The 285,957-nt window shown below is 51.8% G+C and overlaps 3 protein-coding genes across 8 annotated transcripts; 2 read left to right on the forward strand and 1 right to left on the reverse strand.

Moving 5' to 3' along the window:
• The first annotated feature begins 50,962 nt into the window (after positions 1-50,962).
• On the forward strand, positions 50,963-166,086 carry DNAH17 (dynein axonemal heavy chain 17). The gene is made up of 80 exons (XM_064270638.1): positions 50,963-51,307; positions 52,279-52,472; positions 53,243-53,435; positions 53,985-54,084; positions 54,534-54,619; positions 54,837-54,962; positions 56,036-56,188; positions 56,293-56,382; positions 58,799-58,966; positions 59,218-59,334; positions 66,862-67,127; positions 67,489-67,684; positions 68,503-68,649; positions 70,272-70,380; positions 73,405-73,508; positions 74,799-74,939; positions 75,977-76,120; positions 76,463-76,645; positions 78,823-79,077; positions 80,186-80,355; positions 81,334-81,556; positions 84,133-84,249; positions 84,351-84,437; positions 85,280-85,432; positions 86,318-86,566; positions 87,926-88,048; positions 90,454-90,801; positions 90,910-91,001; positions 91,589-91,715; positions 93,503-93,655; positions 96,438-96,563; positions 96,759-96,866; positions 98,252-98,383; positions 98,802-98,962; positions 101,121-101,277; positions 102,371-102,475; positions 105,246-105,403; positions 105,997-106,135; positions 106,640-106,867; positions 107,239-107,376; positions 107,914-108,046; positions 109,258-109,385; positions 110,264-110,412; positions 110,890-111,172; positions 111,266-111,439; positions 111,615-111,822; positions 112,821-112,986; positions 115,667-115,769; positions 116,422-116,569; positions 116,951-117,042; positions 118,840-119,001; positions 119,979-120,143; positions 120,363-120,554; positions 122,603-122,869; positions 123,443-123,604; positions 124,694-124,927; positions 127,989-128,153; positions 128,909-129,004; positions 129,184-129,401; positions 131,143-131,350; positions 131,654-131,769; positions 132,683-132,875; positions 133,172-133,407; positions 136,805-136,927; positions 138,962-139,166; positions 140,205-140,369; positions 142,063-142,203; positions 142,514-142,684; positions 145,179-145,301; positions 146,334-146,527; positions 152,948-153,096; positions 153,869-153,996; positions 155,864-156,091; positions 157,448-157,639; positions 160,671-160,850; positions 161,156-161,338; positions 162,590-162,772; positions 163,349-163,492; positions 164,288-164,513; positions 165,732-166,086. The coding sequence occupies exons 1-80, from the start codon at positions 50,963-50,965 to the stop codon at positions 165,977-165,979; spliced, it is 13,392 nt and encodes a 4,463-aa protein (XP_064126708.1). The 3' UTR covers positions 165,980-166,086.
• Positions 165,713-203,545, reverse strand: PGS1 (phosphatidylglycerophosphate synthase 1). 6 transcript variants are annotated; one of them, XM_064270639.1, is made up of 10 exons: positions 203,400-203,542; positions 194,773-194,962; positions 191,547-191,624; positions 189,736-189,835; positions 188,498-188,687; positions 187,677-187,855; positions 185,365-185,886; positions 174,146-174,294; positions 169,543-169,670; positions 165,713-165,824 (listed from the first exon to the last, which is right to left on the reverse strand). In XM_064270639.1, exons 1-9 carry the CDS (start codon positions 203,540-203,542, stop codon positions 169,551-169,553), a joined length of 1,671 nt encoding a protein of 556 aa, XP_064126709.1. In that variant the 3' UTR covers positions 165,713-165,824; positions 169,543-169,550. The 6 variants fall into 6 exon arrangements, 5 of the variants coding, with proteins under 5 accessions (XP_064126709.1, XP_064126713.1, XP_064126711.1 ...); XM_064270643.1 differs by lacking the exon at positions 165,713-165,824 and adding an exon at positions 169,794-169,954 and having other exon boundaries at positions 169,558-169,670; positions 203,400-203,545; XM_064270641.1 differs by lacking the exons at positions 165,713-165,824; positions 203,400-203,542 and adding exons at positions 169,794-169,954; positions 203,061-203,293 and having other exon boundaries at positions 169,558-169,670.
• Positions 203,546-220,241: 16,696 nt separating this feature from the next.
• Positions 220,242-225,425, forward strand: SOCS3 (suppressor of cytokine signaling 3). The gene is made up of 2 exons (XM_064270644.1): positions 220,242-220,378; positions 220,863-225,425. Exon 2 carries the CDS (start codon positions 220,965-220,967, stop codon positions 221,649-221,651), a length of 687 nt encoding a protein of 228 aa, XP_064126714.1. The 5' UTR covers positions 220,242-220,378; positions 220,863-220,964; the 3' UTR covers positions 221,652-225,425.
• The last annotated feature ends 60,532 nt before the right edge of the window (positions 225,426-285,957 follow it).

A 285,957-nucleotide genomic window follows, 5' to 3' on the forward strand; every position in this document is an offset into this window, starting at 1 on the left:
GGTCAGTTTTGCCATCCCACTAGGCTTAAAATGAGCCATCCCAGAGGCAGGAAGGGAGGATCTCAACGCCACCAGGAAAGAAGAGCCAGGAGTGGAGTGCGTCCTTTGGACCTGGAATCCCTGTCCTGAGAACCTCCTAGATCCAGGAGACAGAGAGAGGAGCTATAACACAGAAGACAGCGAGAGCTGGCGGTGCAAGATGGCAGCAACCAGGAGCCCAGCCTGAGACGGCTGTGATGGGGCTTCCTGGCCCACAGAGTGAGAAAGCCACGTGCCTTCAGGGGTGAGGTTTACTGGTGAGTGGGTGTACCTCTGGGCACTTATTGGCAGAGCTGGAAGAGCTTTGTAACACTTGCCTGAGTAGGACAGAGGCCAAGCCAAGGGGCCAAGCAGTGGAGCAGCCAGAGAGAGGTGTGCCTCTTGGCATGGCTGAGAAGAGGCTGTTCTGATAGAAGAACTGTATCCTGAGCGTTCCTGAACCTGAATTGTAATGTGTTACTTCCCTCATAAACCCCATAATCGTGAGTATTGTCTGTGAGTTCTGCGTGGCCATTGCAATGATTGATCGAGCCCAGCCGAGAAGTAGAGAGTGCCTTGGGAGGGACAGTTGGTGTCAGAACTGGTAAAAGGGTTGGAGGATGGAGGCATGTCTGACTTCCTCCTTGCAGCACTCTGCCTTGGGCTGTTGACCTTGATTCTTGTTCCCCCTTGCGAAGTTAGAGTAGGTCAGACATCCCTGTCATGCCATTTTTACATAACATTTTCCTTCCACTCCAGAGTCCAGCCCAGGGTCCAGCCCAGGGTCCAGCCCAGGGTCTAGCCCAGGGTCAGGTGTTGCACTGCGCTGTCATCTCTCTTTAGTATCCTTCACTTTGGAACATTTTCACAACTTCTCTTTTCTCTTTTCTGACATGGACATTTTTGAAGAATCCAGCCCTCTCTCCCCTTTTTAAATAATAGACTGCTCCTCATTTGGGCTTCATCTAGATTCCCACATATTTAGGGGGAAGCTTTGCAGTCTCAGCTGAGACCCTGCAGAGGGGATGTTGTGTCCACCTCAGGGCAGCCAACCTGGCAGCTGGCAGGTCCAGCGCTCCCGACTGGGGATGTAAATTTACCCAAAGAAGTTGTTATCTGATTTCCTCACTGTATAATACTGGAGTTTTTTCCTCCCTTGAAAATAATAAGTGGTCAGTGGAAGAGACACTTTGTCGTTGTTAGTTGTCATCAAGTCAATTCCGACTCTTGGCAACCCCATGTGGGCAGAGCAGAATGGCCTTATACTGTTTTCATGCCTGTGATCTTTCAGAAGCTGATCTCCAGGCCTGTCTTCCAAGGTGCCTTTGGGTAGGTTCAAACTTCCAACCTTTCAGCTAGTAGCCGAGTGCTCAATCATTTGTGCCACCCAGGGACTCCAGGAGACACTTGAAGACAATGCAAATATTCTCTTTCCCATTAAAATTTCCTCCCCAATTTAGCATCCATTGGTGATTCTTACCTGATCCAATCTTCACAGGTTGGATTTTTCAAGAATTTTTACATCCTGTTCTTTTTTAGACATCGAACCAGGACCGTGTGTTCCAAACTCATTACCTAGTTAGTCCTTTAAAGGGTTAACTTCATTAGGAAGTTTTCCTGATATCCTAATCTATGTATCCTGATAGAACAGACTGGAAAAGACCAAGGTCTGGCCAAGGTTGACTTTGGATCACCTAAAATATGGCGGTGATACTCAGCCACCTGGGGCTCAAGGAGCCCTCTGTATAAAAGTTCTGGGCGGTTTCCCTGGAACTTGCTTGAATCATGTATTTACTAAACTTTGGACACAATTTCAGTGACGTCACTTCCTTAACGCCGCTCCTTGAGCCCCATTATCAGGAACCTGCCCAAGGATGTGCCCAGACGTTGCCGGGGTACCCTTCCGTGTACCGAAGTTCTGCCTGTGTGGACACAAAGCCCCAGCATGGATGCTCTGTGTCTCTCCCCTACAGGGTCACTGCCTGCTTGAAGAACGTTCCCAACCAGCTGCTCACCTTCTCTGTAAGTTCTGTTGGGTGACGTCACCTAAGTTACCTGTTCTGTGCCTGCCCTGATGATGTTGTTGAATTCGTTCTGTGTGGCTTTTTCATTAAATGCATCAGAGAAATCAGAATTTGCGTTGTCCACTGTGGTTATTCACTATCAGGAATGCTTTGGGCTGCAAGTGACCAGCCCCAGCCAGGGGTGGCTTGAACAGATAGGGGCTTGTTCTGCTCAAGTGACAAGTCTGCAGTCAGGGATTGCCAGTGATGTTTTGGCGGCCCTACCATCCTTGGCATAGTGACTGTCACCTGCCTGCCTGTCCCATAATGGCTGTGTGGTAGCAGAGCAGTCCCTGACATCAGGCCTGTGGTCAGGGCAGGAGAAAAGACACGCTCAGCTGGCATTCGGGGAGAAGGAGAATAGATATTGAGGAGCCACCAACTGTCTCAGCCCAGGGGTCCATGACCTTATTTTTGGTAAATCCAAGCTTGTGCAGAAGGGCCAGCAGGGAGGTCTCAGGGACAGAAGAGAGGGTCCTCCTTGCCCAAGAGGCAGACTGGGAAAATCGTAGGCAGAAGAGAAAGCTCAGCAAGCTGATCCTGGCCTGGGTGCTCACCACTGGGTGACCCGGTGTGAATTTCTGAGCCTCTCGCAAGTCTCACTTCCCCACTTCTAAGAAGTCTTAGAAAATTAATAGAGAGATACTCAGGTTTGACACGCATAAACTCGTCTAGTTTATTGCAAGGGAGTCAAGGGAAGGTACACAAGTAAGACCTCACAACATTCATCTAAACAGAGAATCAGAATTAACAATCATAATCACAATGTTGGTTCAATGGTTAGAGTACAAATCTTTAGATTTCAAGGGTTTACCTTTAACAAGAGGTCTTGGGAAGAAGGCTCCACCATGGCTCAACCTTGGCTGAGGTCCATCACAGGTAGGATCCAAGGTTCGTTGAGGTGGGTAGAATCTCAGTTCCATCTCTGCCTTCTCTCAGTGAATAAGCAGAAATTTATGGTTTATATGTGAATTTGTCACTTTGACTCCACACGGCAAGGGCCAGTGTGACGTCAAAGACGAGTATGTTATGTTTTTTCTCCGGGGTTAGAGAGTAAGTATAATAAGTATAATAATGGCTTCTACCTTATGGGATTTGAGATCATTATAGAAACATACAGAACGTAGGGTTTACAGATAGCCATCATAAAGTATAATACACAGTGCCAGGGTCATTGCAGGCTCTCCACTGTGGGTGGCCCTTACATTTATAGAAGGGTCATAGTGCAGGCTCAATACCTACTCATCCTGTGGGTGCAGGCAGCTCTTTAATTGTTCCACTCAAGCCTGGGTGCTTGCTCTGAATGGGCGGCCATAGCAGCTAGCCTGGGAGGCCAACATGTGCCCAAACCCTCCACCTCATCTGTCCCTAAATCCAAGCAAAAATGAGATACATGCACGTTATTGTTGTTGTTAGCTGCCATCGAGTCAGTCCAACTTATGGCAACCCCACGTCTGCAGAGTAGAACTACTCCATAGGGTTTTCAAGGCTGTGACCTTTTGGAATCAGATCTCCAGGCCTTTCTTCCCAGGCACCTCTGGGTAGATTAGAACTGCCAACCTTTCAGCTAGTTGTCAAGTGCTTAACCATTTGCATATCCGGGGACCCTGAGGTATGTGCTAAAGGGCCTGATCTCCAGATAAGGTGCCATGATGACTGGCGGCTGGAGCATCCAGTTCTGACCCACTGGTCTCCCTTCTGTTGCAGTCAGGGCCCTGGGAGAATCAACCACTGACTGAAAATGACATCACGTTCACACAGTGGTGGCAGCCCCTGAATAACCAGACCTCCCGACCAGACTGGCTGGCCATATTTCCCATGACCAAGGTACCTGGGGCGGGGCCCTTGCAGTTCAGGTGAGCCATCCTGAAATAATGGTCCACAGCATTGTAGGAATTTCAGGCCTTCCACAGAAAGGTCACCAGACCTTGATGCACAGGCCGAAACCAGAACACCCCTGAAGACTCAGCCTTCGGAAGTCAAAGGCAGAAAAGGCCCATGTTCATTACCTTACTGGACAGTGGGAGGGACCTGGGCTTTTCCAGAGAAGTAGACGGGGAGGCTCATCACAGCTCTCATCCAAGCTTTTGATGGAGGTTGGAAATTAAGTGCCTTGATGTTCTAGTTTTTGGCAAATTCAAGAATGTTGATATTCTATTTTGCTATGAAAGAACTTATTGCCTCTGGGTTCCAGTCAGATGCTCGGAGAGAACGGAACTTATTTTTGTTCTTAGGCTGCCATGCGAACTGTTGACACCGTAACAGATTTTAGGCTGGAGCTCTCCAATGGATCACAGAACGTCACGAAATTCATGGCTTCTGGAAAATCCAGCGTGAATGGAAATTGCTGTGGAGGCATCTGGGAGCGGTTTTTGAGGTCATAGGAGCTCTGTTGCTACCGGAAACCCCTCTGCCTTTCTCCCCATAGGCGCCCTGTGTTAGTCATCTTGTGCTGCTATAACAGAAACACCACAAGTGAGTGCCTTTAACAAATAGAAATTTTTTCTTTCACTGTTTAGGAAGATAGAAGTCCCAATTCAGGGTACCAGCTCTAGGGGAAGGCTTTCTCTCTCTCTGTTGGCTCTGAGGGAAGGCCCTCATCTCCTTTCAACATCTGTGGGTCTGGCGTTCCTTGGAGATCTCCATGTTCCTTGGTATCAATCCCCTGGGTCTAGGAGGTTCTCATTGCAGGGACCCTGGGTCCAATGGACTCGCTCCACTCCTGGCTCTTTTTTCTTGGTGGTGGTGAGGTCCCTCCTCTCTCTGCTTGCTTCTGTCTCCTTTTATCTTGTAAGATAAAAGGTGTGATTCAAGCAAGGGTATGACTTGAGTAAGGGTGTGATTTGAGTAAAGGTGTGACTCAATATACACCCCATAATGATCATGCCTCATTAACATACAGAGGTTAGGCTTTACAGCACATTACAAAATGGGGGGTAGTAACATCAGATCACAAAATGGAGGACAACCGCACAATACTGTGAATTATGGCCTAGCCAAGTTGACACATATTTTGGGGGGAATAATTTAATCCATGACAGGGACCGTGTGTTGGATTTGTTCCCATTTTACAGAAGAGGCTGCTAAGGTCAAGGAAGGCTAACCCAGTTGCCTGCTCTTGCACAGGTGATAAACGGGAGGTTGAGATCAAAACCAGGCCCATCAGGGTAACTTTTCTTATGTTACAAGAATTGTTACATAGAACCTGATATATACTTAGAAAGCTCCCAAATATTTTAGAACTGGAAAAAAAATGAAGACAATCTAGCTCTCCCTCCTCACTTGATGGATAAGGAAACCGAACCTCACAAGCGGGAGGTCTGAGGTTACCCTTCGTTGGTTGGAAAGCCTATTCTCTGATAGGTTGCAACGTTAAAAAGGACAGATTGACACGTATTAAGGCAAGCGCCTGCTTTGAAAAGCTTTCCATTTCGTCCTGCAGCTGAATTGGAAATTGCACAGTAATTTCATTATTTTATTTTACTAAATTAATTTATGGAATCAACTCTACAGCAACCAGTTTTGGGTGGCGCAAACGGTTAAGCACTCAACTACTAGCCAAAAGGTTGGAGGTTCAAACTCACCCAAAAGCATTTTGGGAAATGGGCCTAGTGATCTGCTTCCAAGTCAGTGAAAAGTCCACATCCAAACAGATCGCTCAAACCTTTAGACTGTTCTGGCAAAATCTGACTGACTTTTAATGTTCTTCCCCCCTTCGGTTCATCTCTACATTCAACGTCAATATTCAGATCAACTGTGACTGTGTGCTTGCCTCGGTTACCGTCTTACTAACCATGCTTTGGGAAATAGGCAAGGACTGTGCCCTAGTCTCCTGGACTGTCATAACCAATACCACAAAGTGACTGGCTTTCAGAACTGAAATTTATTGCCTCACGTTCTGAAGGGTAGGAGTCCAAATCAGGGACTCAGACATGTTGATTCCTTCTGAGGGCTTTGAGAGAGGAACTGTTCCATGCCTCTCTCCTTGGCTTTCCTTTGTAGATACATCTTCACAAGGTGGAAGGCACCAGTCTTGTAGGATTAGGATCCACCCTACTCCATTATCACTTAACTGATACTATCTGCAGAGAGACCCTGTTTCCCCAAACAAGATCACACTCACAGGTACAGGGGTTAGGACTTCCACATATCTTTCTGGACAACACGATTCAATCCATAACAGGCTTTTTGGTGGGAATCATTTCAGAGACTCAACAAAGCTCACCAGCTACAAGATCTCCCATCTCTGCGTGTCCTGGTAGCCTCAGGGTAGTTACCAGCTGGTAATACAGGTTCACAGGAGCCCTGATGTTACCACAAATTGCGGATTCGAGCCGCCTGCCGCAAGCCAACAGTGAGACAGGAGGAGGTAAGCAGCAAGAGGGCTTTATTGAACACCATGTTCAAGAGACAGAGGGGGCAAAATTTCCCCCAGATTCTGTCTGCCCAAAAGGGCTACCAGAAGGTTTTATAGGGAGAGGGTCAGACTTTAGAAATTTCCAGGAATGTTGATTCTTCTTTGAGGGGGACATAATGACGAAGTGACTTATTGTTGACATCTCACAGGCCTCTTTACCCCATCCTGGTTTCAGTCACAAGATGGGTCCGGGTTTTGGTCAATTATCCCAGGTCCTGATGGTATCACTCATTGTTTTTGTCACCCCGGAGAGAAACATGGTTTAATCGGCAACAAAAAAATCTTGATTACCTTGTTTTTCTACAATGGAATTTGTTTTTCTACAAAGGAACAATCATGAGACAGATTCCAGAGCAAATAATCGACATTTTCAAAGACTAAAGATTTTAATCACAGCTTATACAGCTAAACTAGAAAATATATTCTCTCTTATTCTAATACTAAAACACTATAGAAGGTGTATTTTCTGTACTTCACTGATGGCACAGTAGTTCAAGGGCTCAGCTGCTAACCGAAAGGTTGGTGGTTTGAAACCACCAGCCAGTGTGTGGGAGAAAGATGTGGCCGTCTGCTTCTGTAAAGATTTATAGCCTTGGGAACCCTATGGGGCAGTTCTACTCTGTCCTGTAGGGTCATCACGAATCAGAATTGACTTGACGGCACTGAGTTTTTTTGTTTTGGAATATATGTCCAGAGAGGGAAATGCACAGTTTCAGATTAAAATAAAGCATGTCTGAAACATAATAAGTCTTGTGTAAAATTTTGGGGCTTGAAGGGGGACCCCGAAACAGTTGTCATCAAGTCAACTCTGACTTATGGTGGCTTCGTGTGTATAAAGAACTATGCTCCTTAGGGTTTTCAGTGGCTGAATTTTCAGAAGCAAATCTCCAGGCTTTTCTTTTGAGGCACCCCTGGGGGCACTTGAACCTCCAAACTTTTGGTTAGCAGGCAAATGTATTTGCACCACCCAGGGACTCCATGAGGGCCATTAACCCAAAAAACCCACTGCAGTTGAGTCAATTCCAGCTAATAGTGACCCTTATAGGACAGAGTAGAACTGCTGCATAGGGTTTCCAAGGCTATAATCTTTACGGAAGTAGGCTGCCACATCTTTCTCCTGCAGAGTGGTTGGTGGGTTCAAACTGTTGACCTTTTGGTTAGTGCCTAGTGTTTAACCACTGTGCCATCAGGGTTCCTTATGAGGGCCATAGACGTCCCTATTCAAAGTCTACACAAACAAGGGAGCTTTTCTTTACTTCGTACAGATACTGGTGTCTTTAGACAATCCCATAGGATTGGTCCTCCAGTGTGGCCCGTTCGTATTAGTGATGTAGGCAATTTTCTAGAAATATTTGGAAAGTGACTTGAGACAAATCCCATGTCTCATGGATTTAGTTACTATTTATTGCACACCCACTCTATATAGGAAGGCATGGCAAAGATTCAAGGAGAGCAAGACAGAACCTCTGCCCAAAAGAGCAAATAATGCAGAGAACACTGCCAGGAAAACCCTGGACAGGGTTCCTCAAGAGCCGCAATGGAGGTACTGGGACATCCTGGGGGAGGGAGGTCAAATTTCATGAGGCTGTGGATCAAGGAAAGCTGCATGAATTGGTTTTCATTCCAATTAAATCATGGGAGATGGGGTAGAATTCCAATTTGGAGGGTTGGGGAGAGTATGAAGTAGCATTTCAGATGAATCTTGGAGAAAAAGAAGGGAACCACCTGCAAAAGGGGAAACTCATCCAGATCAGGGACATTTAACAGTTAGTTTTATAGAAAAGAGGTGGTTTTCTCTCCCCATTCCTTTATTGAGGCTGTGCCTTATGTCGTGGATTGAATTATGTTCCCCAAAAGTATGTGTATCGGTTTGGCTGTGATTTCCAGTATTGTGTGATTGTCCACCACTTTATCATCTGATATGATTTTCCTTTGTGTTGTAAACCCTATCACTGTGATGTTACTGAGATGAAGTACTGGCAGTTACGTTGAAGAGATCTATTAGATTGTGTCTTAAGAAAATCTCTTTTGGGATATAAAAGACAGGAGTGAGCAGAGAGACAGGGGGACCTCATACCACCAAGAAAGCAGTGCCAGGAGGAGAACGTGTCATTTGGACCCTGAGTTCCTGTGCTGAGAAGCTTCTAGTCCAGGAGAGGATTGATGCGAAGGACCTTTCTTCAAGGCCGACGGAGAGAGAAAGCCTTCCCCTGGAGCTGACACCCTGAATTCGGACTTCTAGCCTACTGGACTGTGAAAGGATAAATTTCTCTTTGTTAAAGCCATCCACTGGTGGTATTTCTGTTATAGCAGCTCTAGATGACTAAGACATCCTTATGTTTAATTTTCTGTGCTTCTTTGCAGCGAGGGTTGGTAACCTGGCTCCTGGCTGCTGTGGACAGGCGAGTTGTTGCCTTTGTTCCACAAACAAGTCATTTTTTAAACCTAATCGAGGTGAGAACCGAAGTTAAGCCCACCGAAATGCCTGAAGTTCCAAGGTCTGGACGTAAGCATTCTGACCACATACCCAGCGTGTTCCCTTCTGTTTCTGCGTGTGTACAGGTAGTGGGAGGATTGAAACATTTACGAATCTCAGCAAGAATTTATTGATAGCAGGTTGTGATGATGACTGTGGGGCTCAGTCTCCAAGGCTGTGTGGATGTGTATATGCTAGTCTGCTCCAAACACTCACTGGAGGGACGTGCAAGTGACTTTGGGAGGAGATCAGAGCATGAGGTTCTCAGAAAATGCTCGTTCAAGGGCAGGTTTGGGAACTTTCTCTGGTTTTACTTTCCCCACCCTCTCATCATCAGATGTATACCTCAGCCCTGTACCTCAGCACCCGTGCAAGCTTCCCAGTGACTGGGAGGCTTATTAGGGCAAATAATAGAAACTTAGTATCAAAGCATTCTTACAGGGTGTTGCCAGCCAATAGCTACTGAACTAAGAATCGAATCCAGTTTTTGCATTTATTCTGTGGAATTCATGCTGAAAACATACTTAAGCAGCTTTTTGATATCAACAGGTAGAATTTTTCTCAATATAAATCAGCACCCAGGGATTTTTTTTTACAGTTAGCAAACAGTAAAGGTACAAGGTAAAGAGAGTGGCCCCCACCCACCAAGTGACACTTTAGCGGATGGTGAGGACTCCAGCTGCCTTCTGTGGCTTCTCTGGACCTAAAAGCCCAAGGCATCCCTCTCTGGTCAACCTCAGCTTTTGGGCGTGGGGTACCTCTACCCCGCCCAACTCACCCGGTTGACGCCCCCCTGACATGCTGCCCCATACCCCAACAGCAACGACAGCACCTTCAGGTTCTGCTTCTCAGGTAAGTTCAGGTGAGGACCGATGCCAGTTGGTAGACCTGGAAGCCTCTTTAGACCTCAAAAGAACCAAAACCAAACCCATTACTGTCAAGTCGATTCCAACTCGCAGCAACCCCATAGGACAGAGTAGAACCGCCACATAAGGTTTCTAAGGAGAGGCTGGAGGATTCGGACTGCTGACCTTTTGGTTAGCAGCCGAACGCTTAATCACTACGCCACCTCAGGGAAGATTATTTCTTGCTGACATGGGGCAGGGGGGAGAAGAACTTCTTCAGTGGCTCCCTACCGCCCCCCCCCCCACCGCCCTTAACACCCTTGCTTTGCTGTCTTTGTCACCCTCGGCCATCTGCTTGGGAGGGGGTGGGGAGGAAAGCAAGGTGACTTAATGTCCTGGGTATTGACTGGGATGATTTTTGTTATGAAATAGATTTTGTGCTTTTCTTTCCCTGTGAAAACGGAGGTATCTATATTGCCTCAAGGATATGAATTTTAAAAGCAAAGAGACAGAAAGAGATGCCACTGGACAAATTTCAGGCCCAAAGCTTCTTTTCTTATCTTTTTCTCTTTTCCTTTTTTAGTCCGCGGTGAGAAAATTGTCCTATGATATAGTTGCCCAGGATTGGCTCTTGATATGTGAAATGGAAGCTAAAAGAATAAAGATGATACTTTTTTATCTCAAAGCAGTCTGGTTTCCTCTTATTCAACATGGTGCTGGAAGTCCTAGCCAGAGCAATTAGGCTAGATAAAGAAATAAAGGGCATCCAGATTGGCAAGGAAGAGGTAAAAGTATCTCTATTTGCAGATGACACGATCTTATACACAGAAAACCCTAAGGAATCCTCCAGAAAACTACTGAAACTAATTGAAGAGTTCAGCAGAGTATCAGGATACAAGATAAACATACCAAAATCAGTTGGATTCCTCTACACCAACAAAAAGCACATCGAAGAGGAAATCACCAAATCAATACCATTTACAGTAGCCCCCAAGAAGATAAAATACTTAGGAATAAATCTTACCAGAAATGTAAAAGACTTATACAAAGAAAACTACAGTACACTTCTGCAAGAAACCAAAAGAGACTTACATAAGTGGAAAAACATACCTTGCTCATGGATAGGAAGACTTGACATTGTAAAAATGTCTATTCTACCAAAAGTTATCTATACATTTAATGCAATGCTGATCCAAATCCCAAAGACATTCTTTAATGAGATGGAGAAACAAATCACCAATTTCATATGGAAGGGAAAGAGGCCCCGGATAAATAAGTCATTACCGAAAAAGAAGAACAAAGTAGGAGGCCTTACTTTACCTGATTTTAGAACCTATTATACTGCCATAGTAGTCAAAACAGCCTGGTACTGGTACAACAACAGATTCATGGACCAATGGAACAGAATTGAGAATCCAGACATAAATCCATCCACATATGAGCAGTTGATATTTGACAAAGGCCCAAAAACAGATAAATGGGGAAAAGACAGTCTTTTTAACAAATGGTGCTGGCAGAACTGGATATCCACCTGCAAAAACATGAAATAAGACCCATACCTCACTCCATGCACAAAAACTAACTCAAAATGGATCAAAGACCTAAATACAAAATCTAAAATGATAAAGATCATGGAATAAAAAATAGGGACAACGTTAGAAGCCCTAATACATGGCATAAGCAGTATACAAAACATTATAAAGAATGTAGAAGAAAAACTAGATAACTGGGAGCTCCTAAAAATCAAACACCTATGCTCATCCAAAGACTTCACCAAAAGAATAAAAATACTACCTACAGACTGGGAAAAAGTTTTTAGCTATGACATTTCTGAGCAGCGCCTGATCTCTAAAATCTACATAATACTGCAAAAACTCAACTGCAAAAAGACAAATAACCCAATTAAAAAAGGGGCAAAAGGTATGAATAGACACTTCACTAAAGAGGACATTCAGGTAGCTAACAGATATCTGAGGAAATGTTCACGATCATTAGCCATTAGAGAAATGCAGATCAAAACTACAATGAGATTTCATCTCACTCCAACAAGACTGGCATTAATCCAAAAAACACAAAATAATAAATGTTGGAGAGGCTGTGGAGAGATTGGAACACTTCTACACAGCTGGTGGGAATGTCAAATGGTACAACCACTTTGGAAATCGATTTGGCGCTTCCTTAAAAAGCTAGAAATAGAACTACCATACGATCCAGCAATCCCACTCCTTGGAATATATCCTAGAGAAATAAAAGCCTTTACACGAACAGATATATGCACACCCATGTTTATTGCAGCACTGTTTACAATAGCAAAAAGATGGAAGCAACCAAGGTGCCCATCAACAGATGAATGGATAAATTATGGTAGATTCACACAACGGAATACTACGCAGGGATAAAGAACAGTGAGGAATCTGTGAAACACTTCATAACATGGAGGAACCTGGAAGGCATTATGCTGAGTGAAATTAGTCAGCTGCAAAAGGACAAATATTGTATAAGACCACTATTATAAGAACTTGAGAAATAGTTTAAACTGAGAAGAGAACATTCTTTTGTGGTTACAAGGGGGGGGAGGGAGGGAGGGAGGGAGGGAAGGTGGGAGAGGGGTATTCACTAATTAGATAGTAGATAAGAACTACTTTAGGTGAAGGGAAAGACAGCACACAGTACAGGGGAGGTCAGCACAATCGGACTAAACCAAAAACAGTTTCCTGAATGAACTGAATGCTTCGAAGGCCAGCGTAGCAGGGGCAGGGGTCTGGGGACCATGGTTTCAGGGGACATCTAAGTCAATTGGCATAATAAAATCTATTAAGAAAACATTCTGCATCCCACTTTGAAGAGTGGCTTCTGGGGTCTTAAACGCTAGCAAGCAGCCATCTAAGATGCATCAATTGATCTCAACCCACCTGGATCAGAGGAGAAAGAAGAACACCAAGGACACAAGGTGATTACGAGCCCAAGAGAAAGAAAGGGCCACATGAACCAGTGACTACATCATCCTGAGACCAGAAGAACTAGATGGTGCCTGGCTACGATCGATGACTGCCCTGACAGGGAACACAACAGAGAACCCCTGAGGGAGCAGGAGAGCAGTGGGATGCAGACCCCAAATTCTTGTAAGACCAGACTTAATGGTCTGACTGAGCCTGGAAGGACCCCGGTGGTCATGGCCCCCAGACCTTCTGCTGCCCCAAGACAGGAACCATTCCTGAAGCCAACTCTTCAGACATGGATTGGACTGGACAATGGGTTGGAGAGGGATGCTGGTGAGGAGTGAGCTTCTTGGATCAGGTGGGCACTTGAGCCTATGTTGGCATCTCCTACCTGGAGGGGAGATGAGAGGGTGGAGGGGGTTAGAAGCTGGCGAAAAGGACTTGAAAACAGTGGAGGGAGAGAGCGGGATGTCTCATTAGGGGGAGAGTAATCCGGACTGTGTAGCAAGGTGTATATGGGTTTTTGTGTGAGAGACTGACTTGATTTGTAAACTTTCAGTTAAAGCACAACAAAAATTATTAAAAAAAAAAAAAGCAGTCTGGTTTCCAAGGCTGTTGGCCCCACTCCAAACTCCCCTTCTGATCAGCAAATGCCAGCGTTGCCTCTTTCTAGTTCTCACCTCCATCCTCAGCAGAGGCCGACAGAGGCATCAGGCTGAGTGGGTCTCAGAGGATCCGTCTTAGGTGGTTGTGTTGTGCAACTGCTCTCAGGTGATGGAGGTATTTGCTGAGAAGTAGCGGATGGGGTGCTGGTGGCCTCCAAGCTAGCAGGTGTGCAGATGTTTTAAGGCAAGGCTCTCAGTCCTGGTGGGAGCTTTTAAAGTCCAGGGGCAAGAGGCCCCAGTGCCAGTATCTTTTAGACGATCCCCAGGTGGTTTTGATGAGCACTGATGGCTTCTCTCCTAGCTGGCTGCCCGGTCAGTTAATGCTGCCCCCTGCAGTGAGACCCCTGGGCAGGTGAGCTGCAGGTGAGAAGAGCGGCAGTGGTGGGGGCGGAAGACTGATGGGCACAGCAGGTTCCACCCTCCCCTGAGCCCCGCAACCTGAGGGTCAGGCTGGGGCAGGAGGGCTGGACAGGCACCCTCAGGTCGCAGCTGTACCTGGCTACTCCTCAGCCCGTGAGTCTTCTCCTGGGAGCCCCCAGTGGGCAGGTCTCAGACTTTAGGTCCAGGCTGGCCCTTGCAGAGGTGGACTGCTGGTATCCTTCAGCCCTGGCAGCAGGGGACACTTGGCTAGATCAGGGCCAGAAAGCCAGGGAGCTGGGCAGATGCAGGTAGACACAGAGGGGTTGGGGGCGCCTCCCTCCACAAAGGTGAGTCTCACCTGACTGCGGCTGCTCAGCCCCCACCTTACACCACCTGTTTGTCTCCATGGGAACCCAAGGCTTCAGGTGCTGTGTCTAGTTGTCTCTGTCTCCTGGCACAGGTGAACGGGCAGGAGCTTGTCTTCCATACAGGTTGAGTGGTCTCCATGGGGAAAGTAGGAATGAAGGGAATTGGAGGTCTCTGCTGGGGCCACCGTCCCCAGGTCCCCAAGGGCAGTGTCTGCGGCTCATGCTTCTTCACCTGTCCATTCTACCTGCTGCAGAATCTCCAGCACAGCTATAGGTGTTCTGGAGGCTGGCAGGTCTTCCTGTGGGCCCTCCATGATCTGAACATCTGGGAACATCGACAGCCCTCGCTTCCAGGAGCTGATGAGCAACATCAGCCCCTTTTGTGAGTGAAGTCTCCTTGAGCCCCAAAGTGTGATACACAGAGTTAGGGGAGGCTGTGAGGCTGTGATTGGGGTATGGACAGCAGCGTGGAGGTGGACGAGTGGGATATTTGAAACTAGCTTTCTTAGGCTCTAGTCTCCTCTTTTCCAAAGAAAGGGGACATCTTCTTGCTGGGGCCAGTGGCTGGCCAGGCAGGATACATGTCAGATGGGCTAAGGTGGGGCCACCCTTTCTGGGTTCCCTCCCTCTGTTCAGCCCAGCCAGGTCTCCAATCCACCACACGAAATGGATAGACAACCCTTGTGGAAACTGGTTGTTTATAAGCTCCGTGCACATCCGGAATCATTGCTCACCGTGGCCCGAGAGGACTTGTGGGCAGGGTGGGCTAGGACACAGGGTCCTGGGGAGAACAAAAGCTGACAGGAGGGATGCTGCTCCATCTGGCCACCTGGGCGCTGCAGGAGCGGGCAGGCAACCTCCCCAAGCCCCCATTTCCTCACCTGTAAGATGAAGGGGCAGAATCTGTCATCTGGTGCTTGTAACAGAGATCCTGGATGTCCAGGGTCCAGTGTCATGCTCTCAGCAAGAGGGGTGGTAACAGCGGTGATAACAACAATAACATTCCTGGCTCAGGCACGGCTCTAAGTCCTTTTGCTCTAAGACTTTGCTTACCCCTCCCATAGCCCAAGGGACGGCCACGCTCAGTGCCTCCACACTGCAGGCCAGAGGACTTAGGCCCAGGCAGGCTCAGGGATGTGTGCGCACGTCACATGCCACGGGTCTTCGTTCTCCAGTACTGCTGCAGCAGAAATACCACAAGGGGGTGGCTTTCACAAGCAGAAGTTTATTTTCTCACAGTTTAGGAGGCTAGAAGTCCGAATTCGGGGCACTGGCCCTAGGAGAGGGCTTTCTCTCTGCGCAGGCTCAGGGGGAAAATCCTTGTCTCAGCTCCTCTCGCGTACTTCTTGGCATTTCTTGGAGACCTCCACGTGGCATCTGTCCTTACCAATCTGAGCTTTCTTGCTTCTGTGCCTCATCTATGCTTTTATGTCCCAAAGTGATGGGTTTAAGGCACACCCTACCCTGATGTGGCTTCATTAACATGACAGAGAAAACCCTATTTGAAAATGGAATTATAACCTCAGACGTAGGGTTTAGGATCTACAGCACATATTTTGGGGGACACAATTCAACCCATAGCAGTAGGTAAGCAACCCAGTGGGAATTCCTAGCCACAGGCTCACCACCTGCCTCTGTCCACTCCCAGTGGCTCCTCCTGGGCCCAGACTGGGAATAACCGATTGCCATGCTTTCCTTTGAAGACTACGCGGACAGATACCAGAACAAACCTAAGTTCCTGACGCTTGGCTTTGGGGATGAAATCTTCAGCGCAGAGGGCACCATGTACTTCTAGGACCAGCTGCCAGGGCCAAAACACATCAGGTAACTCTGCTGCCCCCTTGCGGGGAGGGACGGCAGTGACCCACATCAGGACCGGCTGGCTCACAGGAGACCGGAGCTGATTTGGGCCCAAACAGCGCGTCTTATTTGGGAATGATCAGGCCAAGGAAAACCACAGACTACGAATTGTATTTCCAGACCTTGATTCAGGTTATTTTCTTTATGATACATAAAACTAGAATGCAAACAAACAAAAAATCCACACTTGGCCTCCAAAAATGCTATTCTCACTATTCACCTGACGCCCGCAAATTTTGTTGTGTTTTGCTTACTACTTCTCACTTGCTTCAAAATGTGTTAAAGCCCCACCCCAGGAGTGCCCTGCGTCTTTTTAAAGGAGGAAATTGTTGTCCCCAAATCACCTCATGACGATTTTGATGTCCATGTAATTGGGGTCCTGATTTTTCATCTTCAACCCCTTCTCCCAGGCAGGTGGTCCCATCAGGCACAAGCCCAGGCAGGCCACCTCTGCCCACACCCACTTCTGGTAAATTTTGTAGGGTCACCAGGGTGAAGATGCTATCTCTCTTTTCTGCTGAGAGCTTCAACCTCTGCTGAGGCTCAGTACTCGCCGGCTGCACTGGACTGGCTTGGCCATCTGTGAGCGTTGCCTTGTGAAAGAGCAGAGCAGAACTTGGAAGCTAAAAGCCTGCGGTGGCTTCTCGATCCCTTAGAATTAAACCACAGGCCCCATCAAGCTCTCCCACACACTCCTGCTACTGACTGTGTGTGCCACCGCGTGCCTGCCACACAACCACTTTGCTATTTGTCTTAGGCTGGGTTCTCTAGAGAAGCAAAACCAGTAAAACGTAGCAATATATATGGAGAGAGATTTATATCAAAGAAATGACTCACACGACTGTAAAGGCTGGAAAGTCCCAAGTCCATGGATTAGGATAGAGACTTCTCCTGATTCACAAGCCACAGGGCTGCAAACCCAAGATCAGCAGGTTGGAAAGTAGGGCTCTTGCTCACAAGCTGTCAATATCGACGAAAACCAAGATTGGCTGGCAGGCAAGACCGCAAGGCTTCTCCTGATTCATGTAGCTGCAGGGGCTGGCGGACCTAAGATCAGCAGGTCAGAGAGCAGGGCTTCTCCACTCACAGGCTATGATGATCCACGAATCCCAAGATCCGCAGATAAGCTGATAGCTCAAGTCCCAAGAATCGGAGGTCAGACGAACAGGAGGCAGCCGCAGGATTCAGAGAGGGCAAAAAGCCAGAACGTCTACTTATATTTAGATGCAAGTCACACCCCCAAGGGAACTCCCTTTCAACTGATTGGCTACTCATAGCAGATCCCATTATGGGAGTGATTACATATAAACACTGAGAATCATGGCCCAGCCAAGGTGACACACAATCTTAACCATCACACTGTTCTTGCCAACACCAAGCTCTGTCTCTCTCAGGACCTCCACCCCACCACTCCCCCCCATCCTCAGGACCACCACCCTACCACCCCCTCTGCCCTCAGGACCACCACCCTACTGTCCCCTCTCACCTCAGGACCACCACCCTACCACTCCCTCTGCCCTCAGGACTGCCACCCTACCATGCCCCATCTGGCAGCACAAGCCATGGTTGCTCCTCCTCTCCTTTCACTGTTCAGCTTAGAGAACCTTCCCAGAAAGGAATCCTCCCTCTAAGGGGGCCTCCCTGCATTCCCTGCTTTGACGCCCCGCTCATTTATTCACAATGACCCCCAAAACTCGTGTCCTTTCATCTCTGGCTGCAGATTTGATTATTTTTCATCTTCCCTGCAAGCTACCCTGTGAGGGTATTTTGTTCACCATCATGAGCCCAGCATGGTGCTTGGCACACACAGTGGGGGGCTTTGTTGATGTTTCCAATGGAGGATGGTGGGTTTGAAGGACTGTATGATGTTGGGGTGGGTTTGAGCTTGGGGTGGGAAGTGGGGAAAGATCCTTGGGTGTTGTTTTTGTCATCCTGTAAGAGATTCCGAGATGTTCATGACCTGGGTGTTTGGACATGGAAACCCATACGATGGATTCTCATTGTTCATGGTACTTGGGTCCTGTAAAGTCGCCGTGAACACTGAAGTGGCAAATACCCAACCAGCCTTGTTAGACTTCAGCTGCTTCTGCCCAGACCCACGAAAGTGCCACAAGTAGTGATTTGGGGCTTACTAATGAATTTCAGAAGGAGACCTGGTGGCACGGTGGTTAAGCACTGGACTGTTAACCAAAAGGTTGGTGATTTGAACCCCACCGGTTCAGGAGAGAAGACCTGGTGATCTGCACCCATAAAAATTATAGCCTAGGAAACTCTATGAGGCAGTTCTACTCTGTCCTACAGGGTCACTATGAGTTGGAATTGACTCAATGGCACACAAGAACAACAATAAATTTTAGAAGGTCCCTAGGTGGCACAAATGATTTGAGCTCGACTGCTAACCTAAAGGTTGGTGGTTCAAACCCAGCCAGTGATACCATAGAAGAAAAGGCCTGGGGATCTGCTCCTGTAAAGACTGCAGCCAAGAAAAGCCTATGGAGCAGTTCTACTCTGTCACATGGGGTCACGATGAGTCAGAATTGACTCAATGACAGGTAACAACATCCACAACCATAAATTTTAGGGAATTCACAAATATGGAATGAGCAAATAATGAGGATCGACTGTTTTTTTTTTCAGCATTATCCCCAGTTCTGGACACACAGTTGATTTGCAGGCATCAAGCAACTTTTTCCAAGGCCTTTTGACAGGACAGGCACTTCTCAGCATTTCCTGGACAAAGACAGAGGTAAATTTGGATACTAAGCTTGGAGGCAAAAACTCTTTTCCCCTTACGTGCTGGAGATGGGGAATTGCCAAGATGGGAGGATTGTCCTAAGCCATGGGTTTGACTGGATGGGGCAGCAGTACCTGACTGAGATGTGCCATTCCAGTGTGTCCCGGATCAAAGTGCCCTCACAGGCAGGTGGGTGGGGGCTTCGGCTGTGGTCACCCATGGCCTGTCTCCTCTTATCCCTAGCTCCTCATACCTCTGGGTCATCATCCCCTGGATGCGAGCAGCCCATGCAAAATTCATACTCAAAGGGATAGCACAGTAGAGACATTTGGGAAACACTTTGGATAGAGTCTGGAGCAGGAGCAGTCCTGGCTGTCATCTCAGGCCTGGGTGCTCTCAGTAGGCACAGGTGTGGATGAAGGCAGTGCGTACATGGGGAGGCATGAACCCCTCATCAGATTAAGAGAACATGGCTCAAGTCAGGCCCTATGAAGAGTGACCACGACCTCCATGTGCAAAGCCAGCATATTTTTGTGTGTGACTTTCATGCTTAAAATGCTATTAACATTTCATTGGACCTTTCAAGAAGACAGGTGTTCTCAAAATGTTAGTCTATGCTGCCCTAATCACCTAGTGCTGCCCTATCAAAAAATGCCACAAGTGATGGCTTCAAAGAACAGAAATTTATTTTCTTGCAGTTCAGGAGGCTAGAAGTCCAAATTCAGGGCATGACTCTAGGGGGTGGTCCTTGTTTGTCTATTTCAGTTTCCAGTAGTTGCCACAGGCAGTCTTTTGAGTTCCTGGGCTTGCGGATACATCTCCATGTGTGTCTGTCTCTGTGTCCATTCTGCTGTTTTTATAACTCAGGAGTGATTAGGTTTAGAACCCACACTACTCAGGTATGGCCTAATTAACTTAACAAAAAAAAAACTCTGTTTCCAAACAGGATTATATCCACAGGTATAGGGGCCAGGACTTCAATACATATTTTTTAGGGACACACCTCACATAACATCTGTCCAAAAACAGAACCTGACACTGGTAGGAAGAAGGCTTACAAAGTCAGTGAGCTGTTGTGTGATAAGGAAGAGCTGTCTTGTGGGAGCACCATGGAGTGTCAGAAGTAGAAACTTCTTTAGAGATCATCCTGGCCAAGGTCAGCATTTTTTAAGTAGGGAAACTGAGGCACATCAGGTTGGCATGACTGTCTCAGGAATACTGAGATCATGCATGGCAGTGCTGTAGTGACAGCTCTGTTCTCCCTGTGCTCAGGCGGTGCTGAGCTCTGCAGTTGCCTCATCTCTCCCTGGCTGCATTGACCTGATTGACCCAGCAATGTGGATGCACAGAGACTGTCTTCTATTTACAGTTGGGGAGTTCAAGCATCATCACCTTCTACACCAACAGGCAGCCTCTCTCCATCAAGGCTTGGCAAGCAACAACCTGTGGTGGAAAGAGGTACTGGAAATTGTGAAACCAGTGTATGGGCCATGGCCTTGACTTGTGGGCATGGTGGTCATGTCCCTTCATTCTCAGTACCTCCCTTGGACCAGCTAGCATCAGTGTGGCCCTGGGGACATCATACAGCAGCCACATGACAACGCTGGGTCAACCATCTGGTCAGTGAGCAGTAGTCTTTCCTGGATTCCTGCAGGTCCCAGAGAGTCATGAGATGCCCAAGTGGGAAGAAGGGTCAAGGCTTCACGGGCTTTGGTGTCTCCTGCCTCCCGTCGCTCCCCATGCTGTCTGGGGTCCCTCACGGTGGCTCCCCACCTGGGCCTCTTTGCACCAGAATCCCATGTTTTGGGTCTTTCTTGATTCCCTTCCCTCCTTCCTGAACTCTTGCCTGGCCTGGTCCATTCCCCCAGATCTGGTTTTGGATAGATGGTAATTAATTAGCAATGCATGCTCAATTATTTTGGATGAGTTGCTTCCCCAGTTAACTTATATTTATATTTATGGGATCTCTTTTTTTTTTTTTTTCTAATACCCCAGAATGTTACTGAAGTGATAAGAATCTTCAACATAGAGACATATGCTTTTGCAGGTACCTAGGGCAGGTACCTTTTTTTTTAGGGCAGGTGGGCATTTCTGGTTTATTGAAATCTGTCTGCCTTTGGAGGGGATGAGCCAGCGGCAGAGCCAGGGTGGACTTTGGAATTAAACGGGGAAGGGCAGACTGGGGTGGCCCAGGCCACGGGAACATGGAGGTAGCACTAAGAGACTGATGAAATGGTTGGTAGCCAGCACCTTATTGCCTGTGACAATGGCAGGAAAAAAGAATGTCCCCATGTCATTTAGCTGGCCTAAGCAGCTGATTAGAGCTGATTTACACTTGACTACTTACCCAAAGGTTGGCAGTTCAAACCCAGCCAGTGGTACCATGGAATAAAGGCCTGCTTTCTTTAAGATCACAGCTAAGAAAACCCTGCAACACAGGAGACACCATGAGTTAGAATCGACTTGATGGCAATGAGTTTGGTTTGGATTTGAAAAAAGCCAAACCCAAGCCCATTGCCATCGAGTCGATTCTGGCTGGGAGCTGGTTTTTTGGGTTGGTGTAGCCAGGAGGACACATTCTATATTTACTATGAGGCTGTATTATCCTGTGCCTGGTTCCTTCAGAAGGAACTGCCTGTACCCATGGTGACCAGAGCTACCTCAGTGTCTGCCTCCAGCATGGCGGCTTCCTGGAGCACACAAAGGCTGACCCCGAGCGATGCTGCAGATGGTGGCGTGGCACATTTTAGCATGGACCAGACCGTGGCCATCATTAGGTGCCTATTTAACAGGTGTGGCAAGGGAAGCCCACATCTGAAACCCAGGAAGCACAGGCCAAGAGGAGATTGGCCTGTCCTCCACCTCCAACCCCAGGCTCTTTCTACTCCTGCTGCTCTGTTAACCCCTGTGTTCTGTCCCTCCCTGTGAAGAGACTTCCGGTGCTTTTTACATTTGGTTGGTGTTTCCTGGTTTCCGTCTGCAGTAGAAAACCCGATAAGAGCTCTTCAGCATGTTCAGACTCTAGGCGTAGGTGTGGCTGCAGCCTGGTACTGGCCTTGTCCTTCGTGTCCACTTCTGGAGTGGGCCCTTCTGTGCTCCCCAGCATGAAGGCTCAGCTCCCCGTGTTCTTGCAAAGCCGGGCACTCTGTGCTGGGGACAGGAAGCTCACTGGCTCCTCAGAGGGGGTTTCTGCTGGTTCCACACTTACCCACCCTGAATTCAGCTGCACCTGGTGAACGTGTGGGCATAGCTTACCTTTGAACACTATGCTTTCCTGACGACGGGTCTGAAAGCTGAACGATAGATTTACACTTCTGTTCTATATTTCTATTTTTATTCCCACAAAGCTAAAACATATGACACAAATCTCTCTTATACCTCACCTTTTTGACAAAGTCTTGTAAAAACGCTGGAAGCATATGGTCAGTATCGTGCAGTTTTGGTTTTCAGTAGAACACTCAGTCGTCAGGGTTGAGTGGGATGAGCCATCGGTCAAAGCCAGGTTTCACCACCTTCAAGTAACAGGCAGCTCTTTGCCTGTCTTGTTTTGTTTTGTTTGTTTGTTTTCCCAAACCAAACTATTTTAATTTAAATTTGTGGTGAAATATACATAACAAAACATTTCCCATCTCAACCAACGTTTCTTGCTTTTAGTTTTAGCCATTTTAGGAGCTCAGTGCATTATCATGAGTTTAGATTTTTTTTTTTTTTTTTCTTGTTCTTTTGTGTAACACGATGTGGAAAAGGGAAATATTCGACCACCTGGGCACACCAGGTCTGGGGAAGAAGGGAGGGATGTCAGGAGCTGTGAACAGACACTGCCCCTAAAGGCAGGGTGGCCAGATGGTGGCCACCATGGCCCTGCATCAGGCAATGCCAAAGGGGCTCAGGGGAGCCACGGAGTGAGCACTGATGCCCACGCCCACTGCTGGGTTCCCAGATGCCCCCTCCCTCCCCACCCCGCCCCGTCCACCACCTGTACTCTCTGACCCACAGCTTATTTCTGGATGTAAAAGTCAAAGCATGTGAGATACCACAAGCAACCAACCTGCAGAAGAGAGGGCAAGCACCCTCTGTGTTTTTGATTTTCCAGGCAGATTGGTCTCTGCCTCCACTCTAGTCCCCACTCTAGACCCCAGCTGGGCAGAGCTGGCCCCAGTGCTCCAAGCCTGGAGGTCTTCATTTATGGGCTCCGGAGATATGGATTCTGCCTGGAGGTGGACTGAGGACTAGACTAGAGGCACAAGTCTGGGGTGCTGCTGGGCATGGGGCTAAGCAGGAAGAGCGCTGTGTGGGGGCATTGAGGGGGCTCAGCTGGGAGCAGTTCTCTGTGTAGGAGCCGAGCCCTGCAGTGACGGTGCCGATTTGTCGGATGTTGATGCAGCCTCCTGGGGTCTACAAGAAGGAGCTGGTGGTACCTGACGTAGGCTGGAAGGCCTTCTTCATCAAGGTAAGAGCCCAGAGTCAGGGAGGGTGGAATAGTGAGTGGGGATGCTGGGGGAGAGGAAGAGCCCTCAAGGCTCTACCTGAGCCGCCTCAATCCATCCCACAGCTTTGTTTGTGGGCGAGGTCTGAAGAGACCTCCAGCCCTAGCGGAGCCCACCAGGCTGGCCTCTGCCCTTATCTCCATGGCCACCTGGCACGGTGGGCTGGGCTGTGTGTGCTCAGTGATCACCTGCACCGACCTGTGCGCCCAGGGGAACAGTCAGTAGGTTCAGAGGGACGAGCCATGTTGGGAGCATGGTTTCCTGTCAGGATCCATGGAGGAAGGAGTTGCAAGTTGGCATCTCCAGCCTCAGATCTATAAAGCAAAGTGGGTGGGGCCCTCCTGTGTACATTGGGAGATGGATGGATGGACGGACGGACGGACGGATGGACGGATGGATGGATGGATGGATAGGCAGGAGGGCGAGCAGAGAGACTGATTAACAGACAGACAGCTAACTACCACTGAGTCAGCTCCTCCTCATGGTAACCTCATGGACAATAGAAGGAAACGTTGCCCAGTCCTGTGGCATCCTCATGCTTGTAAGTCTGTTCTCCTCCATGGTTGTGGCTGCTGTGCCCATCTGTCTCACTGAGGGCCTCCCTTGCTCTCACTGGCTCTCTCTTGGGTAGTAGGTGATAGACCCTTCTCAATGACGAGTTAAAAAATTTGGACCTGATCTTGTTAATAAAGTCCCAAGGCCTGTCCCTCGTGAAGCCTCCTGAGTCCTTCCTGGGCCTAAGACAGGTCTCTGGTCACCCTTCATTTCTGTTCACCCCCTCCATGCTGTCTTCCCCTCTCCCATGCTCCCTTCTCCCCCTTCGCCCCAGGTTACATTTTTCCTGTGATTTTTCAGCATAAACCTTAGGTATAATAATCCTCATACCTAATCCCGCTCTATCCTACTGATTTATTCTGGAGGCCGGTGTTAAAGCATCTTTCTTCTAGGCCTGCTTTGCCAGCAAATAGGTTTGCAGAAGCCATCGGGGGAGGACAGTGTGTGGCCCTCCTCCTAGGGGGCGGCCTATCACACCCTGGGCTTTTCTTCAGACATTCCTTACTTTGCCCTAAAACAAAAAAATACATTTTCTTTTGGTTGGTTCAAGATGTAAACACCTTGCTGCCATTTTCATGTCCAGCTTAAATATTTCTTACTGCTTTAGATTACAAATGTCTCAGATTATAGTTGTCCCAGATTATAAAGGTCATTAAGTCCTCACTGAAGTCTTGGGAGTAGATAAGTTTGTCTGGGGATGGATCATAGGGTGTGGAAAAAAGAAGGCACTAATTTCAACCCCGAAGAAGTACCAACAGTGAAGGGACCGACAAAAGGAGAAGTATCCATCAAGGAGCATGAGAAGGAAGATCCAGAGGGGTTGGAGGAAGGCAGAAAGTTCCAGAATCAAGGGACAAAGACCATTCCAGGAAGCAGGGCCATCCAGTGCCACAAGCAAGTTGGTCAGATAATTAGAAAATTCAGTATTTGCTTGGGATCCACCTAAAGGATCATCTATAACTTAATTTTTTTTCTGGGCCACATACTCTGGACCTGGTAGTTTGGAAACAACCCTTACTTCTGAGACTTTTATCTTTCCTGGGACATTCTATAATGCAGACTGTGAAGGGAAGCAGTGTTATGGAAAGAAAATTCTCTAAGCTATGAGCCATCCTTGACCTCGTTTGTTCCTCCTTGGAGCAGCAGCTTCCTGTCCTTTAGGTCTCCCCTACCAATAGCAAATAAAATAAAATAAGCAAATAAAACCAGAATTTAACACGAGACTTGATTTCTGTGTGCTTTTTTTTTAGAAGCTGTGGTTTACTGGTCCTGTAGGCATATTTCCAGGCTGACATCTTGTCTCAGCTTGTGCACAGTCAAGGAATTTCTCACCAGTGTTCTGGCTTTTGTAAAGTCTTCAAGTTGAGATTTGACTTGTGAAAACTATTACCATGTAATAACCACTACTTAGTATTTTACTCCAGGCCTTGGTGTGTGAGACCTGGGTTCAGTTCCTGGGCAACGTACTTCAAGCACAGCCACCACCCGTCTGTCGGGGAGACTTGTGTGTTCCTTTGCTGTAGAACAGGTTTCAACAGAGCTTCCAGACTAAGACAGACTAGGAAGGAAGGCCTGGTGATTTACTTCTGAAAATCAATGAGTAAAAACCCTCTGACTCACAACGGTCTGCTCTGCTCTGTAACCAATCACGGGGATGGCGCAGGACCGGACAACATTTCATTCTATCGCGCGTGGGGTTGCTGTGAGTCGGGGCCAACTTGATGGCAGCTGACAACATAGTTTACATTAGGGCTCTCTCATTATCATACAGAATAGTTTCACTGCCCTTAAAACGCCCTGTGCTTCACCTGTTCATCCCTCACCCACCCCGAACTACTGACAACCACTGACCTTGTTCCCCTGACCCCCCAACTTAGTGTTTCTTTCTTCCTTCCTTCCTTCTCTCTTTTTCTTTTTTAATAGTTTGTTTTCTAGATCAGTTTTAGGTTTACAGACAAACTGTGCAGAAAGTAGAGTTCCCAGATACCCTCCTGCCCTGCACACTGTTTCCTCTGTCATAAACTCCTAGCGCTGACTTGTTACGTTTGTTACAGGCAGCATGTTACCTTTGTTACATCCCCATAATCTTCTTAACATTTGTTACAGGCCTCATCTGGAGAAATCCCTCCTCAGGTTCTGATGTTCTCATCCTCCTGGGAGGAGACGCACCAAGCCTGCTCCTTTCTTCAGCAGTGAAAAATTCAGCAACCTGTGTGCAATGTTTCTGCCCAGGGAAGCCCTTTAGAGACTCAGCACCAGGGTTTCTATCAATCAGGGTCTGGTCACCTAGGCACCTTCTGCCTAGCAACCACCAACATCCCAGACTCCCAGGTATTCAGGAAAGCAGGTGTTCCTTGTAACTCACGTCATTTGCACAAACGGTCTGGGCACAGCTAACTGCCCTATCGCTTATCTCGCTCTCTCTGAGGGGTCTAGTCATCCTACAGATACCTCCAGCTCTGTTTTTCTTGATGCCTAGAATGAATCTAAACCCTAGAAAACATGGACAAAACCTGCTGCTCACATTTCACCAACATGTCCACCTCAATGGAGCCTCCAAACCCTATATATCCTCAGCCACCCAGACAACCCTCCCCTCTGGGAAATGGTGGTTCTTTCTGTAGGTCACCACTTGTCCACTCCCAGCCTCAGCATCACACCGGGGGCACCAGAGGGTTAACGTTGCTGTAGAGGTGGTCCTCCCTGTAACCAATAGGGTTAAGCTGTTCTGTCTTCTCCCATCACACCCAGGGTCTGTGAGTTCCTGATAAGGCATGCCGTGTACCATCCCAAGGCCATCTTACTGCTCTTCTGCTCAAGGTCGCTTCGCTACCTGCCCGCCTCCCTGCAGATCTGTGCAATAAGCCACAACCTGTCCTTAGATGAACTTCATGCATCACAAACCAAAAACCAAACCCAGTGCCTTTGAGTTGATTCCAACACATAGTGACCCTTTAGGACAGAGTAGGACTGCCCCATACAGTTTCCAAGGAGCACCTGATAGATTTGAACTGCCGACCTTTTGGTTAGCAGCCATAGCACTTAAGCACTACGCTACCAGGGTTTCCTTATGTGTCATATATGCCCCCCAAAAACACGTCCCTTAGCTGCCATGTTGCACGCCCCACTGTACCCCCATGCATGTTAATTAGTTCCTGGAATTATCCACCTAGTCTCAGAAGCTTCATGAATTCTGCATAAATTCCCTATCCTGAACCCTATAACTGCCCTAGAGTCCCCAACCTCAGGGAGCTTGATTTGAGACTTAGTCTCCAAGCTGCTCATTTGACCAGCTTGCAATAAAGCCTACTTTCCCTTTCTCAAAGGCCTGGTGTCTCTCAGTTGACTCGAGGGGTCATGCTGGGCAGGACTCGCCCTCACTGGGTTACAACTAAGCTTGATTTTGTAGTCAGGGTAAGTTGGCTTCTAACCCCAGCACAGCCCCTTGGTGTGGTAACCTGTGATAGGTTATTTAACCTCTCTTAAAATGCGGGTCCCAATACCTCCTGGTGGATTGCTGTGAAGATTAGAAACTGTCCCATGGGGAAGGCTCCCAGCCCAGTACCTGGCACATGGCCCTGGAGGCCTGGGAAACCATGTTTGGGCATCAGTGTTTACTTTTCAGCTTTCTGGCCAAGCCTGAAATGAGTGATGCAGAATCAACCAAAGAACCTGGGTTTTGCATCTGGAAAAGAGCTTCAAGATCCTACCATGTTCCATCAGGCAAGGAGTCTCTGGGTAGTGAAAATGGTTAAGTGCTCAACTACTAGCCAAAAGGTTGGTGCCTCCAATCCATCCAGAGGCATCTCAGAAGAAAGGCTTGATGGTCTTCTTCTAAAAGGTCACAGCCTCGAAAACCCTGTGGAGCAGATCTGCTGTGCACACCTGGGGTCGCCATGAGTTGAAATGACTTGATTGCAACTCACAACAACAACCATCAGGTAAAATGCCAAGTTCAGAGAATCTCAGGTAAGCTCACCATTCTGGAAGCCCAGAGTCCCCTCCGCTGCCCCTGGTTGTGAAGAAACAGTCAGGTCTGTCCTATTTTTGTTTTTCCCATGATCACTTCCCTCCACAATGAAAGGGTGAGGGTTAGGGAGACTCAAAAGAGTCCCCTGTCAAAACATAATGTCCTTGAAGCCTGTTAGGAAAGACCAGGCCAGGTTAAGCCACAGAGCAGAAATTAAATTCCCAGATCGTGATTGCAGGTTTTCCCCTTGACCCCCTTGACTCAAAACACAGCCATATTCCAGCTAGAAACTAGGAAGCTTTTATTGTAGTGGCCACTGAATGTGTTGTGTTTTTCCTATTCTCTCCTCTCTAGTTTCATTCTCATAAATGCTTGGGGTTTCCTGCCCTGAAAATGACTCATGTAAGTAAACATGCATCAGGAATCATCCCCAGGCTCAGTGACAAAAACCAGTGCTGTTTGTAAAGGAAAGTTCTGCGCTCCCACGCCATTGTATCATTGTTTGGATTTGTGAGAGGTCCTTGGGATATTTGTTCTTCGTCACCCGCTGACTTTTCCAGATGGGAGACCCAGCCAGCTCCTTGTGGGAAGTGTGCACGTGTTGGGGCCAGTTTTCCTTCCCCCCGGGACTGACTCACTTGGTTTGGAAAGCTGGCAATTTCTTCTGCATTTCAAGGTGTATGTCCAATATCTGTGAAAGTTCAAAGCAATCTGGCTGACTTTGGCCATCTGAATGTTCCTTGGCCTAACTTGAGTTACTGGACTCTTGGTAGTTGTTGAGGCTGTTGTCTTCTAAATCACTTAGGGGAGGCAGAATTGGATCTCCAGAAAATGAAAAGTTTAGGTGACAGGAGAACTCAGATACTTTCCACCACAGTGTAGACACATGCATTGTGCCCTGGGACAGATCCATGCTGGATTTTTCAAAGTTGTTTCCCCGTTTTGGGGCCTGTAGTTGCTTTCCATGACAAAGAAACCTTACTGACCGCCAGCAACTTATTCGCAAGCTTTCTGATGGGAACAGGTAGTTCCCAACGTTTCCCGGCAAAGCCGAGGTAAAGTGTTCGGTATCCAGGTCATAGCTGAATGTTCACGAATGTACATGCTTGTGAGAGGCAACCCCAGAGTAAGCCCATGGAAGGGACCGCGAGTTGGACAGCCATCTTCAGGTGTGTCAAAGCAGAAACTTAGCTTGAAGCCTCTTGCATAGAGCTGGGAGCTCAGCTAAAATCATTCTGCTCCCATCTACAGCCTATGTCCCAACCCGGCCAGTTGTCCCAGGAAGATGGACACAGATAATCACAAACAAGGATGAGGCAAGAATGTGCATGGTGTCACAGGGTAATTTTTCATACTCTGATTAATGTAGAACTGAGAGATTTATTGGAAGTAAAGTGACAGTTTGACCTGGACTCCATGAGGGGTCCACCTGTATATTAAATAAACATCAATCATTTTCTATTATTGGCTATTACACCCAGTAATCCAATATGGCGACTCAGCAATGACTTTTTATAAGGGGGAAACAAGGACATGAAGTACAGTACTTGATTGGTATTTAGAGACTTAGATCACTGGAAGACATTACTTCATTAGTAATTACAGTCTTAAATCTTAGAAAGATATTACTCAGTTGACAGTAGATTATTTAAGGTGGAATTTCCTGTGGTGGGAACTCATAAGGCAGGACTTCCTGTGGTGGGAACTCATGAGGCAGGACTTCCTGTGGTGGGAACTCATGAGGCAGGACTTCCTGTAGTGGAAACTGGCGAGGCTATTGGCTTAAAAGGATATGTGTGTCTTTCTGAGGTTGGTTACAATGTGGTAATCATAGGGTATGTGATGAGGGCAGGGGTCACAGGGCAGGGTAGTTACATCGTCATTACTGGACAGTCCTCAGGAGGGTTGCAGTATAGTTACACCATCATTGCTAGATGTTTCTTAGTTTCATGATTATGTCTGCACAGAAAATGGCTGTTGCTACGGTGGAAATGCAACTAGCTACAAAGGAGTTGTACTCAAACCTCAAGCCAGCCATTTCAGATTTTCTCAGGTACCTCAATTTTAAAATACCTTTGCACAGTGGGTAGCTAAAACATCAGAAAACAAGTTGCTGTCAAGTTGACTCCAACTCCTGATGATCCATGTGTGTCAGAGGAGACCTGTGCTCCATAGAGTCCTCAGTGGCTGATTTTTCAGAAGTAGATCACCAGGCCTTTCTTCCAAGGCTCCTCTGGGGAGACTCCAACCAATCTTTCAACTAACAAACTAGTGCGTTCAACATTTGCACCACCCGGGGCTCCCTTGCTACTTTAGACCTCTTCTATTTGCAAGACTAGTGCTTCTCAAACTATCTGTGGTAAAAGACCAGTTTGTTTTCAGAATTTCCAATCCATCATGGGACAAGTACTTTTTCAAAGTATAATAAAGACATACTCCTAGAAAAATGACTCTGCTCTTGGGTGCCATGGCAAGGTCAAATTGCTTCAGGTTCTAAATGCTTGCTCTCAAATTCTGGACTCACCACGCCCAGAACAATCAGTTCGAGGATTGTCCCCGGAGTTTGGACCACACCGTGCTGGGTGATTCCTTCATTAATTCAGTGGTTATTTCCTGAGCACCTACTATGCGCCAGGTACTGTTTCAGCTCACAGAACTTTACTTTTAAAGGGGGACAGGAAACTGGAAAATAAGTAAATTAAACAGTAGGCTAAAAGGTGATAAATTCTAGGGGAAACTAAAGAGGAAGTGTAAGGGACCTGAGCTGGTTTTCTCACCTTGGGTGGGGGTGTTGCAGCTTTAAACAGGGCGGTCCAGGATGAAAGCTTGTGAAGTAAACCCATCTACAGAAAGGCACCATGGGTTGTCCTTATCAGTTAATACTGAGAAACCATTTTAATTCCCCTGGAGTCCGGATTTCTGGGTCCATGGAGTTGGGGTGACCCACGCAAGCCATTTGCCCTTAAGTGTCCTTTTGAACCTTGAGCCTTGAAGAAACTTGTTCCTAAAAGTCACCTTTGAGTCAAACAATGGTCTAGGTAAACTAGTAAGACCGTTTGGTGGCCAGCTTTGTGCTCTTTTGAAGACTTCAGTCAGTTTCGGGAAGCCGAGTCCAAAGGTCAGACTGGGAGCTATGTTTAGGGTAAATCAGTAATTATTTTAATAATGTTGTATGAAAATCCTCCTGACCACAAATTGTTCAGCAATTCTATTCCAACCCTTTTTTCCAAGGCAATGCCGATAAGATGGGGTATAAGAGTGTTTCGGGGTTCTCTCATCTTCGGAACATGTTTCACTGTCTGGTTGAAATGTTACTCTGATTACCAACTGTGCATTAAATAAACTTCAATCATTTTCTATGACTGGCTTAATATACTTTTTGTTTTAACAATGCATTTTTATTTCAACAGGGACCTTCTTATTTAACAAACAAAAGGCTCACAGGATGAGAATTAAAGGCCAGAGGAAGACTTTAGGGCAGGTTAGGTGGATGATCAGTGAAAAAGAGGAAGACTCTCGACGAGATGGACTGACACAGTGGCTACAACAACGGGCTTAGTCATAGCAACGATTGTGAGGATGGTACAAGACCACACAGCGTTTAGTTCTGTTGTACACTGGGTTGCTGTGAATGGGAACCAAATCCATGGCACCTAACAACAACACTTGAAATCTGTTGAGTTTGCCCAGAAGGAATTTCTAAGAGGAGATAGGAGGAGGGGCGTCCCAAGAAGAGACAAAAGATGACGGGAAAAGGCTGACTTGAAAAAGCTGAGGTCCCCACCATTGTGAAGCTTAATAGGGTGAATGAAGAAATTCTCCCACTGAGCTCACTTCCCGAGCTACCTCGGCAGGAAGCCCCAAAGGAGGGCATGTGAGTCCCATAAACGTAACACCATGAAGATGTCCGGGAAATCATTCATCTTCTGGCAATTAGCAATTCTCCACAACAGCGACATGCTCTTAGCCCCAAAGACTAGGTGTTCATTGTCAGGAAATCAACCAAGGAAGGTGCACAGAAGGCTGGGAACAGAGCCAAGCATGCCCGGAAGCGGCAGTGAGACTACAGATTTTGTGGTACTCTTTAGTTTTCTGGGCAAAAGCAGTGACTCCGCGAGAACGTGTGAGTTTATTGTTGGACTCGGCAATAGGTCACCTAAAGGAAAACAGGTGATAAAACAGGCTGCATCCCTCATACACAGGGAGTATTCCAAGAGCCTCACATATATTTACTTGTTTAACCCTCAGCCCCACCCTATGAAGTAGGCACTTCTATTATCCCCCATTTAAAAATTAGGAAACTGAGGCATGAGAGGTTGACTTGCCCAAGGTTGGCTAGCTAGTGAGAGGCCAAGCTGCTATTGCAAGCCCTGGCAATTCATGCCTGGTCTCCTACACACTACACCAGAGTGAGTCCCTGGGTGGCACAGTGACTACCAGCCAAAGAGTTGGCTGTTCAAGCCCCCCCATCTCGCCTCAGGAGCCAGGCCAGGTGATCTGCTTCTGAAAGGTCACAGCCTGGAAAACTCTATGGAGCACAGTTCTACTCTGCACATATGGGGTTTTGGTTGGTTGGTTGGTTGGTTAATCCTTACAGAAGCCAACTGCCTAGGCTGTCTCAGTCTGGGAGCTTTGTGGAAACCTGTTCAGCATCACAGCACTACACAGGCCTCCACAGACAGATGGGCCGTGGCTGCGCGTGAGGTGCGTTGGCGGGGAATCAAACCTGGATCTCCCACGTGGAAGGTGAGAACTCTACCAGGAAGAGTTTATTGTCTCAGAGGTCTGAATTTAGCTACTCAGCGTCTCCTTCCTCAGTGACTGTGGAGTTGACTCTGACTCACGGCAGCCCCATGTGTGTCAGAGTAGAACTGGGTTCCATGGGGTTTTCAGTGGCTGATTTTTCAGAAGTAGATCACCAGGCCTTTCTTCTGAGGTGCCTCTGGGTGGGCTCCAACCTCTAACCCTTTGGTTAGCAGCTGAGCCTTTTCACCATTTGCAGCCCCCAGGGACTCTGGCATAGGCTCAGACTTCACCAAAGGCAGAAAGGTGCTTCTCTGTCATGGAAAGGCCTGCCAGGCCAGCCTGAGGAATCCCTGCCTCCCAGGGAGGTGCTGACGGAAAGATCTGGACTTCCTCCAAGAGGTCCTGGCCTCTGTCTTCGCCCTGGGCAGACACATTCCTGCTCTTTGGTAAACACTTAGAGCTTTGGAAACAAGTCCTGAGAGCCCGCAGCTCAGGACCTCACATGCACTAGCTCACGCACATGTGCTAAAGAAATAGTGATGAGCAAGGTGGTAATTAAAAAACCCACCTTCTAAAACCTAAGGCATCACCTGTTCTGCAAATCCAGCAACGTAAGGTCATTAGATCAGCTGCGCCCCTTACGGCAATCCTTTGCGTTTGCCTTGCGGGAGAGCAATAAGCTGTTGGCAGGTCTGTACTCACGCCTCAGGTGCTCACAGAGCCTCTCCTTACCCGGAGTCAGAGACGGCGGCACCGGCACGGGAGGCCTTTCATACAAAGGCTTGTGACAGCATTGTCATCTCAGCCCCACCTAGACCTCTGCGCCTCCTTCACTGTAAAGACCTGTTTGACTAAAGTTGAATGGCACCTATCTGGGCTTCTTTTCAGCATTAGAAACGTCTCGTTTTTAGGTATTAAACAGTCCAATTAAATCGTAACTTCGACCTCTCATCCGCAAAAACACGTCCCCCATCCCGGCCCCTCCCGCCTCCTCTCAGCTCAGGCCTGGCAGCTGCTTGGAGTGTTTAGTGTAACCATTGAGATGATTGGATTTAAACTGCCATCTGGCTATTTGTTTTCCGTTCGTCCCATCTGGTTTTTGTTACCTTTTTCCTTTTTGCTCCCTGGGTGGTGCAAACAGTTTGCACTCAGCTCCTAATCAAGTTTGCCAGTTCGGATCAGGGGCTCCACAGGAGAAAGAAAGGCCTGGTAATCTACTTCGGTAAAGATTACAGCCTAGAAAACTTTATGGAGCTCAGTTCTACTCTGTAACGCATGGGGTTGCCGGGATTCAGAGCCAGCTGTATGCAATGGGTTTTTGGTTTGTTTGGCTTTTTTTTCCTTCCTATTCTGGCTGCCTTCTTTTGGATTGTTGTCGTTGTTAGGTGTTGTTGAGTCAGTTCCGACTCATAGAGACCCTATGCACAACAGAACGAAACACTGCCTGGTCCTGCGCCATCCTCACAATTGCTGTTATGCTTGAGCTCATTGTTGCAGCCACTGTGTCAATCCACCCCATTGAGGGTCTTCCTCTTTTCTGCTGACCCTGTACTCTGCCAAGCATGATGTCCTTCTCCAGGGACTGATCCCTCCTGACAACATGTCCAAAGTATATAAGATTCAGTCTCACCATCCTTGCTTCTAAGGAGCATTCTGGTTGTACTTCTTCCAAGACAGATTTGTTTGTTCTTTTGGCAGTCCATGGTACATTCGATAGTCTTTGCCAACACCACAGTTCAGAGGCATCAGTTTTTCTTCAGTCTTCCTTATTCATTGGCAGCTTTTACATGCATATGATGTGACTGAAAATACCATGGCTTGGGTCAGGTGCACCTTAGTCTTCAAGATGACATCTTTGCTTGTCAACACTTTAAAGAGATCTTTTGCAGCGGATTTGCCCAGTGCAAGGCGTCTTTTGATTTCTTGACTATTGCTTCCATGGCTGTTGATTGTGGATCAAAGTAAAATCTAATTCTTGACAACTTCAATCTTTTCTCTTTATTTTTTACGATCTCATTTTATTTGGTCAATTAGAAAATTTGATTCCAAACCCAACTCCACTAATCACAAAGAGGGTGGTCTTGAGGAAGTTCCCAGACCCCTCCAAGCACCATAAAAGAATTCCTGGATCCCCAGCAGACCTCGAAGAATCAGCCAGCCCTTGTCTCTCCTCCCCTGTTAAGACACCTGGTTAGCCGGTACTGATGACAACTTTAGGTGAACAGCTTGGCTTGGTTTGCCAGAGACTTTCCTGGTTTGAACACTCAAAGTCCCCCCGGCCAAAAAAAAACCCTACGTTATGAAGATAAGACAATCTTGCTTGCTGAAAGTGAAAGGGCCTTGAACCACTCACTAATGAAGATCAAAGACCACATCCTTCAGTATGGATTACACCTCAACATAAAGAAAACAAAAATCCTCACAACTAGACCAACGAGCAACATCATGATAAACAGAGAAAAGATTGAAGTTGTCAAGGATTTCATTTTACTTGGATCCACAATCAGGGCCCGTGGAACTAGCAGTCAAGAAATCAAACGACGCATTGCGTAGGGTAAATCTGCTGCAAAGGACCCCTTTAAAGTGTTGAAGAGCAAAGATGTCACTTTGAAGACTAAGGTGCACCTGACCCAAGCCACGGTATTTTCAATCACATCATATGCGTGTGAAAGCTGGACAATGAATAAGGAAGATGGAGGAAGAATTGATGCCTTTGAATTGTGTTGGCGAAGAATATTGAGTACACCATGGACTGTCAAAAGAACGAACAAATCTGTCTTAGAAGAAGTACAACCAGAATGCTCCTTAGAACCAAGGTTGGCGAAAACTGTGTCTTACATACTTTGGACATGTTGTCAGGAGGGATCAGTCTCTGGAGAAGGACATCATGCTTGGCAAAGTACAAGGTCAGCGGAAAAAAAGAAGACCCTCAAGGAGGTGGATTGACACAGTGACTGCAACTCTGAGCTCAAGGATAACAACAATTGTGAGGATGGCACAGGACCAGGCAGTGTTTCTCGTTCTGTTGTACATGGGGTCGCTATGAGTCAGAGCCAACTCAACGGCACCTAGCAACAACAAATCTTATGGAAGCAGATTGCCAGGGCTTTCTGGGCAGATCCGATGGAGCTGCCAACCTTTTGGAGAGTCACTGAGAACAAACTGTTTGCACCACCCAGGGACCTTCACTCAAAGTCCCCAGCCCTGGGAAACTCCTCAGTCCCCGGCAAACCGGGATAGCTGGTCACCCTGAATTATCAGGCCTTCCACACTAGCAAAGAACGAGGCAGGAGACAAAAGGATGGCCAAGACTCGGCATTCCCTGTGCCTTAAGAGGCCTTCAGGGAGGGAGGCCAGGCTGAGCAGAAAATGCCTTGGTCATAGACCCCCAAATCGGGACTGTACCGTCCACGGCGATACGGACCGGGAGTCGGGATAGACGTCCCCACGGAGAAGCAGGCTCCTGTCTGCTGCCTTGGGGGTGTGGGTGGCTGTAACTGCTTCCTGCCTGCCTCCAGATAATCTCCTCTCCACACTAAGGGTCTGGGCGACCAGCGATGAGCGGGTCACAGAGAACAGCTGTACTTGAGAAAGATTTAGAGACAGACAGACGTGCGTCAAACCACAGGCAGGAAATCCCACTTGCAGACTGCCTTCGAACTCTTTGCCTGACTCATTATATTCAAGGCACATGCATTTTTCCGACAAAGCTGTGAGGGCCGTCTGGCCAGAGGTCCCCACACGGGGTCAGGGATCTCCCTCTCCCTTCCCCGGAAGTTCAGAGTTAAATTCTGCCTTGAGGCAGAACAGAAAGGATGGTCACAGAACCACAGAATGCAGGAGCCAAGTCTGCTGTTTCCATGGGGAAGCCTGATGTCTTGCAACTTTTGTGCCCATTATTTTGACTTCAGATGTTTCTCAGAGCACTGAATTTTCATCTTGGAGATACTTTTTTCCAGTATACCATGCTGTAAACTAAGCCATTGAAGTGGAAATTATAAAACCAAAAACTGGCTGCCGCCCAGTCAGTTCCAGGTCATGGCACCCCCATGTGCGTCAGAGCAGAACTGTGCTCCATAGGGGTTTCGATGGCTGATTTTTCAGAAGTAGATAGCCAGGCATTTCTTCCTGGGTGCCTCTGGGTGGATTTGAACCTCCAAACCTTCAGTGAATAGTTGGGTACTTAACTGTCTGTACCACTCAGGTAACTCCTAGATTATTTTACAGTACATTTTATTTTTTAATATTCCAAAAGCATTTGTCCTTTTAAGAAAGAAATCTCTGATATTTCCAGAGTCTGGTAGAAGTTGAGCTACAAGGTTTTGAAAGTCCTTAGAGGGACCGTGGATCTCTTGAAGCCCACTCTGTCCTTGAATACCACCCCCCAACCCCCCAAAATAAGCATGCAGAGGTGAGCAATACCACCATAGGGCAGCTAGCAGGGGAAGGGTGGCTAGGGGAAGGGCGGGTCCTTTCTTCCCACAGCCATGGTGAGGTCTGGGGATGGGCTGGCGGCTGGCAGGACTTTCCTGCAACAACTACAGGACCATCCAAGGTCTGCTGTGTTGGGGAGCCCTTCAATGGTGAACAGACCCCATTGCAAGGGCCTCGGGGTGAGCACCGCTCTGACTTCTGAGAGCCTCAGAGGTTGTAGCTCTCATGTGCATTTTTGAAAGCATTCGTGCGAAGTCAAATCTGCTCAAATTTCTAGTTGGTTTTTTCAAGAGTGATCGTTCAGTGAAAATGAACAAAGGGCAGCACGGCTCCCCTCTGAGGGACGCTGGCCCCTCCCAGAGCAGGGTTCCCACCCTCACTACACTTAGAACAGCCACCATGGTAACCCCACGTGTGTCAGAGCAGAAGTGTACTCCACGGAGTTTTCAATGGCTGACTTTTCAGAAGTAGATCGCCAGGCCTCTCTTCCAAGGCACTGCTGGATGGGCCCGAACCTCCAACCTTTCAGTTAGCAGCCAGAGAAGTTCACTATTTGCACCATCCAGCGACTTCATTACCTACACCTAACCTAGTGCCGTCGAGACTTCATTACAGCCATCAAAAAACCAAACCCATCGCCATCAAGTCGATTCCAGCTCCTCACAACCGTACAGGACAGGGTAGAACTGCCCCATAGGGTTTTCAAGGCTGTAATGTTTACAGAGAAGCCCTGGTGGTGGTGTAGTGGTTAAGAGCTTGGCTGCTGACCAAAAGGTTGGCAGTTCAAATCCACCATCCGCTCCTTGGAAACCCCATGGTGCAGTTCTACCCTGTCCTATAGGGTGACTATGAATCGAAATTGACTTGACAGCAACAGATTCTTTGGTTTAATCTTTAGGGAAGCAGAGTGCCACATCTTTCTACAACAGATAGAGCAGCTGGGGGGTTGGAACTGCTGATCTTTTGATTAGCAGCCAAGCTGTTAACCACTGCGCCCCTGGGGCTCCTTATTAGAGCCGCAGGGAGCTTTAAAGCCCCAACGCTTGGCCCTGGTTCTGGAGGCAGGGCCTGCACCATTAGTTCTAGAAGCTTCCCCAGTGATTCCAGTGTGCAGCCAAGCTGAGAACCAGATCCCATCTGCTCTCAGGTAATCCCTGGGGCTGCTTTCGTAAAGGCAGGCCCCAGGGGTGAGTTTTCTTCCAGTTGAAGGACCTCAAAGAAAGAAAAATGCAGGACTCCCTTGTTAGCTAAGGATAACTGGCTACTTGAAGGGATTTACAGAGACCAAGACCTCACTCTACATCAGAAAAAAAAAAAAAAAACCCGTTGCCATCCAATAGATTCCAACTCACAGTGACCCTATAGGACAGAGTAGAGCTGCCCCATAGGGTTTCCAAGGAGTGACCAGTGGATTAGGACTGCTGGCCTTTTGGTTAGCAGCTGAGCACTAACCACCAGGTCTCCAACAGTGCTTCTCAACCCTCAGTGCACCTTACAAACACCTGGGGGCTTGTTCAGGCCCCAACCCTGGAGTGGCTGACTCTGGAAGTTTGGGGTGAGGCCTGAGAATTTGCATTTCTGGCAAGTTCCCAGATGCTGCTGCCGCTGCTGGGGTGGAGGTGGGGAGGCAGGGAAGACTGCAAGCTGAGAACCACTATGGAAAAGCGCCACTGAAAAAAATTTTTTTAATGAAAATGATGGAAAGTTTATTTTTTCTTGTATTTAATAAACATTCAGATTGCAGTTGCCATAAATTCTTCGAGCACACAGAGAAGGAACCGAGCTCATTTCAGAAAGGGGGCTAGGGGCAGCCTGTGCTGGCACTCCAGGGTCTTCAGCTGGGTGGAGACCATGGCTAGCGGTCATCAGAGGGACGGGTTGGTAGCGTTCATAGAGGTTTTGATGGGCATTATTGTGGCTGCCGTTGAGTCAGCCCCCAACTTATGCACAATGGGATAGGACCATTGTGATCCACAGGGTTTTGACTGCTTGATTTTCGGAAGTAGACTGCCAGACCTTTCTTCCTAGCTCGTCTTAGGTCTGGAAGCTCTGCTGAAACCTATTCAGCATCATAGCAACATACAAGCCTCCACTGACAGACGGGCGGTGGCTGCCATGAGGTGCATTGGCCGGGAATCGAGCCTGGGTCTCCCACATGGAAGTCGAGAATTCTACCACCGAGCCACCACTGCCCCCATGATGGACATAGAACTTGCTGACAAGGAGCGGACAGGAGGGACCAGTCACGGTGAAGTTCACGTCTGTCTCCACCAAAACCAAACCAGTTGCCATGAGTCGATGCCAACTCCATGTGTGTCAGAGTAGAACTGCTTCACAAGGTTTGCAATGGCTGAGCTTTTGGAAGCAGATGGCGAGGCCTTTCTTTGGAGACACCTCTAGGTGAGTTCAAAGACCACCAACCTTTTAGTCTGTAATTGAGCACGTTAACCGTTTGCAGCACCAGGGTCTCCTGTCTCCACAAAGACCCAGTGTGAAATGCAGAGCCCCTATGAACTCTGCTGAGGGCAGAGCCGTCAGCCCCTGTGACCAGACCAAGCCCTAGAGAGGGACAGACACGTCTCTGCCTGAGCTGCTGTGACCCTAATACTCCCCAGCATGTTTTCTCCTTCTCAAAATGCGCGACTGAGAGCTTGACATGACTAACGCCATGATGAACCCATAAGTTCTTCTCCTTCCTCTGCCTGCCTCCTCCTCTGCATACCTTGGTTCATGACTTTGTTTTGACCTAATGCTATAGGGTCGCTATGAGTCAGAATCAACTGGATGGCACTGGGCTTGGGCCAATGCTGATGACTTTGTTCTTTGTTTGGTCTGAGGCAAATAACTTTGTTTTGTTCTGTCCAGCCCGTGACTTACCACTCCAGCTTGGAGTTAGAGCCCAGGTGTCTGATAGGTAAGTCTTTAGCCTGATGAGGAGATGTCCCAGCGGGTATCTCTTTAGTCTGATAAAGGGTCTTTTGTCACTGTCTTGTAAAGAGTAACTCCTCTGGCCATGCCATCTGCAGGCTACAAAGACACCTCCCACCCTTGTAAAATTCTATGTAAGCTCTAATGTAAAATTGTTTTGGGGGACTCCAGAGAGACAATTTGTGTTGCTGTTGGGTATCCGATGGTGTACATCTCCCAAATAAACTTTCTCACTCTTTCATTGGCCTGACTGCTCCAGGGGATGGACCCTAATAGGACGACACTGCTGAGGACTCACCCTTCGTACTCCCCTAAACTCAGTACCCTCCCATTGGGCTGAAGCCTAAGCCAGGGCCTGTCTGTCAACCTCCTGCTCCCTGGGGCACCCCGCTTGTGTTTGACTCCCCCTGACCCAAGCTGTTGTTGCTGTTAGTTGTAGTTGAATCTGTTCTGACTCAGCGACCCCAAATATAGAACTGCTCCACAGAGTTTTCAAGGCTGTGACCTTTTGGAAGCAGATCACCAGGCCTGTCTTCGGAGGCACCTCTGGGTGGGTTTGAACTGCCAACCTTTTGGGTAGTAGTCCAGCTCTTAGCATTTTCATCATCCTTGGACTACCGTACAAAGGCAGAGGCAGATTATGCTGGAAACCTCCCCCCCACCTCGGGGTCTCACCACCTTCTAACCTGGATGGCTTGGCCCTTGTCCACCCAGTGTCTGTAAATCCCCACCTTAGAGCTAGATATGCAGACACCCCAAGTGAGAGCAGACCCCAGGCCTGACAGTCTCCCCTCTGTGACCTTCAGGGCCTGGCATCAGGATCCTTCCCTGGGGCCACACTGCCCCCTCCATGAACGGAAGGGCCCCACTGGGCCAGCCCGCCAGAGTGGGACCCTGTCCCTCCCTACCTACCCAGTGCCCAGGGCAGGACTAGCCTGGGCAGGAGGACAAAGGCCGCCCCAGCTGCCTCCCCCAGTGTCTGCCGGGAACTCTGTGTGAGGACGGATTGGGGCCAAGGCTGACAGCGGGGAGATGAGTCTGACAAGGCCCAGATGGCCGGCCTCCCGCCGTCTGCAGCACCCCACAGAGAAGAATTAGTCTGCAATTTCATTTAATGATGGATAATGTCTTTCATGGAACTTGCCTTCCATGTCAATTCAGCAGGAAGTGTTCCCCAGGGACTCTAGAGGATGGTCCCTTTCAGCTCACATCCCCCGCCCCTCCCCATATGGGCTATGCCCGTCATCGGAAGCAAAGGAAATGAGGGATTGGTGTCCCTCAGCTGGTGGCCCTGGCACAGAGGACTGGAGTCAGCAGCACCATTAAAAAGCCAGCTGCCATTGGGTCAGCTCTGACTCACTGGGACCCCACGTGTGTGGGAGCAGAAATGTGCTCCATAGGGTTTTCAAGGGTTGATTTTTCAGAAGTAGATGGCCAGGTCTTTCTTCTGAGGCACTACTGGGTGGAATCAAACCACCGACCTTTCAGTTACAGCCCAGCACATTAACTGTTTGCACCAACCAGGGACTCTGCACCTTTCCGGTTAAACCTGTTGCCATCAAGTTGATTTCAACCCACGGCAACCCTCTAGGACAGAGTAGAACTGCGCCATAGGGTTTCCAAGGAGTGGCTGGTGCATTCAAACTGTCAAACTTTTGGTTAGCAGCTGATCTCTTAACCACTGTGCCACCAGGGCTTCTCCGTACCATTAATCTGCCCCAAACCCATTTCCCGGCTAGAAAGATAAACAGGAGGAAGCTTCTGGTGTGCTGCTCTGGTCATATCTAAGGATCTCTTGTTCACCCTGGAACACGACAGTGTATCCACATTCAAATGCTACTTGTGCTACCTGAACATCCGGGTCCTTCTCTCCCTCTGTCCTATAGAACCTCAGGTGGGGCGAGTCTGGGAAGCCAGGAAGTGACTTCCTCCTGAGTGTGTCCTTCAAGCCTGTCCTCTGAGTGGTACCACTGTGGTGTCACCCCTGCTGCCCCACCAAGTCCCCGATTTCACCACTGGAGAGCCGATCCTTTGTGCCTTGGGGTTTTGAACGCAGAGACTCCAGGGAAATGCAATTCTGGTGGAGGCTGAGCCCGCGAAAACCTTGGTCCAGTGTTTCTCAAACTGTTCCCAGAGACCGGGTTTAAAGGAAGAAAGTGTTTCTTGTGCAAGTAGGTTTGGGGAAACGTGCTGTTGGAGGAGATGAAACAGATCTCTTCACAGATGGGTTTCTCCGCATTTGTGCCTTCAGAAAAAAAAACCAATTCATGGCCATCAAGTCGATTCTGACTCATAGCGACCCTATAGAACAGAGTAGAACTGCCCCATAGGGTTTCCAAGGAGCAGTTGGTGGATTCGAACTGCCAACCTTTTGGTTAGCAGCTGAGCTCTTAACCAGCGCACCACTAGGGCTCTGTTTTGTTCCTTCAGTGATGTTTACTGAAGGCCAGACACAGTGCCAGGCGCTGATAAAAGGGCCTGGGCTCAGGAAGGAGGGGAAGCAGATGACGAACGATGAATTCCGTGATTGACTAATTGCCAATTACACATGAAAGAGGTTCTATTTCATCTGGCCACCGCGTGAGGGCAAAACAACTATCTCGTGGGAAGCAACAGAGCGTCTTATGCTGTTCAGATCATCCGGGTTTGCTCAGGGCACCAGGCTTCTCTGAGAAGACCGGGAAGTACACACAGTGGCCTGCAGAAACGGCAGAGGTCCGTGAGAAGGAGCTGCCTGGTTCAGGCTCATCTGTGAAGGCAAAGAGGCTTCAGAGTCAAGGTGGAGTGCTCAGAAATTCTCTTCCTTAAATTTGATTTCTGGTCATCTACTGCAGCCACTTCAGCTACTACCTGGAGGTTGGAGGTTCGAGGACCCCCAGAGGTGCCTCAGAAGAAAGGCGTAGTGATCTACTTCCAGAAAATCAGCCACTGAAAACCCTGTGAGCACAGTTCTACTCCGATGCCCGTGGGGGTGCCATGAGTTGGAGGCAACTGGTGGCAGGAAGACAACAGATTTAAAGCCCAATGGACGGACTAAGAAGAGCCTTGGTGGCAGGGTAGTCAAGCACCAACCAAAAGCTCAAGGTTCAAACCCACCAGTGTTCCAGGGAGAAAGACGTGCTGGTCTGCCTCTGTACAGACTGCAGCCCTGGAAAGCCTGGGGGGCAGTTCCGCTCTGTCATACAGGGTCACTGTGAGTTGGAATCAACTCAATGGCCGTGGGCTTGATTTTCTGGTTTTTATGAACTAAGAAATGGACTGAACGCTTCAGTGGAAGGACTAAGATTGTTTGGTTGGGTTAAAAGGACAGAGGTGGGGTCCTGGAGGAAGAGCCTTCCCACTGCCGTTGATGATGGAGGGTTTGTCACTCATGTGCTGTGCTGTGACTGGTTACTGGTCTGAGGAGAAGGTTCTGGAAGCCTGAGGAGACTTCCAGAAGTTCTGTGGCAGTTGGAGCCCTTCAAGGGAAGGGAGCCATTTCTTTTACTGGTCCTGGAAGGGGCTGTCCATCAGGACACCCTGCTCCTGACCGACCGGATCTACCATTTGGCTAAAGCAGGTGTGAAGACTTTAACCATGTAAGGGTTGGTTAGAGGCCAAGCTGAAGGGAGCCCCCAGAGACAGGTGGGGAGCCTCCATAGGACAGACCTGAGGGATCCTGGAGGACAGGGGTGGAAGGGCCCCCAGAGGACAGAGGTGGGGGCCCCTGGAGGACAGAGATGGCGGTCATGGAGGGCAGAAGCGGGGGTCCCTGGGGGACAGGTAAGGCCCCCAGAGGACAGAGGTGGGGGATCCCAGAGGACAGAGGTGGGGGGTCCTGGAGGACTATGGTGGGGGCCCCACAGGACAGAGGTGGGGACCCCCAGAGTGCAGAGAAAGGAGTCCAGGCTGTGGCGGACAGCAGATGCTTCGCTCACCCTGGAGGTCACTCTCCTCCTGGCTAGGAGCCAATCCAGGGTCTGGGCCCCAGTGCAGCCTGCCCCAGCCAACCAGCCCTTCCCAGGCTCCATCTCCTGGCTAGTCTCTGCTCCTAGCAGCCTCCCCTCGGCCCTCTGCTTCTCCTGGGAGGCCCAAACTGGCTTCCTCCATTAAAGCCCTGAGGGCCCAGCACAAGAGCCACTTTTTCTAAGAAGCCTTCTTGACTCTCCCAAATGGCCGTGTTTGCCCTCCCCCAGGAGGGCTGCCTGGGACCATGCTATCTGTTAATGGGACCACTTTGGCCTTTACCCCGAGGAGTGACCAGGTGGAATTCCAGAGAAGGCTGACAGATTGGAAGAGAGACTGGGGGGTGTGGGGACTTCACAACTCCCCCTCCCCACTATAGCCTGGTAGTGAGTCCTCCTGATGCCTCCCTTAAAAGAAAAGTTGATCTTGTAAAAGCCCAGATCTATAGAATCAGTAAGCAGAAGACATGTGCTTAAATTCCAGCAGCTTTGCCAGCTTTCCAAGGCTGCAGTAAGACGCCTTCAAATTCTCACAGCTTCCCCTACGCCCCTTCCCACATCCGTACAGTGAGCACCACGGTCTGATTAGGGCGTGTAAGGGCCCTCAACAACAGTTATCTGTGTTACCCTGTCCTCTGCTTATTCACACATTCAAAAGGGATAAAACCAAAACCTAGTGCCCTCGAGTCGATTCCGACTCATAGCGACCCTATAGGACGGAGTAGAACTGCCCCATAGAGTTTCCAAGGAGCGCTCAAACAGGCTATGGGAGTTATATATATTGGTGCAGTGGTTATGTGCTCAGGCTGTTAACCAAAAGGCCGGCAGTTCGAATCCACCAGCCACTCCTTGGAAACTCTATGGGAGCAATTTTACTCTGTTCTATAGGGTTGGTATGAGTCAGAATCAACTGGATGGTAACAGGTTTGTGTGTGTGTGTGTGTGTGTGTGTGTGCCTTAGCTATCCGTGATGTAACTTCTTTTTAAATGGGACTATTAGCGGAAACCCGCATGGTATAGTGGTTAAGAGCTACGGCTGCTAACCAAAAGGTCGGTAGTTCAAATCCACCAGGTGCTCCTTGGAAATCCTATGGGGCAGTTCTACTGTGTCATTTAGGGTCACTATGAGTTGGAATTGACTCAACAGCAACAGGTTTATAATATTCACAACTGAACCCAAAAGATCATAGGCCATTTTAGCAGAATGATGTGGCCTACCTGGATTACAAAATTTTTAGCAGATGCAGGGTACTAAGATTTTTACTATATACCACATTTTCTACAAAAAGAATATTCTGCATATTCCACAACCAAGAAAATGAGTTGGCGAACTTAGTTGTTTCAACTATCAGTGTAAAATTCAGTTGATCTCCCACAAGGAAAAATTGATTTTCACCCACTTTTAGGTAGCTCCTACTTCATTTTTGACACTTGCTTTGTAATAAATGCTGTGGTTATAAACAAACGAATGAAAAGACCTCGTAAAAGAAAATTTAACGATCAGAAAACAAATGTTACAACAAAATACTATATTTTATTTTTAGGTAGATCTTTCATCTCCAACACACAGTAATTAGAAACATTTCTTTCTATTCTTTGCTCTTACAAATTCTTCAATGATTTAATCACAATTAAGCTGCCGAACAATATCTACTTCCATACGTCATAAGGATAATGCATCGAGTCTTTCTTGAATCATGGTTGTACACGAAGGGTTTTTTGAGTCTCTTTAGGGATGAAAATGAGCGTTCTATGGTACCGTTCGTGATCACTAAAGTTAGGAATATGGGTAAAGCGGTTTCAACATTGGGAAACGCACATTGTATTTTATCTTCTATTGTGGAATCATACATGCCTAGGTGAGTAAAATGTGTCTTTCCTGAATCTGTGAACTTAGTTCTCATGTAAGAATGAAATTGTCACACTTCTCCATAAAGATCTGTATGTAAGCCATCCGGATGAGCCTGCAGGAGTTTCTCAGTTGCCTTCATGCACTCTTCACCAGCTGTGTCCACACTGTTTGAGAAGGAAAATCTACTTGAAAGAACTTCATACACTTTTGTCTCTCTTTTCATGCAAGATTCTCGTCTGTCAATGATGGTGTAGTATGTGGTCACGTGAAATTCGTCCCTGGCACTCAGTACTTCTGGAGCACTTCCATCGTTCACTTGTTTCTTCCGAATGCTTCTGCGGCAGTGAACTGCTTAATCATCAGTATTTGGCAGTATTTGTTGGGTTTTCAAATTATTCGAAACCGTCTCTTGGGTTGTATAAAGACCTTGTTAATGACTGGTAGAGATCTGTGCATATCTTTAAATTTACTTCTGAATCTGACAGAGCTTAACTAGTCTGATGAAAATGCTGCAATATATTATTGCACATAACAAACATAAATACGTTCTGTAGTCTCCCCTTATCCACAGGGGATACATTCCAAGACCCCCACGGATGCCTGAAACCAAGAATAGGACTGAACCCTATATACACTGTTTTGTCCTATACATACATGCCTATGATAAAGTTTAATTTATAAACTAGGCACAGTAAGAGATTAACAACAATAACCAAGAATAAAATAGAACAATTATAATAATATATTGTAATAAAAGTCATATGAATGACAGGGTGCAACGGCGTGAGATTTCATCAAGCTACTCAGTTAAAATTGTGCTGAAGATCATTCACAAGCAGCTGCAGTGGTATATGGACAGGGGACTGCCAGAAATTCAAGTCGGATTCAGAGAGGCTGCGGACCGAGGGATATCACTGCTGATGTCCGATGGATCTTGGCCGAAAGCAGAGAATACCAGAAAGATTTTTACCTGTGTTTTACTGACTATGCAAAGGCATTCAACTGTGTGGATCATAACAAATTATGGATAACATTGCAAAGAACGGGAATTCCAGAACACTTAATCGTGCTCGTGAAGAACCTGTACATAGATCAAGAGGCAGTCATTCAAACAGAATAAGGGGATACTGTGTCGTTTAAAGTCAGGAAAGGTGTGCATCAGGGTTGTATATTTTAACCATACCTATTCAATCTGTATGCTGAGAAAATAATCCAAGAAGCTGGACTATATGAAGAAGAACAGGGCATCAGAATTGGAGGAAGACCCATTAACAACCTGTGTTATGCGGATAACACAACCTTGCTTGCTGAAAGTGAAGAGGACTTGAAGCACTTACTAAAGAAGATCAAAGACCACAGCCTTCAGTATGGATTACACCTCAACATAAAGAAAACAAAAATCCTCACAACTGGACCAATGAAAACATCATGATAAATGGAGAAAAGATTGAAGTTGTCAAGGATTTCATTTTACTTGGATCCACAATCAACAGCCATGGAAGCAGCAGTCAAGAAATCAAACGATGCATTGCATTGGGTAAATCTGCTGCAAAGGACCTCTTCAAAGTGTTGAAAAGCAAAGATGTCACCCTGAAGACTAAGGTGTGCCCGACCCAAGCCATGGTATTTTCAGTCGCATCATATGCATGTGAAAGCTGGACAATGAATACAGACGACCAAAGAAGAATTGACGCCTGTGAATTGTGGTGTTGGCGAAGAATATTGAATATACCATGGACTGCCAGAAAAACAAAGAAGTCTGTCCTGGAAGAAGTACAGCCAGAATTCCCTTTGGAAGAAAGGATGGCGAAGCTTTGTCTTATGGGCTTTGGAAATGTTATCAGGAGGGACCAGTCCCTAAAGAAGGACATCATGCTTGGTAAAGTAGAAGGTCAGTGGAAAAGAGGAAGATTGTCAATTAGAGGGATTGAGACAGTGGCTGCAAAAACGGGCTCAAGCATAACAACAATCTTGAGGATGGCCCAGGACCAGGCAGTATTTCCTTCTGTTGTACATAGGGTCACTCTGAGTCGGAGCCCACTCAGGTGGCACCTAGCAACAACAACAACTTATTTAATATTTCTGGACTGAGCTTGACTTCGAGTAACGAAAATGTGGATTGGGGGGACCATGGTGCTCTAGCATTCGCACTTTTTGGCGATGTTTTCAGCTTTTCTTTTGGCATCTCCTTTTTGTGTCTGGTCTTCAGCAATATTTCCTAAGGCATCTGGAATCTGACTGTATGATTCCAGGACTGCCCTCGGTGTACAGCTTGGGCTTCCCAATGTGTGTTAGAAATGACATTTTAATACTCCATCACTGCCTGGATATGTTGTAAAACTGAATTTGGACATTAACAGAAAAGTAAAAAAAATTGATTCAGAACGTGTTATTTTTTCCTTCAGGTCTGAGATAGTCAAAAGAAATAGTACTCACAAGGCAGTCAGAAATAATTTCATTTCTTTGTCATACAATGTTTGTTGGCGGGCCCCTCACAGACCTCCACGAGTGTTTTTCGTCTTGAAACAACACTTAAAAAACACTTGTGCTTTCCATCCTTTGATGCCGCGTCTTCACAGTTCATTGGGCTGCTGGTACCCGACAGAGGCGAGAGCGCTGGCAAAGAGCACGATGCAAACACAAGGGTGTGCTGAGTCTGAAGACCCACTTTGCTTTACGTTGCCAGGACAGGACCAGAGACGTCACAAGTCACATGATTATGGTGCCACTGGTGCGTTTTTATGTGGCCAAGAGCAAACTGAACGTGAAGTTATTCCCAACTGGTCTGCAATGAAAAGGAAAACATAATTGTCCTTGTATACAAAATTTACAAAACATATGTTTCATTTCTTTGTGGAAGTGTTCAACTCCCATATTCAGAGATACTTATGTAATTGATGTGACAATAGCACGACTTCTCGTCGAGCGAGCTTGTTTTGGGAGTCAGAACAATATCAACTTTTACAAAGAAACTCAGTCTGAAGGGAAATAGAAAATAAAATACATTTATATAATTTTTATCATCTAAATATTCACTAATTTCTTCAAGGAATTGTTCAATTTTCTTACACAGAGATACGTAAATATTCTGATAAAATATAAACGTAATGTTCTGATAAATGCCCTTTGTTGCTTTCTTGGAAGACGAATTCAGAAACACGGTTTTGCACGATAAATAAATATTGAATTTTGGATCTTGTTAAGGCACCTAGTATCTCGTTTATTAGCATATACAGAGTAATATCAAGCACTGTGTCCCTCGCAACAGACAATAAAAAATGAAACTCATTTAATCCATAAATTAAAACTTTTTGCGTTAGATAAATTTTAATATTTCCAGTATTTTTGGAAGTTTTCTACATTAGTATTATATTAAATGCATGCTAGATTGTGTCCACATGTGTGCCAAACATTTTAAAGTTAAAGTTACATTATTGTTTAATAACTCTATACATTAGTGCTATACAGTTAACAGTCACTTGATTGAGTTCATTGCAGTGGTCGACTTGTTCGAGCTCCCTCCCTTTCACTCGTCATCTGGGATGGAGTTCCTCCTGGTCATTTACCAGGACGTGATCAAGAGCATGCCCTTGTGTTTGTCTCATGGCAGAGAGCGTTGCTGGCCCTCCTGGCTGGAGTCGTTGGATCAGGAAACAAGGAAGTACAAAATGGTTCTCTCAAAATGGATCAGAGAGCTGTTATCTATTAATATAATCCATCTTGTTGGATCCAGTTGCATATTGGGTGAATGTAGATAGTAGACTCAACAGCCCATCCCCACCTCTTGTTTATCAGAAACAGTATACTTCCAAGAGACCCACTGAGATAAGGAGTTTCAATTACACTGGAGGGGACTGTAGGAGACAGATGTCAACGAAGGTGTTGAAGTGGTAGGGGCCTCAGCTTAAACAACCTTGTGCAGGGACGCCCTCATGACCCTGCATGAACTTTATTTCCAGCCAGCATATTCTCGCACACTGGAGCTGGTATCAATTCCATTTAGGGCCCTGCCAGTTCCCTTCCATTGTGCTGGTCACTTTTCCTTGTGTCCTGTCTGCTTGGCATCTATTGGTCTTTGTTTTGGACAACTGGTGCCTTGTTTTGTTGATGCTTACCTTGCTTATTGGGTAAATCCATCCCTGGTGAGGTGATGACGCCTGTCTGAGGGAGCCTGTAGGGAGATTAATGCAGCAACAACACAGTGCCCTCACCTGGTGACAGCAAACTTAGGGCCCCGTGGATAGTACAAAAGGCTCTCCGTCATGGCCAAGGGACCCAGGAGAGTCTTCTTTTCAGTCACAGACAAGCCTGAATCAGATGATTTTCTCACCAACTCCTCTGTCTGTATTTTCCAACTTCTCTCACAGAGAAGCTTGACACTGAACCAATCTCAGACTGTTTGAATAACACATGATGCATCGTTCCGCCATAGCACGGTGACCAAGGTGAAATAGAACCTCTTTCAGAGTATCACCATCTTTTGGGGTGCTGCATTCTGTAGCCATCTCAAAAGGAAAGTTTTGGTCAAAGCAGGGATTTGGGAGGCCCTTCTGGCATCTTCTGTAGGTTCAGGCACTTGGCGCCATAGACTCGCCAGGTCTGGAGCGGAAGAAAGCCTCTGAGACTCAGCTTCCGGGACTGTCCCTCCCCGTCACCCAAATCTCACAGGTCCCCAGAGGAGCTGAGCTGACCGAGGTTCCCCCACCATCTAGAAGCTGCATGTCCCTTGTTGTTATTTTATGCCGTCAACTCAATTCCAACTCACGGAGACCCTATAGGATGGAACAGAGTAGAGCTTTCTAGGCTATAATCTCTACAGGGGCAGATGGCTAGGTCTTTTCTCCTACCGAGCAGCAGATGGGTTCGAACCTCTGACCTCTTGGTTAGTAGCTGAGGGCTTAGCCGTTTCACCACAAGGGCTCCTGCGTGGATCCTAAACCACCTGAAAAACACAGCTGCAGTGGAATCAGCTCCAGCTCATGGTGACCCCATGTGTGTCAGAGCAGAACTGGTCCCTACAGGGTTTTTAATGGCTGAGTTTTCAGCAGATTGCCAGGCTTTTCTTCCAAGGCACCTCTAGGTAGACTCCTCCCTCCAACCTTTTGGTTAGCAGCCAAATGCGTTCACCGTTTGTACACCTGGGGATTCCCCATCCGCAGCTCAGAATAGTATATTCATGACGGACCCCTTTTCTCCTTTGGTTAGAGCTGAGCTTGCACACGGGACCAACGACCAGCGGGAAACCGAGGTGCCCAGGAACCGGTTTTGCATTTGTGTGTGCTCATCGAATACGACGTCAAGATGACGATTGTCTCGGACTCTCGAATAGAGTACTTGGAGCGAGTCGCCTCCATCGTCCTCAAGTTCAAGCCCGACAAGTGGAACAAGATGCTGGGAGCTGAAGAGAACGTGACCCTGTTCACGGAGTTCCTGGAGAAGCCCGACGTCTTGGTTCTGGTGATGACGCTCAACTCGGCTGGCATGATCATCCCCTGCCTGGGCTTCCCAGCCTCTCTCAAGTCCAAAGGTATCTACTTCATCAAGACGAAACCTGACAACATCACCAAGGACAACTACAAGTCCCGCCTGCTCTATGGGGACATCAGCCCCACGCCCGTGGAACAGCTGATTGCCACTGTGGAGGAGGTGGGTGCTGGCTGCACTGAGCTGGGCTGGGGTCCAGGGCTCGGGGAGCACCCTCTCTGTTTCTCCAGGGCTCTCACTGAAGGAGCGGAGCGCAGGAGCTCAGGGTGTAGTCCCTGTAGCTCCTGCGTCACCTGGGTGCTGGGTAGAGATGCCTGACCTAGTGAGTCAGACTGCATTTCACAAGGCCCCCACGGGGTGGTCCCAGACACTCTGCCCCAGAGTGTGGTCATCCTTCACCTCATTTTTGATACCCTTAGAACCTCCCAAGCGTGATAGAAGTAGACCCTCGGTGGCACAAACAGTCAAACGCTCGGCTGCTAACCCAAAGGTTGGCGGTTCAAACCTAAATCAAGCCTAGCGATCTACTTCCGAAAGGTCACAGCCTTGAAAACCCTATGGAAACAGTTCTACTCTGCACATATGGGGTCACCGTGAATTGGAATTGGCTTGACAGTGACTAACAACAACTGTGCTGGGTGCAGTCGGCTACCTGTGCCTGGCATGGAGATAGGTTCTCCCAATTCTGAGACTTTGAGCAAAAAAGGGAAAAGGAGGACGGTGCTTTATGCATCTCTCTGCGGTCCTGTCTCCTCCCTGGGGTCATTTCTGGCTGACGCAGAGGGTGTGACACCTTTTGGGGAGTTAAGCCAGCCCTCTGTAAAACGGGGACACATGTCCCTGCCTTGAGCCAATGCAATAGGAAAGCAAACAGGAAGCAGGGGGCCACTTAGGAGCACAGGAGGCCCCACGCTGAAGCACCCAGGTGCTGCTACGTCAGCCTTCAGCATGGAGCATGGCTATTGTTCACATGGTCATTGCCCAAGGAGCCAGGCTGCCATTGCTCGTATAAGCCCCCTAAGAAGGGCTCAGGTTTCAGGGCATCGAGGTCCTTGGACTCCCCGTGGGGCCAGTGCCCTGGGAGTGACCAGGTGGTGAAGGCCAGGCAGAACCAAGGTGGCACTTCCTTCCAGGTCCTCTACTCCCTGTTAAATCAAGCAGAGAACATGAGCGGGTGGCCCCGGGTGGTCTCTGAGGACATCGTGAAGCAAGTCCACAAGCTGAAGAATGAGATGTTTGTGATGGGGGGCAAGATCAAAGGGAAGACCCTTCTGCCTATCCCCGAGCACCTGGGCAGCCTGGACGGCACCTTGGAGTCCATGGAGAGGTAGGCTCTGCACTGAGACGTGTCTGCTCCCTGACTTCCGACAAGCAGAGTGTCTCTGCGTCCCGAGGCTGATGGGATATAAAAGGGCCAGCCTGTCCCGGGGTGGAGCTGAGTCCAAGGTCAGGACACAGATGTGTGAGAGGAGGGGGATCAGGAGCCCCTGGTTCCAGCTCAGCCGGGGAAGAGGATGCCAGGCTTTAGGATGTGTCCTGAGGGGACGAGAGTGTGTGGAAGGCTCTCCAGCAGGCAGAAAAGCCTTGGAGGCTGTGGGTCTACATAGAGGCTGTGGCGTCCCAGAGGCCCCATAAGAAGCTCGGAGGACACCCCCCCGGGGTCTGCCTGGCCACAATTTGCCACTGCTGTGGTGTGAGGGTCTTGGAACTGTCAGTGGTGTGATGACTCGCTCCACTTACCCTCTCTGAGGGTGACTGGTCCTGGGGGCCCAGGGTAGGGCAAGTCCTTCACACATCCTCCCTAGGCCCCAAACACGTACCCTGGGGTGACCTGGATAGGAACCACCAGGAGGGCTCATCTTGAGCACACTTTTCCTCTCTCCGGAGGCACCAGCATCTCCGACTACCCAGCAGGCCTGCCTAGGGCCCGTCTAGCTGGAGGAAGCCAGGGAGGGAGGACAGGCTCCATGCTGCGGGTAGTTGGTTGTGGTCATTTGGCTGAAGGCCAGTGGGAGTGGAAGGGACGCCCGCCCAGAGGTTGCAAGCTCTGCACACACCTGAGCTATGGAGTGTCTCCTCCAGCCTGGTGACTGGTAGGACGCCCCGCGCCCTGGATGACTCACTGCTGCATGCCATCGAGACCATCATCATTGACTGGTCCCACCAGATCAGGGACGTGCTGAGCAAGGACTCGGCCCAGGCCCTGCTGGACGGGCTGCACCCACTGCCCCGGGTCGAGTTTGAGTTCTGGGATGCCCGGCTGGCAAACCTTAACTGCATCCACGAACAGGTAACACACCCGCTCCACGTGACAGCTGAAGGTCTCGGCAGGCAGCTCACTGGTCAGGCAGCCACATGCCAGGCACAGCTGGTGGCTTTGGGCAAGCTCTTAACCTCTCTGTGCTGGCCTGGGGGACCAGGGTGATGGTTGGTGTTGTTAGCTGCCCCGACTCAAGGCGACCCCACGCACAGCGGAATGAAACGCTGCCCAGACTCACGCCGCTCCCGTGATCGGTTGTGGATCGGGCCATTGTAATCCGTGGGCCTTTCTTCCTAACCTGACTTAGCCTGAGAGCTCTGCTGAAACCTGTTCAGCATCCTAGCAACTCCCGTGCCTCCGCTGACAGACGGGTGGGGCTGCGCACGTGGTGCACTGGCCGGGAATTGAACCCTGGTCTCCTGCATGGAAGGCAAGGATCCTACCACTGAACCATCACTGCCCCTGGGGCCTGGGATAGCCTGTGTAATGTCCTCAGCCCCACTCCAGCCACAGGGCCAAACTGCCCCGTCTCAGGTTCTGTGGCTTTTTGTTGAAAGGCTGGTCTTCTTTTCTTCTCAGCTCAACAGACCCAAAGTGAACAAAATAGTTGAGATCCTAGAAAAGGCCAAAAGTTGCTACTGGCCAGCCCTGCAAAATGTCTATATGAACGTCACTGAAGGTGAGCCAGTGACCCTGCCCGAGGGTTCCCCATAAAATGCCTTGGGAGGTGGGCAGACTCGTCACCGCCCTATGGGGCCCATTCCTCGTCTGTGAGCACTTCCTCAGCCCCTCATCTTGAGCAAGACACCGTTTCTCAAAGAATCCAGAACCAACTGCCCTGGAGTCAATGCCGACTCATGGCGACCTCATGTGTGTCAGAGCGTAACTGCACCCCTGGGGTTTTCAATGGCTGAATTTTCATAAGTAGATTGCCAAGCCTTTCTTCCAAGACCCCTTTGAGTGGATTCGAACCTCCAACCTTTCAGTTAGCAGCTGAGTGCGTTAACCGGGCCTCCTCTAGAAGGTTCAGGTCTCATAAAGACAAAGAGAGCACCCATCGTCTTTTCAGATCTTGGGAGCTGGGGACAGACTTCTGTCCATCTTTTTACGAGCACTTGTCCCGGGCAGGGCTGAAGGAAGCCAACGACATCGTCCTGTATTTGAAACCTCTGCGAATCCTCTTGGAGGAAATGGAGCAGGCCGACTTCACAGCGGTATGTGGTGGGGAGGAGAGTGGGAGGGAGGAGAGTGGGGGAGCAGAGGGCTGGGGGCCCCTCACTGTGATCGGTGCTTGGGTCAGGGGGTGGCTTCTTCACTCCCCTTTCGGAATTCTCTCCTGGAGGCTGGGTAAGGGCCCCTGGGAGGGAGAACTGATCACTGCTACACGGTGTGAGCTGGCCCTCCCTGGCTGACCTGGCCTGTCTCCCCCAGCTCCCAACCTTCATTGCCAAAGTGATGTACACCATCTGCTTCATCTGGGCTACCTCCGAGCACTACAACACACCCTCCCGGATCATTGTCATCCTGCAGGAATTCTGCAACCAGATTATCGAGATGGTAGTGCCCTCCCCCCAGGGTCTCCCCCCGCCACATCTCCCCAGCAGCCTAAACACAGGCCACAGTTTGGCACAGGGATAGCCAGATCCTGAACTAACGTTGAGCCCTCTGGAGGCTACCTGGGGCTTCCCCAAGACCTGAGCAGAGCCCGCCCCAACACCCCCAATAGGGAGAGGGGATAAAAGTAGGACAGAACCATCCTGGACTCTGCCTTAATAGTCCCTGAACGCCAAGGACTCGGGGTTTTTGTTCCCATGCTAAGCCATCTCACACCTCCCTCAAGACAGATTCCCTTCCCTTCTTCCTTTCTACAAGCATTAGCCACCGAAGTTTGAGTTGAAGTCTTGTACCTTCAACTGTCAGCATAAAGTCAAAATCAGGTGGCCATGTGGGAAGGGACCTGCAGCTGATAGCAGGATTATACTTCTCAGTTCCTAAAAAGATCCAGTTGCCTTTGAGTTGTCACTGACTCATGGCCACCCCATGTGTGTCAGAGCAGAGCTGTGCTCCACAGGGCTTTCAACGGCTGATTTTTCAGAAGTGGATCACCAGGCCTTTCTTCCAAGGCGCCTCTGGGTGGACTCAAACCTCTAACCTTTCTGTTAGCCAAGCATGTTAACTGTTTTCACCACCTATGGGCTCCTTCAGCCCCTAGAGGGCCCTAAACAGCTATGGCAAAAAGTCTTTTCTGCGGGAGTCTTAGTACGGGGTCATGGAAGAAAGGCCTGGCAATTTTTTTCCTGTAAAGTTTACTGTTGAGGAAATGCTATGGAGCACAGTTCTACTCTGTAACACTCAAGGTCACTGTGAGTCGAAACTGGCTTGATGCCAACGGTTTTAGTCTTTGGTTTAGCAGAGCGAGGGCTGGGGTCGCAGCACTGTGTCCTGAAAACACCCCAGGGGTTGGCAGGTGGGTAGGGACATGTATCCCAGGTACAGTTCATGGGCAGAAGCAGCACATCGTGGGGGCCCGAGGTCCACTGCTCTAATCGGCTAAGCAGCCTGCAGCTAGTGTGTGTGGGCATCACCCCAAACAGCTGGTTAGAACTTTGCCATGTCTCCCTTCTGCCCAGACGCGAGCTTATCTGAGCCCAGAAGAAGTGCTGAAAGGTTTACAGGGTGAGATCGAGGAGGTCCTGAATGGCATCTCTCTGTCAGTGAACGTGCTTAAGGAGCTTTACCAGACGTACGATTTTTGCTGCGCAAACATGAAGCTCTTCTTTAAGGTACCTCCTGACTAAGAGCAGCACCAAGGCCAGAGCAAGGTCAAGTTTACACCGTCCCCTAGTGGAAACAGCCACAGCAGAAGACCTTTCTCCTCTCCCCTCAGGACAACAAAGAGCCTGTGCTGTGGGAATTCCCTTCTTCTCTTGCATTCTCCAGAATGAATTCCTTCTTCCGTCGCGTCCAGACCATTGAGGTAAAAATGAAATTTGGTTAATCTGACCACTTCACAGGCTGCCTGATTTTAGAATAGGTGCCTCGTCTGACCTTCTTGTTGTTAGATGCCGTCGAGTGGCTCCTACTCACGGCAACCCCATGGACAACGGAACGAAACGTTGCCTGGTCCCGCACTATCTTCACAATCGTTGCTATGCTCAACTCCTTTGTTGCGGCCACTGTGTGTTTTGAGTGCCTTCCAACCTAGGAGGCTCATCTTTTAACATGGTACTGGACACTATCCTGTTGTGGGCCCAAACATAGCAACAACTGTGAGGATGATGAAGGACCAGGCAGTGTTTCGTTCTATTGTACATAGAGGCTCGATGAGTCGGAATCGACTCAATTGCACCTAACAACAACAACATTCTACTGTGATCCATAGGCTTTTCACTGGCTAAGTTTTGGAAGTAGATCGCCAGGCCTTTCTTCCTGGTCTGTCTTAGTCTGGGAGCTCTGCTGAACCTGTCCACCATGGACCCTGCAGTATTTGAAGTACCGGTGGCATAGCTCCCAGCATCATTACAACACTGACAGATGGGTGGTGGACATCCATCCTAGCCTTCTTTAAAATAACCTCCCAGCGGAGGGAAAAAAAAAAAAAACTCAGCCAAACACCTATGTCATGGGGAAAATGAGTCGCAGGACAGCCTCCTCCCTGCCCATAGCTGCTAGCCAAAACACAAAATGACCCAGTAATGGCTCCCACCTTTGTCTCCTCCTTCTGTCAACCAAGAGGTTAATGACAAATTAAACGACCATTCTCAGAAAGCCTGAGGCCTGCAGGAGACTGTGAGTGGGACAAAATTATTACACATGGAGATTTAAGACAGACCCCACGTGAGCACCTTTTGGGGACATGGTGTAGCACGAAGCAAATTAATGTTTTTGAAAACAATCCGAGACTGTTTCCTCTGGGGAGGGGGCCTGAGGGGTCGAGCAAGGAAGTTTTGCAACCTGCTGTGTGGTTTTTTTTTTTTTTTTTACTTTGTGCACATATTACTCATACCAAAACCCAAAACCCATCGCCATTGAGTTGATTCTGACTCATAGTGACCCTATAGGACAGAGACAACAACTGCCCCATGGGGTTTCCAAGGAGCAGCTGGTGGATTTGAACTGCCGACCTTTTGGTTAGCAGCCAAGCCCTTACCCACTGCATAATGGGAGGGGATGTTTCCGGAGTCCTGAGCGCTGATTTGATGAAGGGCACCATTAGCAGTGGCTTGCGAAAGATCTGTCAGACTCTCAGCCAAACCCTCTGGGAGGCAGACGGGGAGGCCCGCTTAGGATCTGAGATCTAAATCACAAGGTGTTTATTATTGATGCACGAAGACTTCCGCCCCAGAACTTTTAGGGTCACATCAAGCTTCTGGCCAAGTAGCAGCGGTTCCTGCATTACGGATTGCAAATTGGGGTGAAGTTGCTGGGAAGCAGGAGTTTTGGGGAATGTAAACTGGGGCTTACTTAGAGGCACATTCTTGCCAGTGGAGGGGTGGGGCAAGAACCAGTCTTAATCCCCTGCTTCCCGCCACGTTCCTGACATGGAAATGATTCATGGGCTTCTCCCCTCCATCCTCTCTTCTGTTCCAGAAGCAGCTTCAGAGGGCATTCATGCTAATAACAGGCCCCTGATCGTCACTTGGGCCGTCTTCCTCAATGACTTACTGTCTTCGGTTCACCCTTGCTGGGGTTAGAACTATATCAGTCCCTGAACTGTCCAGCTTGCTTATGTCACATAAACAAGCAAAGCAGAACTTAGGGGGAGAGAGTCTTCATGTACAAGGAGGATTGCCAGGGAAGGAGAGAGACTGGGGCTTTAGGGAGTACGCTCTGGCCATAAGATCAGCAGGCATCTCAAGAGTTAGGCAGAAACGGTTTTTCTTTTCAAGAGATGACAGTAAACAAGGCTTGAAATAGCCAGGTGTGGGGAAGTGGGACGAGAGGGTGGATAATCAATCAGAGAAGGTTCTAGGCTGAGCTCAGCCTATTCCCTGGAAGGGCCCTTAAGGAGAGGGAGTGTGTTGACTCTGACTGAGGTGGGCCAAAGTGCAGGGACTGGGGGGAAGAGAAACTTGACTGAAGTTTGGTGAAGAAATGTTTTGTTCCTGATTGATCAGTGGGGACAAGCAGTTCAACAAATCATTTATGAGGCAGAGTGGGAATTTGGAGGGTCTGTTTCTGGCCTTGTCCTAGGTGAACATGGGCACATCCGTGAGTCTAAGCTGAGTCCTGTGGAGAAGGGGGCTCTGCAGTAAGCCATTTTCTGGAACCCTAACGGAAACGGGGGGCTTCTTAACCTTCTCTGTTTCCCAGGACCACAAGGCTCAGGTAGAATTCAACATGGCTGGTGATGAAGATGAATTGGCTAAGGGTGTCATTTTTATCTCCACCAGGATCTCTATAAAACAGCTATCGAGTTTCTGAAGTTGGAGAAAATTGAGCTCGGGGGAGTGAGAGGCAACATCCTGGGGAACCTGGTGACCCAGATCTACGATGAGGTCTTTGAGCTGGTGAAGGTGTTTGCTGACTGCAAATACGACCCCCTGGACCCCGAGGATTTGGTAAGTTGGAGACCTTGGCTGTCTCACTGCGTAAATGCCCGAGAAAGTGAAAGACACACGGAAGGGGCGTGTGACAACCACCCAGCACTTTTTAAAGATGCCGCGAAAACTCTGCACACAGCTGTCACCATGACGAACGAGCATGTCTGATGTGGATTTAAACCCCGAGACCCCTCCACAGGGACTGCAGAGCTAGCGGTTGCCCTGCTTTGCACACTGATTACAAGGTTGACGTTTCCACTTACTTTTAGAGTTTTGATGAAGACTATGCTGACTTTCAGACCAAAATCCAAGATCTGGATAGGAGGCTGGCCACCATCTTCTGCCAAGGATTTGACGACTGTCCCTCGATTGAGTCCTGTACAAAGGTGTGTATGGGTGGGGCCTCTCGCTGGACAGGCTGGGTGGACACAGCAGAGTTTACCCACCGTCCTCTTGTAATGGAGGCCCTGGATGGTGCAAATAGTTAAGTCCTTGACCACAACTAAAAGGTTGGCAGCTCAGACCCGGAGGAGCCTCAGAAGAAAGGTCTGGCCATCTGCTTCTGAAAGACCACAGCCTTGAAAACCCTATGGAGCAGTTCTACTGTGACACACATGGGGCCTTCATGAGTCAGAATCGGCAACTGGCTCAGTTTTCTTGGTCTACCCTCTCCTAAATGCTGCCCCTGGGGTGCTCTGTGGTCAACTTTCTGACCGGGCACATTAAAGCATTTGGTCCAGTTGTTCTGTCCTGGGACCCCGGCTGCCTTCTGCTCAGGCTGGCACCGCTCTTTCCTTCTTATTGTGTGAGGACATACAGTTACCCCCAGGGCCAGTCTTATCTCCCTTATTTCCAGCTTTTTGGAGAACTCCACACTGAGTACTGGCAGCAGCTCTGAAAGCCTTAACAAGGTCAAAGTTTGCCTGTTCTCAGTAATTCCTCTTGCAGCAGCTCATTTTACGCTAATCAGAGAAAGGCACAAAGAGCCACACACACAAAGAATCATCAAAGCGTTGTTTGAAATCCCGAATTCAGACTTGTGCGACCATTACCACTCTCCATCACCTTAAAATGAAACCCTGTACCCCAACCCCCCAGTCTAGGCAACCACTAATCTACTTTCTGTCTTTACGTTGTTGTATGCCATTGAGTCCATTCCAAATCATACTGACCCCATGTGACAGAGTAGAACTGCCCCATAGGATTTCCTAGGCTGAAACCCTGTGGAGCAGGTCACCAGGCCTTTTCTCCCGTGGAGCAGCTAGTGGGTTCGAACCACCGACCTTTCGGTTAGCAGCCGAGTGCTTCGTCACTGAACCACGAGGGCTCCTCTCTGTCTCTATAGATTTGCCTGTTCTCACATAGTGATTTTAAAATATTTGAATTTAGAATTTTTCAAATTAAGGAATTTCATAACGTTTAGAAATTGAGACTTTTCACACAGAAGTCCAGATTTGCACCTTCTCCAGAAGAAGCAGATCCAGCCCCACTGGACACACGTTCCATCATGGCGGCAACTGGCTGAGGCAGAACTGCTGCTGTTCCCATGCCCAGAGCATAAGCGGCCCGGTTTGCCACCAAACCCAAAAAAACCCACTGCCGTCAAGTCAATTCTGACTCAGAGTAGACCTGCTCCATAGAGTTTCCAAGGAGCACCTGGCGGATTTGAACTGCTGACCTCTTGGTTAGCGGCTGTAGGACTTAACCACTATGCCACCAGGATCTGCTTTTCCGGGCACTTTGCTAAGCACTACCTTATTTAATTCTCACAACAACCCGGGCTCTTTGCTCATCTTTTTTCTACATTATCCACCCCATTTTAATAGCTCAGATGGGTCAAGAAACCTACCCACAGTCACACAGCTAGCCAGCAAGCAGAGAAACCAGAACCCCAAATAGATCTGAGCTTGAGTGATTCCAAAGTCCCTGTTCCAAACCACTGGGACAGATGGGCTCCCATGACCTGAAGACCATCAGGTTGGCCCTGGGCAGCCCAGGGTGTTGGCCATTTTCCAGGAGATGTCAGGACTGTGACTCCTGGGGCTGAGCTGGGGCCCCAGGAAACCCCCAACCCTGAGCACAAAGATCTCTCCAATACAGATACCAGGATGTTCTTTTGCGTTTTAGATATGCTCTTTTAAAATGCAAATGTCTAAGTTTCTGAAGCTCTGCAAATGTAGTGATCAAATAAGTTTTGGCTTCAGTTGCCGCTCCAGACAAATATCGATGAATGCAAATTAACACTTTACCTCCATGTTGTTCCCTTCCCCCACACTCTTCCTGCACTAGCTGTCCCACTCCCTCCTTACTTCCTTCAAGGCTCAGATCAAATGCCACCTGACCAGAGAGCCCTTCCTCCATCACCCTCCATCGTGTTACATCCTCCACCATCCTCCACCATTTCTTATCATTCTCTGTCATCTTCTATCATCTTCCATCATCCTCCTCCATCATCCTCTATCCTCTACCATCCTCCATCATCCTCCACCATCCTCCATCATCATCCACCAGCCTCCACCATCCTCTATCATCCTCCACCATCCTCCAGCATCCTCAAACATCCTCCACCATCTTCCTCCATCACCTTCTCTACCATCCTCCTCTATCCTCCACCATCCTCCACTATCCTCCATCATCATCCACCAGCCTCCACCATCCTCCTTCATCCTCCACCATTCTCCTCCATCATCCTCTACCATCTTCCTCCATCCTCCTCCATCCTCTACCATCCTCCATATCCTCTACCATCCTCCTCCATCCTCCACCAGCCTCCACTATCCTCCATCATCATCCACCAGCCTCCACCATCTTCCATCATCCTCCAGCACCCTCCACCGTTCTCCTCTATCATCCTCTACCATCCTCCTCCATCCTCTACCATTCTCCTCCACCATCCTCTACAATCCTCTGCCATCCTCCATCATCCTATACCATCTTCCTCCATCCTCCTCTGTCCTCTACCATCCTCCATCATCCTCCTCCATCCTCCACCATCCTCCATCATCATCCACCATCCTCCGTCATCCTCCATCCTCCATCACCATCTCCCATCCTCTAGCATTGTCTGCCATCCCCCATCCTCCATTTTCCTCCATCCTCTACCATCCTCCTCCATCCTCCATCATCCTCTATCATTCTCCACCATCCTCCACCTTCCTCCACCATCCTCTATCATCCTTCATTATCCACCAGCATTTTCCATCACCCTCCACCATCCTCCATCATCTTCTATCATTCTGCACTATCCTCCACCATCTTCCATCATCTTCCACCATCCTCATTATCCTACATCATTTTTCATTATCTTCCCTCATCCTCCATCATCCTTCATCATCTTCCTTCATCCCCCACCCTCCATCATCCCCTACCATCCTCCACCATCTTCCTTTATCACCCACCATCCTCCACCATCCTCCTCCATTCTTCACCATCATCTATCCCCCCATCATCTTCCATCCCCCTCCCTGATGCTGCTCTGTGTTTCTTCTTGGCATTTGGCCCTTCCTGGTATCCCATTGTGTATTGGTGTATTTATGTGTTCATTGTCTGTCTTCCCAGCTAGAATATAATCTCCCTGAGGACAGGAGCTTGATTGGGGTTCACCTAGAGCTGTGCCTGGCATGTAATAGGTGCTTTTGTGCCTTTCCCGTGAAACAGCTGGGTTCTAGCTGTGGGAGTTTAGTTATTACCAGGTGTTCTCCGGGGCAGCTTCACCCTTGGGTAGTCCTTCGTCTTCGTGGGGCTCCCGAACGGTGTTAGCCCAAAGCTTCAAGGGCCACCCAAGTGCAGAACAGTCTGAGCAGAGCTTTTGAGTTGGTCCTTTAATTTGGAAACACTGATTTCTCCCTGTGATTGGCCGGGAAGCGAACCCAGGCCTCCTGCATGGATGGCAAGAATTCTACCATTGAACCACTACTGTCTCCGTGTATTCTAAAAGGGAGAGTCATTTTCTAAATTTTGTCTTTTTTTTTTTTTTTTTTATACTAGGTTAGTAACACAGTATGTTTAAAATTACAGAGAAAAACAAAAAGGAAAAAAGGGGTGGAAAATCACTCCTGTGAACCTTTTCCATGTCCATCTGCTCCTGCTTCTTTCCATGTTTCACGTTCTTGCCTTTTCGACTGACCTCGGGTCTAATTAGGACAATCCCCTCATTCCTTGTGAATTTCCAAGCTGTCTGGTGCTATTTCTCGCTGTCAGTCATTCACACGCAGCCAGGAAAGTTCTAGAACAATTTTCCACATGATCGCCTCCTGGCAGAAAAAAATTAGCTTCCTTCCCAGGAGTCACAGGCCAAAAAATATGTAAAAATTAAAAGGGAAGTGGATGAAGAGACAAAAAAAAAGCCAGGAGGTCACCAACCAATAAGAACATACTCTCCAACTGTCACACGCCAATTTTTTTAAAGAAGCTGGTGACCTGTGTGCCCCTGGCTCCCTGGCAGGTACGGTGGGGGAAGGAGATGGACTGGTGAGCAGTGTTAGAGTTGGCCTTTCTCCCCAACAATCAACAGCTGCTTCATGTGGCCTTTGGAGCCTAAGAACCCCACTTCCTATCTTGAAAGCAGGTTTTACCCTTTCCCAAAAAGGTCATTTTTACATGGAGTGGTGATATTTTTCAAGCCAAAACCCGGGGCAAATCTGGAACTTACAGTCGCTGAAGCCAGGGGCTTCCCTCCAGCCAAAAGCTGTGACCTCGTTTTCCAAAGAAAACACAACGTAGGCCTGATTGACGTCTCATTTGTATCCAGAGCCACTGCTGACCACCATCTACCAGGGGAGACAACTTTTGACTCAGCTAATGGGGACCCCTGGCAGTAGATGGGGGAGAGAGAGAGAGAGGCTGGGGTATTTGCCCTCCAGCTCTGGGGTACCTCAGGCTGGCTGCAACCCTTGACCCTTGACCTGACATCATAGCTCCTGTCAGGGGTCCACCCCACCCAGCCTCTCTCTCCAGGTTCCATAACGGCCCCTCCCTCACCCCTTCAGCCCAGCCCCAGGGGCCTGTGCTGCCCGCCCCCCAGGACTCCCTCCACCCCAGCCCTTCCTGTGCATTGGTCTCTTTTGAACCTCTCCTCATCACCTGATTCCCGCCAGGACCCTCGATGAAACACCTCGAAAAAAGACTTTACTCTCTTGTAGGCAGCCCTTTTTTTTTTTTGGACAATTTCCAGTTTCTATCATCATACTTTTTTTTTTTCTATCATACTTTAGCCTAGGAGGGCAATGCACTGCTGGCAAAGGTGCTCACACAGTCACTGTTTCCCAAACCGCGCCAGGACACCCTCCTGAAAGAACTCAGGTCCCAGGCGCTCCTGCTAATGCAGCTGCAGGTCAGCCTCTGCGCGTGGGAATGAGACACCCCAGCGATCTGAGCATCCCTGCTGCTCGGCCACACTTGGACCCCCAATGTCACAGCCTATAAGGCCAGAGCCTAAGTCTTCAGGGCTCTTGTTCCTCGTCCATGCTTCCTACTCTCAGCCAGCCTCTGTGCACATTACCTGGGCTTAGTGTCCACCACCCTGCCACACACACACACACACCTGGTTCCACCCAGAGCAACATAAGGCTAAAAGGCCTCTCCACACTCACACACACCCAGCACATGGTGAGTTCAGTGATTTGGGACCCAGCATAGCATCGGATCATCCACCCTCTCTCTGGTCCTCCTCTCCTTCCCTGAATCAGTCTCCCAATTCTGTCATAACAAAATCCATAGACTGGGTGACTTAAAACAACAGAAATTTACTGCCTCACAGTTCTAGGAATCTGAGACAGGGCATCGGCTGTGCTGATTCCTTGTAAGCCTCTGAGGGAGGATCTGTTCCACGCCTCTCCCCCAGCTTCTGGTAGCTCCAGGCCTTCCTTGGCTTGCAGCTGCGTCTTCCCTCCGTGTGTCTCACTGTGTCTCTTCTCTTTTATAAGGACACCATTCATATTTGGTTAAGTGCTTGGCTGCTAACCAAAAGGTCGGCAGTTCTAACCCACTAGCATTTCCACAGGAGAAAAGACCTGGCGACCTGCTCCTGTGTAGATTACAGCTAGGGAGCCCTATTGGGGGTTGGGGGCAGTTCTAGTCTGGCCTATAGGGTTGCTGTGAGAGGGAATTGAATCCATAGTACCCAACAACAACAACACCCTACTCATATTGGATGAGGAACCACCCTATTCCAGTATGACCTCGTGTCTTCCTAACTGATAACATCTTCAAACAAGGACCTGTCTGCAGGTACCAGGAGTTAGGACTTCAACACAAATTGGTCATGTTGTTGTTGTCAGGTGCCATCGAGTCAGTTCCGAAACCCTGCAGGGTCCTGCGTCATCCTCACAATCATTGTTATGCTTGAGCCCCTTATTGCAGCCACTGTGTCAATCCATCTTTCGGAAGGTCGTCCTCTTTTTTGCTGACCCTCTACTTTACCAAGCATGATGTCCTTCTCCAGAGACTGGTCCCTCCTGATAACATATCCAAAGGAGGTGATACGTAGCCTTACCATCCTTACTTCTAAGGAGCATCCTGGTTGTACTTCTTCTGAGACAGATTGTTCTTTTGGCAGTTTGTGGTATATTCAATATTCTTTGCGAACACCACAGTTCAATTCTTCTTCAGTCTTCCTAATTCATTGTCCAGCTACCACATGCAGATGAGGCGATTGAAGACACCATGGCTTGGGTCAGGCATACCTTAGTCTTCAAGGTGACATCTTTACTCTTCAACACTTTAAAAGGTCTTTGGCACAATTCAATTCATAACATTCCCCTTCTCCCCTGGAGCGGTTTTTCAGAGCAAAACCAATTTCCTGATGGTTGCTTTTGTTGCTTGGGCACGTCCTGAGGGCTGATGGAGTGCTTCCTAAGAGGAATAATTCTTGTGAATAAAACATTTCTCCATCTGGTTATCAGAGTAAACCCCAGAGATGTCAATGCCACAGTACTGCTGTTCGTATTTTTTTAATTGTCCAGCCTTTCCTTGCCCAAATCCTGATTTCTCTGGGGCCTGGAATACATTCTTTGCGATCGTGGACCTGTGGGTCTTTGCTAGTCTGGGCTGTTGGTTTATGAGCCAAGCAATATGGAACTCAGAATACGTGAGCCCAAAGACCACAGGGGCAGCCGCTTAATCAGTTGCTGCACAGAGATATGTAGTCCCCTGGAGCTGCTGTGACAAAGTCCCCCAAGCTGTGTGGCTTAAAACAACAGAAATTGATTCTCTCACAGTTCTGGAGTCTAGGAGTCCTAATTCATTGTGTCAGTAGAGCCGTGCTCTCTCCAAAGGCTCTAGGGAAAGATTCTTGTCTCTTCCAGCTCCTGGTAACCCCCAGGTGGCCTTTGGCTTGTGGCCCACCAGTTGCTGTCAAGTCAATTCCAACTCATGGCGACCCCATGTGTGTCAGAGCAGAACTGTGCTTCAGAGTTTTCAACGGCTGACTTTTTGGCAGTAGATAGCCAGTCCTTTGTTCTGAGGCACCCCTGGACAGACCTGAACCTCCAATCTTTGGGTCAGCAGCCAGGCACTTTAACTCCTAGCACCAACCAGGAGCTCCCTGGCTTGTGGCAGCATCTCTCCAGTCTCTGCCACTGTCTTCACATGGCCATCTTCCCTGTGGGCCTGTCTGTCTGTCTTCACACGGCACTCTTCCTGTGTGTCTGTCTGTTTTCTCTTCTTGTAAGGACACCAGTTGTGCAGAGATCAGGGCCTAGCCTCCCGCAGCATGACCTCAGGTTAACTGACTACATCTTCAAAGCTCCTGTTTCCCAAAAAGGTCCCATTCACAGGTATGGGGTCAGGATGCCACTGCAGGAGGCACACGTTTTCTCACCCCTGAAGCTTGGTGTGTGCGTTTCCTCAACAGCCGCAGGGGGTGGGGAAGGTGGGGGGACACCGGCTCAGACAGACTTCTCTCTTCTCCCCAGCTCCTGCACATGTGTGGGGGTCTCTTGGAGCGGCCTCTGATTCTCGCCGAGGTGGTGCCCAGGTATTCCGTCATGCTGGAGCTGTTCGATGCAGAGCTGGACAACATCAAGATCTTGTATGATGCCCAGATGGCAGCCTCACAGGAGGGGAATATCCCCCCAATCCACAAGAACATGCCCCCGGTGGCCGGGCAGCTCAAGTGGAGCCTGGAGCTACAGGAGAGGCTGGAGGCGCCCATGAGGGACCTGAAGCACATTGAGCACCCGTGAGTCACAATGGCCGGCCACGGGCTCCGGGGCAGGCACTGCCCCTCCATGGCAGCTGGAGGAGGGCAAGGGCCCACTCAGCTTCTAGGCAACCCCACTCTTCATGTTGACCAAACCGTTACCTCCCAAAGCCAAATCCTGGAAGGTATCCATTCAAGTCCTCTCTCTCCTCTTCCAAAAGCCTTCTCAGTGGGTGTGACCTGGGACATATTCAGCTGTCCCCACCCCGATGGTCAGCCTCAAAGAGACAGGGAGTTGGGTGTCCACTTTGGTACCCGAGATCTAGCTGCAGTGGCTGGAGGGGCTAAGGAGGCTCAGACAAGACCTGGAGCCTATGGCTTCATCTGCCTCTGATTTCAGGGTCATGTCCAGTATTGAGGCCAAGCTAATCTACCAGAAGTATGACGAGATGATGATGCTGCTGAAAAACTGCCGTGAGAAGACCTACCAGGAGTGGGTGGCGCGAGTAGACCAGGACTGCCACTTCAACCTGGGACAGCCCCTCATCCAGCGGGACTCCACCACGAAACTCATCCAAGTCAACTTCAGCAAGGCGGTGGGTGCCATCTTGCCATTGCATCCAAAGGTCGAACTCGCATAAAATCGCTGCACCTGGGAGCTGGGGTCTTCCCTGGGGTTTTCACACCAAGGCCCTGAGGCTGATCCCCGTTCTCCACCAGCACATGCTACTATCGGAGTCTCATGTTTCCGCCATCGTTAGCCTGATTCTTTGTTTTGTTAACCATGTCCTTCCATCGAGGTGGAAATGAAGTTTCAAAACCCAGGCTGAGTTAAGATATAAGAGGAAAACATAACTTCAATGAGTACATTATGGCAAAGCTTGGTAGGCTTTCCTGTTATCCCAATAGGAACCATCCATTTGAAATTTAAAAATAAATAAATAAGTCTTTGCAGGATCTGAACACATGGCCCCTCAGGTAAAGTTGGGCCCTCACTAGCAGGCTGTGGAGCATGTGTTCCAGGGCTACTTTAGGCCTATACAGAGGAAGGAGGCTCTTGAGGGTCAGGACCAGATGGGAGGAGAGGGAAGGACAGATGCTGGGGGCACCCAGGGGAAGCTCTGAAGGCTTTCTTCAACAGCCTGTTTGGGGGAAGAGAGTGGAGATAAGGAAGTCGTGATGATGTCATCTACCCACCTGTGGTTGCCAGCCCTTTCTGGCTCAGAACCAGGAAGTGGGGCAACTATGTCCCAACTATGTCCCAAACCTCCCTCCCCAAACACTGCCTCCCACCAACGTTGAAATCCCCCAGGCTGCACAGCCAGCCCTGGGCCAGGCCTTCCCTTCTGTTGGTAAATGCCACACCATTGCGGTTACCTTCTGACATTGTCTCTGATCTTCACTGGCCATTTAGTTGGTGGCGGTTCTGAGAGAGGTCAAGTATCTGAAATTTCAGCAGCAAAAGGAGATGCCAGACAGTGCGGAGAGTCTGTTCTCACAGAACGAAACCTTCCGGAAGTTTGTAGGCAACTTGGAACTCATCGTTGGGTGGTATAATGAGGTGAGCTGGTGCAGCTTTTGTTCTGCTCTTGCCAAGTTTCGGTTTTTGTTTAGAACAAACACAAGTGTAAGATTGCCAAGTGGAACAGAATGAATGAGTATATTTTAATATTCAAGGAGCCCCGACGGTGCAGTAGTTAAGAGCTATGGCTGCTAGCAAAAAGGTTGGCAGTTCAAATCCACCAGTCGCTCCTTGGAAACCCTATGGAGCGGTTCTACTCTGTTCTATCAGGTTGCTATGAATTGGAATTGACTCAACAGCAATGGGTTTGCTTTTTTTTTTAGTATTCAAGTAGGGCACAAGTTATTCATGCAAACAGCAGCACCAAAGATGGTGATAACTCAAAGCAGCTGACAATGGAAACTCCATTTCCACTGGATATCGGTTTACATGACACGATTCTTTTTAGGTGCTTTACTTTCTAAACATGTTTGCTTTGGGTGATATTAAACTCATTCCACATTACTTGCATTGGACCCGCTGAAAGTGAAGGAGAGCACCCTGACATGATCTTTAAACCTTAAATCTTCTTAAAACCAAACAATAAAAAAAAAAAATTAGCCTAATTAGGAAAGAATGTCTATCTTGAGCACTGTACTCTTTTAAGAACTATCTATATTAAATCAAACTGACAACAGCAACTCGAAAGATTAGATGGGAAATTTAGGGGGCAGCGAGTTTATATGGATGGGGAGGAACAACTCAGGAGTGTGAGAATGGTTGCACAATTTGAAGAATGTAACCAATGTCACTGAATTGTACATTTACAAACTGTTGAATTTGTGTATGTTCTGCTGTGTGTATTCTCAACAACAACAAAAAATAAAATATTTTTTTAAAAAGTGGAGGAGAGGTATTTGCTGGAATCTAGACAAGGATGACAAATCCCCAGAGGTATCTTGTGAAGAAGCAACCTGTGAGGCGATGCCCTCAAGATACACCAGAGAAGAGTCTAGGATGGCGGCTGGCCCACCCTCAGCTTTATGCTCCCAGAAACCTCTTTTGGTCTTGACTCCTGGTATTGATCAGGTCTGGGGACCAAACACAAGCAATCTCACTCTCAAGAGGTTGATGATAAATAAGAGATCCCAAGCCGATTAGACTTGGGGAACCGTCCTACCTGGCGCCAGGGATGTTCAGAGCATTTCCTTCTCTGCCTGAGGCCCCTGGAAGCCAAATCAGAAGTGGCCTGGAGAACATGGGCTCAGGGTGCAGGGGCACTGCTTTTCTCACAGACCCCACCCACAGGTCCTGGGAGGGGTTGCTATTTGTACCACACGACCTCACCCCCAACCCAAGCCACAGCAAATTAGGCCAGGAATTATGATTTTTTTGTGTGTGTGTGGTAAATATATAGGTAATAAACACCTCCATTGTAATAACCTTGACGTGTACCATTCGCTGTCACAAATGTGTTCATTGAGTTGATCAACCATTGCCATTCCCAAATTCAGAAATCATTTTAAAATTTGGAATCTCCTGAGATTGTGTATCAGTCCCAATGACAACACTGATTGTCATTTCCTCAATGGGTGTTGAGTAACAGAAATCCTTGCCATACAGCAATTTAAATCTGGCTGGATTTGGAACCCAACCCTAAAATTTGAGCCTTTCTTTTGCAGATAAAGACCACAGTGATGGCGGTAGAATTTCCGCTCATCGAGTCAGAATTGGAAGCAATCGACGTGAAGTTATTGGCCGCTGAAACGACATTGTTTTGGAATGGCGAAGGTATCAAGGACATGGTCCACCTTGGGTTAACTTGGGGGCTGAAGGGCCCAACCTGTGTAGTGTCTGCCCTAAAACCCACCTAGAGTGGCCACTTCTGCCTTCTAGCTTAATAGGTTTGCTTTATCTGCGCGAACATTAGTTTACCCCGGGTGGTGCAAATGATTAAGAGCTTGGCTACTAACCAAAAGGTTGGTGGTTCAAGTCCACCCAGAGGCTCCTGAGAAGAAAGCCCTGGCAATCTACTTCTGAAAAACCATCCATGGAAAATGCTATGGAAAGAATCCTGATCAAAAGGGGCAAATGGAACAGAATTTCAAATTCTCATGGGACCCAGGCTTCCCAGAGCCGCTGAAGGCTGGGAAAGCCCTTGAAACTACTGCGCTGAGATAATCATTAAACCAGAACTATCCCCTGAGTCTTCTTTAAACCAAGCAATTAAAAAAAAAACAAAAACTGTCATTCTGGAGTCTATTTCAACTCATTGTGACCCTGTAGAACAGAGTAGAACTGGCCTACAGGGTTTCCAAGGAGCAGCGAGTGGATTCAACCTGCCGACCTTTTGGTTAACAGGCAAGCTCTCAACCACTGTGCCCATAAAAATTAGTAAAGAATGTCTACTTTAAGCATTGTGCTCTTTTAAAGAACTGTCTATATGGGTTCAAACTGCCAACAGCAACTTGAGAGGTTAGAAAAGGGAACCTAGCGGCAGTGAGTTTATGTTAATGGGGGAGGAACTTGGAAAAGGAGGATGAGAATAATGGCACAACTCGAGGAATGTGACCAGTGTCACTGAGTTTACATGTAGAAATGGTTGAATTGGTGTATGTTCTGCTGTGTATATTTTCAACAACAACAAAAATAATTTTTTTTTAAAAGAAATATATTCTCAACAACAAAATAAATTAAAAAAAAAAACAAAACGCTGTGGAACACGGTTCTACTCTGACACCAGTAGGGTCACCACGAGTCAGAGTCCACTCGACAGCAACTTGTTCTTAAAACTTTTTTAAGTGTATATATATATATATATATATATATATATATATATGGAAACCTTGGTGGCACAGTGGTTACGTGCTAGAGCTGCTAACCAAAGGGTCAGCAGTTCAAATCCACCACCCTGTGCTCCTTGGAAACTCTGTGGGGCAGTTCTACCCTGTCCTATAGGGTCACTATGAGTCAGAATCAACTCAACGGCACTGGGTTTGGTTTGGTTTATATATATGTGTGTGTGTGTGTGTGTGTGTGTGTGTGTGTGTATTGCAAGAGAAAGCTGGACAACGAAAAAGGAAGACTGAAGAAGAATTGATGCCTTTGCATTGTGGTGTTGGTGAAGAATATTGAATATACCACGGACTGCCAGAAGAACGAAGAAATCTGTCTTGGAAGAAGTACAACCAGAATGTTCCTTAGAAGCAAGGATGGCGAGACTACCTCTCACATACTTTGGACATGTTGTCAGGAGGGGTCAGTCCCTGGAGAAGGATATCATGCTTGGCAAAGTACACAGACAGTAAAAAAGAGGATGATCCTCAATGAGATGGACTGACACAGTGGCTGCAACAATGGGTTCCAGCATAGCAACAATTGTGAGGATGGTGCAGGACCAGGCAGTGTTTCGTTCTGTTGTGCATACAGTCATTATGAATCAGAATGGACTCGATGGCACCTAACAACAATAACATGTATGTATATATGTATACATATAAAACAAAACATTTCCCATTTCAGCATTTCTTTACGTGTACAATTCAGTTATATTCATCATGTTATGCAACATCACCATTATCCGTTTCCAAATTTTTCCATTACCCTTAACAGAAGCTTAGTGCTGACCTCTAAGTAATGAGTCCCTCTTTCCCCCCTCCAAAAGATTATTTAAAGCTAAAAGATAGTTCTACTTGCTTGCCCAATCCAAAAAGAGCTGATTTGTGTTGTTTATAATAAACAAAATTAGGCGGCAAAGGCTCCTTGGGAACTGCTGAGGGCTTCCAAAGTTTCCAAACCTGAGTTGCTGGAGCACCATGCAGGCTTCACTGTGGTTTCCCACATGGACACAGCAGGTGATCAAAGCAAAACATGTCTCTCAGAACATCCAGAAAGAAGCTCAGTAAAGACACAGAAGACCTAAATGCCACAATCAACTAACTTGACCTCATAGACATATACAGAACACTCCACCCAAGAGCAGCCAAGTAGACTTTCTTTTCCAAAGCACACGGAACATTCCCTAGAATAGACCACATATTAGGTCATAAAGCAAGCCAACAGACTCCAAAACATCAAAATATTATAAAGCAAAGCATGTCTCAACTGGCTTAGGGCCGATGTTAGAGAAGCAGAAAAAAGTGTCCCTATTGCTCTCCTTCCTCCTTTCATCTCAACTGTCAGGATAGATGGGGTGGGAGACCTCACTCCTGCCCCACTCACCCCCTGGACCCACCTCCAGCTCCTCTGAGACCTTCGGGCTTGCCTGTCGCCACCTTTTCAGTCCTCGTCTGCCATGTCCTGCATTCAATATCTCAACTGGCAGATGAGATTGAATTTTACAGTCCATTCCCTGAAATCGAGGTCTGTTCTGTACTTTTCTGTGCAAAGAGGCCATGCTACTTTTCTCTCACTTCTGCATAAGGACACATCTCTTTTCCAGCTCCTAGCTCCAAGTCACTGACAGCTTTGTAAAGAAGTTCAAGTCTATCCAGCATTCCGTTCACAGTTGGAGGGGCTGGGGTGCACAAGGATGTGAGGGAGTCTTTAACATCAGGAGTCTGGGATCCCTGGGTGGAATTAATGCCCACACATTTTGGGATAAGGTAGTTCTGTTTTCAAAGATACACAATGTGTGTTATTCCTCAACATTTCGTTTCTGAGAACTCTCAATGGATTCCTTCTGCTTCTGTTCTAAAACAGTAGAAATATTTTTGAAGAGCTGTCTCATAGTAATGAGTGTTAAGTCAACCCAAGAGAAGTTTTCATCTGGCTAAATTGTTCATTTTGTAATGTGCCTTTATGTTTATATTTTAGGTGTGTTTGGATATATCCAAGGGATGCGAGAAATACTACACGACTTGCAGACCAGGATGCAAAAAGCAAAGCAAAACATAGATGCGATTTCCCAGGCTATGAAGGTGAGCCAGTGACAAAGTGCAAAGTAGGCCTTGAATGGTGTCCCAGGAGATGGTCTTGAGAGAAATGGGGCCAGGTACAGATGCTCATGGTAAGTGCTGCCATGTGGCAAAACAGCAGTGGGCCCGTGCTGTTTAATGCAATGGTACAACTGATGTCAAAGTGGTCCTCATGTGGGAGAAGCCCAGGTCACTTGGTAGAATCGGGTTCTGTTCTATTCTGCTGAATTCAGAAAACACGTGCAGGGTCCACAAGGCTGGTGCTAGAAACAAACGATGGAAAAGATATCCACTAAGACTCAGCCCTGCCTGTAATAAGCTCATTGCTCAATACTTTTCAAGCTCAAATCCAATCCCAAAAAGCTGGGAAAAATCCTTCACTAGCTTCTCCCACGGTACATCCTCAATGCCCTAATTTGCAAAGACATTTGTAGCAATATAGCCAAAAGGAAGTTTTAAAGTCCCCCGCCCTATTATTTTCAATGTCCACAATGTAGCTCTTTTATTTTTATTACTATCACATTTAAGCTATATTTCTCTATCAAAATTAAATAATCACAATGCCCCACAAGCCCCACTGTTTTACTGCCCATACTACAGCCGCCAGCTAGGATGCGTTTTCAAATTTCTGTGATTTTCACCACCTGCCACCGGTCCCCCAATGCCTGGGTTGAAATAATGTAAAATCTCTTATCCAGGCCATTATTTATTTTTTCGTTGCTGTTCAGATCTTCTGTTTCAAGCTCCGCCCTACCCCTTACGCACCCTCCCCGCCCCTACCGGCTCCTCCCCGCTCCTTCCGGTCCTGCCCCACCCCCTTCTGGCCTCGCCCCTTCCGGTTCCCCCGCCCCACCTCTTCCGGCAGGTTAGTTGCCTCCACAGAGGGATCTATTCCCAGCCGGCCGTCTCTTGGGCGCAGTGGGTGGTACACACAGCACTGAGCATACATCCCTCCACTCTCAGGTCCTTCCCACGTCCCAAATAAGGGATTTCGATGCCCCTTCCTCGAGAGAGTGACCTTTTTTGCCGACACATCCGGTGGTTTCTCGGTGATTCCCCTAGACCTTGATTGATCTTATGTTAAATCATCCGCCGCCCTCTGGTCAACAGTTTACTGTTTGTCCCAGGTCCTCAGCAGCCCCTAAAGTGTGCAGGCCACAGGATGTGACCTCCTCCTCTCCCAAATCAGCCAGGCATGGGGACGCTCACACCGAGGAGCGTGCCAGTGAAGGGGCAAGACCAAAAATCATTTTCTTCAAAACGCCTTTTCTCCCTCTGGGGTCTCCTTTTCAGGACTGGTCAGCCAACCCAATGTTTGAAAGAAAGGACAACAAGAAAGATACCCTCTTAGACTTGGATGGAAGAATGATCAATCTCAACAAACGCTACACAGCAGTCAAAGATGCGGGTCTGAAGATCCAAGCCATGGTTGCGGTAAGGAGAAACCGGGGGTCATCTGAGAGGCTGTTGCTTTTAGTAGAGCGGAGAGAATGAAGGCTGAGCTAGACGTTTCATAAAAATGACGGATTTCACATTTTTTAACGGTCGCAGAAGCCTGAGATCTTTAATCCAAGAGAGTCTGATATTGAACGAGCAGACCATGTTCCCTGTACTCTTGGAAGACTGGCCTGGCTCACCATGCCTCAGCCCTCCTCTGTCCTAAGGAAGCAGAGCTCCCAGCCTGCCAAAGTTAGTGCAGGCAGGTGCCATCTTTACCACCAGGCCCACAAACCTTGTTTTCTTGGAATAAGCTGCTGAGGGATAAGGACTGTGTGTGTTTGTCTGGTGTCCTTCCTGGGTTTTCCATCCAGAAGTGGGCAAGAAACAGCAACGGCGAAGGGCAAGAAACATCTGAGTGTGCATGCGTGGTGCATTGGTGCGAACACATCCCAGTCGGCATCGTGTGGTAACCCACCTGCTTTGCTGCCTAAGTCATGGGCGAATTCTGTTTTGCTCAGTTGTCTCCACAGTCCGTGGTTCTGTGTCCCTGCTGGCCTCTGAGATAATTGTTGTTTGCACCTTCAGAGGGAGAAGGCAAAATGATAGTCTAGCGTTCCTGGCAGCTCTGCCTGGGTTCCTGAGATCGTGGGGTTTTTCACACCTTCCTCACCTGGCAGCCATCTTATCCAGCTTCCATTTTAGCTTATTTCTGAGGCTAATGCGAAAGGTAGAGCTCAGCACCGGCCTGAAAAAGAGAAAATTCTGCCTTGAGCTCAAAATGTTTTCATGGCGGTTTGGGGGACTTTCAAGCCATGGGGCAAATCATTGGTGTGGATTTAAATGAAGGGTCACCAGACCCAGACCAACCAGAGGGTCCCACTGTGGGGATGGTCGAGTGTTGGCTGACCTCGTGGTCAAGTCATTGCAGGTGAGCAAAGCAAGAGTGCGCAGAGAGTTACTGAAAGCATTGATTGAAGAGTGGATGAATGATCCAGCAAAAATGGTGGCCAACCATGTGGTTCTATTTGCAGGAAAATGCAGAACTGTTCAAAGCTGATACAACAAGCCTCTCCTGGAAAGATTATGTCAACTATATTGACAATATGGTCTTAGATGAATTTGACCAGTTTATTCGCAAGTCTTTAAATTACCTAACGGACAACATGGCTGTGGATGTAAGTTTTAAATATCAGGTATAGATGTCTATGTTGAAATCTAGTGTTTGGAGTTTCCCAATGGCAGAAAAGGCTGTCTTGTGACGAACATATGTATCAAAGTCTGCCTGTGGTGACCAACTCACTCCAGTTTGCCCAGGACGGTCCTGGTTTTAAAGTTGAAAGGCCTGCATCCCAGGAGTCCCCTCAGGTGGAGTGGTCCCTGGGAACCTAGCCCCACAGAGGTCCTGGCCAGGGGTGTTGACCGTCATCTACCTTGGATGAGACCTGGAGTGGACGGTGGGGCACTGAGAGTCATTCAGTCAAGGGTGGAGGTTGTGACCCCGGTGTGGCCTGTTCCAGGGCAGCGTTGCGCCCCTGTTTGAGGTCCGCATGGAGCTGGATGAGGACGGGCTGACCTTCAACCCGTCCCTGGAGGTGGGCTCAGACCAGGGCTTCCTGGCATTGATCGAGAGCCTGGTCAACGACATCTACAACACAGCCAAGCTCATCCCCCGCCTGGCCAGGGGCAGAATGAACTACAAGGTCAGTAGTGGCTTAGTGCCACCTCCCTTGCTTCCCTGCATGGGCTCCGACTGCTTCCGGGTCAGACTCCAAGAGAACTGGTTGCTCGTATTTTAAACGATGATGGTTTTGAATGCAGCAGGGAGACTGGCGATTTATATTCCTTTAGATTTCCCAGAATAACAGAGGGGTTGCAATCTCCTTACTCCAGAACTCCATCCTTCTCCCCAAAGCTGTCCTTGGTTCTGTCCCCCACAGTGCCTACCCGTCAGCACCTCCCCACACTCACACACACACACACACACACGCCACCAAGAATGTAACCGTGCCCCACTTCCTGACACCTTGCTCTGTTCTGTCATTTAAACATCGTGATGCAGGCATCTCGACAAATGCACCTCCGACATCTTTTGAATTCACTGACTCCAAATGCATCAAACAACCCCCAGGTGTCCCACGTCACCAGATCCAGCTCAGGGATGCAGACATCCTGGGAAGCACAGCTCCGCCCAGAGGGGTGTCTAGGAGATGTGTTTCTTGGGACACCATTTGTCTGACAGGAAAACAAAAATGGTCCACAGGAAAGAGGCAGAGAAATGGCTCTTGCCGCCCACGAGCGAGGCCTGTGGGCCGCGGAAACAAGCGAGGCGTGGGGAGGTACTCGTGCCCGATGTCTGAATGCTTCTCAAGTGATGGAACAAGGCTTAAAACGTGGTTTCATTTCTTGAAACAGACAGACCTATGTCTTTCTATGGACACCCTTCCCACTGCCAAGAGGGCTTCCTTCTGGGAACCAGGGTGAGGGCGAGGAGAGCGAGAACAGGGGAGGCGAAGGTGGATTTTCATTTCATAGGTTTCTGTGCTGTTTGAAGTTTGTAGAATGAGTGTGTACTGTTTGTAATAGTTACAGCAAGGGGTTCTGTGCCATTAGGGAGGGGGTGTACGTGTGTGTGTGCACATGTGTGCCTGTGTGCACACGCATATGTGTGCATGTATGTGCAAATGTGTGCACACGTGTGTCTGTGTATGCATATTTTTGTGTGTTTGTGCATGTATGTTTCTGAGTGTGTGCATATTTTCATGCCTGTGTGTGCACATGTGCATGTTTGTGTGTATATGCATATGTGTGCATGTTTGTGGATATGAGTGTGCATACTTGTGCACACATGTGTTCGTGTGTCTGCATGTGTTTACATTCGAATGTGTGTGTGCGTGCATGTGTGCGTAGGGTGAGGTGAGGGCACAGGAGGAAATCGCTAACTACTTGGGAGGGTCAGGGGTGGCTTCCAAGAGAAGCTAATGCATGAGTGGTCTTAACGGGTGGGGGCAGTTTCTGGGCTGATGGGATCAGGCAGAGAAAATGGCTGGTGGATTTCTAAGCCACAGAAAGGTGCTGGCCTGGCCAAGTTCATGCAACTCTCCCAAGTTCAGAATAGACCTCATCACCTCCCATCCCACTCAGCCCAGGAGGGCCAGACCCAGGACATTCCTGCTGAGGCTCCCGCACCCACTTGGGGCCCCAACAAAGCCACACACAGAGAAGGATGGAGCAAAACAGAATAAGGGTCCCAGTGACTAAGCCCTGCCCAAGGCTGGCTCCTAGTCAGGATTCGCCAGTCCCGTGAGCCAGTGAGTCTGTTTTTGTTTAAACCAGTTTGGGTTGGGTTTTATGTCACTTGGAGCTAGAAAGGTCGTGTCCAGCTCAGGCTTCTGGTGCTCTCTGCTCTAGCCACCCATGGTAGACTTCTATCAGTTCCCAAACACCCTGTTTCCTCACACCACAGGGCCTTTGCACATGCTTTGCTGCCTTTGCCTACCCAACCATCAGCTTCTCAGGGATCATTCCCTGGTCTACCCCCCTCTTCATTTCCCTGCATCACTTCTTAGAGCAGTAGTCAGAGCTGCGATGTCCCATTTATGTGATTCTTGGATGAGTGTCTGGCGCACCCTGGCCCGTGACCCTCCATGAGCCCGGCACAGACTCCAGCACTCGGCAAGGCCTGAGTGACCAGTGAATGAATGAACCAATGCATGCATCATCTCAGGGCCACGGGGTGCAGGCACCTTCAGCATCTCACAGGAGAGCACCACCAGTCGGCAAAGTCCCCAGCCCCTGTCCTAAACATAGCAGCCCTCCACCCAGAGAGCCCCTCTGCCGGGCCGTGAGATGGCTCACTGTGTCCTCCTCTTGTCCGCAGACGGACCTGGAGGACATGACAGACCTGATAGACATGAGGGAGGAAGTCTCCAACCTGGTCCTCAGCGCCATGAAGGAGGCTGAGGAGTACCAGGACTCCTTTGAGCGCTACTCCTACCTGTGGATGGACGACCTCCAGGAGTTCATGAGGCACTTCCTGACCTACGGGCACGCCATCACCCCGGAGGACCTTGACATGCGCGCTGATGAGAGCCTCCCCAAGACGCCCCCCACCCTTGAGCAGTTCCAGCAGCAGGTGTGTGCGGACTGCCTCTCACAGGCTCCTCGCACCAGGAGCCCCAGGGAAGGGGCTCCAGCTGGATTTAAAACATGGGTGGCCCTCCAGCTCTTTTTCCCAGTGGGTGGGGAGAAAGGATACCACCGTGAGGCCACCATGGGCAGGGACAAAGGACATCACCGTGGGGCCACCATGGGCAGGGATAAGGGCACCACTGTGGGGCCACCATGATCAGGGACAAAGGACACCACTGTGGGGCCACCATGGGCAGGGAGAAGGACACCACCATGGGGCCACCATGGGCAGGGAGAAGGACACCACCGTGGGGTCACCATGATGGACATCCCCAAGTGGGTGTGTCCTGGCTGTACAGGGCAGGACAGCTCACGGAGTCAGAGGCCCAGGAAGGAAAGCAAGCTGGGGTGCCCTTTGGGAACCCATGGCCATGCTCACCTCCTTACCATCACGCTGACCTCCTTACCATCTGCCGTGTACTTCCTCAGAAGCCCTGCTGGGGTTGCCTGGTTGCCTTCCTTTCTGATGCCTGTGGCCCTAAATTCTCCTGTCCTGTGACAGTTACCCTAGACTGCAGGGCTAGAGGGAACCTTAAGGGTCTTGGGAGAAGGAAAGCTAGCACGTGATAAGGACCTGGCTTTCCTGGTCTCGTCCCACAGCAGAACCCATGCGGGTAGGAAGCTTAGCCCCAGCAATGTTCAGCACCTGCTCAAAGCCCCCAGCCAGGCCACACAAACTCAGACCTCTCTGACTGTAGAGCTGGAGGGAAGTTGGGGAGTGAGGGGGAGGAGATCAGGGAACGCTCCCTGAGGAAGCGACCCTGGGTTTGAGAGCTGACGGGCAGGTAGGCAAAGAGTAAGGGAAGCAGCATTCCAGGCAGCAGAACGCACGTGCAAAGGCCCTGCAGTGGGAGGAAGCAGAGTGCTTGGGGACCTGAAAGAAGACTATTGTGGGTGGTTAGAGCAGAGAGCACTAGAGGCCTGAGCTGGACAGGACCTTGTTAGTGGCAAGTGACAGAGAAAGGGAGAGCAGCAGGCTGACACTCTGGCACGTTGGAGGCTGACCCAGGCTCCACCTGAGGTGGTGACATGGCACCGGCTGCGTCTCCCAGATCGACTCCTACGAGAAGCTATACGAGGAAGTATCCAAGTGCGAGAACACGGTGGTGTTTCACGGCTGGCTGCAGTGCGACTGCCGCCCCTTCAAGCAGGCCCTGCTCAACACCATCAAGCGCTGGAGCTTCATGTTCAAGCGGCACCTGAGTGACCATGTCATCAACAGGTGGGTACAGCGACCCACACCCCCTCCCAGCCTGGAGCTGAGCCACACCCGGGGAGCAAGAAGACGGGTCAGGGGTCTGTCAGTGGCCTTCCACAGAGGGTCATGGATGTCTGGGGAGGCACCCGCCACGCAGCCGAGGGGGCTCCGAGGTCAGGCTCAGCAGCAAGAGGCCCACCAGAGATGGTCAGGTCCAGCGGGAAGGCGCTCGTTCACACCTATTTACTGGGTAGTTACAGTGTCAGGCACCAGGGGTTGGCGGGAGCCTCACATTTAACCAGTGGACGAATGGCGATGTAGTTAGAGACCACCAGGGTCCCTGGGTGGTGCAAACAGTTTGTGCTCAACGGCTAACCTTAAAGTTGGTGGTTCAAATCCATGCAGCGGTGCTGCAGAAGAGAGGCCTAGCAGTCTGCTCCCATAAAGACTACAGCAGAGAAAACCCTAAGGAGCAATTCTACTCTAACACATGGGGTCGCCATGAGACGACATCTACTTGATGGGTTTAGGTTTGGGTTTGGGTTTTTTAGTTGGGCCGTGGAGTGCAGATGCCATGAGAGAGAGATGGACAGAGCTGGGAGGCCGGTGAAGGCCTCAGCAAGCATGGCCCTGACTAAGCTGGGCCCCGGGGCTCAGTTAGAACTCAGCTGGTGGAAAGTGGGCTGACAGAGCAGGCTGGGGTGCAGCAAGCGAGAAGCCCTGAGTGGATAACAGCCCCCCAGACAGGGCCATGCTCGACCCCCAGAATGCCTTCGCTGCCATCCACTGCCTCGGTGGGCCTCAGCCCCTTCCCCACCTATTAGCAGGCCTCCAGAGGGTCCAAGGAGGACCGAATCCCCCAGACGGTGCCTTGCTGGACTGCCAGCATGCCCTCGCTGCTGTCCACTTCTTCGGTGGGCCTCAGCCCTTTCCCCACCTGTTAGCAGGCCTCCAGAGGGTCCAAGGAGGACCGAGCCCCCCAGACACTCCCTTGTCTTGCAGCCTGGCCGACCTGGAGGCCTTCATGAAAGTTGCCAGAATGGGCTTGACCAAGCCACTCAAGGAAGGGGACTACAACGGGCTGGTGGAGGTCATGGGGCACCTGATGAGGGTCAAGGAGCGGCAGGCGGCCACCGATACCATGTTCGAGCCACTGAAGCAAACCATCGAGCTGCTGAAGACGTACGGCGAGGAGATACCTGAGGAGACACACACGAAGCTGCAGGTGTGCGGCGGGGCTCGGGGCAGGCGGTGGGGGCCCAGCCGGTACTCTGAGAGGGGAGGCTGGGATCCGGCGTGGGCTCTGGGCAGGGAAGGGCCAGCCAGCAGGGGCAACAGGAGGCAGGGGCAGAGTGAGATGAGACTACCCCATGCACAGCAACCTGGAAGTCAGCACTCAAGGCCGACATCCCCGAGAAACGGGGGAAACATCCCTGCGGAATGGGGGCCCCAGGGCTAGAGCAGGCATCCCTCCACCCTATGGGGGTTTGGTTGGAAGAAAGGCGCCTTGTGTCCCGCATGTCCTCCTGAGTGCAGGGCTGGCCCAGTGTCAGATCGTCCAGCAGCGGAGGGATTTAGTTATGAGGGCGGTAGGGGTTCTCCCAAGGCGAGGTGGGGCGGCAGAACCCTGCAGGGATTAGGTCCACAGCAGCAGGCCTAGAGGGGCCTCCCCACCAGAGAGCAGTGGGAGAGCTGCTCTGGGAGCTGGCCCCCGGCGAAGGTCCCAGCACTGCCCAGTTTGTGTCTGGGATGAACGGCTGGCAGCAGCTCTGGCAGAAGGAGGAGGGGCTGGACTTGGCGTTTGCACAGCTCCCTGTCTCTGTCATCTGCTCTATGTCCCGTTCCCCTGCCAATGCTCACTAGCTCCAGGCGTGCCCAAAACCCACAGCTGGGGGGTGATGAGATGATGGGCAAGGGGAGCGGGACAGACCCACGGCCACACAGCAGGCAGTCTCAGCCGCACGCCACCCAGGCCCTGCTCTGAGCCTGCTGTGATCCGATGGTAAACACCAGGCCGTGCCTGCCTTTGCCACCTGGCCAGAGACCCAGTCCCGGAGGCCCCAGGGCCATGGACGTGCCTACGGGTGTGATACCGATGTCCTTTGAGGAGTCCCACTCGAGATCATGACACTGAAACTCCTGGAAGAAATAGAAACATCTCCTCCGTTTGTGGGCTTGTGGGCTGGGATTGTTTTTTCCTTTAAAATATTTTCTTGTGATTCTATGCACAATGTTTGGCCAATGTGGAGACCTTGGAAAATACCAGAATTCTTCCAATTGCTAAAGCAGTTCTCGAAATGGCAAAGTTATAGACCTGGAGAACAGATTAGTGGTGGGGTGACAGCGGAACAGAGATGGAGGTGGGGGAGGACGGGCGGACAGAGATGGAGGTGGAATGGGGGATGGGGGTCAGAGACGGAGGTAGAATGGAGAATGGGTACAAATATAAAGAGGTGAGGATCCCTGGTGGCGCAGTGGTTGAGCGCTTGGCTGCTAACTCACCAGCCACTCCACGGGAAAAAAACCTAGCAATCTGCTCCTGTACAGATTAAGATTAAACTCATTGCCGTCGAGGCAGTTCCGACTGTTACCGACCCTATAGGACAGAGTACAATTGCCCCATAGGGTTTTCAAGGCTGTAAACTTTACAGAAGCAGATTGTCACATCTTTATCCCGCCTGTAAAGATTAGAGCCTAGCAAACCCTATGGGGCAGTTCTACTCTGTCACGTGGGGTCGGTATGAGTTGGAAGCAGCTTGACAGCACCCAACAACACCGACATTGAAGAAGAGATGATGTCGTTAACAGAAACTCAAAACATGTTAGAAAGGCTAAAGCTGAAATACAGAGCGGTAGCGGGAGGGAGGTACTTTGTGGTGGCGAAACTGCTCTGCATCTTGATTGTGGTGGTGGCTACACAAATCGCTCTTGGTGTTGCTGTTGTTAGCTGTCCTTGAGTCACCCCGACTGACGGCGACCCCGTACACAATGGAACGAAACGCTGCCTGGCCCTGCACCATCCTCGCAATCGTTGTAATGCTTAAGCCCATTGTTGCAGCCACTGTGTCATTCCATCTCATTGAGGGTCTTCCTCTTTTTCGCTGACCCTCTACCAAGCATCATGTCGTTCTCCAGGGACTGGTCCCTCTCGATAACATGTTCAACGTATGTGAGATGCAGGCTCGCCATCTTTGCTTCAAAGATGCGTTCTGGTTGTGCTTCCAAGACAGATTTGTTTGCTCTTCTGGCAGTCCATGGTATATTCGATATTCTTCACCAACACCGTAATTTGAAGCTATCAGCTCTTCTTCGGTCTTCCTTATTCATTGTCCAGCTTTCACACGCATATGAGGCGATTGAAAACACCATGGCTTGGGTCAGGCACACCTTAATCCCAAGGCGACATGTTTGCTTTTTAACACTTTAAAGAGGTCTTTTGTAGCAGATTTGCCCAATGCAATGCGTCATTTGATTTCTTGACTGCTGCTTCCATGGGTTGCAATTTGAAATTGCTACGCACAGCACGCAAGTAAATTCAGATTAAAAAACGTTGAGGTGAAAACTGAGTAAATTCAGCAGTCCGGTATTAACAGAAATATACCAAGGTCGAATCCTGGCTTTGATGTTGAACCTCAGCTGTGTAAGACACCACCTTGGGGGGACGCTGGGTGAAGGGTACTCTGGACCCTTTGTACTGTTTCGCAACTTCCTGTGAGTCTATAATTATTTTGCAATAAGAAATTTTAAAAAGAGAAGACTCAGGAACCCCCTCACCCCCTCCTTGGCCCTGGCCTTCCACAGGAGCTGCCGGAGCAGTGGACAAACACCAAGAAACTGGCCATCCAGGTGAAGCAGAATGTGGCCCCCCTCCAGGCCAACGAGGTCAACATCCTACGGCGGAAGTGCCAGCAGTTCGAGGTGCCGCAGGCCTGGGCGGGCGGGAGGTGGGGGGCAGGGCTCTCAGCAGCCGGCTCCTCCTGGGGTCTGACCGCACCCCCGCCCTTACTGTCTGTCTGCAGCTCAAGCAGCACGAATTCCGGGAGAAGTTCAGGCAGGACGCCCCGTTCTCCTTTAGCGACCCTGATCCCTACAAGTCCTTGAACAAGGTATTGGCTCACAGACGAGCTCGGGTCCACTGGGGACCCCGTGGCCTCCTCGTCTGTTCTCAAGCTGTTCTTGTGAGTCCGGAAACACGGCCCCATGTGACTAGCCACAGGCCGTGTGTGTGTGTGTGTGTGTGTGTGTACACAAGCCTGTGTATCGGTGTATGTGTATATCAGTGTACCTTTGTGTGTGTGACCATGCATTGTGTGCACGTGTGAGTATGCATGAGTTTGTGTGTGTGCACAGGTGTGAAGGTGGATGTGAGTATGCGTGTGTGTGCATGAATGTGTGTGCATATGTGAGTGAGCATGTGGATGAGTGTGAAAATGGATGTGAGTGTGCACATGTGCACGTGGATGTGTATGTGAATGTGTCCGTGTGCATCTATGTGTGCACATGAATGTGGGTGTGTACAGATGCCTGCATGTGTGTGTGTGTATGAGTGTGTGAGCATGTGTGCATGTGTGTGTGTCTATTCTGGGTGCATGTGAATCTGTGTGTGTGAGTGTGTAGCTGAGTGCCTGGAGGCAGACTGCCCCGCCCAGCCCTGCCACCTCACCTCTATCGGTGCTGCTTGCTGTTAGCGCCCCCTCCAGACCCACTGCTCACGACCATCTACTCACCTCACCTGAACAACCCTGGAGCCTCACAAAGCTGCCCTGTCCCTTAGCCCACTCTGCCTCCTAAGTCCCTGTTCTCTTCTCATTTGGCAGTTTCCTGTCACAGGCCTTAAACCCAGCCATCCCTCCCAACTTTTTCCCTCTCCTGGCCACTGCCCCCACCCGGCATCCCACATGGCTTGCACCATGTCCACTCTGCCCCTTGCCCCTGCCTGTCCCCCCAGCAACAGAAGAGCATCGCAGCCATGGAGGCCATCATGGAGGCACTGTCCAAGTCCGGGAGCCTCTTTGAGGTCACGGTCCCCGACTACAAGCAGCTCAAAGCCTGCCACAAGGAAGTCCGCCTGCTGAAGGAGCTCTGGGACATGGTTGTCATGGTGAGGGCAATGGCAAGCCCGTCCCTTGCATGCCCTGCAGCACTCAGCTCCCCAGCAGGCAGGGGGCCGGGCAGGACATGTGGCCGCACCAAGGTACCAGGTGCCGGTGCTCCCTGACCCTTCAGTTGTAAAACACAAGCCATCAGTGTCCTGGTCTTTGGTGGAGGCACCTGAGAGACCCTGGGATGGGGCCACGCCGCAAAAGCACCTCTGTGTATCTTGTTCTCTGTGCGTGGGCGTTCTCTCCCTCTGCCTGCCGCTTTCCTCTCCTGCCTCTTCGCTTCCTCCTCCTCCATCCTCTCCCTCCTCCTCTCATTCTTTCTCCCATCTTCCCTTTCTTTTTTCAATCTGTGGGAATACCACTCAATCCAGCATGTTTCTCGTTTATACAAAGTCCACACACTAGTTCCAAGCAGCCCCAGGCAGCAGTCCGCCCAGGTTGGTTCAGCATCCCAGGCGATTTGGCTCTTACGACACCTGTGTATCAAGGGACACTTCCATAATTGCCAAAGCGGGATAGAGAACGCTGAGCCAAGCACTGTCGATTAAATGCTACCCGGAAGTGACAGGTGTCCCTCATATCCCATTGACAAAGACAACTTCTGTGTCCAGGCCAGAAGCAGAAGAGAACTTGGCCCTGGTGAATGGTATCAGGGCCAATCACAGTGTTTTGCCAAAATATCTTTTAACTGCTAATTCATGGCTAGTGATAGGGCTATTGATTTTTTTTCCTCTGTATCCAGCCACTTTACTGAGCTCCATTATTGGTTCTAAATCTCCCTCCCTGGCCTTTGTTCCTTAAGAGCAATTACAGTAAGGGAAGGCAGATGTCTCTGTGGCTCCTCTCCGACACGTGCCGCAGGGGAACAGGCCTTTCCTTCTCAGGTCAACACCAGCATCGACAACTGGAAGACCACCAAGTGGAAGAACATCAACGTGGAGCAGATGGACATAGACTGCAAGAAGTTTGCCAAGGACGTGAGGTCTCTGGACAAGGAGATGAAGGCCTGGGACGCCTTTGTGGGGCTCGACAACACCGTGAAGAACATGATCACGTCCCTGCGTGCCGTGAGCGAGCTGCAGAACCCCGCCATTCGGGACCGCCACTGGCAGCAGCTCATGATGGCCACCCAGGTACTGCTGGCCTGGCAGGGTGGGGGTGGCAGCCCCGGCAGCTGGCCCCAGCTGGATGGCAGCCATGCTCAGGCTCGACGCTGATGAAGCCATGGTGTGGGGCTCATTCCACACTTGGAGTCGTGCACTGCTGTCACCATCTTGAAATTGTCCATAATTTTTGAACAAGGGGGCCGTCGTTTTCACTTTGCACCGGGCCCCTCAGATTAAGTAGCCGGTCCTGGTTGTAGGTTGAATGTCCCCAGGGCTCAAGGAGTTTGGGGGGATAAACAGGTCCTTTGTGGCCTCCATGCGCCTCAGGAGGGTTGAGTCCAAGCGCCCGACTTTCCTGGGGCCATCTCCTAGTGCCGGGTACTGGCCTTGACACCCACCAAAGGACAACAGGAACCCTCAGCTACTCACAGAGACCCCACCTAGCTCCCAAGGATGCAGAGACAGTAAACACAGGGAAGCAAGGAAAGAACAGTCTGTGCTAGCATGTGAGGGGTATGAGGAGGGGTCTAAGAGGTTAGAGGAGGAGCCACAGCCACAGGGAGGCATGAGCAGAAGAGAGTCCAGGAGGACTTGGATTTTGGCCTTGGTCTTGGGATAAGGGAATGTAAGATAAGCAGAGAGCTGGGCAGGGCTGGTGGTGACAGTGGGGGCCAGCAGGTGGGGGAACTTCGGGGAGAAGGGTTTGGTGGAGCAGAGAACACATTCAGGATTCATGAGCAACGTGCTCCAAAAAGAAGGTACAGCCCATGGCCCCCGAAAAAAAACCTCGTTAGCTGCTGTCGAGTCAGCCCCTGACTTCGTGGCGACCCCAAGCACAATGGAATTAGATCGTCATGACCCACAGGGTTTTAGTGGCTGGTTTTTGGAAGTAGATCACCAGCCATTTCTTCCTTGTCTGTCTTAGTCCAGAAGTTCTCCTGAAACCTGTTCAGCATCTTGGTATCACTCAAGCTTCCACTGACAGATGGGTGGTGGCTGTGCACGAGGTGCACTGACCAGGAATTAAACCTGGGTCTCCTGCTTGGAAGGCGAGAATTCTACCGCTGAGCCAGCACTGCCCCTTTCCTAAACCAATTACCAGGTGCATCAAGTCGACTCCCACTCACGGCGACCCCGTGCATGTCAGGGTAGGACTGTGCTCTGTGGGGTTTTCAGTGGCTGATTTTTCAGAATTAGGTTGCCAGGCCTTTCTTCCAAGGCACCTTTGGGTAGACTCAAACCTCTGACCTTTCAGTTAACAGCTAAATGCATTAAACGTTCACACCACCCTGGGACTAAAGGCTGCTTCTCCACAAGGACAAAGAAACCCACTGACTGAGTACAAATAACCTCACATGCAAAATGTCTTCTCCCCCCACCACCTAGGTGAAATTTGACATGTCGGACGAGACAACCTTGGCAGATCTGCTCCAGCTGAATCTACACAAGTATGAGGACGAGGTCCGCAACATCGTGGACAAGGCCGTGAAGGAGTCTGGGATGGAAAAGGTAACCTTGACGGCAACACTTACTTTGTGCGGGTGGCCCTGAAGCTGACCCAGAGGCTCAGCGTCTTGTGACATCTCGTTTTCCATGGGGCCCTGTGGCCACTTAAGACTAGGGGAAAGTAGAGCGAGTCTTCTCTTAGCCAGCGTGTTGCAGAGACCTTGCAAAATAGTTTCTGGATTTATTATAAAAAGGAAAATTGGATTCCCGGCTGTAGCTCTCTCTCTCTCTGCGTGCAGTAGCCTGTACACTTGAAGATAAGCTGCTCCCGGGAGTCTTTGCTCAGGGAGCACTGAGGTGATGTTAACGGTGGTGGAATGATTTGGGAAAAGGATCGTGAGAATGGCGGCACACCGTGAAGAATGCAGTCAGTGTCGCTGAATTGTACCTCTCGGAATGTAGAGATGGCGTGTGTTTTAGTATAAGTATTTTCACCACCCCAGTAAAACGTAAAAAATAAACAAACCGCACTCCCACAACACTGCAGTTCTGTGAAAGGCGATGGAAAAATTGGAGACGCGTTGGTGGTGGTGGGTGAATAGCATGATGAACATATTTGATGTCACTGACCCGTACGCGTGAAGACTGCCGAATGGGCGAGTGTTTGGTTACCTGTGTATTTACGTGCCTGTTGTCGCTAGGTGCCGTGGAGTGGGTTCCAACTCACAGCGACCCTATGTACAACAGAATGAAACACTGCCCGGTCCTGTGCCATCCTCACAGTCGTTGCCACGTTCGAGTCCACTGTTGCAGCCACTGTGTCAGTCCATCTCACGGAGGGTCATCTTCTTTTTTGCTGACCCTCTACTAAGCATGATGTCTTTCTCCAGGGACTGGTCCCTTCTGATAAAAGCATGTCCAAAATACGTGAGACAAAAAGTCTCACCATACTCACTTCCAAAGAGCGCTCTGGCTGTACTTCTTCCGAGATAGATTTGTTTGGTCTCCTGGTAGTCCATAGTATATTCAATATCCCTCAGCAACACCACAATCTGAAGGCATCAGTTCTTCTTCGGTCTTCCTCATTCATTGTCCAGCTTTCGTATGCATATGAGGTGACAGAAAATACTGTGGCTTGGGTCAGGGGCACCTTAGCCCTCACAGTGATATCTTTGCTTTTTAACACTTGAAAGAGGTCTTTTGCAGCATATTTGCCCAATGCTGTATATCATTTGGGAAACCCTGGTGGTGAAGTGGTTAAGTGCTACGGCTGCTAACCAAAGGGTCAGCAGTTTGAATCCGCCAGGTGCTCCTTGGAAGCTCTGTGGGGCAGTTCTACTCTGTCCTATAGGGTCGCTACGAGTTGGAACTGACTCGATGGCACTGGGTTTGGGTTTTTTTGTTTGTTTGTTTATATGTCATTTGATTTCCTGACTCCCTCTTCCGTGAGCGTTGATTGTGGTTTATACCTCAACCTAAAGAAAACAAAAATCCTCCCAACTGGACCAATAAGCAGCGTCACTGTAAAAAGAGAAAAGATTGACGTTGTCAAGGATTTCATTTGACTTGAATCCACAGTCAGTGTACGTTTACATGCACACACTTAATAATGAAACAGGACAGTCAGGGCTCTGCTTCCCTTCTGTGAGCATCTCCACCTGCCTCTTCAGGTGACTCCCTGGCCTGGGCTTTGCCTGCAGAAAAGAGGCTGAAGGAGACGGAGAAGGGGGAGGAAGGGTGACCCTCAGCCACACCTAGAGTTGTCGGTGAGCCAGACGGGTCAGGCTGGGTCAGCTCCAGCATACCAGAAAATTCTGGAAGCATCCTTTTGCAATTCAGATCTCTCTCCTCACATTACTGTGTTGTGAGTTTGAACTGTCATATTTTGGCTTTCTTGTAACAGCTTTATGGACATACAATTCACATATCATACAATTAGTCATTTAAAGGGTACAATTCAGTAGGTTTTTTTTTTTTTTAGCATATTTACAGAGTTCGGCAACTGTCACCACAGTTGATTTTAGAACATTTTCATCCCTTCAAAAAGACACCCCGTACCCTTTAGCTATCACCCCTGATACCCCACTGCCCCCCAGCCCTGGGGTAACCACTAATCTGCTTTCTGTCTCCACGGATTTGCCTGTTCCAGACATTTTGTGTAGTGGAGTCATGCATTATGTGGCCTTTGGTGTCTGGCTTTTTTCACTTAGGATGCGGTCAAGGTTCATCGTGTTGTGGCGTGTATCCCCAAGTAACAGTGGGTCGTATGGACGTAGTGTGTTTTGTTTGTCTGCTCGTCAGCTGATGGACATGTAGTGTGTCTCCATCTTTTGGCTTCTGTGCTGCTATGCATTTTGGCTTTGGTGAAGGGGAACTTCATTCCAATGACCGAGGAAACTCAGGCCCCACACGAGCTCCGTGCCTCAGATGGCCTGGTGACGGGATCTCTGCCCCTGTGTCCCTGACAGGTGCTGAAAGCCCTGGACAGCACCTGGTCAACCATGGAGTTTGAGCACGAGCCACACCCACGCACGGGCACCATGATGCTCAAGTCGGACGAGGTGCTGGTGGAGACGCTGGAGGACAACCAGGTGCAGCTACAGAACCTGATGATGTCCAAGTACCTGTCCCACTTCCTGAAGGAGGTGACGAGCTGGCAGCAGAAGCTGTCCACAGCCGATTCGGTCATCTCCATCTGGTTCGAGGTCCAGAGGACCTGGAGCCACCTGGAGAGCATCTTCATCGGCTCCGAGGACATCCGCGCCCAGCTGCCCGAGGACTCCAAGCGCTTTGACACCATCGACCTGGAATTCAAGGTGGGCACAGCCCCTTCCCCCTCCCCGCCCCGCCCGGGGCATCACCAGGAACGGCTGCATGGGGCAAACGGGGCTCCTAGCACTCTGCTCACCCCTTTCTCTTCCCAGGTCTTGATGGCAGATGCCGTGAAAACGCCCAATGTGGTGGAAGCCACGAACAAGCCGGGTCTCTACGACAAACTTGAGAATCTAAAGAAGAGGTGGGTCCTCATGTCCACCAGACGAGGGATGTCACTGTATCGGGAGCCCAAGTCTGTGGGGCCTGCAAATTCATCCACTGGTACCCTTCCCTTCCCTGAAAGCACGTGCTCCCCAGCCCCGTCCAGCCACACACCATCCACGCACCCACAGGCTGAACAACGATTAATCAACACCCTTCGTCCTGGGGGTGCCCCCCAAGGTCAGAGGGTAGCAAAGGAACGAGAGCACCCTGCCATACGTTCTGAATTAAACTGGGGATGTGAATAACAGGGAGTCCCTAGGTGACGCAAACGGTTACCATACTTGGCTGCCGACCTAAAGTTGGAGCTGTACCCAGAAGCGCCTCAGGAGAAAGCCCCGGAGATCTCCTTCCACACAGTCACCCACTGAAAACCCTGGAGCACAGTTCTGCTCCGACGCACGTGGGGTTGCCAAGCGTCAGGGTCAGCTCGACGGCGATGGCTGCTTTTGGTGAATAACAGGCTGGGGTCTCCAGGGCCGTCAGTTCAGTGAGCTCACGGGGTGGGCTGCAGACGACGCTCTTTAGACTGTGACTCAACAGCCTCTTTTCCTTCCTCCCACCCAGCTTGGCAGTGTGTGAGAAGGCGTTGGCGGAGTACTTGGAGACGAAGAGGCTGGCTTTCCCCAGGTTCTACTTCGTGTCCTCGGCCGACCTCCTGGACATCCTCTCCAACGGGAATGACCCTGTGGAGGTAGGCAGCCCGGGGGACCCCAGGAAACAACCCCGTGGAGGTAGGCGGCCCGGGAGACCCCAGGTAATGAACGCGTGGAGGTAGGCGGCCAGAGGGACCCCAGGAAATGACCCCATGGAGGTAGGCGGCCCAGGGGGACCTCAGGAAAAGCTGACACTGACCCTGACCTCAGACTCCAGTGGCCCGTTCTAGCGCCTGCACCGAGTCTGCCTGGGGTGAAGGTGGGGTGCCCATGAATGTCCGTCCCTGTGTCATCTCCACCGGGCCCTCCCACCAGAAACTGCCCAGGGACCCAGGCCATGACAGGAAGGAAGACTCCAGACTGCAGCCGGTGTGGCCGGGGGCAAACACACCACCTCCCTGGGCTTCATTTTCCACATCTGTCGAATGGGTATAGACCCCAGGGTCTTCAGGAGATGCTGCTTGTAAAGGACACGCCCACTTACTGGGTGGTCCTCCTCTTCCCCGCATAAGTCAGGGGCCCAGGGGTGAGGGCAGGAAGTCTCAGCCAGTGCGGGGAGTCTCCTGCAGGCCCTTTTGTAAAAGAAAAGGGTTACCTTCCCTCTACGTTTTCGATATTGTGGCAAATACATAAGTATCATACATTTGCCATTCAGCCATCTCACATGACAGTTCAGTGGCGTTAATTATGTTCATTTGTTCAGCCTTCACAATAAACCATTCCTGGATATTTCCATCACCCTAAAGAGAAGCTTGGAAACCCTGGTGGCGTAGTGGTTAAGTGCTATGGCTGCTAACTAAAAGTTCGGCAGTAAAATCTTCAGACAGGGATTAGACTGGACTATAGGACAGAAAATGATACTGGTGAGGAGTGAGCTTCTTGGATCAAGTAGACACATGAGACTATGTGGGCAGCTCCTGTCTGGAGGAGAGATGAGAAGGCAGAGGGGGACAGGAGCTGGCTGAATGGACACAGGAAATCCAGGGTCGAAAGGAGGCGTGTGTTGTCACGTTATAGGGAGAACAACCAGGGTCACATAACAATGTGTGTGTAAATTCTTGTATGAGAGACCGACTTGATTTGTAGACATTCACTTAAAGCACAATAAAAGTTAAAAAAAAAAAAAAAAAGGTCGGCAGTTCGAATGCACAAGGCACTCCTTGGAAACACTATAGGGCGGTTTTACCCTGTCCTGTAGGGTCACTATGAGTAGGAATCAACTCAATGGGAGCAGGTTTGGTTTTTTTGGTAAACAGAAGCTCAGGGCGAGAAGATTGTATTGTATTCTTATCGTAGAGTTATGGGAAACACAAGCAGGAGCCCCCCAGGGTGGCCTGCAGTTAGGATCTGAGTGTCCGACTTGGGAAAACTGGGCCAGAACGTTCTACAGGAAAAGGAATCTTCTAGAACATGCATTTGTCTCTGAAGTGCTGGCCCAGCCTCTGTGTCTGGCCTCAGCGCTGTCTTCACTGTTGCCTTTTGTAGGTTAAGCTGGCTTTAGTTAACGTTGACCAAAGATGGGGGGAGTATGTTATTGTTGTTGGGTGCCATTGAGTTGATTCCGACTCATGTGACAGAGTAGAACTGCCTCATAGGGTTTTCTAGGCTGTAGTCTTTACAGGAGCAGATGGCCAGGTCTTTCTCTCATGGAGCCCCTGGTGGGTTGCGTCAACCTCTTGGTTAGCAGCCGAACAACCAGGGCTCCTTGATGGGGAGTATACTCCAAAAGAGAGAGAGAGATGCTCAAAACTGCCCCGGGAGGCCCGAGCCTTCGGTGTAGATCTCTGAACTCCGGTGGTCTCCCCCGCCCCGCCGCCACCCCCAGGTCAGCCGCCACCTGTCGAAGCTCTTCGACAGCCTGTGCAAACTGAAGTTCCGGCTGGACGCCCAGGGGAAGCCCCTCAAATTGGGCCTGGGCATGTACAGCAAGGAGGACGAATACGTGGACTTTGACCAAGAGTGCGACCTCTCGGGGCAGGTAAGTCAGGGTCCTCTCCTCCCTCTGCCCCCCGCCCCCGACCCCGGATCAAACATTTAAAGGGCTTCTTTCCTGAATGTGATAAAAATAGATGGAAAAAACTTCGTGCCATTTCAGCATTCTCCACACGTGCAATTTAGTGACCTTGTCATTCAACCATCACCGTGACCCGTTGCCAAATTTTTCTATCACCCTAAAGGTTGCAGCCAAGAAACCCTGTGGGGCAGTTCTGCTCTGTCACGTGGAATCACTATGAGTTGGAAGCAACTTGACGGCACTCAACAACTACCACAAACAGAAGCTCAGTGCCACCTAAGCAATGACTCCCTCTTCACCTCTCCCTCCCACCCGCCCCTAACCAGTCACAATCAAGCTGACCCTGACTCGTGGCGACCCCCATACTACATGTGTGTCAGAGTAGAACAGCGATCCATAGGGTTTTCAATGGCCAATTTTCAGAAGTAGTTCTCCAGGCCTTTCTTCCTAGTCTGTCTGAGTCTAGAAGCTCTGCTGAAACCCGTCCACCGCGTTGGTGGAAGAAATGCCAGTGGCATAGCTCCCAGCATCCCCGCAGCACACAAGCCACCGCAGTACGACAAACTGACAAATGAGTCATAGAAACAATGCTAACGTCACTGAATCTTCTTTAGAGCTTGCCAAGGGAACTGCTTTGAAGGGGCCACACACGTCTGAACTGCCAGGTTCTAATAGCTGTTGAAAATGCTTGGTGTTCCAGCTTTGGTAGATTCCCAGCGGCCTCATTACGGCAGGTCACCTGCCCCTATTCCAGCTTCCCCAGCAGGCAGGTGGCCCTGAGCGCGGGCAGGCTCCTGCTGCTGTCAGTGGACTTCTGGTGTCCCCCATCTCCATCTCTCTGCCCAGCTAACAATCAAGCAGCAGAAACGGCTTTGATATTAGCCGAAGCAAAATATAATTAGAACGTAAATTAGCCGGAAAAAAATCTCAGGCAACCAAACTCTAGCTTCCAAAACTTGAACCACAGAGCCTGGCTTGTTCTATACGGATGGGGCTGGCGGGGCAGCAGTAAGACCCACTAACCACAGTTCAGGCTAGCTGCCCTTGCTTAACTGCTTACAAACGTAGCCATGAAGTAAAGCAAGGTGTGCCCGTACCGTGTTTGCAGTTAAGAAGAAAAGTCCACCCAATTATCCTGTTTGAGCTCCCCTCTACCCTCAACCCCTAGTAGCGGTTAAGGTGAGAGTTTGTATTTTAAAACAGAAACAAGGCTTGACAACAAGTTGGTCCAGTGTGAGGTTCTTGGACGACAAGATGGTAGCAAAAATCATGTTGACCTAAAAGTCTTGAAAGCAGGGACCCAGATACCTGTCTACCAGTGTTCATTTAGGTACTATTCTTGGTAACCAAAAGGTGGAAACAACCCAAGGGTCCATGAACAGATGAGTAGATAACCAAAATGTGGCCCATCCGTACAATGGAATAGTACTCAGCCATAAAGAGGAATGAAGCCCTGACACGTGCTATGATATGGATGAGCCTTGAAAACATTGTGCTGAGTGGAAGAAGCCAGACACAGAAGGACAAACACTGTGCAGCCCCACTCCCAGGGAATGTCTAGAATAGGCAAGCGTATAAAGACAGAGTAAATGAGTGGTTACCAGGGGCTGGAAGGCAGGGAGATGGGTACAGAGGTTCTGTGTGGGGTATGAGTTGTTACCAGGAGCTGGAAGGCAGGGAGATGGGTGCAGAGGCTCTCTGTGTGGAGTATGAGTGGTTACCACGTGCTGGAAGGCAGGGAGATAGGTGCAGAGGTTCTGTGTGGGGTATGAGTTGTTACCAGGAGGTGGAAGGTGGGGAGGTGGGGTACAGAGGTTCTGTGTGGGGTGTGAGTGGTTACCAGGAGCTGGAGGGCAGGGAGATGGGTGCAGAGGTTCTCTGTGTGGGGTATGAGCAGTTACCAGGGGCTGGAAGGTAGGGAGGTGGGTACAGAGCTTCTCTTTGGGGTCTTGAAAAACTTTGGAGCTCCATAGCGGGGATGGTTGTACAACATTGTGGATGTCATTAATGCCGTGAATTGTACACGTAAAAATGGTTAAGATGGCAGCTTTGATGTTGTGGATATTTTGCCACCATAAGAAAGCATCATGGTGCCATTGCCACCTGGCCTTACCCCTCGGTCCAGCTGTCCCCTGAGGGGGCATGGAGATGTGGTCAGCCAGAATCCCTCAGGGACCAGAGGGGACCCAGGCGCCACGCCTCCAGACATCAGCAATGGCTTGCGGGCGGGAGGCACAGTTAGCTTGTCTTTTCTTCTAGATCTTTATCTGGATTCCCCCTTGCTTTGCCTAGAAGTTGCATACGTACACAAATACGCCATGAAACAAGTTTTGCCGGGTTTGTCGCTGGGCTTGCCGACTACATTTTTAAAATAGGTCTTTTTACCACTCTGTAAAAACCTTTGGAGTCCTTGGGCAGTACAAGCGGTGAAGGCGCTCAGCTGTCAGCCAAAGGTTTGAAGGCTCAAGCCCACCTAGAGGCACCTCAGAAGAAAGGCCTGGCAATCTCCTTCCAAAGCATCAGCCATTGAAAACCGTATGGAGCACAGTTCTACTCTGACACACTTGGGATCACCATGAGCCGGAGCCAACTTGATGGCAATTGGAATGGTTATAAAACCCTTGATATTTCTAACCCTGGGATGACAAAGACAAATAGTTTTTTTGTTTGTTTTTCACAACAAAGTAAATCATTGGAGCTAGGTATGCTCAGGGCCCTAGTTAGCCCCTGTGGTTCTCATCCTCAGGTGGAAGTCTGGCTGAACCGCGTGCTGGACCGAATGTGTGCCACGCTGCGCCACGAAATCCCGGAGGCCGTGGTGACATACGAGGAGAAGCCACGGGAGCAGTGGATTTTCGATTACCCGGCCCAGGTCTGAGATGAGCATACCTGGCTGGTGAACCTGGCCCTGATGGGATGTGCAGTGTCCCCTGCGTTTCGGTGCCCCCCTTCTTGACCACGATCCAATGGAGAGCAGTTTCATTTATTGATGTGAACTTTCTCCTGGGACGTAAGTTATTCATTGCTCACTGTGCAGTTGACTTGGGGGGCGGCTTTCTGTTTTCAGATTGCACTAACATGCACCCAGATATGGTGGACGACCGAGGTGGGCCTGGCATTCTCAAGGCTGGAGGAAGGATATGAAAACGCTATCAAAGATTACAACAAAAAACAGGTATGTGGTTCCATGTGTCCGTCCAACTCATGGCAACCCCATGGGCAACAGAACAAAACGTTGCCCGGGGCTGCGCCATCTTCACCATCGTTGGCACGCGCGAGTCCATCGTTGTGGCGGCTGTGTATTTCGAATGCCCTCCAACCCAGGGGGCTCATCTTCCAGCACTATATCGGGCGGTATTCTGTTGTGATCCATTGTGGTTTCATTGGCTAATTTTCTAAAGTAGATCACCAGGCCTTTCTTCCTAGTCTTAGTCTGAAAATTCCACCCACTATGGGTGACCCTGCTGGTTTTTGAAATACTGGTGCTGCCAGCATCATAGCAACACGCAAGCCACCAGAGCACGACACGCTGACAGACGGGTGGTAGCCAGGTGGTCTACCAAAGAGTAACATCTGCAGAAATATGTAACTTCCATTTCTGTGCCACACATCTGGAAATAATCTAATGCTACCTTGGGTCTTTTTCAAAAGATTCTCAGCTATAAATTTAGAAACTGAAGATAATTTTAAAAAGAAAAGAATGGAAAACCACCCATCATCTACCACCTTGTCAACATTTGTCAAGTAGCCTTCGACCCTTTGTGTATAGTTGTAGTTTATTTACAGGTAGAAATATACAACGTGTACAGCTTTGAAGCCAGCTGGTTTTTACTTAATATTTATCATCTTTGATTATGTCATTATTAGCAGCTTCATGAAGCTCCGGCACATAACTATACCACAGCCTAGCCAGCCCCCTCACTGGGGCCACCAAGAAAACTTTTTTTTTTTATTGTTGAGCATATATATACCAAAACATACAACAGTTCAACAATTTCTAGGTATACAATTCGGTGACATTGATTTCATTCTTCGAGTTGTGCAGCCATTTTCACCTTCCTTTTCCAAGTTGTTCCTCCTCTATTAACATAAACTCACTGCCCCTCGAACTTCTTATCCAATCTTTCTAGTTGATATTGTCAATTTGATCCCATATAGATAGTTTTTAAAAGAGCACAATGCTCAAGGCAGATATTCTTTACTAGTTAAGCTAAACTGTTATTTGGTTTAAAGGCGACTTCAGGAGATGTTTTTGGTTTAAGGTTTAAGGATTATCTCAGGACAATAGTTTCAGCCTCCATGGATCCACAGCCTGGTTACTGTGAGAACTTGAAACTCTGTTCTGCATTTTCCCCCTTTTGATCAGGATTCTTCCACAAAATCTTTGATCGAAACAGAGAACTCTTTTCTTTTTCTTATTATTGAACTCCCTGGGGGTGAGCACCACATCTTGGCTCTGCCCTGGCCCCGGCGCCCAGCCCAGGTGCCATCCAGTGGGTGATGGAATGCAATGTGACTGATGCCACACAACGTCTCGTAAAAATGCCCTCCCTCCTACAGATCAGTCAGCTCAACGCGCTCATCACTCTGCTCATCGGAAACCTCAACCCAGGCGACAGGATGAAGATCATGACTATCTGTACCATCGACGTGCATGCTCGAGACGTGGTGGCCAAGATGATCACCGCCAAGGTACGCGCAGCTGTGTCCCAGGGGGAGGGGGGAAGGGAGGGCCAGGGAATCGAGTCCTGGGCCAGGCGTCTGAGGACTTGAGCCCGTATTACATCCACTTCTGGGGAGGTGGCAAAAAGGACTTTTCTTCCCGCTCCATTGCTGGCAGCATCAGTGCCCCCACCCATCGAGTAGACGCACCCCTGACATGCTATGGATAGGGTTAGATGAGGGTGCAATTGGTGGTGCTGGTCCTTTAGCAAGATTCAGCCAGGGGCAATGATGTGGGTTGGATGCAGGGCCTGGAGAGGAAGCTAAGTGCCAGGGATGGTCCCTCAAGGACCAGGGGACCGGCCTGGGGGCAAGCTGGCCTTTCCTGGCTGGGTCTGGCCCTCGAGTTCCACTTGGCCAACAAGAAGAGCTCCTGCTGTTTGCACAGGTAGAGAGTTCTCAGGCCTTCACCTGGCAGTCACAGCTGCGGCATCGCTGGGATGAAGAAAAGAGACACTGCTTTGCTAACATCTGTGATGCCCAGATCCAGTATTCCTATGAGTACCTGGGCAACACGCCACGGCTGGTCATCACCCCGCTCACAGACAGGTAGGATGCACCAGCCACCTCTGTCCTGGAGCTGGGAGTCAGGGATGCCTTCTCAGGGAGCCCTATCTGTCCTGCCCCTGACCAGTTCAGGAGAGGGAACGATATGTTTCCCCTGGCCTTGTCCCCAGGTTCTCTGCATTGTCAGTGGCTTAGGCTGGAAGAGCCAGGCGTTTGAGCCACGTGGGCCTGCACTCAGACTGGGTTCTGCGGCCCTGGGCTCTGTGTCCTTGTTCTAACACCAGCTGGTGGTCCTGTGGGGAGCTTCTAAAGGACCTGCAGGTGGGGATACTAGTCTGTGAGCCCTCATGAGCTTTTTGAGGACTGAACAAATCACAGTTGATTCCCGTTACCTGAGGTCGTTGTGTCCTACAGTAAAACCTGCAAAGCCAGAACCTGTGTAAGGGGGAAACTTGTCAGAGAAGGAAAACTCAGATACTTTCCACTAAAATGAGCAATGGAGGGTGTGAAGGGAAAGGGGGAGAGTGCTGACACATAGCATGTTTTGTGTCACAAAACAATTCACGTATACATTTTTGAACGAGAAACTAATTTGCTGTATAAACTTCCACCTAAAACACAGTAAAATTAAAAACAAGTAAATAAGTGAGTGCTAGAAAGTGGTAAGACTGAGCCCTGTCAAAGGCAGAAAACTTGTGAGACCTGGAAAAACAAGGCGGTCCTGTGGAGTTCTGGCTCCCACAGGTTCACTGTGTAAAGTCGCCACGAACCCTGGATTAGAAGAGCCGTTGCTGCGGGAGACATAGAGGGCTAGATTGCTGCGAACCTCTGGTCACAGCGTCTTCTTTCCCCAATGACACACACCCTTGTTTGACGTGTTTCTGTGTGAGGATTTGGCAGTTAGTGTATACCGTGGATTCGTTAGCACTGAACCCAGGCCCAGAGCCTTGAAGGAAGCTGCACTAACACACGTGTTTTCTCCATAAGGCCCATCACAGCCGTTTCCCACTTAGGAACTCTAGACAGCCCTTCAGCACTACACTGGGGGCATGATTAACCAGCGACATCACCCACAAAGAACACAAAAACGTGACTAGGCTGCACAAGGGACACCTTTTTGCAGCGTGAGAATGAAATGAGAAGGCAGAGTCTCGCCTTGTTCTCCCTCAGCTGGGGACGCGCGCCTCAGGAGACTCAAATCTCAGGCCACCCTGCACACGTCCGCACGTCCGAGCGAAAGCTCCGCGAGTGTAGATAATGTGTTAGCGGGTAGGCAGGGTCACGCAGAGGGAATCCGTAAATGACGTGGCTTGACTGTATTTAACGTGAAGCCCTTGGAACAGAAGCTGCTGGGAGTGAACCCTCAGTTTGATGGGCAGCACCTGCGTCCCCGAGTGACAGAGGCATGTGAATCACCTGTGCCATCTGTCCCAGGACAGCATCTGTTGCCTAGTCACCTCTGATGTGCTCCCCTCCCCCTCCCTCGACGGCCTCCTTGGGGCAGAGCACGTGTGATAACAATGCAGTTTTCAGAAACTGCAAGAGCCCTGGTGGTGCAGTGGTTAAGCACTCGCTGCTACCCGGAAGGTTGGTGCTTGGAACCCACCAGTGGCTCTGTGGGAGAAAAGCCCTGGTGACATGCTCCTGTAGAGATTACCAGAAAGAAAAACACATTGCCATCGAGTTGATTCTGACTCATAGTGACCCTATAAGACAAAGTAGAATTGCCCTGTGGGGTTTCCAAGGCTGTAATCTTAACAGAAGCTGACTGCCGCATCTGCCACAGAGTGGCTGGTGAATTTGACCCACCAGATTTTCAGTTAGCAGCCAAGTGCTTAACCACTGCACCACCAGGTCGCCTTCCTGTAAAGATTAAAACCCGTTGCTGTCAAGTCGATTCTAGCGATCCTATAAAACAGAGTAGAATTGCCCCATACGGTTTCCAAGCAGTACCTGGTGGATTCAAGCAGCCGACCTTTTGGTTAGCAGCCGTAGCTCTTAACCATTAGGCTACCGGGATTTCCACCTGTAAAGATTACAGCCTTGGAAACCCTGTGGGGCAGCTCTCCTCTGTCCTGTAGGGTTGCTGTGAGTCAGAAATGACCCAACAGCACACAAGAACAATCAGAAACCACAGTGGGGGAGCCAGCAGGTGGGAGATCGGGTCGCCGACACAGGGGTAACCTGAGGTCTCTTGTAGGTGCTACATAACTTTGACACAGTCCCTGCACCTGATCATGGGCGGAGCCCCCGCCGGCCCAGCTGGGACCGGCAAGACAGAGACCACTAAGGACCTGGGCCGGGCCCTGGGCACCATGGTGTACGTCTTCAACTGCTCTGAGCAGATGGACTACAAGGTGTGTGCCCGGGACCTAGAGGCATGTGCTGATGGGAGGCCTGGTCCCCACAGCATTGTTGCATGGAATGCCAACACCCCCTCCCTGGAGGCATGCGATTTCCTCCTCCCATGAGCCCTGAATGTTTGGGCTCTGCATCCTGCACCCTGGGGGAAACCTCACGCCCCCCGCGTGCTGAGGGTGTCCATCCCTGTCCGCTGGAGGTTCTGAGACGCTGCCCCTAAGAGGCTCCCAGGGCCACACACCCAGCCCCGAGTACGCGGCCCCTGCAGTAGAAAAAGCCCCTTCTCGCCCTCCAAACAGATGTGAGCATGCCCTCACGGGGAGCTGTGGGAAAGGGGGTCTCCAGGGGCCTTGGGGGTGCAGGAGCAGGATCCCACCTGTCATCCGAGATGTTGCAGGACAGACTGTCTTCTCAAGGGGCCAGCAGGAGAGGGTGCCTTCCCTGTCTGTCAGTGGGGAGGGGCAGTGTCACCCAGATAAGGAACCTGGCCTACAGAGGGCCCCCCGCCACCTGCATCTGAACCCCCCAATTCCGGGAGACCCATCCTGAGGTTGAGAACAGGGCCAGCAGCCCCTGCTGACGGTCAAGGCCAAACGGTCCACACCAGCCTGCTGGACTTGAGAGACAGAACCATGCAGTCGGCCCCCTGGAAGTCCCAGGGATCCCATACGTAAATGCTGACAAAGAATCCTGATATTTGGCTGGGGGCTGGGCAGACGTGAGTGTCTAGAAGAAGGTCTTCCCTTGCTCACCATCACCCCCCCACCTTAGAGGCCCCCTCCCTGCCCCCCCTCCCCCCCCCCGTGTACACAAGATGAAAGGTTCTGGGTTGACTCTGACACAGAGGTGCTTGTCTGAGTCTTCTCCTCTCTAACTCGGGGACCTCTGCAGAGTCGCCATTCTGGGGTCAGGTCCCCCCAGCCCCCTGCCGTGTCAGCCTGCTGGGCAGAGAGCCAAGCCACCCACTGGCTTCCCAAGAGCCCCGATGTCCCTGACCTATCCCTCTGTCCAGAGCGATGGTCCCCAAAGCCAGCTGCTCCTCTGTCCCTTCCCTTGCCAATGCCCTCCTCTCCCACCCGCCCTTCCTAGTCCTGCGGGAACATCTACAAGGGCTTGGCGCAGACCGGCGCCTGGGGCTGCTTTGACGAATTCAACCGCATCTCGGTGGAGGTCCTGTCAGTGATTGCTGTGCAGGTGGGTGAGGCCCTGCCATGGCTCTGGGTACTGCCCTGCCAGCTAATGGCCGGCCAGCTTTCCCACCCTCTCATACCCCAGAGACCACCGTTCAGCCCCACTGAGCCTCCTCGCCCCTCAGGATGCACCAGGCACTGTGAGGCGGTGTGTGTGTGGGGTAGAGGGTGGATACAAAGATGAGCAGATGAGCGAGACCCCGTCCGTCTGACAGCTAGTAGGGCATGCACATATGAAAACAGTAAAATTCAGACAAGGGAGCGTATTTGTAACTGAATACAGAAGAGGGACTCGTTAGTTTTGCTTGGGGTAGGACAAAGGACTGTTACAGGTAACGACTGGGTGGGGCATTGAAGGATGAATAAGAGTTGGTTGGTTAGCCTAGGGTGCTGGAAAAGAACAGCATGAAAGGAAGGAGGGGTGGAGGAAGGGAGGCTGGGAGGGACGAGGGAGAAAGGAAGAAGCGGGGGAGAAGATCACATGGGGTGAGGACTGGGTTCTGGTTCTCCGTTGTTGTCATCATTGCTCCACAGGGTGGAGACACGGGAAGGAGGGGAACGCCCCCAAGCCAGTGGTTAGTGCTGGCCACTGTCTGAGAGACCCCGGCCCACGGCTGTAGCGGCTACCTGCCCTCTAGTCAGTGATCAAGCAAATCCCAGAATATTGTAGAGCTAGGAGTGGTGTGGGTGTGTGGGCAGCAAGAATTGTAAGATGTCATACCCTCAGCCCACCCCCAGCCCCCAACCCCCAGGCCCCAGCCCCCAGCCTCCAGCCTCCAGCCCCCAGCCCCCAACCCCCAGGCCCCAGCCCCCAGCCCCCAGCCTCCAGCCTCCAGCCCCCAGCCGCCAGGCCCCAGCCCCAGCCACAGCCCACAGCCCCCACCCCCCAGCCCCCAGGCCCCAGCTCCCAGGCCCCAGGCCCCAGCCCCCAGCCCCCAGCTCCCAGGCCCCAGCCCCCAGCCCCCAGTTCCCAGGCCCCAGCCCCAGCCCCCAGCCCCCAGGCCCCAGCCCCAGCCCCCAGCCCCCAGGCCCCAGCCCCCAGCCCCCAGGCCCCAGGCCCCAGCCCCAGCCCCCAGTTCCCAGGCCCGAGCCCCAGCCCCCAGCCCCCAGTTCCCAGGCCCCAGCCCCAGCCCCCAGCCCCCAGCTCCCAGCCCCAGCCCCCAGCCCTTAGCCCCCAGCCCCAGCCCCCAGCCCTCAGCCTCAGCCCTGTGTGAGCCATAGAGAGCGCTCTGCAGACCAGTTTCCCGGAAGGAAAGTCCAGGATACAAGGGCCTCAGCACTTGGTACCGACTGATGATAGAGAAGGAAGCTTGATGTTTTTAACCGTGAATGTGGGGCGCCCTCCAGTGGTGACATGGGGGCTTGCAGTCACCCTCTGCAGGCTCTGGGCGGGTGGCAGGTTGGAAAGGTCGGGAAGATCAAAGGCAGGTTCATGCCCAAGCCCCCTTCCCCTGAAGTTGTGGATTTAAGCCAGTAGCCAACTTTCTTAAAGAGTGTAGGATACAGCAGCCACCTCCCACCTGTCAGCGGAGGCTTGCGTGTTGGCTGGGACGCTGAACAGGTTTCAGTGGAGCTTCCAGACTAAGATAGACTAGGAAAAAAGGCCTGGCAATCTACTTCCAAAGATCAGCCAGTGGAAACCCTATGGATCACAACGACCCAATCCCGTTGTGCATGAGGTAGCCACGAGTTGGGGGCCAGCTTGACGGCAGCCAACAATGATATATGATACAAAGCTGGCTACTAACCAGTCCTCTGTAGGAAGTGGACTCGGAAGAAGACTCGGAGGTGGAATACTGCAATAAAAAGAAACAAACTATCGACACGCCCAGCAACCAGGCTGGATCGCCAGAGGATGATGCCAAGTGGGGAAAACATCAGAGCACACGGCTGCATGATTCCACCTACATAACCTTCTTGAAATCATGAAATTACCAAAACAGAGAACAGATTGGTGGCTGCCAGGGATTAAGGAGAGGTTTGGGGTGGGAGGCGAGTGAGTATGGCTGTAAAAGTGCAACAGGAGGAATCCTTGTGGTGATGGAATGTACCGGATCTTGATGGTATCAAGGTTGGTATCCTGGTTGTGACATTGTACTACAGGTGGGTAAGATACTACCACTGGGGGATGCTGATAAACGGATCAGGGGATCTGGCTGTTATTTTTTTTACAACTGTATGTGAATCTACAGTTATCTTCAAAGTTTAATTGAAAAATAAACGAGGTGTTAACAGAACAGAATTTCAAGTTCTCATGGAATCCAGGCTTTCTGGATCCACGGAAGCTGGATAAACCCACGAGACTATTGCCTTGAGAAAACCTTTAAACCTTAAGCCAAAAATATTCCCTGAAATCTTAAAACCGAACAAGAGTTTAGCTTCACTGGCAAAGAACGTCTGCCTTGAACATTGTGCTCTTTTAAGCTCTATCTATATGGCATCAAATTAACAGCAACTTGAAAGATTGGCTAGGAAGCTTAGGGGGCAGTGAGTTTGTGTCAGTGGGGGAGGAGCAACTCTGAAAAGGCGGGCGAGGATGGCTGCACCCCTCGAAGGACACAGTCTGTGTCACTGAATTGTATGTGCAAAAATTAAATTGGTGTATATTCTCCTGTATATATTCTCAACAACACAGTAAGTTATTTTTTTTAAAAAATAGATGAGGTAGGCACTCTGCAGATTCATAGCCACATACATTAACCCAAATGAAGGGTCAGCCACCCAATTGAAGCTGGTGGTTTTCATGTCTGCCGGTCCGTGTGCCAATCGTTCAGGTGAAATGTGTCCAAGATGCGATTCGGGCCAAAAAGAAAATCTTCAACTTCCTCGGGGAGGTCATCGGCCTCATCCCCACCGTCGGGATCTTCATCACCATGAACCCCGGCTATGCTGGGCGCACGGAGCTGCCCGAGAACCTGAAGGCCTTGTTCAGGTGGGTGGCCCAGGTGGAAGGTGAGTGGCCTGGGGGCTCCACTGGCCTGGCAGCATCCCAGGTCGGATGTGGGAGCAGCGCCCAGGAGGCCGAGCAGGGAGGTGCAGAGAGAAGGCCAGGCAGAGAGAGGGGAGAGGTCACCCCACAGAGGCTGGGAGGTGGAGGAAGAGCAGGCAGGGGATGCCCTGAAACCAAGAGCCCAGCGCCCCTGCTCCCAGTCCCATTGCAGGCGAGAGTCCCCACTGGAGGCAGACCCTGCCCTCCAGGACAAGTTGCGGGGAGGCAGGATTCAGGGTGACTGTCAGGGAAGAGTTGGAGTGAAAAGAGAGGGGCCAAGGGACACAGCGAGTGGGGAATGGGGGGCAGGGGGGGACAAGTGAGGTGGGGGGGAGGAGGCAGTGGGATAATGAGTGGAGGGGGAGGGGGGAACAAGTAAAGTGGAGAGGGGAGAAGGGTCAGAAACTGGGTTCAGCGCCCCTAGAATCTTGGCCAGTGGTGCAGGCTCCACCTGGCAGGCAGCCTCCTGTGTGTAGAGGTGAGGAGGGCCCGAGGGTAGAGAGATGCCCCTGGCTGACAGAACTGGCCTCCCCCAGGCCCTGCGCCATGGTGGTCCCCGACTTTGAGCTGATCTGTGAGATCATGCTGGTGGCCGAAGGCTTTTTGGAAGCCCGCCTGCTGGCCAGGAAGTTCATCACGCTCTACACCTTGTGCAAAGAGCTGCTTTCAAAGCAGGTGCGTGCTCAGGTGCCCCTGTTCCACAGAGCTGGGGTTGGGGGGTGACATGCACAGTGGGTGTGCTCAGGTGCCCCCAGTCCACAGAGCTGGGGTGGGGGGGTGACATGCACAGTGGGTGTGCTCAGGTGCCCCTAGTCCACAGAGCTGGGACAAGGCGGGTGAGACGCACATGGCCAGAACCATTTTCCAAACTGACCTGGTGGTGATTCCAAGCATCCCACTGATGGGCCAACCTCTCTCTCAGTTTCTGGTGCGAGCAATCCCAGGTCTGCCCCTGACTCTGGGTCCACCTACCCTAACCCCACTCCTGGCACCCCTGGCCCCAGGCTGTACTCGCATACACCACAGTTCATCTCCTCTGATCCCAGCCAGTCCCGGGGGTGAGTGGGGTCAGTTGGCCAGCATGGGAAGGTCCGCTGGGGACAGGCAGGGTGAGACATTGGCGCCAGTCAGGCCATGCTCCTGTCCAACTAACTGTCCGTCCATCCCCACCACATGCAGGACCACTATGACTGGGGTCTTCGGGCCATCAAGTCGGTGCTGGTGGTAGCCGGGTCCCTTAAGAGGGGGGATCCCAGCCGAGCTGAGGACCAGGTGCTCATGAGGGCGCTTCGAGACTTCAACATCCCCAAGATCGTGACGGACGACCTGCCCGTGTTCATGGGGCTCATCGGGGACCTCTTCCCGGCCCTGGATGTACCCCGGAAGCGGGACCTGAACTTTGAAAAGGTGGGTATCCCGGATGCCCCACACAACCTCCCCCTTCCCCGGGTGCCAGGAGGGTGACTGCAGCCTGGGTGGCAGATGCAGCATCAGGGTGAATGGCCACGTCTGCCAGCCGGTGAGGGTCACATAGCTGCCCTGCAGCCCTGGCCACCATACTCTCAACACGGGGGCTCCCAGAGGAACTGGGGTGGGGGGCGGCTTGGGGCAAACCTCCCCCAGCATCAAGGCCTCGGTGGGGTTGGCGGTGCGAGCTCGCAGCAGAACTTGTGAAGGTCTAGCTCAGGTCGCCCCCTGGGCATTGACACTGGCTGGCTAGGCACCAGGTCCCAGCGCTGGTCATCTGGGCACTGGTCAGAGCCTCCCTGTGTCCCCAGGTCATCAAGCAGAGCATCCTGGAGCTCAAGCTGCAGGCCGAGGACAGCTTCGTGCTGAAGGTGGTGCAGCTGGAGGAGCTGCTCCAAGTGCGCCACTCGGTGTTCGTCATCGGAAACGCAGGCAGCGGCAAGTCACAGGTGTGGGCGCGAGGACGGACTTGTGGGGACCCAGCCCTCCACCCCCTCCCCACCCCCGGGGATCCCAACCAAGGACATCCGGGCATCCCCACCCTGAAGTGAGCTGGAGGCAAGCCGTGTGTCAGAGCAGAACTGTGCTCCACAGGGTTTTCAGTGGCTGGTTTTTTCTTCTGAGGCACTTCTGGGTAGATTCAAACCTCCAACCTTTTGGTTAGCAGTTAGCACGTTTCCAGTCACAGGGGCCGCTTTCACCTCCGTTGTTACTGGAGGGTGTGAACTACTCCACCCGTCAACTGGAAGTCACTCTGCTTGTGGTTAGGAGCCGCATGCCACACTCATATCCACATGGCATGCCACACTCACATACACACACACTCATGGCAACTGGGGTCCCGCTCCCTTGCACACGCAGGTGCCCTTACACGTGCTGGTCTCCACAGGTGACCCTATTGCCCTGGCAGGCCCCTCCCGGGTGCTGGGCGTGGGTGCAGCCAGGGCATCCTTGTTGTGTGCAAACAGCTTTCCACCTTTGCCCAGGTCCTCAAATCCCTCAACAAGACCTACCAGAACTTGAAGAGGAAGCCAGTGGCGGTGGACCTGGACCCCAAGGCTGTCACCTGCGATGAGCTTTTCGGCATCATCAACCCAGCGACCAGGGAATGGAAAGATGGTACCAGGGCAGGGGTCCCTGGGGGCTGTGGGTGGCTGGAAGGGCATGGTGACCCTGTAGGGCGGCCAGCTGCGGGAAGACACACACCACGCTGGCAGTGGGTGGGAGAAGTTCACCAAACGTGCACTGAGCCTTTGCCCAGCACCAGCGGGGCTCCCTAAAGACAGCCGGGAGGGGGCCGTGCAGGACTCCAAGTGCTGTGGGGGGCGAGAGGCGCCCCATGGGAGTGCTGATGAAGTGCAGTGGGAACACAGCAGAAAGGGGACCCACTGCACCAGGCTGGGCAGGATGGGGGAGCCCCAAGCCCTTGGGGTGCATGGAGCTGGGACTGGGCGGGAGCAGGCCCACAGCCGGGAGTGCACTGGAAACATAGACTTCACCCTGTGGCTGGCAGGTGCTGGGCTGGCCTTCACTGGGCAAGTGGCCTGGTCAGATTTGTGCTGTAGAGAAAAAACCCAGGGGCTGGAGTAAGGAGAGGGGAGAGGCCAAGAGGCCAGCAGGTAGCCGGGATGTAGTTTGGGGGGTGATGGGGCCTGGGTGTCCCCGCAGCCTGGAGGGGGAGGGGCACTGAAGAGACACCGAGGAGGGGTCTTGGCCAAGCATGGGCGTGGATCATCGTCAATAGCGGACCTGCCGCCCCTCTTAGGCCGGGAGCCCCCAGGGAGTGCTGTGCTCCAGGCCACCCCCATAGTCTCCACTGGTTCCCCCATCTGAAGTGGCTCCACCCTTGCCCGGCTTTTGCCTTCTGCCTTCATCCCCTCTCACATCACACAGGATACAGGCAAACCTCGTAGTCTGTGGATGCTGTGTGTGCGAATGTGCCCACTCACCAGCATTTTATCTGTACCCCCCAAGTCAGCACTCTTGGCGTTTTCAAAGCCGTTCACAGATCTGCGCAGTGAGTTGCCCACCGCAGAGGTCCCCAGCTGAGGCTGAACAAGGCATGCTCTGCCTTCTTGCTTCAGCTCGTGTGCTACCAATGGGGGTCCTTCCTGCGGCCTGTTGGGGGCCACATCGCTTGCGTTTCTGCACTCTTTGTTTGTGGTTTCACTGTTTAAAATGGCCCCCAGTGCAGTGCTAAAATGGCACAAGCAATAAATAACAGAGTAGCTGGCCTTCGGTGCCTGCCGAGCGCCCCTCAGTGCAGGCAGCCCCCCAGTGCAGGCCGCCCCGTGGTGCAGGCGGCCATGACGCACCCCTGCCCCTCACAGGCCTCTTCTCCACCATCATGCGGGACCTGGCCAACATCACGCACAATGGCCCCAAGTGGATCGTCCTGGACGGGGACATAGACCCCATGTGGATCGAATCTCTCAACACCGTCATGGACGACAACAAGGTGGGCCCCCAAAGGGGGTGGCAGCGGTGGCTGGTCAGAGACCCCACACGTCCCAGCCCACTGCACATGCAGAACCTCGGGCCGGCTGGCACCCCAGGCTGGGATGTGGGTGAGGTGGCCTGTCAGGACACAACCCCGCACAAAAGGTATCAGTTACCAACAAGCAGATGTTCTCCACTGGTAGCAAAGTTTCAGGCCTACCTTTTCTTAAATATTTTTTAGCAGGAAAATGGGCTAAGGGTGTTGTTGTTGGGAGACAGTAAGTCGATTCTGATTCGTAGCCATCTCATGAGACGGAGTAGAACTGCCCCAGAGGGTTTCCTAGGCTGTCATCTTTATGGAAGCAGATCCCCAGGTCTTTCTTCCGAGGAGCCCTGGTGGGTTCAAACCACTGACCTTTTGGTTAGCAGCCAAGCGCTTAGTCACTGTACCACCAAGGCACCTTGGGCTAAGGGTAAAGTTGTGAAAAGCATTCTTGTCCACTTACACGTGGCACAATGCGGAAAGGATAGTGAACACTTTGGAGGCAGGCGCGGCGTCCAAAATCAACTAGAAGTTTAACAAAATGACTCTCAGTTGGCTGGAGAATGGGAAAGGGAGGGGCTAGGGCCGGAAAAAGTGAATTTGATGCTATAGCGGAGCTGTATGTTGCTCGTGTGTCTAGAAGCTTCTTATCTTGTCCTGGTGGTGCCAGGGTGGGAGATAGAGGTGGGACTGGAGTTACGGAAGGCTGAGAAGCCCTGGGTGACGGGAAAGCTGGCGTCAGCCGTTGGACGGTGCGCGAGTCCCCCGTTCCCCACCGCCTTCATGTTCCGAGATTGGATCTGTATAGACCCACCTTTGCTGCTGAAAACCCGCAGGCAGTGTCCCCCTTCCAGGTCCTCACCTTGGCCAGCAATGAGCGGATCCCCCTGAACCGTACCATGAGGCTGGTGTTCGAGATCAGCCACCTGAGGACAGCTACCCCAGCCACCGTCTCCAGAGCCGGGATACTGTACATCAACCCAGCGGACCTGGGGTGGAACCCGTGAGTTGGGCTTCCCTCCTACTGTTCCCAGGTGTAGGGGAGCAAGATGGAGCTGAGGGCTGCTGTGTGTTTAGTAGTCACTTAGCACTTACCGTGAGCCAGGCCTCCTTCTATGAACCTTAAAGATGTTAACTCAGGTCATCCTTCCTTTCTATTCCCTCCCCTCCCCACCCCTCCCCTCCCCTCCTTGTGGCAGCAAGAGTGGCTCTCAGCTGTCCCACACTACCCATGCCCCATAGCTAGCAGTTCCAGGAAACAAGCACAACCCTCACTGCCCCAGCATCCTCATCAGACCCCCTTAAGATCCACCGCTGGCCCCGCTTGAGACAGAGGCCTCATTTGGACCAAGCACCACCCAGGGGTGGCGAGCCGGAGTCACAGCCCACCTGTAGTGGACAGGAGGCGTGTACAAAGGGCTGGGGCTCAGGGCGGACCCAGCCCACAGCCACCGCTGCCACCCAGTGCCCTCTCTCCCAGTGTGGTGAGCAGCTGGATCGAGAGGCGCAAGGTGCAGTCGGAGAAGGCCAACCTGATGATCCTCTTCGACAAGTACCTGCCCACCTGCCTGGACAAGCTGCGGGTCGGCTTCAAGAAGATCACGCCAGTGCCCGAGATCACGGTCATCCAGATGATCCTCTACCTGCTCGAGTGCCTCCTGACCGAGAAGAACACTCCGCCCGACTCGCCCAAGGAGCTCTACGAGCTCTACTTCGTGTTCGCCTGCTTCTGGTCCTTCGGCGGTGCCATGTTCCAGGACCAGGTGGCGGCCGGGCCACGGGGCTGTGGGGGCGCCAGCCGCCTAGACGCACCTCTCAGACCCCCATCTAGCTGGCCTCCTCTTTTTTCTGAACAGCTTGTGGATTATCGCGTCGAATTCAGCAAATGGTGGATCAATGAATTCAAAACCATCAAGTTCCCCTCACAGGGGACCATCTTTGACTACTACATTGACCCCGACACCAAGAAGTTCCTGCCGTGGTCGGACAAGGTGCCCTCCTTCGAGCTGGACCCAGATGTCCCTCTGCAGGTAGCTCCCCAGATGGTGGCAGCCTCCGACAGGCAGGAGCAGGGTGGGATGTTCCAGTGCTGACGAGTGTCAGCGCAGGGCCCTTAACATGAGGATGGGATTAAAAATACCAGCGTCGTGTGTTCAGCAGATGCTGACCCTCGGGCCAAGTCTCAAAGCCACCCCCTCCCCGCAGGCCTCCCTGGTCCACACCACCGAGACCACTCGCATCCGCTACTTCATGGACCTGCTCATGGGGAAGTCGTGGCCCGTGATGCTGGTGGGGAACGCGGGCACGGGCAAGTCAGTGCTGATGGGGGACAAGCTGGAGAGCCTGAGCACTGATGACTACATGGTGCAGGCTGTGCCCTTCAACTTCTATACCACCTCGGCCATGCTGCAGGGTGAGGCCAGGCAGGAACAGGCTGGGAGCTGGGGGCAGGGGGTGAGGCCAGGCTGGGGCTGGAGCCTAAGGGCTGGGATGTGGGACTAGGGTTTGGATTAGACCATGCTGCAGGGTGAGGCTGGCCAGGCTAGAAGCTGGGGGCCAGGGCGGAGGGTGAGGTTATGTGAGGTTGGGGCTGCGGGCTAGGGCTGGAGTCGGAGACTGGAGGTGGAGTGAGGCAAGGTTGCAGGGTGAGGCTGGAGCTGAGAGTAGGGTGAGGCCATGGCCATGGGTAGGCTGAGGGCTGGGGGTCAGGGTGGGGTGAGGCTGGAGCCAGGGCCAGGGAATAGGGTGCAGGCCAGGGCTCTGGGGGCTGGGAGTCAGGGTCAGGATGAGGCCAGGTCAAGGCCAGGGGCACGATGAGGGCCAGGGTACAAGGTGAGGCCATAGGCTGGGTGCTGGCGACTCAGGGTGAGGCCTGATGGCCAAGGGCCGAGGTACAGAGTCCTCACCACCGGGCCTGAACCCTCAGCAGCAGCTCAGAGGCACAGCTGCCCTGAGTTCCCATTGTCCTCACCTACTCACAGCCCCAGGGACTCACCTACTGACCCCGCACCCCCACCCCGGGGCCACCTCCACAGTCCTTGCACAGAGTGATGTGTTCCCTGACAGAGCTGGTTATGGTGGACAGCTGCTGCCCAGCTGGATGGTGGCCTGAACCTCTGGGGCAGGGGCTGGGGGTGGAGTGAGGCCAGGGTGCCGGGCTGGGGGCAGGGTGTTTCCCAGGACCCCTGGGCCTGCTGCTCTGTCTCTGGCCTGTGGGGCAGCCGCTTGCCTGTTTGTTCCCAGGGTCGGCAAGGCAAAGCCCACCCCTCAGGATCCCCTCAGCTTCACTCCCCCTTTCTTGGGGTGACCCGTGCTTCTGGGGGCCTTCACCCCAACACGTTGTGCTCTAACGGGTCTAATGGAGCAGCAGGCTCGGGAAGTCTGGTGGTCAACCCTCTCCGCCTGCCCTAGGGGTCCTAGAGAAGCCCCTGGAGAAGAAATCGGGTAGAAACTATGGACCGCCAGGCACCAAGAAGCTGATCTACTTCATCGACGACATGAACATGCCCGAGGTGGACAAGTACGGCACGGTGGCCCCGCACACGCTCATCCGGCAGCACATGGATCACGGGCACTGGTAACCAGGCTGCCGGGGCTGCTGGGGGTGGGCGGGCCAGGTCTGTCCCCTCTTCCACTCTACAGACATGCCTGGACGTCTGCTATGGACCACAGGCACTGGTAACTGGGCCACCAGGGGTGGGAGGGCAAGGACTGTCCCCTCGTCCACTCTACAGGCATGCCTGGACGTCTCCTATGCTCCTGGCTCGGGGTTGGGCCTGGAGCTGCTGTAGAGGGGCACAGACAGGTCCCTACTCACTGAGGTGGTCGAGGTGCAGTTACAGAATGAAGGGGGGATTTTTATTTATTCCTTTGTGTGTTTCCCAATTTTCCAAATTCTTAACACTGATCATGTTGCGTAAAGGGCGTCACAGGGTCGCACGGATGGTTAAGTGCTCAACTACTAGCCAAAAAGTTTGGCCTGGTGATCTGCTTCCAAAAAGTCCCAGCCTTGAAAACCCTATGGAGCAGTTCTACTCTACACACATGGGGTCACCCTGAGTCAGAATCACTCACGGTAACTAACGACAGCAACATGTTGCATAAGAAAAATGAAGGTAATCGCTGCCCAGCAATGAGGCCCCTGACCATGAGTGTGGGGTGCCATTCTCCAGGAGCACACTGATGGGAATTCATCAGCTGATTGAGGGCTTGCTGCGTCCGCGTGACCAAAGGAATAGGAGCAAGGGAGGTGAATGAAGGTTTGGGGAAGAAATTGCTCAGGAGTGCTTGACCACAGGGAAGACACAAAGCCCAGGGGTTGAGGCATCTTGGGGACCATCTCCATGGAGTTAGGAGTGGGAGAATGGCAGAAATACACGAAGAGGATGCTCCTCTTTGAAAGTCCTTGTGAGGCTCTGCAGCAGATCCTAGGTTCTAAAGATTATGGTATTCAAATGATTTTTCCTTTTCTGAATATCCACTAACTGTGCAGGCGAAGATGACATAGGCATGAAAGAAACGGGGTGGGGGAATAAAAATTGCTAATTTTTGTCACCGAGAGTTTGTTGAATTGTGATTTCTTAATAAAAAACACAGACTGTGCTTGTACACACCCTTTGTCACAGCTACAGAATCAGAGTTTCCATGGTCTGCAGTAAACTGATCATTAGGACCTGATCCAAAACGCCAACATCTGGGACACCTTAAATACTGCCCATCCCTTTTTCGAAGAATGTTAGAAAAACAATGAACAAAAATGATACTAAGTCTGGATACAACAAAACATCTGACTGTTAAAATGTAAATAGAAGAGCCTACAGCAGCAATGGAATTTTAAGCACAGAGCATTTGTGTGATGTAGGGACCAAAAAAATTCACAGTAGGTTTCCAGACCATGTTACTCCGTGATCTGCCAGAGGTGATGATAGCTATGACGATAAACTTTTAACTAACAGCTTGTTCAGTATGTAAAATAATTAGCAAACTGACATCCTAATAAAACCAATCCTTACGTTACTTGAGTTTTAATGTTGAGCTTCTTAAGAAAAACTTTGCAAGTTCCCGTGTAGGATCACCCAGGTGAGATCTGCGTTATTTCCATTAAAGAGCTCATCTGTTGGGTTTTCATATGTCTATTCTAGTAATTTCTGTTTGTATCCTGGATTAAAAGAAATAGCTACTTTTAAGTAAATACGTGTGTGTGTGTATATAGACATAGATATAGGTATAGATATAGATTAGATACAGATATCCTTGGAAACCCTGGTGGCGTAGCAGTTAAGAGCTATGGCAGCTGACCAAAAGGTCAACAATTCTAATCCACCAGACACTCCTTGGAAATCGTATGGGGTAGTTCTACTCTGTCCTATAGGGTCACTATGAGTCAGAATCAACTCGACGGCAACAGGTTTGGTTTTGGTTTATATACACCCTTGGTGGCACAATGCAATGGTTAAGTGCTCAGCTGCTAACTGAAAGGTCGACGGTTCAAACCCACCAGCTGCTCTGTGAGAGAAAAGGCGTGGTAATCTCCTCCCGTAAAGATTACAGCCTAGGAAATCCTATGGGGCAGTTCTACTCTGTAGGGTCGCTGTGAGTCAGAACAGACTTGACGGCACACAACAACTATGTATATATATAAACCCAAACCAAACCCACTACTGTCGAGTTGATTCTGACTTGTAGCAACCCCAAAGGGTTTCCCAGCCTGTAAATCTCTGTGGAACCATACTGCCACATCTTTCTCCTGCAGAGCCGCTGGTGGTTTCGAACCACTGACCTTTCAGTTGGCAGTCAGTTGCTTTAACCACTGTTCCACCAGGGCTCCTTTATGTGTGTGTGTGTGTGTGTGTGTGTGTGTATGTTAAACGTTTATTGAGTACTGTCTTTCAGGTACTATTCTAGGTGAGTTTTGTGTGTGTGTGTGCGTGCACGTGCATTAACTCATTGGATCCTCATAATGACCCACTGCACAGGTAGGAATACTGAGGCACGGAGAGGTTGACTGATTCGCCCAGAGTCCCAGCACTCCTGAATGGAAGAGCCAAGATATAATAAACCCAAGGCTACACCCTGAGCCAGTCTCTTGCTCTCCTTTCAGACTGTTCCCTGAGAGCATGAAGTGTAAATTGGCTGTTTCACATAGAATCCATGAGTTCTTAACAACATGCAAGGCATTCCTGGGGGTGGGCTGGGGACCCTGGACAGCCCCTCTTGGCCCGTGGTGTGCGGCATCAGCCCCTGTGTCCCTCGTGCAGGTATGACAGGCAGAAGCTGACGCTGAAGGACATCCATAACTGCCAGTATGTGGCTTGCATGAATCCCACTTCCGGATCCTTCACCATTGACCCCAGACTCCAGGTGAGCAGAAATCAAGCTCATCTTAGTCAAGGGCAGTGGGTTTGAGGCTCACTTTAGCAAAGAAGAATCAAAGCACGGGTTTGGAACACTGGAGCTGCCGGAGTGACCATCTATGGATTACTCACCAACCTCTCAGAATGTGTCAGGAAATGCAGGGGTGGGGCTGTGAGAGGCTAGCCAGCCCTCCCCACTCCCCCACAGGGCTGCCAGGTTTAGCAAATAAAAACACAGATGCCTCGTCAAATTTGAATTTCAAATAAGCAACAATTCATTTTAGTCAAAGTATGTCCCTTTTTTTTTCTTTCTATACTAAATGTATCTATATATATATTTGCTATTTATCTGAAATTCAGATTGAATGGGGCGTCCCGTCCCATATTGCGCCTGCAACCGCACCTGGGCAGAACCTCCCCTCCAAATTATCTAGCCAGATGGAGACATGGAATATAAACCCACGCCTGTGCCCTACCAAAATCTTTCTTGAGAGCTGCTTCACACATAATCAATATTTAATGTGATTTTACTGTCCATTCTGAGCAAGCCTAAAAGATAATAAGCAATGAGGAGAGGGTCTGCCCTCCCAAGAAGGGGCCCGGCCCCAAGTTGGTCCCCAAGAGCCACCTGACGCAGGTTTGTGGTTGTTCCGGAGCAGCGCCACTTCTGCGTGTTTGCCGTGAGCTTCCCAGGCCAGGAGGCCCTCATGACCATCTACAGCACCATCCTGGCCCAGCACCTAGCCTTCCGCTCAGCCCCCATGGCAGTCCAGAAGATGAGCAGCCAGCTGGTGGCCTCGGCCCTGGGTAAGCTGGCCAGCCTCTGTCCCTTCCTTGCCTGTCAATAAACCTACTGCTTTATGGGGCTGATGGCTTCTTCATACTTTCCCCTGGTAAATATTTTATGTATACTTTTGAATCAACATTTTGTAAACGGTGCTATGTTGCAACAGGAGATATTGTGAGATCCAGTTGCGTCGGGGAGGTAGAGGATAGGAAACTCAGTATACAGAAATGATTTACAAGTCAGTCGAGCAACAAGCTTCTTCCCTCTTCTGCTGTGCAGATTTCTTACTTGAATTGTCACCATTTCACAGTCCATTTGCTTGAAAACCTTTCCTATAAGCTCTGCACTTCCTGAGGCCATTAGGAGCATGGAAGAATCGATGTGTCTTTTTCCTATAACAGCCTTGCATCAGAAAGTCGCCACAACATTTCTTCCCACGGCCATTAAGTTTCATTACGTCTTCAACCTCAGGGACCTCTCCAACATTTTCCAGGTACTGGTCTTTCAGCTCTAAGCATGCCTTCTTAAAGCCAAGTGCCTGACCCATTGGCTTTTCCTCCTCTGCCGCTCTCAGGAGAGAAGGCTGACTGGCAGTGGATTGATGATGGTGGTGATGATGTTGATGAGGATGGTGATGGTGGTGGTGATGGTGATGGTGATGGTGATGAGGATGGTGATGGTGGTGGTGATGATGGTGATGGTGATGGTGATGAAGATGGTGATGGTGGTGATGATGGTGATGGTGATGATGGTGATGATGAGGATGGTGGTGGTGATGATGGTGATGATGAAGATGGTGATGGTGATGGTGATGATGATGGTGATGATGAGGATGGTGGTGGTGATGATGGTGATGATGAGGATGGTGATGGTGGTGGTGATGGTGATGGTGATGATGGTGATGAGGATGGTGATGGTGGTGATGGTGATGATGATGATGGTGATAATGATGGTGATGATGGTGATAATGGTGATGATGTGATGGTGATGGTGATGATGATGTGATGGTGATGATGGTGGTGATGGTGATGATGGTGGTGATGGTGATAATGATGGTGATGATGGTGATGATGGTGATGATGGTGATGATGGTGATAATGATGGTGATGATGATGGTGATGATGGTGATAATGATGGTGATGATGTGATGGTGATGATGGTGGTGATGGTGATGATGATGGTGATGATGTGATGGTGGTGATGGTGATAATGATGGTGATGATGTGATGGTGATGGTGATGGTGATAATGATGGTGATGATGGTAATGATGGTAATAATGAGAATGGTGATGGTGATGATTGTAATGGTGATGGTGATTGTAATGTGATGGTGACAATGAGGATGGTGATGGTGGTGATGATGACAGTGATGATAGTGGTGGTGGTGATGGTGATGGTAATGAGGATGGTGATGGTAGTGATGATGGTGATAATGACAGTGATGATGGGGGCGGTGGTGATGGTGAGGATGATGATGATATATGCTCTCCTTTATTGACAGCATACTCTGAGCCAGGCACTGGGTTTGGCCGCTTACCTTCCCATTTTCTCCAAATAATGCATAACCCTGGTGCTCGTATATTCCCATGTTTGCAGAGGGAGAGTCTGAGGCTCCAGGAGGTTAAGTCATGCTTGTCTTCTTCTGCTTCAAGTGTCAGCGCAAATGTCATGCCCTCACAGAGGCCCTGCCTCCACGCCCCCACATTCGCTATCTCACTGCCCTGCTTATTTCATTTATAGCACACACTGCAATATATAATTACCTTATTATTTTGTTTATCTGATTATATCTGCCCATTGGAGTATAAACTCCACGAAGGCAGTGTCTGTCTTGTCACTGTATCTCCAGAGCCCAGAAGAGGGCCTGGCAAATAGCATAACCTCAATTAACACTTGTTGAACCTACCCAAGGTCACTGGGTTAGTAAGTGGCCAAGCCAGGGCAGGACCCAGGCAGGCCCAGACACATGACCCTCTGCTCTGTGGCCTTTGACAGTCTGCCCCGAATGGTTAGACACCCTTGTCCCTTCTCCACCCTCCACCCTGTTAGAATATGAAGCCCTCCACCCTACCCCTCAGGCCACAGACACACTCTTTGGCCACCAGGGTTTGAATGACCTCGGCAATCAGTGGCTTCACTGGCCCAAAGTAGACGGTGTGCCAATAGCGTAGTGGATTACATCCAGGGGAAGTGATCCCTCTCTCTCTCTTCTCTCATCGCACGTCTGCACAGCACTTGACATACCTTCATAACACAGCCATAGACACTAATCACTCTGTGTTTGGGGCAGGGACTCCTGTTTTCCTTACTGGAGATCTTGAAGACTCCACTGGACCTCGTTCGCCTATGGCTGCATGAAGCTGAACGAGTGTATGGTGACAAAATGGTGGACGAGAAAGACCAGGAGACGTTGAGCAGAGTCACCGTTGCTTCCACCAAGAAGTTCTTTGATGTAAGTTAAGCCGCCAGCATCTCTCTGGTGATGGTGATGGTAATAATGTTGATGATGATGATAGCGATGAATAGTGATGAGCCATCATCACCCAAAAGGGGCTGATCTACCCGGGGGTACAGATGGCTACAGCCTTTTGGCCTGAGTCTTACAAGAACACTTTGGTGGGGGTGGGATGATCCACATTAAACAAAAACCAAGCTGGTTGCCATCAGGTTGATCCCAACTTGTGGCAACCCCATGTATGTCAGAGTAAAACTGCACTCCACAGGGTTTTCATGACAGTGACCCTTCGGAATCAGACTGCTAGGCCGTTCTTCTGAGGTGTCTCTGGGTGGGTTCAAACTGCCAATTTTTCGGTTAGCAGCTGAGCATTTGATCATTTATGCTACCCAAGGACTCCACAATCCACGTTAAACCAACCAACTAACCCACTGCCGTTGAGTTCATTCTGACTCATAGCCACCCTGTAGGCCAAGTAGAACTGCCCTATAGGGTTTCCAAGGAATGAATTGTGGGTCCAAACTGCTGTCTTTTTTATTAGAAGCTGAGCTTTTTACCACTTATGCACATTAAAAAAACAAACCCAGTGCCGTCCCACTTAATGACCTTGTGAGGTGGATGTGGATCCGAGGGAAAACGTGTTGGCCATGCAGCAGATGAGTGCACAGTGGTCTCCCTCCACTCATTTGGAGTCTACAAAGCCCCAGCTTGCTTCAGTAGGCTCTGTTGGCATGTCCTTGGTTTTCATGGTGGAATCTCTTTTTGGGTTAGCCGTTCATTATTAGCATGGCAGGGACTGGACCATCCCACCAGGGATTGGTGCCCAGTAGTTTGCAGGGCCCACAGCAACAACAGCTTGGGCCCCAGGAGACTCAGCCTGGCTTCCTGGAGATGTCTTAGGTCACCTTGACAAGATACTGCTGATAATTACCTGTGAGTTCACGGTGGCAAAAAAAAAGTATCTCTACTTCTAGGATCTCGGTGATGAACTCTTATTTGCCAAGCCAAATATCTTCTGCCACTTTACTCAAGGGATCGGTGATCCGAAATACTTCCCCGTGTCTGATGTGGCTCACCTGAACAAGCTTCTGGTGGAAGTGCTGGACAGCTACAATGAGGTCAACGCCGTCATGAATCTGGTGAGTGGTGTGGGGACCGGGAGCGAGGGCCAGGAACCAGCTTTCCTCTCCGGTTCCATGGTGAGATTTCATCCACATTCCGTGGGCTGCAGGACTCACAGCACACACGCCAATGGGCCGCCCTGCTGATGCTGCCAAGGGACCGATGTGGTTCTGCGGTGTGAACGGAGGCGGTTCCAGTTGCTGTAAGACTTTGGGGCCTCTCGCTGGTCTCTGCAGGTGTTATTTGAAGACGCGGTGGCCCACATTTGCAGGATCAACCGCATCCTGGAGTCCCCCAGAGGGAACGCCCTGCTGGTAGGGGTGGGTGGCAGCGGCAAGCAGAGCCTCTCCCGCCTGGCCGCCTACATCAGCGCCCTGGACGTGTTCCAGATCACCCTCAAGAAGGGCTACGGGATCCCGGACCTCAAGGTGAGGGTTGGGGAAGCGGAGAAACTGTCACCAGTCCCTTCTCTAAGATGAAGCCCGCCAACACGGAGAATCTGTCTGGCCCACCAACAGGCCTTACCTAGAGGATTTTTATCTTAGGAAGCAAAGGCCACGGAACACCGTCCAGTGGCCAAGCCCAGGGGCGGAGGTTGGAGGAAGTAAACCTCAATTTCCCGATGGGTTCCAGCAGCCCAGGGGATTCAGTTCTTGCCCCTCGTCACTGAATTGTTGCAGTGGTCCCCCTTTCTCCAGTTTAAAGAACCCATGACACGTGTGCAGCGCTGTGCCCGGATCTGAATTAATAAAACAAACATTAATGCGAACGGGTCTCCCATCCCCAAGACAGGCTGCCGAGGCTTTTTATTGATTTCTTCTTCCCGAAAATTCGCTCTCCAAGAGGACCTGCGTGCTAGTCGAACACTGTTAGTCCAGAACAAATCATTGCAGTGCTTCAGATTAGAACTGAAATTCATTTGACCGCTTGATACAGCCGGGTCTCTGTATCTCCATTTGCGTTAATGCTCAGGGCGTCTTCTGTGCACCTGGCATATAAAGGGCCTAAAAACTGTACTTTTTAAAACCTAGTAATAAAGGGTCCCCGAATGGAGCAAATGGTTTGCGTTCAACTGCTAACCTAAAGAGCTCAGCTGCTAACCAAAAGGTCAGCAAGTCAAATCCACCAGCCGCTCCTTGGAAACCCTATGGGGCCGTTCTACTCTGTCCTATAGGGTCACTATGAGTCAGAATCGACTCAACGGCAATGGTTTTTACTAACCCAAAGGCTCGCAGTTCAAACCCACCCAGTGGCACCACGGAAAAAAAGCCCCGGCAATCTGCTTCCATAAAGGTTACAGCCAAGAGAACCCTGTGGAGCAGTTTGTAACACCTGGGGTCACCATGAGTCAGAACCAACTCAACAGCAACTTTTGGCTTTCAGCTGAGCACTTAACCACTGTGCCACCAGGCTGCTTTTGTTCAGCTTCCTAGCAGCATGGCAGCCTCCAGCGACAGACAGGTGGTGGCAGAAAATAAGAATCCTGCCGCTGAACCTTCACTGCCTCCTTGAATTTAGATGAGTATCATTAGTTCTGGCATTCATCGACATAAGACTGTAAACTGAGAGGAGTGATTGTTTCTTAGCTCAGACCTGCTGCCGACTCCCCAGGCAGGACCCTCACTGCCATTGTTTGGCTCCCATCTGTGGCCTTGGCTCGCCCAGGCTCAGGGCTTCTCCTCGCTTTTTTTTTTTTCAGCTTGTCAAAAAATGTGGAGTTTGAGGCTTACCTTTGACCCCAGTTAATACCCCATAAGGAGCACTGGTGGCACAGCGGTTAAGTGCTCGGCTGCTAATCAAAAGGTCAGCGGTTTGAACCCACCAGCTGCTCCACAGGAGAAAGATGTAGCCGTCTGTTTCCGTAAACACTACCCTGTCCTGTAGGGTCCCTGTGAGTTGGAATGGACTCTAGGGCAACGGGTTTGGTTTGAGTTTCGATTTTAGGGTCTCCAGTCAAGGTTTTCATCTCCTTCTACAGACCCCACACCTTTCTTAGGGAGTTTATCTGCACGTATCGTATCTAAGTGACAACCTCTTTAACAAGGAGTCTGTCTTAGTTATCTAATGCTGCTATAACAGAAATACCACAAGTGCGTGATTTTAAGGAACAGAAGTTTATTTTCTCACAGTTTAGGAGGCTAGAAGCCTGAATCCAGGGCCCGAACTCTAGGGGACAGCTCAGATCCTTGTCTCAGCTTCTGTGGCCTGGCATTCCTCGGGGCCTTGGAATCTCCACATGGCATCTATCTTGCCCACATTTGTGCTTGCTTCTGTGTCTAATCTGATCTCTGCATAACCCAGAGGTGATTAGGCTTGAGACACACCGTACACACAGCTGTGGCCTCATTAACATAACAAAGAAGCCCTGTTTCCAAATGGGATGGCATCCGTAAGAATAGGGGTTAGGATTCCAGCACGTGTTTGGGGTACACGATTCAGTCCATGACAGAGTCTAAGCGTGTCCTCCTCCGCGCAGCTGGACCTGGCCGCCCAGTACGTAAAGGCGGCGGTAAAGAATGTGCCCTCGGTGTTCCTGATGACGGACTCCCAGGTGGCCGAGGAGCAGTTCCTGGTGCTCATCAATGACCTGCTGGCATCGGGCGAGGTCCCTGGGCTGTTCATGGACGACGAGGTGGAGAACATCATCTCCTCCATGCGGCCACAAGTGAAGTCCCTCGGCATGTCCGACACCCGGGAGACGTGCTGGAAGTTCTTCATCGACAAAGTGCGCAAACAGCTGAAGGTAGGGAGGGCCCCGTGCTCAGCGGGGCCCCGGGAGTCCCCGTCGCCTTCAAGGTCTTGTAAAGGTCTTGGGTCTTTACTCGGTGTAGAGTCGGGGGCTCTTCCTTCGCAGGATGCAGAAATGTGCTAGGCTGGAACGGGGTGGCTGCCTGGTGAACCGAACCACCAGTGCCAGCTGCCGGTAAGTGGACTGACTCTTGGTGACCCACATGTGCGAGAGTAGAACTGTGTTCCCGAGGGTTTGCAATGACTGGCTTCTCAGAATTAGATCACCAAGACGTTCTTCCTAGGTGCCTCTGGGTGGACTTGAACCTCCAGCCTTTCGGTTAGCCACTGAGCCACCAGGCCTCACTGGCCCAAAGTGGGTGTCCATTCCCCTACGCCTTCCTTTGCCCACCCTTTCCTTCCTCTTTGTGGCGGGCACATCAGGAGAGCTTGGAGCTGCACCTGCATCCGCACACCTGGAAGGTGCTCTGCAGCCTCCTGGTGGCCACACCCGTGCACAGCACTCTTTCCCTCTGCGCGCTCTGCGGATGTGGCGTGGCTCCACCTCAGTCCTGTGTCCTACATCCAGGTGATTCTCTGCTTCTCCCCTGTTGGCTCTGTGCTGCGGGTGCGAGCAAGGAAGTTCCCTGCAGTGGTCAACTGCACAGCCATTGACTGGTTCCACGAGTGGCCAGAAGACGCCCTGGTGTCCGTTAGTGCCCGCTTCCTGGAGGAAACCGAGGGGATCCCGGTGAGTCCTGGAGGCACGGCTCCACCTGCCACCACCTGCACTGGTGCTCACAGAGCCAGAAAGGCAGGCAGTTGGCTGGAGGGGGAGAGGGCTCCCCAGTTTTCTGGCCTCTGGGGCTGGGGTTAAGGTGAGGCACTCGCCCGGGGTGTAAAGTTTGAACTCGCTGCCCAGTCAGCCCTGACCCACGGCAGCCCTGTGTGTGTCGGAGCAGAACTGTGCTCCTTCGGGCTTTTAGTGGCTGGTTTATCAGGACTAGATTGCCAGAACTTTCCTCTGAGGCACCTCTGAGTGGACGTGAACCTCCAACCTTCCGGTTAGCAGCCAGCCACATTCACCGTTTGCACCACCCAGGGACTAAGGGGTGCCAGAGAACTCAGCAATCAGGATAAAATTTTAATGCGATTTTTTAAAAATCAAATTAATGCTAAGAAATTCACGGTGAACGAAACATCAAAATTGTAAAGAAAGCCAAGCTGCCATCGTCGGCTTCCTTCACGAGCCTGCATTACTGGGCGCAGAGGAAGCGTTCTGCAGTCAGCCAAGGCTCCAGCCCGTGCAGCCGCGGCCCCGCTGGGCAGGGTTCTGAAGGCTGACGACTGCGTGGGTGCAGACTGGGCGACACAGGGCCTTGTAGGAAGTCACGCGTGCTGACTTAGCACTTTTCTCAGCTTTGATGTGTGTGAACGTGTGCAAGTATGTGTGTGTGTGTGTGTGTGTGTGGCGTGCATGTGAGGGAGTGTGTGACTGAGAGTGTGTGTATGTGTGTGACTGCATGAGAGTGTGTGTGCATGTGAGTGTGTGACTGTGAGAGTGAGTGTGTGTGTGAGTGTACAGCAGAGTGCGGCAATAGCAAGCACTGCAGTGCCCCTGGCCCTGTGCTGTGTCATGCAGGGCTCACCACAGCCTGGGCAGTGCTGCTGTCACCAGCCCCCCTCTGCAGATGAAGAACCGTATCTTGTCTGGGGTCCTGGCTGGGACTGACTCACTGTGCCTGCAGCAGCCTCCTCCTCCCCTGGGACCACCCTGCCAAGGCTGGCACATGCCAGGCAAGTCCCAGGAGGTAAGCCGGCCATCTGTCTGTCTTTGCAGCGGGAAGTTAAGACGTCCATCAGTTTCTTCATGGCCTATGTGCACACGACCGTCAACGAGATGTCCAAAGTGTACTTGGCTACCGAGAGACGCTACAACTACACCACACCCAAAACCTTTCTGGAGCAGATCAAACTTTACCAGAACCTGCTGGCCAAGAAGAGGATGGAGCTGGTGGCCAAGATCGAGAGGCTGGAGAACGGCCTCATGAAGCTGCAGAGCACGGCTTCCCAGGTGGGTGACTTGGGGCCTCAGCGCTGGTACACACCTCTGCGGGGGACGCTGCTCCCCAGGTTTCCACATATGTGGCTAAGCACTAGATGAATATGAGTGCCTTGCCTACTAGAAACTTTCACTCCTGAGCTGGAGATGGTTATGGATTGAATTGTGTCCCCCCAAAATATGTGTTGGAATCCTGACCCCTATACCTGTGGATATAATCCCATCTGGGAATAAAGTTTCCTTTGTTATCTTAGGCCATATCAGTGTTGGGTGTGTCTTAAATCTAATGACTTTTTTTTTTTTTATATAATATGCACAGCAAAATTTACACCAATTCAACTGTGGATTGCATTTTTCGAGCTGTGCAACCATTCTCAGCCTCGTTTTCTGAGTTGTTCTTCCCTCATTAACATAAACTCTCTGCCCCCTAAGGTTCCTGTCTAATCTTTTGAGCCATAGTTGCCAAGTTGATCCCATAGAGATAGTTCTTAAAAGAGCATAATGCTCAAGGCAGACATTTTTAACTGGTTCATCTAGACTATTGCTTGGTTTTAAGAAGGGGTATCTTTGATTTAAAGATTATCTGGGGGCAGTAGTTTCAGGGGTTCATCCAGCTTCCACGGCTCCAAAAAGCCTGGAGTCTATGAAAATTTGGAATCCTGTTCTGCATTTTCCCCCTTTTGATCAGGATTCTTCTATGGAATCTTTGATCAAAATGTTCATAATGGTAGCCAGGCACCAGCCAGTTCTTCTGGTCTCATGGCAAAGGAGGCAGTTGTTCCTGGAGGCAGTCAGCCTCTCACAGTCTGTTTCCTCCTCCTGTTCCTGACTCTTCTTCTTCTTCTGTTGCTCCAGGTGAATAGAGACCGATTGTCGTGCCTTGGGTGGTTGCTTGCAATCTTTTAAGACCCCAGGCACTACACAGTGAACTAGGAGGTAGAACAGAAGCACTAAACACCTTATTAGGCCAATTAACTGGAATGTCCCATGAAACCATGGCCCTGAACCTCCAAAACCTAATGACTTCTGAGATAGAAACAGAGCAGACCAGACACAGAGAGAAGCAAGCACAAACAGGGGAAAGACCGATGCCACATAGAGGCCGCCAGGGAACCAGGGAGCGCCGGGGCTCCAGAAGCTGAAGGAGACAAGGATCTTCCCCCAGAGCCTAGAGAGAGAGAGCCTTCCCCTAGGGCCAGTGCCCTGAATTTGGACTTTTGGCCTCCTAAACCGTGCGAAAATAAACTTCTCTTCGTGAAAGCCACCCACGTGGGTGTTTCTGATACAGCGGCACTAGGCAACTAGACAACCTGCTTTAAATATGAAAAATGATCCCACACACTTTACAATGGGAGTATTGTCCTGGGTGCCTTACCTGGGAGCTCACACCACACCCTGCTCCCGTCTCCTCTCACGAGGTTGGCGACGGGGCCAACAACACAGCCATTGAAAACGCGTCCATTTGGCAGCGCCGTTCACTCCGCCCGCCCGGCTCGGAAAGCCCCTGCGACGCCTGGCTTCACACCGTATTGATTTTAGTTTTCTACCTGGCTTTGAATATCCTCCCTAATGTTTTTTTTTTAATGTAGTGCCAGCTTCTTTGTCCTTCTTGCCCATCGTGGCTGGCATTCCTGAGGGAGCCTGGCGGCTGCCTCTCCTCTCCTGAGTCATAAGCAAACATGGAAGTTCACTGACCAGGCTGGCCCAAACGTGGCTCTGTTGGAGCCCCAGCTGAGCCAGTCGGGCTGGGTCTTGGTGTCCTGGGGCAGCTGTGACAAAAACACCGCAAGTGGAGGGCTTTAAAGGGCAGGAATGCATTGTCTCGCAGCTCTGGAGGCTGGGAGTTGGAATTCAGGGCATTGGTCAGCAGGGCCGGGCTCTGTCCGCTGCAGGAGAAGGCCCTCACTGGTCTCTGGGCTGCCCTTCCAGTAGCCCTGGGCATTTCTCAGTGTTCCTTTGCTGCTCAGTGGGTTCTCACCTGGTCTCCACCCCGTGTATGTCTCTCTGTGTCTGTTTTCCCTTTCTGTAAGGCACCACTCAAAGGGACTAGGTTTAGGACTCACCCTATTCCTCCATGACCTTGTTAACATTAAAACAAAAAAAAAAGAAACCTATCTCCAAGCAGGGTCATGTTCACAGGCACAGAGGTCAGGACGTCCACATATTTTTTGGGGGGACACAATTCAGTTCGTTATAGGCTGACTTGCCCCCAACCGCAGGCAACGCGGGACCCAGAAAGCCTTCCCACATCGGGGGGGGGAAGAGAAAGGGGCTGGCGAAGTAAGACTCGGAGCTTGGAGGAGCCAAGGAGAACTGCCCCCTCACCCACCCCGGGTAGCCTGCTCCAAAGAGGAACAGAGGGAGAGCGAAGTTTGCAGACCCATGGGTGTTTCCTAAAAACACCCAGCAGCTTCCAGACACCCTCCTGCGGAGGCAGAGTGAATGTAGGGGCTGAGAGAGGCCGGGGAGGCTCGCCGCACCATTGCTGTGTGCCGTCAGTCGATACCAACTCACAGCGTAGAACTGCCCCGCAGGGTTTCCTAGGATGTCATCTTTGCAGGAGCAGATTGCCAGGTCTTCCTCCTGCCTAGCCACTGGGTGCGTTTGAACCACCAACCTTTTGGTTAGCAGGCGAGTGCTTAACTGTTGCACCCCCAGGGCTCAACACTGAAAATGGGGCTGGGGAAAAGGAGCCCACTCTATCACGCACTGCTTCCAGCACACCCTCCCTTCTGACCAGACCTGGGACCTCATGCTGGCTTAGCCAGAAAGCTTTTTATTCCTGTGGCCAAGCTTTCCCTCTCTCAGGGCTGCCAGCCTAGAAGGCCCCTCAGCCCCTCCCAGCACCCCTCAGCACTGTGGTTCAGTTGTCTTTTTTCATTCTGGTCAGTTCAACTGCCAACTCCTTGCACACCGGTGTATGTCTCATACTTGTGGCCCCGTGTACACAGTCAGTGCTCAATAAATGCTTGCTTTCAATCAGTTGAAAAGATTCGTCCCATTGAGGCTGAGGCTGGCCCACTCGGAGGGCAGCAACCCAAGCTTGCGCGTTTCTGGGCACCCCCTCCCCCAGGTGGACGACTTGAAAGCCAAGTTGGCTGTGCAGGAGGCCGAGCTCAAGCAGAAAAACGAGAATGCAGACAAGCTGATCCAGGTGGTGGGTGTGGAGACTGAGAAGGTCAGCAAGGAGAAAGCCATCGCTGACGAGGAGGAGATCAAGGTTGAGGTCATCAACAAGGTACTGCCAGCCAGAGCCACACATGACCCGGGGGGTCCACCCGCTGCCCACCGTGTCTTCCTCCAAGTGCCAGGAAGGCGAGACTTCATGCAGGCCGAGCTTCCCCAGCCCCAGAGGGTCTGAGAGGGGAGCATTGAGCCCAGCGCAGTGTTCCCAGCTTAGGGGTGTTTCCTTTTAGAGGCAGCCCGTCCCAGAGCCCCCCACCTCAAAGTGCAGCCCCAAGACCCTCAGTGGAGGGGGCATCCAGGGACCTATGATAAATGCAGCTTCTCGGCCCAGCCCAGACTGCTGAATCGGGGCTGCCTTTTATTTCTTGTTGATTTTGTTGTTGTTCGTTTGTGACTTAGGAGACCCCATGCATTACAGAGTAGATCTGCTCCATAGGGTTTTCTTGGCCATAATCTTTATGGAAGGAGCCCTGGCTCCCCCTCAGTCCGAGAAGCATGAGATCAGGAAGGAACGGGTCTTATTCCAGAATCCCAAGTCCCCCGGCGCACTGCTCCTTCTGAGCGCTGAGGGTGTTGGGGTAGGGGGGCAGGGAGAGGAAGGAGGCCCGGACAGCAGTAACACAAGGCCTTGGGAACACAGAGGGAAGCAGGGACACGGCCAGAGGCAGGACAGGACTACTGCTGACGGAGCTCAGGACATGCTGGGGCTGCCTGGCTGCCTGGGGAGAGGTGGCCCCAAGGCCCCCTACATGCAACCCACCCAGGGCAGGACCCTGGGTTGACCCTGCCCTCCTGGCCTCCTTCCAGAACGTCACTGAGAAGCAAAAGGCCTGTGAGACTGACCTGGCCAAAGCAGAGCCAGCCCTGCTGGCAGCCCAAGAAGCCCTGGACACTCTGAACAAGGTAGACAAAAGGAGAGGAAGGGAGACTCCTGGCCCAGCAGCGAGGGGGGCGGGGTTTTCTTTCCAGTTTGTGTGGAACAAGGCCCCCTGCGGCTCCCCAGGTGGGGCTGTCACCGAGGCCCCCAGTCCCGCTGGGCGGCCCAGATGCCCTGTCAGAGCTGTCACCTCTGCCGTTTGCAGAACAACCTGACGGAGCTCAAGTCCTTTGGGTCCCCTCCCGATGCTGTGGTCAATGTCACGGCTGCCGTCATGATCTTGACCGCGCCCGGGGGCAAGATCCCCAAGGACAAGAGCTGGAAGGCGGCAAAAATCATGATGGGCAAAGTGGACACCTTCCTGGACTCACTGAAGAAGTTCGACAAGGAGCACATCCCCGAAGCCTGTCTGAAAGCATTTAAGTAGGTCCGGGCCGAGCTCGGCTGGCTGTGCGTTCTCTGCGTGGTCCCAAGCCTACCCCTTGGGTGGTGGGACCCTCAGCATGCATGCGTCCCAACAGAAAGCATCTGTGTTGGCCAGGGCAGGGCAGGGTCTTAGCTGAGCAGAACAAGGTAGAAAGCTCACGTGACTGGGGACTGGCAAGTCCAAAATCCCTATGTCAGGCAACAACCCCTGCTGAGAATTTGCATGTCTAACAAGTTCCCAGGCCATGCTAATGCTGCTGGTTAGGGACCAGTTCTGAGAACCACTAGTAGAGCAGTGATTCTCAAAATTTATTATACATAAGAATCACCTGGAGATCTTGTTAAACTGTAGATTCTGATTCAGTATATCTGAGGTGGAAATGCAAATTTAAGTGGAGCACGTTTCCAGCAGGGGTTCGAATCTTTACAGAAGCAGATTTCCAGGTCTTTTCTCCCAAGAAGCTGCTAGTGAGTTCGAACCACCAACCTTTTGGTTAGCAGCTGAGCACTTAACCACTGCTCCACCAAAGCTCCTTATTGTATTGTAGATGTTAACCACAAGTAAATACCTTCGTAGTAACATCTAGATTAGCATTTGACTAAACAACTGGGTACCATCACCTAGCTAAGCTGCCACACAAAAATGAGTTGTTGTTAGGTGGCAGCCCATCAGCTCTGACTCATAGCAACAGAACAAAACACTGCTCTGTCCTGTGCCACCCTCTCAATCATTGCTATGTTTGAACCCATTGTTGCAGCCACTGTGTCAATCTGTCTCATTGAGGGTGTTCCTCTTTTTCATTGACCCTCTACTTTGCCAAGCATGATGTCCAAAGTACCTAAGACAAAGTCTCACCATCCTCCCTTCAAAGGAGCATTCTGGGTTTACTTCTTCGGAGACAGACTTGTTCATTCTTCTGGTAGTCCACGGTGTATTCAGTATTCTTCGCCTATGCCATAATTCAAATGAATGAATTTTTCTTCGGTCTTCCTTGTTCACTGTCCACCTTTCGCATGTATATGAGGTGATTGAGAACACCATGGCTTGGGTCAGGTGCACCTTAGTCCTCAAAGTGACACCTTTAAATGTCTTTATATAAAATGAGATTATCCCTATAAAGCACCAGGAGCATACCAAGCCAAAAAACCCACTGCCATCGAGTCGATTCCAACCCGTAGTGACCCTATAGGGCACAGTAGAACTGCCCCATAGGGTTTCGAAGGCTGTAATCTTTATGGAAGATTACATACGGAACAATGGACTCGAACATAACAACGATCACGAGGTTGGTACAGGACTAGGCTGTGTTTCGTCCTGTGGTACATAGAGTCACTGTGAGTCGGAACGGACTCGACGGCACCTAACAACAACGACAATTTTATGGAAGCAGTCTGCCACATCTTTCTCCCTCGGAGTGGCTGGTGGGTTCAAACTACTAGCCTTTGGGTTAGCAGCCAAGCACTTTAACCACTGTGCCACGCGGGCACCACCAGGAGCCTTCCTTGTCCCTCTTAGTCCGAAACCTGTTCAGCAAGGTAACACACGAAAGCCTCCACTTGACAGGTGGTTAAGATACCAGACATAAACAAAACAAAACTCAGCATTCCCCCTTGCTGTGGCCCCTGACCAGTGGCCAGAGTAGGGGAGCCCTGCAGCACTGCAGAGCTGAGGACAAACCCTGAAGGTGCGCATCCCGGCGCAGCCCTAGAGGTCAGAGCCTCCCCTTCCCCTCTCCAGGCCCTACCAAGGCAACCCCACGTTCGACCCCGAGTTCATCCGCTCTAAGTCCACAGCCGCCGCGGGCCTGTGCTCCTGGTGCATCAACATCGTCCGCTTCTATGAGGTCTACTGCGACGTGGCCCCCAAGAGGCAGGCCCTGGAGGAGGCGAACGCAGAACTGGCGGAGGCGCAGGAGAAGCTCTCCCGGATCAAGAACAAAATCGCCGTAAGTGCTGGCAGCTTCCCTAGTAAAACATGGACTCTGCGGCCGGTCAACATGTCTGCTGAGAGTGCGTTGGCGTGGCCTGCTGTCGTGAATTATTGAGCAGAGCAAGAGGACGCTGACGCTGGAGGGCCCCAGGGGTGGCTGGAGGCTGCGCAGCAGCCCCATGCCCTGGAGGGCTCTGTGCCTTTGTGGGAGGCCCAGTCCAGGCTCAGGCAGGGGAAGGGTCCTGCTCTTGCCCCCTGGGAGCTGGTCACGCCTAGCGGCACTCTATTTCAGGACCTGTGCACTCTGTTGTTTTTCCAGGAACTCAATGCCAACTTGAGCAACCTGACGTCAGCGTTCGAGAAAGCGACGGCCGAGAAAATCAAGTGTCAACAAGAGGCCGATGCCACCAATAGGGTGATCTCACTGGCCAACAGGTAGCTGGCGCCTCCCCTGCCCCAGCCACACCTTTTAGATCACCTGGAGGGGACACAGCTCCGCAGGACAGCCTTTGGAGGTGGAGGAATAAGCCCCCAGGTGCAAGCAGTAATGGCTTGGCTTTCGCTTTTTGAGCACCGAGTTAGTGTCCAGGGCCTACTGGGTGGCTTCAAACAGCAGAATTTTTATTGTCTCACAGCTCTGAAAGCCAGAAATCTGAAATCAAGTTGTGGGCAGGGCCAGTTCCTTCTGGGGCTTCATGGAGAGTCTGTTCCACACCTCTCTCCCAGCTCCCAGTGGTTGCCGGCCATCCTTGGCTTGTGGCTGCAGCACTCCCATCTCTGCCTCCCCTTCCTATAAGAACACCGCAGTCCCTGGGTGGTGCAAACGGTTAGCATGCTTGGCTGCTAACCAAAGGTTGAAGGTTCCTGTTCACCCAGAGGCACCTCAGAAGAAAGGCCTGATGAGCTACTTCCAAAAAATCAGCCACTGAAGCCCCATGGCCCTCTGGATGCCACAGCGTTCTGTGGTCACCGTAGCCTCCACCAGACTCAACCACCTCCCTCTAGTCAGAAGCATTTGCCCAACGGTGTCCAGACAGCACGCTTAGCGTGCAGGTGAAATGTCAAAAACTGTCAGCGTAGATGCAGTTGTCGTGGGGAAGGGGACATACATTCCCAGGTGCCTCCAAAACACACAATTTGTGTTTCCCTCACGTTCCACCCTGGCACTTCATTGTTAAACCTCGGAGCCAACGAAGGATTTGAAATCCTGAAGATCCATAGATTAACCAGTGGTGGGGAGCCCCATGTTGGGCTTCCCACCCAACCTCCTCACTCTCTCAAAGGCATCTCTTTATTTCACCACCACCCCCGCCCCTGCCACCCCATTGACCACGTGCTACCATTGCAGGCTGGTGGGAGGATTAGCATCGGAAAACGTCCGCTGGGCCGAATCCGTGGAGAACTTCAAGAGCCAGGGGGTCACGCTCTGTGGGGACGTCCTGTTGATTTCCGCCTTCGTCTCCTACGTGGGCTACTTCACCAAGAAATACCGAAATGAGCTAATGGAGAAATATTGGATCCCTTATATAAATAAATTAAAGGTGAGAGGCCCATCTGCGCTCGTTACCCGCAGAAAATCAGGGGAGGTGCCGGGCAGGGTGGACTCAGCCAGAGGGCATATGTGCTTCATAAACAAGGCTCCAGCTCTTGTGGGGCTCAGGTTGTGGCCCAGGATTGCCGATGCGGATGTTGCACACACAGCTCATCTGTTTAGAGGGAGGCCAACGGCTCATCGGAAGTTCAAACCTTGGAGCCGCAGCCTCACGTGAAAAGCTGTTTTCCATTGTGCCATAAGGCCCTCTCACCCCTTCTGAGAAAGTGTGATTTCCACCGGCAGGTACCCATCCCCATCACGAAGGGCCTGGACCCCCTGACTCTGCTAACAGATGACGCGGACGTGGCCACCTGGAACAACCAGGGCCTCCCGAGTGACCGCATGTCCACTGAGAATGCTACCATCCTGTGCAACACAGAGCGCTGGCCGCTCATTGTGGATGCGCAGCTGCAGGGGGTCAAGTGGATCAAAAACAAGTATGGGAGTGAGCTGAAAGCCATCCGCCTGGGACAGAAGAGGTATGTGCGGACCCCGGGGCAGGCTGCACTGAAAGCAGCCCATAGGCTGGGGGCCCCTTGGCTTGGGGACACACCTCAGGCATCTCGTATTTGTTAAATGGACGGATGGACCTGTGAACCCCAATGCTTATGAGCCCACAGCTGGGCATTTCTTTTAGCATTTGGCCCTGGGGGATAGCACAAGGAGTAACAGAATTCAAAGTCAGCTTTTTTTTTTTTTTAAGATTTTTTTAACTGTAAATTTACTCATTGTCAGAATGTTCGTTTTAGCCATATATATTTAAATATATTTTAGCCATGTGTATTTAAATATATGGCTAAAATATATATGGTCAGCTCTGACAGGGATCACAACAGAGAGTCCCTGACAAAGTGAAGAAAAATGTAGAACAGAATTCAAATTCATGGAAAAAAACGAGATTTACCGGTCTGGCAGAGACTGGAGGAACCCCCGAGACTTTGGCCCCCGGACACCCTGCTAACTCAGAACTGAAACCATTCCCAAAGCCCACTTTTCAGACAAAGATTAGACAGGCCTATAAAACAAACAATAACACACGGGAGGAACGTGCTTCTTAGTTGAATCAAATATACGAGACCAAATGGGCGGCTCCTATCCAAAAGCAGGATGAGAAGTCAGGAAGGGACAGGAGCTGGACAAATGGACTTGGGGAACCTGGGGTGGAAAGGGGGAGTGTGCTGTCACATTGTGGGGATTGCAACCAATGTCACAAAACAATGTGTATAAAATTTTTGAATGAGAAATTAACTTGAGCTATAAATTTTCACCTAAAGCACAATAAAATTTTTTTTAATTGAAAAAAAATACTGGACAAAGAGTTAAAATAAAATATATATGGTTAAAATGAAATATAGATAGAGGTATATTTAGTTTATATATATATATATATATGTGTGTATATTCAGCTCTTTTTTCTCTTTCCTCTGTGTATTAGCTTCCTAGGCCTGCTGTAACAAAGGACCACAAACGGTGGCTTTAATACAACAGAAATTGATTCTCTCATAGTTCTGGAGGCTGGAAGTCTGAATCGAGGGTGTCTGCAGGGCCAAGCTCTCTGAAGGCTCTAATCCGTTGCCATCGATTCGATTCCTACTCATAGTGACCCTATAAGACAGAGTAGAACTGCCCCACAGAGTTTCCAAGGAGCACCTGGTGGATTTGAACTGCCAACCTTTTGGTTAGCAGCCGTAGCTTTTAACCACTGTGCCCCAGGGTTTCCTCCGAAGACTATAGTGAAGGATGTTTCCTCACCTCTTCCAGCTTCTCATAGCCCCAGGCATTCCTTGGCTTGTGGCCACATCACTCGCATCTCTGCCTCTGTCTTCACGTGGCATCTTCCCTCTGTGTCTCTTCTCTTCTTGTGAGGACTCTAGTCATTGGATTTAGGGCCCACCACACTCTAGTAGGAACCCCTGATGGCAGAATGGTTGAGAGCTACAGCTGCTAACCAAAAGGTCGGCAGTTCAAATCCACCAGGCGCTCCTTGGAAACCCTGTGGGACGGTTCTACCCTGTCCTATGGGGTCGCTATGAGTCCACGGCAACCGGCTTGGGTTTTTTCGGTTTTGTCTGCTCCGGTAGGACCTCATGTTAACTAGTACCACTGGCAAAGACCCGTTTGCAAATAACGTTACATTCACAAGTACAGGATTAGGACTTCAAATGTGACTTTTTGGAGGACACAACTCAACAACCCACAACACCCCTGTTACCTGCTCCTCCTGCAGTGGGCCTGGCCTGGCTTTGAGCTATTTGCTGGCTGTGGGGCTTCAGGTAGGCCATTTAACCTCTCTGTGGTTTATTTTCTCAGCATAGACAGTAGAGATAATAGTTTCCCTGCTGTTATCGATGGAATTGTGTCCCCCTAAAATGTGTGTCAACTTGCCTAGGCCATGATTCCCAGGATTTTGTGGTTGTCCTCCAGTTTGTGATCTGATGTAATTATCCTATGTGTCATAAATCCTAACTATTATGTTAGTGAGGGAGGAATTACAGGCAGTTATGTTAATGAGGCAGGACTCAATCTACAGGATTAGGCTTCATCTTGAGTCAGACTCTTTTGAGATATAAGAGAGAAAATCAAGCAGAGAGGAAAGGGACCTCATACCACCAAGCAAGAAGAGCCAGGAGTGGAGTGTGTCTGTCTTAGTTACCTAGTACTGCTATAACAGAAATACCACAAGTGAATGGCTTTAACAAAGAGAAATTTATTCTCTCAGTCAACTGGTTTACAAGTCCAAATTCAGGACAACGGCTCCAGGGGAAGACTTTCTCTTTCTGTTGGCTCTGGAGGGAAGGTCCTTGTCCTCTATCTTCCCTTGGTTGAGGAGCTTCTCACATGCAGGGACTGCATGTCCAAAGGACACACTCTGCTCCTGATGCTGCTTTCTTGGTGGTATGAGGTCCCCTTTTATCTCTTGAGAGATAAAAGGCGGTTCAGGCAACACCCCAGGGAAGCTCCTTTTTGGATCAGTAAATTGACCAGAGTAAGGGCGGTATTACAATCCCACCGTAACCCTTTTAACCACAGGCAGAGATTATGATTTATAACACATAAGAAAATCACAAAATGGAGGACAACTACACATGGTCTAACCAAGTTGACACATATTTTGGGGGGGCACAATTCAATCCATTACAGTATCCTTTGGACCCAGGGTCCCTGCCCTGAGAAGCTCCTAGACCAGGGAAAGGTTGATGACAAGGACCTTTCCCCCGAGCTGATAGAAAGAGAAAGCCTTCCCCTGGAGCTGGCACCCTGAATTCGAACTGCTAGCCTGTGAGAGAATAAATTTCTCTTTGTTAAAGCCATCTGCTTGTGGTATTTCTGTTATAGCAGCACTAGATAACTAAGACACCTTGTAACATTCCCAGTGTCCAGGGGAATCAGATGAGATGAGAGAGATGTGAAAATGTTTGGCTCTGTAAAGACCTCCGCAAACAAAAGGCAGCCTCCCTTTTTTACCTCCTTTCTTGTAAGGCCACATAAGTGATTTAACAGGAAGCCCTCAGCTCCTTTCAGGGAGAATGGTTGCTGGAAGGGATGAGCTGTCTGCTCTTTGGTCACCTGTCTCGTGCCTTCTCACTCTGACAGCTGCAGCTTCTTCATCACTGTGTCATATGTACAAGGTGGTGCAAACAGTTTGCACTCAAACTAGTAATCAAAAGGTTGGTGGTTCGAACCCACCCAGTGGTGCTGAGGGAGAAAGGCCTGGCAATCTGCTTCCATAAAGATTACAGCCAAGAAAATCCTGTGGAGCTGTTCTACTCTGTAGTACATGGGGTTGCCATGAGCTGGGATCGACTCGATGGTAATGGGTTTGGTTTCGGTTTGTCGCGTCATATGCCATTAATCGTTTCTGTGGTGTGACTGTAGCTACCTGGACATCATCGAGCAGGCCATTTCTGAAGGAGATGCCTTACTCATCGAGAACATCGGTGAAACTGTGGACCCCGTGTTAGATCCTTTACTGGGCAGAAACACCATCAAAAAGGGAAGGTAAGCTGTGGCCTTCACGTCCGTGGTTCAGTCCAGGTTAACTGCTTCAGAGGCAGGGCCTTGGCGAATGTCTGTAGAGGAAACCTGTGGAACCTTCTTTTGCTTGCCTGATGAGCTGGAGGGCCTTTAAGAAAATGCCAGCTGGTCCAAAGGAACTCCCAGATCCCAGAGGACAGATGTGGAGATTGTGGGGCCACATCCCGATCAGGAATGTCACTTTTTTTTTTCCCAATTGTACTTTAGATGAAGGTTTACAGAACAAACTAGTTTCTCATTAAATGGTTAGTACACATATTGTTTTATGACATTGGTTAACAACCCCACAACATGTGAACACTGTCTCTTCTCGACCTTGGATTCCCCATTACCAGCTTTCCTGTCACCTCCTGCCTTCTCATCCTTGCCCCTGGGCTGGCGTGCCTCTTTAGTCTCGTTTTGTTTTATGTGCCTGTCCAATCTTTGGCTGAAGGGTGAACCTCAGGAGTGACTTCAGTACTGAGCTAAAACAGTGTCCGGGGGCCATACTCTCGGGGTTTCCCCAGTCTCTGTCAGGCCAGTAAGTAGACAGGGATCATTAATGATGACATTTTTCTTCTATGTTTTATGCATTTTGCAAATCTTGAGTCTGTATTATTTTTTTAATTGAGGTGAAACTCAAATAACACATGAATAACCATTTTAAGGGGAACAATTCAGTGGCATTTAGCACCTTCGGGATGCTGTCCACCACCCTCTCCATCTCATTCCAAAACGTCTTCATCGCCCCAAAGGAACCTCTGGACCCATTAAGCGTCCACTCCCCGTTCCCTCCTCCCCCACTTACAATTGCTCCCTGGCAACCACCTGTCTGCTCTCTCAATCTCTGGATTGGCCTGTACTGGGTATTTCATATAAATGGAGTCGTACGATACATCTTCTGTGTCTAGCTTCTTCCACTTGACATTAGGTTTTCAAGGTCTATTCCCATTACAGCATGTTATAGACTTCTCTCCTGTTTATGGCTGAGTAATACTCCATTGTATGGATGTGTTGCCGTCAAGTCAACTCACAGTCACAGATAGAGCAGAATAGAATTGATCCCATAGGGTTTCTAAGGCTATAAGCTTTACAGAAGCAGACTGCCACGTCTTTCTCCTGTGGAGCAGCGGGTGGATTCGACCTTTTGGTAAACGCCGACCTTTCGGTTAGCAGCAGAGTGTTTAAGCACTGTACCACCAGGGCTCCTCCCATTGTATGGATATACCACATTTTTTTTATCCATTCATTTGTTGTTGGACATTGAACTTGTCTTTTATAACAGAAAATAATTAAATCAACTTAAAAGATGTCAATGTCAGAGTTAATGTAAGCCACCTGTAAATGCTGAGGTGGGTGCAGGAGCTGGGAACAGAGGTGGCGAGTCGTGTGCTGATGTCCTAGGTCAGAGAGGGCCCTGGCCTAAGTGGTAGCATTCAGGGGGTGCAGATAGACAACAGCCCCCCAAAGTGACCTGGGCCAGGAAGAGAGGAAAGCAGAGCTAGGGAGCCAGAGAGAGATGACCCCACAGAGGGCTTAGCAGATCTAGCCTACAGATCCAGGATTCCAGCCTCGGCTGCTCATCAGAATCATCTGGGGGCTTCTGGAACATACCGACGCTCAGAACTGGAATGCTGGTGCTTTTCTGATATGAGTGGGTTCTGGGTGGCGTCCAGGCAAACCGTGTCTGTAACAGCTCCCCAGTTGGGTATAATGTACAGCCAGAGTTGAGAAACCACTGCTACAAGGATAAGAACAACCCAGCCAGAGAAAAGAGGAGGTGCATCTTCCGCAAGGATCCATATCACAGATGATGGAGCAAAGGAAGTCACAGGACTTTTCCAACGACCACACGAAAGGTTCAAGGCAGCAGCTTGGCCCAGGAACAGCCACCAGGCCTGATCCCTGGCATCAGAGCAGGAGCTTGGCTGATGAAGGTGATCTGAAAGGCAGGTCTAGGAGCTTCAGACCAGGCGCAAGGTGGCTTGTGAAACTGTAACCCTTTCCTCCCCTCACCAGATTCATTAAGATTGGTGACAAGGAAGTGGAGTACCACCCCAAATTCCGCCTTATCCTGCACACCAAGTACTTCAACCCACACTACAAGCCCGAGATGCAAGCTCAGTGCACCCTGATCAACTTCCTGGTCACTAGGGATGGACTCGAAGACCAACTCTTGGCTGCTGTGGTGGCCAAAGAGCGCCCAGATCTAGAACAGCTGAAGGTAAGGGGGCCCTGATGTTGGAATTAATGTGAGGTTGGAATTAATGTGAGGTAGGAATTGTCTGCGCAAAGACAGGCTGAGAGCCCCAGGACAGAGGGGGTGCCAGGTCTGTGTGAGGTTCCCTGACCCCGGCCTCTACTCCAGTGTGTCTCATTGCTTCTCTCTGGAGGGGCCTGGGCTTTTCACACTGAATGATATTTTCATATACAACAGAGCAAGTCATTTTTTCTTTCCCAGCTGCCATGTCATCAGGCACCCAGATTTAATTCTAAATTAAATGATTGCTTCATTTAAAGAACAGGAGTCACAGTGACATACTTTTGTTGTTAAATGCCATGACTCGTGGCGACCCCATGCACAACAGAAAGCGCTGCCTGGTCCTGCGCCATCCCCTTGATAGGTTGCAGATCTGACCTTTGTGATGCATAGGGTTCTTATTGGTTATTTTCAGAAGTAGATAGCCAGGCCTTTCTTCCTAGTCCATCTTAGTCTGGAAGCTCTCCTGAAACCTGTTCAACATCCTAGCAACAGCAAGCCTCCACTGACAGACAGGTAGCGGCCACACATGTGGTACGTTGGCCAGGAATTGAACCCAAGTGTGGAAGGGGGGAGTTCTACCACTGAGCCACCACTGCCCCTGCACGATGACATGCAGACAGCTCCAAGACACCCACTGCTACTTGATGGGAATGTCTTTGCTGCCTCCATTCGGCAGCGACTTCCTTTTGCTCTGTCTTAGCCACACATCAGCTCAGAGGAGTCCAGGGCCCCTACATCTCCGCATATTCCCCACACGGCCCCACGCCCTTGCCCCGAGGACTCCAGGGACAGGAAGCCACAGAGCCCAGGAGCAGGGCCACTGTACTGCTGGGGATGGGGGTGGGGAGTCTTCCAGGGTTGACATCACTTCTCCCATTCCAAACCCAGGGCCTTGACCAAGCGCACTTAGCCTTTGTAGAGAGGTCCCGATGGACCACTGTCAGAGGCGAGGACACGTCCACGACTGATTCTGCTCCTGGGTCTCTGCCATCTCTGCAGGCGAACCTCACCAAGTCTCAAAACGAATTTAAGATTGTCCTGAAAGAGCTGGAAGATTCTCTGCTGGCCCGTCTGTCAGCCGCGTCGGGGAACTTCCTAGGAGACACGGCCTTGGTGGAAAATCTGGAGACCACGAAACACACGGCCAGTGAGATTGAGGAGAAGGTAAAAAAAAAAAACTTTTAAACAGGAAATAACAAATGTTGGAGAGGCTGCGGGGAGATCGGAACTCTTATGCACTGCTGGTGGGAGTGCAAAATGATACAACCATTTTGGGAAGTGATATGGGGCTTCCTTAGAAAGCTAGAAATAGAAATACCATTTGTTCGAGCAATCCCACTCCTAGGAATATATGAATACATCTTAGAGAAATAAGAGTTATCACACGAATAGACATATGCACACCCATGTTCATTGCAGCATTGTTCACAATAGCAAAAAGATGAAAACAACAGAGATGCCCATCAACAGATGAACGGATAAACAAACTGTGGTACACACACACAATGGAGCATTACGCAACGATAAAGAACAACGATGAATCTGTGAGGCATCTCATAACATGGATGAAGCTGTGGGACATTATCCTGAGTGAAATAAGTCAATCACAAAAGGACAAATATTGTATGAAACCACTGGTATAAAAACTCATGAAAAGGTTTACGTACAAAAAGAAACAATCTTTGATGGTTATGAGTGTGGGGAGTGGTGGGGATGGAAAAACACTAAATAGACAACAGATAAGTGGAAACTTTGGTGAAGGGTAAGACAGTACACAACACTGGGGAAGCCAGCACAACTTATCCAAGCAAGGCCACAGAAGCTCCATAGACACATCCAAATTCCTTGAGGGACTGAATTACTGGGCTGAGAGCTGTGGGGACCGTCGTCTCAGGGAACATCCAGCTCAATTGGCATAACATAGTTTATAAAGAAAATGTTCTACATTCTACCTTGGTGACTAGCATCTGGGGTCTTAAAAGCCTGTGAGCGGCCATCTAAGATACAACATTGGTCTCACCCCTTCGGGAGCAAGGAAGAATAAAGAAAACTAAAGATACAAGGGAAAGATTAGACCAAAGGACTAATCGACCACATCTGCCACGGCCTCCGCCAGACTGAGTCCAGTACAACGAGATGGTGCCCGGCTACCACCACTGACTGCTCTGACAGTAGAGGGTCCCGGACAGAGCTGGAGAAAAATGTAGAACAAAATTCTAACTCAGAAAGAAAGCCCAGACTTGCTGGCCTGACAGAGACTGGAGAAATCCTGAGAGATGGCCCCCAGACACCCTTTCAGCTCAGTAATGAAGTCACTCCTGAGGTTCCCCCCTCAGCCAAAGATTGGACAGGCTCATAAAACAAAACTAGACTAAAGGGGCACGCCAGCCCAGGGGCAAGGACTAGAAGGCAGGAGGAGGCAGGAAAGCTGGTAATAGGGAACCCAAGGTTGAGAAGGGAGAGTGTTGACATGTCGTGGGGCGGTTAACCAGTGTCATAAAACAATGTGTACGGTTTAATGAGAAACTAGTTTGTTCTGTAAACCTTCATCTAAAGTACAATTAAAAAAAAAAAAAAGACCCATCGGAAGCGCTCCCTGCCTCGCACCCTGGGCTGGAGCACACAGGTGGCTTGGCAGCTGAGAAAAGAAGGCATGACGACATGAGCAAACCCCAGAGTGCTCGGGGCGGGGAGAAGGGTCACAGATCCACGCCCGGCAGCCCAGCCATCCGCTCCGAGGCTCCCTAGGGTGGCTTCTGAGAGAGCAAAAGTGCTCTGGACAGCGGCGGAGCCCTGGTGGGGCCACAGACACCACCTACAGGCTGGTTGCATTCAAGTCCCCTTTGTTCGTTTTGAGGTACAAGAGGCAAAAATCACAGAAGCTAAAATTAACGAGGCAAGAGAAAACTACCGCCCGGCCGCAGAGAGGGCGTCTCTGCTGTACTTTATACTCAATGACCTCAACAAAATCAACCCCATCTACCAGTTCTCTCTCAAGGTAGACCTGCATCCAGGTGGTCTGGGTCCAGGGGCGCCTGGTGTCCATGGCCATCTAGTCTACCCTCTGGGGGCACGCTAGGCCAAGGCTGCAGATGGTACAGAAAGGGGGCCAGGGGCACGGGCTCAGACTAGGGTGACTCCGGACCTGTCCAACGCTAGCGTTCAGAGCTGTTCCCACCCAGACAGCAGGGCTCCCTACCCCTCCCTCCCCCCAGTGCCGCCCACCGGGCCCTCCCCTGCAATTAAAGCAAACCAAGCAAGCCCACCTGGGCAGCACCACAATGACGCTGGCGGCCCCTCTTCCCCAGGCCTTCAACGTGGTATTCGAGAAGGCCATTCAGAAGACGGCCCCCGCTGATGAGGTGAAGCAGCGCGTCACCAACCTGACAGACGAGATAACCTACTCCGTCTTCATGTACACTGCCCGGGGCCTCTTTGAGCGTGACAAACTCATCTTCCTGGCACAAGTGGCGTTCCAGGTAACACTGGCCCTCACCACTCAAAGTGTGGTCCATGGACCAGCAACAGGGCATCCCCCCCAACACCCCCAGCCTGATGGAAATGCAGATTCTCAGGCCCTGACCCAGACCCAGACCCAGTGAGTGGGAACCTGCATTTCAACAAGGTCCCCGGGAGACTCATAAAGTCCCGGACATGCCGAGGTGGAACGTGCCGGGGTTGGCTTTTGAGTCCCGGTGCTCTGTGGGGGCTTTTTTTTTTCCTTTTTTTTTTTTTGGAAGAGTGCAGACAGGAGTTTTTACGTGTGATAGGCGTCATGTTCAGCAATAAGATCACAATAACAACGGAAACATTTCTGAACCTCCGATATCGCAGCATTCCCTGTGTTTTTTTCTCTGGTTTTTTTTTTTAAAGCAGCTGCTTTCTCCGTCACTGTTAAAACATCATCTTTACCTTGAACATAGATAGATAAAATTTGTGAGGTTCTTTTTTTTGCTATGTATTTATGTATGTATTTCACCCTTATCTGTTCTCAATGAGAGCTCATGAAGGCAGAGGTTGATATAACTAAAGAGCATTTTACAAATGACCTGTCATCTTATTACATTCAAGCAGAGCTTAAGGAGCCCTGGTGATGCAGCTGTTAAGGGCTTGGCTGCTAACCAAAAGGTCCGAAGTTCGAACCCACCCAGTGGCCCTTCGGGAGAAGGACCTGATTGATCCACTCTCATAAAGATTAAAAGACAACCAAACCCATTGCAATCGAATCAGTTCAGACTGGCAGCGACCCTATAGGACAGGGGAGAACTGCCCCTGCAGACTGCCACATCTTTCAAACCACCACCCTTTTGGTTAGCAGCGGAGCTCTTAACCCCCAGGGTGCCTTCCCCAATAAAGATTACAGCCTAAGAAACCTGTGGGGCAGTTCTGCTCTGTCGTACAGGGTCACTAAGAGTCGGCATCGACTGGACAGCACCTAACAGCAAGGGCTAAGTAAACAGTGCTCGTTAAGGCTTAGCCCACGGGGATACTGAATAATATTGCTTCAGGAAATAAATATGTTGCTAGATAAATACCCTTCCTTGTGTGTTCAGTCCTCCTGAAATATGTGTAGATTTTTGTGGTTGTTGTTGCATTAAATTGATTAAACAGGCCCCCCCCACCCTTGGGTTTACAGTGCATTCTAAGTCCTGTTAGGAAACACTCCTTTTACAGATAGTCTGGGCATAGATATAAACCTAGCTTTCAATCCAAACTCAAACTTTGAATTAATAGGGTCCAAAAAAAAATTTTTTTTTAATTAATGACATTTTCTTTTTTCTGTGAGTATTTCGAAATAACAGGTTCAATATGAGTTTTCTACTCTGTGGGAGGTCATTTCGATAAGGGTTCCTCGTGTCCCCCTAATGTTCAGGACAGAAAACATTTTTTTCAAGCCCAAAGAACCTTTTGTTTGACTAAAAGAAAGTCTAACTCTGGAGAAACCGCCTGGAGTCTGAGGAGGGGGTGTTGGGCACTTGGTCAAGGAGACAGCAGCGACCATGGCCACCAGCTCCCCTGCCATCCATCTTAGGCTGCCCAACACAGCCCCTTCATCATGACCAGGATGGTGCCTGCCAGGGGCCCAGAGGACTGGCATAGAGTTAGTACAGGACCGAGACATGCCACTCCTAGGACCACACCCATGAAAATTCAGAACAGGTGTTCAAACAGAAGCTTGTACATCAACGTTCTCTGCTGCACTGTTCACAATAGCCAAGAAGTGGCAGCAACCCAGACGTCCCTCAGCCGATGAATGGACAAACACAATGTGGTCCACCCATACAGTGGAGGGCTATGCGGCCATAAAAAGAATGAAGTTCTAATACGTGCTGCAATGTAAAACGTGAAAACACTATGCTGGGTGAAAGAAGGCAGTCACAAAAGGCCGCCTGATTCTATTCATGTGAAATGTGCAGAGTAGGCAAACCTGTAGACAGAAAGCAGCTCAGTGGTTGTCAGGGGCTGGGGGAGGGGGATGGGGAGTGACTGTTAGTGGGTACAGGGTTTCCTTTGGGGGAGATGAGAATGCTCAGGAGCTAGATCGGAATGATGGCTGCACAACCTTGTGGTTAAGATGGTAACTTTTAGGTTATATCTATATTTTACCACAGAAACCCTGGTAGCGTAGTGGTTAAGTGCTACGGCTGCTAACCAAAAGGTCAGCAGTTCAAATGCACCAGGCGCTTCTTAGAAACCCTATGGGGCAGTTCTCTGTCCTGTAGGGTCGCCATGAGTCGGAATCGACTTGACGGCAATGGGTTTGTTTTTTTTGTTGTTGTTGTTGTATTTTACCACAATAAAAAAAGAAAAGACAAGCTGAAGACAGAGTGGTCTGTCTCAGCCCTAGAGTGCAGGACAAGGAGTTTGGGGGCCAGGGAGCCCTCATTTCTAGGGTGGTTAACCTCCCCCCGTTGCCAGGACAACCATTGCCAGGACGACAGTCTGAGTGTTTGTTCCCTGACTTTCCCACAGGTTCTGTCCATGAAGAAGGAGCTAAACCCGGTGGAGCTGGATTTCCTGCTGCGGTTCCCATTCAAGGCGGGGGTGGTCTCCCCTGTGGACTTCCTGTTGAATCAGGGGTGGGGCGGCATCAAGGTTGGTACCACAGTGGGGACACCGCCCACCTTCTTCCCGCTGCCGAGCCCTTCCCGGTAGCACAGAGGATGTTTACAAGACCAGATTACCAGGCGCCACGGGCCTGTAAAAGCCCGCGCAACAAGGCAGCCACAGAGATAGGGATGCGAAACCAGATGGGCCGGTGGCCAGTCCAGAAAAAACTCGTCCTTCCCATTTAGTTATGGCGTTGGTTAAGTCCCCTGCTGGCCTCACGCACGCTGAGAGGCCAGCCCCAGGGAGCCAGAGCGTGTCCCTTCCTCCACCTCCCACTTCCAGGAAAGTGCAGAGGTCAGTCCTCAGATTCCTGGGCCCCACACTCAGGGGCCCCAAAGTTGTCATGTCTCTAGTCAAAAGACCCGAAACAGACAGTCCACTGAGAAGCCCATCCTCCCTTCAAGTCATTGTTGGGAGGGGCCCAGTGCACTCCGACTCCTAGCTCTACAACTGTCCCATAGGGCTTTCTAGGCTGAAATCTTTAGGAGGCAGGCTACCTGGTGGCACAGTGGTAAAGCGCTCACCTGCTAACCAAAAGGTAGGCAGTTCAAACCTGCCAGCCATTCCACAGGAGAAAGCTATGTGGCAGTCGGCTTCCACAAAGATAACAGCCTTGAAAATCCTATGGGGCAGTTCTACTCCGTCCTATAGGGTCGCTATGAGTTGGAATCTACTCAGTAGCAATGGGTTTGGTTTTTTAATCTTGACAGGAGCAGATCTACTGGTCTTTCTCCTGTGGAGTTGCTGGTGGGTTCTAACCACTAACCTTTCGGTTAGCAGCCAAGCACTTAGCCATTGCCCCCCCAGGGATCCTCATCCCTTAATAAGCCTCCCAAATGGAAGATGACGTCCTGTCCCTGGATTAAATTTTCCCTCCCCTCAGGCTTGCTGCCTGGTCCCCTCCTAAGAGAACAGCCTCTCCTGGTTGCATTAACTGAAGGAACTCTCGGCGGGTGGCATCCAGCGGGACTAGGGCAGAGCTGGAAGGGTCAAGTACACTGTCACATGTGTCTCCAGGCCCTCTCGGAAATGGATGAGTTCAAAAACCTGGACAGTGACATCGAGGGGTCTGCCAAGCGGTGGAAGAAGCTAGTGGAATCTGAGGCCCCAGAAAAGGAGATCTTCCCCAAGGAGTGGAAGAACAAGACGGCCCTGCAGAAACTCTGCATGGTTCGGTGCATGCGGCCAGACCGCATGACCTACGCCGTCAAGTGAGTGTCCCCAGCTGCCGCCCAGGGGGTGCAGTGGCCGCAGGCTCAGGCGCCCGGGGTGACAGGTGCTGCTCTCTCCTACCCTATCTGTTCCATCCCTCTCCAAGGAAAATGGATATGGATGGGATATCAGCCACATGCCACTGGGCTGGGCAGTTGAAGCACTTAAGTTAATCCTCACAGCTTGTTTCTTTTCCCCATTTTACAGACGAAGACAGTAAGGCTCAGGGAAGTTCAGTCTTTTGCCCAGTTAGCTTGTAGGGACAGAAGCAGGATTCCAGTTCTGAGCTCTCATGAGCCTTTAGTGTCTCAGAGTATGGTGAGTGGGACACTGGCCTCAGCTCATCTGTGCTGTATGGCAGGAAAACAAGATCCCCACGTGAGTCTCCAGGATTAAAAAAAAAAATAAAAGTGTAGACACTTCTGACCTCCATGGACATACAGATAGGGTCCTTTTAGGATTTAGGGGGGGGAGAAAACAAGGCAAAGCCACCCACATTTGGGGACTTGCAACCCCTTAATGGCTGTCTTAGTTCTTTAGTGCTGCTATAACAGAAATTAGCCACTAGTGAGTGGCTTTAACAAACAGAAATTTATCTTCTCACAGTTTAGGAGGCTAGAAGTCAGAATTTAGGGCACTGGGCCTAGGGGAGGGCTTTCTCTCTCTCTGTCGGCTCTAGGGGAATAGGGGAAGGCTTTCTCTCTCTGTCGGCTCTGAGGAAGGTCCTTGTCTCTTTTCAGCTTCTGTTCCTTATCTCCCTGTGGCATGGCTCCCCCTTTCCCCCATCTGGGCTCCTGTGCTTCTCTGCCTCTCTCTTCTTTTTACATCTCAAAAGGGATTCATTTAAGACACACCCTACACTGACATGTCCTCCGTAACATAACAAAACCCTATTCCCAAATGGAATTACATCAACAGGTATAGGGGTTAATGTTATGTATGGGTCAGCTTGGCTGGGCCATGATTCGCAGTGATTTGGCGGTTAGGTAATGATGTAATTTGGCAGTTGTGTAATGATGTAGTTATCCTCCATTTTGTGATCTAATGTAAGGGAGCTTCCTTGGGGGTGTGGCCTGGATCCAATATATGTACGATGCTCTGGCAAAGTTCACTCTCGCTCTGGATCCTGCACCCAGCTCGTCATCATCTCTCACCTCCAGTTCTTGGGACTTGAGCCAGCGGCCTGCCACATTACCTGCCAATGTTGGGTTCGTCAGCCCTTGCAGCTACATGAGTCAGGAGAAGCCTCCAGCTTGACGTCTGACCCACAGACTTGGGACTTGCCAGCCTCTACGACCACATAAGCCATTTCCTTGAGATAAATCTCTATCTGTACATACACAAATATAAATATATAGCCCCTTTCTGGGACCTCCTTGAAGGACAGTGGTGAAGAGACATTCTCCCAATGGGCAGAACTTCAAGCAGTGCACCTAGTTGTTCATTTTGCTTGGAAGGAGAAATGGCCAGATGTGTGATTATATACTAGTTCATGGGATGTGGTCATTGGTTTGGCTGGATGGTGAGGGACTTGGAAGGAAGGTGATTGGAGACAAGGAGGTGTGGGGAAAAGGTATGTGGATAAACCTCTCTGAATGAGCCAAAGAAGTGAAGATATTTGTGTCTCATGTGAATATGTCACCAAAGGGTGACCTCAACAGAGGAGGATTTTATCAAGTGGGTAGGATGACGCATTCTGTGGAAACCAGTCATCCTCTTTTCTCAGACACTCCTGTCATTGCTCAATGGGCTCATGAACAAAGGGGCCATGGTGGCAGGGATGGTGGTTATGCATGGACTTAGCAACATGGACTCCCACTCACTAAGACTGACTTGGCTACAGCCATTGCTGAGTGCCCAGTCTGCCAGCAGCAGAGACTAATACTGAGTCCCCAGATGGCACCATTCCTTGAGGTGATCAGCCAGCAACCTGGTGGCAGGTTGATTACACTGGACCACTTCCAGCAAGGAAAGGGGAGCATTTTGTTCTCACTGGAATAGACACTCTGGATACGGATTTGCCTTCGCTGCGCATAATGCTTCTGCCAAACTACCATCTTTGGACTCTCAGAATGCCTTATCCACCGTCATGTTATCCCACAGCATTGCCTCAGATCAAGGGACTTACTTCACAGCAAATGAAGTGCGGCAGTGGGCCCCAAATCATGGAATTCACTGGTCTTTCCATGTTCCCCATCATCCTGAAGCAGCTGGCTTGATGGAACAATGGAATGGCCTTCTAAAGAAACAATTACAGCACCAGCTAGGTGGCAACGCCTTGCAGGGTTGGGGCAATGGTCTCCAGGAGGCAGTGTATGCCCTAAACCAGCATCCAATATATGGTGCTGTTTCTCCCATTGCGAGGGTTCACGGGACCAGGAATCAAGGGGTAGAAATGGGAGTGGCACCACTCACTATCACCCTTAGTGACCCACTATGCTTTGCGAGTCTAGAGGTCTTAGTCCCAAAGGGAAGAATGCTCCCACCTGGAGGCACAACATGGATTCCATTGAACTGGAAGTTAAGAATGCCACCTGGCCGCTTTGGCTCCTTATACCTCTGGATCAACAGGCAAAGAAGGGTGTTACCATATTGGCTGGTGTGATTGATCCTGATTACCAACAGGAAATCAGATTGATACTACATAAGGGAGGTAAAGGAGAGTATGCCTGGAATACACGAGACCCCTTAGGGCGTCTCCTAATACTGCCATGGCCTGTAATTAAAGTCAATGGAAAACACAGCAGCCCAATTCTGACATGACTACTAATGGCCCAGACCCTTCAGGAATGAAGGTTTGGGTCACCCCACCAGGCAAAGAACTACGACCGGCTGAGGTGCTTGCTGAGGGCAAAGGAAATCACAATGGGTAGTAGAAGAAGGTCGTTCTAAATATCAGTTATGATTAAGGGACCAGTTGCAGAAATGAGGACTCTAATAGTTATGAGTAGTTCTTCTTTGTTTTGTTATACACATACATATGTGGGATGGACAGCAAAATTTTTTTTTCTTCATCTTTTGTAAAATATAAGATGTAAAGGGGGCTAGTGCGTTTTCAGTTGTACACATGCTAGTGTATCATGTTAGGCACAAGTATGGCTTTATAATTGTCTTTGTTTAAAGATTGTATGTGGTTTAAGGAGATGTGCACAGGTGGCAAGTTGACAAGGGGTAGAATGTGATGGTTAATATTATATGTCAACTTGGCTGGGCCATGATTCTCAGTGGCTTGGCAAGTATGTAATGATGTAATTTGGTAGTCATATAATGATGTAGTTATCCACCATTTTGTGATCTAATGTAAGGGATTTTCCTTGGGACTGTGGCCTGCATACAATGCATATACAATGCTCTGGCAACACTCTCTTTTGCTCTGGATCCTGCATCCAGCTTGTCATCACCTCTCACCTCTGGTTTTTGGGACTTGAGCCAGTGGCCTGCCATATTATCCACTGATCTTGGGATTCATCAGCCCCCAAAGCCTGTGAGCCAGTGGCCTGCCGTCTAACCTACCAATCTTGGGTTCGTCAGCCCCTACAGCTATGAGAGTCGGGAGAAGCCTCCAGACTGACGCCTGACCCGCATACTTGGGTCTTGCCAGCCTCTACAATGGCATGAGTCATTTCCTTGAGGTAAATCTCTCTCTCTCTATGTATATATACATACACATTTCACTGGTTTTGCTTCTCTAGAGAACCCAGACTAAGACAAGAGGTTAGGATTTATAACACATATTTTGGGGAACACAATTCAATCCATAATAATGGCCAAATTTAAAATAATCTTATTTTTGTCCACTTTTGGTAATTCACAAAGAGAACCATTCTAATTTCATGAGCAATTTCAAATTGTCCCAACTGTGGCCTGCTGGGCGGGAAATGCCACCCTCAATCCAGTGTTGCAGCCTTTCATGCCTGTTCCCTTCTCTCCTGTTGGAGCCATCATTTGACACAAGGACTTCAGGAGCAGCAACATCCAAGAACCTCATGCAGCATCTGCACTGGGTCCCATGGTAGACACAATGTCTGTGACATCCATCCAACCCCCTCGGGTGGAGAGAAGGTGGCCCCTTGCGATCTAGCCACTATGGGAAAGAGGACCGAGCTGCTAAAGGAAGGAAGACAGGGCTTACCAAGGAGACGTGCCCAGGGTTCATTCTCAGAGTGTCCGTGGGTTGTTTGGGCTTCTTTCCTTTTTGTTTCTCTTAGCACCCTGGAAGCAGCCAGACTTCTCCCACAACACCCGCATCCCTAACAGAACTCTCCTCTGACAAAGGAGGGGCCTGTGTCGCATCACTGCCTGTTCACAGACTTTACTGTTTTGCCTTGTTTTCCCTCGGACAGAAGAGAAAAGGAACCAGGAGTGGTTATGGGAGCAGTCAGGAGGATCTCTCCCACTGGAGTCGGCATCTGTTCAGGACACTGTATGGAAGCCGGTGAAAGAAAAGAACGACAGCTAAAGGTGTCCTCAGAAAGTCCCCAGGGAATGGAGAGGCCAGCGCTGGCACCATCCCTCAGACCCCCCCCATTAGATCAGAGGGGAGGAGTTGGGGGAGCTGGGGGTAGCCTGTGAGTGGACAGGTCCATCGGAAAGTCTTCCAACGTACTCAGCGCACTCAAACACTCAACTGCTCACAGACGAGCCTGGCTCACCCCCGGGAATGCTGCCATTTGCTACCATCCTGGACTGGCCATTGACATCTTCTAATTTTAGTTCACGCACGTCATTCGGAATCCAGTGAGCTCAGCTGTCCACAGCTGAGGGAGAAGGGCGGGCATCTGCAACCCACATGTCATCCCAATAACATTAGAATTTCCGGAAGAGGATGGTCTGGGCCTCCCTGTCCTACTTCCTCGATTGGCTCACTGGGGTAGAGTTAGAAACAGGTTAGGGCTTGACACAGAGAAGCACTTCCATGTCTTCAAAAGCCCTTTTGTGTCTGTGATTTTTCTGACTGTCTGTGTTTTGTGATCCTTTGAGCTCACCAAAAAAAAAAAAAAAAAAAATTTTTTTTTTCACCAAAAACTGCTATAATTTGAACTCCCTTCTCAAACTAAAACCAAAACCAAACCAGTTGCCACCAAGTGGACCCCAGCTCATGGCGACCCCACGTGTCAGAGTAGAGCTGTGCTCTGTAGGGTTGTCGGTGGCTGATGTTTCGGAAATAGATTGCCGGGCCTGTCTTCCGAAGCACCTCTGGCTGGACTCGAACCTCCAACCTTTCATTTAGCAGTAGAGAATTTACCTGTTTGTGCTACCCAGGGACTCCTCTCAGATACCTCCCAATTGGGGCAAATCCCCAGGAGACAAACAGGCTGGTCTTGTTCTGCTCCTTCTTGCAGCCCTTGTCTACACGGCAGATAGGAAATGGGTGGGAAACAGGAAATTGCTAAAACCCAATCCCTTTATTGGAATCACAGGCGGGCTTCTAAGGGTCCGAGAGCCACCTGGCACCAAGACGTAGTCATCTGGTATCTTAGTCATCTAGTGCTGCTGTAACAGAAATACCACAAGTGGATGACTTTAACAAACAGAAATGTATTCTCTCACAGTCTGTCTAGGAGGCTAGAAGTCCAAATTCAGGGTGCCAGCTCCAGGGGAAGGCTTTCTGTCTCTGTTTGGCTTTTGGGAGAAGATTCTTTCATCAGTCTTCCTGGATCGAGTAGCTTCCCAGCACAGGGACCCTGGATCCAAATGACACGCTGTTCTCCTGGCCCTTGTCTCTTGGTGGTATGATATGAGGTCCCCATGTCTCGCTGCTCGCTTCTTTTATATCTCAAAAGAGATTGGCTTAAAACACAACCTAATCTTCTAGATTGAGTCCTGCCTCATTAACATAACTGCCACTAATCCCACCTCATTAACATCACAGAGATAGGATTTGCAACACATCGGGAAAACACATCAGATGACAAAATGGTGGACAAACACACAATATTGGTAATCATGGCCTAGCCAAGTTGACACACATTTTTTGGGGTGGAGGGACACAATTCAATCCGTAACACCTGGGTACCCTGAGGAGTTGCCTGTTCCGGCCCCCTCAGCCTCTTGCCTGCCCTCCTGGTTGACCTTGAGTGCCTTTGAAAAGTGGGGTAACGTGAGCTCACTGAGATTGCTTCCCACCATCTGTGCATTAGGTTGCTCGAAGGAAGAGCACATTTCAGGGCCCCACAGGGGACACAAAGGGTGTCCGTAACCAATAAAAAGCCGAGGAGGAATACACACCCACCCCAACACCCTTCTCCTTGCAGAATGAAAAGCTGCTGTAAACAGTTGGCTTTCCTGCCAGAGACCTTTCTCTGCTGAGAAAGGCTGCTGAGAAAAAGGCCCTTCCATCTGGAGCACAGCTCTCCTTCTTCCACCCGCCCCCCCCACCTCCGCCCCAGTCCTTGTTCTGACCCAGCACATCCCCCCAGGAACTTCGTGGAGGAGAAGATGGGCAGCAAGTTCGTAGAGGGCCGGAGCGTGGAGTTCTCCAAGTCCTACGAGGAGAGCAGCCCTTCCACACCCATCTTCTTCATCCTCTCCCCGGGGGTCGACCCCTTGAAAGATGTGGAAGCTCTGGGTAAGAGTAGCCAGCAATCGGCATTCTCATCAATGCAGCGAGAACTAGTCTTTAAAAAAAATTTTTTTTTTTTCGTTAGGGGCATGCAAATCAAAGCCCCAGTGAGATACCGCTTTACCCCCACTAGGATGGTTATAAGTTTTAAAAGTGGAAAATAACAAGTGTTGGCGAAGATACAGAGGCTCTGGAACCCTTGAGCATTGCTGGTGGAAATGTAAAATACTGCAGGTGCTGTTCCGCAAACAGTTAAACCTAGAATTGCCATATGACCCAGCAATTCCACTCCTAAGTATATACCCAAAAGAATTGCAAGCTGAGACTCAAAAAGAGAGTTGTACACCGATGTTCACTGCAGCATTATTCACAATAGCCAAAAGGTGGAAACAACTCAAGTGTCCATCAACAGATGAATGGATCAACAAGGTCTGGTCCATCCATACAGTGGAATATTACATAGCCATAAGAAAGAGTGAAGTCTTAATATATGCTATGACATGTATGAACCTTGAAAACATTATGCTGAGTGATAGAAGTCAGACATAAAACATCAAATATTGTTTGAATCCATATCTATGGAATGTAACGCACCACTGTGTACTAAATGTGGCTGAATTGTACGCTTTAAAATTGTTGAAACGGTAAATTTTGTTCTGTGTGCTTGAGCACAGTGAAAAAGTGGGTGGGGTGTGTGGAACTCTGGGCTTAGGGTCCTGGAGCCACCGTCTTTGGCATTTAATCATCCCTGAGTTTGTCCTGTTTTTGTTTCCTTTAGGGAAAAAACTAGGATTTACCATAGACAATGGGAAGCTCCACAACGTGTCCCTGGGCCAGGGACAAGAGGTGGTAGCCGAGAATGCGCTGGACGTGGCCGCAGAGAAAGGGCACTGGGTCATTCTGCAGGTACTAGGTCCCGGGCCCGGGCGTGGGTGCAAGGCAGCCGTGGGAATTGAATTTTGCCTTCCTGGGTGGAGCGCAATGGTTAAGAGCTACAGCTGCTAACCAAAAGGTCAGCAGTTTGAATCCACCAGCCACTCCTTGGAAACCCTATGGGGCAGTTCTACTCTGTTTGTAGGGTCACTATGAGTTGGACTGGACTCCACAGCAATGGGGCTCTTGGGATGGAGCCTGAAGACCTAACAGAAATCAGGCTATGGGACTGTCTCAGCTTGGGTTGTCTAGAGAAACAGAACCGGTGAGATACATGCACATAGAGAGAGGCATTACTTCAAGGAATTGACTCACGCAATGCTGGGGGCTGGCAAGCCCCAAATCCCAGGGTCAGGCAGCAAGCCGGAGATTCCTGCAGGTGTGCATCCCAAGATCCTTGGGTCGGGCGACAGGAAGAGTGCAGAGTGGAGAGAAAGAGTTAGTTCTGCCAAAATATCTATTTATAGTCTGGAGGCAGACCACACCCTAAGGAGCTCCCCTTTCAGCTGATTGATTACATTACATAATGCAAGGTGACTACACTCCACTGCATTAGATTACATTACAGAACAGCAACTAGTCTAGTGTTGGGCCAGACCACTGGGAACCGTAGCCTGGCCAAGTGGACACACAAAATAAACCATCACAGGGACTTGCATTCAAATATGTGGATGAGAATCCTACAGCCACTCAAGGAGGTTGGTTGTCACATGTCCACGGCGTTGCACATCTGCCTGAGTGCACTGCACGGTGAGGGACACCGTGTGCTCGAGTGGCGATGTAGATTCTTTCATTGAGAAAGACTCCAAGGCTTATAGCAGAGTACCCCTTACTGTTGCTGTTAGGTGCCATCGAGTCGGTTCCGGCTCACAGCAACCGCATGTACAACAGAATGAAACACCACCTGGTCCTCTGCCATCCTCACCATCGTTGTCACACTTGATCCCATTGTTGCAGCCATTGCGTCAATCCATCTCTTTGAGGGTCTTCCCCTCTTTTGCTGACGCTCTACTCTACCAAGCATGACGTCCTTCTCCAGGGACTGGTCCCTCCTGACAACATGTCCAAAGTATGTGAGATGTAGTCTCACCATCCTTTACTTCTAAGGAACATTCTGGCTGTACTTCTTCCAAGACAAATTTGTTCGTTCTTCTGGCAGTCCATGGTATATTCAGTACTCTTTGTCAACACCACGATTCAGAGGCATTCATTCTTCTTCAGTCTTCCTTATTCATTTTCCAGCTTTCGCATGCATATGAAGTGATTGAAAATACCATGGCTTAGGTCAGTATCCCTTAAAGACCTATTATTAAAGAGACAAGACAAAACCACCGAATGGACAGAAGCATTGCTCCTCCCCCTCCCCCACTTAGGGGAAGCAGTAATGGCCACATGGGCGAGGATGCTTGCTCTCCACGTTTAGTTAAGCCATAGCTGGACCACCCCTCCTCAACCTGAGAGCCCCCCCGAGGCCCCTCTAGCTAGTGGTTCACTGCACTTACCCCCCTCCAGCCCTGCCCTGACTTCCAGGGACCCTGCACTTTGTGTTGGCCTCAATCCAGTGTCTGGTCTGGTCCCACTGCAGAGACCTCAGCTTTGAATCATTTCTTTCCCACCCAAATCTTTCAGAGGGGAACTGCTGGTGAGGCGGGGTGGGGAACCACATCATCTCTGCCTTACACTTCTCGGAGGATGCCAGGCTGGACAGCGTGAACTGGTGGGGCAGGAATTAGTTCTGGGGCCTCGGCTGCCCAGCTGGAAAGACCCCAGCACAAGCAGCACCTGGTGAGGGCGGGCGGCGGGCCCAGGGCAGGCAGTGAGGCACTGGTTTTGGCCGCAGAACATCCACCTGGTGGCACGCTGGCTGAGCACCCTGGACAAGAAGGTGGAGCGGTACAGCATGGGCAGCCACGAGGACTACCGGGTGTTCATCAGCGCCGAGCCGGCCCCCAGCCCTGAGTCCCACATCATCCCCCAGGGCATTCTGGAAAACGCCATCAAGATCACCAACGAGCCACCCACCGGCATGCACGCCAACCTGCACAAGGCCCTGGACCTCTTCACCCAGGTAGGGTGGGCACGGGTGCTCGGGGCCAGGGAAGGGCGCAAACTGCCAGCTGCTGCTCTGTGATTGCAATCACCCAGAAACCAAGAGCAGGCACGCAGTGGATTGTGCGGCGCTGTAGCATCGCTGTGAGTCCAGGCACGTGATCTCTTTTTCCTTTAGTGTTTCATTTTTATTGTATTTTGCAGAAGTATCTGTCCATGACAGATGGAGGGGGGTATGGGAACCTGGTCCTCAGCCCCCAGCCCGTTCCAAGGCCAATGAACAGGAGTGGCACCTGGTCCAGACTTAGGCTGGGAGGTGGGGTGCTGAGGCCTTTAGGAGGACGAAACAGCTGCACTTCCTGGCACACCGTGGAGGGAAGGGCAGCAGATAGGGGCGCAGTTACCCCAACATCCCCTCCAGGCTCTTCCCCGGTGCCATCACTGAGGGCTGGGAGACAGGCCTGCCTGGTCCCTTCCAGGCTTCAGCTAGCTTTTAACCACTGGGCCACCTAGCCTCCTCTGAAAGATGGGTGAAGGTTGCACATGAGATGACTGGCAGGGAATCGAACCCAGGTCTCCCGCATGGACGGGGAGAATTCTAGTACTGAACCACCACTGTACAAAGATTAACACAGTGGAATCTCACAAACCCAGGGGTCTAGATTCAGAATTTGGGCTGGGTTTGCCTTCCCTGGGGCCTCGTGAAAAAGAATGGGTTGACTGAGCTGTCCCCATCCCTTCTAGGAAGACGTTACCGATTGTTTTTAAAGACTTGGGGGATAGCGTTTGTATGTAAGTGAAGAGAAATGCTGAAAATAACAAAGGAACATTATTTTTCATTAAAGAAGTCTTGAAATGTCCGGAATTGGGAAATGTTTTATTAGGAGGCAGGATAAATAATTTGGCTTTGTTGTTGGGCACCCACGTGGAATAGATGTCCAACTCATAGCGACCCCATGTGATAGAGCCGAACAGCCCCACAGGGTTTTCTAGGCTGTGACCTTTATGGGAACAGATCACCAGGTCTTTCTCCCCTGGAGCCACTGGTGAATTTGAACCACCGACCTCTCAGTTAGCGGTCAAGTGCTTAGCCCTTGCACCACCAGGTCTCCCTAATTTGACTTGTAATAAGTACTTAAAAAGCAATAAAACTGCATTTCTGAAAGAAACAAAGACAAAGGAAATGTTCTGTCAGCCTTTACAGACCGGTCGGTTTGTTTTCGGATGATGATCCATGAGTTTTAGCCCACCCCTTCCCGGCCCCCCCATCCCACACCCCCAGTGAAGCGCCTGGCCAGGGTCCCACCCAGCTGGGGCCGCTTGTGAAGCTCCCCCTGCCTGTCTCACCTGGCTGACGTCTGGCCCCGTGACCTAGGACACGCTGGAGATGTGCACCAAGGAGATTGAGTTTAAGTGCATACTGTTTGCCCTGTGCTACTTCCACGCCGTGGTGGCCGAGAGGCGCAAGTTTGGAGCCCAGGGCTGGAACAGGTCGTACCCCTTCAACAACGGGGACCTCACCATCTCCATCAACGTGCTCTACAACTATCTGGAGGCCAACACCAAGGTCAGACACAAAGTCACACCCCAGGGTGTGATGGGATTCCCTCCCCTCCCCTCGCCTCCCCTTTCCACTCTTCCTCTTCCCTTCCCTTTCCACCCATAAGGAGCTCTGGTGGTGCAGTGGTTAAAGCGCTCGGCTGCTAACCGGCCTCTCCACAAGAGAAAGATGTGGTATCTGCTTCCATAAAGATTACTGACTCGGAAACCCTATGGGGCGGCTCTACTCTGTCCTGTAGGGTCACTCTGAGTTGGAACTGGGTTTTGGTTTTTCCTTCCCTCCCCCCCTTCCTTCCTCCCTCCTTTATTTGTTCTTTTTCTTGTTCTTTCTGTCCTTCCTTTCCTTTCTCTCCTTCTTTTTCTTTCTTCCATTTCTTCTTTCTTTATTTCTTTGTCTCTTATGTTGTTCTTTGTCTTATGTTTAAAAGACATTAAATGCAATTCGTAGATCAAAGAAAATCTGAAAAACAGAACCACCTCTGACCCCAGCAGCCTGGTGTAACGTTCTGACCCAGTCCTGTGACCCCTCCTGCGTCGTCGTCAACCTTTTGGCAGTTTTTCTTGTGTTATCACCACCCCTGGGGGCCAGGCCAGTGATGTCTGCCTGCTCTGCTTGCACCTGAACAGGCCCCAGAAAGCAGGTTGTCCGGGGCCATCGAGGGGCTGCTGGCACACAGATGGGACACAGTGGCCCCCTGCCTCACCGCCGGTGGGAGTGCTGTCAGTGTCAAAGACAGAGCCCAGGTTTGGGAAAGGAGGGGTCAAAAACACCTCCCTGGAAAGACGGGAGTACTCCGTTTTATCGAAAATTAAATGTGTAAAATCACGCGCAGCTGCCACAGAGGACTGAGGGCAGCCTGTCCTCAGGGAACAAGTCCACAGGGAGGGTACAGCAGGCCAGGTGGGGAGACACGGGTGGCAGACGCACGCCTGGAGGTCAGGAGCATGATTTGGGGAACACGGCCTAGAGGTCAGGAACAGCTTGGGGAATCCACGCCTGAAGGTTAGAAACAGCTTGGGGAACACACGCTGAAGGTCAGGTACACCGGCTTGGGGTCAGCTCGCAGGGCTCAAGCCCTCCACACTGTTTTGCTAGCTGTGCAGCCCTGGGTCCTAATGCGTCCCCCATCCAGATCAGCTGCCCCATCTACAAAGTGGGGTGTGAGGAGGGTCAGTGATGTGACACCCTAAAGCCTGGCGCTAACACAGCCCCACCTCAGGGGCCCCATGGAGGCTGTGCCCTCCTCGCCCCTGGGGCTCACCCTGCTCGCTCTTGGCTCCTAAATCTACAGCTAAAAGGGCCGTGGCGCGAGCTCCCCCTTACAAACCGAGGGGGATGAAAACGGCCCAGAAAACTCGGAGAGCCTGCTGGAGTGGACTGTGTCCCATCAGCCATGGTGTCAGGGCCCTGCCGCTCCCAGACCTCCTGAGGATAAGCAGGGTGTCAGGACCAAGCCGCCTGCACCAAGCGCCCTGGCCTGGCCTCCCTGTGTCCCCGGAGGCCTCTCCCCCTCTGCGGACACACTGCCAGCCCCCACCCTTTTCCTGCGGAGGCCTGCAGTGGAGTGGGCTGTGTCCCGCAGCCCCATCCTCTCCCCCCAGCTCGACTGAAGGAGTCCAGCCGTGCTTCCCACACTGGCCGGAAGACAGAGATCAGCTGGATGTTTGTTAAAAACACAGACCCACTGACTCCGACTCTCAGGGGCAGGCCTGGCGATGGTATCTCTAATCAGCACTCGGGGCTCTATCCGGGGGCGCAGGAAACAGATGGCATCCATGCCTTGTTAGGAGTTCCGCTGCCCCGGCCCCTGAAAGGACTGACCCTAGGAGGCAGCACGTGGGGGCAGTGAAGGCGGGTGGTGTAGTCACCTCCGCCTTACAAGAAAGACAGAAACTGCCTCTGTGAAGGGTGATGGGAAAGTTTTGGAAGGGTTAATGGCGATGGTTGAACGTGATGCTGAACTGTTCGTGTGAGGATGGCTGAAACGGCAAATGTTTCGTTAGCTACAGATTTACCACAAGTTTTGAAAAATTAGAGTTTTTTATTGAAGAAAGCATAAAGAAAGTGGACAAACAGGCCACAAGCTGGGAGAAGGTACCTGCAACACACGTAACCGGCGAAGGATCTGTATCCAGAACGCATGGAGAACTCCCAAAAATCCGTTTAAAAACCACGCCCCAGGGTGCTGGTTGGACGACGTGATGAGCATAACGTGGCTGCACTGGACGTGGGAAGGTCGCTGAAATAGCCAGCGTTTGGTTACCTGTCCGTTTACCACGACTAAAAAAAACAAGCTGCCGCCACAACAAATAAATGCAGAAAAAGCCGCTCAGAATATACTTACGCCGGGTATTTCTTAAGTCACAAAATGATAGTTGAAAAAATAACGTTTTTTTAATAATTTAATTGCTCGTTTATTCTGTAGGGAATATGGTCTTACACATAAAATTTTCAACCCACCTCTGTCTCTGAGCACTAATTTTATTTCTGGGAAATGGGACTATTTGCCTTTAAGCATCACTGTGAGCATATTAAGTGGTTTGTTTTTTTTTTTTAATTTATTGTGCTTTAAGTGAAAGTTTACAAATCAAGTCAGTCTCTCATACAAAAACTTATACACACCTTGCTATGTTCTCCTAGCCGCTCTCCCCGATGAGACAGCACACTCCTCCTCTCCACCCTGTATTCCCCATGTCCATTTAGCCAGCTCCTGTCCCCCTCTGCCTTCTCATCTCGCCGCCAGACAGGAGCTGCCCACATAGTCTCACGTGTCTACTTGAGCCAAGAGGCTCACTCCTCACCAGTATCATTGAAAGAATAACATTTTGAGTATAAACTCCTGAGACAAATCACACAAACATGAGGACAACGAAGGGGCAGCAAAAATGAGGGAACCCCCCCCTCCCCAGGATGGACCGACTCCATAGCCAGCAATGGACTCCCAACACACCAGGCTCGTGAAGATGGCCCAGCACCGCGCAAGGTTCCGAACTGTTGTACGTGGGGTGGCTTTCCCTAATGGCCTCCCCCTCCTCAGGTGCCCTGGGATGACCTCCGCTACCTTTTCGGGGAGATCATGTACGGTGGTCACATCACGGATGACTGGGACCGCCGGCTATGCAGGACGTACCTGGCAGAGTACCTCCGGGGAGAGATGCTGGAGGGTGAGGTGCTGCTGGCCCCTGGCTTCCAGACGCCCCCCAACCTGGACTACAAGGTGAGGCGGGGCAGCCCCCGGGTACCAGGTTAGACACGCTGTCACCAGGGGAGGCATGGGGGCAGAGGTTCAGGGTGGCCGGGCCAAGGGGGCTACAGTAATTGAGAGCTCCAGCGACCCAGAGGACAGAGGGCTTGAAGTGCAACCTCTGGGGAGGGGGAATGGAAATTTCCACTATGCATATGGGGTGGGGGGCAGTCCACAGATGGCAGACGTGCGTGGGTGGGAGGTTCTGGCTCCGAACGCTTAACAGACAGAGCCTGTGAGTGAGCCTTGGCAGCCAGCTCATTGGCACCTCTTTCCAGGGTTACCATGAATACATTGACGAGAACCTGCCACCGGAGAGCCCCTATCTGTACGGCCTGCACCCCAACGCTGAGATTGGCTTTCTGACGGTCACCTCGGAGAAGCTGTTTCGCACCGTCCTGGAGATGCAGCCCAAGGAGACGGACTCAGGGGCCGGCACGGGGGTGTCTCGAGAGGAAAAGGCAGGACACCTAGTACCCAGTCACCAGCCACAGGGACGAGCGGGACTGTCAGGAGGACCTGGGGGCCATTAAACCAAAAAACCCAAACCCAGTGCTGTCAAGTCGATTCCGACTCATAGTGACCCTATAGGACGGAGTAGAACTGCCCCATAGAGTTTCCACAGAGCACCTGGATTCGAACTGCCAACTATTTGGTTAGCAGCCGTAGCACTTAACCACTATGCTACCAGGGTTTCCTGGGGGCCGTTAGCAAGGCACATTCTGGCCCCAACTCAAACCTCGGAACTGGACATCTAGGGTGGGGCCTGAGGTGTCCCAGATGCAGGCTCATGCAAACCACTAGCCTGGGGTGGGGAGGTTAGGGGATTGTCAGGGCTGAGTATCTGTCCACGACCCCTCAGCCCCAGGCCCAGGCAGTCTGCTCATATGCTTAGGGCCCAACACAGTGCCAGCCCACTCTCCACCCCTGCCCTGGGCACACAAAGAGAGCAGCTGGCATCCCACAAGGGCAGGGATTCTGGCCTTCCCAGGACGGCCAAGGGGCGTTAAGACAGTCCTTCAGGTGTGCTGAGTGCTGACCACGGGCAGCATACGTCCTACAGACACACAGACTCAGGAAGGCTCAGGATGTAGGAGCGCTGGTGATGCAGTGGTTAGAGCAGTCGGCTGTTATCAAAAAGGTCGGCAGTTCAAACCCACCCGCAGTTCTGCAGGAGAAAGATGTGGCAGTCTGCTTTCTTAAAGATCACAGCCTTGGAAACTCTAGGGGCAGCTCTACTCTGTTCTGTAGGATCGCTGTGAGTTAGAATAGACTCAAGGGCAAAGGGTTTGGTTTCTTTGGTTTATTGCCATTAGACCCCATGATCTGTTGTCTGATGATTGAAACAAGGAAGGTGTGAAGTGCGGTGGCGCACATGACCCCCGTGGGCCCCCTGTGACCAGCGCGGACTCTACAACCAACATGAGGACAAAGTCACAATCCCAGGGCTGCCTGGTGAATGTGATGGAGGGAGGGAAACCAGCTTGGCTCCAGGGATGCCTGATGGCCCCAGGCCACCACTGTGTGGTCCTGCCATGGGACCAGAGCACCCTAAGCCTGCTACCCAAGGTTCCCCCACCGTGAGGCGCATGGCAGCAGCTCTGGTCCTGATTCTTCTGCGACTCCACTCACCTCTCCCCTTTCCTCTGGATTCCGACCATGAGCCCCTGGGGCAGGAAGGGTTCCTGCTCTGACCTGCTGGAAATTTTCAGGTGAAGGCGGTACTGGACGATATTCTCGAGAAGATCCCAGAGGCATTCAACATGGCGGAGATCATGGCCAAGGCAGTGGAGAAGACACCCTATGTGGTGGTCGCCTTTCAAGAATGTGAAAGAATGAACATCCTAACCAATGAGATGCGCCGTTCGCTCAAGGAGCTCAACCTGGGGCTTAAGGTAAAAAAAGTATAGGTTGGGAGACCCCAGGAATGTGACACGGCGGGTAGGCTAGCCAGTGACCCCACGCCACTCGCACCTCAGCTCCTTGGCATTGGCGTGGTGCTGCCTACCCCTTCACGCCCCAGCCTGGCATTCTGGACACTCGGGAATCCGCCACTGAAAACCCCATCGGGCAGTTCTACTCTGACACATGTGGGGTCGCTAGGAGTCAGAGTCCACTCGAGGGCAGCTGGCTGTGTGTGTGTGTGTGCGCGTGTGCACGTGTGTGCATGTAAGTACTGCCTTATTGCTATCAGACCCCACTATCTTTTGTCTCATGGTTGAAGCCAGGAATTTGAGAACTGCACATGGCCCCGTGGGCTCCAGAACGGGGGAGGAGGGGGTATCCTGATTGTCCCCTGGCAGGAGACACTGGTGTGGCCGAGCAGGCTCCATCAGACCCACCTCAGTCCTGCCCCCCACGGAGTTCTCTCAACAGCTCACGACACATTGAGGCAGAAGGAGCAAATCACTGACCACGTCGGCTGGGGGCGGGGAGGACGTGCAGGCCCCCGAGCACTGTGTGTATTCCAGGGGGAGCTGACCATCACGACTGACATGGAGGACCTGTCCACGGCTCTGTTCTATGACACGGTGCCCGACACGTGGGTGGCCCGGGCCTACCCCTCCATGATGGGCCTGGCAGCCTGGTACGCAGACCTGCTGCTCCGCATCAGGGTAAGGAGGCTGCCCTCCAGGGGCTGCTGCTAGGGTGTACTGGAGCACCCAGGCACTGTGGGGTGCAGTGTGAAAGGGAGAGTGTCCCCGCCAGGGCTGGAGGCTCCTGCTGGCCAGGACTCTATCAGGGTGGCCAGAAGGGCCTGTCCACGCCATGCAAAGGCCAGTACAACGCAGCATTTCCTCCCCAAGAAAACAAGCAGCTCTGACTATCAGCACAAAAACAGAGCGTTCTCTCCAACGAGCACAAAAGGGAAGCTGTGGGGGCCGGCTGCCTTCTCTGCAGCCAAGTGACAAGGGCAGAACCAAAAAAAAATCCTGTTCCTGTCGAGTCGATTCCAACTCATAACAACCCTAAAGGACAAAGTAGAGCTGCCCCATGGGGTTTCCAAGGAGCGCCTGGATTTGAACTGCTGACCTTCTGGTTAGCAGCCGTAGCTCTTACACAAAGGCAGAAGCCTCTCTTAAAAAAAAGAGTTGCTATCAATTCTGACCCAGAGCAACCCTATAGGTCAGAGTAAAATGCCTCAGGTTTCCAAGGAGTGGCTAGTGGATTTGAAATGCTGACCTTCTGGTTAGCAGCCGAGCTCCTAACCACTGCATCACCAAGGCTCCTCACTCTCCCATGTCGCCATTCCCTTCTTGACCCTTCCCGTCTCTCATTTAATATGGAGCCAGACAGTGAGGCTCACCACGGGAAGGCAGCCGAGCAGCACTCATCACTGTTGGCAAAGCACTCTGGGCTCTGGGAGGCAGGGAGTGGCCCTCCTCTCAGCTCTGCCTGCTTCCCCGCAGGAGCTCGAGGCCTGGACGACAGACTTCGCACTGCCGACGACCGTGTGGCTGGCAGGCTTCTTCAACCCACAGTCCTTCCTCACGGCCATCATGCAGTCCATGGCCAGGAAGAATGAGTGGCCGCTGGACAAGATGTGCCTGTCCGTGGAGGTGACCAAGAAGAACCGGGAGGACATGACCGCACCCCCCCGAGAGGGCTCCTACGTGTACGGGCTGTTCATGGAAGGTAAAGTGGCACTGGTCGCGGAAGCCGAGAAAACCAGCTCAGACAGCTGTGCTGCGGGGCCGGAGGGGGCTGCTGGGGAGCTTGGGGCCAGGCTGACCACTCAGATGGCATTCGTCTGGGCCTGAGAACGTGCTCAAATCAAGGCCTGGCAGAGGCCGGAACATTCCATCCCAGTCGGCTGGCTCAGACCCTGCTTTACTGGGATGATGGTGCTTTGAGAGCAGCTTAATCCCTTTGAAGGCAGCGAGGAAAGGGGCCCCCCTATCTTGGAGCAGGGGCCCTGGGTGTCAGCTTGTGGGTAAGGGCTGTGGCAGAGGTGATGGGGTCCAGCTGCTCCCCTCTGGACCCAGTACTCCCGTCCAGTCCCCTGGCCCCTGGGCCCCGGCTGAGGGCAAAGGCCGTGGCTTACCATCTCTCCTCTGGAGCCCAATGCAGCCATCACGTGGCCAGGCCCTGGTGGCAGGAGGGACAAGGGGGCCCAAGCACGCAGTAGGATTCTCTCAGAGCCCCATCCCTGCCACCAGGAGCAGGCCAGAGGAGAACTGGGGAGGCCACATCCCCAGGCCACTCTGGGTCCATCTGCCACCACAAACCCGTGCCACACAGTGGCCACTGCCACCCCTAACCTGTCAGTGGTCAGGCAAGGCCAGCAAAGGTGAAGACACCCCCTCCCCAGTCCCCGTATCACCAAAGATGAGCACAGCCCAGCCATTCTCCGTGTTTATTTTGGAATTACAGACAGGAAATAAAAACATCATGAAATAGGGTAAGCAGAAATACCGGTGGTCTGGTTCAAGGCAGGCGGGGTTTATAGATGCGTATGTGTAATCACTCATTCTGCGTCTGCACACGGAGGGCGTCGGGGAGTTGGGCCGCCCTAAGTGCAGCTGGAGTTGGGCTTTCCTGCCACAGAACTGGAGGAGGCTGGCAGAGGAGGCTCTGAGTGCCGGAGCGGAAACGGACGGGCCCGAGCACCTCAGTGTCAGCTGTTCCTCAGAGCAGAGCGGGCACCTGGGCAGCCAGGGCGTGCTCATCGCTGACCTGAGAAGTCCTGCATCAGCCCCACTGTTGGCAGTGCCTGGGCCAGCCTGGCCCCTGGCACCTGGGGACAGAGCCAGGACTGAGGCTCAGGCCCAGCCCACCTCTGCCAGGGGGAGGGGTCCCCTGGCATCCCCACAGGCAGGGTCCACTGCATCCCCGGCCGCTCTGTCCCTGCAGGTGCTCGCTGGGACACACAGACGGGAGTCATCGCAGAAGCGCGGCTGAAGGAGCTGACGCCAGCCATGCCAGTCATCTTCATTAAGGCCATCCCTGTGGACCGCATGGAGACCAAGAACATCTATGAGTGCCCAGTGTACAAAACACGCATCCGTGGGCCCACCTACGTGTGGACCTTCAACCTCAAGACCAAGGAAAAGGCAGCCAAGTGGATCCTGGCGGCCGTGGCACTGCTCCTGCAGGTCTAGCAGGGCTGGGTCCTGCGCGGCCCACCCCCCATGCTCTCGGGACAGACAGACGGCCTGACCACGACTTCCAATCAGACACTCAGCCTCACCACCCTTATTATTTTCATAGGAACAGATGTTCGCTGTTTTCTGAAATAATGGGCGCACTCTACAACAAAGCGTGTCTGGACTAGCCAAAGGGTGGGGCTGCAGGGAGGAGGGCAGCACATTAAACCCTAGAAGTCACTCGGTCTGCGGCTCTGATTCACGCCACCGGCCATCAGCGCTATTCCTGACGGCCTCCGGGGCCCGAGGTAGGCTTGGCGTGGCGTAAGAGGGAGTCAAGCATCCAAGAACTCAGCCCTCAAACCCTGGCTTCCCTGGCTGGTTGGCAGCACCTGGGGTCAGGGCACAGCAATCCCTCCCTCCGCCATACCCAGAGCAGCCACCTCCACACACGGCCGTGACTATCCTCCCTACAGCACTGTCCCTTCTTCTGGGGTCACCTCCATACACAGCCATGACTGTCCATCCTACAGCACTGTCCCTTCTCCCAGGGACAGGATGACCTCTCTCCATCACAGCAGTGGCTCTCCCCGCCCCAGACTATGGACAAACCACTCCACACAGGGGCCATCATCTCCCGTAGCTGAGGAGCCCCCTTCAACTGGCTATGCTTTCAGAAACAGCTGGGAACGTAAGAATGTGGGACCATGGCGGGGGTGTGGGGGCACCCTGCACCTGGGCCAGTGCCTTGGAGGCCACAGGTTTCTCATTTCCAAAGAAAATCACCCGAGCCCGCAGTCCGCTCTAGTTGTATGATCCCAGCTCCCTGAAGCTGCCAGCTGGTGACTGGCCCCAGCAGCTTGCCCTACAGCTTCTGGCCTGGTGGCTGGGGAGAGGGCCGGGAGCTCATTAGGATGTGATAGGACAAGTCGAGATGCTCAAGATGGACACATGGCCACCATTCTCACCCCACCATGGCACAGAAGCTGAGGCCAAGAAATCCAACCTCCAAAAGAAAGAGGCTCCTCTGTGCTGGACTCTGGGTGCAGGAATGCCAAGTGCCCAGTCCCTCGGGCAAGGCCTTTAGTCTCTCTGTGTCTCAGGCCTGGGGGGCAGAGGGCCGAGGAACATGACTGCGCTCTGCCTGGGGTCCGGGGCCTGGGCCTGGAGACAGGGCCAGCTGACACCTTGGGCCTCCATCTGACTGCAACTGTAATGATTTTGGCAAAAGCGGAACCAGTGAAGCCAAACGTGTGCGACCCTTCCAGGCCACGCCGCTACCAGCAGGATGGCCCCAGCAAGGGGCTGGCCTGTCATTGGGGGCCACGTGCCAGGCCTGGGCAGTGGGGTGCAGACGAGAGGGGGATGCAGCTGAGAACCTGGGGGCCTGGGGAGGGCACACCCTGGTTCCAAGTTCAACTGCATCCTCAAGAAAGAGCACGGCTTCCGGGTGCGTGCACACCAAACCCGAGACGTCCCAGAACCCTCACTCTGAGGCTGGTAACGCCCAATCCTGGGGCCAGGTGCCGATCAGAGAAGGAAGAATGCCCTTCACCGTCCCTCTGTAGGGCACAGACGCCAGTCCCTTTGGAGTCACAGCAGAAAGGCAGGAGCTGGTGCAAACTAGCGTGGCTCAAGGCAGCTGCCTCTCCGGCCAGGAGGGGGTGCTACAGTCCGTGGTGTCCAGACCTAAGGGCCAGGCTGCAGGGGTCACTCTATGACTAGGAGAGACAAAGCTGCCAGCAGCCACCCAGCAACTCATTCTCGATGACTGCGATACCCACAAATTTGGCGTTTTTCCAGTTTTGCCTTGAGAGCCTGAAATAAACCCTAATTCACTCCACACGTAGGGGTTGTGGCTAGCTGACAGAATTCTCGTCAAACTTTCCAGATGATTCACCCCTGGGGGACAACCCTATTGTGCCAGGAGGTCGGGGCACTTGCTTGCTACACCTCGTCTGGATTCTCCTGGCTGACAACGTGTCAGGGGGCCTGGGTGGGGAGCACTCCTGGGTGCTCCGAGGGCTGGGAAGCCTGTAAAGGACGGTCCTGATGTCAATTAGCAGTGAACAGGGCCCAGGGCCGGCACAGGCAGCCAAGGGCAGCAGAAACGGCACCACGGATTGCCCAAGCGCGGCCGCAGCACAATGGGCTTTACTCTGGTCCCACGGAATCTGCAGGAATGTGTGCTGTTTACCGAAAGCCTCTCTCCACACAGAAACCCAGGGGCCCTGCACATTCCTTTGGCTTCTCTTGGCTAATTATCCAACAGGACAATCTAATGACTGGTTTGAAGGCCAACAGCATTAACGGATGTGCTGTGTGTGGCCACAGCCACCCACTCCACCCTCTCCCCAGCCCCTCATTAAAAACCTGCACAGCCACCTGGCCAGGGAGGAATGCGCCGATGTCCTGGGTCTAAGACCAGGTCCTCCCGACCCTGAAGGTCCCCCATGCTCACAACAGATGACCGCAGCCTTCCCGAACCCCATGGAATGGCCACAGGAGGGAGACTGGGACACTGCTCCCGAGCGACAGAGCAGAGGCGGACTCCAGACTCCTCCAGCGCCCAGCCACAGGCCTCCTCTCCAGGGGGCCTCCCTGAGCCAGGGCCACACACCTGAAGCAGGAGGGAGTAAGCTGGACAGTTCTGAGACCTACTGTCTGTGTCATAAATACACACGGCATATGTGTTAAGCCTGCCCTGCATAAAAACACCTTCTGAGCAGATACGGTAAAAATGAGGGCCACTCAGAGGAGAACCCAGCTGCAACCATATGTGCCAAACTCTGCACAGTGCACTAGCCATGCACTGAAAAACAGGGAAGAGGGGGTATATCCAGAGAGATGCCGCCTCTCATGGTAGCGCAGCCCTGCCGGACTCCGGCTAGGCCTACACTGAGTGATGTGGCCCCGGCGGGCAGCTCTCCACGCCGGCAGCCTCTGCCACCACTGGAAGGCTCCTCTGAGGGCGCAGCGAGAGCCCTGTTACTCAACTTCACACTGCCAGAACATGACAGCGTGGTAACCGTATGTCACAGCCACGTCAAGGAGAGAGCAAGGCAATAGCCACAGCCTGGTGCGCACAGCCCAGGACGGGAGCCAGAGCCACTCTCCCAACCAGGGGTACTCCCTCCTTCCCCAGCTTTCCACTGTCCTGCCACTGTGCTCCCTCCCAGGAGGGAGAGCTGGACTTGCCTTTCTGCCACCTGGGTCCCTTGTCTGGGACCTACTCCAGGACTGCCACACATGCTGACCCCACCGCGGCTGGCCCACACGGCACTGACCCCTCCACAGCCAGCCTGGGGCTCAGAGAACAAGTGGAAGGGGAAGAGGCTGCCTAGGCTCCAACACACTGGTGAGGGCAGCTGTGACCGTGGAAATACAGCACTCTACACTCAAGCAATGACCGGGTCCCTGGGAGCGCTCTGCACCCGACCAATGACGGGGACCCTGGGAGCGCTCTGCACCCGACCAATGACGGGGACCCTGGGAGCACTGGTCGACTTGGAAGCCCCAGCAGCCCTACCAGCGAGCTCCCGGGAAAGCCCTGCTGAGGGTCGGCACCAGAGACACACCTCTGTCCTCAGAAGAAGTTCTTAATTAGTGGGGTCACCATCTTCACCCAGAGCTTCACCTTCCGGCTTGGCTGCTCAAAGGTGGCTGAGGACACCACACCTGACCTCAGGTAGAGCTGCTCTTGCTCCTGAGGAAGAAGAACAAATGGGAATCGTCAGTGTCCCCTCCAGCACAGGTGACACCCAGCACGGGTGACACAGCCTGCTGGCCCCAGCCCAGAACCTCAGACTAGCCCAGGGAAAACACCGACCTCACGTGTCAGCCGCGGCCCAGAGACCAGCGGGCATGCTCGGGGCAAGGGACAGGCCAGTCTGTACAAGTTGCCTCTGCAAAACATCCCTTAGAGGAGCTGGGAAGCCTGGGTTTCCGGAAGACCTCCAAGACCAGATATGGAGGAGTTGAGAAATGCAGCTTAAGGAAAAAAACATTTCAAATGTTCCCCTCGGCAGGCGGGAAGAAAGGAGAAAGGAAGGCACAATGCTTAGGGTACAGTGAGCCTCTGTTAAGGGTGGTGGTTGGACAACACGGTGACGGTATTAAACGTCACTAACTGTACCTGGGAAGAGGGTTGAAATGGCAAACGTTCTGTTACCTATATATTTACCACAATGAAAAAAATACATGAACACTATTAAAAAAAAAAAAGTTCCCCTTCACGAAATTAAATAGTACCAACTAAAAGTTTTTTTTTGTTTTGTTTTGTTTTAAATGAAACACGGTTTCTCTACTATCAAATATCATCAGGACCCCTGCAGAGGAAGGCTGATAAAAAGGGAGTGATTTGGTCATCAGCACTACAAGCCCCCTTTCAGGAGGTAATCCCAAGACAAACAACGATGCTCTGAGAACCAGGCCCTGGGACTCCTTACAGAGAGATCCACCACAGAGACACTGCCCGCAGGGAGAGGCTGGAAACCATCTAAACGTCCGAGAGGCAGCCAAGTCTAATAAAGCCACATGGCAGCCGGCACCCGCCGCGAGATGTCCTGTCACAGGAGGATAGCTACTCACGTGAGGGGAAACGCTGGACACGAGGAGTACATACAGTACAATCCTCTTGGAGTAAAAAGAAAAAAACAAGTTACCCCTCTCCCTCCACACACAGGGAGAGAGCGGCCAAAACGCTTTCAGGGATCATCTCTGGACGAAAAGGTTAGTTTCTTCCGATTTTGCTCAATTTCAATGACTGTTCCTGACATCAGCAAAAACCTGTTGCCATGTTGAGTCGATTTCGACTCATAGCAACCCTGTAGGACAGAGTAGAACTGCCCCATAGGGTTTCCAAGGAGTGGCTGGTGGATTCGAACTGACAACCTTTTGGTTAGCGGCTGAGCTCTTAACCCCTGCGCCACCAGGGCTCCATTTAGTACTTTTAAAATACAAGTTTAAAAACCCTGACAGATGCCTTGTTATTAAATTGCACTTAAGCCCTCTGAAAGGAGAAACTGTCTTGTTTTTAAGAAATAAACGCTTTGAATGCTGTACTCTTTCAATTGAGCCCCTGACAAAGCTTTCAGAGCTGAAGGTGGCAGTCGGGGAGCAAAATTCTCACTCAGCTCGCGCCACTCTGGGCTGTGAGACTCCCTGGCCCCAAAGCCCTTCCAACCTGGGGGGAACAGAGTACCCTCAAGGACACTGCAGAACCTGTCCCCAAGCCTTTCCTATCACAGGCTAGGAAAATCCAGCACCTTCAGCCGGGACCCACTGAGCAGACCCCACTGCTGCCCTTCCCCCACGCCCCGGCTGGGCAGGTCACAAACAAAGGACCGAGCCCCCAGCTCCTGCTGAAGTGGTGAAGGTGCCAAGCCGAAAGGGGATGTGCCTGACGGAGAAGCCAGCTTGGTCCTGGGGGGCTGGTTTGCACAAGTCTCCATAGACCCGGCTCCAGCTTGATGTTTTCAAATGAATACGCAGCCAAGACTTCAATTAAATTACCAGAAACACTTAAGTTTCCTCACAGGCTCCACAGCAGGGACAGAGAAGGAAGTCAGCTGACCGAGGTGACAACGCTGTTCAAGGGGCATTTCACGGGTCACAAGTGGTAAACTGTGCTCTCCCAACAAAACCAGGAAGCTTCCCGTTTTTATTGTATGTACTTAGTGAAGGGCGGGACTCTGGGTTCTGAGAAAAGTATCTCCCGCTTCCCAGGGCTCACTGTGACCTGTGTCCCAAGGAGAGGGCCCCGAGGGGCCTGTGTGAGCAGGCCCAGGCGGCGGGGCTGTGGTGGGGCGGTACCAGCGGCACTCAGCACTCTTGGGGTCAGGCGCTGTGCAGGCCTCCCCCAGGAGGCCAACTGAAGTCCTGGTACACAAAGACATCGGCGGAACTGTCTAGAAGTGTGTGTGCATCTCAGAGGTGCAGAAATCAATGCATCTCTAAGAAGGAAAGAGCTACAGGGGCAGGCGCTACCGCCCTCCCACAGGCCGAGGCCCCTGGGATTCAGGTTTGGGAAGAGAAAGCAAACATCCCAGATATGCCACTTGGGAACACAGCTCCTGACCACAAGCGGCCAGGCTTTTCTCAGGATCCAGGATGTGGGTTCAGTCCCCTCACTCAGGAAGTGGGAAGGGCAGCCAGTAGCGGGACGCTGCACGCAGGCCTGGGGGACTGGTTCCCCCAATCCACTCATGTCTCCGGAGTCCTCATCCTGGCCCCTGACAGCCCTGGTGTGGGCTGTGTCAACAGCTCGTCCACCCTGGAGGCAGGGGTCCAGGTGAGGCCCGTGCTGAGAGCCACAGCTCACAGCTCACACCGGCAGGCCGCGTGGACTTGTGACAGGCGCTGCACTGGGGGCATCCTTGGTCGCTGGCTGCAATCCCTACCACAGGAAGAAAGCTGCTGAACAAGTAGGTCATCCCACTGGCCCCACACAGGGCACGACCCCAGTTACTTCCTTTGTCCCCGGTTATAAAGCCCTTCCTGGCACCACGTTCTCAGTTCCTGACAAGATTCCCAATCGCAGGAGGGCAGATCCCCAGAAACAAGGCCATTACCACTTCCTCACCCGGCAACAAAGGCCCCAGCCATTTCACAAGAGCAGTTCCCAAACACGGGAGAGTAAAAGCTTGACAGAGTCAACAGCTGATGCTCCTGAAGTCTGCTTAGCTGGTGTCATCTGCCTTCCCTGGCCACAGGAGGCCCCACTGGACAGAGAGTGCACCAGTTCACGGGGCCCTGAACGCAGTCTGGGCCTCACACACTCGCGCACTGGGGTTCCATTCCGACCACTCCAAAGAGAAAATACCACCACCAACACTAGCCAGATGCTCCTTAGAAGCCAGGATGGCAAGACATCATCTCACACACTTGGAACGCATTATTAGGAGAGACCAGTCCCTGGAGAAGGACAGCATGCTTAGTAAAACAGAGGGTCAGCAAAAAAGAGGAAGACCCTTAGCAAGATGGACTAACACAGCGGCTGCAACAATGGGCTCGAACACAGCAACAATTGCGAGGGGGGCGCAGGGTCGCTATTGAGTCGGAACCGACTTACAGCTATTGCCAAACAAGGGCCCAGCCTGTTGTTGACCCTGAGCAGCTCATTCTCATTCTCAGAAGGGGTTGGGGACACTGGGATACTCACATCCCTGAGAAAGCACCTCTGAGACCAACCGGAGCCATGCACCGCCAACCAGACCCCACAGCCATCACCCAGCCTCTCCTCTGGCTTAGAAGTGACTCTGAGAGAGCCGCCCCAACAAGGCGCCCTGGGGATGTCTCTTCCAGGGAGCAAAGGGTCCCCAGCGAGGTCCGTTCCTCTCAGCTCCCTCCCCACTCTCATGGGGAATGCCTGCCTTCACCCTCTCAAGGCTACAGGAGGAGAACAGCACCCCATCTTTCTGGGTGACGGACCCTGACATGAGAGGCAGCTGCCGCTGGGAGACTCAGGAGTCCCCAGCATCCTGTTCCCACACACCCCCACTCAGATCTGCCAGGCCCATGAGTGAGGGGCCACGCAGCTGGGCCCACCACCCCTTGTGCAGCTGTTCCTACACCAGCTCTTTACCAGATAAAACAGTTACGTCACCAGGATGCAAATCGTCAGTGCAAAAGCACAGCAGGACAGACGCAAAGTCACAGAAGTCTGTGGGAGGGGATTCAGAAGCCTTGCAGTGGCGGAGTTCTCCATGAGCCAGGCCTTCTTGCACTGACAGCTGGATGCCTTCCAGGGTCGGCCCTTTTTCCTGGCTTCTCCTTTCCACATGCAAAGCCCATGACTCCCCATGTCCCTGTCTGCCACATGGCCACTTCCTTCCACTGTCCTCCCCACTCTAAACACCTCCTTGGGAGAGTCTTTTTCGGAACTGACAGGATGCTGCCAGAAGCTCTTCCCAGGGGGCCCAGAACCCAAGTCACCCTGGCTTCTCCACCGCGCCTGGTAAGAAACAGTCCCCGGTGCCAGTGAGTGATGCACTCGGCCAGGCCAGCTGCCGCCGTCAGATCGGCTCTGTGGAAGTCTGTCCCGTTGCTGGCAGTTGTCCTCCCTCTGCTCAGTCCCCAGCAGGACATCAGAGCAGGGGTGGCCCTCAGGCAGGATGGCCTCAGGCAGGATGGCCCTTGGGGAGCCCCGTGACTCAGGAAGACCCATTTGCCCCAACCCACCTGGTGGAGCTGTTGCTGCAGGGCTCGGTTTTCCGTCACGATGGCGATCTGAGCCTCCAGGTCCCGGTGAACTGACCTGTACCCAAAATTAGGAGAGCCAATCAGCGTGAGGCAGGGCAGGCTGCTCCCCGCCAGGTACAGCCAGAGGCCTGCAGGGAAAAGGAAACGTGCAGACAGGAAGTCAGCGCACACCTGCATGGTCCGCTGTAAGCACTGCTTCTGCCTAAGAGCAGCCCACCTCGGGGCGCCCCAGAGCCGAGCCAGCCACATGGGGGGCTACACTGTGACCTGCAGCCACACCTGCCCCAGACCCAGATGCTGCTGGGAGGGGAGGGATGGGGCTCTGGGTGCCTGGCTCAGTCCTCACTGTCCTCGCTCACAGCCATGTTCGGAGATGTGACAAGAAGGTGGCTCTTAAAGGGACTTGGAGGCACCTATGCTCAGGTTCTGCTCACCAGAGCCCCTGCCCAGGGGATGCAGGCCTCCACCTCCTTCTCAAAGCTGCCTCAGCCACCCCCAACCCCCGCCTGCCCACACTGCTAGCTAAACCCAGCACCCTGCTCTGGAGCAGCTGGAGCACCCTTCCCTGTGACTGCTGAGAAAATAGCGTGGTGAGTTCACCTGCCTGCCTGGCGGGAAAAGAGCCACTGCGTGCTTGTCACGTGGCTGGGAACAGTGCCCTTCCCACCCCACCACACCTCTATGCTGGCCCTCAACACTGGCCGAGCACAGCTTCACATGGGGCAACAGACATGTCACAGCCCCAGGCGGGGAAAACATCTACCCTCCTGTCTAGGGTGCTGCAGGCTGCTGGTGCACCAGGAAAAAGCATGCAGCCAAAGGGGCTCCAGGAGTGAGGCTCTGCCTGCATGGGCCATGGTCTCAGGAACACCCAGGGGGCACCCACCAGGGTCGGTGAGGAGACAGCTGAGCCCTGTGAGGGTCGCTCCCCTTTCCGCTGCAGACGGAGCCAGCGGGCATCACAGTAAGGGAAAGGAGGACACTCAGGGCAGGCGTCAAGGGTGGTGAGGACCTCATCCCCCGCCAGGAGCTGGCCACTCTGCCAGCACTGTGGGGCGCAGCTGCAGTAAACACTGCGGTCGTGGGCTCTCCCAGACCACCAGCATGACAACAGGCAGCCGGTCCCCATCCCATCCCCCATTTCTAGCGTCTGCTTCACAGCCCTGCCCAATCAGAATCACTTCACCTAAAAAGACTATCCCCCAAACCCTCCCCGAGGGCCCAGCAGGGGGTTTGGACCTCCAGTCTCCTCTGTGTGGGACCCTCCCCAGCACCAAGACTGCTCAGCCCAGCAAAGCCAGCAAAGCCAGCCCAACAACATCGGTGTGCACAAACGGATCCACAGACCCCCACGGGCCCCCGCACCCTCCAACCACACCACGACCCAAATGCCACCTGGTGGCAGGACACTTTCACAGGGCCCGCAGACGATACCCAGCATCAGCGCATGCAAATCAACGTACGTGACACACACTGAGGGCCTAAAATAGAAGACCATTTCCTAATTCTCACTCAGGGCAAGAGCATTTCCAAGAACGTCTTGGCTAAGAGATGACGCTGCTCACTGCTAGTTCCTGTAATGGTCCCCTCCCCCACCAAGGGCCCACATCAAAGCCGCTGGCTGGCCCGTGCCTGTAAAAGCTGAATGGAGGCGCCGCCCAGTGGGCAGCTAGCTGGGCAGGTGATTCTGTGACTTGCCTTCTCCTCAGACCAGAGACAGTCATGGGCAGACCATCCCCCTCACTGGTCCCTGGCAACCCCAATGCCCATCCTGCCCCAAGGGTCCCACACAGTGGCTAAGCACGGTCGTCCACAGGATGGCACCTCACACATGGCCTCCCGTGTCTCTCCCCAAGCCCAGGCTGCGGGAGCATGGTGCGGGCAGACGGCCCCTGCAGCCTCACAGCCAGGACGAGAACCTCTGCCCGCTGGCTGGCACCAGTCCTACTCCTTGAGGAGCATGCGGGCCCCAGAGCCTGAGTGCTCATGCCGCACACCCAGCAGTCAGCCCTCCGTGGGGTCTGGCGCAGTGGGCACACGTGGTCTGCACGTCTCGTGACGGGTTAAAGTCCACCTGAATCATGGAGCCATGACCCTGAGTCCCTCCCAAGGACTGGTGGCGCTAGACCAGGTCTGGTGGGGACGCTAACGGCTGGTCCTGCTGGTCCTTCTCATTTACAGCATCTGCCCGAGCGCACCACCTTGTCTTCATTACAGTCACCCCAGAGAGTCTTTCAGACTTTCCTCATCACCCCATGACACGTTACCACCACAGGCACACCGCATGTCTGTGTGTACAGTACGTGTATATGTTCATCGCCCCGTGACACGTTACCACCACAGGCACACTGCGTGTCTGCATGTACAGTACATGTACATGTTCCTCATCGCCCCATGACACGTTACCACCACAGGCACACTGCATGTCTGCGTGTATAGTACGTGTACATGTTCCTCATCGCCCCGTGACACGTTACCACCACAGGCACACTGCATGTCTGCGTGTATAGTACGTGTACATGTTCCTCATCGCCCCGTGACACGTTACCACCACAGGCACACCGCATGTCTGCGTGTATAGTACGTGTACATGTTCCTCATCGCCCCGTGACACGTTACCACCACAGGCACACTGCATGTCTGCGTGTATAGTACGTGTACATGTTCCTCATCGCCCCGTGACACGTTACCACCACAGGCACACTGCATGTCTGCGTGTATAGTACGTGTACATGTTCCTCATCGCCCCGTGACACGTTACCACCACAGGCACACTGCATGTCTGTGTGTATAGTACGTGTACATGTTCCTCATCGCCCCGTGACACGTTACCACCACAGGCACACTGCATGTCTGCGTGTACAGTACGTGTACATGTTCCTCATCGCCCCGTGACATGTTACCACCACAGGCACATTGCATGTCTGTGTGTACAGTATGTGTACATGCCTATATTTTACACATAAACAGAGCCAGATTCTTCAGCTCGCTCCTCAAGAACAAGTCGTGACACACACCTATTTCTTGTCTTTCTCTGTCTCCCTCAACTTCTCTTCCTCTTGGGCCCAGGCTGGACTCCAGGTGAATGCGTGGGAGGTGGCTCACCCCCTTAGCTCCTGGCCATCTGGAGAGGCCTGAGATCACACCTCCCCACATCCCCTCTCCAGCCTTACGGGCCACTGTAATCTCCCTCCATTAAAAAAAAGATCTGTAACCGTGGTGGAAAGATGGCGCTGATTAAGGGCAGGGTTTCACAGCTGATTTATGTCGTTGCGGTTGAGAAGTGTATACCTATAAAACGTTTAACTGGCAAAAGGTGCACAATGTATTTATAACAATGACCAAAAAAAAAAAAAAAAAAGCGTATTGCTGAGGCTGCTCATATACAACCAAATACCTCATGGGCTTTGGTTCCTTGGTTTGGAGGTTTAGGGTCATGGTTTCATGGGAAATCCAGTTAATTGGTCTAACAACACGTTTAGTGCTTCTGTTCTACCTCCTAGTTCACTGCGTAGTGTCTGGGGTCTTAAAAGCTTGTAAGCAGCCATCCAAGGCAAAACAGTTTGTCTCTATTCACCACGAACAACAGTGAAAGAAGGAGAGTCAGGAACAGAAGGAGGAAATGGACTGTGAGGCCAACTGCCTCCAGGAACAACTGCCTCCTTTGCCACAAGACCAGAAGAACTGGCTGGTGCCCGGCTACGATTACTGCATATTTTGATCAAAGATACCATATTAGAATCCTGATCTAAAGGGGGAAAATGCAGATCAGAATTCCAAATTCTCATGGACTCCAGACTTCCTAGTGCCATGGAGGATGGATGAACCGCTGAAACTAATATCCTGAGATAACCTTTAAACCTTAAACCAAAAATATCCCTTGAAGTCTTCTTAAAACCAAATTAATAGTTTAGCTTAATTAGTAAAAAGTGTCTGCCTTGAGCATTATGCTCTTTTAAGAACCATTTATATGGGATCAAACTGACCATAGCAACTCGAAAGATTAGACAGGAATCTTAGGAGGCAGTGAGTTTATGTTAATGCGGGAGGAACAACTCAGAAAAGGAGGATGAGAACGGTTGCACAACTTGGAAGAATGTAATCAGTGTCACTAAATTGTACATGCAGAACCTGTTGAATTGGTGTGTGCCTTGTTGTGTATACTCTCAACAATAATAAGACAAAGCCCAGATGGCAACCAACAGTAGCCGCCTCTGCTGGGAGCCGCCAGGAGATGGTGTCAGTGAAGCGCGTGGATAAAGCAGAGACCTAGACAGCAATGCCACGCGCTACTAGAGCCTCACACACAGCCTTCCTCCAACCCGGAGAGCTCTGCACATCTTTCTTGATTCAACCTCAAGTCTGTGCCCCCAGGACTGCTAGGAAACTTCTACTTGCGGAGGGCGATCGAGCGGCCCTGTGAGTTCCACTTCGTCTCCCTCCCTCTGTGCCAGGGCAGTCTAGCGGTGGGGAGCTCCAGTCAGGCCCACAGCCGGTTCAGGATGTCTGGGACGTGTACGAAGAGAGAGAAGGCCACGAGAGCAGGGACGTGCTGTGTTTCCCCAACCCAGAGCCATCAACGGTGCATCGAGCCCCACTCTGCTCATGCCTGGCCTGACCTTTGGGCCCAACATCTTTGCCGTTCCTGGAACCACCAGGTCAGGAAGAGCACTTGGAAGGAGGCACAGAACAGGAAAGGGGTGAAAACAGGCCTGCAGGGTGGGCTGCTGAGGAACAGGGGGCCTGGCGCCAGCTCTGCCCTTGCCACATAACGTGGGTGTGAAATGCAGAAAGATCGCCTGAACTGGGAGCCCCTGGGCCTGAAGACAGCCTCCTCATCTGAAGGGGCACCTGCTCCATCGGCCATGCCCACAGTCCCCAACATCATTCTGAACAGTCACCAGACTGTCATCGCTTCCCGAGGACTGTGAGCCCCTCCTTCCCCAGCAGGTACCTCATCAATCTCACTGCCCCCGCCCCCCACCTCAGTCCAGCCACACTGTCCCCATCGTTGCTCTTCAAGCCAATTGTGGTCTTGGGGCATCACACTTTTGTTCCCTCCACTGGGAACATTCTCGTCCCAGGTGTGGGTGTGGCCAGCTCCTCTCCTCACACAGGTCTCTGCTCACTGGTCACCTACGGGGAGAGGCCTCCCTGGCCCCCAGCCAGCAGCCCCCATCAGGCCTTCCTCGCCACCCTGCTCACTGTCTGACGTGATGTGTCTGCTGGTCTTCTGCTTCCCACTGCACCCAAGATTCAGGAGGACAGCAAGCTGCTGTCTTGCCCCGTGACCTAGTGCCAGGGGTGTGGTGGTGCCTGGCACACAGTAGGTACTTAGCAAATAACTATTCAAATAAAAATAAGTAAGATAACTAGGGGAGTGGTTAAGGGATCAGCTGCTAACCACAAAGTCAGCAGTTTGAATCCACCAGCCACACCTTAGAAACCCTGCGGCAGTTCTACTCTGTCCTATAGAGTCACCTATGAGTCAGAATCCACTTGGTTTTAAGATAAATTAAACGAGGGTAATAATCTCTTCCAACAAATGAAAATAAAATTCAACATGAAAAAGCGTTGACCTTCTAAAGCAGACACTCATAACACATTTCAGGCCTTCTTTGAGGATCTAAGAAAAATTCAAACTTATGTACCCTTTCTTGCCCCCCATAACCATTCACAGTGTCTTCCAGAGGGTTCTCAGCCCCTATAAGCACAAAGCAGGGACAGCCCTCAGGTGAATTCGCATTCTCTGTCCAATGCCGGACCAGCTCGTGGAAGCTCCCAGGGGCCTATAGGCTGGCACCGCCCCCAGGACACCTGCCCAGGGGACCCCAGGTAAACAAGGCAGGGCTGCCACACCCCTCCTCAGCTCCCCTCTGGGCACCGTGCCAGGCCGCCTGTCGGGAAGGCGTCAGAAGCAGTGGTATTCTCACAATCATTAACAGAGCTCCCTGCCAGCATGAGTCACGAACCTCTTCACCCACTGCCCGTGCTCCGCCCTGGCCACACACATGTTGCTAACCAGGATAGTGCATCCTGATGACATCAAAGCAATGTGTTAACACTCGTTTTCAGGTCCCTGTCCTGAACGCAGGCCCAGAGCAGAGCCACAGTCCCCAGCATGTGGACACCGCACCCACCATGCTCTGGGACAGAGCGTGTCGTCCAAGAAGCCGCTAGGTCCAGGATGGGCTGGGGCCACCCAAGTAGAGTTGTGCCTCTCTAGGGCCTCAAGGCTCACTCCCAGCACTGGGTAAACATGGTATAGTCATCCCTCAGTATCCGCCAGGGATTGGTTCCAGGACCCCTGCAGATACCAAAATCCACAAATGCCCAAGTCCCTTACATAAAATGGCGAAATATTTGCATGTAACCTACACATATCTTCACAGATACTTTAAACCATCTCTGGATTACTTACAATGTAAATGCTACGTAAACAGTTGTTACACAGTACTATATTGTTCAGGAAATAATAACAAGACTTGAGGCAAATAACGCTCAAGAAAACACGAGTGCTGGAGAGACAGGATCCACAAGACGGCGGGAGGCTACAGCAGGGGACGCCGCACATTGCTGCATTCCCGCCAACTCAGTGGAGCGCTCACAGAGTGGCAAATTCAAGTTTTCCTTTTTGGAACTATTTTTTCCCCCAAATATTTTCAATCCGCCATTGGTTGAATCCACAGATGCTAGAACCGGGGATAGAGAGGACTGACTGTATTCGCAGTGCTGATAACACCGCTCCCCTCTGCATCCCTCTCCCAATCAGGACTAAAGGTGGAGGGGGATCCCCCACATCCATTCAGATGAGTCACTCATGGTGCTTCCTGTCAGGGTCCAAATTCTAACCTTCCCGAGGACTCTGTCTCATCACATCCACCAGGTGAGGGGTTGTCAGGTGACCAATAAGGAGCTCAGGCAGCTTGGCCCACCTCCTATGGCCCCCCAGGGCCCTCCCTAAGGCCAAGAAAATGCAGCTAGTGACCCCAGTTTCACCTCCTCCTGCTCTACTCTGATTCACAGGGGGAGCGGCAACACATACACCATACACCAAGAACAGGGCCAAGGAAACCAGACCCAGGGGTCCAGGCCCTCCCACCCGCACACCCACTGCAGTGAGGGGCCCAGGCCTTCCCACCCCCACGTCCACCACAGTGAGGAGTGCCGGCCCTCCCACCCCCATGTCCACTGCAGTGAGGGGTCCCGGTCCTCCCGTCCCCACGTCCACTACAGTGAGGGGTCCTGGCCCTCTGGCCCCCACGGCAACTCCAGTGAGGGGTCCTGGCCCTCCCGCCCCCACATCCACTGCAATGAGGGGTCCAGGCCCTCCAGCCATCCCGTTCACCGATCATTCATGACTTGCACACGCTCCCCCTCTGTGGCTCCCTCTGTGGCTCCGTGTCCACACAGAACCACTCTCGCCCCCCATGCCTCACAGAAGCCTTTCCCTGAGTGAATGTCAACACAAGTTCTGTCACCCAACTCTCCCAAAAATCCAATGTGACCACCCCATTCTACAGATGGAAAAAGAATCCAGGACCCTCGGCTTGAAGATGGTCAGTGTGAGCTGAGAACCTGGATTTCTGGATCCAGGGCTACACCAAGCCACACTTACACAGGATCATCCCAGCATCCTGACCGGGATGCAAAGGTGCACCAGAAACTGAACAGAGAACCTACTACAAGGAAGTCTCCAGTGTACTCCTTTAAATGGTGGACGGGTCCTCTGGTTCTCTGAAATAGCTGAGTTTATAACTATGTGATACATATCCAGGCCTCTGTGAGATTAGCACAGCATGCCAGTGAGGTGCACCACTACTCAGTCTGCCCAGCAGAAGACACACGGCTTCCAGAAACAGTCATCACACAAGAACTGTCCAACCAGGTGTCTAAGCTACAGCCAGGTGGCCTGGCAATCCTGTAGAATACGGGGACACGATGGAATACACCCTGACCCTGGAACTTGCTATCAGCTCTAACTGGCACCCACTGGCACTTGCTGACAAATGTAAGACTTCTCTCCCACCTAGCCTGCCAGCCCCCAGGAGCAGGACCATGCCGGGGCCAAGGGCAAGCTTCACACAGTCAGGCTTCAAACCCTCTTGTCACCTGACTGGGGCGGGAGGGAGGGGGTACTGTGCTAACAAACGAAGTGCCATCCCAAGCGCAGGGATCCAGAAGTGGCAAACAGCGCTCCGGCCAAAGGCTTCTGGGAGCAGTAGAGCCGAGACTGGCAGGGCCTGTCCTGCAGGAGCTGGACAGGGACTCGTGGCATCAGCCACACAGCCACAGCAGCAATATCCCAGGGCCGGCACATGTACCCAGCACAGGCCTGGAGCACAGACTCTCAGTCAGTGGCCACAGTTCAGCACCTGGATCGCACCGCCAATGGCGCTTGCTGGTCCAGCACAGCTCTGGTCTCTCCAAAGCCTCACTGCCATCAGAAGATGAACCAGAAGAGGGTGCCGGCCCCTCACCTGCTCATCCCACAGATCAGCCTGACCTCGCACTCGGCACTGAGCACACTGACCCCGGCTCCTGGTTTCAGGGTGAGGCCCCTCCATGTGCAAGAAGCCCCTCCCAATGCAACCTACCGCCAGCGTGCACACACTCACGCACTCACACACATGCCCCCACCCCCCCACCCCCCTCCCGCCGCCACACGAGCACACTCGCCCTGCAATCCAGCTGTAGATTGCCCGTGCCTTCCCCACTAATCCAGCACTCCCCAGACTGCAGGCCCCACCCACCCCTGGCGGAAGAGGGCGGCAGGAGCAGGCCAGTCCGGGAAAAGGCGAGACACACTGGAAAAGCCGGTCCAGTGCTTTGGTTTCAATGGTAACTGGGGAGTCACTGCACGTTTATCAGCACAGCTTCGGGATAATAACCCCCATCCCTCTACCGTGGACTGAAAGAAGGGCATGGTGACAAGGGACCCCTTGCTGCTTTACCCACAGTGTAGACGAGGAGCAAGTAGCATCTAAACATGCCCCTGGGCAGCTCTGCAAGCACTTAGAGACACGCATGTACAGACAAATGTCACTCAGGTAGACACACGTGCAGACACACACGAACAGATACTATACATGCAGACACGCGTAGATACACATATAGACACACATGTACAGACAGACACGCATACGGATGTGCTCACGTAGGTACACACCTGTACAGACACACGCAGATACATGCACCCATACAGATATAACACGGACAGATACTTATACATACAGACATGTACAGACACACATGTACCGACACGCATACAGATGTGCTCACATGGGTACATGCCTGTACAAAAGCAGCAGATATACACACCCACAGACAGATACTATACATACAAATGTGTATAGATACACATGTACAGACACACACATACAGATATACGTGCATACAGACATGCTCATGTAGGTATACACCTGTACACACACACGGACAGATACTATACATAGAGATGCGCGTACAGATACACATGTACAGACACGTACACGTACTCATGTAGGTACACGCCTGTACAGACACACATGCAAACACACATGGAAATACACTATACATACAGATACACATGCAGACACACATGTATGGATACACATGTAGATATACACACACAGACGTGCTCACATAGGTACACACCTGTACAGACACATGCAGGCAGATGCACCCACAGATACACTCACGTGCATATACTCACATACACACACTCACACACACACACACACTCGGAGACGTGCGCACACACAAGTGGTCTCTGCCTCATAGCTCTCCAAAGCTCAAAGCCGCTAACTTCTCCCCACTTCTCAGCTCTCTCTCTCCAACCCCCCACCCGTAGGCACTGTTGTCATTCTCAGCAGTCGCGATGCCAATCCTAACATACTTTTCACACACACCGCACCGGCTGGTCCTGCCTGCCCTGAAGACACCTGACCCTCAGCCCCACAGTACAACGGGGCAGCTCACCTCCTGCCACAGCACCACCACCTGCCAGATCAGGCACTCACTGGACCAGAAACTCCACCCGCCAGGCCTCAGCCCGGTCTGGGCTGTGCAGCAGGCTCTCCTGGGGAGGCTGTCAGAAACACACATGGGGTTCAGGGGCCAGTGGGCCTGGGCTTCTCTATTGCTTAAAACATGGCTCCAGTTGAAACGCACTGGTTTCATTAAAAAACATAAAAGGTCTTGGACCTGAGGGTTTGAAGAGGTACTCAAGCTTATCAGCACTAAAGTGGGCCCGTGGCGGTCCACACCTGAGGTGGGTGCAGGGTGGGGGCCCCAGCACTCCCTTCTCACCAGCTTACACCCCAGCTCCTCAGAAAGCACCAGGACAGGGGCAAGGGGGCCTGGATGCCCCAGGGGGGTCAAGAGAGCCCAGCAACACAAAAGGGCAAAGGGGGCCTGAAGGAATTAACCAACTTGGTGATGTGGGTTCCCAGAGTCAGAAAAGGGGGTGCAGCCACACCTCCAGAGGCAGGGACAGGCATGGCATGAAGAACCAATGGCGATAATCTTGCTGCTAAGCCCAAGGCTTTGAATGCGCTTCATCCGTGCCTCAGAGAGCTGCACCTGAGGTGCCACCACGTCTGGGCTGGTCCTAGGACTGCCAAGGAGGGATCGTAAATCAGACTCCCTCCCACCCCCCACATCAGGGAGCAGTGTGGGGCAGGTAAGTACAGAGCGTCAGCTTTCAGAGGAGGGGTTGGGCTGCTGTACAGGAAAATAAAACAAGGCAATAGCGAAGAGAAGACAGAAAAACCGGAGCTACGGATGCCAAACAAACCATCCTGATGAATTTTCTCTGGCCCTGAGAAGAGCACTGCCAACAACGGGGAACTCAGTGATCAAGAACACTACCTCACATTCCCCTCCAGCTGTCTGAGGAGAGACAGGATACGTAACGTGTTTTTAAAAACATCCACCAAAATGATTTCAGTTTGTGAGTTTTTGCTGTGTAAAGTAACTGAAGCTCACTTTAACAGGACTGCTCTCACCACCCCAGGACGCCACGTGGAGGTGAGGTGCCTTCAGAGCTGCTGGAACGACGACATGGGAGAGCGGGGATAGGCCCCGGGTGGCAGGGCCGGGCACATCGCCAACCAGTCAAGCCCCTGCATGGAGCCAGGAGTGTGGGGTGCGTCCCTCCCCCGTTCCCTCAGGCTCCCCCCATGCTGGGGCAGTCGTCCAGCCGGCTGCCCGTGTACCTTTGGCGTGAAAGGTCCAGCCCCTCCGCCAGTACTCCTGCAGCTGGACGCGCTCCTGTTGGCCCAGGCTGCACACCTCTCTGTAGAACTGCCGCTCGATGTGGACGTAGGCTGCCGGAATGGCACCGGCCACGCCCTTGGCCCCAAAAAAGCCGTTCACCTCCGGTGAGGCCAGCAGGATCCGGTAGTCGGCCCGTGTGCCCAGGACCAGGTCCATGTAGGCCTGGGTCAGGTTGAAGTAGCCCGTGGTGAGGTAGATCCTGGCACCTCGCTCGGCCTCAGTCAGCAGAGTCTCAGTGATAATCTCGTCAATCTGGATCTCAAAGGGCTTCATCTGGATCAGCGGGTAAATCCAGGTGTCAGGGGCTGGCCTCCGGTCGCCGGCGGCAGCAGCGTCTTCCTGTGTCAGGAGGGAGTCACTGTGGAAGGTCTGGGCGTGCAGCAGCTGCTGGCGGGTCCGTGCTGAGTTGATCACATCCATGACCCTCTTGTTGGCAGCCTTGCAATAGGCTGCCCGGTCACCTGGAGGGAGATATGGGACAGGTGTGCAGAGGGAAGAGGGCTGACTCCCACTGGTACCCGAGACGTGATGCCACATTTTAGGGCTGTGTGACTAAGATTCCCTGAGCCTCTGCTGACCCACACTGTGGAATCCTCCTTCCAAGCTGTCCTGTCTTCAGGTCGTCTCCCTCCTAACCCCAAACAGCAACACTCATCCTTCACTGAGCACAGGGCCTTTTTCTCTCATAATCACCTCTGGCCTGCTAAGTTAGCCCAGGGACTGGCAAACGTTTTCTGTAAAGGACCAGAGAGCAAGTATCTTAGGCTTTGCAGGCCAAGAGGAAAAATTGAGGATAACACGTAGCTACTTACATAACAAGTGAGCCTGGTGGCGCAGTGGTTAAGAGCTCAGCTGCTAAGCAAAAGGAAGGCAGTCCGAATCTACCAGCTGCTCCTTGGAAACCCTACGGGGTAGTTATACTCTGTCCTATAGGGGCACTATGAGTCAGAATCAACTCGAAGGCATAACCAGAGTCCCTGGGCGGTGCAAATGGTGAACACACTCAGCTGCTAACAAAAAGGTTGGAGGCTCGAGTCCACCCCAGAGGACCTCAGTAGAAAGGCCTGGTGATCTGCTTCTGAAAAATCAGCCATTGAAACCCTATGCAGCACACTTCTACTCTGACACACACAGGGTTGCCATGGGCCAAGCTGACTGGACAGCAACTCGTTTACATAATGAGAGAAAACAGACGTTCACAGTTTTCTTATTGATAAAATTAAATATATAATTACAACAATAAAGTGCAACTCTCTGTATGACTGAAGTTACCAAACAAGAGAAGGGAATTCTTTTGTGGGGAGGATAACACTTCGCTTAATCGGGGCTCAAAGCCAGCATGCCCCATTTGCGGAATCAACTACGAATGTTCTTCTATAAAGGCCGCCCTCTGCTCTCGGCTCAAGCGGCTGGCTAGACCTGGCCTGCTGCAGTTTGCCCATCCGATTGAGACCATGACAACAAAGTACAGAAGCTGGCATGGTCCTTCGTCCAGAACAATACTTCCAGCAAACCTCAGGCCAAATGAACAAGAAATCAGCACCAATCTCCAGGCAAAGGTCAAATCCCAGAATAAGAGCGGGGACAGTGGGCAGCCTTCTAACTGGCATGGGAGGCAGGGACAGGAAAACTGAGGACAGTGTCCAGAGAGGACGCCCGTCCCACAGCGCAAAGTGGAGCGAACCCACCCCAGGGATGGTGAGGCCTCCGAGCCAGGCTGGGTGTGGATGCGGGCAGCCCCCCACAGCCCACAGGAACCTGAGTTGGGCATGCTGACTGAGACACTCCTGTTCTCCGTGCACGGGTCAGAAGGAGATGATCTCCCCATGAGGTCCACACCTGGGCCTCCCCGCCATGCTGACCCTGCTGCAAATTTAGCAGTTGACCTTCCTAAGGGCCACCGGGCAGCAATGCCCCGGGGGCACCTGCTGCCAGGACTTGCCTGTTCCCTGTGAGCAGGGTGAGAGCCCCCAGCCTCCATGGAGCTGAGGGCACAGGGCCTGTGCACAGCCTGGCACAGTCCCTCAGCCAGCTGCTTCCTATAAGCACAGGGCAGGCCCAGTCACGCCCAAGCACAGAGACCCACAGCCCGAGCCCATCTCCCGGGGGCCAGGCTCACCCGCAGAGAGTGATTGACCATGAGTCCCATCTGCTGGCTTCAGAGACAAAGGCAGAATGGGCCTTGGTCACCCAAGTCTCCTGAGCCTGTGGCAAGGCCACTTAGGTGCCTCTCTGTGTCCCAACGACCTACCTTTGTAGGGGTGCACCATGCCCTCCACCACCTGCACCGTGTCATCCCCCTGTAGCTGCAGGGACACGTCCCCTACGGCGTCCACCAGTTCCGTGAAGAAGTCGGCCACCTCCGGGCAGTCCTGCAAGAATACGTAGCGGTCCTGGCGGTTGGTGAAGTAGGAGTCACTCAGGTTGGCGCTACAGGAGGGAAGAAGGCAGTGAGGACTCAGGCCAGGGTGAGCGACAGCGCGTCCTGGTGTCCCAGGCGTCAGGTTAACAAGCAGAGCAGAGGCTGACGAACTCAGACTAGGAGGCACGGAGCCACTAACATGGTTTCTGAGCAAGGACTAGGTGCAAGGAGCCGGGCGAGGGAGGCACAGCTGCCGCCACAAAGTGAGACCCAAAGCACAATCAAGCTGAGACGAGAGATGCAGATGCCGGAAAAGGTAACTAACCCCAGAGGCTGCATACCAGTGCCCATGTTCCTGAATCAAGAGGAGCTGCGTTTCAGTCCTGACTCTGCCTGACACAGGTGTTCCTCCTCCCCGATCTCTATCCCCTCACAGAGAGGGAGGAAAGCATGACAGAGGGTTGCTGTCAGGAGCCAATATGAGTACAGGCAGGGGCTTGGCAAGGGGGCGGCCACACAGAGCGTGCTCAATAAACGGTGGCTGTCTTTCCGTCAGCCTTGGAGGACTCCAGCTCCCGTGGCTTAGACGAGGCCACAGAGCCGCCTGGAGAGTGAGGCAATAGGACTGGAAATGTGCCGGCAGGTTCCCAATCCCATGACCTCCACCCAGAGCATACGGAGGGAGACATCACTGAGAGGCAGGAACTCACCCGCTCAGGATCACGCTGTTGTCAAAGAGATACACTTTGATATGCTGGAGGCCGATGGTCTCGTTGAAGCGCTCGGGCATGAGGAGGCGGAGAAGCCCACGCAGGTTGGGAGTGTGGAAAAGCGACACCCGGACCTGCTCAGGAAACCTCTGCAGCAGTGGGAGCAGCATGGTGCGGGAGTTCTTCCTGCCTGGATGGGCCGGCAAGCCAGAGAAGATAGGGTGTTCACACCAGGAAGCACACCAGCTGCCAGCCGGGGGCCGCACAGAGCGCTCACAGCCACCCAAGCCCATCTACACTAGCCAGGCCACCCAGGCGCCTGTCTACACTGGACAAGCCCACCCAGGCCCCTGTCTACACCAGTCAGGCCCACCAAGGCCCCTGTCTATACCGGGCAGGCCCACCCATGCCCCATCTACACCAGTCAGGCACACCCATGCCCATCTATACCAGTCAAGCCCGTCTATGCCCGCTGACACCACTCAGGGCCACCCATGCCCTCATCTACACCAGTCACAGCCGCCCGCCCGCCCCCTCGTCTACACCAGTCACAGCCGCCCGCGCCCGTCCACACTACTCAGGCCCGCGGTTCTTTCTGGCCTGAGGATCTTGGAGCCAACTCCTCCCTGGATATGGACCATATCTTGGGCAGGGGAGATGGGTCAGTAGGGCAGGTACCTGCTGCTTTTGCCATCCAGTGCCTGGTAACATACCAACCTCCTTCTGGGGCCCTACCCAACTCCCCCACTCTTGGCATTTCTGCTCTGGGTGCCTTGCCCCCGGCCCCACAGAGGGCACAATGACGACAGCAATCCGCCCAGGCAGGCCACCAGGAGCTCTGTCTGACATCAGGAGGCAGACTCTCGCTATGGATGCGTTGCTGGGAGACATGGGCCTGGGGCCCCCGAGACCACACTGGAACCTGAGAATCACCCAGCCCGAGGGCCACAGGGCCAGGAGATGGAGCTGGTGACACAGCTGAGCCCTGCATCAAGATCCTCTCTCCCCCCGCCACAGAGCAGGTCAAGAAATTCTCTTTGTTGCCTAATTTGTTTTAGTGGAATTTTAGTCACTCGCTACAGAAGGAATCCTAATTCAGACCATCAGGCACTCCAGGCCAGCCCTGGGCCATCTTCAACTGCCTCAGTGTACCTGAAGACAGGAGGGGGAACCGGGAGATTCCTATACAGACAGTCTGAGAGAGGGTGGAAACAGGGCCGGGGGCGCGTCAGCCCTACCTCTTGAGCCCCGTGTGAAGTCTAAGAGGATGGAGACCTTGAGGTCTGAAGGGAACTTTGCTTGGAGTGACTTTTCCAGAGTGCTTTCCAGGCAATCCACCTGTCGATGAAAGAATCCATAGAGAATACAAACGTGAGACCCAAAAGATGCAACTGTAAGAAACCGACCTGTCAGCTGACATCTCCTCAGCCCCTCTGATGCCTCACGGTCCCTGCAAGCACATACACAGGAGCTCTTCCTTCCGTGACAGCCCCCACAACAACCAGGAGAAACCACCCAGCGTTCTCTCTGCAGTCCGGGCCTCCGGGGAAAGAACAGGGAAACCCACGGGTCAGAGGCTGGCCACCCGAGCAAGCTGGACCTTCCCACTCTGGGAAACGCTCTCTCAGACGCCAGCTCCCACACATTTCAACAAAAGTCCTCAGACACACACAGACAGTGGCCTACACATGGAGAGCTCTCGGCAAGTCTGAGACACAGCCCGAGGGCCACAGGGCCAGGAGATGGAGCTGGTGACACAGCTGGATGCTATGCTCTTTACCTGCGAGAACCAACAGGCTGCCCAGGACTGTAGCTGGGAGGAGGGGTGGGAGTGTGGATACCAACTTACCTTTCCCCTCCTTCTCCAAACTCCAGCCCCTGTGTTATTTCCTGGCCCCTACCTGTGAGTTTCTGAACATTGTGAACCAAAAAACAGCACATACTAGGGCAACGGCCCAATTCACTACCTCGGCGTAGAAGGCTGCCCCAGGAGCCTGAGACAAGGCAAGTACACTCACGAAACTGAGACCCCTTCAACTAAACCGGCAGCTTCTAGTGTGGGAAGCACACCTTGTGCACACCTGGCAGTGCCAGCCCCTTCTCACCCCACCCGTGCTCACAGTGATTGTGTGCTGGGACGGCAGCAGGCCCAGGGAAGGGAAGCTGACCACAGGCCTGGCACCTGACACAGCCCCTGGCAAAGCCACGGCCAGCCCTGCCCTGTTCCACTTGTCTAGGACAGTGGTCACCAAACATGCTCCCTAAAGACCAGACAGTAAATATCCTGGGCTCAGTGGACACGGGAAACCCAGGGTAGAAAGTGGGAGTGTGCTGTCACATCATAGGGATTGCAACTAGGATCACAACAATATGTGTACTAATTTTTGTACAAGAAATTAACTCAATCTGTAACCTCTCACCTAAAGCACAATTTAAAAAAAGAAAAATCCCGGGTTCTGTGAGCCAGATGGTCTCGTCACAGCCACTCAGCTCTGCCGCTGTAGCATGAGAGCAGCCACGGACAACACACAAAAAAAGAGTGTGGTTGTGTTACAGTAAAGCCCTGTTACCAGGCACTGAAATTTCAGTCTCATACACTTTATGTGTCACAAAATAGTATTCTCCTTTGGATTTTTTTTCAAATTATTTGACAATTTTAAAACCATTCCCAACTCACATAACCAGGCAGAGGGCCACATATGGCCTACTGGCCGTAGTTGACCAAACCCGGGACTGGCAGAAGACAGACTGGCCTAGAGACCCCTGTGTGGGGTGAGAGGGATGCTGGCCAGAGGCCTAGGATCAGGCCTCCCCATGTCCTCCCCTATGGCCCTCCTGACATGGTGCTTTATTATGAAGAGGAAGGAGGCCAGGGTAAAGCAAGCCCCAATGCTTGGATCACAGCATAATCATGCCAATCCCAAATCCTACCATACTGGGGCAACAAAAACAAGAGTTTTCTGAGAGAGAGGCCCAGGAGACGGCGCTACACTAACTCCATGGAGCTCTGCAGCTGTGGGGCATAGGGACCACCCCCCGTAAACCTTACCAGCTCCTGTTCCAAAGGACCTGTCCCCAGGTAGAGGGACGCCATCACGACTCGCCTCTTGGCTATCTTTATCTGCCCCTGAAAGATGAGAATCAATTTCAAAATTCGCAATTATTATTTCAGAGTTCATTGAGAAATTACAGTCCTTGGACCTTGAAGGCAAATAATAGCCCAAGCTGAGCTATCTTGCGTCTCACCCATTAATAGTTAACGCAAACTCAAACCGTGGGTGGTGACCTACCAAGTAAGGACCCACACATCCCTAATTTAAAACAGCCAGCCCGCAAAGTGAGGCACGGTCAACCACACTATGAAACACAACGCAGCCGCTAATAAGAAGGGAGAGGGTTTGGGTGTCCTGACAGGAAAGGTGCCCACGAGCTGTGGCTGAGAGACGAAAGCTCCCACCTGCTTCCACCCCCATGCACACACCTGCACGTGTACGTGTGTGCACGCTTTCAGGAGTGTGGAGAACACACACCAAACGCCGGCAGCCCCCCAAGGAGTGGCGCAGGAAGGTGGGGTGTGCAGGTGTGGGTCTGTGCTCTTCACTTCATACCCTTCTGCACCCTCTACGGTTCTTATAACACGCACACGCACAGACACACCAACGTTCTAAGATGACACGTCACAGCGATCCTAACAGCCAGTGTCCCTCCCTAGAGACACTGCCCCAGCCCTCAACAACGGTGGCAAGGACAGAAAGAGCTACAGCGCTACCACACACCAAACCCTGAAGGCTGCGCCAGAAGCGAGGTTGTGAGGCACATGCCCCCTCACCGTCAAGAAGGGGAGCCATCTTTAACGCAGCATTCACGTGCCTGCGTTACACGCCCGCGTGTTCAACACAAGGACAAACGGCATATCCACTAGACAAACCAATGCACACACTGCTGGACAAAGGTTTATGTAGCAGGAAAAAAAGAGAAGACTTTCCAAGGTGTGGCTACCTCCTTTGTCTTGTTATCTATCAGTAGATGCTTGGGAGGAAGGCAATCATGAAGAAAGGGAAAAGAAGGAAGAGAAATAGCAAGCACAGTGTGAGTTGGCTAAGAGCAGGCAGGAGAGGCGCCTGACAGGTTTCTGCAGGCCCAGCCCCCCAAGAAGAGCCTCAGTTGCACTACAGGGAGGTGTGGGGGTGAGACAGGGGCCAGCACAGTCCTCTCTCCCACAGACACAGGCTGCTCTGTCCATCCTGGGAAGAAGACGTCCCACTCAGCGTGATGTGTGCCAGAAGATCTGCCCACGATTCAGTTCCCAGGGCAAGGGGAGGCCTCAGCTTCCTCCCAGCCTGCCCAGCTAAGCCCCTGGCCTGTCTGGGCAGGTGAGCAGGCAGCGGCCTCCTGCCTGGGGCCCACCACAAGGAGATTCAGTCCTTCACTCACACAGAGTTGCTCAGGAGACTGGGAAGGGCCTGTTTCTGAAAGCCCAGGTGAGGAGGGCAGAGCAGGCCACGCACCGGCCCTATGCAAACAGGGACAAGCAGGGCAGACAAGCAGTGTCGCGCGAGTGAGTAAGAGGGGATGAAGTGAGCACACACAGACACAAAGGCACACACACACAAAAGCACATGCAACACAAAGGCACACATACAAAAGCACACGCAACACAAAGGCACACACACACACAAAAGCATACAAAGGTACACACAAAGGCACACACACAAAGGCACACACGCACACAAAGGCACACACACGAAAAGGTACACACACAAAGGCACACACGCACACAAAGGCACACACACGAAAAGGTACACACACAAAGGCACACACGCACACAAAGGCACACACACGAAAAGGTACACACACAAAGGCAGACACATACAAAGGCACGCACACAGGTACACACACACAAAGGCACACACACAAAGGCACGTGCATACAAAGGCACACACACAAAGGCACAAAGGCACACACACAAAGGTATACGCACAAAGGCACAAGCATACAAAGGCACACACACAAAGGCACGTGCATACATAGGCACACACACAAAGGCACAAAGGCACACACACAAAGGTATACGCACAAAGACACAAGCATACAAAGGCACACACGCAAAGGTATACACACAAAGGCACACAAAGGCACATGCATACAAAGGCGCACACACACAAAGACACACACCCAAAGGCGCGCACACAAAGGCGCACATACACACACCCAAAGGCACATGCACAAACGTATTCTGCAAGGAGCCAGCGAGAAACTAAACCACGTGTGGAAGACACAGGGCAAAAGGAGCAAAGTGTGCAAGCCCCCAAGGGAACTGCAGGCCATTTTCTGCACAAAGAGGAATCTCTACACACTTCCTGCTATCTGCCAGCAGCCTGCCTGCCTGCCCGCCCGTATCATACCTTAATTCCAGCATCGTTGCTAATACGAACTCCGAGTTCAGGCTCATAGAAATTAACTGGCGTTAAATGACTTCATCCCAATTAGCAGCTATGCCATGAATAACTAGATGCAGCACGAAAACCGAAGCAATCCACTGAGAACTAACCCCCACGTACGCAGTTCAGTACCCCGCCAGGAAAGGGGGGGTGCAAACTTCAGACAGTCATCCCAGGATTATGGGGCCTGAAACCACTTACCCTTAACTGCCTCCTAGTCGAATGAGAGGTTTCTGGGCACTCCTATGCACCGAACCCCATCACAGGCCATCTGGTCTTCATGTTCTTCGTATCACATCCGCTAAGATGACTCTAACGTGTGTTCTGGGCGCTTCCTACACACCGAACCCCATCACAGGTCATCTGGTCTTCATGTCCTTCATATCACATCCGCTAAGATGACTCTATCATGCTCTGGAGAATATTCCCACGGCAGGGGTCTACCATGTGCTGACTAGATAAAGGTTCGTTTCTTCACAGGCACTACTACCAGGGACGCTACCTGTGTGGTCCACGCACCCTCACTAAACCTCCCTCTATGTGACTAGTGGTCTACGTCTTCAACACAGAGTGAAGGGAGCCAACACGTCTATGAGAATCAAAACCTAGGCTCTTGCCCTCATTGTCCCCATTCCATGAGCACTACCCAAGACACTAGCCATGCAGATAAGCTCCTGGTTTGGGCTCAGTTCAACATTTGAGAAGCTGAAGCCTAACAAGTAGAACCCAAAGGAAGAAGCTTAGCAGCCATGAAAGGCTTCGAGGAGCAACTGCTCAGGACTCACCATCCTCATCCCCAAACCCCTGCCCCTTTTTCCTTTAGACACAACTTACCTTCATGAGCTCGAAAAACTCTGCTGGGGAAGAAAGCACCCTGACGTGAGAGCTGGAGACGCCGAACTCAGGGACCAGGTTTCTGATCCACGGGAACCTGTGCACACCCTCTGGGCACAGGCAGCAAGGCGGGGAGGTGACCTGGGGAGCCGCTGGGGAGAGCAAGGGAGCCAACAGCAGCCATGGTGACCTGGTTGAAGAAACGTGCAAATGAGTTGTAAGTTACACTTCTCCAACACCCCCTCAAAGTCTCATCTGGCTACGTGGAGGGAGCGGTCTTTGGGTGAGGGCTGAGTGCAGATTTTCTGGAACATTTCTAGGTGACCCCTAAGTCAAACTTTGTAAAAGCATCTCCCCTTCGGGTCCCCCTCCTCTTAACACCTGGGAGCGCTTACCAGCTGAGCAACCTGAAAAGAGCCAACGCCTCTGGCTAAACCCCAAAGTCTAATTCCAAAAACGTCAGGAACCAATGTTACAGTGGCCACGAGTAAACACGCAAAAGCCACCGACCGATTCCTTCCACCACCCTCTAGCAAATCCATCTGAACGTGCTCGGAGAAAGTTGCCCCGGAGGAGGCTGAGTCTGCTGTGAGCCAATAATCACAGCCAAGATCCCTGCTCAGTGACAGATGAGTATCAATAGGGCTTCCACTCGGAGGCTACAGGAGGGAAGGACCCAGAGAAGTCAGCTGCAGAAATGCTCTTTGAAACTCAGGTTTGGAGAGAAAAGCTGGGAGCAGGAAGTTGGGGAGGAGCACCTAGTCTTGAGCAGTGTGTGTGAGAACGGGCACCTCCCCGCTGGACATGTCCTCCTTAGGGAACCGTGTCCGGGCCCTGGCTCCAGCTGTCAAACCACCAGTCTGCACCCCTGGCCAACTCCACCCGGGGGCCTGAGGCTAAGACTAGGCGTGGTTCTGCCAGTGAGGCCACCCAATGGCTCAGGAACACCTGCAGGCATGGGGGGGCGCTGTTGACCGCAATCCCCACGCAAACGCAAACCCGACCCCATCTGAATGCCAGCACCACCAACGGCTGCAGGACGGCAACCCTCTTCGGCATGTGACCTTCCACTGCAGCCTCAGGAGAAAGTACAGGAGGGGACGCTCAAACGCGCCAAGCCCAGATGGCCAAGGATTCCTGGGAGATGAGCTCACTCGCTGGCTTCAGGGTAAGTCCCCAGGGTTTGTGAATATCCCTGCACTGACACCAGATGCCCCACAGCTGCACTTCCCAGAAAACCCACCAGTTTGTCACAGCCGACTCACTGCCAAGAAAGTGCCCATCGACAGGCAGAAGGTACCTGCAGGCTGTGTGTTCCGGAAAGTCGGGGTTCACCCGGGCCATGCAGTAGAGGCGGGAAAGCGGCCTTTTCTCTAAAGGGTGGTGGTGCCGAGCAGCAGCTTACACATGAGGGGCCAGAACAGGTAAACAGTGACAACGACTGCTGCTTCAATCATTCCCAAACTGTAAGCCATTCTCCCTCTCAAGGCCAACTCAAGAGAGTAGAGGGAAAGACCTATCGTTCCAAGGGGAAAACCACGAGAGGCAGGGAGCGCTGCACAGCAGCCTATCAACTGGAAACCCCAGTGGGGGAGTAAGGTCTAATGTGCGTTAATTAAACACGGGCCATCCGAGGTGGAAACCACACCGCAGTGGCAGGCACGCTGCTCTCCCCGCCTCGCAGCACTCGGCATCTTTCAGACCACGTGAGGAGGACTCCAGGCATCACCTGCATACTGGTGAAGTTCTCTAGATGGTGGAGGTGACATACAGCTTTGCTTGGCGTCTTTCGGACCATGTAAGGACAACTCTGGCTGTCACCTGTGTGTGTACTGGTTCAGTTCTGCAGATGGTAGAGGTGGCATGCAGCTTTGCTTAGCATCTTTCAGACCATGTGAGAAAAGACTCTAGGTGTCACCTGCAATGCTCCAGGGCCACGTGGTTGGTCCTCGCGCGGTCCTGCATATGAGCCAAGAAGACTCAAATCTGCTCCCAAGAAGGCAGATGAGGAAACACTTCCTCAGCAGACAGCAAGCGAAAAGATGACAAGGGCCAACGTAAGGCTTGATTCAAGTGATCCTTGAGCAGCACCATGCACCTGTGGCGGTCTCACGGAACATACACAGCAGAAACCACCCAAGGGCAGGACAAGAGGAAATGCTAACCTCAACTCGATGAATGTCAAGATGCACAGGTATCACAAGAGAAGCTAGTGATACCTGGCGTTCCTGGAAGGTCACAGAGGCGGGCATTCGAGCGGGCTTTGAAAAACCAGCACACACGGTCCTGGAGAGGGCAACACGCGCAGGCAGGGCAAGGTGTGGACAAGTGCATGGAGCAGGAACTGGCAAAAACCACCCTCCAAAGAAAAACCCAGGACGGCCTCAAGAGTCAGCCTAGAGAATTAAAAAAAAAAAAAAAAAAAGTCCAGGAAGGTACCAGGGCTGACCCCTTGTACTAAGTCTGGCTGGGAGAATGCTGGCTGGCAAGCCTGGGCTGAGATGCCCAAGCACCCTGGGGCTCCTTGAGCAGGTCCCTCCTTGCCAGGCCACTCTCTCCTGGACATTCTACCCAGGCCTCAGACCAAGATCTGCTGACAGCTTTTCTCTGTTGGCTTCCTGTTTAGTGTGTACACTAACAGGTTTGTTTTTGTTAGAGAGAAGGAGCTGAGCACTAGTTAGGAGTCGCAGTTCATGTAGAGGAGACCCAAGCTACCAAGGGCAATCTCACAGACCTCGGGAGGAAGGGGCTCTAGAAAGGCCCCCACAATCACAGCCCAGGCCAGGGGACCACCTTGAGACTGGGGACCCTCCAATCCCACATGAAGGGGCCATTGGGGCAAAAAAGCCAACTCCAGTTTGGAAACATGTCACTGGCTTCTCCAGGGCCCGCTCGCTGATGCCATGCTTCTTCACCTCAGCCAGAGCCCCATGGGGGCAAGTTCCCGCTTTCCACCACACAACTCCTGGGAATTTTCTCAGAAAAGGTTGAGCCCCATGCCAGCAGCAGCCCCTCCTGCCTGGTAATTCCAGTCTCCACAGACCAACCACCTGCTAAAGCAATTCCCCTCGCCTCCAGGAGGGTTACTGGGAAACCACATGGCCCAGCTCAAAAAGGAGCCCCCGCGGGACTGGCAGAAGGGAGGCTGTGTTATCCGACCAAAAAACCAGAGCTGTATATCACCACCACCACCTCGAGAACTGCACCAGGACACACAGTTTCCACATCTAGACCTGGGCTCCCTGAATCATCTTTCCAGATAACATCTAGAGTTCCCGTTTCTAATTACGGGGGAGGGAGGGTGAAAAGGTTTGCCAACGTTGTCTCTCTGAAGGCCTCCTTCTGAACTGCTGGGGACAGTCAGAGGAAGACCCCAGCACCACCCTCACTCTGCCTTTCAGAACCAGGGGAGTGGCACCACCTCACCCTGCAAAGCACCGCTGGTGGCAGCAGCAGCAACAGCCACAAAGCAAACAATGCAGGGCGATCCCCAGTCCATGATCCTGAAGGAAAAAGGGGACCAGCCTTCTCTCCAAGCCAGCCTGGCTATTGGTAAAGGTCCAGTCAGGTGGCTTAAGGCTTCCCGTGGAATCTGTCACAAATTCCCTGAATGGCACTGACCAAGGAGGGCGTGCTGACGCTCAGTCTCTTGTCCCTGAGCCTCTGGACTGGGGCCCACTTGAAGCCAGAAAGGGGACTGAGGACAGAGGGCGGCCAGGCCCCCCCAGCTGCCCTTGGCAGGGCAGTGCCCACTCCTGTTTTTGAGGGGCAGGGATCACAGTGGGCCTGAGTTCAGGATTAACTAGCCATGCTGCACCAGCACAGAGATGCCATCCGACACGCCTGCTTACAGAGACTCGGGGAACAGCAGAACAGGCATCTCTCCTTTCTGTGGGGAAAGGCCAGCTATCCACCCCACCAAACATCTTGGAGCTGCGTGTGCTTCTCGGGAAAAGACTGTGGCCACCTCCTGTTTTCCCTTTCTCTGGAAGTGGCACGACATGCATGGGGGTCCAACCCAGCCCCCTGGCTCAGTAAAGGATGCCAGTCAGGAGAGGGAGACGTCAGACTACTGTGCTATGTCTCCACCATGTCACCTTCAGGAGTCCCCCGCACACCCTCGTGGATTCAGGACACACATCTGCCTCTCCCTGGAATTGCAGTCCCTAACAGCCCCACAAACAATGGGACACAAGTAAGTACGGCAACTTCTCGGGGTTTTTTCCAAAATGGAGCCTGTGAGGCTCTGAGCACAGCTCTGCCTCGGGCGGTCCAGTGCCTATGTTCTCAGCACCACATGCAGGCCGTTAAGTTCCCTGGCCACGGGCTCAGTCTTGGTCTAAGGGCCTGTGAGCCTTCTGGAACTCTAAGATAACATTCACAGTACAAACTCTGTGGCTTGGATCCCATCCAAATCTGTCCAAAACGGCGAGAAAAGAAAGCAGTTTTAAAAAGAAACAGAGCCCCCTCTGGATTGTTTTCAGAAACTACGTTTTAAGAAAAACCCGCCCTCCCCCTCAGTCGCACACATTTAAACGTGAAGGTGAAGTGATGAGAAAAGGGTAACAGCCGTAACACTTACTGAGAAAGGCTTGAGAGGCTACGCGAAGGTAGCGTACTTCCTGCCACCCTGCCCTCCTGACTAATGCAAGACCGAACCCCAAGAAAGGGAAATGAGCGTGAATTCCCGTACATGAGTACATGACAAACGACCAACGGCCTGCTGGGCTCTGGCACTGGGCTGACCAGACGAGGCTCCTCTTGGCTCGTCCAAAAAGAAGTCGAATGCAGTGAGAGGACATCGATCTAAAATATATTTATGAACCTGCCATACACCTTGAGCGGCCAAAAGCATGAGGCGCATTAAAGCGCCTGCCGAGAACCGATCCCACCTACCACTCCTCCAGGAGGCTCCCGACCAGCCCAATTCCCCAAGAGCCTTGAAAACAACTCATTTACGGTCATCAGATCACAATGTTTACAAGTGGATTATCTATCAAAACATTTTAATCTCAGACTGGTTTCCATCTGCCTACCAGCACACAACTAACAAGACTAATTCATCCCCAGCTGCAACGTACTCCAGGGATCTTCCCGATAATATTAACTTAACAACGCCACACTGGGAAAGTCGGTCCACTGCAAATCTTAATTCACTGCAGGATTGAGTTTGTATTATTGGGGGAAATTATGCTTCGATTTGAAATATCTCCCTCGCATCCATCCTACAAGTATAAATTAAGTCAAGAGATAGGTGGCTGTACTACACCCTAATGAGCAAGGAGAACCAGGTCCCACATCAGAAAGTTCAAAGAAAAAATAAACTCTGGAAATCATAAGCATCATTCTCCCCAAAACATAAAGCACGGCCTCCTGGAGGTCCCTCGGAGTCGAACACCTTACCTACCATTACAACAGAAGAAAGATGTAGAAAAACAGTCTGCTCAGTATTTGTTTCCCTCTTATAACTCACAGACGTTAGCCCCGGCCACTCCGATACATACACTCATACACTTAAAGAAAATAGAGCTTCGGTTCAAAAACTAAGATTTTTTTCTGCACATGTAACTCACACTGAAAATACTCTTTAAAAAAACCAAACAGTAGGCCATAGAGCAAATACTGCCTCGCGTGGTCAGCCGGCTCCGGATTAGGAACCAATATCCTCTTGCCACATTTCCCACTAGGGTCTCATCTACTTCAAATAACAAACCAACTATGTGTGGCCTGGGGACAGCAAAAGCACAATGTGTAGCTTTTGTCTCCCCCTCCTGAGCCCCAGGTCGGCCACAGTCCAGTGAACACTGACACCTCCACCTGGATGCTAACATGCCTCAACCTCACCTTATCATCGTCCCCAAAACCTGTCCTCTTCCTCACTCGGTTTCAGTGAAGTGTACTACCCAGTCACCCAGGTCAGAAACATAGCTAATGGCCTCATCACTCCCCCTCAACACACACTCTCAAGCACGTGCGCGCACACACACACACACGCACACTCATTAATGTTGATTCTAGTCCACCCCTCTTTTCTATTCCCAGTGCCCCTGACTTCATATAACCCCCACCATCTTGCATCTGGATCATTATCATAAGAAACATACATGGAACCTCAGAGCTCACCTGCCTCTGGCCCAGGTGTCTAGTGTGCTCCTGTCTCCCTCCCTCCCGCACTTAGGACCCCGGTCAGCTCCTGGAGACCTCAGAGCTGCCTTCAGCCCAGGTCACTCACTCTCCTTCCCTGATCCTCCGCTCCCTCTATTGCTCATCCTGCCTACTCCTACCCCTCCTTCAAAATGCAGCTCTGAGATCACCGCCAGTGGGAAGCCTTCCCCTTCCGTGACCTCCAGGTGTCCCTGCTAGGTCCTGCCATGACCTTCTTACCACACTTTACCATGACTGTCTGTCTACGGGTCTGAACATACTGAAGGAGGGGCTATGTCTTCATTTGCATCCTCAGTACCCAGCAGGGCACAGCAGTGCTGTAAACACACGTGTCCAGTAAATGAAGGAACCCAGCAGTTCAAAAGGATAATGAAAGAGTCAGATGCTTGCTTAAGGGGAAACAATACTTCTAGATCCTGGACTAGAAGTAATTTTAAAAAGTCGTTTGCTGTCTCTGTGGCTGACTCTACGCCTAAAAAGAAACCACTACAGTCAAAGAACTGTTCCCTCTCAGCATTACTGTTCTAGCCACTCCAACAGTTGAGTAAGACTGGCAAAGAAAAACCTAAAATAATCTAGCTCATGACTACACATAACTATTATCAATGAATCAATGACCGTAAGAGTTACAAGAAACCACATCATTCGGGGAATGAGGAATTGGGAGGTGCAAATGAACAATGGAGAAGAAACGAAAGTCAGCAGCCACCAGAGGGTGAGTGGCCATTACAGACATGAATAACCCCAAACACAAAGAATCAGAAAATGCTGCAAACCGAATAAGGCAAAGAAAGCTTCAGAAACCTACAATATTACTCAATAGCAGGCCAGGCATTCACCCGAAGCTCTGAGCACAGGCATTATTTCCAAAGATTGTAAAACATAAACTTCTGAATTAGTGCCTAAGAAACTGAGTTTCTGGTTTAATTGTTGACCCAGAAAAACAAGTATTATCTCTCAACTAATTAAGAAAAAATCTGGAGCCACACAAACTGCACCCATAGACACTATTTACAAAAAGGGATTTGAAAAGTCAATTTGGATTATCTTTCCCACACACACATTGCCAAAAGAATACCCAAAACAAAACAATATTCAAGAGAAATGTCCTCTGTAAAAGAATTTGTGGAGACTGACCCAGCATCCAACAGTAATCGATACCAACGTTAAACAATGATTTATAAGATGTTTAAACACACAAAGGAAAATGACAAAATCACCTAAACATCTTGTATTTCAGGATAGACCCTTTTTTGAAACTTTACCCCAAAAGTCTCGCTGGTTTGATGCCAGGACATAGAAGTCATCCGCTTGATGACACACTGGAATAGATGGATCTTTTCCTAAGCACCGATTACAGAAAGTGGAGGGGCTGCTTCTCCTACACCCATTCCCACCAGGTTGCTGATATGAAGCTTAAAACCATTCTGATCGACAGGCTTCCAAGAGTCCCCTCTTGCCCTGGTTCTATCACCTGAAAGTTCCCCTAAATCAGAATTGAATTTTTGCTGGGAAATCTGCCATAATCCATGAAGCAAGCCCCTTCCACACCTAGGATACGCACACATGACATGACTGGGCCACAGATCTCTGTCCTCAAGGCCAGGAGGTCGAACCTCTCACCCAAGTAGCACAAATATAAAACCTTCGACAACGTAGCCTCAACGAAAGGATGCAGTCTCAAGTTTTTGTTTTTTTTTTTTTTTAAGTTCAAGTGTAAGGCTCAGGTCTCTCTAATAAGAAAACTATTTGCACACAAGTGATTTTTTTTTTTTTTAATATTAAGAATAGCAGCAAGCCTCTCAGGTCAACGTGTTCTTGGCAAGTGTTTACTTTAAAAGACCACTGCCTGAACAAACTGCTTCAAAGCCTACTTCGCCACTTACATAAGTCACTTCGGTACTTTTTCAGAACACAGGCCCTTTGAAAAGTGTAAAAGGGGTTTTGAGAGGTTCCTCTTCCCAGGCCTGAGTGTGACTGACTCAGGACTGCTTCACGGCCCTCGCTGGCAGGATGTGAGAAATGCTGCGTGCACACAATCCCCGCAGGCCTGATTCACGCCCGCCAAATCACCCCACAGCCGGGAGGGATTATTTAAGGAAAAAGCCCTTCTGAACACAAACCGTGTCTCCCGTGAAGAAACTCTGCAACACCCACATCCTGGTGTTGGAGTCCAGACACGAACTGGGGTCAAGTTCCCCGGATGCAAACACTGCCCCTCTTTATAACGCGTATGCGGAGAGCCGTGACCGCTCGCCTGGAGGCCGTGGACAGGGGAGGCCCACTGGCCGTGCGCGGTGACACGCAAGCACTGGCCGCCCACCCTCCCTCGGCAAGGCCGGCGGCGGCGCAGACGAGTCAGGAGCGGAGCCTGCGGCGGGCGACGGGGACTCGCTGCACGGCCCGGGGCGCCGGGACCTAGGCCGCGCACGCCGCGCCCCCCGCCCGGCCGCCTGTCTCACCTCCTGCGCCGGCGGTCCCGGTTCCTGCCGAGGCGGTCGGACAGACGCCCCAGGAGCGCGGCTAGCCCGGGGCGGCCCGGCAAGAGGCCCAGGAGCCGCCTCCAGAACACCGGCCCCGCCGCCGCCGCCGCCGCCGCCGCCATGGAGACTCGCCGCTTCCGCTTCCGGCGCGCGCAAACTTTATTGACAACGGCGTGCGCGGACACGGCCGCAGTGCGCGTGCGCGGGAGTTGGGCCCGCGGAGGCGGTGCGGCCAGGAGGGGGCGGGTCGGCGGGGGTGCCCGAGCCTCAGTTTCCCCTGTGGGGGGACACAGGTGCGACGGTGGTCGCGCCGTAGGAGGTTGTGGCCACTAAGGCTGCAGGGAGGTGTGCTCAGGTGTGGCTCTTACGCCTGCACTCGTCACAGGTGACAGAGGAAAGGATGCGGTGAGAACGCACAAGAACCGTTACTTTTTCCTCCTCCTCCTCAGCAGTGATAGATAGTGGGGATCGGTTACGAAGACCCATTATTTTCTCTAGGCTGGACTTGATAGGGCGAGACAACTACCCGTAAGGTGTTAGCTGGGCTTGTACAAAACTGGGTTAACGCCTGAGTCACCGTCACCGAGCTGCACTCAGCTATGGAAAATCCCCACCAAGCTCAGGTGGGAACCATTTTTCACCTTGTCAGCCCCAGCGCCTGCTGCTCCACGACTAGCAGGGAGGGTGGGCTCCACAAAGCTCTGTGAAATGAAGGAGGCGCCCTCCCCCTTCTGACTGCTCAGATACACAGGCTATCCCTGGCCCCAGGAAACACAGTTCTGTCGCCAAATACGCTGAAGGATTATCCTTATAGGCCAACAACACTTCTCATAGCTAATTTTAAAAAGGAAAAAACGTGCAGTACTCTGAGAGTCAGGAGGGATAAGTGCTGATAGGTGACAATGTGTGGCTCCTTGGCTGAACCACACAGGCTGGGACCTTGAAACTGGAAAAGCTGTAGAAGACACAATCATATCCTACTTATCCAAGGGGAGTGTTGGGAAGTTAAAATGATCTGGACACACTCTGAAAACAAAGAGTTTCATTTTCCACTTGACTGCTTTATCCCAAGGAAATTCATTACAGATTCCCCGCAAAAATATGCATCTCAGCAGTGTTCAGAATATCAAAAATGTGGAAGCAATTAACAGTTGGGGAGTTGGTTAAATAATGGAACATGGATATGTTGGAAGACCAGACATTCATAAAAATGATGTTGTAGAGGAATGTTTAATGACATTAGGTATAAAAAGCAAACCACCAAAGAGTAGTATAGAGATTATTTCATTTTGTTAAAAATTGGAAAGAAACTGTGTGTGTGCGTGTGTGTGTGCACAGACACACTAAAAGTAAATACACCAAAATGTTAACATTGGTTATTTGGACCTTTTCAAGAGTTTCCAAATTGTTTACAACCAACGGGTATTTCAGATGGATTTTAATATTTTTATGTTTAAGGAGATTTACAAATACAAAGTGGTATTCATTTCCACCCTTCCAAGTTAGAAATGGTGAATCATCAAATTTCCTAACTTCCAGTAAATAGAATGAGACCATCCACTTCATGGTTCCACTTTTTGCACAGGGCCTGTTACATGGTAATTGCACAGTAAATGTGGCTTCACCAGGAGCTCAGTTGTGAGCACCAGGTGGACCATGGGAGCACCCTGGTCATCATGAAAAGTGCTGGAAGCTTCTATGTGCATATGGTGCTTTGCTGTGTGAGGCATTAAATGATATAATCAACTCCACAGCAGTGGGTTTGTTAAGTATAAACAGCAAGGAATGACCTAGTCCCTCAGAAAGCCACACACCAAGTCTCTGGCCTTCATGGCTAGCTTGAAATAGTCAGAGCCATAACCAGGGTGAGGTAACCACGGCTTTGCCCCAGGACACGTACATTCAGAGGTTGCAAACATTTTTTAATAATGGTTTTCAGAGATGGAGCAATGTTTGAACTGGTTGCATCTACACGATGACGGTGCAGGCACTTTCTGCAAGGAGAGCTCATCTGAGCTAGTTAGTGAGAAGTGGGGGAGATAAGACACTCAAATAACACAGCTTGCCCCCAAGCTTGGAGAGCTACCTGGAGCAGACACTACACCTGCTACTGGGGCTTCTGGACCCACACCTTGATGATCTGAAACGAGAAGCATCGGTCCCCTGAGACTCCCCCAGCCCGGAGGCTGGGCAGCCCAGCTCCTCAGTACCGCCACGCCTCCTGCCCACACCCACTGCCTTCTCGTTAGTCCCACTCACTCCTCCCTAAACCGGAGGTGCAGGGTTAGAAAGACAGGGTCGATGGGACCGGTGACAGACATCATGTCCTCCAAACGGAAAAGGAAACCCATTCATTGGGAGCAGAGTTGACGTCAGGGAGTGGTAGGCCCCTACCCCCAGATAACAGGCTGCTGCTCTCAGACAGGAAGCACCAGGAAATCCTGAGCCAGGGACCCAGGCCTCACTGTCTGTGATTCACTCCCTGAACGGAAAAGCATGCCAATGCAAGAGGAAGGCCCCTCCTCCCCGAACTGGCTTTGTGAGAGAGGGTCCCTCCAAAACACCAGTCTGTCAGCAAACTCCAGGGGAATGAAGAGGCCGGCCAGGCCACCTCTGCCTCCAGAGAGGAGAAACTCTTCTATTTCATTTTGACATAGGCACGTATCAGCTCTTTCTGAGGAGCGCACACTTGTTTTATAGGGAATGGAGCCCACTGTTAGGGATTGAATTGTGTCCCCCAAAAATGTGTTGAAATCCTAACCCCATAACTTTGGAATTAGCATGTGCCTTTTGTTATAGTAATGAGGTCATGCCAGAGTAGGGTGGATCTTAAACTCAATCATTTCAGTTATGGAAAGAGCAGATAGACACACACATACACATACAGACACACACACATACACACAGGGAAGACATGTCAAGGAACACCATTGATTTAAGGTAGACACCAGAAACTAGGAGAGAGGACCACAGAAGGGGTGGACATGGCCAAGACCCTGATTTGGACTTTTAGTCTCCAAAACTGTGGGACAATAAACTGTTGTTTGAAGCCACCCACATGTGGTGTTTCTGCTATGGCAGCGCTGGGAGACTAAGACACCCACATACAAAGGATGGAATGAAGTGGCCTCCGGACCCTACCTTCTCTAGCCACTGCCTACCTCTGTTCCATTCTTCCTGTTGATCACTGGGCCCAGTCTCACTGCCTTCTTTCACATCCTCTAACTGGATCCCAGCAGTCCAAACCACGACCCATTATGGGGATGGCACAGGACCAGACAACGTTTCTTTCTGTTGTACACGGGGTCGCCATGAGTCTGGGGCCTACTGGACAGCAGCTAACAACCACCACATACACACTCTTGCCTTAAGAAATTTACACGAGCTGTTGCCTCTGCTAAGATCCCCTTCCCCCAAGTCTATTCATCCCTCAGGGCCTCTTCCCCAGGTCTGTTCATCCTTCAGAGCTTCGTCCAAAAGTCTTCTTCTCCCAGAAGCAACCTCCCAGATCCGAGTAACACTGGTGTGTTTTCTTCCTATCACTCACTGCAACCTAAACTTCTTTATTGGTTTGTTGCTGGATTTGGTCTTCCTGCCACCCACCACCCAGAATCTGAGCCTGGAGAGTGCTCTGAGCCCCAAAACAGGCCTCGCACCCAGAATGGGATTCCACACACAGTGTTGAAGGAAAGCACGGATGGCATGGGCTGGTGAACTCCAGAGCTTGCAGGCTGGTGGGGGCCACCCAGTATGTGCCTTCCAACCCGGGGTGGGAGCAAAGGTGGCTTGGCCTCCTGGAGAGTTTTCTGGCCTCTTGCCTTCCCATCCTTGGGAACCCTTAAAGCTCAGAACCACCCAAGGCCTTGGCCTCCCCATGGGCTCCTCGGCCCTTTTCTGACTTTCCATCTCACCTGGATAGTCTCTCCCCACTGGACTGTTACTCCAGTCTTTTCAAGTCCTGGATACCCCATCCCCAACCTAAGAACTAGCCGCAGCCCTCCCTGGCATAAGGCAGGTTTCTGTTCTCTGAGAACCAAAACCAAAAACCAAACCCAGTGCCGTCGAGTCAATTCCAACTCATAGCGACCCTATAGGACAGAGTAGAACTGCCCCATAGAGTTTCCAAGGAGTGCCTGGCGGATTCGAACTGCTGACCCTTATGGTTAGCAGCCGTAACACTTAACCACTACGCCACCAGGGTTTCCATTCTCCGAGAACAGGTGTTGGCAAACTTTTCCTTAAAGGGCCAGATATTTGGGGAAAAAAAAAACCACTGCCATAAGAGTTGATTCCAACTCATAGCAACTCTACAGGATGAAGTAGAACTGCCCCCTAGGGTTTTCAAGGAATAGCTGGTGGATTCGAACTCCAGGCTTTTTGGTTAGCAGCCAAGCTCTTAACCACCAGGCCACCGGGGCTGCATTTAAACAGCTTCAAATAATAAACAAATAAGCCTGGTTGAGTTCCAATAAAACTTTATTTAGAAAAACAGATTGTTGGCCCGTGGGCTGTAGTTTGCCAAGCCCTGGCTTAGAAAACAACTTCTCCAGGGCTGCAGCCCTGCCTGCCAAGCCCTGGGTTGGGCCCTAGACTGTGTGGCCCTAAAGCTGGGCGAGATGAGGTCCTCCTGGGACCAGAATCCTGAGTGGGTTGGAGCCGCGGGGAGCCCCAAAGGCGTGAAAGTCCTGAAGAACAAATTCGCCAAGCACCAAAGCTCAAATTACCAAGCTCCTGGGGCAGGGGTGGGGGGCCGGTCAGGATTCCCGCATTTATCCGTTAAATTTTTAAATGTTGAAAACTTTGTCATCCAAAACACAAAACTCCACTTGCTCTTGCTCAATGTCTCCCTGGCCACGAAGAGGCCCTGGATAATCTGGCACTTGGTCAACAAGAAGCCAGAGCCCAGATTTCTGGAAATAACCTCCTGGGCAGAGCTGCCTGATTTGTTTCTCTGTCCCCGCCGCCACCAGTGAGAGATAAATGCAGCCCTGGATTTCAGGGGAATCTCAGCCTCTTGTGGCGTGGCAGGCAGCCAGCGCCAGCCCCAGCGAGATGCTACTTGCCTCGTGATCCTGCCCAAAGCGTGGGGAAGCAGGCAGCCAGGCCAGCTCTGTCCCAGGGAATCCCGGGCTCCCGGACCTGCTAGGATGGCCGAGGCAAGAGACTGGGGGGCTCCCTGGCTGAACCCCACTTTCTGCTGCTTCTCACTGCCCAGCCCCTGCAGGGACGTCCAGGCAAAAGGCTGCACGTGTCCAAGTTGACATCAGAGTCTTGATCCAGACAAGTCTTGCTTGAGACTCCACCAAACCTGACCAGGCCAGAGCAGGTGGACAGGATGGTCTGGACTATGACCCCAAACCAAAAACCAAACCCATTGCCTTCGAGTCAATTCTGACTCATAGCAACCCTATAGGATGGAGTAGAACTGCCCCATAGAGTTTCCAAGAAGTGCCTGGCAGATTCAAACTGCTGACCCTTTGGTTAGCAGCTGTAGCACTTAGCCACTACGCCACCAGGGTTTCCGGACTATGGCCCAGGCTCGACTTATTTCCAGTCTCCTGGAATTTGGGAAAGAGACTCAAAAGAAATCCCCAAAAGACAATCACCCTTTGTGCCCTTTAGCCTAGGGAGGGCAGTGGGGACCAGAGGAGAGGCTGGGAGTTGCCTCCTCAATGGTCCGAACAGGGAAGGGCAGAGGGAGATCATTCCCCTGCGAGGGCAGGCCTGTGTGGAGCCAGAGGTCCTGTTCCTCCAAAGGGCCAACTGGGACATGCCAGAATGCAGACCCAGTGCTGCCAGATACATCGACTTTTCCAGAGAGAGCCCCAAAGTCATTAGAAGTCCCTGGTTGATGAAAACGGTTAAGTCTAGGCTACTCACCGAAAGGATGGTGATTGAAACTCACACAGAGATGCCTCGAAAGAAAGGCCTGGCAATCTGCTTTCAAAATGTCACAGCCTTGGAAAAACTCCATAGAGCACAGCTCTGCTCTGCCACACTTGGGGTTACCATGAGTCAGAATCAAGTCTATAGCCACTGGTGCTGGTTTTTATGTGCAATTTCCTAATTCTTAAATGTTGGCCCAAAATTTTAAAAATACTATACAAGCCAGCCAACGTATCTATGGACTGTATTCAGCTTGCCGGTCTCCACATCCCATCTCTGGTGTATTAAAAATGTCCTGGTACCCTGGGGGACAAAATAAGAGGGAGATTTTCATAACCCCCCTGTTTGCAGCTTTTTTTTTAATAGTATTTTATTGAGTTTGTGGTGAAAGTTTACACAGCAAGCTAGGTTCCCATTTGACAATTTCCACACAAATTGTTCAGTGACATTTAGTTACATTTATCACAATGTGTCAACATTCTCTTTAATTGTGTTCAGTTTTTTCCATCTCTAGGACTCTAGTTTCCCTGCCCCCTTATCTTCTCATCTTTGTTTTTGAGTAATTGTTGACCTTTTGGTCTCATACTGACGGTTTTTAAGTACAGTACTGATCTTACGGGTAATATCCTTTATTTTGTGTATCACTCTGCTATTTCTCTAAAGGGTGATCTCAGGGGATAGGCTCAGTTCTAGGTTTAAAGAGTGTCTCAGGATAATGATAGTCTCAGGGAGTCCTCTGTTCTCTGCTGTTCCAGTTTGTCCGGGTTCTGGGTTTTTTTTTTTTTTTTTAAATAAGAATCTGAGTTCTGCTCTATATTTTTCTCCCATACTATCTGGGACCAACTATTGCAACCCTAAGGAGGACGGTCAGTGGTGGTAACCGGGTACCATCTAGTTCTTCTGGTCTAAGGGTAGATGAGGTCGTGGCTCATGTAGACTTTTTTCTTCTCTGATCCTTTGGTTACTTCCTTACTGTTTTTCTCCTGGCAAGTAGAGACCACTACTTGTGTCTTACATGGCCGCTAGCAAGCTTTTAAGACCCCAGATGCTACTCATTTCACTAGGAAGCAGGCCATGATTTTCGTGAACTATATTCTGCCAATTGACTGAGTTGTCCCATGAGACTGTGGTCCTAAGCCTTCACACCCAGAAAACCAATGTTGGAAGGTGTTTGGTTATGTCTGAGGAGTAAGCGTATCGTACCTTTTGAATGTTGAACCGTGTGACAGTTTTACCCATCCATGAAGTGCATTTTAATTTTTAAAAGCTGCAGAATTCAGGGACTATCCTGATCCACTTCTCGTGGGGTGTAGAATATTCTTATCTTCTCTGCTCTGAGCTCAGTTGAGCTTGGAAGATTGGGCTGAGCTTGGAAGCTGGGGGCTAAGACCTTGGTGGGTAGGAGGGTGCAGTGGAAAAGGGGCACCCTGGAGCTAGGGGAGCATCTGTCTTCCCTCCCAACCTGGGAAAAGGGAGGAGGGAGGACCAGCCAGCACCTGGGGAAAACACTGGAGCCTGGGTCAAAACTACAAAGTTCTGCCACATACCAGCTAGGAGATTTGGGGCCGATGGCAGGACTTCTTTGGACCTCAGCTTCCCATCAATCCAAATGTGTCACTTCCTAAGGGAAGCCCCTCGGATGCCCCCCCCCCCCGTAGATTATTGTTGTTGTGGGCTGTCAAGTCATTCCAACTCACAGGGACCTTACAGGACAGACTAGCATTGCCCCATAGTATTTCCTAGGCTGGTGGGATAGTGGTTAAGTGATGCAGCTGCTAACCAAAAGGTCAGCAGTTCGAATCCACCAGGCACTCCTCAGAAACTCTATGGGGCAGTTCTACTCTGTGCTATAGGGTCACTATGAGTTGGAATCGACTCAACAACAACGGGTTTGAGTTGTTTTTTTTTTTTTAAAGCTACGGGGAAGGAGCTCTAGTGGTACAGTGGTTAAGTGCTAGGCTGCTAACTGAAAGGCTGATGGTTCGAACTCACCAGCTGCCCTGCAGGAGAAAGCTGTGACAGTCTGCTGCTGTAAAGATTCAGCCTTGGAAACCATATGGGGCAATTAGACTCGAGGGCACACAACAATAGCCGTCTTTAAAGGAGCAGATCACCAGGTCTTTTCCCCTGCGGAGCCGCTGGTGAATTCGAACCTCTGACCTTTCCGTTAGCAGCTGAGATCTTAACCACTGCACCAGATCAGGTCTCCCACAATGTGCTCACACATCTTCTCCTTCATGATGCTTCCTCTTCGTACCAAACCCTAACCTGCTACTGACGAGTCGATTCCGACTCACAGCGACCCCACAGTACAAAGTAGAACTGCCCTATAGGGTTTCCAAGGAGCACCTGGTGGATTCAAACTGCCAACCTTTTGGTTAGCAGCCGAACTCTTACCGCTACGCCACAAGGGTTTCCAATTAGCACAGTTGAAATTAATTCTTGGTGACATCAGCTGTGGAAGGATCTTATCCTCCCAACAAGAATCTAAGCTCCCTCAGGGCCCAGACTATATTCCTGGCACCTAGCTCAATTCATGACACATAGCAAAAGCAGCTGCCGTGGAGTTGACTGCCGTTGGAGTAGCACTGTGCTCCACTGGGTTTTCTTTTTTCCTTGTTTTAATTGCACTTCAGGCGAAAGTTTAATTTCTCATACAAAGATTTATATACATATTGTTATGTGATACTAGTTGCAATCTCTATAATGTGACAGCACACGCTGGGCTTCCCGTGTCCATCCAACCAGCTCCTGTCCCTTTCTGCCTTCTCATCCTGCTTCCAGACAGAAGCTGCCCACTTGGTCTCTTCATGAGTATTATTCTATGTTTTATAGTCCAGTCTAATCTTTGTCTGAGGAGTGCTCCGTAGGGTTTTCAAATGCCTGATTTTTCAGAAGTAGATGCCCAGGCCTTTCTTTCAAGGTGCCTCTGGGTGGACTTGAACCTTCAACCTTTCAGTTAGCAGCTGAGCACACAGACCATTTGCACCACCCAGGGACTCCATGACTCATAGTAGTTGTTCAGTAAGCATCTATTAAAGGAAAGAACGAATGAATGGTTTTGTAAAATAAGCATCACAGGAGAAAGAAGTGGCTCCAGGGTGGGTCCTGCCCTCCCCAGGGATCCAGAAGCTGCCAACATTTTGTTTACAATTTCAGGAAACTTAGAGGGAGCTTATGGGGCGGGGGGGCAGTGCATGCAGCCCCAGCTAAGACACCCAGAACTCCATCGCTCTGAGTCAGGGTGAGAGTGGCAGGGACAAGAGAAGGGGCGGGGGCTGGAATGTCACAGGCACCATGTACCCCAATGTCATGCTGTAGAACCACTCCTCCCTGTCCCTGGTGGAGACTCCCACCCACCACTGCCGACCCACTTCTCTGGCATCGAGGCTGCTACCGGCCCCCAGGAGCCAGAGAGAGGATGTAGTGTTTACCCCCTGAACTTGTGAGAATGCACGCACCACAAAGTGCACCAATGCGAGGGTCACAGTGCAGAGGGGCCAGGGACCTTCCCACTGGGGTCACACTGACAGGGCTCCAGAGGTCCTTGGGGACCAGGCCACTGAAGGGAGGCTCAGACGCTGCAGGTCGTGCCTGACCCAAGTGCCCGGGGTCAGGACCAGGGGCTCCGGGCTGCCCTGTCTGTTGTACTGTAGGGCGAGTCAAACAGTTGCACGTACCCGGATCCCATGCCAACTCTGACCTCTCTGAAGGTGTCCTGGGAGGCTTGTGTCCCTGTGGGCTGTGCAGCCTCACTCCTGCCCCGCCTCCTGCCAGGCTCACCTCCCTGGGTGCTGCCACTTCAGCTCTAGGCGTCGGGCCAGGCCTCATTTGCCTTGCAACCCAGATGGCTCACCACAGCCCAGCTTCCCAGAACTGCTCGGGTCCCCTCCGTCCCTTCCCGATCGGCCCAGGGCGCAGGCGCCGGGCAGCGGCTGCTTCAGGGCAAAGAGAAACTGCTTTCACTCCAGCCTGGACAGAGTGGGTTTGTTGGCTTGGGGTCACAGTGAGACAACTGGCTGGAGGATAACCCCCTTCTTCCCCCAGCCCCACTCAGAACTTGAAACAGATGTGGATTCCTCCCACAGCACCCCCTTCATGCTCCCTGCACCCATCTAGAGCTGCCCCCAACTCACTCATCTCATGCTCCCCTCCACCAGGACCCCCATGGATGGTGGAGGACTGGCCCACCGAGGCAGGGGTCCTCAGTGCTCAGGCCCAGCCCACTCCTCGGACGGAATCTGAGAAGCAGGGTGGGTGGTGGGTGGTGGGTGGGTTAGTGAAGTGTTTTCTTTCCCTCCCCTCTGCAGATTTTCTGGGAAATGCCAGAGGCCAGCCGGGCCTGGAATGTCAGGCTTGAAAGAACTCCTCCAGCCGCCTCGCCAACATTGGAGCCTCAAACCTTTTCCTTAGCGCAGGGGCCCCTCCCACCAGGAACAAAGGCCCGCAAACTGGAATGCCTCTTCCCTCTTCCCGGCCTCAGGCTATTGTCCCAGCCCCCTCTGCCCCCTCCCCAGGATTGTCTGCTGCAGGATGGAGAGTGACCAGGGTCAACCTGGTATGTGACCCCTGAACCTTTGTCCTGTGCAGGAAAGATCATCTCAGCCATAGCTCTGCGGCCAGCAAGGCAGCCCCCCACCACCAGGCCTGGTGGGCAGCATAGAGGGGCAAAGGGGCGCCAGGGAGCCCAGCCCCTGAGCAAGCAAGAGCGCCCTGGAGAGGGGCTTCCAAGAGGTCACAGTGAGATGGAACTGCCCAGCAGCATCTGCCCCAAACTGACCGACAGAGACGGCAGCTGGAGGCACAAGGACTCCTCCTGTTGCTCCTTGCCTCTAAGCCCATCGCTAGACTAGAAGCTCCAGGAGAGGGGGAACCAGCTTTCTTTTTTTTCCATGCAGGAGACCCAGGTTCCATTCCCAGCGCTTCGTGCACGGCCACCACCCATCTGTCAGTGGAGGCTTGCATGTTGCCTTGATGGTGCACAGGTTTCAGTGGAGTTTCTAGCCTAAGGTGGACTAGGAAGAAAGGCCTGGCAATCTACTTCTTAAAATCAGCCAATGAAAACCCTGTGGATCACAAATGGCCTGGTCCCATTGTACAAGAGATCCCCACGAGTCAGGGGCCAACTCTCCACAGAAGCTGACAACAGCAGAATAGCTGGCATGTAGTAAAACACAATCAATGATGCCAAGACACCAGGCAATCGACCCCAGAAAGCTTTCCCCAAATCTCCAGCCACTCTTCAAACAGAACAAGTTCCTCACTGCTCTCAGGGTGGGAGTGGGTCCCAACACACACTTTCAGGGAAAATATAAGAGGGATCAACCGCCAGTGGGCATTCCTTTCTGCCCGCGGGTCCTCATAAGAGATGGCCTTGCACGGCAGAAAGCTCATAGTTCTAAAGACGGAGGGAGGCCCTGATCAGCGATTAGCAAATGCTGAGGTCCCAGGCCAGCCCCCTAACTGTCCTGGCTGCAGATGCAGCCACTGAACAAGGGGGTCCACCCCCGGACTGGCTGGAGGGCCAGAAGAACCTCTGTGCAAGCATGGAAGCTTGTGTTCACAGGCTGGCCCTGCCCCAGCCCCCAGAATCTTGCCCCTGAGGTGGGCGTCCCGAGACTTGGGGAAGCGCTCCACACTGTCACATGCTATGAGTAAGTGGAGCCTTGCAGGCAACTGAAACCACCACGGCGTGCTTCCCCTCCATCGTGAATGAATCTCTTTATTATCTTTATGACCAAGCACCTTTGCCTGGAAATGGGATCCTGACTTCATAGAAATTCTGTAGAGGGAGAGATTAGGAAAAGGCAAGAGTCTTCTAAATCCTTAGACAGGAAAACAGCAGGGTGGGGCAGAGGGGCCAGACCCAGCAGATAGGGACCAGGAGAGACCGCAAACCCTTAGCTTTGTCCTGATTGTGGTGCCTCTCTGCTGGGAGGAGGTGGCTGCCGGGCCCTGGAAGAGCGCCCTATAGAAGCGCAAGTGTCTCCTCCCCACTTCCCAGCAACAGTGGCTTCTCACTCCCTTTGTCTTCAGATTAGCGGGCCCAGTAATCCCATCAGGCTTCCCAGCACCCACACCCTGCATCCCATCCAGATTGGCACCCCTGAGCCCTGGAGGGAGAAACCAGAAGCTACTCTAGAAGAAATCAGGCTGTGTTATCTAAAAGTGATAGAAAATGGAAATGAACACAATCCCCTCTTTTTAAAAAAGGATTTGCTGAGCACTTTCTAGGCACTAGGTCCCAGGGTTACAAAGAAAAAGAAACATGCTCCCTGCCCTCAGGGATGCCACTGGACAAAACCCATTGCCATCAAGCTGATTCTGACTCACAGCGACCCTATCAGACAGAATAGAGCTGCCCAGTAGGGTTTCCAAGGAGCGGCAGGGGATTCGAACTGCCAACCTTTTGGTTGGCAGCCAAGAGCTTAAACACTGTGCCATCAGGACTCCGTAGCTTCTCTCCCATTACCGTCAAGTAGATTCTAACTCATAGCAACCCTATAGGACAGAGTGGAACTGCCTCATAGGGTTTCCAAAGAGCGCCTAGTGGATTTGAACTGCCAACCTCTTGATTAGCAGCTCTAGCTCTTAACCACTACAGTACCAGGGTTTCTACCACTGGACAAGTTGTCAGAAATGTGATCTAAGGAACTAAGAGCTACCTGGGGGCCACTGATTCTCTGCAGAATCTTATAGTAGAACTCAGCCAAGGAGTGGAAGGCATTCCCACCCAGAGGGACACGAACGTGAAAAGACCCAAGCTGGAGAAAGTGGTACCTTGCAGAGGCAGCCTGGAGTCTGAGTAGCTGGAGCCTAAAGTTGTGGGAGGGGTGGCAGCCTATGAAGCTGGAGCTGGAGCAGGGAGCCTTGGACACAATCTAAGCTAAGAATTTTGGATTCATCCCGAAGGCAATGGGAACCACTGAAGATATTAGAAAGCCAAAGGGAAGCTTGGCAGCTGGCTGGCGGGACTGTTTGAAGACATGCAATCTTTGGGGATGTTTCTTATATATGAGATCTCAGTTCCCCAAGACTGGAATCCATTCACAGCCACATCTACACCTTAGTGTCCAAGCTGCAGTGGTCCAGCTCTCTCCTCTCCCCTCAAAGACTCCTCAGAGCTTTCAAAATAATAATAATAATAGCTAAAATCCATTGAGCCCTTAGTACATCCCAGGCACTAGTTTAAGCATTTTGCATATACTGACTCGTTAGTCCTCATGACCCTAGCAAGGTAGGTACTGTTACCTGCCTATTTTACAAATAAGGAAACTGAGGTACAGCTGGTGATGCAACACAGCTATGGGGTAGTGGAGCCCCAATAGCAGTTCAGTCTTCTGAGTCAGTATGCAGGGATCCCCCTACAGTCTGGTCCCACCCTCCCTTCCCAGCTCATGCCCTGACCTCCTGGAAGAGGACCTTCTCCAGCCAGGGCAGCCCCTCCCAGGAGCCTGGGCAAGTCTTCTGGCCCTGCCCCTTCTTTGCACTCCCTGGGGCCCACTCTAAGCTCCTTGCCAAGTACACAGGTCTTATCTGCCCCCTCCTAGAGTGCAGGCTCACTTAGGCACCATGAGGTTGGCACTGGGACTCACCTGTTTCAGAGGTATGTTCTCTCCAACAAGACTGGGCTTCCCAGAGCTACAGGGCTGTTTCTCCTGATTACCCGCATCAACCTCCCACTGCCCACGAGTCAAATTCTGACTCATAGCTACCCCAGAAGGGTTCCAAGGTTGTAAATCTTTACTGAAGCAACTGCCACATCTTTCTCCCACGGAGCAAGTGGCTGGTGGTTTTGAACCACTAATCTTTCGGTAGACAGCTGAGCACTTAATCACTGAGCCACCAGGGCTCCTTAGCCTCCACCAATGCCCCCCAAAATGAACTCTCATGGGACTGTATCCCTCATGGGATGTTATCACAACCACATCTTTCTCATGGCACTCACTGCTTTACGTTTCCAGAGTCTGGTCTGTTCTCGTGGCTGGTTCCCTGCAGGATCCTCTGGGCACTGTCTTCCCAGCACACCAGTCTGTGCCTGTCAGAGGCTGCACTCAATGAAGGCCTGTGGAGTGGATGAATGAACCCGACTCTGTCAGAGCAGTGTAATTTACAAAGCACTTTCATATCCATTAGCTCCAGGGCTATTCCTTACGTGTCTTCCTGGTCCTCCACACAGCTCAACACAGAAGTGGACGGTCACGGTGCAGCCTCCTAAGACTCAATGGATGGGAAAGGCTCGGATGAGCTGCCATCAGCTCTGATCACGGCGGGAAGGACAGTCCATGCTCTGAGACTGCAAACGTATTGAGGGCAAAGACTGGCGCTTATTCATCATCATCCCCCAGTGCTCAGCCCAATGCCTGCTACGTAGCTAAAAAAGAAAGAGTTGTCATTAGCTCCGACTCATGGAGACCTCGTGTGCGTCAGAGTAGAACTGTGCTCCACCGGGTTTTCAATGGCTGCGATCTTTCAGAAAGCAGGTTGCCAGGCCTTTCTTCCAAGGAGCCACTGGGTGGGTTCGAACCTTTCTGTTCGTAGCCCAGCGCCAGTGTTACATAGGGTTTTCAAGACCGTGAACTTTCAGAAGCAGATCCTCAAGCCTGTCTTCCAACGTGCCTCTGGGTGAGTTCGAACCGCCAACCTTTCCATTAGCAATCAAGTGCATCACCACTTGCTGCACCCGGGGACTCCTGCTAAATAACTACAGCCCAATAAATATCTGTGGAATATGTTGGATAAACCAGCTTCCCTCTCTGCAGAAGCAGGCAGGTAGGCTTCCTCCTGAGTTCTGCTTTTCTGATAGATCCCGAAGGGAGACTCGACTGAATTACTTCTGTTTCTCTTACGCTTTGACTTGTGGATTTTTTCTCTTTTTTTTTAATCTCAGATCTCTGATGGGAAAAGGTTATTATTCCTGTTTCGCAGAGGGCAAAACTGAAGCCCAAAGATGTGGGGTGTCCTGCCCCCAACCACTCCCTGGGAAGGGGGTGAGAGGTAGACATAGACTGAGGGAAAGAGGTGGGGTGTCCTACCCCCAAAGACTGAGGGAAAGAGGTGGGGTGTCCTGCCCCCATCCCACTCCCTGGGAAGAGGGGTGAGGGGTAGACCAAGGACACAGTGGCAAAGGGGTGAGGAGCCTACCACTCCTCCAAGAAGCAATGGAAGGAGCAGGTCTCCGAGTCTAGAACCCCAGCTCCCTGTAGCTAGCATCGTTCCCTGCATTATCCTCAGCCCTGTGGCTGGGGAGGAAGCAAGGCACCCTGAGAGGCAACCAGCCGAAAGCCACCTAGCTGCTTCTCAGGTGTCCCCAGCACCCTGCTGCCTGCCTGTGTGGGAGACAGATTACAAAGCTCTCCATCCTTCCCAAGGCTGGTCATGATTCTCCAAGCCCAAACCAACCAATCATTGCCAACGTGAGTGACCAAGAGCAAAGTAATCTTTCACCTCAATCACCTCCCTTCTGGCCTCCTGGGAATGCTTCCAAACCAAACCCATTGCCATCCAGTTGATTCCAACTAATAGCGAACCTTTAAAACAGAGTAGAACTGCCCCATAGGATTTCCTAGCTGTAATCTTTATGGGAGCAGATAGCAGGTCTTTCTCTCATGGAGCCATTGGGTGGGTTTGAACCGCCAACCTTTGGGTTAGCAGCCCTGTGCTTAACCACTGCACTATCAAGGCTCCTTTGGGAGTGATTAGACCCCCACATTCAAGGGATCCTAGGTCATCTGAAGGGGGCTGAACCCCTGAAAACTGCTTTCTGGAAACCCTACCTTCCTGCAGTTTTATTTCCAGGTTTGACCCCAGGCGAATGTGCATTCCCGTCTTCAGGCCCTCGGCCTGTGCCCCAGCTCCTGACCCCAGCCGTTACTGCTGTCCGCTCTGTTCCAATTCCAGGGCTGGGGCGCGCAGCCCCAAACTTCACTCCATCTGCGGGGACCGGAGTGCCCTCTAGCGGACGCGGAGCGCATAGTGGGGCTACGCTCACCCTCCCGGCGCCCAGCGGCGCCAGAGCACCTGGCCGGACCCACACTGGACCACGCAGGTTTGGAGACCGAGATGAGTGAAAGCGGCTTTTTTTTTTTGAGGGGCGGGGGAGGTGACTCGTGTTTTTTAGGCAAAGAACCTGGCAGTGCCGATGGGACGAGGCCGGGCAGCTGCCATGCTCCCTCCACCCCTGGGGCGCCCCGGCCTCGCCTCGTGGACGTGCCCACAAGTGACAGTCGCGCGTCCCCCCTCCCGGCTCCCAGGACCGACCACAGCCCACAGCCCGGCCGTGGCGTGTCCCCAGTTCCCCATCGGCAGGCCCAAGCAACCAGGGGCGGCCATCGGAGCTTGGGCCGGCCCGGTGGGGGCGGGGGAATGTCCTCGCGGGGTCCGAGAAAAGGGAAGGGGACCCGGGAGCCTGTCCCGCTCGGCCTCCCAGAACTGCCCGCGCTCCCGGCGAGGCGCCCCCGCCTTTGCCAGAAACTCTGCTTCTTAGAAGGGAGAGGGGGTGGGGGAAAGTGTGAATGAGAAGTGGGGGGCGGGGCACGCGCGGGGGGAGGGGCCGCTGCCAGGAACGCGCCCCGGGGCTGGCGCCGCGCCCGCCGGCCGCCCCTGCCGCCTCGGCCGCGCTTTGTCTCGGCCGCGTCCCTGCTGGTCTTGCCCCGCCTCGGGCCCGCCCCCCGCGCGCAGCCCCTCCCTCGCCGGCGCGCAGCCTTTCAGCGCCGCTGGTAGTGACTAAACATTACAAGAAGAACGGCGGGGCAGTTCCAGGAATAGGGGGGCGGGGCGCCACGGCCGCGTATATACCCGCCGCGGCCTCGGGCGGCTCCGACTCGGATCCCCGCGCCGCCGCCGCTAGCCCGCACGCCGCCCGGCCCCGCGCCCGCGCCGCGGCCATCGCCTAGCCCCGCCGGCCGCAGGGGCAGGCGGGCGCCCGCCCAGCCCAAGGGACGTGCGCGCCCGGCCCGTTTGTGGACTTCCAGGTCGCCAACATCTGGGCGCCGCGCGGGCACCGCTGGCCGCCGCTTGCGTGGGAGCCGTAGGAGGCGCAGCCGAAGTCGGAGACTTCAGTTTGGGACCAGGTAGGCAGGAGGGGCGCGGCGAGGGGGGGTGGCCAGTGGCTGGTCCCGGGCGCTGTTCCCGGTTTCCCCTCCCCTTCCCGGGTCCTTCCCGGCAGGAAGGGACGAGGTAGAGAGCAGGGCGGATGGACGCCGGGGAGCCCAGGTTCCCGGAATGTCCAGGCTGGGGCCGCGGCTTCTCTCTGCCCCCCGCCCTGCCTTGGGTTTCGCCCTCCGTCCCCATCGCTTGAAGCCACCGGACTGAGCGGCGCCCAAGCGTCCCGGGGGCCCTTCTCCGGCTTCCCACCCTGGCTGCGCTCCCGGACACCCAACTTCCGCGCCCGAGTTTTCCACTCGGCGCCCTCCCTGTGCGCGCTGCCCTCCCTGTGCGCGCTGGGGAGACCCCCGGCTGGAGGGGCGGGGCGGCTCCACGGGAGCCCGGGGCTGTAGGTGCTCACTCTGCTTGAGGAGCGTCCGGGCACTCATCGCGCGCGCTTCTTTTCCGTAGCCCCCCGGGATGCGGTAGCGCGGCCGCTGTGCGGAGGCCGCCAAGCAGCTGCAGCCGCCGCCGCCGCCGCCGCCGCGCAGACCCACGCTGGCTCCGTGCGCCATGGTCACCCACAGCAAGTTTCCCGCCGCCGGGATGAGCCGCCCCCTGGACACCAGCCTGCGCCTCAAGACCTTCAGCTCCAAGAGCGAGTACCAGCTCGTGGTGAACGCAGTGCGCAAGCTGCAGGAGAGCGGCTTCTACTGGAGCGCCGTGACGGGCGGCGAGGCGAACCTGCTGCTGAGCGCCGAGCCCGCCGGCACCTTCCTCATCCGCGACAGCTCGGACCAGCGCCACTTCTTCACTCTCAGCGTCAAGACCCAGTCGGGGACCAAGAACCTGCGCATCCAGTGCGAGGGGGGCAGCTTCTCACTGCAGAGCGACCCTCGGAGCACGCAGCCCGTGCCCCGCTTCGACTGTGTGCTTAAGCTGGTGCATCACTACATGCCACCCGCGGGGGCCCCCTCAGCCTCCTCGCCCCCACCTGAGCCCTCCTCGCCCTCCTCCGAGGTGCCCGAGCAGCCACCTGCCCAGCCGCCCACGGGGAGCACCCCTAGGAAAGCCTATTACATCTATTCGGGGGGCGAGAAGATCCCCCTGGTGTTGAGCCGACCCCTCTCCTCCAATGTGGCCACCCTCCAGCATCTCTGTCGGAAGACCGTCAACGGCCACCTGGACTCCTATGAGAAGGTCACCCAGCTTCCTGGGCCGATACGGGAGTTCCTGGACCAGTATGACGCCCCCCTTTAAAGAGCCAAGGGCAGGGGTCGGGGAGGGGGGCCTGGTGTCCCCCTCTTCCGGCACATGGCACAAGCACAAGAACCCAGCCTGGAGAGGCCCACCGCTCTGGGTGACCCGGGGTGGACAGGCCCCTCCTCCGCCCCGCCCCTGCAGTTGGGGCCGTGGACCTGGAAAGTGTTTGAAGGGAGGGGGAGCGCCACCTGAGCTCCCCTCCCCCACTCCAGCTTCTTTGGTGGAGCCGGCTGGCCTGGTGGGACAATAGCTGCGACAAGTGGATTCTCCTCTCCCCTTCCTTTTCTCCACTCCCCCTCTGTTTCCGAACCGGGGAGACTGCGGGAGAGCTGAACTCTTGAGAAGTGCCGGGGATCATCAAACTTTCCAGAGGAACTTGTTTGCTCTTTAATTTGGTTGAAACCGGAGCAGGTTGTGGGGCCTGGGGAAGGATGGAAGAGAGAGGGGGCCTGGGGGGCCCCAGGGCTGCCAGCTGGCTAAGGAAATGGGGGCCTTTTGCTGCAGATGGGTGTGTGCCCCACTCCCACCGCCCAGTTCAGGTGAGGAGGGTGGGTGCGTGCTCTTCTCCCTGCCTCTGGGGAAAAGGGCAGGGGCGGCCGGGAGGAGACTATATCCTGGTGCGGGACTCCTTCCTGAGTTCTGACCCCTTGATCTCTCCCTCGGGGACAATCGCAGGAAACAGGTCCTGGAGTCCACCTCGGGCAGACAGCCCAGAGACCTTCCCCCGTTTTAAGGGAGAAGTGGCATTTGGAGGGGCTGGCCAGTTACTTTTCTTTCCCCAGCCAGGCTGAAACTTCCAGCACTGGGAGAGAGGGGCGAGCCACCCTTGACCCCCAATAGAGAAGGTGGGGTATTCTGCTTGGCGCCTCCTAACTGTCTGGCTAGGAGATTCACCTTAAATGCTCCCTGTCCCATGGATAGGGATGGCACTCAAGAGGCCATACAATTCTCCAGAGAGCATGGGGTGGTCCACTCTCTGCTGCCCCATGGAAGATGGGTGGGGGGTGGAATCCATACCTTCCACTGGGCGCTAGGAGAATGCCAGTCACTCTGGTTGTCAGCCCAGCCCTATGGGCCGGTCTCTCCTGGGGGAGGAGAGCCACCTGGTCCCCTAGCCCCCCAGGCCCTGCACAGCCCTCCCCCCTTGCCTGGGGGAGGCAGACAGGAAGTCAGAGCCTGGGCTCCTGCCGTCCCCTGCACACCCCCTCCCCCCACACGCAGTAGCACTGATCAATGAAAACTTACAGGAATGTGGCAGCCACGGAGTTACCTGGAACTGTTCTTTTTTGGGGGAGGGGGGGACAAAACAAACACAAAAGTTTTCTGCGTTAGTTATTGGAGGTGGATGGGGGGCAGCTGTGTGTTGGGGTGTTTTTTTTTTTTTCCTTCTGTTTTTCGTTCGTTTTTTTTCATTAATGTTTACAATCTGCCTCAATCACTCTGTCTTTTATAAAGATTCCACCTCCAGTCCGCCCCCCCCCCAGGCCTTCCAGGCTGTTCAGAGATGCTTGAAGAACTCAACAAAATACCAATTCAAGTCAAACTTTGCACATATTTATATTTATATTCAGAAAAGAAACATTTCAGTAATTTATAATAAAGAGCACTATTTTTTAATGAAAAACATGACTCGAACTTTCTTCCCCCACTCCCCACCCCTTCTCTGCTTTGCTTTCTCTTTCACCCACGCCCACACTGGATCCAAGGAGAGGGTGCAGGGAGCCACAGAGGGTGCTAGCTCTTCCCCTTAACCAGCGGCCCCAAGAAACTCGGGGCCCCGGGGCGCTGGAACCGAGCGCATTTTCACGTCACTGCGCCCGCCAGTGTGTCACTGACAAGCTAAGGCAATCACCTTGACTGTTAGCACCAGGGGTAATTCCTGCTAGTCTGATTCAGATCTGACCAGAATATGCAAAGCAAGTTCGAAGGAAGCGCTTCAAAAGGCTTGCAGGGAGCAAGCTGAGCTGTGGTCAAAGCTTTTAGAGGCTCCAAGCTATTAGGCGCTCTGGCTTCTCAGGCAGGGAGATAGGTGTTCCCAGAAAGCCCAGACAACTGGATCCTGATGGTGACCTGAGACCTCTGCACATCAGGGTTCACGGGAGGTGGGGGAAGGGGTGACCCAGCTGCAAGCCCTGCAGGCAGCTGGGAAGCTTTCCGGGGGTCCAGGTGTTCCAGGGCTACCCAGCCTCTGCTCTCCCCACACCTCCACTTTCCCTCTCGTTCCTCGCTGCTCCAACCTGAGTGCTAGACAGAGAGACTCCGCCTCCCAATCAGCGCCATCTATTCAGTTTTCAGGCAGGCAGTCCTGGGCCCTAGGCACTTAGAGGCTACCTGGTTGAACCCTCCCAACCACCCCACAAACAGGTGCTGTCAGACCATGTTTTCTGACCCAGGAGCTGTGGGCTCCATGTGAGCAGGGCTGGACTGGTCACTTGTGGTGCCTAGAGCGGGCTCAGTAAATATTTGTCCACTGAACGGAGGCAGTGACTGGGGTGCAGGGAGGTTAAGCAACCTGCCCGAGGACACATCCCTTGGGAATGTGGGGAAGAAGTAGGATTGAAACCCAAACCAAAATACCAAACCCACTGCCATTGAGTTGACTCCAACTCATAGAAAGCCAAACCCAAAAAAACCAAACCTACTGCCACTGAGTTGATTCCAACTCATAGCAACCCTATAGAACAGAGTAGAACTTCCACATAGGGTTTCCAAGAAGCACCCGGTGGATTCGAATTGCCAAACTTTTGATTAGCAGCCATAGCTCTTAACCACTATGCCACCAGGGTTTCCCAGAGAAACCCAGGAGTTTTAGTCCCCAAATCCGTGGACTTCCTGCCTTCCTAAATGCTAAATATGTGCCCATGGTTGCCCACAATGAGCCCTCCCTGCAAAGCCAAGAGGGTAGTACCCCCTCACCACCCCCCTGAGGTCCCAGCACTAGAAAAAAAAGTTCTGGTAAAAACGAACATCTATGTGGCATTTCCCTTCCGTATCTGTTCCTCACCCAGATCCCAGACCTAGCAGCTGGGGGGATGAGTGTAATTCCCCAGGTAGGGGCCCTGTTCCCCGCTCTGGGCCTAAGATGCCCACAACAAAAGCCAGAGCCCTTTTCCGGACACCCAATAAGCTGCGCCAGGAATCCGTGTCCAAAAGGCAACACGGAGAGCAAATAAACAAAGTCATTTTTCTTTCCCATTTCCTGGACTTTTGGAGAAAACGACCCAAAATTTCGAGAAAGGGCCAGGCATGAGACAGGTTCTGCACAGAGTCGCACAGAGCAAGTGGAAACCAGCAGCTCGGTACTAGGAATCCGGACCCAGGTAGAGCCACTTTCCCAGAGCACAAGGGCAGGGGCGGGGGGAGATTCTGGGTCCTCCCCAAGGATGAGATCCTGGGGACACCCTGGGCCTGCTGGCCTGCAGCTCCTCTACCACTTACCTTCCTGGGGAGAACGCTAGGCCACACGGGCTGGAAGGATGACAGTGAGCCAGAACCATCATGGCACCTGGCGCTCAGTGTCACCGTCCTTGGCACCAGACACAGCTGGTTAGCCGGGTATTCAGCTTTCATAGGAAAAGAGCTCTCCAGGCCCAGGGGGAAGCTGTTCTCCTTGTCCCCTGGATGTTGCGCCTTGATTTGGGGGAGACAGGGAGGCAGGAAGGCGCCTGGCTCTTTTCCTGACACGCAGCTCCCGGCCCACCCTGGCCTCCTTCCCAAGCCTTTCTCTGTCTCTCCATTTTCAGTTCAGCAGCACCTGAATCAGCCCCCTGGTTTTGCAGACAAGGAAACCGAGGCCCAGAGAGGGGAGATGGCCTGTTCATGTTCAGGGCAACACCAGGGCAAAAATCTCCTGGATCGTTCTGCTCACTGTTCTCTCCTTCCTTTCTCTTTTCATCCCACTCCCTTAGGTTCCCGAAATCTTTCCCTACTGCTCAACCCTTGGAGGGGAGGACACTCCTCCTCCAAACAACTTAGTGGAGGGCCCCTGTCCTGGCCGCCAGAGGAGGGGTGCCCCTGGTCCCAGGATGGCTAAGACGTACTCCGCACGGAGCGGAACAATTCCCTGGAGCTAGGGCAGGTACCCCTGCCCCTCCCTTAGCAGGTTAGAGCTGGGGGTCCTAGGCGCCAGAAAAGAGGAGGTTGCTGCTCCCAGCCCCCTGTTATCTGCCTGCATCATCCCACTCCTGCGGTCCTAGAGCCCCCCTAAGGGGCCCTCCCCTCTCCCCGGGGCTCTTCCGTGCGGGCCTCCTTGGCGAATTAGCGTCAGGAATGGGAAACTCAAGGTCCGCTCTGGGGGGAGGGCAGGAAGGAGACCCCTGACGGGGGAGGCTGGAGATGGAAGATGTCAGCGTCCGAGCAACGAGGACGGGTGTTGCGGGGGCACGGCGGGGGTCCCAGGCAGCGAGCTGGTCTTCACGGGGACAGGGAGAGCCAGGCACCGAGTCTGAGAGGAGACACGGCCAGCGGGGTGGGGGCGGGGACCGGGCGAGCGTGCCTGCAGGGGGGCGCAGGGTCCAGGCTGCTGGGGGGCAGGAGTCCCGGCCGGAGCCCCGCCCCGCCCCGCCCCGCCCCGCCCCCTCCCGTTTAGGCGGCAGTCGGGCGGGTGAGTGCGTCGCTGCGAGGCCGCCCTCTGCCAGGAAGAGTCGCTTCCCGGACACCGCGGGAGCCCTGGCGGAGCTATGCGAAGAATGTCGCCGCCAAGCGCGGGGGGCGGGGCCTCCGCTGCCTGTCACGCCCCTGCCACGCCCCCACGGGGCCCGCCCCGCCCCGCCGCCGGTGCGAGCGCGTCGCCATGGCAACGGGATTACAGGCGGAGAGCGCTGTTTATTCTCAGCCGAGTGCCAGGAAATTCGGCTCGGAGGCTGCCAGGCGCACCTCCCTGGGGTGGGGGGCGGGAGAGGGCGGGGACGGGGCGGGTCGGGCCCCCCCTGCTCGTGGGGGAGGACGGAGGCAGGCATTGGTCATTTCGGGTCACTGACCCTCCGAGGGGAGGCGGCCTAGGAACTCCTGACTCACCTTACCCCCCCCCCCGGAGGCTGAGGTGACCCTGCAGGCCGGCCGGGCCCCCCGCCCCAAACACGTGCACTATGTCCGGGGGTCCTGCCCTTGGGGCCCCCGACCCCCACGAGATCATTCATCCACTCATTCATTCATTCGCTCACTCATCCCTTCACTCGACCGATACCTATTGAACAAATCCTAAGGGCCAGCGTCGAACAGGACAAGCCTCTGGCCCGTGAGGTTTAGGTTTAGCGGAGCGACAAGACAACGAAGTGGTAAACACATAAATATGCACGACTGCTCTTTCTGCCACGAGAAGCTCATCCCTCCCTCAGCTCGGGCACCCAGCTCGTCCCGGAAGTCCGGCAAATCGGGGCAATGGGTCACCTGACCCTCATGTCAGAACAAGTCTATTTGAGAGATGGAGAAACTGAGGCCCTGAGTGCTGGGGCTAGTTAGGGAGAGACAGCCGGAGGGCCTATGGAAGCCCTAGCCCGGAATTTGGGGCTCTTTCTGCTAAACCGTTTTCATGGTCCAAGCCCCCAGCCAGGCCCTCCAGAAAAAACACAGGTGACGACAAGCCAACTCGACTGGGACTCATGAGACTCCCCGCACAACTGTGCTCCACAGGGTTTTTGGTGACTGATTTTTCAAAAGCAGACCTCCAGGCCTTTCTTCTGAGGCGCTTCTGGGTGAACTCAAACCTCCAACCTTTCAGTTAGCAGCTGAGCACCGTAGGTAACCCACTGGTAACCATTTGCACTACCCAGGGACTCCCAGGCCTTCCAGGGTGTGGATGAAGCTTCTGATTCTGGGTTGCTACCCCCAGCTCTTCCGAATGGAAGCCCTGAGGATGGGGGGGAGGGTGCGGGGTTGGGGAACGGTCTGAATGATCAAACCCCTCCGGAGGTGAGTCTGAGACCACTAGCTGCTGCCTTCGGGGAAGAGAAGCCCAGCTTCTCCTCTTCCTGGGAGAGGGAAATCCCTCCTGGAGCCTTGACTAAGCCAGAGCTGGGAAGTCAGCAGGGTGGGAAGGCCTGGAGCTTACTGCCTGCTCAGCGGCAGGCTCAGACAAGTGTGGCCCTTCCCTCTCCCTGGGGCTCCAGCCACTCAGCCCTGGGCCCGAGGACATGGGGATGGGGGAGGGGGACTGTGCTTCCTCCCCCAGGGCTGAGCCCTCCCAGCTGTGCTGTGCTGGGAACAGGCCAGGCGTTTGTGAAATCCCAAGCGAGCCTGACCCGTCATGAGCCCTGACTGTGGGAGCCGGTGTGGGGAGGGGTGGGGGGCTGTTCCCAGAAGCGGGGAGAACTCTGGACTTCCCACTCCGGAGTGCTCCAGTTGCAGCACAGCCTTAAGCAACAGCGTCAGCCTGGAAGGCTGGTGGCCCAGAGAAGCAGAGGCTGGGGCTCTTCTGGAAAGAGTCCAGGACTCTGGATGCTGAAACCACAGACTGCCCTTCCTGAGACGGTCCCCACCACTCTTCCCTCTTCCTAGCATCGAAGGCTGATAACCTCCCAGACCAGAAAAGGAAAGCAGCGTTCCTTATTCACATGGGACAAGAAATGCATTTCCTCTGGCTCACCTTCCCTCCCCCAAATCTCAAACCCTAGAAATCTTTCCTACAAAAAACCTCAGTTACTTAGTATCTACAGTGTACAGGCTGTCAAATGATGGTGTTATCCTTAGCTGCAGTCCAGTCCACTTTGCCCCCTGACTCATGGCGACCCCATGTGTTACCGAGTAGAGCCGCTCCATCCATAGGGTTTTCTTGGCTGAGTCCTGTTGGATGGTACGCTGCTTAAGTGCTCAGCTGCTAACATAAAGTTCAAAACCACCAGCTGCTCCGAGGGAGAAAGATGTGACAGTCTGCTTCTGTAAAGATTTACAGCCTTGAAAACTCTATGGGGCAGTTCTACCTTGTCCTATAGGGTTGCTATGAGTTGGAATCAACTCGACAGCAAGGGGGTTTAATCTTTATGGAACCAGATTACCAGGCCTTTCTTCCACAGAGCTGCTGGGTAGGTTTGAACTGCCAACCTTTCAGTTAACAGCTAATCCAAACCACTTGTACCACCCAGCCTCCTTGCTGAAGGTACAACCCATTACCATCGAGTCGCTACCAACTCATAGCGACCCTATAGGACAGAGTAGAACTGCCCCACAGGGTTTCCAAGGAGCAGCTGGTGGATTCAAACTGCTGACCTTTTGGTGAGCAGTCGTAGGCCTTAACCACTGCACCACCAGGGCTCCTGTTGAAGGTATAGATATGAAATATAAAGTCCATGAGAACCCCACCCCCAGGAGGCCACTGCCTTGCATAGCTCTGGGGGCACTGTTCACAACACGACATTAGCGAGGTTGTGCCGTGGAGGCGGTAGACTACAGAGTCCCTGAATTTGAAGGTGCACTAGCAGCACCTGACTCTTGTCCGACCGGCGCCCCAGGTGGTGCCAGCACAGATGGAAGTGCCATTCTGGGCACTGCTCCAGATGCTGGAGATAAATGACAACCAGGAAATATTCCAGGCGCAAGAAGCTCACAGCCTCAAAGGGGAACCAGACGTGAAAACCAAGAAGTATCCTAAAAAGGAATGGATGTAAAAATGCAGTTGTATACAGGGTACAGCTGGGGGTGCCCAGGAGGAAATGACTTGTAATGACTTCCCAGAAGAGGTGACGTGAGCACTAAGTCGAGACGGCAGGTGCTCCCTCCACGGGTGCAGGAGAACAGGGCATTCTAAGTATCAGAAACAGGGAAATGGGCCGGAAGTGGGAAATCTGGGGGAACTTTGAGAAGATTTGGTATGTCCTCACTGCGCACTTCTCTTCTGAAATTTTGCTGACTCTGGTACACAGTCCATCCCTGCAGGATCTACTCTGGTTCCCCTTGGTACTGCACGCCAAGCTGGGTTTCCAAACCCTTCTGGCTCTTCCAAAACCCAGTGGAAACCTTATCTGCTTTAACACTCTCACCTTTGCAGGTTGCTCCTGATGGTTGGGTAGAAGTCGGTCTTCTTTAACACCACTCCATTCCCACACAGGGAGACATACTTCCTCCTTCACAGAAATCTCCTCACCTGCCCACCTGCCCACTACACACGTCCCTTCTGTGCCCACCAGAGTGTTTGGGTTTGTCCCTTGCACCCACCCATATCTTGGAATTCTGCCTCTCTTCTGAGGCTGCTTCCTTAACTGCCTTCTCTCTGGAGCTGACCTTGATGCCTGCAGGCCTGGGGACCTCTCTTCCAATGCTTGCAGCTTGCACCATTCATTCATTTAGCATTGGGTTATAAGGTGGCATTGTCTCCTGATTTCGTTCCAAACTAGACTGTGAGCTCTCTGAGAAAAGGCACTCGCTGATATTCATTCACAGCAATTGTTTATGGAATGCCTACTCTGCACCAGGGAGTCCCTGGTAGTGCAGACGGTTTGCACTTGACAACTAACCTAAAAGTTGGTGCTTCAAATCAGCCCAGCACCACAGAAGAAAGGCCTGGCGATCTGCTTCCATAAAGGCTATAACCAAGAAAACCCTATGGATCAGTTCTATTCTGTAACACACGGGGTTGCCCTGAGACGGAATCAGCTCAACGGCACCAGGTTTTTTTGTTTGTTTTCTATACCAGACACTAATCTTCTGCTCTTTCATGTTCTTCGCTAAGTCCAGCACAATGCGGGGCACCCACTAGAAGCCCGCTGAGCACTTGAGCGGTGGCTGCGCCCCCCCCAAAAAAGCCCTTTAGATATTGAAATATTATTTAATTCATTTGTAACTTTTTACTTCAAGAAGCAAACAGGTATCTTTTATTGTTAATGCCTTATATTTGCGTAAGAGGCACTTTTTTGTTTTTTTCAAAACGCATTCTGTCTCACGCCATCCTTCTGCACGCCTTCGATGTAAGCAAAAACCAAGCTAAACCCGCCACCTTCAACTCAATTCCGACTGACGATGACCACGTAGTCAGAGCAGAACTGCCCCTACAGGGTTTCCAAGGAGCGGCTGGTGGATTCCAACTGCCGACTTTTTGGTTAGCAGCCATAGCTCTTAACCACTGTGCCACCAGGGCTCCAGATGTGAGTAAGGCAAGTATGATAAAATATATCACATTTCCTTAGGAGCAAACTCAGGTATAGAGGGATTTAGGGTCACCCTAAATCACACAAGACCTCTTTAAGCTGTTGAAACACAAGGATGTCACCTGGAGGACTAAGGTGTGCCTGACCAAAGCCATGGTGTTTTCAATCACCTCATATGCATGCAAAAACTGGCCAATTAATAAGGAAGACCGAAGAAGGAAGAAGAATTGACACCTTTGAATTGTGGTGTTGGTGAAGAGTATTGAATGTACCATGGACTGCCAAAAGGACGAACAAATCTGTCTTGGAAGAAGTACAACCAGAATGCTCCTTAGAAGCAAGGATGGTGAGACTACATCTCACGTACTTTGGACATGTTATCAGGAGGGATCTGGAGAAGGACCTCATACCTGGTAAAGTAGAGGGTCAGCAAAAAAGAGGAAGATCCTCAAGGAGGTGGCTAGATACAGTGGCTGCAACAATGAGCTCAAGCATAACAACAATTGGGGGGATGGTGCAGGACTGGGCGGTGTTTCTTTCCCTCGTGCATAGGGTTGCTATGAGTCGGAAGCGACTCAGCGGCGCCTAACAACAACAACAACTAAATCACACAGATAATTGGTGGTAGAATCAGGCTTAGAATATCTGTCACCTGACTTCACACAGTGTCCTTTCCTCCAAAGTCCCTGGGTGGTGGAAACAGTTAACATGCTGGGCTACTCACCGGAATTTTGGAGGTTTGAGTCTACCCAGAGATGCCTTGGAAGAAAGCCCTGGAGATCTACTTCTGAAAGATCAACCATTGAAAACCCTGTGGAGCACAGTTCTACTCTGAGACACATGAGTTGCCATGAGTCTGAGTCAACCCCATGGCAAGTGGCTTTAGTTCTGATACTTTCTACCACTGCTTGTGCCTGTGTACAAGCCCCACCACCCACTACTGTCGATTAGCCGATACTGTGAAGGCTCCCAAGGGACCCATATGGTGGCTGGGTCCACATCGGCTATAATTGGAGTCCAGGTCAGCCCTGGCGACGGTCCTGGGGCCATCATTCCATCCACCTAGACTCTTGGTGGCTGTAGAGAACACCAGAGTCATTCTGTCTCCCAGCAGGCAGGAGCCTCGGATGTCCAGGGCTGGTGCTGGCAGTGGATATACAATCTCAAGGAAACCCGAGCTAGATCTCTGGCCAGCCCAGCGTCCAGGGTTTTGCTTGAAGCCTCAGAAAACCCCAGTGTCTCCCTAAACCATCCTTTCTGAAATCCTGGGAATGGAAGAAATGGAATTCCATGCTCCTTCCTGTTCTAGAATTCTAGAAAAGGCAGCTGAAGGGAGAGGAGCCAGCGTTGGGAGGGAGGGAGGCAGGCATCTAAGCCTGGTCCTTCAGCTATTCACTACCCTTTTCAGTGCCCATTGGCACCCATGAAAGTAGGTAGAAAGGCCACCCAGGAGACCCTCAAAGACCAGCCAGCATTGCATCATGTGGTGGGCAGCGAACGGCTATAGAATACCACCCTACATGTTGGGGCTTCCCCACTGGAAGTCCTCAGGCCATTGCGGGGCTGGGGTTTGGCAGAGAACTCCACGGAGACCCTGCCCAGGGCTCCAGCCAGAGCCCTAGAGTGGAAGGAGAGGAGCCCAGGAGCACAGCTGGGCCCTCCTACAGGCCCACTGCCAGGCCTCTCCAGTGAAAGACAAGGAGCTGAGAAGGTCAGCCAAGGGGCCCAGCTGCAGCGAGAGACCTCGTGCCCACAGCAGGAGGGGTCTGAGCTGGTCAGTCTTGAGTGGGGGAGGGGACTGGCCTCCACTGGGCACACAGTGCCAGGCCCTGGGGCTGGCACCTGGGGGCTGTCAGCCTGGGTTCTTGAGCCGGTAGGGTACAGATCTGGAGAGGAGCCAGTTAACAAAGCCAGAGATACAGAGTGGAGGCTGCAGGGCCTCACAGAAAGATGGGAAGTGGCCAGATGACTGGAGAACTTACTGGACATGTATGTGGGGTGTACAAGCTGCTGCGTGCACATGCCGTGCTTGTCTGGAAAGGTGACAGGCAATACCGTCACTCGGATGTGATGTGCACGCTGGGTTCTCTGTCCATGGGGTGATGAGTGATGGTGACTCACCATCTCCAACTAGGTTCCCCCCACCCCTTGAGCAGCAACAGCTAACCAGGCACCTCTGACCAGGGTCCACAGTGGAGGCTAGGGCAGGGGACCGAGCCTTCCTCCAGGAGCAGGAAGCTGGCCCAGGCCAGGATCAAAAGGTGACCTCGGCCTCGGTGGCAGGACTCATGAAACTAAGTCAGCCTTCCCAGAACACAGTGCCGTCACTAGCGCTGGTGTCACCCAGTGAAGTAACTCATGGTGTCACACCCCGCCATGTGAATTACCACAATATTATAGCTAAAACATCAGAAAATTTGACAAGACCAGGGACTGTAAAAACACCGGCAGCAATGAAAACAACAGCACGTGCTCGTAGAAAACAGGTGAAACCACGTGACTCGAAGCGTCATTGTAATTGGGTAATAACTACAGTCTGACTGGAACATGTGAGAAGATTTAAAAACAAATTAGCGTAGAATTTTGGCCTTGTAGATGTATTGATACATGTAAGCTGGGCTTATGAAAAAAGTTTTTTTTTTTTCTTTTACTTTAGATGAAGGTTTACGGAACAAACTAGTTTCTCATTTAACAGTACACATACTGTTTTATGACACTGGTTAACAGCCCCATGACATGTCAGCATCCCCTTCTCGACCTTGGTTCCCTATTACCAGCTTTCCTGTCCCCTCCTGCATTCTAGTTCCTGTCCCAGGGCTGGCGTGCCCCTTTAGTCTTGTTTTGCTTTACGGGCCTTTCTAATCTTTGGCTGAAGGGTGAACGTGAGGAGTGACTTCATTACTGAGCTAAAAGGGTGTCCTGGGGCCATACTCTCAGGGTTTCTCCAGTCTCTGTCAGGCTAGCAAGTCCAGTCTTTCTTTTGGAGTTAGAATTTTGTTCTACATTTTTCTCCGGCTCTGTCCAGGACCTTCTATTGTGATCCCTGTCAGAGCAGTCAGTGGTGGCCAGGCACCATCTCTTACTGGACTCAGTCAGGTGGAGGCCATGGTAGATGTGGTCCATTAATCCTTTGCACTAATCTTTCCCTTGTGTCTTTAGTTTTCTTCATTCTTCCTTGCTCCTGAAGGGGTGAGACCAGTGGAGTATCCTAGATGGCCACTCACAGGCTTTTAAGACCCCAGACGCTACTCATGAAAAGATTTTTGTTGTTATAACTAAAACAACAGGGATATTTTTATTTAAAAAATTAATAAATTTCTGCTGAAGCACTGCACAAAAATTTTGTGGTCATTTTGGTGTCACCTCCTCTGATGGTGTCACCTCATGCAGTCCACATCCCCTGTACCCCCCAGTGACACCACCGCCAGAACGCAGGCAGGGCTCTGCTCCCTGGTCTCGGGGGCCCTCCCTCTCTGGAGGGCTCTATGGGAGACAGACAAGGGCTGCATGCAAATACTGTTGGCCTTGGTGTCCCCGTGGCCTGGCAGGCTCCCCAAACTGCAGGCCTCTCATGGACGCCGATCCTGGAGGGAAAGAGCCCTCACCCACCCAGCATGTCGGATTTACTCCACAGACATTTTAACAGCAGAGCTTTCTATGTGCCAAGCACAGTTCTAAGCACTTAAAAAAAAAGAAAAAAGAAACCAAAGCTGTTGCCCTCAGGTCAATTTCAACTCATAGCAACCCTATTGGACAGAGTAGAACTGCCCCCCATAGGGTTTCCAAGGAGCAGCTGGTGGATTCGAATTGCCGACCCTTTGGTTAGCAGCAGAAGGGTTAACCACTGCACCCCCAGGGCTCCATTCTAAGCACTTGGAAAATATTAATTTGTTTAATTCTCCAACAACCCCAGGAGTTAGAAACTATTGTTTTTAGGTGTTGTTGAGTCAATTTCAACCCACAGCCATCCTGTATGGCAGAGTAGAAGTGCACCATAGGGTTTCCTAGGCTGTAATCTTTACGGAAGCAGAACGCCAAGTCTTTTCTCCTGCGGAGCAGCTGGGTGGGTTTGAACCACCAACATTTTGGGGAGCAGCCGAGTGCTTAACTGCATTACTGCTCCCCACCCCCCCCCCCGCCGTGTTTTCAGCTAGAAGAGTGTGGAAGGGGGAGGCACTGTAACTTGCCCAAGGTCACACAGCCAAGAAGGAGCAGAGCTGGAACTCAACCCCAGGCCGTAGGGCTCCAGTGCCCCTGCTCAGTCCCACCGAGGCACTGGACATCAGCACAGGAGTCCCAGATTAGGAGAGGGCAGAGTGGCCAGGGCAGAGTGCAGGCCGAGGGTCCGGAAACTGGGTGTGTGTCCCAGATCGCTGCTTACTGCGTAGTTCTCTGAGCAGGGACTTAACCACCCTGCTTTGGTGGCTAATCAAGAAAACCTGCTTCCTGGGTTGAGGACGAGAACAGAGCATTAGTAGGCTCTCCCTGGTGCTGAGCAAGCCCGGCAGGGTTTGGATGCTTCCCGCCCACCCAACATCCAAATCCATGCACTGGGAGCAAAGTAGCAACGTCCGCGGCTCAGCAGCCAGTCCCCGGTTTCCTGTTGGGTCCAGTGGAGAAGCTGAGGAGGTTCTCCTTCCTGACCCTCCCTGGTCTCTCCGGAGCCTTTTCTTTATGTGCCTGTTGTGTCTCCTTGTTTTCCTCCACTGCCCTCAGGTTGACATTTGGTGTTTGGAGTAGTTTCCTGGGGCCACCATACAAAGTACCAGAAACTTGGTGGCTTACAGCCGTAGTCATGGATTCTCTCACAGCTCTGGGGCTTGGAAGTCTGAAATCAGGGTGTCGACTAGGCCGCACTCTTTCTAACCTGGAGAGGAGAATCTGTTCCCTGCCTCTCTCCTAGCTTCTGGTGGTGGCCAGCAATCCTTGCGCTCCAATCCCTGCCTCAGTCCTCACATGGCCATCTTCCCTGTGTGTGTCTCTGTGTCCAAATCTCCCTTCTAAGTACACCAGTCATTGGAGTAGGGCCCTCTGTATGCCAGTATACCTGATCTTAACTTGATGACATCTGCAAAGATGTTTCCAAATAAGGTCACATTCACAGGTTCCAGATGGATGTGAATTTTGGGGAGACACTATTCAAGCCAGTACAGGAGTCCTGCAGGATCTCAAAGTGAGAACGTTTTTTCTTTCCTTGCATCTTCCAGCATATGCGATTGAAAATACCATGGCTTGGGTCAGGCGCACCTTAGTCTTCAGGGTGACATCTTTGCTCTTCAACACTTTAAAGAGGTCCTTTGCAGCAGATTTACCCAATGCAATGCATCATTTGATTTCTTGACTGCTGCTTCCATGGCTGTTGATTGTGGATCCAAGTAAAATGAAATCCTTGACAACTTCAATCTTTTCTCCATTTATCATGATGGCGCTCATTGGTCCAGTTGTGAGGATTTTTGTCTTTTTTATGTTGATGTGTAATCCATACTGAAGGCTGTGGTCTTTGATCTTCATTAGTGAGTGGTTCAAGTCCTCTTCACTTTCAGCAAGAAAGGTTGTGTCATCTGCATAACGCAGGTTGTTAATGAGTCTCCCTCCAATCCTGATGCCCCATTCTTCTTCATATAGTCCAGCTTCTTGTATTATTTGCTCAGCATATAGATTAAATAGGTATGGTGAAAGAATACAAGCCTGACGCACACCTTTCCTGGTATTTCCAATCGTATCATATGCATGTGAAAGCTGGACATTGAACAAGGAAGACTGAAGAAGAATTGACACCTTTGAATTGTGGTGTTGGCGAAGAATATTGAATATACCATGGACTGCCAAAAGAACGAACAAATCTGTCTTAGAAGAAGTACAACCAGAATGTTCCTTAGAAGCAAGGATGGCGAGACTGTGTCTTACATAATTTGGACATGTTGTCAGGAGGAATCAGTCCCTGGAGAAAGACATCATGCTTGATAAAGTACTGGGTCAGCAGAAAAGAGGAAGACCCTCAAGAGATGGATTGACACAGTGGCTGCAACAATGAGCTCAAGCATAACAACGATTGTAAGGATGGCGCAGGACCGGGCAGTGTTTCGTTCTGTTGTGCATAGGGTCGCTATGAGTCAGAAGCGACTCGACAGCGCCTAACAACAACAGCATCTTTCAGAGGAGCCTCAGATATGTGTCCTTTCTTGCTCTTGGGAGGAGGGACAAGTGGAATTCCCCTTTTTTGCCCCATTAGAGACACCCTGAGGGCAGAGGACAGGCTGAAAAGGTGCTGAGGGACGGGGCCCAGCAGTTGGCCTAACCAACCACAGGGCTGATCAGCAGGTTGTATGGCCATCGCAGTCTCTCTCAGGAAGAGACATCGCCTCAGTTAGCTGCAGGGATGCTCCTTGCATTTCTCTGGTGAAGAGGTAGTCTTAGCAAGCTCAGATGGCCACCACACAAGGAACACCGTCCTCTAGAAATCTCCTAAGCTTCCATGGGCAGGAGGGGAAGAAGGTGGAGGCACAGAGCTGGGAGCGGGAAACCTGGACAGGGCCCCAAGCTCCCTGGCAATGTCTCCCGGGGCTTGTACACCCGGGAAAAGGCCAGGTGATGCCCAACAGCTGCTCTTTCCAAAACCCTGGAGGGTCGAAGGTGAGGGGGACATGGCACATTGGAAGCCTCCATCCCTCAGAGGTTTCTCTTGAATCGAGGTAACCAGGGACAGGTGGGGAAGAGCTGGGGAAACGGGAGACCCCTGCACCATCATGATCCTGAGAGGTGGCAAGGAGGAAACCTCATGGGGTGAGGCCTGGACAGCTGAATGGAAAGCTCTCAAGTCCTCCCCGATCCCACCACCATCAAGGCCTGCAGCACCTCTTGCTCCCCACAATGCCCCTCACCGTGGCACTAAGGACTCTGGCCAAATGTCTGGCCCCAAAGGCTCTATGTGGTACCAGGCTGACTTCTAGAGCCTGGGAAAGGGTAGGGAGGATGGGTTATGCCTTTACCTGAACCACAGGAAGGGGACCGCCCTGCCCCAGCATACCGGCAGCTGCTCTTCCAGCAACAGGAAATCAGCTGGGTACCGAGCAAGCTGAGTGCCGGGGGAGGGGATCCGGCACCTGGGCCCTTTAGGGGCCCCTCACGTTGGTTCCCGTACTCAGGAGCCTGGGTTTGACTCTCAGCTCCACCACGCTCAGCTAGGACACTCGGGTGGGTCTCTAAGCCTGTTTTCCATCTGTACAATGGGTATAATATTAGTCTCCACCTCCCAGGGTGGTTGTGGTAGTTCAGTGAGCAAGCACATGCAAATCATTTGGTCCATATTTTTGAGTACAGAGTGAGCGCCCGGTAAACAGGGGCTTCATGGATGCCTTTGGGGAAAGAGCTGAGCCCTGGTACTCTCTTTTTCTTGCTAATAATCTGGCATTTAAATGGCAGCCTAACCTGCTTATGGGAGAAGCCGCCACCTTCTAGGTGGCCACCTGGTCTACTAACTCTCCCTCAGAAATCAGTGATGAGCCACCTTCCATGTTTACAACACCACCACCAATGGCCTGAGGGGCTTCGGTCTCCCCACAGTAGGGCCCCTCTTCTGGCTGGCCTGCCAACCACAGAAGGTTAAGGTAAGTCAGGCCCACCATTCCTTACTCTTGGTGTGCCGATCTCAGCCCCTCAGCACCACAGAAGAGGACAAGAAAGAGCCCCTTCCTTGCCAGGCCTGGAGTACTGGTCTGCTCCAAACCCCACCCCCGGACACGCCAGTCTTCCCAGCGATTTCCAGGGGCCGCCGCCTCCTCCTGGCAACCACACAGTCCAAGCCGCAAAGGGCAGCTGAAGCAGCCGTGGAGGCTCAGCAGGGACAGGCTGACTCACCCCGCCAGCCGGGGCCTCCGTTAATATTCTTGGCCCTCCGCCTGGGATTCCTGCAGGTTCCGACAATAAGTTGGACCATCCTCCTCTGCACACAGGCAGGTTCCAGGCTAACCCCGAGGGGAGTGGATGCCCAGCAAGGCCTGTGGGCGAGGTGGTGGGCGGGCAGGTCTGAGGCACCCAGCCCCATTTGCAGAGTAGGGGAGAAGGGAAAAAGGGGCCAGGTTTATGGGACACATGGCACATTACATAAGTATTCTATTTTCATCGTGACGACCCTGCTTGGTAGATATGATTAATCAGTGATAGCACATGAGGAAACTGAGGCTCCGAGGGGTTAAGGAAGTTGGGGGAAGCAGAGGGGGTTGAATGGCAGTGATGGGCAGAATTGGAGGCTGAGCGGTTTTAAACCCTTGCTCAGTCTGTTTCCACTTAGGCTGATAGCAGGGAGGCCCAAGCTGAGGCCACTGTGGCCACCTTGTTGGTGGGCAGAGGGGACACAGAGAAGTTGGTGCCCAGAGCATCCCTGGAGCTAGCAGGGCCCAGGATGGCATCTGATCAGGCGGAAGAGAGAAGCCTTTCAGCAGAGGCAGGAAGCGGAGCAGGCCGGGCTGGGGGTCTCTCGGACCTCCGCCCACCTCTCGGGATTCTGGCCCGGCGTTGAGCTGAGGCGGGACCTGGCGGGACTGGGCCCGCCCGCCCGTGGCCATGGCAACCGCCCCGCTGTTGCTGCCTCTCCCGGCTGCGTCCAAGGGGAAGGGAAGCCACAAGCACACACACGAGCGCGCGCCAGCTGCGCTGCCTCAGTCCTTCCAACAGCAGGCGGGAGTCCTCGCAGCCTCGGGCGGTGAGGTCAGCGCCTGCCCCCGCCTGCCCCGCTCCCCACCTGGGACTCGCGCCCGGCCCGGGTCCCCTGCCTGGTCCCTGGACCCGCCCCTGTTTCCCCGCCTCCCGTCCCCCGCCAGTCCCTGGACCCTGCCCCAGTCCTGGTCCCCACCTCGGTCCCCGCCCCCCCCATGGACTCCTCCCCCCCGGGTACCCAGCTCGGCCCCCATCCCCCACCCCGGGCTCGTCCCGCCCCAGTTCGGGTCCCGGCGCCCCGGTGTGTCCCCGGCACGCCCGGGGTGGGGCGGCCCCTTAGCCCCCGCCCGCCGCCCGCCCGCCGCCCGCGGTTCTCCCAGCCGAGCCCTATTTCAGGCGCTGGCGCTGCGGGCGGGCAGCCCTGCCCGGAAGGGAGGCTATTCTGGGCCGGGCCCTGAGCAGCTGTGGCCCCAGGGCTTCCCGGCAGGGTATGCGCCCGGGCCAGAGGGCACGTGGGGCCAGGGCTCCCCTCCCTCCCACGCCCCACCTGCCTAGGCCGGCGCCCAGCTCCCGCCCCTTTTTTGGCCAGAAACAGGTCCTTCCCCAGGCCCGGATCATTCTCTAGGACCAGGTCACTGGAGGAGTGTCCACAGGGACTCCGCCAGGGCCTTCCGGCAGGTGCCTCCACCTGAGCCTTTCCCCTCGGCCGGCCTCTAACTCAAATCTCTCTCTCAGCGTCAAAGAATGGCAGGAAGGGAGGGGAAAGGAAGTTAACCTTTGTCGAAGCCGCCAGTGCCAGGTGTTTTCAGTGCGTCATATCGTTTAGCTCAGCGCTTCTCAGCCTTCCAGGTCAGCATGAAGCACCTGGGATGGCCTGAACATGCGGGTTCTGGTCCAGTGGGTCTGGGCGGGTCCTGAGAATCTGCCTTTCTAGCCAGTCCTCTGTTGACCCCCATACTGCCAGGGAAAGTCCTCTCAGCGTTCCTGAGAGAGCTTCCACCGACTGAGATGCGGAATCTGAGTTTTAGAGATTCATTGTAGTGGCAGGCTTAAAGGGTACAGGCCAGCACCCAGCTGCCCCCCTACCCCCCGCCCCCTACCCCACACCCCACCCTTGAGCCTCAGCTGCCGGGTCCTGGGATTCTCCCCCTCACCCAGAGCACACAGCTCTTCCCTTCGAAGCTGACACTCCTTTACTTCCTTTCTTTTTCCTTTAAATGATTGAGCTGTGACTTGTGCGTTGTGAAACACCTGTGTATGAAACGTATAGTTATCCTCAGTTATGATAAACGTGAGTTATACATGAATTAGGAACAAAGGACAGCCCACACAGCCCGCGCCCGGGAGGAGAGGCTATCACCAGTTTTCTGCAGATTCTCGGTGTCACAGTGTTTTGCTTGCACCCTGGGTTAGTCAGGGTTAATGCCGTAGGATGTGGGCAAAAGGTCAGGCAGAGGTCACACAAACCTGGGGTGGAAATATGGTGAGAGGAGTCTAGACTGCCCGCTGGCCGGAGGGTCCTGGGGAAGAGGGAGAGAAAGAAAATGAGAGAGAGAGGGAAAGAGGAGGGAGAAAGAAGAGCGTGCGTGAGAGAGGCAGAGAGAGAAGAGAGAAAAAGGGAGTGAAAAAATGAGAGAGAGAGAGACAGAGGCTGACAGAGAGAAAGCAAATGCAAGCACGCTCAAATCGGAGCCCAGGAAGAGTCAGGAAACCACTTTCTCCCTGAGGCCTTTGACTTCCACCTTTCAGGGCACGCTGGAACAGGTGAGGGGAAACCCAGAGCCGCTTGACACCCTGGCTCATTAATAAGTAACAGCCACCCAATGCTTTGACACATCTGTCAATAGATAGTTAACTTCCTGACAGAGCTAGAACCTTCGCTCTACCTCGTAAGTGGAAGAGTCATCAATCGCAGATTAATTAAAAGTGGAAGTTACCAGCAATAGAGACTTGCTCCCCCAAAACTCCCTCCCCCCAGCAGGTATGGCAGTATCTTCACAGGATCTCTGCTAAGAAGGAGACCTGAGCAGCAGCTGAAATACACCAAGTGGTGCCCTAGTTTCCTCAGGGAGTTGCCTTCTGCCCCGTATTGGAGGACCTACTGGCCAAAATGACGGGGGCTCTGGGAAGCCGCTTGGCCCACCACCCTGGCAGACTGGTACTGTAGTCTATCCTGACGTCACTACTCACTGGCTGGGCCACCATTTTTTCTTCTGTAAAATGGGGATTGTGAGCTCTCTGGAGGGCTCTGGTGAAGACCACCCCAGTACCTGAGTTCTCTGCCTGACACATACAGGCACCCAATGGGTGTTATTCCTTCTTTTCTTCTTTCACCCTCTCATTAGCCCCCTGAGAGACTGGTTTCATCTGAAGACGGACATTTTTTCAGACTTGAGTAATCAGGTGAAAGTCAAAGGTCTCATTTCTGAGGGAGAAGGGGCAGGGGGCTCAGGCGGGAGTGGGGGTGGGGTGCAGCGAGAAGGGAAGGGAAGGAGGAGTAGAACTGGGAAATCTTACCCGCTCTCACTTCTGCTTTGCGGGTTATAAACACGAAGCTGCCCACAGCCCGCCCGGCTCATAACTTCCTCCGCAAAGCCCACTGGGGCGATTTGCATATGTCTCGTTGAAATTCCAGATCAGAGAGTCATCACTCCTCCCCCACGGCCCCCAGAGGGTCCCTGCAGCATCACCGGGGAACCAAGGGTGGGGCAATGGGCCGTGGGACAGTGTTGACTGCCCCAAACCTTCCCTTTGGTGATTCACCCTTATTCAACAGACCGTTTTCCTAGAATGTTGCAACAGGGGCATTAGGGTTTTTCCAGAGATTTCCACTCTCAATTACCCAACCCTGAGCCCCTCAAGTAGAACTCAAAGTGACTCCCAATTGTGAGGGCTGGGCATTGGCCCTCTGCTTGTGGTGTCCGGCCATTTTGTATTTCTAAAGGGGCAAGTGTGGAATCTCTGGGAGGTGCAAAAGGCTAACATGCTTGGCTACCGTGCTCAGCTGCTACTCAAAAGGTTGGAGGTTCGAGTCCACCCAGAGGTACCTTGGAAGAAAGGCCTGAAGATCTACTGAAAGATCACGTGGGGTCATCATGAGTTGGAGTCGACTCGACAGCACCTGGGTTTTGGTTAAAGGGGCAGGCAGAGCTCAGCTATGCACACATTAGGCTCTTGGCCTGTGTTTGTCTTTCTTAATACCTATTTGTGTAATGGATAAAAAAAAAAAAATTTTTTTTTTTTTAATGGATAGATGGCTGGAAATTACTTATCTTCCTGTGAAGAAACAAAAGGCAACCCAATTCTTCAATTACTTTTGAAAAACCACCTCGGGATGTTCCTGCTTCATCTTTCTATTCCTTCACTTTAGACTGGAAACTCTCCAACTCTAAATCCTAAAACCCAACGTCATCAGATTCTGCGCTGTCTGAGGGCGAGATTAAGTCTCGTTCATCCTTTTTCTCCCTATCCCCGGTTCGTAGACACATAGTAGATCCTCAATAGCACCACCACCTCTCATTGCCATGGAGTCAGCTTCGAGTCATGGCCACCCCATGTGTGTTGGGGTAGAATTGCACCCCAAAGGGTTTTCAGTGGCTGATTTTTTCAGAAGTAGATCTCCAGGCCTTTCTTCCTAGGCACCTCTGGGTGGACTCAAACTGTCAGCCTTTTAGTTAGCAGCTGAGAGTGTTAGCCATATGCACTACCCAGGGATTCCAGTTGCTCAGGAGCTCTTATTATATTGAGTTGCGTTGCCTTTCTTAGCCATTCTTTAGGAAGTCAGCCCTGTACGGCGCAGACATTACATTGTTAATTACTCTTGGGTTGAGTTCAGGGGTCATGTCTCTGTTTGTGTGGGTTTGAGCCCACCGCCCTGCAGAGGCATTTGGTGAGTGGCTCTGGCATTCTGTGGCTGGTGCAGGTTTGCCAGATTGGCCATGGTCCTTAGAATTGTCTGGGTTCTAGTGGAGAGTTTAATGTCAGAGCTCCAGGAAAGGAATTTCCTCATGGGGTCACTTCCACACAGGGTGGTTCCCTGAGGGTTTATAACAGCCCAGGAAAGAGATTGGAAACTGTCAGATGGCTGACCTCGACTTCAGGGGAATTTTTTTTCAAAAAGTTCAGGGAACTCTGGCCAAAAAAGCTATAGGTTCTAAGAGTGAAAAATGTGTCAAGGTAGATGGTAAGTTGGAAAAAAAAAAAGAAATTCACAATTCAGACAATCCAGTTATGAAGGATCTTCATGAGAAAGAACATGGGTCGGTGGGTGGGTCCAGCTCCAGACCCTTACTGTCCAGTCGGCTCAGACTCGTGGAAACCCCACGTGTGGCAGCGTAGAACTGTGCACCACAGGATTCTCAATGGCTGATTTTTCAGAAGTAGATCACCAGGCCCTTCTTCCAAGGTGCCTCTTGGTGGACTCAAGCCACCAACCTTTTGGTTAGCAGCTAAGTGCATTAAACGTTTGCACCGTCCAGGGACTCCAGGGTGGGCAGATGGGGTGTTAAATGAAGGACTGAGAGCCTTCTGGGGAGCTGAGCTCATATCTCAAAAGGATGAGGACAGAAGAGGGGAAGGAACAAAGGAAGGAAGGAAGGAAGGAAGGGAAGAAGAGGAAGAAAAGAAGCGAGGGAGGGAGGGACACTCAACCAAAAGTGAAGGAAAAGGGCACCTTGATCCTAGTGGGAGGGGTGGAGGTGCTATTAAACTTCGACTCCCAATAAAACTTCTAAGCAAACAAAAAGGCCTTGAAAAGTTGTAGTCAGGGCTAGAAGAAGGAGCAAAGGATAGACCCAGCTCTTATGTTGGGAGACTGAATTGTGCCAGATGACAGAAGAGGAAAGAGAATGGAAAAACAGCTTTACTGAGCACCTACTGTGTACTGGCCCCTTCCCAAAGTCTGTCAGTTTCACCTGAGCCCCGCGAAGCCAGGGCTGCTGCATTCTCTCTACAAGGAAGCCACTCAAAGTGGCCATACTTAGGGCAAAGTAGACGTGCTCCAATTTCTATGTGTTCCTCTGCAAACTCAGAAAGAAAGCAGAGCAGGCAGGGTTAAGGCGGACCTGAAGTCTGACACAGGGAAGGAGGCTCGAAATCAATGCAAGTGGGGGCCCAGTGCACAATCCCATCCCAGGCACAGGGAGCATCTCTGTCATCCCTGGGGAAACCTGGGGCTTGGGAGAGGGGCAGGAAGACGTGCAAACCAGGGGCCCGAGGCAGAAACCAGACTTGGGAAACTAGAAACCAGCAAGGGTGATGTTAATTACCAGCAGAATTTTGGAATGAATCATTGAACAAATGTATTTATTCACGCCCTTGTTCGACAAATATTTATGGAGTGTCTCTAAGTGCAAGCTACTGTATTAGGCAAACCAGTTGCCTTCGAGTCAATTCTGACTCATGGTGACCCTGTGTGTGGTCAGAGTAGAGCTGTGTTCCATAGGGTTTTCAATGGCTGTGTATTTCGGAAGTAGATCACCAGATCTTTCTTCCAAAGTGCCTCTGGGTAGACTTGAACCTTCAACCTTTCGGTTGCGGCCCAGCTGTAACCGTTTGCACCACCTTCACAAAGTATTAACAAGTAAGGAAAAAGGTGAAATCTTCAAGGGGAATTGGGTGGCCCTTCTCCTAAGGAATCTTAAGGAGCCCTGGAGGCACAGTGGTTAAGTGCTCAGCGGCTAACCAAAAGTTCAGTGATTCGAACCCACCAGCCGCTCTGTCGGAGAAAGATGTGGCCCACCTGCTTCCATAAAGATTACAGCCTTGGAAACCCCCTGGGGCAGTTCTACTGTGTCCTGTAGGTTAACTGTGAGTTGGAATCAACTGGACAGCTATGGGTTTCTCCTAAGGAAATTTAGCAGCTATAAGCAAGGGGATGACAGTATATAATTATAATAATAGAAAACATGTTTACCAGAGAAGTACAATAAAATGTTCTGGGGATTGACGGGAGAGAGATATCATAGATACTTAGGAAAGGTAGATTTTAACATCTGAATTTATTTCAGGGAAGAAGCTAGATGTGTTCAAAAGAGGTATGTACAACAATGCTTATAAAGGCAAAAAATTGGAATCCAATGCTTATTCAACACCGGGATCTGCTGAGTAAGATACGTCCATATAATGGACTATGACACAACTGTTAATAGCTATGTGGTTACACATTTATGCACATGTGGGGACATTCACAAAGTATTAGCAAGTGAGAAAAGCAGATATTGAAACAGTACTTACGTCTTGCATTTTTATAGGTTTTGGTATATGTACCTCTAGATATTTTTAGAAACCTCTAGAACTAGAGAACAAAATGTCAGAAGTCAGAACAACCAGACTGGAAATAATGAGAATGTTCACACATTGTGAAGAATGTAACCAATGTCACCGGACAACTTGTGTAGAAATTGTTGAATGGGAACCTAAACTAAAAACACCCTACTGCCGCCGTTGAGTCGATTCTGACTCACAGCGGCCTTATAGGACAGAGTAGAACTGCCCCATAGGGTTTCCAAGGCTGTCATCTTCACGAAAGCAGACTGTCGCATCTTCTTTCCACAGAGTGGCTGGTGGGTTCAAACCACCAACCTTTCTGTTAGCAGCCAAGCACTTAACCACTGCACCACCAGGGCTCCTTGTGTAAACCTTCACTGAAGGCACAGTAAGATATTCTTTAAAAAAAAAAAGTTAGAAGTGGTGGTCATCTCTGCATAGGTAAATTGGTACCTTTTCATTTTATCAAAATTTAAAAACAGATAAATGAAAAAGAATTTTAATTTAAAAACACAGGTAAAATGTAAAAGAATTTTAAAACACTCTGACAACGCCTGTGCAGAGACGACCGCTCCTAACTTTTTTTTTTTTTTAATGGGGGCAGTTCTACTCGCTCCTATAGGGTCGCTATGAGTCGGGATTGACTTGATGGCAGCAATTTTTGTTTTGTTTTGTTTTATCCTTTCTAAAGGATAAAAAATAAGAACTCATTATTTTTTAGCAACTCGCACCAAGGTAACCTCCTTTCTTCTTTGGTAGGATTGTCAGACCATGGGACTCTATGGATATGGAAAAGCTCAATTCTGTCCATTTACATTTGACTCCTTGTGAAACCCTTATGCAAGACATGGAAAAAATAGCCTAGAAAACAGTACAATTACATTGTAGCAGGTAGAAAAACTTACCAAAAACAAAACAGGACAAAAGCTGTTGATTAGGAAACAACAACCATCTGAATTTAAGGTGTGCCAGAGGGCTCTGATTGAGACTGACCTGTTAACATTTTTATGGATGACTTAAATGACGCCCATGAAGGCATAGGATCAGATTTCCAGATAAAACAAAACTGGGAGGTGAGGGGGGGTGGTAACCAAACTTATCTGGATTCAAAATTGATGGCAGGTTAGAACAACAGGTTGGAAGACCCAGATGAAATTTGATAGGATTCACTGTGTTTTTGTTGTTAGGTGCCATCAAGTCGGTTCCAACTCCTAGCGACCCCTATAAAACAGAATGAAACACTGCCCAGTCCTGTGCCAAGGATTCACCATGAAGCCCCACAGCCAGATGCTCCAAACCAAAGCCAAACCAAACCTGTTGCTGTCGAGTCCATTCTGCCTCATACCGGCCCTAGTGGACAGAGTAGAACTGCCCCACAGAGTTTCCAAAGAGCTCCTGGTAGATTTGAACTGCCAGCCTTTTTGGTTAGCTGCTGTAGCACTTAACCACTACGCCACCAGGGTTTCCCCGGATACCCCAGAATTGGGGCACATGGGAGAAAAGACAGGCGTGTTAGTTGACTGCAAACGAGTTATGATTGGATGTCATGGGACACCAGAAAGCCACCACGTCCTCAGTCCTCAATGAGATGGGATGACATGTTTAAAAAGCAATGTCAGTAGGCTGGACAGCATCAGGGGGAGGAGGGCAGAGAGGCTGGAGAGCCTGAGAACTCCTGACCCATGAGGAAGTCAGGTCCTAAGATGGAACCCGGGACATTGCCCTGAGGAAAGGTATAGGGTGTTTCCCCAGCTAGCTGGCCACCATGGGGAGATGGATTCCCCCCTCCCTCCTAGACCTGAGAACAAGGGAAGGAAATTTCCAGAAGGCAGATTTCAACTCAATACAACAAAGGAAAGGAAAAACGCCATTCATGGAGAGCCTTCTGAATATCAGCTACTCAGTGCCATCTCCTCCAGCCCCCCAAAGAGCCCACCCAGGGTGGGTATTGACAGCTTATCAAACACCAGGCTGTAGGGAGGAACTCCAGGTCATTAGGGTTGTCCATGCCCCAGACACGGTACTGTGGGAGGTAGTGAGCTTCCCATTAATGGGAGTGTCCACATAGAGACTGGGGAAGCTGAACTCACTGACCCTGGGATCTTCTTTCAACTCTTTGGAAGCACCTACCCCTGAGGCTCGGTTTGCACAGAGGGAATGGGAATTGAGACTGTAAAGCAGTGAAGGCCAAGCAGGGCCTTTGTGCTGTGAGTAAGGGCGTGGACCCAGGGAGCTAAGACTGAATCACAGGAACATGGGCTCCACTGGATGGGTGACGGCAGCCCGAGAATGACGCAGGGTAGGGGGAGACCCAGAAAAGAAGGAAAAGAGGGAACAGAAAGGGAAATTGAAAGACAGAGGAAGAAAGGAAATCCATGGCAGGGGAAAGTCATGAACAGAGGTGAGCAGGGCAGAGGGGCAGCCAGCAGGCAGAAGGACTTATCAGCATAGAGCCCTGGAGGTGGGGAGCGCTAGTCACCCAAGCACCTGGCTGCCTGGGATGGGAGTCAACCTGGGTTTTCTGGACAAGGAGCCCCAGGGGTCTGCGGGACACACAGAAGACTCCCTGGGTGTGGGTGGGGTGTGCTGCAGAGGGCTGGTGCCGCCAGAGTCACCCTGGCAGATTCGGGCTGATCGGACACTCCATCACACAGTCTACCTGCCAGTCACGACTGGGCACCTCTTCATGTCGGAGAAAGGGGAAGACACCCTCTTGGGTCACCTTTGAGCTGGGAGACAAAGTATGAACACTCGAATGGTCAATGACAGCACATAGCACATCTGGGTGGGCGGGGTGGACTCTGCATCAGAAAGACCCATGTTCAAGTCCCAACTTCACCACCTGGTGCTGTGTGGCCCCAGACAAATTCCTAAACCTCTCTGAGCCTCAGTTCTCTTTCTGTTATGAGGATAATTGAGAAAACATGTACAAGATCCTGTTATGGATTGAGTTGTAGCCCTAAAACACGTGTAAAAGTAAGCCCTACCACCTGCACCTGTAAACATGACCCTGTTTGGGAAGAGTGGTTTTCTTTTGTCATGTTAATGAGGTCATAACAGAGTAAAAACCAAAAAAATCAAACCCATTGCCATTGAGTTGGTTCTGACTCACAGTGACTCTGTAACAGAGTAGGTGGGTCTTAAACTTGATCACTTCTGAGTTTACAAAAAGAACAGAATAGACACAGACACACACAGGGGAGGACAGATGCCACATGAGTCTAGTCTGCAAGCAAAAGAATGCAAAGGATCGCAGGCAGACACCAGAAACTAGGAGAGAGGCCCATGGAAGGAACTGGCACAGCTGATTTGGACTTTTAGCCTCCTGAAATGTGAGCAGATAAATTTCTGCTCTTTAAAGCCACTGACTTGTATTTTTTAGTTAAGGCAGCACTAGATAAGTAAGACCGACCGACCAACCAACCATTCAACCAGTTGCCATCAAGTTGATCCCAACTCATGGCGACCTCATAGGGCTTTCCATGGCTATAATCTTATAAAGGAGCCCTGATGGGACAGTGGTTAAGAACTCAGGCTGCTAACCAAAAGGTCAGTTGTTCAAATCCAATAGCTGCTCCTTGGAAACCCTGCGGGACAGTTCTACTCTGTCCTATAGGGTTGACTTGATGGCAACAGGTTTGGTTTTTTGAGTTTTGGAATCTTAGAGAAATAGATCGTCAGGCCTTTCTTCCATAGCTTTGCTGGGTGGATTCAAACACCAACCTTCCAGTTAGTGCTGAGCATAAAGTGTTTGTGCCACCCAGGGATGTAGATAAGTAAGACAAACCCCCCAAATGTGAGTGGGCCTTAACTTTCAAGTAAGCAACTCCAGTCCTACATGTTCCTCGAGTCCAAAGAAGGAAAGCTGGAGAGTCCAGGACGTCTGAGAGGAAGAACAATGTTATGGATTGAATTGTGTCCCCAAAAATGTGTGTCAACTTAGTTAGGCCATGAACCCCAAGATTGTATGGTTGTCCACCATTTTGTCATCTGATGTGATCTTCCTATATGTTGTAAATCCTGCCTCTATGATGTTAATGAGACAGGATTAGGGGCAGTTATGTTAATAAGGCAGGACTCAATCTACAAGGTTAAGTGCTACCGCTGCTAACCAAGAGGTCAGCAGTTAGAATCCGCCAGGAGGTCCTTGGAAACTCTATGGGGCAGTTCTACTCTGTCCTGTAGGGTCGCTATGAGTCGGAATCGACTCGAGGGCAGTGGGTTTGTTTTTTTTTTTTTTCTTTGATCTACAAGATCAGGTTGTATTTTGAGTCAATCCCTTTTGAGATATTAAAGTGAGAAGCAAGCAGGAAGATCCAGGAGTAGAGTGTGTCCTTTGAACCTGGGGTCCTTGAGCTGAGAAGCTCCTAGACCAGGGGAATATGGATGTCAAGGACCTTCCCCCAGAGCCAACAGAGAGAGAAAGCCTTGCCATGGAGCTGGTGCCCCGAATTCAGACTTCTAGCCTCCTAAACTGTGAGAGAATAAACTTCTGTTTGTTAAAGCCATCCACTTCTGGTATTTCTGTTATAGCAGCGCTAGATAACCAAGATGGATACCATCTGGGCAGTGTTAGCAGTGTTCATTCACTAACTACTCTGGGTCTTGGTTTTGACCCTCTGGCGCAGTGGTTAAGAGCTACAGCTGTTAGCCAAAACGTTGGCAGTTCGAATCTACAACCACTCCTTGGAAACTCTATGGGGCAGCTCTACTCTGTTCTACAGGGTCGCTATGAGTTGGAATCGACTGGATAGCAATGGGTTTGGTGATGAGACAGGAGACGAGCCTCCAGCTCTGATCTCACGGCCACTGAGGAAATGTGGTACAGAAAACCCCGGAGCCTGAGGCTCAAACACGCTGGAAGCGGCCTGGGCCCCGGGAAGCGGGTGTCCGTGCCTGGCTGCATGGCTGCTGAGTGCTAACCCAGCCAGTGCAGGCACACAGCTGGGGTGGCCAGCAGGGCTGGAGCCTTTGGCAGCTGTTGGCCAGCTTTGCAGATGCGGGGGGAGGATTCTTAAGGACTGTCCAGCACCATACACATGCCCACAAGTGGCTGGAAGACTCCCCAGGCCGTGGGCAGAGCTGGCCCAGAGCCGATTCAGCCCGGTCCCGAGAAGGTGAGGGAGGGCCCCCACCCGGATGAGTGCTCCAGGGCCCCTAGGCTCTGGAACAGCACTCACAAAGGCCACTACTTGGGCTTATCACCATGGGGTGTGGTGCCCCCTCCTTTGGGGGTGTCTCTGGCCTGGGACCCCAAGCTGGCCTCCCAGTCTCCAGGAGGGAGGCTGTAAAGCCACCCTATGAGTCACTGTGCCCACTTCCTGCCACAGGGAACCCATGGCTGAGTCACTGGCCCCCCAAAGGGAAAGGCTGGCCACAAGGCCGGAAAGCTGGAGCCCAACGGTGGCAGGAACAAGGGGGTGCTGGCTCTGTGGGTACCACTGCACCCCGTTTCCCGGAGTCCAGCTGGCTCCTGCAGAACCTAGACCCCTTCAAGCAGCAGCAGCCCTCTGCCAGCAGGATGGCTCTTGACGGGTATTTTTTCCCCCCAGCAACAATCATGATATCATACCCTTAAAAAAAAAAAGTTTTCTTTTGAATTAAATCCAGCCTTACGGAAAAGTTGCAGAAGTACTACAAAGAATTCCCATATACCCTTCACCCAGAGTCCCCAGATGTCTGCCCCGGTTGCGTTACCATTTTCTCTCTCCCTCATTCCCTGTGTTGCTTTTTTTCTGAGCCATTTTAGAGTAAGTTGCAGACACGATGCTTCGTCACCCCTAAGTTCCTGGTGTGGGTGTCGGAAAGACAGGGGCGTCTTACAGAGTCACAGACCATGACCAACGTCAGGAATGTCTCATCACAGCAGGCACTTCTGCATCACTTCAGGCCTTACCTGTGTCTGGGGCCGGCTCTGACTACCCAGATACCACCTGACCACTACTGGCCTGGAGCCAACACCCTACATTCTTCCTGCCAGCCTGGCATTTCTCTGCTGCTGCTGGGCCTGGAAGGAGTGCTGGTGGCACAGTGGTTAAGCACCGGGCTGCTAACTGAAAGACCGGCGGTTTGAACCCACCAGCTGCTCGAGGGAAAAAGACGTGGCAGTCTGCTTCCATAAAGATGACAGCCCTGTAAACCCCGTGGGGCAGTTCTGCTCTGTCCTTTAGGGTGGCAGTGAGTTGGAATCGACCGGATGGCAAAGGGTTTGGTTTTGACCGAGCCTAGGATGCTGAAGGGCCACTCAGCGCCCGTGAAGTCTGGGGAGCTAATGCAGTGTCGGGGCCAACCTTTGAAAATTGACAGTTAAATTCCTCCTTGGTCTCGACATCTGTCCTCGAATGTCTTGGAAGACATCCCGGGAGAAGAGCGATCAGTCATATTTGATGTTCTGAGGCGAGGCCAGCTTCGTGGGGGTGTGACCGGCACGGTCAACCAGGGCCCCACTCTCAGGAGGGGACCCTGTGCTTGGGGTTTAATGTCCTGTGGCCACCTTGGAATTTTTCACAGTTATGTCTTTGAGTGTGTGTCTTGTGAGTGAAGTCCAATGTGATGATGCAGCAAGCACAGGGGCCTGGGGACTTGGCTCACACATGTTCCTGCCTCCTGCCTTCCCAGGTAGGTTCTTGGTCACCCTCCAAGAGCACCTGCCTCTGTCTGCTGCTAGCATGGCCTGGACACAGGGGCAGGGAGGGCTGAGCCCCACGCACTAGGAGGGTCTCTATTCTCCTGCCATTGTGAATCCTCACAACCACCATGGGAGGTCATTGCTATGACCATTTCACTGTCGACAACTGAGGCCCAGAAGGGAAAGAGAGGGCAAGGGGCAGGGCCACAGGGGCCAGTTTCTGCTCTGGACAGACACTTGCTCTTTGCCCCAGCAGCCTTCTGCTCCACGCTGGCCTTGCTTCTGCCCTCTACGCTGCACCAGGCTCCCACTGTGGAGGGACCTTAAATCCCTTGGTGTCCAGCTTTCACGGGGCACAGGCCACCATGGCAGAGGCCTGGGCATTGCTGGCCTGAGCCAACGGAAAAATCCTGGGAGTAATGTTGTCCTTGTTTAAGGAGTGACTCACCAGGCTCCACCACAAGCACTTTGTATGCAGCTTCTCAAATGGGTAGTGTTGCCTCCCATTTTACAGAGGAGATAACCGAGTCTCAGAGACATCAACTTGCCCAAATTCAGCCAGCAATTAGCAGGGCCGGGACTGACTTCCCGTTCCTCCTTACTCCCAAGCCCAAGCTATAACTCGGATGTTTGGCTGTTTATAACTTGGGGACGGTCTTTCTTTGCACCACACAGGGGTTATTGGCACAGGAAAAGGAGCTGAACTTGGGCTTAGGAGCTGAGAGGCATGAGGCTCAGTGGAGAGACAGTGATGCATGGGCCACCGGGCCCAGGCCAGACTCTCCGCTGTGGCTGAGCTGGGGCTGGGATCCGCCAGGCCCAAGTTCTTCCCCGGGGCCCGAAGTCTCTCACCACCAAAAGAAAGCGAGTCCTCGCCCACATGTCCTGCATTTCCGTCCCTGGGTCTCAGCAAAGCCCCAGGAACTCCTCAGGGCGCTCCGCCCCCGTCCCTGAAATAAATCACAGGTTCAAGTGCAGAAGGAGATCCCTGATCCAAGCTTTTCAATTTCCACACTGAGAACAGGGTTCAGAAAGGCATCCTGGTGAGTTGCAGAGAGCCTGTGCTTGCCTCTTGGGGTGCAGTCCTGCCTCTGCTGAGGAGTGCCTGTGCAGCCCTGGGCCAACTCACCTCCCAGAGTCTGGCCTTTCTCCTAGTGGGGCCCATAGTAATAGTGTCTTACAAAAAAAAAAAAACCGTTTCTTAGCCACTATTAAACACAAGGGCATTCTAACGACCCACCCACTACTGTCCAGTCGATTTCCACACATATTCTAATGACAGTGCCCCTTTATTGCACCTGAGACTCATTTAACCCCCTCCATCTGAGAGGGAGACACTGTCAGAATCCTCGTTTTGCAGAGGAAGAAATAGGCCCAGAGAAGTTAAGTAACCTGTCTAAGTTAGTCCAGCTAGCGAAGCGGAGCTGAGGTCTACCAGATGACAGAGCAGAGCTGGCTGCCCTTCCCACCCAGAGTTGCTGTCCAGAGGAGAAGACTTTTGCTGCTCAAACTCCGCAGACTCCCCAAGTCCAAGGCTGCAGCCTTCCAGGGCTGCAGCCAAGCCCGGAGAGGAGTAAGGAAACCGACCCCCTCCACATAAACAAAGCACTTCCTCTCCCCCTGCCCTGCCCCGCCCCAGCCCGGCCCCAGAAGGCGGCAGTGCTGCGTGCACAACTGTTTATAGAGACAGATGTTTGGGACGGAAAAAGAGAGATGGCCCTCCTCCATCCCCATGGAGACAGAGGAAGTTTGCAACTTGGGCAGAGGCAACTGGAATTGAAAAAGGAGAAGGGGGAAAAAAACGGGAGAGAACCAAACCCGACCTGCTGGAAACGTTTTGACATTTTCAGATGCTGGTGTCTAACAAAGGGGTGTCGCCAGGGCAACTGGGCCCGCCAGCACTGGGCTGCCATCCCAGCTGGACTGGGGCCTGAGCCCAAGAAATGGCAAGGAAGTCAAAGAATCCACGTGGGAGGGCAATAAGGACCATTGATGAGCAAACACATAAGCAAGCAACTACATAGGGCTCTAGCCACTTCAGCTTCCTCTCCCAGCCCCTCAGTAGAGTTTAGGAGGTTGTTTGCCAGCCATGCCTGCCTCTTTCTCCCCTCTCTTTCTCTACCGCCCCATTCCTTCCTCTCTCCTTCCTTCATTCCTTCCTCCCCTCCATCCTTCTGTCCATCCTTCTTCCGTTTTTCCTTTCCTCTCCCTTCTCCCCCTTCCTATTTCCTCCTTCTCTTCCTTCTTAGTCCCTTCCTTTTTTTCTTCCTCCCTCCTTCCCTCCCTTCTTTCCTTCCTTCCTTAGTCCCTCCCTTTCTTCACCCTTCCTTCCTAAGTGTCAACCCTGCTCTTGCCCCTAGGGTATGAAACCACGCTGCCATCTTTCAGCCCATGGTGGAGTTGGCAGATGGCTCTGGGAGTGGCTGAGACCAGGGGGCTCCTTCTGCAGGTGGGGTGAGGTCCCCACGAGCACCAGTGTGGCTATCTTCTTGCTCTCTCTGGTTGGAGGCCTTGGGTAATTCAGGGTACAGTTATGGGAAAGGAGGAAGGGAAAGAGAAGAGGGCTTTAGGGCCTCTTCTAAGAAACCACATCTGGTTCCTTAGAATTCCTCTGCCTGGCTCCACAGCCCCTTCTTCACAGCCTGGTGTCACTGTGGCTGGGCTTCTCTGCCTTCAAGGCGCTGGTGGAGATCTGACGCTCTCTTTGACGTTGATGGTGTTGTCATGGTGCATTGTGGTCATCCCCAAGCTGGCCACCCTGAGGCCCTGCTACTTCACCCACACTAGCTGTCCTCTCTTGCAGCCCAGCTTGGTGACCCTGGTCCATCTTTTCCTCGCCTTCCCCGCCCCCCCACCAACGCTGCCAGTGGAGGAGGGGTGGGACATAGAACTTCCGATGAACTCTGGCCGAGGTGATGGGAATCCCTGGAGCCAGGATGTTCTGTGGGAAAGAGCTGGAAGGAGACTGAGCTGCTGAGACCATGCTGGTCCTGGGGTCAGTGTCTGCGAGTCCAGAGACGAGACAGGGGCCAGTCCCTCCAGCCCCAACCTCAGAACCTCCCAAGATGCACCAAGATGGAAGGCAGACCACAGTGGGACCACAAGCCTGGTAACCCCCCACCCATTCCCAGGCTGACACTGGGAGTGGGAAGGTACCTTCCTCTGACATGAGGGGAGATTAGCCCTGGCAGAGGAGGCTGGGCTGGGAGGTGAGTGGAGCAAGGCTGAGCCAGTCTGTGGCTAGTGGGGATTTGTCCAGAGTCAGCATATGTCCATGACCATGGGGAGGGGGATGGTGCTGTCCTTACTGGTTGAGGCCCTGTTAAGTGGTGGCTCAGATGGAAGGCTGGGAGGGATCCAGAATCAGGGATCCGGAAGAAGGAGGTCTACCGCTGGCCTGGAATTGCCGAAGAGGCAGGACTGGAGCCCAGAAGGTCAGGATCTGAAATCCAGTGGTCAACCCTAGAACTGAGTCATGAAAACACAGCCCCCAGAAGGGCCTAGTCTCAAAAAGCACTTATTATGTGCTGATTATGGAGCCCTGGTGGCTCAGTGGTTAAGACATTGGCTGCTAACCAAGAGGTCAGCAGTTCGAATCTACTAGCTGCTCCTTGGAAATCCTATGAGGCAGTTCTACTCTGTCCCATACAGCCATTGAGTCGAAATCAACTGAACACCAATGGATTCGTTTTTTTAATGTGCTGATTTTAAAACAGCCATTGTATGCTGATCACAAAAGGCACTTATTATGTGCTGGTCACTAAGCACCTGCTACGTGCCAGTCACTAAACACCTACCGTGTTCTGAGCACTAAGCAACTACTATGTGCTGGTCACTGAGCACCCACCCTGTGCTGAGCACTAAGCACCTACCACGTGCCGGCCACTGAGCACCTACTATGTGCAGGTCACTAAGCACTTACTGTGTGCAGGCCACTGAGCACCTATCATGTACTGAGCACTGAGCATCTACTGTGTGCTGGTCACTTCGCACCTATCACATGCCGAGCACTGAGCACCTACTGTGTACTGGTCACTGAGCACCTACCATGTGCTGAGCACTGAGCACCCACTATATGCTGGTCACTAAGCACCTACCATGTGCTAGTCACTGAGCACCTACTGTGTGCTTGTCACTGAGCACCTACCATGTACTGAGCACTGAACACCTACCATGTGCCAGTAACTGAGCACCTACCGTGTGTGGGTCACTGAGCACCTACCGTGTGCTGAGCACTGAGCATCTACCATGTGCTGGCCACTGAACACCTACCATGTGCTGAACACTAAGCACCCACTATGTGCTGAGCACTAAGCACCTACCATGTGTCAGTCAGTGAGCACCTATCATGTGCAGGTCACTGAGCACCTACTGTGTGCCAGTCATAGTACACACGCCACTGCCTTGACATACACAAGAGCAGTAGCAATCCCCAACTGGCTATGGCAGGTATCATTAGAGAGATAAAAAAACAATAAATAAAACAAGTGTTCTGGGGACCTAAATAAGAGGTGTGTCAGTCAGGGCCAGGCTCCCTCAAAAGGGGGAATTGAAGAACGTTTCACAAAGAGACTACTTATACAGGTGTTGTGTTGTTGTTGTTAGGTGCCGTTGAGTCAGTTCCGACTCATAGCGACCCTATGCACAATAGAACAAAACGCTGCCCAGTCCTGTGCCATCCTTACAATCATTGTTATGCTTGAGCTCATTGTTGCAGCCACTGTGTCAGTCCACCTCATTGAGAGTCTTCCTCTTTTCCGCTGACCCTGTACTCTGCCAAGCATGATGTCCTTCTCCAGGGACTGATCCCTCCTGACAACATGTCCAAAGTATGTAAGACTCAGCCTCGCCGTCCTTGCCTCTAAGGAGCATTCTGGCTGCCCTTCTTCCAAGACAGATTTGTTCGTTCTTTTGGCAGTCCATGGTATATTCAATATTCTTCGCCAACACCACAATTCAAAGGCGTCAACTCTTCTTCGGTCTTCCTTATTCATTGTCCAGCTTTCACATGCATATGACGTGATTGAAAATACCATGGCCTGGGTCAGGCGCACCTTAGTCTTCAGGGTGACATCTTTGCTCTTCAACACTTTGAAGAGGTCCTTTGCAGCAGATTTGCCCAACGCAATGCGTCTTTTGATTTCTTGACTGCTGTTTCCATGGCTGTTGATTGTGGATCCAAGTAAAATGAAATCCTTGACAACTTCGATCTTTTTTCTGTTTATCATGATGTTGCTCATTGGTCCAGTTGGGAGGATTTTTGTTTTCTTTATGTTGAGGTGCAGTCCATACTGAAGGCTGTGGTCTTTGATCTTCATTAGTAAGTGCTTCAGGTCCTCTTCACTTTCAGCAAGCAAGGTTGTGTCATCTGCATAAGCAGGTTGTTAATGAGTCTTCCTCCAATCCTGATGCCCCGTTTTTCTTCATATAGCCCAGCTTCTTGTATTATTTGCTCAGCATACAGATTGAATAGGTAGGGTGAAAGAATACAACCCTGACGCACACCTTTCCTGGCTTTAAACCAATCAGTATCCCCTTGTTCTGTCTGAACAACTGCCTCTTGATCTATATAAAGGTTCCTCATGAGCACAACTAAGTGTTCTGGAATTCCCATTCTTCGCAGTGTTATCCATAGTTTGTTATGGTCCACACAGTCTAATGCCTTTGCATAGTCAATAAAACATCCTTCTGGTATTCTCTGCTTTCAGCCAGGATCCATCTGACAGCAGCAATGATATCCCTGGTTCCAAGTCCTCTTCTGAAACCGGCCTGAATTTCTGGCAGTTCCCTGTCGATATACTGCTGCAGCCGTTTTTGAATGATCTTCAGCAAAATTTTACAGGGTCTCCATGAATCGGAATCGACTCGATGGCACTGGGTTTTTTTTTTTTTTTAAGGCAGGATTAAAAGAAGGCCTGGTGGTGTAGTGGTTAAGCGTTTGGCGGCTAGCCGGAAAGGTCGGCAGTTTGAACCCACCAGTGGTTCCTCGAGAGAAAATGCCTGGTGGTGTGCTCCCAGGAAGATTACAGACTTGGAAACCCTGTGGGGCAGTTCTGCTCTGTCCTACAGGTTGCTGTGAGACACACAACAGCAGGCAGGGCTATAGAGAAGCACACGTGGTGGTAGAGCAGCAGAAGCTAGTCGGTGGCCTTTAGACTTTGGGGGCAAGGGGGAGGGGTCAATTGCACCAGCTGTAGGAGCTGTCATCATCTCTGGGTCAAGGGACACATCTATTGCCAACCCTTAGCCAGGAGGGAGGCACCACCATCTTGGAGTCGGTTCCAACTCACAGCGACCCTAGAGGACAGAGTAGAACGTCCCCATAGGGTTTCCAAGGAGTGGCTGGTGGATTTGAAGTGCCAACCTTTTGGTTAGCAGTCTGAGCTCTTAACTACTGTACCACCAGGGCTCCAAACCTGTTGCCATTAATTCTGACTCATAGCGACCCTGTAGGACAGAGTAGAACTGCCCCATGGGGTTCCCAAGGAGTGGCTGGTGGATTAGAATTGTTGACCTTTTGGTTAGCAGGCAAGCTTTTAACACTATGCCACCAGGGCTCCCAGGGAGGCACAGATGGTGGTAAATATCAGGGCCTCTCTCTCCTCATGCCCCACCTGGAGCATAGCGGGGGGTAGGGGGGGTGGGGAGGACCAGGGGCTGGTTGTCCTGACTCTGAAGGGATTCCCCTCAGAGGCAGCTGGAGCAAAGCTGACAGCACTGGTCTGGGGGCCAAAAAGGGGACAGCCACAGGGGTCTGGGGGGTCCACATCTGGCCTAGGGGTGTCAAGGTCACAGTTGGCCCCACATGGCCCTCTGGGAGGGAGAGTAGCTGCTGCCAATGGGGCAAAGGGTCTCCAGAGGGGCATTTACAGGGAACCAGTGCCCAGCGCTGTCCCTACCCACCACATGGATGGAGATTTGGGCCTCCCTCATCCCCTTGCAGGCTGGGAGCCTTCCCCACTGAGTGGGAGGGGAGCCAGGCACTTCTCTCCCACCCAGAGCTGCAAACCCTGGGTCGGGGGTGGGAGGGCTGGGCCTCCTCAAGAGCTACCTTTGCACATTCCTGCCTATGTGGTTCCCTCCAGAGAGAGGGGTGCCTGGGCAACCTCCTGAGGGCCTCCTGGGGTGACTCTTGAAAACCCCCCTCATCCTTCTCTGGATCCCCCAAAGTTGGGAGGGTACTTCAGAGTTGGGATGAAGGTGTCGTGAGAGCGCGGAGGTAAGAAGGAGGAGGAAAGGGGTCTCCCTCTTACCCTTCAGGCCTTAGAGCTGCTGTTTGCACACTTGTTGGGTGTTCCTGTTGGGAGGACAGACAGACAGACATAGAAGGCAGGGTGGGTGCTGTTCCGGGCCGGTCCAGGTTGATGATCAGTGTGGTCTGCAGGTTCCTAGCTCTGGGGATGGGGGTGGGGGCCACCATGAGAAACACAAGTCCAGGCTGGAGTGGGCACACCCTCCCCAGGAGGGAAGGCAAGCTGGCTGCTGGGGGCGGGGATTCCTGCCCAAAGGCCAAGCTTTGCTGGGACTTCAGACACTCCTCCCCCTCCCCCACACTGCTGCAGTGAGTGGGAACCTGCTACCTCAGCCCGGGCTCTCCTACTCTTCTCCGCCCCATTCCTCTCCCTGAGGGCCTGGGCTGCTGGGGCCTCCCCTGTGGGCCCTGGCATGGGGGGCCTCCCACGCAGGGCTGAGGCAGGCGCCCAGCCGGATCTGCCAGCTGCAGCTAACTCCTGGCCCATAGGCCCACATGAACCCCGGGGGCACTCCACCTTCCTTGGCTCTGGAATGTGGAACCATCACCTCCCAGGAAGTTGCCTCACTCCTCAGTGAATCCACAGCCCCAGGTCCCCACCCCTGCTCTTTCCCACTCCTCCCTCCCTCTCTGATTCCAAAAGCCCCTACCCTCCCTGCCTGCAAGACACTCAGCTGGAGGCCCAGCCCAGCCCCACCCTGCTTCCCACTCCCAAATTGATTTCCTGAAAACACGCAGAATTTAAGAATCCTCTTCCTTGCTACGCTGTCTTGGCACTGCAAACCCTCACCCCATTCCAGCTGCTTCCCTCAGGCACCCTGGGCTCCTATAAGCAGGTATGCCCCCACATGTCTGCGCATGTACACACACGCACACAACACACACACATACACAGCCATGTGTGCACGTATACAAGCATGCACACACCCACACACGCACACACTTGAATGCACACACACGCACACACCACATGTACATGCATGCACACCCAAGTGTGCACATATGCACCCATGCACACACCCATGCATGCACACACTTGAATGCACACAGGCACACACAGGCACACACACCCCAAGCATGCACATATGCATGCATGCATACACACATGCACACGTGTGCACATCTGCACACATGCACACACAAGCATGCACTTTTGCACCATCACGTCAGTTTCACACCCCATGCACCTCCCTCCCAGGCTCCTGAGATGTTCCCTCCTGCATCTTGAATCTAGCTCTAGTGGCCCCAGCTACAACTTGGAGTCACCATGGTCTGCCCCGAGGCTCTTTCCAGAGCAGCACCCGCCCTGCCCCACACCTCCGGTCAGCAACGTTTCCCTGCTCTCAGCACTGGCAGCTAATGCCTCATCCCATCTTTTACAGGCAAGGCTTTTTTAAAAACACCAATCACCCATGACTGTTCGATATTGGTGAATGATTGGGGGGGTGGTGAACATTCCTGCCTAGAAGGCTCAGTTTCATTGGGAAGGGACTTTCCTTATTTCCTTAGAAGGAACCAAGACATCTTGTATCAGCTCTTAACGATTTGGGAAGGGAAGCTGAATAGCTTTTTACTGTAATTCAAACAACTAAATTATTCATGGAGAGCGGCAGACAGAGACTGGACAGGGTCCGGAGGGACAGGAGACCCCAGCCCAGCCCCATGACCCAGGTGTAAGGCCGCCCCCTCCCTGTCCACTCCTGAGGGTCCAGTGCAACTTAGAGGGGTCTGGGAAGTGACAGGCCCCAGGGGTCCCACTCGGTGGAAGGACATCAACTTCAGCTGGGAGATGGGGGTGGGGAGAGGCCCTGGTTCTGGGGGAGCCACACTGACAGGTGTCCCTGACCCCTCAGGGACTTGTCCTGGCAGGGGTATCACCTGCTCTGGCCAGGTGGGTCTGGGGTGGCCCATGAGTGGCTGGCAGTTTCCATGTTGCCTAACTCCTCCAGCTTGTCTCCCTCCTGCAGCCTGGAACCTTCTCTGCTGACTTCATGGCTGGGGTGGGAGGGGGCATGGCCAGAGTCCTACCCCAAGTTCAGACCCGGCCTCCTTCTCCCAGAGGAGGTACACAATGGGGTGGGGGGGCAGGTGAACATCAGAGCTTGTCCCTCAGGTTCAAATGCAGGCCCCAGCTCCACTCCCCCCAGCCCTTCCCCAGGGGAGGCTGGCTCTCCCACAGCTGTCTTCAAGGTCCTAGGGGGCCCCCTTAAGCCCCTGCCCCAGGCAAAGGGAGGGTCAGCTCTCCTGCCTGCTGTACCTGCCCGGGTCCACCATGAAGACCCTCAGTCTCTGCCCTGTGTCTGACCCAGGAGGGTGGCAGGGACAGGGAGCTCGGCGTGCGCCCTCAAGCCTGTCCTTTTGGTTAGGAGCCCAGGGGGTGGGCCCAGGGTGCCCAGGGACAACCCCTTGTCTCCTATGCCAGAGGTGCCTTTCCCAGGGAGGAAAGATTCTTGGGTTGCGGGGTTGGGGTCTAAGGCTTTCTCTGCCTCTCTCTTCCTCCCCGCCACATGGATAACAGACAGATGGACAGATGAATGTATGGACGGATGGACAGAGAGAATGAGATGGGATCGTGATTGTGTGAGGAGGTGGACCTAAGGCTTGCAGAGTGAGCAGGAGAGAAGCAGGCAGGAGAGCCCAGAAGAGAAGGACCAGGGGAACAAAACCGAGGGGCGCGTGTGCGTGCTGGCGCAGAACTCCGGAAGCGGGAGGTAAAGGGTCAGGGGCCTGGGGGAGGCAGTGGAGTGGGAGGAGGAGGAGGAGAGAGGCAGGGTGAGGCCTTTTGGAAAGTGGAGCCCTGGGGGTGGCACGTGCTGACTCACCATCAGCCTTTGATTTTCCCTGTTTCCTGGGGATTCTCATTTTATTTTCGGGAAAGCTGCCTGCTCCCTGACTAATTTGTTCTTAAACAAACCAAACCCAGGCAGTGGGGAGGCTGGGCGGCGCCTGAGTCACTCTCCACCCAGGGGGGAACCACACCTCAGCCAGCGGGTAGGCCACCTGGCTCTGGGCCTGGGTGACACTGGGCCTCCCCCACTGCTCCTCACACCCTCCCCAGGGCCCCTCACTCGCTCAGGGAGCCCTGCGGGGTGGATCTGCCAGGTGGACCAGGTTGGCAGCCTCTGGAGGTGGCTCCAACACTCCTCAGAGGCACCACGTCTTGTCCTGATGGCACTGGCAGCCCAGGGAGGGAGCCAGTGCTTGGCTGCCGGCTGCCTGGAACAGCCAGTGGAACAGAGTTGACACTCAGTTAATGTTTGTTGAATGACTAACTGACCAAGACTCTGGTCCCTCACTTTTCTCTCCCTCCCCCCTTCCTTGAGCCCTTCCTCTCCTGCAGCCCTTGGTGGCATGGCACTGGTTTTACAGAAGTGCCTCATTACCATAACTGTGTCTGTGCCTAATGCTTAAGGAAAAGTGTTCTCCCTCTGAATCTACAGGACCACTGCAGGACCTCACCTGGCCCCTGGGGTGTGCTCTATGTTCACTTAGGACTGTCCACCCCATGGCCCCCTGTGCCCTGCTGCCAGCAGGGTGGGCTCTGGGTGGCAGCCTGCAAGCCACCAGGCAGGAGAGAGTGCCTCTCCTTCCATTTCACAGAGAAGGAAACTGAGGGTCAGAGAGGTTACAGAGCCAGAAAGCAGTGGATTGATTCAATATGTGAGGGCTCCCCACCCCCGATCACCAAGTGGACTGTTACCTGCAGCCTCCAATGAAGGCTATGATTAGAAACCAGGGGGTGAGGACAGCTTAGGCAGGTGGGTGGGCAGGATGGTAGCGACCTCAATGTGAGAGCGGGGTGTTTTCTGCTGCCCTAGGCCCAGCGCCGATATAGCCACAGTGAACCTGGGTTCCCACTGCAAGGACTGTGCAAGACAGCCCATGGAGATGTGCAAAGAAACAACCTTCTATTTCTATTTTTTTATCTCACCCTTTTAAAATTTCAAGTTTTGTGGATACATAATAGATCAACATAGCAATAAAGTGCCTATGTTTATAAATAAATAAATATACTTACTCTGCAACATTTTTCTGAAAGGAAGAAAACTGCCCTCGGCCCCCCCTCCCCGCCCCAAGTCGGCTGCACCCACCGCCCGGGGCTCGCGGTTGGCGTCAATGGACATTTTGGGACAGGATGCCCGTCAGGCCCATCGTTGCTCTGGTTGGGAGGCAGCAGTAGAGGGGTCTTCCAGTGTCGGGACAGAGCCACCCCAGCCGGCCCTCGGCCTGGCCGATCAGCATCCTCGGCCAGGCGTGGCTGCGAGCCGAGCTCCCGCCTCCGCCTGGCCTGGCGCCACCTTCCACCGGTGGCCGCGAGGATACCGGGAAGGGAGGCGGGTTCCTTCTGCAGCTGCAGATACCCGCCTGGGGGAGCGCAGCCCGGGAGGGCGCGGGCGCCCCAGGACTGGCTGGTCCCCGGGGCAGGGCGCTCCCAGGCGGCCCTGCGGGGCGGCGAAGCCCGTGGCGCCCGGGGCCAGCTGCGTTCAGCCGGGACGGCCGGGCTCCAGCCATCGAACCCGGCCCGCCCGGGAACCCCTTTCCAGTAAGCGGAGCGGAGCGAGCCGAGTTCCCGACAGCGGCCCAGGAGCTCGCCTACCCGGCCCGGCTGCTCGGCCGCGTCTCCCGGCAGCAGATCAATGCGCCCGGCCTCTCCGCCCGCCCCACTCAGGGAGGGGGCACGGCCGCGCCCCAGCCTGCAGCCCGCAGAGCACCGGCCCTCCTACCAGGCCTGGGTGTCCGGTGACTCTGGGTGGGGCACCTCTTCGTCCTGTCCTTGCTGGACAAGCCCCTTCCCCTCCTTGCCTGTCTTTGAAATGGGTCGAGCACAATCCTACCCCCTGCCTGTGGACCCCCATAAACCATGGGTCTTATTGTTGGATACCAAACCCTAGAGGAGACATTGGCCTGAGTGTCAACACTGGTCACACCCACTGCCCCAAGCCAAACGAAACCGCCCCTTCTGCTGAACACAAGCTCTTTGACATCCTGGCTGAAATATTCACTCAGAAAGAACCCCTAAAAGAAGCTGGGAACAGGGAATGGCTCTAGTTTGGGGGTGGGGTGGGGTGGGGAGGGGGGTTGATTTGCCTCACTCAGTTCAGAGGCCTCTGAGAGTGAGGGGAGTGAGAAGGGAATAGGGGAACCAGGAGCCCCAGGATCCGGTGGGTCTGCACATCTATTCATCCCGTCCAGCTCACCGGCCCCCACTCACAGCTCCAGACCTTGGGGGTCGGTGGGAAGAGAAGGGAAAAGAGAGAGAGGAGGGAGGGTGAGAGACAGAGATGGGTGAAAGACAGGGAGACAGTCTCTCTGGGAGAGAGATTGTTTCTTTGGGATGATAAAAGCGTCCTACGGACCACCCTGTGGGGGTCTGCTCTACAGAAGTAGGTTCAGGCATCAGTTCGGGCTTTCCTCCTCCTGGGGTAACTTTGGGCCCAACCGCTTCCTCAGACATGGAGCCAAAAGCAGGAAGAGGGGTGCGCGTGTGTGTTTCTGGGTCACACTTGGCAGCCTGGGTCAGCGCTGGGGTTTCTGCCAACTGGAAGGGGGTTATAGTGGGGGACCACGCAGCAGAGTTACAGTAAGAATGGAGGGGCTGCTTGCCCTGCACAGGGTCTCTTCCCCTGCCCAATCTGAGCACCCAGCTCCCTCCACCCTGGGCTCAGGGTCCTGCTTGGCAGGGGGTGGCACAGCCAGGGGAAACTCCAGGGTGTCCGCATTAGCCAGTAAGGCCTAGGGAGGGAGGGCTCCAGGACGCTGGCTACCCTCAGATGACCTATAGTCCGAGATGGGGTGGGGCCAAGCTGAAAACCCTGTCCCCTGCAAGCCAGAGCACACTGGGCCTCATGCTGACCTGGAAGGGGGTGTGGGAGGGGAAGACAGACCTTTCTGGGGCTGGGACACTCTCAGCAGCATGCTTGAGGAGGAAGAGGGTTTGGGCCAGCTGGATACACTCCATGCCCTCCCCTGGCCCCCAAGCTCCTGCCACTGCCATTGGGATTTTGCAAGGCTGAATTGTGGGAGAAGGAAGAGAAGCATGCGGCTGAGGCAGGTTTGGGGCATTTGGAAGTGGGATAGTAAGAAGGGCCGCTGTGGACTGTGCCCTCACCTCAGGGCATCTGACAGTAGCAGGTGGGGAGCCTGAGTCCTTTGAGTTTGATTTTGGTGGCTGGGCTGTGTCCCTTTGCGGGGACCCAGGTTTCAGGCAGGCACTGGTCAGGCCTCCTGTGGGGTGGCCCTGCTCCACCACCCAGATGGGAAGTTACCTTCCTGCCCCTTAGGCTTCATTGCTACCTTCACTGGGAATGAAGCACATCTATTCATTCATTCATTCACCAGGACTGGAACACATTCATTCATTCGCTGCATTCATTCATCAATCTGTGCATTCATTCACACTCTGAATTCATTCATCCATCCATGCATTCACCCATCCATCCATCCATTCATTAATTCTGCATTCATTCATCCATCTGTTCATTCAACCATGCATTCATTCATCCAACCATGCATTCATTCATTCACCCATCCATGCATTCATTCACTCACCCCATGTTTGCTGAGTACCCCATAACATCAGACACTGTGCTAAGCTTGGTGATTCCATGGAGAAGCTCTGGCATGGTAGAGGGGGAGACCCTCTTATAAGCCAGTGTCCCCCTAAGCACAGGGGAAAAGCCCGTAGGCCAGCTTGGCACTAAAAGTAAATTTTTTGAACTGAAATTTTTATTGAGACAATTGTAGATTCACATGCGGCTGTAAGGAAGAACACAGAGAGCTCCCTTTTGTACTTTGCCCCCCTCGCCCCAGTGGTGACATTTTGCAAAACTATAGTATAATATCACAACCAGATTATGGACCTTAATACCTGTCTTATTCAGATTTCCCCAGCGTTGCTTGTATTCATCTGGGGGTATGTGTGTTTAGTTTAGAGTCCCTGGGTGCTGCAAATGGTCAACTCACTCGGTTGCTAACTGAAAGGCTGGAGATTTGAGTTCACCCAGAAGCACCTCAGAAGAAAGGCCTGGCAGTCCACATCCAAAAAAATCAGCAACTGAAAACCCTATGGACCACAGTTCTACTCTGACACACATAGGATCACTGTGAGTCGGAGCGGATTCTACAGCAAGTGGCCTGTTTTTTAACTGGTATTTATTTTATATAATTCTATTAAGTGGTACAGTGGTTAAGAGCTCGGCTGCTAACTAAAAGGTTGGCAGTTTGAATCCACCAGCGGCTCCTTGGAAACCCTGTGGGGCAGTTCTACTCTGTCCTGTGGGGTCGCTATGAGTCAGCATCAACTCGACAGCAACAGGTTTGGTTTTTTTGGTTTGATCATCTGTGTAGATTTGTGTCGCCAGCACCACAGTCAAGATGCTGGGCAGCTCCAACACCACAAGGATCCCTTGTGTTCCCCTTTTATAACCACACCCACCTACCTCCAGGGTTCTCACCTCACCCCAGCCCCCCACCTAACACCTGGCCAGAAGTGAATTTTGAGCAGCTTAATTTTTTTTTTTTTGTAGGAGTAGACGGTGGGGGTTGCTGTCACCCCTGACCCCACCCCTAGTCCTGATGGCATTGTTTGTTAGTGTCTAAGCCTTGCCGTGGTGGGGCGGGCCCCTCAAGGGCAGGGTCTGTGTCTCCGGCCTCTGCCTTCCCAGGGCTGACGGTGGCGGCCTGGCCCACAGCAAGCCTTTGCTGGAGGAGAGGACTGTATACAAAGCTATGAGCTGGAGGACAGGCTGCCAAGGTCAAAGTGACAAGCACAAATGTCAGAGCTGGGAAGGACTAGCAGTTGTCGGGTCCAAGGCTTAGTCTACCAAATGAGTGAGAATGAAGTCCAGAGTCAATTGCTGGAATCCTGCAACTTGAAGTTTATCCCACCAACCTCAGTGTTCCTGAGTCACATCCTGCCGCTTGGCCTCTGCTGGTTTAAAGGACTTCATTCCCAGGGGAGGAGTGCTGCCATCATGCTAGGGATTGAATTGTGTCCCCCCAAAATATGTGTTGCAATCCTGACCCCTATACCTGTGAACGTAATCCTATTTGGATACAGGGTTTTCTTTGTTATGTTAATAAGGGCCTATCAGAAGACTAAAGTGCGCCTGGCCTGAGCCTTGGTGTTTTCATTCGCCTCATATGCATGTGAAAGCCGACCAATGATTAAGGAAGACCAAGAAGAATTGATGCCTTTGAATTACAGTGTTGGCGAAGAATATACCGTGGGCTGCAAGAAGAACGAACAATCTGTCTTGGAAGAAGCACAGCCAGAATTTTTCTTAGAAATGAGGATGGCAAGACTTCTTCTCACGTACTTTGGACATGTTATCAAGGAGGGACCAGTCCCTGAAGAAGGATATCATGCTTGGTAAAATAGAGGGTCGGGGAAAAAGAGGAAGACCCTCAACGAGAGGGAATGACGCAGTGGCTGCAACGATGGGCTCAAGTATAACAATGATCGTGAGGATGGTGCAGGACCTGGCAGTGTTTCATTCTGTTGTACACAGAGTCCCTAGGAGTCTGGACTGACCTGACGGCACCTAACAACAACAGTATGACAGGTGTCCTACACCTAATCACGCCTGAGCTGTAGGGAGCAGCACAGACAGAGACAAGTAAGCATAAACGGGGGGAGAGAGACTACCTGATGGCAATGGAACAGATACGTCTACAAGCCCAGGAACTCCAAGGATTGCTGGCTGCTAAAACCTGAGACAAAGAAAGGGCCTCTCTCCCTAGAGCCACACACTGAATTCTGACTTCTGGCCTCCTGAACTGTGAGAAAATAACTTCCTGTTCTTTAAAGTCACCCACTCATGGTATTTCTGTTACAGCAGCACAAGGGGACTGAGACACACCAAGAGACACAGCAATAAACCCACTAAAAAGGAAGCGAGGCTTCTGCCCTGCCGTTTGGGGCTCCTAATGTTACTGGTGGTGCAGTGGTTAAGAGCTCAGCTGCTAACCAAGAGGTCGGCAGTTGGTTCTTTGGAAACCCTATGGGGCAGTTCTGCTCTGTCCTGTAGGGTCGCTGTGGGTGGAAATTGACGCCACAGCGACAGGCATCTATTGTTATTGGGTGAGAATGACCGATTCTGATTATCATGAGAAGCAGAATGGCTGCCACCCAACGGGGACAGGGAGGACCACGCTGAAATTCAGGCACCTTTTGGAGCGTCTAAATTCCATCCAGTGGTAAAAGTCAATGGAATACCCAGCGATTCCACTCCTAGGCATATGCCCACTAGAAGTGAAACCATGCGTCCACACATGACTTATACACAAATGTTCATAGCAGCGTTGCCTGCAATAGCCAGAAAGTAGAAACAGCTCAAATGTCCACCCACAGGTGAGTGGTGTCTTAGTCATCCAGTGCTGCTATAACAGAAATACCACAACTGAGTGGCTTTAACAAAGAAAAATTGATTCTCTCACAGTCTGGTAGGCTGGAAGTCCAAATTCAGGGCACCAGCTCCAGGGGAAGGCTTTCTTTCTCTGTCTGCTCTGAGGGAAGGTCCTTATCATCAATCCTCCCCTGGCCTAGGAGCTTCTCCGTGCAGAAACCCTGGGTCCAGAGGATGTGCTCTGCTCCTGGTGCTTCTTTCTTGGCAGTATGAGGTTCCCATGTTTCTCTGCTCACTTCTGTTTTTTATATCTCAGAAGAGATTGGCTTAAGACACAACCTAATCTTGTAGATTGAGTCTGGCCTCATTAACATCACAGAGGTAGGATTCACAACACATAGGAAAATCACATCAGATGACAAAATGGTGGACAGTCACACAATACTGGGCATCATGGCCTAGCCAAGTTGACACACATTTTTGGGGGATGCAACTCAATTCATAACAAATGGATGCACAATACACACAATGTGGCCTAACCATACAATGGAGTATTAAAAACAAACTATGTGGATGAACCTTGAAAACCTCATGCTGAGTGAAAGAAACCGGACACAAAAGGCAAGTCTTGTATAATCCCCTTTATATGAAAAGTCCAGAATAGACGAATCTGTAACGACAGAAAGTAGATTAGTGGTTCCCAGGGGTTTGGGGGAGGGAGGAATGAGGAGTAACTGGGTAGAGGGTTTCTTTTTGGGGTTGTGAAAATGTTCTAAAATTGTGATGATGGTTGCATAACTCTGTGAATGTACCAAACACTACAGAATTATACATTTTAAGCAGTAAGTTGTATGGTATGTGAATAATATCTTAATTGTTGTTGTTAGGTGCCGTGGAGTCGGTTCCAACTCATAGTGACCCTATTTACAACAGAATGAAACACTGACTGGTCCTTACCATTCTCACAGTCCCGGCTATGTTTGAGCCCATTGCTGCAGCTGTCGTGTCAATTCATTTCACTGAGGCTAATCCCCTCGAAAACAGACTGCTTCAGAAATGCAGGTTGAGTTGTCTCACCAGGTGTAGAACCTGGACCAGGTGAAGGGCTGGCTGAGAGCCAAGGGAACATGGAGTGGATAGTGGAGGGAGAAGGCGAATATTTATATTAACTAATTTATATTATATTTATATTAACTAATTTCCTTTTTTTCCCCTACTATGTTACATGAACCAGGTGACACAGGGCCATCACCTACTGCTAGGCAGGCTGCACATGGCACAACTCAACCCTGAGAGGGTACTGTCTGCAAACTGGCCACCCGCTGCCTTTGCCTACCCAGCCCCTTGCCCCCTCTTTTGGTAAGAGACCCGAGGTTCTACTCCTTCCCCACTCCTGATCCATGTGGCTCAGTGGTAGCGCTGACCGCCCCACTCCCCGGGGGCCTAGCCAATCAGAATACCACATACCCGGTGGGTCCAGGCATGGGACAGGGTCCAAGCTGGCCAAAGGCCAGCCAGCCCTGGATTTGTTCCAGAGCTGCCTGCAGCCACTTTTGCCACCACTAGGGAGAGTCTGTCTGCAGATGAAGCCAACAGAGGGGAATGCAGAGCTGAGAGATGAGTTCCTGATGATACCCTTGGCGAACCCGAGTTCAGCGTGCCTGACCTAACCCTGTGCGTTTTACCAGGAGAGCCAATAAAATATCCGTTTCAATGGTTTCAGATGCTTAAGCCAGTTTAAGGTGGTTTCCACCATTCATGCCCCAAACAGTCCCGACAAGCAGTTATTAGCTGAGTGACCTTGGCCACATATCACTCACGTGTTCCGTGCCTTGGGGCATATAGCAGTAGAAATCATGATACCTGCTCCTAGGGTTGTTGTGATGCTCATGTAGGGCAATGAACTAGCTCAGAGCTGCCTGGCACATAGTAGGCTCCACTGTCATACTAGAGCCTCTTTTGCAGGTTGGGTGACAGTCATGCTGGGTGAGAGGTGTGTCACACAAAGGACGTGCATGACAGATGAGGTCGGCCCATCTTACAGGGGACAAAGCTCCAGCCCTGGCAGGTATAGAGAGCTGAGCTGAAATGGGCTTTGCACTTCCCTTCGCCCAGCCCCCGGGAGCCTGGAAGAGATTCTGGGCAAGTCCAAAGGCAGCTGCCCTGCGGACCAAAAGGGTTATGGTTTAGGTGACCAGACATAAGCTGCACAGTCCTACCAAGTGCACAGCCCCCTTGCACAGAAGATAGGGCTGGCCCACGCCCTCCACAGCACCCACATCCTGGAAAACTCAGAGAAACCAGGCCAACGACCCCAGGTCTTAACGCAGCCCCGACACTTGCATGCACACGTACACAGCACCTCTCGTCCAGCTAGCATAGGTGAGGTGCCCCCAACCCCTAGAAGGAGCCCACCCAGCTCCTCGTAGCATTCATACCCAATGCCCCCCACCCATCTCAGCTGCTGCCCCATGCCCCAGCCACGGTGACCCCAAACATGGTCTCTGTGGTACCCCAGCTCAGGGGCAGGTCAGGGCCAGGGACTGATCCCAGAGGCTGCCTGGAAATAGGAGGCTGAAGAATGCAGTGGGCAGCTTGGCAGAGAGACAGAGCCTGCCTGGCTTCCAGGAACACGGTCGCTGGCCTGGCCTCGCCCACCGGCCCAAGGCTTGGCCAATGGACACCAGTCCTGGGCTCCGGCCCCCAGAGGTGCCTAGCCCAGCCCAGCTGCTGAGGGGCCCCTGGTCACCACCCCGGCCCCAGGCGACAGCAGGACGGGGAACTGATCCCTGTCCTCGCAGGGTTCCAGCCATGCCGGGAAGGGGGTATCTTTAGCTTCCCTTCCTGGAAGCCCACTGGCTCCCGTCCCACCGTGACCCAGCGGTGCCTCCAGGCCCAGGCCTCCTCCCTGCTCAGTGCAGGCTCCGAGGAGAGGAGCTGCCACCATGGAGAAGGCTGCTGGGCCAGCGTGTCCCCCGCATGGCTTGGAAGGGCATGAGACTACTGACCCCAGCACCCCACGGATTTAGCCTTTCTTCTCTCCCTCCCTTCCTGACCTCTTCCCTTGCCCATTGGGTAGTCCTCCCGAAGTCTGCCACAGGACGATATTGGCCAAGTTAGGCCCTGCACCTAATCTAACTATTTTTGTTGTTGGCCCTCGACTCATGGCGACCCCAGGCACGACAGAATCTGACCGTTGTGATCCATACAGTTTTCACTGGCTGATTTGTAGATCTCCAGGCCTTTCTTCCTAGTTTCATCTTAGTCTGGAAGCTCTGCTGGAACCTGTTCAGCATCACAGTGACATACACGCCTCTGCTGACCAATGGGTAGTGGCTGCACATGAGGTGCGTTGGCTGGGAATCGAACTCAGGTCCCCTGCGTGGAAGGTGAAAATTCTCCAGCCAAACCACCACTGCCCCCTAATCTAGCTAGAGGACCTTAAGTAGCATTGAGGTGAGTCCCCTTTTGCCAGAGAAGGAGATTGAAGCCCAGAGAGGGGATGTGAGCACCACGGGGACACAGAGCAAGTTACCAATGGGGCAGGACAAGACCAGGCTGTTCCTGACATGCCAAGGGTGTCCCTGGCAGCAGAGCCTGAATCCTGAAATGAGCAGTTTTTCCTGGAATGACCTGCTTCTGTGTTTGGTCTGGAGGGGCTGGGCAGGGGGCCTGAACTAACAGTCTCCAGGGCGCGAGGATGGACAAGATCAAAGAGAGCACTTGGCTTTGAGTAAGTGGGGCCCAGAAGGGAGCAGAAGAACGGGGAGCGTGTTTGATGAAGGCAGTGGGGCTCTGGCAGCTGTCCGAGGAGAAGGCCTGGAGGCCCTGAGGCAAGTAAAGCTGGGATGGCAGGGACCAGGGCCCTCCCATGGGGTTTCTGGGGTAGGAGGGCCCAGGGCAGGGCAGGGGACAAAGAGCTGAGTCAGCCACAGGGCGGGAGGGGACCAGGATCTGGAGCTGCAATGGGCCCTGGGGACTCAAGTCAGCGAGCCACCCAGGAAGGGGTGAGGGTGGTCCCAGAGGAGACACTCAACCTGGACTTATTGAACCCACTGTGTGCCCAGCCTGGATTTGGGGGAAGGTGGAGAAAGTCGTGGTGTCTGCCCACAGGGGCGTATAGTCTGTGCGGGCATGGGAAGGTGGCATGGCCAGGAGCAGGCAAGAGGCGAGTGAGTACCCAGGTAACGGCAACGCAACTGCTGAATCAAGGAAAAAGGACGTTTAAACGATGCCTGATTTTACATTACATGTGGTGGCGTAGTGGTTAAGTGCTACTGCTGCTAATCAAAGGGTCGGCAGTTCGAATCTGCCAGGCGCTCCTTGGAAACTCTATGGGGCAATTCTACTCTGTCTATAGGGTCTCTATGAGTTGGAATCGACTCGACAGCACCGGGTTTGGTTTGTTTTTTGGTTTTATGTAAGACACAAGTTTTGCCAAATGTTGGAAAACACCTTGAAGCATAGAAAATAAAATAAAAAATCGCCTAGTTAATGTTTTTAAATAAACCATTTTCAGATGGAAGCCCCTTGCCTATTTTGGGAACCAGATTACTGGCACCTCCGCCCAGCCCTGATGAAGCACCCCCACCTCACCACCCCCGGCTGACAAGGGGACAGGGGCAGGGCTGGGACTGGTGGGAGTCAAGTTTTGGGGTGAAAGGGACTAGAGAGGGAGAGGTCAATGGTGGGAGAAGGGGCAGCTCTGGGGGTCTGGAGTAGGGTGGAAGAGGCGGTTGCAGGCTGGACACTTGGTGGACCTCTGGGCACAGGAGGGGAACAAAAGGCGCAGGTTTCATTAGGACCAGAGAAAGGGAGTCGCCCTAACAGAGGGGCTTGAGGGGCACCCTAGATGTTGGGAAGTGGGCAGATGTGGGGGATCAGGAATAGAAGGGAGATGCAAGCTGAAGAAACAGCGGGTGTGGGTGTCCTGAGTGTGTGGGGATCCGAGAGAGTGTAGAGAGATAGGGGAGAAGAAGGAGCGAGGGAAGGAAGGAAGGAGGAAGGAAGGGAGGGAGGAGGGAAGGAAGGAGGGAATGGGGAAAAAGAAGGGGAAGCTAGCAACAGAGGGGCAAGCGTCTAGTCCAAGCTTCCAGAAGCCTGGTAGAAAAAAAAAAAAAAAAAGAGGGGAGAGCAAAGCCCAGGGCACCTGGCCAGATCAAGGTCTGATCCAGGGCAAACCAGGAGGAGAGGTTTCCAGGAACAAGGGAAAGGATCCCTTCGAAGACTCATGATTTTAGCTTGTTCTTCCCTGACAGGGAGAAGTCAAGTCAAACACAGGGCGCAGGGCAGAAGGGCCAGACACTGTGAGGCAACTGCTCAGACCCCCAAGCTAAGGTGTTAGAAATGTGCCCATAACTCGTTGCCCTTATGTCGATTCTGACTCATAGTGACCCCACAGGACAGAGTAGAACCATCCCATAGGGTTTCCAAGGCTGTCATCTTTACAGAACCATACTGTCACATCTTTCTCCCGCAGAACCTGTGGTGGGTTCGAACCGCTGATCTCTCAGTTAGCAACAGAGCACTTTAATCACTGCTCCACCAGGGCTTCTTTGGAAAAATTCAGGGAGACCCAAATGGAGAGGGTAGAGGTGCCCGGAAGATGAGGGGCAGCCCTGGGCTAAGCTTGGGAGCACAGCTCTTGCCTCCGTGGCCCTGAGATGCTCTCCTTGGTGTCCTTTGAGGCCTGAGTTCTCAAACAGAGAAAAGAGAGCCAGGGGAAAGGGACACAGACAGCTGGGGATTGGCCACCACCCTTCCTGCTCCGCGGTCTTCTAGATCCACACCTCGGTGGTCTGCATCTGGTGACGTGCCCTTAGCACTCAGAGAAAGCCTAGAAGCCAGGGCCCTGCCCACCCAGAGTAGACCTCAGAGAGTTCTCCAGCCAGACTGGAGCTCCAGCCTCCCTGCAGGGCCAGGACATACCCGTTCTCAGAAGGCCGCCTGCTGAGGGCAGGCCCCAGCCCAGGAGCCAGGGTGAAGGATGAGAGGCTTGGCTGCCTGAAGCGTGGACCCCATGGGTACTCTGAGAGGTTGTGGAAGGTGGAGCCTGCTGTCCCTGAAGGGGGCTGGGGACAGAGGCCCCTGCTCTGAGCGTGATAATTGTCCTTTCCATGGAGAATTGCATGTGGTGAGGCTCAGACAAGGTTACCTGAGCACCCCTTCCCAGGAGAACCAGGGGTGGGGGTGAGCCCCAGAAAGTCTAACAGATGGGGGGCTGACTGGCCTGGATAAGACCCCTACCACGGGGTCCCCTGCTGACACTCCAGGTGTTACAGCTGGTGACCTCAAATCTTCAAACTGCAGTGAATTTGAGGGATAGCAACTGACTCAGAGAGCAACTAAGATGTGCCCAAGAGCTGAGGGTTGGCCCCTCGGAGGAGGGGGCACTCCGCAGCGGGGGCTGCTGATAAGCATCCTAGCAGTTTCCAGGGCCTCTCCTGGCTTTCTCTGTACTCCTTTATCTCTGGGAGGTCGCCCCTTGCCTGGTGCACCCTGATGACTCGGGAGACGGGCAAGGATAGCAGCAACTGTTACTGAAGTTAGGTGCCCATTCCAACTCATAGTGCCCCCATGTGACAGAGTAGAACTGCCCCATAGGGTTTGCTAGGCTGTAATCTTTCTGGGAACAGATTGCCAGGTCTTTCTCCTGTGAAATTGCTGGGTGGATTCGAACTGCCAACCGTTGGGTTAGCAGCCAAGTGCTTAACCACGGTGCCACCATGGCTCCTTGACGGGAACAGTAGATACACAATTTCCAGGGCAAGGTGAAAATGTGCGGCCTTGTTCAAAAGGCAGGAAGAATTTCAAGATGACCACAGCAGAGCATGACACTGAGCGTGGGGTGGTTTTTTTTTTACTTTTTTATTGTGCTTTAAGTGAAAATTTACAATTCAAATCAGTTTCCCTTACAAAAACTTATACACACATTGTTATGCGACCCTAGTTGCTCTCCTTAGAATGTGACAGCATACTCCTCCTCTCCACCCTGTATTCCCCGTGTCCATTCAGCCTGCCCCTGTCCCCCTCTGGATTCTTACCTTCCCTTTGGACAGGAGCTGCCCACTTGGTCTCATGTGTTTACTTGAGCTAAGAAGCACACCCTTCACAAGTATCACTTTATATCTTACAGTCCAGTCTAATCTTTGTCTGATGAGTTGGCTTCGGGAATGGTTTTTGTTTTAGCCTAACAGAGAGTCCTCTGGTGTCCCTCCAGTCTCAGTCAGACCATTAAGTCTGGCTTTTTTTACTAGAATTTGAGTTCTACACTCCACTTTTCTCCTGCTCCATCAGGGACTCTCTGTCGTGTTCCCTGTCAGTGCAGTCATTGATGGTGGCCGGTTACCATCTAGTTCTTCCAGTCTCAGGCTGATGGAGTCTTGGTTTATGTGGCCCTTTCTGTCTCTTGGGCTCATATTTTCCTTGTGTCTTTGGTATTCTTCCTTCCCCTTTACTCCAGATGGTTTGGGTTGGGACCAATTGATGTACCTTAGATGGCTGCTTGCTAACTTTTAAGACCCCAGATGCCACTCACCAAAGTGGGATGCAGAACATTTTCTTAACAAACTTTGTCATGCCAGTTAACCTAGATGTCCCCCGAAACCATGGTCCCCAGACCCCCGCCCCTGGTACTCTGTCCCTCGAAGTGTTTCGTTGTATTCAGAAAACTTCTTAGCTTTTGGTTTAGTACAGTTGTGCTGACTTCCCCTGTATTGTGTATGTCCTTCCCTTCACCTAAAATAATTCTTGACTACTATCTAGTGAATTCTCCTCTCCCTCCCTCCCCACTCTCATAACCATCAAATAATATTTTCTTCTGTGTTTAAACCTTTTCTTCAGTTTTTATGGTAGTGGTCTCGTACAATATTTGTCCTTTAGTGACTAATTTCATTCAGCATAATGCCTTCCAGATACCTCCATGTTATGAGATGTTTCACGGATTAATTGTTGTTCTTTAACATTGCGTAGTATCCCATTGTGTGAATACACCATAATTTGTTCATCCATTCATCCTTTGAAAGGCACCTAGGTTGTCTCCGTCTTTTTGCTATGGCACACAGTGCTGCAATGAACATGGGTGTGCATATATCTATTTGTGTGAGGGCTCTTATTTCTCTAGGATACATTCCAAGGAGTGGGATTGCTGGATTGTAGGGTAGTTCTATTTCTAGCTTTTTTAAGGAAGCGCCAAATCAATTTCCAAAGTGGTTGTATCATTTTACATTCCCACCAGCAGTGTGTAAGTGTTCCAGTCTCTCCACAACCTCTCTAACATTTATTATTTTGTGTTTTTTTTAGATTAGTGCCAGCCTTGTTGGGGTTAGATGGTACCTAATTGTAGTTTTGATTTGTATCTCTCTAATGGCTACTGATCAGGAGCATTTCCTCGTGTATCTGTTAGCTACCTGAATGTCTTCTTCGGTGAAGAGCCTGTTCATATTCTTTGTGCATTTTTTAATTGGGTTATTTGTCTTTTCGTTGTTGAGGTTTTGTAGTATCTTTTTGTAGACTTTAGAGAGTAGATGCTGATTGGACTTGACATAGCCAAAAATTTTTTCTCAGGCTGTAGGTTGTCTTTTTACTCTTTTGGTGAAGTCTTTGGATGGGCCTAAGTGTTTGATTTTTAGGCGCTCCCAGTTATCTAATTTCTCTTCTGGCATTTGTACATTGTTAGTAATGTTTTACATACCCTTTGTGCCATGTATTAGGACTCCTAACGTTGTGCCTATTTTTTCTTCCATTATTTTTATCATTTTAGACTTTATATTTAGGTCTTTGATCCATTTTGAGTTCGTTTTTGTGCATGGTGTGCAGTATGGGTCTTGTTTCTTTTTTTGCATATGGATATCCAGTTCTGCCAGCACCATTTGTAAAAGAGAGTGTCTTTTCCCCAATCAACGGACTTCGGGCCTTTGTCAAATATCAGCTGCTCATAAGTGGATGAATTTATGTTTGGGTTCTCAATTCTATTCCATTGGTCTATGTAGCTGTTGTCGTACCAGTACCAGACTGTTTGACTACCATGGCCGCATAATAGGTTCTAAAATCAGGTAGATCGAGGCCTCCCACTTTGTTCTTCTTTTTCAGTAATGCTTTACTTATTAGGGGCCTCTTTCCGTTTCATAGGAAGTTGGTGATTTGTTTTTCCATCTCATTAAAAAATGCCATTGGAATTTGGATCAGGATTGCATCGTATCTGTAGATAGTTTTGGGTAGAATGAACATTTTCACAGTGTTGAGTCTTCCTATGGATGAGAAAGGTATGTTTTTCCATTTATGTAGGTCTCTTTTGGTTTCTTGCAGTAATGTCTTGTAGTTCTCTTTGTATAGGTCTTTTACGTCTCTGGTTAGATTTGTTCTAAAGTATTTTATCTTCTTGGGGGCTATAGTAAATGGTATTGATTTGGTGATTTCCTCTTCCATGTTCTCTTTGTTGGTATAGAGGAATCCAACTGATTTTTGTATGTTTATGTTGTATCCTGATCCTTTGCTGAACGCTTCTATTAGTTCCAGTAGTTTTCTGGGTACGAGATTGCGTGGGGTGTTTCTGAGCACGGAATCTGTGTGCCTGACCTAATAACATCAAGCCAGCCCTGCACAGAGGGAGGGAGAGAACACAAGTCCAGGTGAGGGGGCAGCAACATTCTAACGGGCATCTGAGGTGCACATACAGTATATGCAAAGGCCCTGTGGCTTCATGCCAAGGTCCTGACGAGGACTTGTGGGAAAATCTGAGTGGTCTTCACCACGCTGAGAGGAAGGGTGGAGTCAAGAAGCCTGGATTTCGGCGATGGCCCATGCGCTCACAGTTATTTCATTACTGAGCACTGAGTGTGTGCTAGGCCCTTTACAAACCGTGTTTTGGTTGTTACTGTTGTTGTTAGGTGCTGTCGAGCCAGTTCCAACTCATAGCAACCCTATGTACAACATAAGGAAACACTGCCCTGTCCTGCGCCATTCTCACACTCATTGCTGTGTTTGAGCCCCTTGTTGCAGCCACTGTGTCAATTCATCTTGTTGAGGGTCTTCCTCTTTTTTGCCAACCTTCTACTTTACCAAGTATACTATCCCTCTCCAGGGACTGGTCCCTCCTAATAACATGTCCAAAGTACATGAGACAGTCTCAACATCCTCGCTTCTGAGGAACATTCTGACTGTGCTACTTAAGATAGGTTTGTTTGTTCTTCTGGAAGTCCATGGTATATTCAATACTTTTCTCTAGCACCACAATTCAAAGGCATCAATTCATACATCTTCCTTATTCATCTTCCAGCTTTCTCGTGCATAAGAGGCGACTGAAAACACCATAGCTTGGATCAAGAGCACCTTTGCCCTCAAAGTGACATCTTTGCTTTTTAATACTTCAAAGAGGTCTTTTGCAGCAGATTTGCCCAGTGCAATAAGTCATTTGATTTCTTGCCTGCTGCTTCCATGGCGTTGACCGTAGTTTTAAGTAAAATCAAATTCTTAACAACTTCAATATTTTCTGCATTTAGCATGATGTTGCTTATTGGTCCAGTTGTGAGGATCTTTGTTTTCTTTATGTTGGGATGTAATCCATACTAAAGGCTATGGTCTTTGATCTTCATTAGTAAGTGCTTCGAGTCCTCTTCTCTTTCAGCAAGCAAGGTTGTGTCATCTGCATAACACTGGTTGTTAGTGAGTCTTCCTCCAAACTTGATGCCCTGTTCTTCTTCATATAGCCCAGCTTCTTGTATTATTTGCTCAGCATACAGATCGAATAAATACAGTGAAAGGACACAACCCCGACACACACCTTTCCTGATTTTAAACCATGCAGTATCTCCTTGTTCTGTTTGAATGAATCTCTCTTGGTCTATGTACAGGTTCTGCATAAGCACAATGAAGTGTTCTTCATTTCCCGTTCTTCCCATTAAACCTCCAAACAACCCTGTGAGACAGTGAAGCTCAGAGAGGTGAAGGACTTGCTCTAGGACAGTTAGCTGGCAGGCAGCAGGGCTGGAATCCAAGCCAGCCCAAGGGGCCCCACAGGGCCAGCTCCAGCTGCCCCGGCTGTGTCGGGAGGCAACTCCTCCTCCCAGCAGACAGTGCTCCTGAGGACTCTGGAGCCCAGCTCCTCTGCCAGGTGCAAATCCCAGCATGTACTCACACACCCACACCCACACTCATATATCACACTATACTCACCCTCTCACACCCACCTCCACACACCATACTCATACTCACTTTCCGACACACACACTCACACACCACATACACACACATCCCCCACACATAGACACACATACATGCACAACACACATATCACAGGTGCACACATACCCCACGCAAGTACACATACCCCACACACATACGTACACACACACATACACGCACCACATGCATACACACATCACACTCACACTGAGACACACACACCCTCTGGCCTTCCCTAAGGTATAGCTTTGAGCTAGTTCATCAGCCTCTCTGGACCTCAGTTTCTTCATCTGTATGGTGGGTGGCCTATAGAACTATTTGTCAAAATATATACGGAATGCTTAGAGTAGCACCAGGCGTGTAAAGATGCCATTGGTGTCATTGTGGTTCTTATTTGCTATTCTCCCTGCCCCGATGTCACCCCGGTCACATCTCCTCACCCCCAGCTTCCAAGTCTTGCCTAAAACCTGTTGCCATTGAGTTGATTCTGACTCATAGTGACCCTATAGGACAGAGTAGAGCTGTCCCATAGGGTTTCCTAGGCTATAATCTTTATAGGAGCAGATCACCAGGTCATTTCTCCCACCTAGTGACTGGTGGGTTGAACCACCGACCTTTTGGTTAGCAGCCGAGTGCTTAACCACTGTGCTTCCAGGGCTCCATGGGCTCCTTGTAACCCTACTAAAAACCCCAAAACCCATTGCCATCAAGTTGATTCTGACTCATAGTGACCCTATAGGACAGAGTAGAACGGCCCAATAGGGTTTCCGAGACTGTAAATCTTTACAGAAGCAGACTGCCACATTCTGCTCCCATGGAATGGCTGGTGGGTTCCAACCGCCGACCTGTGCTTCACCACTCCACCACCAGAGCTCCTTAAGTCTCTTTTTTTAAGTCTCTACTACCATTCCTTAAACAGACCTTCTCCACCCCCTGGAAGCCAGACCAGCCCCAACTATCACCAGATAGGACACACACACTCACACACCCACACAAACCCTCAGGCCACATTCACACACCCAGAGATACACACAGAAATTACACACACGTTCACACACTCTTGCTGACACACAACAGACACATTCTTACACACCCACACAAACCCTCACACCACATTCATACACCCACACAATTACACACACATTCACACTCTCGCTCACATGCCACAGACACATACCCACACACTCACACATCACACTCACAACCCTCTCACACACACATGCTCACACTCACACTCACAACTCTTTCATACCCAAACCCTCTGACACACACACTCTCACACTTACACTCACAACTCTCATACTCACAACCCTCTGACATTCACACACACTGTCAGATTCACAGCCCTCTCACAGTCACACCCCCCCACACACACTCTCTCTCTTACACAAGGCGCACACACCCCCTCAGCCTACCCCTCTCTCGGGAAGACTCTGTAAGCAGGGGGCTGGGCCGCGAAGGTCTCCCCCTAGTGGCCCCAGAAACAGAAGCCACTCCATAGGCCTGACTTGTCTAACCTTTGCTGTAAGCAGTGGAAACCTGGTACCTTCTGCCTGGGCAGCAGCAGAATCCTAAGGGGTCCGGGCTCTGTCCCAGCTGCCAGCCACGCCTGGACACTGCCTTCTGCTCATTCATTCATTCAAGCAACAGGGACACCCCAGGGCTCACCCCACTTTCAGACCTGGGGGTGGGGGATGAGTTTGGTGGGTGGGGGTGAGCCCAGGAGGGCATCCTGCAGCCCTTGATGTCAGAGCCAGAAGAGAGGGTGGGTTGTCATTTCCAGGCAAAGGGGAGGAGAAGGGCAGTCTAGGAGGAGCGGCATGGGCTAGCGCTCGAAGGCTGAAGCTGCCTGGAATGTTCTGGACTCTAGGCAGCTCATCCCTGCTGGAGTGTAACAGGGGGCGGGGTGGGGATAGGAAGAGATCAGGCTGAAGGGGCCAGGTACCCCCCCCAACAGAGTACACATCCTTCGGGTGGTGCTTCTCAATTTTCCCATTTTACCTCTCAACTGGCTGTAGTAATAATAACTGTAATGGGTTGAACTGGCCCCCCAAAAGGTATGTCCACCTGGAAACTTATTTGGAAAAAGGGTGTTTGCAGATGTAATTAAGGGCCTCAAGATGAGATGATCCTGGATTAGAAAAAAAAAAGTTTTTTTTTTTTTTTAGAGAGGGCCCTAAATCCAATGACAAGGGTCCTTAGGAGACACAGAAGAGTAGACAGCCACAGAGAAAAAGGCCACATGAAGACAGAGGGAGAGACAGAGTGATGCTGCCACAAGCCAAGGAAGCCTGGAGCCACCAGAAGCAGGAAGGGGCAAGGAAGGGCTCTCCCTGAGAGCCTTCAGAGGGAACACAGCCCTGCCAACACCTTGACTTCTGACTTCCAGCCTCTAGGCTGAGAATCCATTTCTGTTGTTTAAGCCACCAGGTTTGAGGTCATTACTATGGCAGTGCCAGGAAAAGGATACAGTTACCATACAGGGAAGGCCCTCCACTTGTAGATACTGTCTTTCATGCTCACAACCGACCCTTTGGATTCATCTCTTTGTACCCATTTCACAGATCACAAGGCTTGCTTCAGTTAATGTCCAGTCACTGGCTATTCCCTCCCAGCAGCCTGTGAAGAGTTGCTTCATCCTTTCGAAGTCCTCTGGCTGATACCAAAGCCCCAAAAAGCCCATTGTCATCGAGTTGATTCCAACTCACAACGACCCTATAGGACAGAGTAGAACCGCCCCACAGAGTTTCCAAGGAGCATCTGGTTGATTCGAACTGCCAGCATTTTGGTTAGCAGCCATAGCACTTAACCACTACACCACGAGGGTTTCCATACCAAGGCGCAGGGAACCCTAACAGACAGGCTGGGCTCCTCACCCACAGGGTCCCATCAGGATAGCAACTTCAAGCTCACCTTTTCCGAGAAGGATGCTTGTGTGTTTACAGGCACCCTATATTAGAGTTGTTATTTATGGTCAGTTTTAGAGACATAAAAATTGTAGTTGTATTATTGGGAGTAAATTTTATTTCCATGGCTTTAAAACACCAACAAACAAAAACAATAATCCCTTTAGTAGCAGAATAGTGTCATTATTCTGTGGAATATAAATTCTACTGCGATAATAACTGTAAAATCCCAAAACCCCACTGCAGCAAGATGACCAGGAATAAAGCTTACTGCTGTGCCCAAAACACAAACAGTAACCCCGCTCTTGGCTGCGAGGGAGCTCAGGCAGGTGCTGCTAACACCAAGTTCATACTCCAAAGCTGAGGAGCCTTACTGGGAGTCCATTTTATTTGTCTTTGACTAAACCAGAAATAAAACAAATGAGTCCCTTTGTAGTGAAATTTCCAGTCATCCTGCCGACAAGCGTTTTTTACTGCCTCACTTGTAAAACTATAAAATGCCAAAAGAAGAAGCAGTCTCAGCCCCAGGAAAGATGTGATGATAAACGCAGCCTCAGCCTTGAGAAGTCTGTGGCTGAGGCGCTGAAGCAGTTCCTCCAGATGGCCAAGGGGAAGTGGGGGCAGGGTGGGACTAGGGTTGCCAGATACAACACCGCACAATCCGTTAAACAGCAGTTTTTTAGTATAAGTATATCCCAAACATTGCTTGGACTATACTTATGCTAAAAAGTTAATCTGTTGTATTTGAAATTCAGATAGACAAGCTGTCTTAGTTTGGTTTGGCTTTTTGTTTTGCTAAATTTGGCAACGCTTGGTGGGACTGAAAGTAGTCCGGGTGCTGAAGTGGTTAAGTGCTCAGCCGTTAACTGAAAGGTCTGCCTTACAAACCCACCAGCCACTCTGTGGTAGAAACATGTGGCAGCCTGCTTCTGTAAAGACCACACCTCGGAAACCCTATGGGGCAATTCTACTCTGTCCTATAGGGTCGCTAGGAATTGGAATCCACTCGGCAGCGATGGGTTTGCTTTTTTGGTTTTAGGTGGAATTGAACTCCTTACAGGAAGAACTGCTGGAGCTAAAGAGGGAGGTGGGGGAGGAGAGAGGACTCAGGGGACCTTTGTGGGCTCAGAATTGGGGCAACCAATGGGCACTGAGAAGGGGCATTCTTGGCATCCCCAAGGCTTTGAGTAAGGAGAGGTAAGGGGTGCTGATAGATTGCTGCCGTCAGGTCAACGCTGACCCATGGCGACTTACGTACAATAGAACAAAACCTTGCCTGGTCCTTTGTCATCCTTACAATCACATGTTCACGTCAGTCACTGTGGCGACCGTGCCAGTCCAGCTCATGGAGGGTCTCCCTTGCTGGCCATCTACTTCACCAAAAATGATGTCCTCCTCCAGCGACTGACCCCTACTGATGACGTGTCCAAAGCAGGTGAGTGGGACAATGTTCTGTTGTGACCCTTAAGGTTTTCATTGGCTAATTTTCAGAAGTAGGTTAGAGGGCAGGCTGGAGACTCCTGCAGGCTAGCGTCCCAGAATCCGTAAGTCTGGCAACAGGAAGAGTGAGAGGGTTCTGGCAAGATGTCTATTTATTGCCTAGAGGCAGAACACACCCTAGGGAAAACTCCGTTTTTGCTCCTAAGAAAGACCTTTGACTGATTGGACAAGGCCTACCCACATTATGGAGGTAATTTGCTTTCCTTAAGACCAGCTAACTTAATCACACATAACTGTTTCATAACAGCATCTGGACTAGTGTTTGACCAAATAACTGGGCACCATTGCCTAGCCACGTTGGCATACAAGATTAACCACCATACCAGGTTCCCTGCTTGGCTTGATTCCTCACCTCCTTCCAATCCTGGCTCAACCCTCACCCATTCCAGGAGCTGCCCTAACCACCCTGTTTAATTCTATAGCCATTCTTCCCCCTCCCCCCATCTCACCTTTTCCCTTCAGGGGACTCAGCACCTCCTAACAAGGGTTCAACTTTACTGACTCACCGTGTGCTTTTCCATTTCCCCACTGGACAGGAAGCTCCAGAGGGCAGGCATTTCACACACTCCTCTGTCCCAGCCCCTAGAACAGACCGGCTCCCAGAGGGCTCTGAGTAAATAGTTACTGAATAAAGAAGCAAGGAAAGGAGGGAACTGCTTTCACCCTGGCCCTACGGGTACCACATGCATTTGTGTGGGGAGGTCCTACCATCCTTCATTCTGGGCACCATCTATCCCATCCACTCACCTGGTGGTGGTCTGCCCCCTTTCCCTACTGCTCACTTCCAGTCAAGATTAATGTGTCCGAAAGCAGTGGTGGCATGGAGCCCCTGGGTGCAGTAGGCGCCCTGCTTCCCTGCTGCTGGTGATGGAGAGGCCAGCTGCTGCAGGTATGGGGTTACAGTGGCAGTGCTCACCCACCTGGTGTGGGTGTGACTGCTGGGGCGTGGCCTTATTTGTGTGGTGATTTGCATAAACACCTCTGGCCCGTGGACCTCCTGTTGTAGTTTACAGACCCTCTGTGTTCCCCTACATGCAGCTCCTCTTGGTATCAGGACTGGAGCTTGGGGCCCCTGGGGAGTCAGGCCTGGCAGGGTGGGGCTGGGGCCTGCAGGAGCTCAGAGCAGGGGTGCCAGCCAGAGGCCAGAGGCCAGAGGCTACTGAGCGGCCCTGGGGACAAGGGAGGCTTGGGCTCTTTCACTGGCCATGCTGGACCAAAGAAGGTGAGTGCCGGGGGGATGAGCACCGGTCCCCTCGCAGGGCTGGCCCCTGCAGCTCAGAAGGGAGAAGTCCCCCACAACCAGGGCTCCTCAGGGACCGTCTCCACCCGTTTCTGGCCTGACTCCCAGTGACCAGGTCACAGGGTGGAGCTTCTAGTCCCCAGATGCTGCTCCTCCCTTCCTCTTTCTGGGAAAGGGGGCCGCCCTGTAGGCCCGGGCACCTGCCCAAACACCTACCCCAAGTGGCCCCACTGCTTGTACCACAGTGCCC

The sequence above is a fragment of the Loxodonta africana genome, chromosome 18 (assembly GCF_030014295.1).
Source record: "Loxodonta africana isolate mLoxAfr1 chromosome 18, mLoxAfr1.hap2, whole genome shotgun sequence".
Taxonomy (NCBI): domain Eukaryota; kingdom Metazoa; phylum Chordata; class Mammalia; order Proboscidea; family Elephantidae; genus Loxodonta; species Loxodonta africana.

Bases quoted from the DNA above. Each gene is read 5' to 3' on its own strand.
- DNAH17 (XM_064270638.1), top strand. From the start codon at position 50,963: ATGACGATTGTCTCGGACTCTCGAATAGAGTACTTGGAGCGAGTCGCC. The intron at 122,870-123,442 runs GTAGGGAGGGCC...TCCTACATCCAG, and splicing joins AAGTGCGCAAACAGCTGAAG to GTGATTCTCTGCTTCTCCCC. The intron at 162,773-163,348 runs GTAAAAAAAGTA...TGTGTATTCCAG, and splicing joins AGCTCAACCTGGGGCTTAAG to GGGGAGCTGACCATCACGAC.
- PGS1 (XM_064270643.1), bottom strand. From the start codon at position 203,542: ATGGCGGCGGCGGCGGCGGCGGCGGCGGGGCCGGTGTTCTGGAGGCGG. The intron at 189,836-191,546 runs GTAAGGTTTACG...TTTCATCGACAG, and splicing joins GTCCTTTGGAACAGGAGCTG to GTGGATTGCCTGGAAAGCAC. The intron at 174,295-185,364 runs GTACACGGGCAG...TTTTCCCTGCAG, and splicing joins CTGGACCTTTCACGCCAAAG to GCCTCTGGCTGTACCTGGCG.
- SOCS3 (XM_064270644.1), top strand. From the start codon at position 220,965: ATGGTCACCCACAGCAAGTTTCCCGCCGCCGGGATGAGCCGCCCCCTG.